Source organism: Anolis carolinensis, chromosome 5 (assembly GCF_035594765.1).
Source record: "Anolis carolinensis isolate JA03-04 chromosome 5, rAnoCar3.1.pri, whole genome shotgun sequence".
Classification (NCBI taxonomy): Eukaryota; Metazoa; Chordata; class Lepidosauria; order Squamata; family Dactyloidae; genus Anolis; species Anolis carolinensis.
Window position 1 is genome coordinate 188,982,001 of NC_085845.1, and position 256,991 is coordinate 189,238,991.

The window sequence follows — 256,991 nt, forward strand, 5'->3', positions numbered from 1 at the left end:
TCTCTCTTCTTTTTAAAAAATATCCACTTCCATTTGTGTTCAACAAGAGAAGCTCTTTCTCTAAGATTAACATTTCTTATGATTGTTCCTGACAGAGGATTTACTTTCAGAGGCCCTGCGAAGGATAACCAAAAAAGGGCATGGAGCAAGACAGTTTTGGCAGCTTGTGTGAATTTTCAGAGGTTTTTAGGTCTTGGTTTTCTTATGAGTGGCTTCCTGAGCGTGCCTAGGGAATGACAGGCATCCCTCCAGGCTGGCTGACCCCACCTTTGGCTGCAGCCTAGCCATTGGCTGCTTATTGGAATAAATTGAGGACAATGCATACCACTGGCTGCCAATTTTAAACATAAGGGATATGTATTCACTTAGCACTGACTTTAGGGAGGAGCCAAGGAGCGAGTGTAGTTCTATGGATTAGGCTTGCAGGGCTTAGACAGGCTGGGAGCTTCTTTCCATGCACTCCTGGCCACGCCACCAGCTGCATCCCTCTCTGAGAACTGTTTCCACTGCAGAGGTAAGGGCTCAATACATGCTTCATTGGGAAGACAGTGAGGTGGCTTGATTTTTTTCTTCATCTTCTGTTTTGGCACTTAATTTGTGGATGCTGTCTTTGCAAAGATTATTTAATTTTAAAAAAGCAAGCACAGAGGCAGTACTGTATGAGTCTTACACTTCATATGGATGTTAGATCTTGAGCTCAAAGGATTTTCTTTTAGGATCTGTGGTTTCCCGGACAACGTTTTTGCCATGTGTGCACATGTAGTACTTTTGTGGAGAATGAAACTTGCACTGAATGAAGGCCTGAGAAACAGCATGTGCTCGCTCTTTCTTTCTTGGTGCAACTACACTGTCGAACTAATGGAGTTTGACATAATTTAACCACCATGACTCAAGGCTATGGAATGCTGGGAGTTGTAGTTTGTCATGGCACCAGCATTCTTTGGCTGATAAGACTAAAGACCCTGCAAAATCACAAATCTCATGGTTCCACATTGAGACATTGCACTTTATGTGGTGTCAAACTGTATTAATTCTACTGTGTATATGTTCTCTTTCTCTGTCACCTACTCTATTTATGTCAATGATAGATATTGTCTTATGAGGTAGGGTAGGAATATTAGGCTAACAGCAATTTATATCTGCAATCTTTTCCTTCCACACATCTGCGTTGTTTGAAATTTGGGGACAAAAGATGTATTTGAAAGGAGGGTATATCACCCAGTCCCACCCACTGATCCTGAGATTCAAGTCCTGTCTTCTCAACATTTAACAACCAGAGAAAGCTACTAATATAGATCTGGGCAAAGCTCTGTCTAATGTTATAGATGTTTCAGAAGTTGCAATCTTTAATTTGAAAAAAAAAAAAGCTTTGTTGACAGCAGACTCCATCCGTTTTTTGGTTTCTAGCCTTCCACATGTAGTGCTACTGAGTGTCAAAATGTTTCTTCCAAGGGGACCTTTTGTGTTTATAGAAAAAACTGATTATGAGTGGCACAAGCAGATAATAGTGTATGTGAGTCTGTGTGCATGTGAGAGAGAAAAGGTGCATCTTCACTGTTGAATTAATGCAGTTTGACCCCGATTTAACTGCCAAGGCTCGATGCTATGGAATCCTGGGAGTTGTAGATTTACTCTTTGCCAAAGAGTGCAGGTAACTCACCAAACTGCAATTCCCAGGATTCCGTAGCAGTTAAAGTGGGGTCAAACTGCATTAATTTGACAGTGTAGACACATCCTAAGTGTATGTTTTATGCAGATACATCTGGAAGCAACTAGCCATTGACTGTTAAAATAGCAATGAAATAACAAATGAGTTGAAATACTAACCTAAGATGTAATACACAGACATTTGCAATCTGCAGCATGTTGGGAATAATTGCTCCAGCAATGCATCTTTTAAAAACAAATTAATTTCTGTGCTACCCATAACACAAAGTGACCTCTAGCACAGTCTCCCCAACTTTGGCCAAAACTGGCAAAGCTCAGTTAACAAAAAAGGTCCATTGTACAAAGCCTTTTTGCCCAGTCTGTGCTTCCTTTTTCTCCTTGTCCTTTGTCTAGCTAAAACATTTTAAAAAATTCTCCTTGGCATTGAGAGGATAGTGAACGAGGATTGGATTGCAGCAGTGTGTCTACAGTAAAGGATGCAATAAAGTTTGAGTTGGGAGAGAATGAGAAGCTGGTCTAATGATCCTCCTGCAACTGCATGCTTCTGCTTAGAACAGGCTGGGTAAACAACAGCTGCCCCAGTAAGAATCCCTTACTGAGCATGTGCAACAAGCAAAACAGAGAGAAATAGGGGAAAGTAGATAAGCTTGTCTCGCCATGGGTGCATCTACACAGTAGAATTAATTTAGCTTGGCACCACTTTAACTGCCACAGCTGAATGCTTTGGAATCACTAGAGTTGTAGCTTCGCGAGACAGCAGCACTTTTTAGTAGAGAAAGCTGTAAGCACTTATACAACTACAACCAGGGCTGTAGCCAGGGGGGAGGGTTTAAAATTCAACCCCCCCCCCCCAATGTATCAGGCTAAAAAACAAACAAACCCTGGTTTACTCATAAATTGGTTAATCAGTTAAAATTCATTAGTAAACCAGGTTTCGGGGGGGGGTGAACCCTTAACCCCCCCCAGCTACGATCTTGACTACAACTCCCATGATTCTACAGCATTGAGCCATGACACTTAAAGCGGTGTCAGACTGCCTTAATTCTACAGTGAAGATCCACACCAGGTCCCATCTCCCCCTCCATTAAAGAACCATACATTTGGCTACCAAAATGGAATTTGTAAAGAAAGTGCAGCTTTGTCACAAGATGCTAAAGATGGGAAAAGCCTATATACCTCTTTCTATGTACAATTGTCTGTCTTGTGCTGTGTATAAAATGGCATTGAATGGTTGCCACATATGTATGTTCTGTGATCCACCCTGAGTCCCCTTCGGGGTGAAAAGGACAGAATATAAATGATATGAATAAATAAATTGTCAAAGAAAATATCATGATTGGATGCATTTTGGAAGAAGGTTTCACATAGACAAGGCTTTCTAGAGCTGGTTGTTTCCTAACACATATTGCATATTGTTCCTTTTGAAGATAGACTGCTCAAACATGTTGAACTGCTGTGCTTTTTTGTGGTGTAGGAACCTATTTCTATTCCTTGCAAGTTAATTCTAACTTTGGTACCAAACAACTTCTCTGTTGATGAAATAATGCCCCAGAGCATATCTACTTTATTAACTGAGGTATACTTGTAAAATGGGAGTGGAACACATTGGTCATAATCCAGTTAGACTCATGTAACTGTGGTTAAAATAAGAGATTAACAACATTAAAAGGTTGTTGTTGTCGTCTTTTGTTGTGTACCTTCAAGTGGCTTCCAACTTACAGCAATCCTAAGGTAATGCTATTAAATGCTTTCTTAACAATATTTGTTCAGAAAGAGTTTGCCATTGACTTCCGCTGAAGGTTGAGAAAGTATGACTCGCCTGAAGCCACCCAGATAGTTTCCATGGTTTAGTGGGAATTAGAACCCAGATCCCCAGAATTGTAGTCTGATTGAGTACTGCAATGCTCATATGTCTGAGAAACTCAAGTGAATTTCTTATACAAACAGGATGGGTTGAGATCATTTTGAGAAGAGGATTTGTCAATTTTTAGATGGTTGCTATAAAAGTAGTCTTCAATGGCCCCTTCCACACAGCTCTATAAAATCCACTTTGAACTGGATTATATGGCAGTGTGCATAATCTAGTTCAAAGCAGATATTGTGCCTTATCTGCCTTGATATTCTGGGTTATATGGCTCTGTGGATGGGCCCAATGAGACTAAAAGGGCTAGCAGATGTGACACAGGAGATATAACATTAAGATTTCTCATGTGTGCATTACTGTCTGTGTTGAAATTAATAGCAGGGGAGGGGAGAACAGGGCCATGCTGGTGGGAGAGGAAGGATTAAGCTCCCTTCATTCGTGCAACTTAAAAAATAGATGTTATTAATTTCCCATAGAAAATCTTTGCAGATACTTGTGTTTTTCACTAATGGATGGGAAAAGTAGTCCTGGTCGGGCATCACTAAAGGCAAATAGCAGCTTCGAGGAGAGCCAGGTCTTCTACTGGGATCTTTTGTTTCTATGTGGAGTTGAATTTTAGCAGTGAACTTTATAGATGAGATTAGTATTCATGATCTCAGCATCTGGAACTGCAGTGGGAAAGGATCTTAGTTGGAAAAGGATTTAGTTCCCTGAAAACTTACCCTGCATATTTCTAGGCTCTGATCACAGATATAATAAATACAAGGAACAAAGTCCCTCAGAGAGATGTGGGCAGAGGGTGTGAAAACAATAAGATGTCCATACACACATTTGTTGTTTGGATGTCCTTTAAAAAGGGAGGGGCAGGGAAGTAAAAGAAAACAAACATATTGAAATGCCACAAATGTATCTGTGGAGAACACCCATGTCTATCCATAAATCAGAACTACCCAGAGCATTGTGGAGGCAGAGATTCTTTCACACACAGAGACAAATTGTAGCCAAACCAAGAAACAAACAAATCCAAAAACAAAAAATCGACACAACCTCAATGCTGGGAATATCCTCTTTAAGAATCTGGTCACCAAAATATGTTGAAACATATTTTTTACAGTTTAAAGGACATAAATACAGAAGCAACAGAGTCACAAGGCAAACCTTTTTTACACTTAGTCATTTGTGTGGACAAGTATGATAAGCAGCATACTCATAAAATGCATTTAGCCACTCAACAACTCTGTAAAGTGGGTTAGGCTGAGGCCCCTTCAACACTGCTATATAAAATCCAGATTATCTGCATTGAACTGGATTATATGGCAATGTAGACTCAGGTAATCCAGTTCAAAGCAGATAATGTGGATTATCTGCATCGATAATCTAGATTATATGGCATTTTAGAAGGGCCCGAGAGGGAGTGATTGGCCCAAGGTCATTGCTTGGGATCTATTATGGCAGAGAAGGATTTGAACCCTGGACTCTGCATATTGAGTATGACATTAACGACTATATCACGAGACGTAGGAGGGTGATTTTTTTTTTTAAAAAAAATTACAACAAAATTCCAGCTAATATATATTTAAAGTTTTCACTCTACTACCCAGAACTTTTTTTTGGAGAAAGGAGGAGGAATTGCTTGGAAAATGTATATCCTGCAGGATTGGAAAGGTTCTGGGTTTCTGAGTAGTGCACCTGTCCGGGAACAGAGTTTTTTTGCAATATGAACTACCTGCCAGTTTCCTGGAGTCCATTGGGCATGAGATGCCAACACCCAGCCATGAGTAATTTGTCCTGGCATTGGCCCAATGAACCTGGAGGTGCTTTCATGGGCTATTGCTGAAATATTATTCAGTATAATGTTTGGCATTGCTAAGAAGAAAATAATAACCTTTTTGTCCAATAACTGCCTCTTGATGTTTGAGTTATCAAAATGGTTGATAACTAGATAAGCTGTATGGGCAGAAATATCAATCAATAAAGCCTTCCCAGGATTGTACCATTTTAGAAAAGGCATCACAGGCATATCTTTCAAAGCTTTGATGTGAGAAGGTAAATGCGTGGACCTAAATCCAACTGCAAATCCTTGCTAGAGAATCAATGAGATTTATATAAATGGTGACTTGCCAAGTTCTCATTAATTCAGTGGATCTACTCGATATGGGAGTAGTAATTAGGTTTAGTCCATGGATGGGACTGACATGACATTTTAAATTGTTTTGTTCTTTTCCACTATCTGTGACATGGGTCGGGGTTGCTGTGATGATTATGCCATTATACATTTGTTAGGACCCATCACTCTTATACAAGGTGGGCCAAAAGTCATGAAGGGGTTCATTATTTAATAATTCCTTTATCTTTTGTTTTTATTTACAATACTATAGCATCATATACAGTATATATAGGAAATAAATGTATATTATATGTGAAATAGATCTCATGAGTCCAATACCATAGCCTCATATACAATATATATAGGACTCCCTTCATGACTTGTGGCCCACCTTGTACTATTAAAGCATTACAAGCCTGCATTAGCTGCTATGGTTGCATCCTATGGAATCCCGGGACTTATAATTTAGGGAGGGATATTTGGAATTTTCAGCTCCAGTGCTTCAGCAAACTATAAACTCCTGGATTCCATAGGATGTACACATTGTCCTTAAAGTGAGATCACATTGCCTTCAACATTTCACAGATGAAAAGTGGGATACATGTGGCCAAACAAAATCAGGGTATGGTCAAGATTGCATGAGAAAATTCAGAAAATCTATGGGGACTGCAGCAATTTGCTTTTGCCCAAGTCTACTGGCAGGGGTAAGATTCTCCCCACTTCTCCACCATCCCCCTGGCTGAATAAATTGAGTGCAACTTAATTTTGTACTTTGAACCGCCCCGCCCCCCATGGTGTAACATGGGTGTTTCCTTAGATACTAAAATTAAAAAATGTGCAGTTGCCTCAATGAGTAATGAATAGGTAAAGGTTTCCCCTGATGTTAAGTCCAGTCATGTCTGACTCTGGGGGTTGGTGCTCATCTCCATTTCTAAGCTGAAGAGCCGGCGTCGTCCGTAGACACCTCCAAGGTCATGTGGCTGGCATGACTGCATGGAGCGCCATTACCTTCCCAACGGAGTGGTACCTATTGATCTACTCACATTGGCATGTTTTCGAACTGCTAGGTTGGCAGAAGCTGGAGCTAACAGTGGGCGCTCTCTCCACTCCTGGGATTTGAACCTGGGACCTTTCGGTCTGCAAGTTCAGCAGTTCAGTGCTTTAACACACTTCGCCACCAGGGCTCCATGAGTAATGAATATTCTGCTGAATATTCTTCCTTGATGAATTACATAGAAAGACACCTACCAATTTCTCTTCTGTGGTCTACCACCTTAGTTATAAACCTTAAAATGTCTGGGGGCCCATCCAGACAGCCCCTTTAACGTGGGAGTTCCCGCAATTAAAAGGAGTCTGTCGAGATGACATCCCAGGAAAACACGAATTCATTCACCACAAACCAAGAAAACCTTGGTTTGTGGCAAATTAATTTGTTAGTGTGTTTATTCTGCACCTTCTTGGAAGGCACAGGACTGCTTTGTCAAAATTTCTGGACTTTTGAGGGGGCAGTCCAGACAGCAGTCCCAAATTCTTCCGGGCTAAATTAGCCTGGAAAACGGTAAGGACACCCTAATCCCCTCCTCAAAACGCCTTTAAAAATGAAAATAACTTACTCGGCTTCCATTAGAGTGGTGCTGGAGCTCTCCTGGCGCATAGGAATGGTGCACCAGGAGAAAGTGCGGGGGGGGGGGGGGGAAGGAGGAAAATTGCTCCCAGTTTCTCATTCTCCTGGCATGTCATTCTTACGCACCAGGAGAGCTCTGGCACCACTTTAATGGAGGCCAGGTAAGTTATTTTAGTTTTAAAAGGCGTTTTGAGGAGGGGGTTGGGGGTAGGGTTAGGGTGTCTGGGTGTTCTTCCAGAAAGATCCAGGTGTGCATCTGGACACCTGCCCCAGAAAGCACAAACTTTCTAGGGCATGTGTAGATTAGGACCTGGGAACATTTGCGTTTTTAAAACGCAAATGTTTCCGAATTAAAGGGCTATCTGGAAGTGCCCTGGGACACATTTATGGAGCACAGGTCTATCAACAGCTAATGATAGCGTATTTATAGAGAACATATTTACAGATATAGCATTCAGCATTCCTGAAGCAGGTCAGCCAAATCTGGAGAAACTGAAGTTTACTGGAATTGTCTAAATTTTTGATTCACATTTTTCAAGATCTCCTATAGTTAGTGGCCATGTTGGCTAGGGAATTCTGGGAACAGGTAGTACAAAAAGTTATTTTCAAATTTCTGATTAAAAGTCTACAGATTTATAGATAGATAGCATGGAAGGTGCATAGATATCATGGCATGTGTGTCCTTGTGGATGTATTTAGCACTGAGACCTAATGGAAAGACTATATTCCTATATTATTTAGAGTAAAATCAATTTACTAGACTGACTGCAGAAAAAAGCCAAAGTATTCAGCAAACAACTTCTTTCATCCATAAGCAAGTTGTGGTTATGACTTAAGAGTTCTTGGTGAATATGTAAACATCTAAGTGCATCATTAATAGGTGAATGGTAAACACAGCTTGGGAATATTACAGAACATTCTTTGAGGAATGCCACTTAAGACACAGCCAATTGTAACAGCAGACTTGGGCAGTCTATGATGCATCAGAGTGAATGTTGTCAAACCAACCACATCCTGAGACATAGTTTTACATTCAGAGAAAGGACAAAAAGATGTAAAATCTACTGAGCACTAGACTGCTTTTGGTGTGCATATCTTGGTGGTTGTTGAGGCTTGTAACAGCAAGCAAGCAAGAAGTCTTATAATGTCCCACCTGAAGGTGCTTATGGATAGGACAGAGAGCCACGTTGGTATAGCGATTAGGAACGTTTAGTCCTCCAAATATTTTGTGTTCCCCATCATTGACCATGCTGAATGGGGCTGATGGGATGTTGGCCAACTGGAAGGCCAAAGGGTCATAGCGTTGGACTGAATTGTGGGCCGGGCTGTGGTGCAGGCTGGAAAGCAAGCCAGCTGCAACAAATCACTCTGACCAAGAGGTCATGAGTTCTAAGCCAGCCCATGCCTGCGTCTTGTCTCTGTCTCTTCTATGTTTTGGCATTGAATGTTTGCCTTTATGTGTGCAATGTGATCCGCCCTGAGTCCCCTTCGAGGTGAGAAGGGCGGAATATAAATGCTGTAAATAAATAAATAAATAAATAAATACCAGTCGGAGATTCCCGCTGAGCCCTCAAGGTCATTGGGCGAACCTGGGCCAGTCACCCTTTCCAATTTCTCCTACTCCTCAGGGTTGATGTGAAGATAAAGACAGGAAACCTGGATTAAAGAGGTGTGGCATAACTGAGGCATCACAGAATAATGACATTATACATTGATCGATAATGTATAACTATTTGTAACTGTAAAATCAATTCTCTGTGATGTATAACATTCAATGTGCAACAATATGCAATAATACTACACACATAAATCTGCATGAGATACCAACATGGTGCCTGCTAAAGTTGACAACCACATTGGCCATCTTGAACTCGAGGAAATGTGAAATGTGAATAGAACAAACTAGAACAGCAGCGATTTCTGGGGAGGACAAATATTACTGTTGGTTGCAGCAATATTCTGAGCAGTCCCAGTAGTCAGCTATAGGGATAATTTTTTTTTTCGTGTCAGGAGCAACTTGAGTCGCTTCTGGAGTGAGAGAATTGGCCGTCTGCAAGGACGTTGCCCAGGGGACGCCAGGATGTTTTTGATGTTTTTACCATCCTTGTGGGAGGCTTCTCTCATGTCCCCGCATAGAGCTGGAGCTGATAGAGGGAGCTCAACCGCACTCTCCCCAGGTGGGATTCGAACCTGGCAGCTTTCAGGTCAGCAATCCAACCTTCAAGTCACTTAGTCCACTACGCCATCTGGGGGCTCCTTATAGGGATAATAATAATAAAAAAACATAAAGCAGCTTTTTCTTTTTCTTTTTTTTATAGGGATAATAAAAAGCTGCCTTATGTTGAATTAGACTCTTGGCCCATCTAGTCCATTATTGTCAACTATTGAGTAAAGATTCTCCAGCAGTTCAGGCAAGAGTCTTTTCCAACTCTACCTGGAAATCCCTGGGATTTCTTGGTGGCTTTTAACTGAGGAGAAGTTACATAATCTTAGGGCCCTTCCAGACAGGCCCAAAACGTGGGACCTGTCTCACTTTTACAGGAGGTGTCCAAATGATACTTCAGGTAAAAGTGAATTAATGCGGTCCGGATCTTTCCAGGTGCTGGGCTTGTGGGGATTGACTGTGGGGATTGACACCTGGATAGTTCCTGACCTTCAGCAAAGGTCTGGATCTTTAGAGGTGCTGGGCCTGTGGGGATTGACTAATAAGAAGAAATTTGTCATGAACCAAATAAAAATAAATTCTCACCTAGTCAAATTCAAATGGCAATCGTCTCAACTTGGCTTTGGTTGATTAACAACAAATTTCTTCTTGTTAAGTGAAAAGAACATCAATGTGGGGAGAAAGTTAAACCGCTAGATTAGTCTGTTCCTACACTGCACCTGTCTGCCGTCCAGGTGTTAGAAATGAGGTCCTGTCAGAAAAATGAGGCAGTAACCCTAATGCAGCACCAACATGGTTCAATACACAGGGATTTAAACCCAGTCTTTTGAGAGCTAGGCACTGAAATTCCTGGGCCTGGAGGGATGAATCTGTCATCTTCACTAACATCTAACTCCCTCCCCCCAAATATAAAGGAATTTGAAAGTTTTGCTAATTTCTTTGTCCATTTGTGTTTATTATATTTTGAAGAGGATATCTCCATAATTTGCCGGGTGAGATTCTAGTACTTGTCTTCAAGGAAATAAGATCTCATTTTCCTGTTTCGTGCAAAACTCCTTGAAATGTCGCAAGTACTTTGAGATCTGAAAATCAATTTGTTCTATTTTTGTTCAGATATTTGGCCTCTAAACACAAAGCTAATTCCATCATATATGCATCTGGCTTGCCTTTTAGATTCCATATTGTCAGCAATTAGAAGAAGCAGCATTCCTTTAATGTCTTTCAGCCTTCGGGGCTTTGAATACCATCCTAGAATGGAGTTTGAATTTTGATTAGACTGACACATGGGGATTTTCATTCCATGCATAAATGTTCACATTCCTATATGACTTTTTCTGGTACTTCTACTCTGCGTTTAGTGACAGATGCCATGTTTATGAGTTTTTGTTAATTAGATGTTGATATTGTTTTTGACAGCTTCTCTTCTCTTATCTCATAGCCTTTTCCTTCTCAGCCCCAACTTTACTGCTGGTTTGCCAATTTCTCATGTACCTGTTGCCTTATATGAAACCTGATTGTTGGTCCACTTAGCATTGGATGGTTAGTTCCTGCAAATGACAACCTCCAGCATCACGGCATCATGACTAATGTCAATGTAGTATTTTACCCACCTGTATCTGAAAATAAATGACCTCTCTAAGCATTTTCAATGGTATGCCTCTGCTGGAAGTTGTCCATAGACGTAGAAGACGTAGTAATGTCTGGATAGGTGCTCTCTCTAGGCATTTTCTGGGTCCTCCATTGTGACCTTATGGTATGCTTCCACCAGTAGTTGTTTATTCAGTTGTGTTTCCTATTACCAACTGCTTCATGTATCTATGTAAAGCCCTGGTACATATCCCCCACAGATATGGGGGTTGTACTGTACTTCTCATGAGTGGCTACTGCATTGCTTGGTTTTATTGTGTGTTTCTGTGTGGCAGGGGGTTGGACTGGATTGCCCTTGTGATCTTTTCCAACTCTAGGATTCTATGAACCATTGAAAGAAATATGGCGTACGTCCTTTTCCTATCCCTGGCTTCCTTGGAGGTCTGTTGGGAAAGTTATGTACTTGGTCTACTGCTTTGAATGTAGTTGAAGGCAGGTGTCTGCAGTGAAGCTTGTGCAGTTGTACACCATAGGCTATGGAAAGGCCTATTCCCAATGAGGCAGATCGGTCCCTTTCCTGAACCTACAATTTATGCGCCAGATGTGATTGTGCTGCTATGCAGGTGTGACCGTCTTGGGCTGAAAGGCCCTTCTGGAAGGAGACAGATTGCCTCATTAAGTAATCAATATAAATTATGGCTTGACTTTTACATGTGTAGAGTATAAAGCTAACACGCACCGCTTGCGCCGGCCGTTTCCGAGAGCGTGCATGAAAGAGAACCTGTGCTCGTCAGGTTTCCAGGAAAAGCATAGGGACATAATGCACCAATTCAGCATTCATAAAAATATATGGGAGCTCTGCTGAAGATGGGGTCCTGAAGGCAATTTAGGAATTCCACTCAGATGAAGTCACGGATTGTTGCAGGGAGAATATTAATGCATTTTTCGTCTTTAATCTTAAGTCGGATTAATTAAGAAGGTATGGCATCACCAGCCAAAGGTGGAAGGCACTCACTTTAAACATGCGCTGGTAGCTCCTGGATCTGCTTTCAGGCCCCATGCTCTTTGACAAGGCATGACAAATATATGACTGTGTAAATCTAAACAGTGCTAAGCAGAAGCTTCTGAAGCAACTGAAGGGGGCTGCCAAGTTGGTACAAACCTCCATAGAAGGCAAGAAAGCTTTTTAAAAAAGTATTCTAAACATGTAGGGACTCTTTCGTCAGAATTCAATGCATATCATCCACCTGCCTGTGCAATGTTTATTTCTTGGAAGACAGACAGCAATAAATAAAAGCTGCAAGTGATTTGGGAAGGGCTACATTTTTTTAAAAAAAGCGATCACTTATTTTAAAATTGATATGATTCATCGGTGTTAAAAGCAACAATGCTCTAGTTAAATTAAATAGGAAAAGGATATAAATAAAACGATTAAAGGAGCCTCCAGTGGCTCAATGTGTTAAAGCGCTGAGCTGCTGAACTTGCAGACCGAAAGGTCCCAGGTTGAAATCTGGGGAGTGGACTGAGCGCCCGCTGTTAGCTCCAGCTTCTGCCAACCTACCAGTTCAAAAACATGCAAATGTGAGTAGATCAATAGGTACCGCTCTGACAGGAAGGTAACGGTGTTCCATGCAGTCATGCCAGCCACATGACCTTGGAGGTGTCTATGGACAACGCCAGCTCTTCGGCTTAGAAATGGAGATGAGCACCAACCCCCAGAGTCGGACACGACTGGACTTAACGTCAGGGGAACCTTTACCTTTTACTAAAAAGATTAAAAGGGATTATTTAAAACTACCCAGTAGATTATATTAGTTTGAAGTTGAAGGACCTTTAACAAATTCACCCAATTTTGTCCTTCCCAAGCCTCATCTACACTGACCATTTAATGTAGACTCATATAATGCAGTTTAACTGCATTCAGCTGCATTATATAAGTCCACACTGACTATATAATACAGTTTGATTCACATTAAATGGTCAGTGTATATGAGACCCCAGCAGGCTTGGCCAAAAGCAAACTGTTGCAGCCACTTAGAGGATGCATTTACAATGTAGAATGAATGCAGTTTGGTGGCACTTTAATTGTCATGGTGCAATCCTATGGAATCATGGGAGCGATAGTTTTACAAAGTCTTTAGCTTTCTCTGCCTCAACAAATGGCAGTTCCCGTGAATTAATGGAATTTGATACTGTTTTAACTTCCAGGAGTCAATGCTGTGGAATCTTGGGAGTTGTAGCTTGGTGATGCACCAACCTCTTTGGCAGAGAAGGCTAAAGACCTTGCAGAACTGTTGAGTGATTTCAGTATCCACTAAAGCTGTGGGCCCTGAGCCCGTTGCTGATTAGCCCATTAGCTAATGGGCTAATCAGAACATGAACCAGGTTGAAGGCAAAAGAACAGAGATTTATCCTTTCAGGCCTAAAAGGATGTCAGAATAGATCCTGTGCTCCCAAAGATCTGGCATACTGCATTGGAAAATACAGGACATATTTATTAATTTTGATAGCCATTTGGGAATCCTGCACCAGCCTCTGATTGATTAAAAATTGGAACAGCTAGGATCTGGGCTCCTGTTGGCTGAGGACTCCCTCTGATGTCTTCACTGTTTGGTGTTTCCCCGTAGTGGGAAAAATAAACGGCTTTATTTGTTGGTTTGAAATCTGAGTCTGTTTCTGACTCCACCCCTGAAAGGGACACAACCCGCAGGAATGCAAATGAGTCCTTGATTGGTTTAACAATTCAGGTTGAGTACACACAAAGGGAGAGGTCCAGTAAACACAATGAAAAATTATGAGGGATGGAACATTTCAATGGGTGATATTTTCTTGGAGGTGTACGCTGATATATTTCAGCAAATATTCTGGTTTTATCAACGGAAGCCTAAATAACAACTAGAGATTTCTCAATGGAATGGAGGTTACACAGTCTGTATGGGTCTTGGACAATGGAAGTGAGGAGCACCTTGGGTATGCATGTCAGGCGGCTCTTTCTTCAACAGCCTTATTGCAAGCATAATGAGCAGATACAGGAATTATATTGTTATTATGGCCTATTTTTTGCCAGCATGATTTTGTAGTGTGTGATGGAAAGTTAATAAAATTTCTAAGAAATGGTGCAATCGTTTTACAGAGTTTGGTGTTGGTAGATCTTGGCGTTTCTTGTTGCTGTGCTAGAGAATGGAGATAGAATGCTGGAGGGTTAAAATAATCTTTTATTCCTGCTTGACATCCGTTCCCTTGACCTACTAACACTAGAAGAAAACAACAAATCTGAGGATTTCAAAAGATGGAGCCATGGAAGTTAAAGTGATATCAGATTACTAAAATTGAGTAGTGTATGTTTGTTCTCAGGTTTTTAAAATTTCAATATTTTTCATACACGGTTATCCAATTTCCTGAGCTTGGGAAGTGATATTTTACAGTGTGGTCACCCATAATAGTTGTTATTGTTGTTAAAGTAAAATTAATGCTTTTCTTGCCTATTTCACAGAGAAAAATACAACAGTTACATTGGCAAATCAGAATGCTACAAGCTGTAGAGCTTGCAATGCAAAACACATTCTCCTTTTGTAACTTTAATAGAGTATGAAACATCATGTGAACCATGTAATATGTTTCTTCCACCATTTAATGAGACTATGATAAAAATAACTTTTAAAAGTTACTGTAAATTTTTCAGCACAAAAGGAGCATTGTCACCCCCCCCCCAATTTCTGTAACTATATAGTGCAATTTTATCTTTGTTTTTTGGGGAAAATGAATTGATTACAAAGTAAGGTGTTTTTGTGACTAGTTACACATAAGCTATAAACCTGGACCTGCTCCTCCTTCAGACCTTTGAGTAAAGGTTTGCCAGCTGTAATGAGAAGGACCAGGTTTAATAGATGATTTGCCTTCAGAGTGCCTGAGCAGTGGTGATTTGTATTTGGAATGACCTCAAGCCTCTCTCGCTTGAAGAAAGTATATGATTTTTATCTTGGGTGTTGCTCCTTTGCTCCATTCTGCCTGTTTCACAGTCTACATTCCATTTCAAGCAAGTGTTGAAATGCAAAGCCACTGAAGGGTTTTGTGCAAGTGCCTCTATGAAAATTACATTATTTATTAGCACGTAGCAGGCTGGAAAACAGTAGTAGGATGAGGGTGGGATGATGAAAGGAACTTTGGTTTGGGCATAGCCTGGTAATGTGTGCCAAAATGGGCAAAGATCATGAAATATATGGATGAAAGCTATTAAATAACTTTCATATTCTTCTCTTCTCTCTCTATTAAAGTATGGAATATAGTCCTGAGAACCAGCATGAGTGTTGGAGACCAGAGTTTGAATCCCAACTTGGCCAGGAAAATCCACAGGGTAACCCTGGAAAAGTGACACACACTCAACCCCAGAAAATTCTGTGATAGATTCACCTTAGGGTCACCCATAAGTCAGAAATTACTTGAAGGCACACAGCAAGAACAGCAATACTAAATTTGCAGCTAGAGTAAATATCAGTTGCTCCAGAAATTTAGTTAGAGTAGCAAGCGTCTTTCTCTTTGTGTCTGAAGCCTAAATGAGTAAAGCACACTCCATATGCCCCAACATCGCAGGATGTGTGTCCAAGCAACTTTGGAATTTAGTTAAGAGGGTAAAAATTATGCCATAGTCCAGCAAAAAAAGTTTCTCAGTGTCTTGGTTTTTAGATCTGTTCCTTGGGTTATTTGGAGAGTTGATTCAGAAAATTGCATTGGGATACACTACTTGAGGAAGGCTGAGCAAAGGAAGACAGACGTTTTTGAACTATGGTGTTAGAGGAAAATTCTGAGAGTGCCTTGGACTGCAAGAAGATCAAACTATTCCATACTCCAGGAAATAAAGCCCGACTGCTCACTGGAGGGAAAGATATTAGAGGCAAAGATGAAGTACTTTGGCCACATAATGAGAAGACAGGAAAGCTTGGAAAAGACAATGATGCTGGGGAAAATCGAAGGAAAAAGGAAGAGAACAAAATGGATGGATGTTATCCTTGAAATAACTGGCTTGAGCTTGAAGGAGCTGGGAGTGTCCACGGCTGACAGGGAGCTCTGGAGTGGGCTGGTCCATGAGGGCACAAAGAGTCGGAAGCAACTGAACAAATAAACAACAACAACAGATCACTTGAGTTTTTTAGATATGGTTATTGTGATTTACTATGGGCAAGCAAATGAAGACTGATATATGGCACGTCATGTATCTCAAAAACTAGAGTGGATAGGCGAAAACTGGTTCCATTTTTGGAGTCAGTAGGTCAAATATACCCGGAAACAAATTTAACATTTGGTCTACTAAAATATATGTTGGCCAGTGTTATTAATAAGAACACTCAAGGTAGAGAGAGACTGCAGCAGTTTTGCTTTTATTTGAGGCTATTGGGAAGGGCAAAACTCTGTTCTTCTTTTCCTTTGCCTCCATAATTAATAGAAGGAAATTCACTTCTACATTTTGAATTCAATTTGCAGCAGTTGAAGCTGACGATGTAGGGCTCTTCCACATAGCACAAAAACATGGGTTTTAAAGGGAGGCCAAAAAAACCCGGGACCTGAGAAAATGTCCCCACACAGACCAGTGGGTCCTGGGATTTCTTCCCCTGCCATCCTCACAGGCTTCCTCTGTATCGGAACAAGATTGAGGGCAGGTGGGGGACATTCAGCGGAAGGGTATTTTTTGTTTAAAAAATCATCATTCGGTTATGTGCTGGGCCATATATATGGTTATCTCCACATGCATATAAATACAAGTAGATTTGTATGTGCATATATGAGGTTCAGTACATAACTGAATATTTTTTTAAAAAAAACTTCCAACAGATTTCTTCCTTTTCCCAATGGTTTATTCAAGCTTTGTTTAATATTATGCACTTTAAAACAGAGAGTTTCAGAGACTTCTAATTGCTCTCAATTTGTGCTTCCTTTGTATCAACTGTGTGTCTGTTTCACAGCTCAATGAGCTGATCACCCATGTCTGGCTTTTTAAAAGCAGACGTATGCTGGAGCAGTCTCCACAGCGAGGAGGGAAGAAAAATCACTTTTTTTTCACAAGCGTAGGAATATACAGTGATGTGAATAGTGCATTTTTCAGCCAGAATCGGGATAAAAGGGGACCTTTTTATCCCGTGTTTTTTGGCTGTTGCAGCAAATCAGTGCAGATTTAGCGCTAACATCATGTAGCTATTCCTTCTTTTTAACAGGGCCATTTTCTGGGGCATTTTGAAAGAAGCTGAAAAACAGCAAGCAGATGATTAATTGGGATTTGCCAAATTAGGACTGTGGGAAAATATACACACTATCATTTCATGCTGCTAGTTTGGGAGGAGAACACCAACAATATTGAATTGCAGTTGTCTGCAGATCTTTTGAAAGACAGCTTATGATCAACAGAAGTGGTCTAGCCAAGCAGTTAGAATGCCTTATAAAAACCAACCAGATATTCCTAATTTACCCAGATACTATTTTCAGGAATAGGGGGAGCAGGCTTGGGAACCTGTCCCAGATGTACTTATGGAATTGCTTAAAACAACATGGCCCAAGGGGGTACGCCTAGATTTAGTACCACATCCGATGGTGGTACTGAGGAAATACATATGGCAAATTATTTCCATAAGCTTCCTACTGTTGCTGAGTATACCTAAGGAATCAATCCAGCTTTTTGTTTTGTTGTTGTTACAATGCTTTTTTCCTGCACTTGCAGTTTGGACAGAAGATGTAATCTCTTCACATGATGCCAGGATTGGAGGGAGCATAGCCTACAACTGATCTAATGTCATAGAGATGGCCCTGGTTAATCCTCTGTCAGCTCACTTTTCCAGCTACTTTGAAAATGTTCTGGAGGGAGGAGGCAGGGTCTTGCCCTTCCTTATAGACTCTGGCAAAAGCAAACTGCTATGTTTTCCCCTTTGCCTTCTTCATACTTCAATAACTGCAAACCGAAATCAAAGAACAAAAAAATTGACATTCAGCTCAAACTGTGGGAGAAGGGAGAAGAGGAGAATCCTACACCTCCCTGTTGACACAGGCAAAAGCAAACTGCTGTACACACTTCTATTTTGGTGGCTTTTCCTCATTAATAAATGTTGCACCTTGATATTGCTTGACCACATGTGTGCTGATTTTCATCGGTGAAATGTTGGAATGTATGGGGGATTGGGTGGGGAAGTGAAGGGAGAAATTCTAGATTATATATGAAAAGGGAAAATATGTAAGAAGTGGAGAAGACATCCAGTCTATTGTAATGGTTATTCAAAGGCCTTCTTTCTCTCAAAATCCCTGGTCAACCATGAACTTTACCAATAGCTGTCAAAGGTGTAATGATAAATTATGAAGTGTGCCCATTCATCATAACAAGTCACTCCCCTAGCCCATACCTAAGAAACCTATGAAAACGCAGGCAATTGTGTTGATTCATATAAGCATTAATGTTGTACAGGTCTTTTATGAAGTTAATAGTTTATTGCTCACTCAAGGCTAAGCTTTGCAAAATACAAATTAATATACATTGTGTTGGGAAAATATGTGTATAGGGACACACACACTGCTTATACTGTGAGCATTTCAACTAAGATCAAAAGAAATAGGGAAACTTGAGTGAGTGGCACATGATATATCTATCCTTTTTGTGTGCCTTCAAATTACTTCTGACTTATGACAACCTAAAGGCAAACCCATCACAGGATTTTCTTTGCAAAATTTGTTTAGAGGGGTTTACCATTGCCTTCCTCTGAGGTTGAGAGAGTGTGACTTGCTCTAGCTCACTAAGTGGGTCTCCATAGTTGAGTGGGGAATTGAACTCTGATCAGGTTTTAAAAAACCCTGGTTTAGTCAAGAAATTTAACCTGGTTAACCAAATCCGCATGAGTGTCCACTGAAGTTTATCTGTCTTGAGTCCACTGAAGTTTATCGATGGAGCCTGATTTCTAAATTATTTTGTCTTATGGAACTACTCTTCATGATTTGCTAAAAAAAAATTCAAACTTCCCCCCCACCCGATTTTTTTTTTCTGGCTATAGCCCTGCTGGAAAGGGAGATATAAAAACCATGGATAGATAAATAAATGCCTTCCTTAGGAATCCTACAACAACTGAGGCTTTTATCTTATGTGAAAATCTAAAACCAATAGAGACGAGAACAGTTGGCATCCTCCATTCACCTCTGAAGAACTTTCTGTCCTTGAAAATAAATTATGAGAAGTTCTCATTTGAAGCAGCTTTCTTATTCCTGCCCTCTCAAACACACCATTGTTTTGCTATTCTCTGGGCAGACAGCATTAAGAATATGTCTTGCTTTCCCAGATAAATTTCATTCTCTTGTCTCCACTTTTACCAGCATTGGTGCATTTTCTAGCTCATAGTGAAATGTGGGACAAGCACAGGAAAAACAGGAAGCTGAAATATAATCATAAAATACATATTTTCATTGCAAGGCTGAGCTTTCCTGTGAATTCCACATATTAGTACTTATACTCCCACATTTCACAGATGAAAACTAGGACTCCTACTGCTAAACAACATCAGAGTGTGGTCAAGATGACAAATATTATTAATAAGGAAGAACACACAGAGACTAGGAGAGGGGACAGCAGTTTGCTTTTGCTTGAACCTATAAGAAAGCAAAATATTAACTCTCCCTTCTGCAGACTTAGCTGAGTGTAAACTACTTTTACACCTCAACTGAAATCTTGGACCACAGCAAGGTGAAACCTACACTTCTGTTGTTTGCCAAAATAAATGTAGCTGCTTGGCAAATGAAGCCCAGCTGTCCAGGTTTCATGCCAACACACTGGATGCAAAGAGAACTGATTAATGGCAGAAGACAGCATTCTGGCAGGAGAGGTGGAAGACCAAAACACCGGCATACCAAGTAACTGAAATACGAGCTACAGTCTGCTTTGAGGGTGAATTCCTTCTGAGGGCAGCCTGTGGAATCAGTAGGAATGTTACCTGGATATAACCCATTCTTGCATGACCTTTCCATGTATGTGTGTTTGGTATGAAATGTCAACTTATACTGTAGTTATGAAATACTATATTCAAAACAGGTCCTATAAGAGATTGAGTCTACATAAGGCCAGAACCTGGAGAAGTTCCCGAACTCGCTCTGCTAGGTACTGTCCTGACGGCTTGATAGTCCTTCAAATAGAGAAGATGCCTTTAAAAACAGAAGGGTATTTTCCAAGAGAACTTTCAAATAGAGGAATATCCTCTCTTGAGCAGTCCAGTCACTCCATCACAAACAGGTCTCTCTGTGACTTGAAAGTGTCAGGTTATCTGTACGCGAGGATAGCATTTCCCAAACTGCTGTTCTCCAGATATGTCAGACTCCAACTCTCATAACTCTCTCGAGGCAATATTGGCAATGCAGGGATGATGTGACTTTTAATTCAACACATAAAGAAGGCATCAAGTTGGGAAGGGCTGGTTTATAGAACTATAGAATTGGAAGAGAGTACAAGGGCTATCTAATCCAAACTCCTGCCATACGGGAAAACGCAATTAAAGCATTCCAGATAGATGAACATCCAGCTTCTGTTTAAAAACCTCCAGAAAAGGAGACATTGTCACATTCCAAGGCAGTAATTTCAATTGCTGAACAGTTCTTACCATCAGGTAGTTCTAATGTTTTGGTGGAATATCTTTTTCTGCAATTTGATTCAATTGCTTCGTGTCCTACAACATCATCAGGCGACAAACTTTTTGTGTCCTAGGACACTGTTGCCCCAGTTGAGTGACGGAGCCCTACGCCACCCATCACATGATGTAACCTCACTTCAGGCAGGGCTCCGTTGCTCAACTGGGGCGGCAGCGTGGTAGGACACGGGAGCCTTCCTGTATTCCATTTGGAACAACAGGGCTACCATGGGGACAAACCACAAGGCGATTCTTCCCCACGTGCTATGGGAAAACATTGCTGCTGGCTGGCCAGGGCGTGGGGCACCTGGATTGTGCCACTTCCCTGCCAATTCCTCACAGAGGCTGGCAAATTGGCACAGGGGACCTCACCAATGTGATGAGGTCCCTAGTCTCCAGTGCAGAAGTAAACAAGCTTACCCCTTCTCAATGTGACATCTTTTCAAATATTTGGAGTGTCGCAGGTTTCCGTCCTGGGCCCGGTTCTGTTTAACATCTTTATTAACGACTTAGACGAAGGGTTAGAAGGCACGATCATTAAGTTTGCAGACGACACCAAACTGGGAGGGATAGCTAACACTCCAGAAGACAGGAGCAGAATCTAAAACGATCTTGACAGATTAGAGAGATGGGCTGAAACTAACAAAATGAAGTTCAACAGGGACAAATGCAAGATACTTCACTTCGGCAGAAAAAATGGAATGCAAAGATACAGAATGGGGGGACACCTGGCTCGAAGTCTGGTTTTCATACGTGTGAAAAAGACCTTTGAGTCCTCGTGGACAAGTTAAACATGAGCCAACTATGTGATCCGGCTGCTAAAAAAGCCAACGGGATTCTGGCCTGTATCAATAGGGGTATAGTGTCTAGATCCAGGGAAGTCATGCTCCCCCTCTATTCTGCCTTGGTCAGATCACACCTGGAATACTGTGTCCAATTTTGGGCACCGCAGTTGAAGGGAGATGTTGACAAGCTGGAATGTGTCCAGAGGAGGGCAACTAAAATGATCAAAGGTCTGGAGAACAAGCCCTATGAGGAGCGGCTTGGAGAGCTGGGCATGTTTAGCCTGCAGAAGAGAAGGCTAAGAGGAGACATGATAGCCATGTACAAATATGTGAGGGGAAGTCATAGGGAGGAGGGAGCAAGCTTGTTTTCTGCCGCCCTGCAGACTAGGACACGGAACAATGGCTTTAAACTACAGGAAAGGAGATTCCACCTGAACATCAGGAAGAACTTCCTCACTGTGAGAGCTGTTTGGCAGTGGAACTCTCTCCCCCAGACTGTGGTGGAGGCTCCTTCTTTGGAGACTTTTAAGCAGAGGCTGGATGGCCATCTGTCATGGCTGCTTTGAATGCGATTTCCTGCTTCTTGGCGTGGGGTTGGACTAGATGGCCCATGAGGTCTCTCCCAACTCTATTATTCTATGATTCTATGATTTAAACATAGCTGTCACATCCCCTCTTAAACTTCCCTTCTCCAGTATAAAGCTTCTCCTAAGCCTTCCTGCATAGGGCTTGGCTTCCAAACCTTTGATTATTTTGATAGCCCTTCTCTGGACACATTCTAGCTTGTCCATATCCTTCCTGAATTGTGGTGCCCAGAACTGGACACAGTATTATTCCAGGTAGGGTCTGACCAGTCAGGTTCAGCACTGAAAGAAAATCCTTTACTGGCTGAGATGAAGCTCAGAACAAAGAGGCGGCATAAGGTCTCCATGGCTCTGTCTTTGACATGATGTGAGTTTGCTTTCCAGAAATGTTTTGGCTGAGTCAGGGGTTGGAGAGGTTCTTGGAGTATAGAAGTGGTTGTAATCTCTACCAACAGTCCAACCCTGGCAGTAAAAACCAGACTGCAACCCCGCTTTTTATTTTTAATCTGCTGGGTAAACATTGCTGTGTGGTGACTATGGCACTATTCCAACAGGCCTTATTAAGTCAAAACTCCCCTTGGTCTATTCACAGGATATAGAACACCAAGGCACATTTTTTTTTAAATAAGGAAAACAACATTTCACACATTATTCTCATGACACAGAAAAATGTATAGAAGAAAGCTCCCTGAAATCCCGACATTCCATATTATGCATCATTCTATGGGTAATTATATTTAGAAGTCCAAAAATACTTTGAAGAAAAAAAATGTGGAAATTTTGGCTGCTTTGTAGAAAAGTCTTTGGCTGGATCTAAACTGCTATATAATACAGTTTCAGAATACAGATTAACTGCATTGAACTGGATTATATGGCAGTGTAGACTCTTATAATCCAATTCAGTGCAGTTAATCTGCATTCTGAAATGGCATTATATGGCACTGTAGATCCAGTGGGTGCATCTGCCCAGTAGAATGAATGCACTTTGACAGCACTTTAATTGCCATGGTTCAATGCTATTGAATTATGAGAATTGTGCTTTAGTGAGGCATAGCACTCTTTGACAGAGGAGACTAAAGACCTTGTAAAACTATAGCTCCCATGATTCTAGAGCATTGATCATGGCAGTAAAGTGTTGTCAAACTGCATTCACTCTACAGTGTAGATCGACCCATAGTTGACAAAATGCCCAGCAGAGATGAACACTGATATGCTTTGGATTGAGAAGTGTTCCTTATTATTGTTTCTTTCAGCGGGGTGGGGAGAAAAATAAAGTCACTTATTGGTCCTAGCATTGATATTATTAATATGATTCCATTTTTAACTGTCCCCTAACCTCAATATGCACACTGGATCTCAATATACACACTGTTGTGTTGATATACCCTACCACTTGGCTTATTGCCTTTTTTCTTTTTTTTAAAGGTTCAATAGAAACCAGCTTTTTGAAACTGGCTTTTTATATTATCTTGTTTTCAAATATCATAACACGAACTCCCTTTCCACTCGCCCCTCTTTCAACCGACAGGGAAGAAGAATGCCAGAAAACGTAAGAGACGGTGGGCATGATTCCAGCAGCTTTAAAAGATATGCTGGAACAGGATGTATGCACCAATACCCACTCGCCAAACATGCAACATATTGATATATTTAAGAGACTGAACATTCAGAATATCCAGTCAGCACTGGGAGTGTTCCCGTTTCCCCCTGGTTTACAGTTTCACTCCTGAGAGCTGAAAGCTTTTGGGGAAATTTTTATATACTTACCAAATATTTCCATCTATTCAGATTTTGGGGGCTGAAGTACTTTTAGAGGACTTGCCAAATTAAGGCCTGCTTGCCTGCCTGCCTAACCCTAACCCTAACCCTGGCCCATCCTAGAGTTTTGTCCATTTGTAGCCGAACATCACCCAATGGAGTAGTCCTGAAACTGGTTTTATTTTAAATTGGTATATTTGTTTTAATCGTAATTATGTTTATGTTTTTATTACAGTGGTGTTGTATGTTTTCTATGTTGGTATTGAATGCTTACCTATGTTGGAAACCACCCTGAATCCCTTCCGGGAAGATAGAGCGGTATATAAATAAAGTTTGTTGTTGTTGTTGTTGTTGTTGTTATAATGAAATTGTGGATATCAATATTCACTATTGTAGTCATTGTACAATAGAACAATTCGTAGTCGTCATTGTAAAAGAAAAGTGCATTCTTCCTTTCAAAATAAAAATAAAATATGAAGCAATGCAATAATGCTTGACAGATGCCGTATATTTACCCCTATCAATGGATGTGCATGACAACAATTTAAAACATAGATATTATCATCTGGGATATAACATTGTTTCTGAAATGTTTATTGGAAAAGTTGACATACTGTCATTGAGAAAATACATTATTTGTGTTACACAACCATTACCAAGAGCCTCTTATCTCCACCAGGTTGTTTGCAAGCGAGACCTCACCCACCACCTTCCTGGCTGTGGGTCATCACCTTGCCATGTCATCACCTCTCAGTGTTCTGCAGCTGCTTGATCACTATACCTTCCTGTATGACAGTGGTTCTTAACCTGTGGATTCCCAGATTTTTTGGCCTTCAACTCCCAGAAATCCTAACAGCTGGTAAACTGGCTGGGATTTCTGGGAGTTGTAGGCCAAAAACCAGGGGACCCACGAGTTGAGAACCACTGCTGTATGATCAAGCATTCTTCTAATCACCCTTAACATTTAATCAAGGATCCTAGTTCTTCTCTTCAGTCTTTTCATTTCCACTGCAAAGTTATGTAGTAAAATAAAAATACAGTTGGAGGTAATAGCTTGTGGACTTGAGCTATCCCGATGTCTCTAGAAATGGAATTTTCCTATACTGAAGTACCACAAGTTTTCAGACATCTGGGATTTTGAAGATATAGAAAAAATATAGAAAGGGTGGAGACAAGGCTTTTCTGTGTGATGGTTGGGAATGCGAGCAGCAACGGAGGAAAGACTAAGGAAGGAAACACATGTGATTGGAAGACAACATGAAACTGGACAATTGGGGATCTAATGCTACTATTTCCTTTCCTAAACAGATGATCCCCAATGCTTCCCAAGGTCCATGAGATGAGGTCCTATCTCATACGCTTTGCCCTGTGAAACCAACACTTAAAACTCAACTGCCTACTTTTATAGTTATATTTCTGAGTTAGCAGATATTTCACTTAATCATTCATGGCAGCACAAAGAAAGAACAAGAGTAAGGTTTCTAGAACAGAATCAAACCAAATTCCTTTGTGCTCGGTTTAGGTGATTTTAATTGATGCCAGGAATCAGGCTGAAACTGCTGCACTGAATGACACCCGACCCGTTTTTTAAAAACTACTTCCTCCTGGGTTGATAACAACAAAGACGAAACCCTGCCAAAAATACCTGATTTTTCACAGAATGATCTTTCATTGAAAGGGGACCTCTTACATTCATTCTGCAAAGTTCGCGGACCTCTGCAGTTTATTTTAAGAGATTGGTATTTGTTTGGCATAGTTTTATGTCAATTATCTAATCAGAAGCAGACGTACAGCATCTTAGGCTGAAAAGATACCAAGGAATGTATGACGAACTTCAAAGGAACAAGAACGAGTTCAATATCCATCTCAACCACGAGATTCCTTACAATCCCTCAACCCCTTCCCCACTTAATTAGGTTTCTGATATCTGCTCAGCAGCTATATTTCTTCTAACTGGATCATACTGAGAGGCATGCCTGACTGAATTTCAGTACAGTAAACCCTGTTTATTTGGAAGAAGGGATATTATGAAGTTATGACATCCACTCATGTTAACGGTAATATTGACTATGTGCCAGATCAAAGCAAACAGCCATTTATTTCTCCATAGATTATGCTGTAATTAATAAAGGTATGTTTTTAGTCAACAGCTCCGCAATAGTTGGGGGATTCTGGGAGTTGTAATCCAAAAGGGTATTTTTTGCAAGTCCCGTAACAAGGTGCTGAAGATGCCGTAGTTTGGTGACTGGGACTAGCACTCTTTGGCAAAGGAGACCAAAGAACTTGTAAAACTATAACTCCCATGATTCCATAGCTTTGAGCCACAGTAATTAAAAGGGTGCCAAATGGCATTAATTTAGATGCACTCTTAGTTCTGTCACCTCAAGAGGATTGATGCCCTAGTTAGGAGATCATAAGATGGTCCAAATCCAAACCTTCTGCATTTCCGGGGCCGGGCTGTGGCGCAGCTGTTGAGCAGCTGCCTTAAATCACTCTGACCATGAGGTCATGAGTTCGAGGCCAGCCCGTGGCGGGGTGAGCACCCGTCAATTAAAAATAAATAAAAAAATAGCCCCTGCTCGTTGCTGACCTAGCAACCCGAAAGATAGTTGCATCTATCAAGTAGGAGATAAGGTACCACTTATAAAGTGGGGAGGCAAGATTAACTAATTTACGACCTGGAATGAGGAAGTGCCGTCAGTGTGGATGATGAAGCAGCTGCTCCCCCCTGTGGCCAGAATCGAACATCCCCTCAGAAGAACGTTAACTTGCCTCTGTGTGTGTCTCTCAGTCTCTGTTTGATGTGTTTATGGGCATTGAATGTTTGCCCTTTGTGTGTTATAATGTGATCCGCCCTGAGTCCCCTTCGGGGTGAGAAGGGCGGAATATAAATACTGTAAATAAATAAATAAATAAATTTCCCATAGGGATCTGAAAAATTTTGCAGGTATCTGTCACTTTTTCACATTCATTTAATAATAGTCAGTGGAACAAATGCATTTGCTTGAGGGGAAAACTCTTCCCTTCCTAGAATTCTCAAGCTTTTGGAATGCCATTTCTTACTCTTCAAGGTAAATTTCACTGAAATAATGTGAAGTTGTCTTAAAAACAAAAAACCCAACAAAACCAGGTCCCTCATCTGAGGTGAAAAGAATGTTAGTGATCTAGGACTGTATTTCTTTCTTTCAGGGAAATATTTCAGAAATCAGCAGGACATGATTGTAGTGATGTTACAGAAGATGAAAAATATGACAAGTCATCACAGTGTCTTGGAATATGGAAAATTCCAAGAATAATTTGGCTTCTGTGTTGACAAAATGGGATGCTTTCGCCCAGAAAATGAGCTTCAATAAACCAATGAATTGTCTAAGTCTCCCCTTTGAGGAATAGATAGACATTTTATTTTTTACTGTACTACATTGTGGGTAAAATTCAACATGAAAAAGAAGGTGGCACATTGTACAGAACCCACCCTCCAGGTCATTTGAGACAGAGAATATCTTAACTCCCCTTCTGGGTTGTCTTTCTCCTTGCAATGTTCCCAGAGAAGATTTGATATCTGCAGAAAAGAAAGGGAGGAGAAATAAAGGTGTTGAGGAGGAACATTAAATGGTACTCACCTTCAATTAAAATTTAAAGCTTAAAAAATTAGACAAAATACACATTGCAAATTAAAACAGCACACCCACTTGCACATCTCTTCATCCTGGTCAACACTCTCTCTTTCACACACACAGTTGTATAAGGTTCGGTTCTGCAACTCTGTAATCTACTAAGAAAAACTCACATACACACATAACTCTTTTAGCCCAAGATCTATGTAGATTTCATTTTACTGCCTCTGCCAAACTTTTTCAACCTCATATTCAAAAATGGAACAACCTCTCTCTCGCTTTATGAAGTACAAGCACATACTTTACATTTATTTTCATAACTTCCACTTAAAAAAACAATCCTTTGGGGGACTATAGTTGAGGTAATAAAGCTGAGCGTGGAAAAAGCCTTCAAGTTTTGTTCCATGCAACAAGTAAATGTTGGCTCAGTGTCAGAAATTAAAGATACAAGGACTTGGTCTGGCAGCGTTCCTTCAAAGTGAACTCCAATCCAAGGCTTCATCCCAGATGCACAGAAGTTAGAGAGATGCCTCTAATGGTACTTTCACGGTATCCCTGTAATTCCAATTAGCTCGTTCTTAACACGGCTTTTTTTTTGTTCAATCAACCATCAAACGATGCAAAAATAGGATTCCTCATAGTTTGCTGGAACATTCCACATGCTGGAGTGATGATCTGCTCTTGCTCTGAATGTTAGGCAAATAACAACACCACAGCACTGAAATACGATTTCATAACATGTGTGAGTTTGCTACTAAAAATGGCAACTATGTGACTATTGGTTTTGTGTCCCTAGATTGCCCTAAGACATGGTGAAATTGCCCGAATAGGGACTGGCATGAAATTCATGGTATTGCCATATATCCACAGGTGATTTGAAGATGTGTACACACATCTGTCAGGGAGTCTTATAATCTATTTTTAAAGCAAACAACAGCAACAGCAACAGCAGCAACAACAACAACAACAACAGTGGTGCAACAACAACAACAGTGGTGCAGACTCCCTCGCAGGCCAATTAGATTCCACCAATGATGGCATGTTCCACCCTTTTGGTGGCAATTGGAGAATGATTTCAGCATAAGCCCTTGGTATCTTCTGGGGTTTGGTTCTAAGACTCCCTGTGTATGAAAAGAAATCCAGGGATGCTCAAGTACCATTATATGTTGGTATTGTTGTTGTGTAATTTCAAATAGTTTTTAACTTATGTCAGTCCTAAGATATACCTACCAGGGTTTTTTTTTCCCCTTCTGGGGATGAGAGTGTGTGATTTATCCAAAACCGTCCAGTGGGTTTCCATAGCCAAGTAAGAAAATGAACCATGCTTTCCAAAATTCAGTTCTCAAATCACTACATTTCCCTGGCTCTCAGTAAAATGGAATCCCTTATAGATAATGGCAAAATAAAGGTATGCTTTAACTACTGGGGGAGGGGGGCGTGGTATTTTCAAATAATAAATGATGGAATCCATGTGTTGTTGAGTCAGAAAGTAGCAGCCAATAATGAAAGGACCAAGGCAGTGACATCTCCGGCCCATCCTCTATTCAGATATTAACCAGCATGCCAATGCCTTAAATTAAGCAACAGCTTTCTAAGATCTACAGGAACACCTCAGCAAGCGAGAATACAAAAGTGGCAGGCTAAGACCCAGAACGTCAATCCATGCCTGATACCGAATGAGAAAATCCCTCCTGGGCATATAGAAGACTGGGTGACTTGGAAGGCACTGAACAGACTGTGCTCTGGGACTATGAGATGCAGAGCTAACCTTAAGAAATGGGGCTATAAAGTGGAGTCCATAACATGCAAGTTTGGAGAAGAGAAAACCACTTACTACAATGCAGCCTGAGTCCTGCCACATGCATAATGGAGGACTTTCTCACAGCAACACCGGAGACACTCCAAGTGGCCAGCTGCTGATCATGGGAAATCTAGTATAAAGTCAAAATTTTAACTTTGTGTTTTTTTAAAATACCTTATATCTGTACCCTCAATTCGCTTCTGACACAATAAATAGATATCTGTTTAGAAATGACTAGGGTTTCATAGTCTGACAGAAGAAAAGACTAAAGCAAATATGAATACATTAGCCTTCTGAAAGGGTAGTCAAGCCTCTGGTCACCCAGGATTATCACCTTTTGTTTTCTGAGTCTTGCACCTTTGTCTTCATGGAATTGGGGACTTGAATCAATCCAGCAATCATCTGCATACCTACATCATTATCTCCCTCAATTTCACGCCCTCCATGGGGGTGTCTCTGCAACGAACTAGACCTTTAAACCTACAAATAAGCAGCTGTTCTTCCTCTTGTCATGGGGACCCCCTCCTTCTGTCTGTGAGAAACTTTTGGCCAATCCCTGCATGAATCCTAGCTGGCTCATTTTTCAGCCAATCAGGAGGAGCTGTGGGAAGCCTGAATAGCTGTCAGAAGTGTATAAAATGTCTTCTATTTTTCTATGGAGTAATGTTTTTCCATTTTGAGCGTCGGCTGGTCCTTGCATCCCTTTTGACTAAACTGTACTTTGCCTTCAGCTGGAAATGCTTTATTCTCTCTCCTGGCTGATCTGGTTTAGTGGAAGCTCAGCAGGCATGAGCCTTCTTATTTGCGATCCTAGCTGAAATCACTTCACATGGATACAGAGAGCTGAGTGTATGCACCTGACTTGCCATCCAAGATAGTTCCATTTACCTATTTTCCTTTGTGTGTTTTAAACTGTCCTCATGTTTCCTAATATGTTGAAGAGTAGATACATGAGCCTCAAGCTGATGGATCTTTCTTTCCATCAGGTCAACAAACTTGAATTTGCTGCAGGTATAGCTACCCAATTCCTCTCCCAAGAACACAAACATAACACAGCTGTTGCAAGTGACTGCAGCAGCTCTCTCACCATGTTAAGTGGGCACTGAAACAACTCTGGGCCTTCCTGTCAAATCTTGTCTGTGAAATGGCTACACAAAATGCCTCTTGTCCTTGCCTGTTCCAGAGCTCCAGGGCTTGGGTCTGCTAGCTATATAGAAAGCTAGTGGCTGGGAGCTCCCCTCTAACAAAGTCTCTAATTCATGTCCCATCAGAATACGCCCCAACCCCCTGAGACCATGTAGTCAGCTCATACAATCAACCTTAACCCAGCAGATGCAAGCTGAACACTTCTAGACAGTGCCAAAATGTGAGCATTAAAAATGGGTTTAAAAATCCCAGGATCTGACAACAGGTCCACACACAGACCTGTCAGTCCTGGGAAATGGTCCCCCGCTGTCTTCACACCTATTTTTTGAAGCTGATCAAGATGGAGAGTGGACAGGGGACATCCAGGGAAGGTGTGTGTGTGTGTGTGTGTGTGTGTGTGTATATATATATATATATATATATATATATTACTCTGTCTTGCGCTGGACCTCATATGCACACATGTGAATATCTTAATGTAAACACAAGCAGATTCACATGTGCTCATATGAGGTCCTGCACATACCGCATTTTCCTGAAAATAAGACATACAGTACCTATAAAATAAGCTGTAACAGGATTTCTAAGCATTTGCGCAATATAGGCCATACCCTGAAACAAAGACACGTGGAGTGGTAAAGAAGGCCCCTTCCCTCTGCCACGGCAGCCAACTTACCAGCTCACACCAGCATGCCCTCCTCCATGCCCAAGCACGGGAAGGGCGCAAGGCACTCCAAAGTCTCCCAAACGGAGGGAGCAGGAGCAGTGGCAAGCCCCGGTAAGGTGCAGTGAGCGGGATCTGCTCAGGCTCCCACTCTGCCTACAGTGCAGCTGCAGGGTTCCTCCCTGACACTCTTGCTGCTGGAGGAGGATGCCGGAGCGGTACTCGCTGGGCTGCCTCTCTCGCTGTCGCAGGGCTTGGTCACCACAGCATTCCCTTCCTCGCAGGAGCAGCGGAGGGAGGCATCTGGCCATCACGCCAGTACTAGACATGGATATAAAAATAAGACATCCCCTGAAAATAAGCCATACTGTGTCTTCTTGAGGAAAAATAAATATAAGACAGTGTCTCATTTTTTCAGGGAAACACGGCAATAGAGTGATTTTTTTTAAAAAAACTTCTGTTGGATCTGTTAATAAAAGCTCTGTTTAATATTACAAAGTTTAAAAGATAGAGTTTCAGAGAGTTCTAATTGCTTTCCACTTGTGTTTCCCTTGAGCTACCTGTGCGCTGAGGCTCCATTTTTTGACAGCCCAATCAGATGATCAGCTGTTTCAGGCTTTAAAAAAGTGCACATGGACTGGAGCAGTCCACACAGGGGGAAGGGAAGGAAAACACAGGTTTTGCATGACTGCAGGGTTATACAGTGAGGTGGAATCAGTTGAAAAAACACAGCTTTTTAACACGTGCTTTCAGCTGTTAACCCGATTCTGCCCGCACTTTGGCTAAATGTTGTTTAGCCACCTCCCCTTTTAATTTGGCTACTTCCAGTTTTTTTAGTCATGTGTAGAAGGACCCTAAGCCTCATTTCAGCTCATACAAACCATCAACCATGCCCCAACATGCACACCAGCCTCAACAAAATACACTCTGTCAAAAGACTTCCCAGGGTTGTGAAGAAGAGATTCAAAAGACTCTCTGGGATTTACAGATTACTATCTTTTTTAAGAATAAAGATTAAGAGTGAGCAAGCATTCTGTAATCTGGTCCTGCTATTTGATGTGATTTACCTGGAGCACTGGTTCCCCAAAGCCTTGTAATCATGTTGCAAGGTTCTTTATTGGTATACTGCTTTTCTTATGTGCAGTGTCCATGTGTCAGTGATCAATGACCCAGATAAAAGTCAAACTGGCATGCAAAACACTGCATGCAAAAGGGCTGGGCTGCAGGTTAAGAAGAATCCTTTAAATGTGAAGCCAGACCACATGATGAAATCTTTAATGGGTGAATGCTTTCTGTGTTGTTTGAACCGGACCAATATAAAGCAGTACACCGAATGGTGAGCATCACTAAAGTACCTAAAGTCAAGTCTCCTTTCAAACCAATGTGTGTTTGCCTATCACTGTCAGCAGTCACCAATGATGTGGAACAGTGTGCCAAGAAAAAGTGTACAGGATAGACTAGCTTGGTGGAGGGAACATGTTATGTTGAGATGAGGAACTAAAGAAGCCCTAGCTTGGTGCTCAAAGTCCATACTTTGCATTGAGAAAGTCCCAGACTCTCCAAGTGAAAAATATCTCAGGTAGTAAACAGCAGTTGGATAGCCGTCACTATCATGCCTGAGTTGGTTTAAACAGCTGATTTTAAAGTAGATAAATTTATTTTAATGTTTGTGTATATTTATAGTTATTTTATGTCCCAGCATGGAATGCTTGCTGTATATATGTTGTGCTCCATCCTGAGTCCCCTTCGAGATGAGAAGGACGGAATATAAATGTTTTAAATGTATTTAGGCGGGGATGAGTGTGACCTTCCAAATAGTTTGGCCCTCCAACTCACATCTGCATTCAGAGCAGTCATCTGGCTCAATGGCCCTATGGAATGACCACTTCATTTGAAAGCCAACTACAGTAGAGTCTCACTTATCCATCATTCGCTTATTCAGTGTTCAGGATTATCCAACGCAGTCTGCCTCCCGCCCAGATCCACAGCTGTTTCTCTAGGCATCAAGGACTGAACTTTTTACAGATTTAATTTCTGACAAAGTTGTTACTGTACTTTCATTTTATGCAATTCTATCTTTATTTGCAGTCAATTTGTTAGTAGTCAAAGTTTTTGTAGTTAATGTTTTCAATGCATTGCAATGTTTTGGTGCTACATTCGTAAATACAGTAATTACTACATAACGTTACCGTGTATTGAACTGCTTTTTCTGTTGATTTGCTGTAAAACATGATGTTTTGGTGCTTAATTTGTAAAATCATAACGTAATTTGACGTTTAATAGGCTTTTCCTTAATCCCTCCTTATTATCCAACATTTTCACTTATCCAACATTCTGCTGGCCCGTTTATGTTGGATAAGTGAGACTCTATTGTACTTCTTGTCAACTTTTGTGACAATGTTCTCTTAGCAAGGTGGCTAACTCAGAATATTTTATATATACCCTATTTTAAGAAATATAATAGATTCACTGTTGCAAACCCCAATAATGCCAATAGCTATTAAAGATGTGTGTTAGTGTTTCTCTGTCTCTCATTGTCCTCATGCCACAATGATGACAGAATAACTATAAACAAATGTTTTATATTGTGATGATAAAAATGTCAAAACTCTACTCAGTTCTCAACAGGCAGCAGGAGAATAATTGTGATTGTTCATGTATTCAAAAACATTGCCCCCCCACGGCTTTGTTTAGAACAAAAATTAGCCAACAAGGCATAAACATATCATAATGAAGACTTTTCAGAGTACTTCATGATTCCTGTTTTACTTGTGGGCTCTCTTCAATTGCAGCTTTGAACCATGTAGGAAAAAGACGGCATCCTGCTAAATGTTGAAATGCATTAATTGAAAACCTAGGCTGGTATTGTACATTGAATATATGGATTCATAATGCATAGTTACAGATCTGTTACTACTCTATATTCAGCCATGATCTACATTTACAACTGTGATACTATTGCCATAATTGCAAATGCCATCCAATTTTCCTTAATAAACACTCACAACTAATGACAGAGGTGAGGTTTGCTGGAGATTGGAGCAGAGCAGGATGTTTTTAGCTCCCTCCTGCCAATCATCTGTAGTAGGATAATCAGAAGTAGGGCCTCTTTCACAACTGCTCATTGCACTCCTGGTAGATCAGACCTCTTCCATTTAATGAGGCTGCTGGATGTTAAGATAGATTTGTGTTGTTGGTTTGGGAGACAAGCCATAGTTATACGTTCATAACTCTGTTTGTGATGTAGAATCTTTCTTTGCTTCCTGGGAGAAATAACATATTAATGTAGGGAAGGACTCTAGAAATCATTGGAGTGCAGGTCTCTCCAGCATTCCTAAGGACTGCTGGGATTTGCAGTGGAAAAATATCTGCAGAGAAAATAGTGAGAGTTTCTAGGTGCTGTAGCCCCTAAAAATAATTTTCCGCAATTGCCAAAATCAACCCTAAGGCAAACATATTGGGAGAAATCAAAAGGATGCTTCCATCCAGCAATCTTATGATGGAAAGCACCACAAAATACCTTATTTTTGTCTATGCTAGTAGGACTTGCAATGTAGAATACTCCTTCTGAAAGTTCAAACTGATGAACCTCTATCCCCCCCCCCCCCCCAATTTTCTTTGGTTTTCTTTTCTGCCTCCTTGCCATGACCAAACACATTTTGTGTCTCTGTGGCAGTCTAAATCTTCAGTGGTTTATTTTTTGGTTTCTGCCCCGTGGCCAGATTATTTAAACCTTTTTTTTTTTTTTGGACAGCAAAACTCTGGGGCTTCTCCAAGCTCCTTCGTTCTTATCTCCTACCAGCACTGTTTCAACTATGTAAGGATTGGTCCTTGGAGAACTTAAGGTGTATCTATACTGTCAAATTAATGCAGTTTGACACCACCTTTACAGCCATGGCTCAATGCTATAAAATCCTGGGAGTTGTAGTTTGGTGAGGCACCAGCACTCTTGGGCAGGGAAGGCGAAATATCCTGTGAAACAGCAACTCTAAGGATTCCAAGGCATTGAGTTCTGGCCATTCAAGTGGTGCCAAACTCAATTAATTCAACAGATAAAACTTTACTTCTCTAACTGTGATCTTTTCATATCTTGGTCCATTTTATTGTTCATCCCACCACCCACCCAGATTTTAATATATTGTTTTTTTAAACAATTAACTGCAGCTTCATGGTGAGACATTAGCAATATACTACAAAATGTATGGAATGTTAAACACGTCTTTGGGAGCTCTGCAGAAGAATGCAGTTTTCTACCCAACCAAAGGCACAGTGGGAACTGATAATGCAGCATTCTCCTTCTCCTCCTGCTTGCACACAATGATTCATTTCATATTTCCTCTGAAATGTTTTGGCTGGAGATTTGCAAAACAAACATGGCATGATATTCAAGCTTTGATGTCTTGCCTTCTAACCAATCTATCACTCCCTTCCCACCCCCGCCACCACGATGCACTCTTAAATTCTCTCTGATCTTCTTCCCAACTGCACATATGTTATATGGGCCACACCGTCATCTATTATAAATGTATTAGTAAATATGTCATTCATATTTACTAATACCTCCTACCAAGTCAGACCATTGGTCAATTCATGCAGCGCTGTCTGATTTGACCAGAACTGAGAAACTTCTATCTACTGTCTGTCTGTCTTGTCTATCTATCCAGCTATCACCTCTATCTGTCTATCAATCTAGGTATCATCTCCCTCCCTCCCTGGAATAGTTATCTTCTTTGGAATTATTTTCTGAGACACTTTTTTTTACTGCTTTGGAAAGCTCTGGAATAAAGCAGTCTGCCCTTCATACTTATGGATTCTGTATCCATGGTTTCACCACTCACAGCTTGGCAATATGTATTTTTTTTTAAATCCAAGGTGCAGATCTTGAGTTTGCCATTTTATATAAGGGCTACCATTTTATTACAACATTGTGTCTAATGGGACTTTGGTATCCACGGATTTTGGTATGCTAGAACCAAATCCCAGTGAAATCAAAGATGAAAATAACAAGTACATTTGAGAGTAATCATTATAATGGTTCATGAAACAAATTTTCAAGTTGATGGGGATAGTGGGCATATAACTTGTTTCAGGATCTATGCTTCTATTTTCCTGGGCAATTATTTTGACTGCTTTCAAATTTACCTCTGTCTCACCTGATGAACTTTCACCTTTGGTTCAAGTCTTTGGCAGGCTTGTCTTTCCCAATCTCTTCATGGATGTCCAGCTCTCCCTTACGAAAACACCAGGCGTTTGATCTCTCTAACCATACATTTCAGGCTCTGTCGGTATAGAAATATACATAACCCTCAATATAACTTGGCTTTAAAAACAAAACAAAGCAAAACAAAAAATCAGGTTCTGTGAACGTTTCATGAACTTGGACTAAATTTTAAGATTGCTATGCAGCTTGGACCCAGGGGATTTTCACATGTTTTGGATTTTATGCTGAACATTTGAGCTTTGCTGAGTTATCCGTCTCCAAAGTGTTAAATGCTGAAACCCCAACACCGATTAAGAACTTGAATTTTCAGCTATAATTTTTAACAGGCAGTTGGAATATGGAGCTAATCCTGTTGGGACTTATAAGTATGCATTAAAAAGGATAGTTATTCAAATTAGACTGCCACAGACATTTTTGTGGCATAGGGATATAAACAGAGAATATTTATGAAAAAGAGTTAGTGAGGAGAGTTGTATTATGGGCAAATGGATTTTGGGACTACTTTTGTGAAAACACAAAACAACATTTTGATGAAGAAAGCCATATATTGCCCCGTTCTCTGTTCCAAAGGGTTTTAGGTTTTATGGGGAAAAAAGGGTTCTGCACACTTGTACAATTTTTGCCCAATATTGACACATCCTGAAGTATTTGAGGAAATTATTATGCATAGAAATAACATGTAGAGATTTTTGCTTGAGAATCCTGGGAGTTCCCCAAAACCTTCAGTTTCTAATTAGCCACTTGTGTGTTTTGTTCATGATTCCTCTTTTCTATGCAAAAACCTTACACCAAAATATCTTGTGTAGAAATAAGTAATTTTGTATGAAAGTGTAAGCCCTCGAAAATCTTCTCCAAAAAAAGCAACCATGAACAAAAAAAGCAATGGGCAGAAATATTCATTCTTTTCCACAGTGGAGAAAGAAAGGGGAAATTATTCCTTTACACTTGCACAATAGTCCAAGAGTAACATCCCTGTCCCAGTCTTTCTTTTCCTTGATCTTAGAATCCATTGTCTTTTATCTCTCACATTTCCCGTTCAAATCTCTTACTAAAGCATTTAGATTAATTTAGGCTGGATCTGCACTGCCATATAGTCCAGGTTCTGAATCACCTCCTGTGAACAAATTTGGCTAAGAAAACCTCATAGTAAAGACACCTTAGGGTCACCATAAGTTGTAGGCATACAAGCCCAACAACAAGAGGAAAATGAAAGTATTTGCTATTGCTATATATGTGAAAGTGGGTTGCAATCCATGACTGAGTTGCAATCCATGATGGTTCCTGCTGCCCATGAAGTCAGCAACCTGTGTTATATGGCAAGCTTCGCCTAAAAAACTGTGTATATCTTCACCCACATCTAATAATAATAATAATAATAATAATAATAATAATAATCATCATCATCATCATCATCATCATCATCATCATCATCCATCCATCCAGCATGTTTATCTTGTTTGCTGTGTCATACAATAAAATAATAATAATAATAATCCATCTCCCCTTTTTGGGGCACAATATAGTCAAATATACCTATAAAAGCACATTAAAATGTAGTAAAACTGATTGGGTAGGCCTGCTGGAAGAGAGAGATCTTCAGCTGTGTTTTTAATTCCGACAGCTCATTCCCTGTCTCCACAATGAGAACACAATATTAAGAGTGGTCTGTATTGGAGGCCACAGTAAGGACATTACAGTAACAGTCTTTTCCTATTTCCATTCCCTACCAATTAGTATTGAGAGAGCTTATGTTCTATAATGGCAATAATATATGTGGCCATCATGACTAGTAGCCCTGGATAGCTTTTTCTCTGTGAATTCAACTAATCCCCTTTCAAAACTATCCAACTTGGCAGTCATCAGTACATCTCGTGGTAGCAAATTCCATGGTTTAACTATGTGCTGTGTGAAGAAATACTTCTTTTTATCTGTTCTTAATCTCTCACCACTTCTTTTCATTGCGTGACCCCAGGTTCTAGTATTATAAAAGTAAGAAAAAACCACCTCTCTTGATTTCATCCATACCATGCATTTTTTAATATCTCTAGTACAGTCTCTATCCTTACTGGCTGCTTCTTACTAAGTTAAAAATGTTGCTCCAGTTCCTTGATCATTTTGGTTTCCATTGCCCTGTGTCTTTTCCAATGGTATTATTATTATTATTATTATTATTATTATTATTATTATTATTATTATTATTATTATTGACACAACGACATAGTCTGACACAGCAAACAAGATAGATATGCTGGATTTTGTATCACAAAATCACAAGTCGAATACTTCCCAAGCGCTTAGGACTGTGTGATGTATTTTCGGATGATGCGTGCAGATGATGATGATGATGATTGTTATTATTAGATACACAACAAGATTAGTACACAGCAAACAAGATCACTATGCTGGCTGTTGTATTGGATTACACGTTGGACACATCCCAAGTGTCTAGGACTATGTGATGTAATAGCAAATAATGCAGGCAGATCCGAGTAGGGTGGCCTTTTGCAGTTGACAGATGATAATTTTGTCAGTGCCTATTGTTTTCAAGTGCTGTTATTATTATTATAATATTTATTTATACCCCTCCTTATCTCCCCCAAAGGGGACTCAAAGCAGCTTAACTTAAAAGCATCAGCATAACCATTTATAATATACAAATATACAAACATTAAAACAGGATTAAAAATAAACAGTTAAAATCATGAAAATAAATTCATAGTTAAAAGCCACAGCACCCCCTGGATTGTTCTTAAACACCTTCATCTTTAAAAGCCTTTCTGAATAAAAAGGTTTTAGCCTTTCACTGGAAGGATAGTAGGGAGGGGGCCATTCTGGTTCTCTTCTGCTTCCATTGTCATGGAGTAGGCTTTCAAATTCATTCCAGCCCATGCTTGGTCAGATCTGCTTCGAGTTCTCCATCAATGTTGCTCTAGTCTGTGTCTCACTTGCTTCATCGCAGCCAACATTTTGGAAAACCAAGGGGCTGGTTTGGCTCTGCTCCATGAGAGGGAAGTTCAGGAGCGATTGTGTCTATCACCCTGGCCATTTCCCAATTCCAGAGGTCAACCAAAGCTTCGACAGAATCCCCTGCCAAGGTGACAGGAAAATCCACAAGAGCCGTCAGGAATCCATCCAGATCCATAAGCCTCCTGGGGTGAACCATCATAATCGGTCCCCCACCCCTGCGAAGGTTTGGAATCCCAGCCAGTCTAAACCTGACAAGGTAGTGATCAGTCCATGACAACGGAACTATGACAAGTTCCTCCACATCACAATCACCACAACCCTATCCTGCACAAAAAACAAAGTCCAAAGTGTGTCCCGCATAGGTAGGGCAAGACTCCACCTGGGACAGACCATGGTTATCATGGAGGCCATGAAGTCCTGAGCCATTCTCAACAGGGCAGTCTCAGCATGGATGTTGAAGTCTTCCAGCACTATTAGCTGCTGAGACTCCAATGCTAACTCCGAGACCATCCGAGCTAGCTCAGAAAGGGAGACACATGAGCAGCGGAGAGTGATTAACCCCCATCCCAGTCCCAACCAGCCAGGTCTCTGTGATACAAACTAGGTCAGCATGCTCATTCAGGATCAAGTCCTGGATAGACAAACAGAGGGTTTAAAGAAAGAAATACTCATCACATCCTTTGTCCACCAGCAGAGCCGGCCCTAGGTATTTTTCAAGTGTAGGCGAACAGAATTTTGGCGCCCCCCCCCCCCCCCCCCCCAAACCACTCACTGAAAAATAAAAGCGTTGAATAAGCAAAACTGTTTGATAATAAGGAGGGATTAAGGAAAAGCCTATTAAACATCAAATTACATTAAGATTTTACAAATTAAGTACTAAAACATCATGTTTTACAACAAATCAACAGAAAAAGCAGTTCAATACTTTGCGGAAGCAGGCCGCAGGAGACAGGAGTTGCCTCGATGGCGCCCCCAACAAGATGGCATCACATTAATTTCAGTCTCACGAATGAGACACCTCCAAGTTACCCTATCATCAGGTCTTGCTGACTCAGGGCTGTGGTTTCTGGTAATGAGTCTATCCATCTTTTCCTACTGCTTTCCTCTTTTCTTACTGTCTTCTATTTTAGCAAGCATTTTTTGGAAATTCATCTCTTCTGGCCAAAGCATGGCAATCTCATTTTAGTCATCTTGGCTTCTAGGGAGTATTCAGGACTGATTTACTCTAGGACCCATTTGATTGTGCTTTTAGCAGTCTATGGTATCTGTAGAACCCTTCTCCAGCACCACATTTCAATTTTTCCCTCGCTATCATCTTGCTTCACTGTCCAGTTTTCACAACCATACAAAGAAATGGGATACACAATCACACAGACATTCTAACTAGTATTCAGTGATATAGCCTGACACTTCAGGATTTTTTCTTAGCAGTCCTTCCAAGTCCTAGAGACCACCTACACTGAAGAATTACCACTTTAACTGTAATAATTGACACCACTTTAACTGTAATAATTGACACCACTTTAACTGTAATAATTTCACCCTGGGATATTTTGTTTCTTGTAGTACCAGAGTTTTTGTAGTACCAGAGTAAATTGCTCACAAAACTACAAATCCCAGAATTCCATAGCATTGAGCTACTTGGGGGGGGGGTTAATGTGATGTCACACTGCTATAATTCTGCAGTGTAGAATTATTCTTATTTCTTGATCTTATCTCCATTCCTATTAATGACAAATTATGGAAAATTTTGAACTATTTCAATGCCTTCATCCTTTACTTAGTGTAAATCATCTGTAGTCCTTATTTTTGTTTTCGTCTTGAAGACGGTTTGATGAAGAGTGAACAGAGAAGAAAGAGAATACAGCTTAGCTTTAAACACAGTTCCAGTGGTAGATGATTAAATAATCTATTTTTAAAAACGAGTTTTATGCGGGATACCCAGATGTGGTTTTCACTGGAGCTCAACCATGAGTAATTTCAGTCTCTTTCCCCCCACTTCCAAGTATATCAGCACTCTTCAGCCCAGAAAACCTTGGGTTTACTTGTGCTCATTGCAGATACTAGTCTTTCTTCACTTGTTAGGGGCAAGCACATGGATACAAATTGTACTCAGTTCTCTCCCTATACCAGCTACACTGGCTAGACAAGGCATGGGCAAACCTTGGCCCTCCAGATGTTTTGGACATCAACTTCCACAATTCCTAAAAGCCTGGGCTAAACATTGCAGTGATGTTGATGCCTTTGATTTTAAAGGCTGAGCCATCATGCCCTCCAATTTTGATTTTGTAGGGACAACCTTAGACTAATCCTCAGTTGCCCCATTTTACCAGAGCATCCTAGTTATCTCAGTAGATTCAGGCAAAAGCAAACTGCTGCAGCACATCCTAGCTTGTGTGTTCTTCCTCACTGATCATATTCTGATGCTGCATGGTCATACATGGCTGTATTTTAATTTGTGAAATGTTGGAGAGCATGAGCCAGCCCAAGAAAAGAGTAAAGAGGGTAGTTTGTTCATCTGGCTAAATACCAGCTGTTGTCATTTCGTCAATAAATCTGATCAAATTGAAGATAATATTAATAGAATATATCAGATTGTTGGGACAATTTGCTCCTCATATCATCCTGTCTTGTTCTGTCTATGGCTGGTCCTCCTTCTGAGCAGACTGTACTTTTCCCACCCTTCATGCAGAATTAGATATATAGAGAGGCTTTTTGTAATAAATATGAAGCTTCAATGTCATTCCTTTCGAGCCAAGACATTACTACTTAACAGAGAACTAGATTCTTTTTAATGGCTTATAATTTTTCTGTCTCTTTTCCCCTCTGATCTCTCTGCTCCGTGTCATTGTTCCAACCCTGCACTCCATACTATGAGATGCAAAACACTATTTTCAAAAATAATCAAGTCACAATGCATTAGTATGACATTTTAGAGCAATTCCTTGTCTTTAATGTAACCTGACCACTATGGCACGCATGCCGAGCGCTGTGGGTTATTATTCTGGCACGCAATGGAAAGCTTTGTTTAAACGGGGGCGTGTGTGGCCATTGTCTCTCATCTGTGTTGCTTCTTGGCATAAAAGAATGTGGTTGAAAAATCTGCTTTTGATGACTGAAAAATGCGGGCACAGTTGAAGATACTTAGAGCTAATTTCTGCCTCTTTTCAGGAGGCTTTAAAAGAGTTTAGATGAGCATTGTAAGTAAATGTTTACTCAAGTCTAAATCAGAGATGGGTGAGATATAGTCAATGGGCTGTGTGCAGTCTAACAAGACCCTTTTATGTAGCTTAACAGGCTCCTGAAAGAAGAAATCAAACTTCCTTTCTATTTTTTCCATCATTTTGTTTTGATGACCCCAGTCTTTCCTACCCTTTGGTCTTCTGTGTACTTTGGACTTCAGCTCTGAGAATTCCTGACCGTTGCCAAGCTGGTTGGAGCTTCTGGGAGTTGAAGTGTCAAACACGCAGAAGACCAAAAGTTGGGAACCATTGTTTTAAGTGCTCTGATGATATGTAGAAGTACCGGGCAGCCATCTTCAGCACAGCTGAGTGCAAATTAGAATTATCAGGTCAATTTAGAGTCAAAATATGAGAACAAGGAACTTGTGAAGTCAGAGGGAGCCAGCTCAGCACTTCTCCATAACATTAGAGTATCTAAAACAGTGGTTCCCAACCTGTGATCTATGGACCACCAGTGGTCCACAAGAATGAAAATATGATCTGTGGCCTCACTGTTACTACTACAGATATTAACACGCCCCAACCAATTTTTTTTGGTGTCTTCATTTTGGCCTGTTCTTGGTGTTATTTGGGGTGCTGATTCAGAAAATTGCATTGGTTAGACCACATCAGCTCTAGATTATTAAATATGGTTTTCTGTCAGTGAGCAGATGGCAACTACTGGATGGCATATGTTCTTATCAGAAACTAGAGCTGATGTGGGCTATATAATGTAATTTTCTGAATCAGCACCCCAAATAATCAAATCAAATATAAAGTTGACCAAAACCTGATTTGTAACCCTTTTGGTACTAATGTTGGAGAGTGGTCCCTGATCAAGTGGTCCTTGGTAAAAAAAAAAAAAAAGTTGGGAACCACTGACCTAAACCAATGGTTACCAACTTTAGGTCCATTTTTCTTAATGGAGGCCACTCTTGTGATCTCTCAAGGTTGATGATACAAGGAGTGCCTCTCATTAAGAAAACATGTGTTAAGCATCAATCACAGTTACTCATAATATTCCATTCAAGTCAAAAACACTTCAAATAATGTCCAAGAAATACAGCCTCCACAGTGGAAAAACCATGAATACAATAACCACTATTTTTAACTTGAGAGAACATCACTTTAGGTATCTCTAGGTCCTCCAGAATGTTGACCATCGAAAATTGATCATGGAATCACAGTGGAGGACCTACAAATGTCTAGCGAAGAGACTGCTGGTCCTCCAGCATGACTTTATGGCAAACCTGCTTTCTTTGCAAGTTGACCACTTGATGATGACTTAGAAATTCCTAGAGAGAACATATTAACCAAATCCACAAATAATCAAACTCATAAAAGGTAAACCCAAATGTGGAAGGTCAATAGCAAAGTTGACTAGAGGATGAGTTGAAACTAATTAGGAACTGGCCATTGGGGACTATGGAAAGTTAAGCCCCTGTAGATAGTACAGGAGTTTGTATGCCAGATAGAGTCTTGGCCTACCAGAGAGTGGAAAGACCAGGGGCCCCAGAGTGGAAAGACCAAGAAGAACAATTATGGGGTACTGCCATAGCTACATCCCAGCAATCTCAAGCATCCATGTTGTCCATGGAGGAGGTCTCCCTCAGTAACAGAAATGCAAATTTGGCCCCTTCCCATGTTAAACCTGCAAGGCAGATTAGGTTGAATTGAACCTGGCTTTTGCTAGTTATAATCTAGCACTCTTAACTACAGCACCTATATGTTGGTTTTCTAAAACCAAGACACGACAGTACTCCTTTCCTTCTGAAAATGTGTCTTGGCTTGCGTTCTCCCTTGCTCCCCCATCTGATCTTGACCTTCTCTTGTTACACACCGGCAGGCAAGGAAGCACCAAGGCAGTAATTAGACCTCAATAGTTGCCATTGTTTCCTTGCAGAAAGTTATGACTAGGAAAGGCTGCTACCACAGACCATTATAATAATGATATTGTTGAGCATGCAGCAAAGCCAGCAATTCTCAGCTTTCTAGGCCCTCAGGCTAGTTGGGGTTGGCTGCGGAAAGTGAACCTCATTCATTCCAAGGCGGCTTTCTCAGCTGCCAGGTGGAAGAGGTTACTACAACCATGGGTGACTTCCAGCAGGTTGTTTTGTCAGCACTTGGTGTAAATCTCTCTTTGTCTTAAATAGCTGCAGTGGTTTTCCTTCCACACTTTTCATTCTGTTTCCTTCCATACTAACATGTTGGCCAAAAGCCTTTAAAAGCTATGGAACTCCAGACTTACGCAGTTGGGAAGGAGACAGGTAGAGATCAGACACAAAATTGGGATTTGATCAAAAATGTTTGGATTCAAGAAGGTGATAATTTTGTGAAATGCCCTCTCCCTACAGTGGCCCCCTTACACTTTTGTACCAAAAAAGAAGACACAATTTTGTTCCACAGGTGCATGTGCTAATATATATACAACAATGGAAATTTCAAAATGATTACAGTAATTTTTATTAGCAAGCCAATACATATGACCATACTGAGGAAGAATGGGGCAGCTAACCTGTGTCCTTGCTGAGCATACTGTTCATTTCTTACCTGTCATGGATTAGGTAATACAGTACTAAAGTTGTTCTAGTACAGATCTTCAAGATAAAGAAGACTCAGCTTCCTAGTGCCGAGAAAGGAGAAAAGCCAAGAAAATGGAGGGTAGAAAGACTAGCTCCTATTTGAGGGCCTGAAGAGTGACTCAGTTCAGAACATACAGAGATTTGAGTTAAAAAGTGAGAGCCGAAAAGCCAAAATTCCACATTAAAGTCCTGGATTTCAATCCCCACAGTTTGGATTAGATTGCACAAGGATTTCCAAAGCAGATTGTTTGTTTATAGCCTAACATACTAAAGGCTTAAAGCAGATATTTGTAAATCGCTCCACGTAAATACAGCCCTTAAAAATGCAAAGATGAGTCTTTCTCTGGTTCAGCTCCCATTCACTCTTATGGCTGTGCTGCCCATTCCATGTGATGTTCATTACATGTAGCTTTCTTGTGCATTGGGGGTTTGATTAGTTTTTTTAAACGTGTTTTATGTATGCATGAGCATGTGTTGAAGAGAGAGGAGGAAGAAAAGGAAAACGTGGGGTAGATAATTTTTTTGTTACCACTTTATATGCTATGGCGCAATGTTATTAAATTCTGGGATTTGTAGTTTTGTGAACACTCTCTTTGGCAGAGAAGACTACAAACCTTGTAAAAATGACAACTGATTCCATAGCATTGAGCCATGGCAGTTTAAAATAGAGTCAAATTGCTTGCATTCAGCAGTGTAGAAGCATCTATAGAAACCACTTAGGACTGTGAAAAAACAGTGTGGTTTCATGTATTTTCCTCTTTGGGTTAATGTATTTGGTGGATTATGTTTAATTCCTGGTTGACAGTTTTGAAAGAAACAAAGAGCCAAGTGTACAAACAGTGTCCTGGTGGATTAGATCAGGTGTGAGAATTGTGCAGCTATCAAATCAGATTGGACTAAAGCGCCCAGAAGTCTTGGCTAGCCAGTATACTTTCTGGTGAGGAATGCTAGGAATTGGAATACAGCAAGATCCAGAAGATCAGACTGTTTCCATACCTGGATTAGATCAATATTCTATTAAAAAAAAACAGTATCATGTTTCCTACTGAGACCAACTGGATGAATTTGGGATCTAGACAAGTCAGACAGAAAGTAGTATTGCCCAGAGCTACTCATTCAGAATTGTTGAGAACTGGAACTCTTCTATTTGCTTTGTCTGCATTCCCTTGGCCACTTTGCTTGCCCTTTTCTTTGGATGTCAAAATTATATTTCTAAACGCCCAACTGAAGTTTGAGGGCCCTTCCAAACGATTGGATCCCAAGTTTTTTTTGTTTTTGTTTATCCAAGATTATCTGGCAGTGGGGATTCAAGCCCCTTCCACATAGCTGAATAAAATCCCACATTATTTGCTTTGAACTAGAATATATGGCAGTGTGGACTTAGATAACCCAGTTCAAAGCAGATATTGTGGAATGTTCTGCCTTGATATTCTGGGTTATATGGCTGTGTGGAAGGGCCCTGACTGAAAACTTGAGCATTCAGAATGAAAATGGCTGCTTAAAATTAATAGTATTTGAGAGCAGCATAAGTGGGAGTTTTGGGCAAAAGTTTTCTGAGATTTTCTTGGGAAGGAGGTCCTTGTTAGAAGCAGTAGCGATATACAGAATATTCTTTCTGTCCTCTGAAAACTAGTTTAATTCGGGGGAGAAGCAACTCTTAAAAGCTATTTGAAACAATTTTTTTCAAAACAAGTCTGCAAAAATAATGGAGATAATTCTACAAAATGTAGGGGGTTGCCACTACTCCATAGGCCACTTTTCCAGCATTTTTTGGATCAATTTTGCTTTAGCTCAACATAAATTCAGGCCTCACAAACTCTTAGGATGTTTGTCATAGATGTGGCCAAAACATCAGGAGAGAATGCTTCTGGAACATGGCCATACAGCTCAGAAAATTCACAGCAACCCAGTGATTCCAGCCATGAAAGCCTTCGACAACACATAAATTCAGTCCCTTGTCTTTTCCTTTTGGGTGAAATCATGGCAAATATTTTTACTATAGGTTGATGAATTGTGATTAGGTGAAATTTCTCTGGATAGCTAAATCTGATGCATGATCTCAGGTGTCTCCAAGATTTCCTACTATGACGAGAACAGGTCAAACCACCTTTGTTTCTGCACTCCTTGTATGGTAACTGGTGTTTACTGTTCCTCTTCACTGAAGGTGGAGATAGTCCCAAGCTGTCTGCTTACTGTAGAAATACAGTCATGCTTCATTTAAGTTATCTGCTGTGTAGTGCAATTTCCCTGAGCCTAAGCAGAGGGCTCCATGTCTTTTGCTTTGTTGTTAAATTTGGCCCTTGCCCATGCGTTTGGTTCCAGTCAAACTTTTTGCTAACCATATTAGGCAATATGGAGGCCAGCCAACAGGCAAAGAGCTTGTTGAATTTCTTATTGTTTTTGCTTGCATCTTAGCATTTCCTTCTCTTGCTCATTTTCCTAAATCACAGCTAAGGGTTTTGACTATAAAACGGGAAGAAAGCTGACTTTTTAATGCTGATTTATAGCCACCCTGACAATTTGAAAAAACCGACGCAAATACTATAAAATAGTGGTGAAGGATATAGAGGACAAAAAAAATCATGCCTTGTTTGTTCCCTAAGCCTGTATGGGTGGGTCTCCTTGCAGTTGTTAAAGGATAACAGACAGAAAGGGCATTCTGCACACGGTCAGAGAAACACTTTCTCACTTCACATTGTTTAGAACTGTGATAAAACACTGAACATTTCAAAAGGGATAAATCATAAACCTGAAACATAACTGAAGATATCATCTGACAAATTTGATAAACTCTGGGCTCAAGCTCACAGAAACATGTCACTATGACATAAATCCATTAATGATTATGGTTCCAGACAACTCTTTTGTTGTTTCTGCAACTGCTAGTTACAATCCGAAGTGTCAGATGGTGATTTTCAGTGTGTGGCTGTGTTCATAGGTTTGAATATGAAGTAATTCATGGTGTCCTAAGTCTAACTTTGGGCATTGTGACTGATTTATAGGATGTTAGCTATTCGAATCATAGAATCATAAAATTGGAAGAGACCTCATGGGCCATCCAGTCCCACCCTCTGCCAGGAAGCAGGAAAATTGCATTCAAAGCACCCCTGACAGATGGCCATCCAGCTTCTGCTTAAAAGTCACTAAAGAAGGAGCCTCCACCACACTCTGGGACAGAGAGTTCCACTGCTGAACAGCTGTCTCTCTCAGTCAGGAAATTCTTCCTAATGTTCAGGAGGAATCTCTTTTTCTGTAGTTTGAAGCCATTGTTCCTCATCCTAGTCTCCGGGGCAGCAGAAAACAAATGGTTCCCTCTTCCCTATGCCTTCCCCTCACATATTTATTATACATGGCTATCATGTCTCCTCTCAGCCTTCTCTTCTGCAGGCCAAACATGCCCAGCTCTTTAAACCGCTCCTCATAGGGCTTGTTCTCCCATGATCATTTTAGTCACCCTTCTCTGAACATATTCCAGCTTGTCAACATCTCCCTTAAATTGCAGTGCCCAAAAATTGGACACAGTATCCCAGGTGTGGTCTGACCAAGGTAGAATAGAGGGGTAGCATGACTTCCCTGGATCTAGACACTAAACTCCTATTTATGCATTATTCTGGAATATTTTGGTTGTAATTAAAATAAAAATTTATATGGGATACAGTTTTAAAAACAGATTATACAGTTGAACAAATGAGCATGAATGAATGAAAAAAAGGTGGAATAATCAAGGTTAGCGGGAGGAGGAACAGTTTTGCCTGGATAAGTGCACTATAAACCTGTTATTATGAAATAAAGAGCCAGTTTGGTATGGTAGTTTGAGCACTGGCCTAGGACTCTGAGAGGCCAGAGTTCAAATCCCCACTCAGCCATAGAAATGAGGGAATGACAACCCTTCTCTGAATAGATCTTCCCTAGACAAATCTATGATAAGATTGCTATGAATCAGAGTTCATTGGGAGGCACACAACACTGAATTTGACTTTTTAATGCAAAGGGAATTTATAGCACCTTAGACTAATAGAATGAATGAAGTTGGTAGCATATGCTTTGGTAGACTGAGTCTACTTTCTCAAATGCAGGATAACTTAATAAATAATTCATATGCACATTAATTGGAGGGTGGGAGGAGAAATCTTGCCCCTCTTGCAGACTCAGGTAAAAGCAAACTGCTGTGGCCTTTCTGAACTTGTCTGTACTCTCTAATTCATAACCTTTGCCATCTTGACCAGATTATCACATTGTTTGGGGGCATGTCTCCCAGTTTTCACCTGTGAGATGTTGGATGGGGTTATATATTGTAAGATTGGGTGTGCATCCAATGGGTTTGCACATGTTCTCGATGTACGTGAAGGTATGTGAATGTCCTGTTCCTTGAGTCAAGGTGTGCAGAACATCATTGCAAAGGATCTTAGATTGTGTGCTGATGTCCACATACATTGAGGCCCCATCTCCACTGCCATATAATCCAGTTTCTGAATACAGATATTCTTCTTTGAACTGGATTATATGCCAGTGTAAACTCATATGATCCAGTTCAAAGCAGATAATTTGGATCTGGATTATATGGCAGTGTGGATCCAGCCTGAGCAAATCCCTGGGAGGGAAGAGCAAAGGAGTCTATGTACTCTCCTCCACCATACTCATTCTTTCAACACAAGAGAGGGTGCCAGATCCTCCCTTCCTTTAGAATAATAGTTTCTTGATGTACAGAACTCAAGGGCTCATAAACAACCATAAACCATGCCCTCCGTAAATGAAACCTCTGGCTTTTAAATCCATGACGGCCATATTAGTTTTCTTTTGTCCGGTTATTATGGTTTGATATTTCCAGGGAACAAACTGTGCATAAAGGTCACATTCTTTCCAGACTGCAAAATACTATCAGGGTTGCATTGTACTAAAGTTAGCTGCTTCAAAACTCTGAAATGCCGGCAATAAATCGAGGATAAAGAACTGGGCTGGGCTCTTTCTACCCGAGTTGTGGCTGGGCCTACTTTTAGGTAGGGAAATGTTACCTGCTTGAGTGGGCATATTCTGAAATACATTCACTGGAGTGAGGTGCAAGACCCCTGTGGAAGTGAAAAGCCACAAATAAGGAAATTGCAATTTTTAACCTGACAGAACACCTCTCAAGGAAATTCCACCTCTTCCAGAATGACTCTATGATCAACTTCTGCTGTACGCTGACCATAGAATTGCATTGGATGATCCAGAGATTACTGGTGCTATATAATCAATTATTTTGTTCCTTAGACTATTTATGCCATTGAAAATTGTAGGTACCATTAGAGGCAATTCTGCATTAGTCATATAGACTGTAGTCACACGAGAAAACATTTCCCACTCCTGGGAAAAGGTTTTGCAACTGCTAAGTCCATGCACTGATAAATGTATCTGCTCAATGTATGTCTTTCTTCTGAGCTTCTCCTTGGGAGTGAATGGCTGGAGCATCTCAAAGATAAGCTTGACCGAAGGAAGGAATTTCCTTATAAGTTATTTCTCATGTTTGCTGTATGCAGTCACAGATATGGTGCTCCTCCTGAGAACTTATATGGGCGTGAGAATGAGGAAGGGATTTTTCTTTTGCAAGAGTGGGAGAAGTCTACATGAAGATAGTCTTCAAAATGAAGAGTTTGGCTGCATGATGGATGGATTTTGTAGAGAATGCTGGGGTGGAGATAATGGTCCTAAATCAGACAGATATAAGGGAGATCTTTTATTTCCTCCAAAAATTTCCAAAACTGGTATTTATCTCCAAGCAAAGTGGCCATTTCCCTTTCTAGAGAGCATGGGAGAAGTACTTAAAGAGCTTAGCATTGATCTTTTTAAAGCACACACGGGAAGTCCTTTGCATTCCAGATATTTTGGAAGTCACCCTCCAGAAGTTCTAGCCGGAATGGCTAATGGTCAGAAATTGCGAGAGTTGCACAGTTTTCTGGTTGGTCACTGTGAGTCTTGCTGCTTAAGATCCTTTTTATATCAGCTCAAACCAAGGACTATTGAGGTGCACCATCCCAGCAAAGAAGAGTTCGTCTATACCCACCTTGTATTTTGGATTTGAGATATATTGCCTTTGATTTCTTTAGCAATTGTAATACATGGTAAACAGAACTGACCACAATAACTGGTACTTTGTTAAACAAGACATGCCAAGGACCAAGAAGAGACATTTAAAATACTACAGCCACATTCTTTATTAGGTTCTGGTGGTGACATGGATCCTCCTTTACCAGACTTCCCCCAGAAATCATCTCCCATACTCTTCACAGGCAGAACCTGCATCTATATATATAAAAGGGTAATGAAATTTCAGCCTAGGACAAAACAACAAAACTACACATCCCAGAAACACTAAACTTGGCAGCACAACCCCTCATCCATGCCTCTACGTTCATACAACAAAAAGAAAAGAAAAATAAAGTCCTAATTAGTGGGAGAGGAATAATTGTTTTTATCCAATTGCTGCCAGTTAGAAGGCTAAGCTCCGCCCACTTGGTCTCCTAGCAACCCACTCAGCCCAGGGGACAGGCAGAGTTAGGCCTCACTTAGGCCTCTTCCACACTGCTTATAAAATACAGATTATCTGATTTTAACTGGATTGTATGGCAGTGTAGACTCAAGGCCCTTCCACACTGCTATATAGCTCATTTATAATGGACTTAATGTCAGGGGAAAACCTTTACCCTTTACCTTAACTACCACCAATTCCTCAATACTTTATTTCCCATACCACCATACTTCGCCACAGCAACGCGTGGCCTGGCACAGCTAGTATTATATAAATTTATTCGTGTGAAGCATTGTTGTAGTGTGAAAATCTAAGAAGTAAATGGACTCCTAATAAAAATCAGTGCAGACAAGTCTTTCACTTAAGAATAATCTTTCCCCTGCCTTTCTCTGAGGTTAAGAGAATCTGACTTGCCCAAAGGCTGTTTTCCAGAATTCTAGTCCCAACACACAAACCAATACACCACACTAGATATCATGCATGTGTGTTTATATATGCATATAGGTGGGTCTGTACATGTGCATATATATGGAAATGGATCTATCGCACTTGTGATTGACAGATTACATGTCCACCTTTTTGTATGAACTTGAAAGCAGAGGGGAACATGACCCAATACATGATTGTGACCACACAATCAACAATAGTGCCATCTAGTGCTTCCAAACCTCATTTGGTGCTGTAGTTGGGGACCTAACATTGCTCCCTCCTTGTTTTTCATTTGTGGGGGATGTTGAAAGGAAGCAAAGCTGTAGAAGTGCTCTGAATATGGAGGGAACAAGGGATCTAGAGGAGCTTCGGGGCATGAGGTGGCTTCGGACAAGGAAATGTGCTTGGGGAGGGACATCCCAGGGCTGTGAATGGGCTGAATTAAGGTTTTGACCAGAAGTTTCCTTTCCTCGGAACAGAAGATCCTACCCTCCAACTATCCCAATTTTGCAAGGATAGTCCTGATAGCAGCCCCCAGTGGCGCAACTGGTTAAACCACCCAGCTGTTGAACTTGCAGAACCAAAACATCCCTGGATTTGAAAGGTTGGCAATTCAAATCCGAGGAGCAGGATGAGCTCCTGCTGTTAGCTCCTGCTTCTGACAACGTAGCAGTTCGGAAACATGCAAATGGGAGTAGTTCAATAGGTACTGCTCCAGCAGGAAGATAACGGTGCTCCATGCAGTCATGCCGGCCACATGACTTTGGAGGTGTCTATGGACAATGCCGGCTCTTCGGCTTAGAAATAGATATGAGACCAACCCCCAGAGCTGGACAAGACTAGACTTAATGTCAGGCGAAAACCTTTATCTTTACTAGTTCTGAATATGCCTCTGTTGTCCTACTTGTGCAGCTGTTTTAAGATGTCCCTGTTTCTCTTTTCTCTTCCCACTTTCCCTTGTTGTCCTCAGGTTACTTCTATTGCTGCAAACTGGGTCCAAAGTGCACAGGTAGTTTGTACTTGATTAACTCAGTTGAAAGGAGAGGAGAGGCGGCTGTGACATTTTACCCTTCTCAGTAGGCTTAGGCAAAAGCAACTACTGCAGCTTTTCCTAGCTTGTGTATTCTTCCTGTTTTTGTTTTGTGTTTCTTTGCCATCTGGACCATAGCCTTATGTTGCTTGGCCATACACATCCTGATTTTCATCTGCGAAAGTACATTGAAGTACAGGATATGGAAGTACATCGTATTATCAGATTGAATATCCATGCTTTCTTCTGTAATGTCAGAAAGATTCTGTTGTAAGATTGCACATGAAAGTGAACAGTAGATTCAGTTTACAGCTTTACAGTTCATTGCTATACCATGCAAATATTTCTACTGTCCAGTCATAATCCATTTCATCCTTTAGTGGAGAGTGAAATGTACTCCTTTCTATTGTTGTGTTTCGTTGCCATTCCAACCTTTTGAGCAAATCAAGATTTGGCAAGACACTCTGATAATATGGGCACAAAGGAAGATTGAGTTTTACAGCTATTAATCGAATGTGCATCTGCTCAGGGGAAGATCACTGTAATTGAATGTCATGCTCTTATGAATAGGCAGCTTCACTTATGACTTACAATGACAATCAACTCATCTATCATGCCTCTTGTTGGAAGCCATCCATAGTCTAGTGATGGGAAGGCTCACATTTGCTTAGCCATGGAGGTTCTCCTTTGACATTATAGTCTAAACAAAAAGGGCATCTGACAATACATCTGCAGCCAGGGTTGCAGGGCTTTTCTGAAGGGATTCAAGATGCCCATTTATTATCAGATAGAAAGAAGAAAAATATTCATACCATGTTCTTTTTGTTGCTAACCATGGTGCATTCCATCTCAGAAAACTGTGGCTTCAACCATTTAGGATAGGGCAAAGAACTTGGGGACAATATTCGGAAAATTAATGATGTGATCTATTTATTTATTTATTTTACAGCATTTATATTCCACCCTTCTTACCCCAAAGGGGACTCAGGGTGGATCACAGAACATATACACAGCAAACATTCAATGCCATTTTAGACATACAGGACAGACAACAGATAGAGGTATTATGTCGGCATTTTTCCAACTTTGGCATCCTGGAGGTTGTGCTTGATTCCAGCCACAAGGGGGTGCTGTTGCTCCAACCACTATGACAATGATGAGCTCTTGATCACAAACTTTCCTCCTGTTCTTTGATCGCCAGCATTTCTGGTATTTTCTTTTATGATGCTATAAAATACCTCTCCGCTTAAGCAGTGTCTAATTTCTCTACTCACAACTCACAGCTATTTTTGAACTGCTTAGGTGGATAGTGAGCTGGGCTGAAGGTCGAGTGCTCACCCTGACCCAGGCTTCGAACTGTCAATCTTTTGGTCAGTAGAGCTCTATTGCTGCTGGTGATTAGCCAGCTGTGCTAAAGCCTGGCCTGCTTTGTGATAGAAAAGTCACAAAGCAGTAGGATCACACTAGGATCACATTAGGAACCTGAGGCAGCAAATACTGGGTGTGTATCTGCAATGTAGAATTAATGAAGCTCGACACCACTTTAATTGTCATGGATCAATGCTGTGGGATGATGGGAGTTGTAGTTTAACAAGATCTGTGTCAAACTCCAAATCCCAGGATTTCTCAACATTGAGCCATGTTCTCAAGTGTGTTGGAGGATGGGGTCCCATCACCACAGATGAAGTATATTCACTGTTATGCTGATGAACTTCTGTATGTGGAATGGACAAGGAACCATTTGTTTCCTTTGCAAAAAATCTTGACTTGAACTGATCCCTGGAAAAATGTCTTCCAAAAATGTGTGGTGCACTGTAACAGTAAGGTCCTGCTTCTGATTGTTTTGGCCTTTCTCCTTGGAGCCAGGTGGCTGAAAATATCAGCCTTTTTGCGCCTTGACCAAGGAGCTGAAAGACCTCCTTTGCTGAATGTAGCTGCTGGCTACTAAAGTAGGCTGGAGGGGCATTTCACAATAAGACTATAGTCGTACTGAATATGGAGCAAATACAGATCTATAGCTCTAGGACAGTTATGTAACTGCAATACCAAATGCCAGCCAATGTTAATTTTGGGGAAAAAATAACAAAACAATCAATGACGTAGTTCATTATAAAAAGTGTCACAAGTAAAGTTACTTAAATCTAAAATGTTATTGAGGGCAGGCATTCCTGAGGATTTGAAGTATTTTTTTTTACTGTTATTCTATTTCTAAAAAATATTTGTGATAAAACACATCAAAAAGTAATGTGTTAATCATGAATGAGTAATGACTTATTCTTAAAATAACAAGTAAGATGCAAGGAACAGCATGGCACTGGTAAAAAAATATGACTAATAGCAAAGTATTCCTAAAGAAAAACAACAACGGCCAAATATATCTATTTCCTAATTTAAAGAATGAACATATCTTCCTTATATATCTAGACTGCCTAAATACCTGAAAGTCACCAGATTCCATCTGATTTTGGAAGCTATGCCTAGTTAGCCTTTGGATGGGAGACTATCAATAAATATCTGCTGCTGTAGGTTATATTTCAGAGAAAGGAACTGGCAAAAACACCAGTGACTATTCTTGCCTAGGAAAAACCTATGAAATTCATGGGGTCCCCATAGGTCAGCAGGTAACTGGTAATCTCATACACAGACATTATTTCTTGTTTAGGGTATCAACATAGCTTTACATGTGTAGCAGAACGAAATGGAAGAATCTTTACGTGGCAGAATGGACTATCATTTGAGGCTGCCAGTGTGCAATCCATATTTCTGTATTATAGTACAACCCCTGAATTTATGGGAAATACAGTCCAAGTCCTCCTGTGAATACACAAAGTCTGAGAACAATGTACTGGGAAAGTTCAGCTCCATATTGCAAGATACTGAACACCTTGTCTAGACAGGCTCGTGGTTTCTAAATATAAAGTTGTAATTGTCCATATCTAGTGGAACCGCACAAGGCGATCCTGAATCACTCTGAAGGTATGTCCCAATGAGGCAATATTTGGCTGTTTTCTTGGGCACCAACAAAGTCCATAACAATATTTGAAATCTTTTTATTTTTTATTTTTGTAGACTGGAAGAGAAGCCAGGTAGTTCTCAAGAGAAATTTATGGGCTTAAATGCCAAGCCTGTCTCATAAGACAAAATAGCAGTGTCAGTTGTTATTTATAGCATGGAATGAAATTTAGGTTTACCACTAATTGCAGATTTTTTTAAAAAAAAATTAATACTTGCAAAAAGAGGGACCCATGTGATTTACTTGGAAATATTTTATGATGTTTCCATAATGAAATAGTTTGGGAGAGAAAACCCCTGTCTGTTGCTCATTATTTTCTAATGGCTGTCACAATCAATTAATTAATTGGGTTTGTTAATTAATTTCAGTATGCTACAAAATAAAGTCTGGGATTAAATTTGACTTTTTGCTTCTTTTCAAAACAGATGCAAGGAGAAACAGCAACAGGGCAGCCATGGCAACTGGCTGTAAATGCAGACACCCTGATTCAGACATTTATCATTATTTCTGTTTTCCTTATGTGCCTTCAAATAATTCCCGGATCATGGTAACTTCAAAATGAAACCATCCTAAGGTTCACTTGCTAAGGTTTATTCAGAGAGGGCTTGTCATTGCTTTGTTCTGAGGCTGTGAGAGTATGACTTGTTCGAGGCTACTCATTATACAGTATTTCCATTTCCACGTGACAATTCAACCCCTGGTCTCCTAGAAACCAAGTCCAACATCATTCCCTAAAATATTTTAGGATACTTTTCTACTATGATAATATTGATAGAGCTGGCAAAAAACAAGAGATGTCACTGTTGTTGTGTGCCTTCAAGCTGTTTCCGGTGACCCTGAGGCAAAAGTATCACATTTTTTTCTCAGCACAATTTGTTCAGAGTGGGTTTGCCAGATGTCATGGGGGCCTATTTATTTATTTTCTCGATTTTTATACCTCCCAAAAGCCAGCGCTGTTTTTGTCAATATGGGGACTTTCATTAACACACATTCCATCTCCCTAGTAGCTCTTTCCCATCAATAGGAGGGCCAGCTCTATAGCTCTGCAGGTTTTCAGCTCTTTTTGCTTTTGCAAATCATAGGTGAAGGAGCTCCAAGTATGTCTTGAACAAAAATAAGCAACTGGTTATGACAAAGAATCCTGAGATTTGACCATAATGCTCTGAAATCATGTGCAATGCAGTAATGCTGAGCACAGGGAAAAGATGATGGCAGTGCCACTCTGTATAAACACTAGCCTGAATCCAACCAAATCCAGCTGTCCATACTACCTCGAAGCTGAGGAATACTCTGGATTTTCAAACAGACTAAAATTAATGAACCCGGTATAACCCACAATACTCACTGGAAGTGGAGAAACATTGTGAAAACAGCCAGGAGCCAACTCAAGGTGTGTCTAGGTTTTAATGCCCACATAGATAAACCCTAAGAGAACCCAGAATAAGGCATCTCAGTAGAGAGATAAATAGGCTTCTTATCAGCATGCCTAGGTGCTCCAGTCTTGGTTTGTAAGGATGCACTATTGATCCTTTCTTCTCTATACTCCACTCCAGCTAGTATTTGCAACTAAGTTCTACAAAGTAAATCCATCCCAGAAATCTACCAAGCTCTTTCCTAAGCATGTGGGGTCTCACTGCAAGCATACTGGTCTCTCTCCCACCTTTCTCCACTTCCCCACTTGGATAAGGGGTTACTATGAGAGGAGGGCTATGGCTATTGTTTTGCATCTTTCCCATTTGTATTTGTCCTTGGAATGCATTTGTTATTTTTGGCAGATCAAGCTGCATTACTGAGAATATACTAAGCTGTTTCAAGGTCTCTTTGCTCAGTTGGCTCTCGACTTTCTTGACATTCCAGTTTCTTAAGTAACTTTATGTTTTACAAAAAAAAAAAATAGAAAAAAGGAGAGAAAACTGTTAGCTGTTTGGATACTTTCAAGCTTGATCACATTGCAATAAATCAATTTCTAGAGTTTTGAAAAGTTGGAAAACAACTCCCCTTTGTATTGTGGTAGGCGTTGGCTAGGGATTGTGGGAACTGTTGTCTAAAAGAGAGACATCTTTTCCGCAAGTACTGTCAGTTTCTAATTATAGGATTTCATGTGGCAGCTTGGTTTCTTGGGGTTGATTTATAGCACAGTTATGATTTTACAGCCTAATACCAAAATACCCTTAATAGTGTCTGATACTGAAAGCTAAACAGCATATAAGAATTGAAGAATCATAGATTTGGAAGGAGCTTCATGAACTGTGGAGTCCAGCCCTCTGCTCAATGCAGGATCTCCAGGTAAAGCATCCCCAACAGGTAGCTGTCCAATCTCTTTTTGAAGACATCCAGAGAAGGCGACTCCACTGCTTCTCAGGGCAATTGGTTCTGTTGCCAAAGTGCTGCTTCAGAAGACAATCTAAACCAAGTTTAGACAACCTACTGTCTAGAGTCCAAATCCCAAAATTATCCAGTTAGCACAGTCACTGACCAAGGACTATGAAAGCTGTGGTCCTCAAAAGTAAATTTCTCAAGCTCTACATTCAAAAGTTTGCTCAACAGAAAGTGAGGAAGAAAATGAGTTGGTAAAGCCAGAGGGCTGCCAGATTGCTGCATCTGTACCTTGCTTCCTGCACAACCATGATGAAAAGGATCTATGTTCTGATTTATGTTTGTTTGCAGGTTTTAAAAAAAGTTGTATTGCTGTAAGAAATGATGAATAAATCTCCTTTCAAGGTTCATGGCTATGACCTGTGTCAGATGTGCAAGAACCCTGGTCTTCCCAAACAGCAGTATAAAGTTTTCTTTTTAAAAGTTTTGCTCATCCAAAAATGGAACAAATGGTCTGTGCCAAAGAAGGCAGAGAGATTGGACAGGTGCCAGCCAAAATAGCTTCGTTCCAGAGAAAACAGGAATCAGATGTACAGGCCTTATGATAGACTAATAGCATAGTGCTATTTGCCATACGTTAATTGCAGTGACATTAGACCCATATTTTCTAATGTGCAATTGCCTTAATTGTTACCATCAGTGGCCTACGACGTCAGTCAGGAATGTCATTTGTAGAAATGGCTATTGCAGAATACATTTTGGTTCAGTCACTGGATATTTCTGCAGGTCACTGGAAAAACTAAAGTTCTAGTCTCCTCTTAAATGCCAATAAAACATGAGAGTGTAAATAGATATATCCCTTTTAAAATACCTATGCAGTATGAAAAGAGATTCCGGCTAAACATTAGGAAGACCTTTTTGAGTTGACAGTGGAATAGATTGTTTCATAGTGAGGTGGATTCTCCTGATGCAGATTGGATGGCCATCGTTGCGGCATTCTTCAATGTGGTATTCCTGCACTGTTGAAGCACTCTCAAAAGATGGACATCCAACCACTGTTTCAGCAATGTTGGATGTGGCAGAGACTTGGATGAGAGTGCTCCAGTGATCCCTTCCAACCTTCTGGCCTCCAAAAGCATTGGACTACAGCTTTCATCATCTCCAACTAGCCTGGTCAGTTGACCAAGGAGACAATCTGTTGTCGTATTTTGTTTTGGCCAGCTGCACTGATGATACCCAATGCAATGGATAACAAGCTGCATGGTTGTTCTGGAAAACTACCACTAGAGTGCAGGAGGTAAAGCTCTTTAATAGCTGTCAGAATATCTGGTGTGAGATTGCTAGTCCTATTTGGAAATAATCACAGATGACTAATGGAATGGTATGGGGCTTCTACTTGTTCCCAAGCCTATTATGTTAAATACGTACTTGAATCTATTTTCAGTCCACAGAATGCTTGTTTGTGAAAGCCAAGGATTAGGAGAAAAACGGTGTAATAAGCATGGAGACACGTTCATTGCTGTTGTCCTATGTAAATGAATGGAAAATGTATGTGATCAATTCAACACCAGAATTCATTACAAACTAAAGAAATGTGTAACTAGAGATCTAGTTGACACTACAACACCATTAACGGGGCAAGGGTTTTCTTTTCTCTTCACTATCTCCCTTGCCAGGCGAGTAGTTGTGACAGTTTATCACATTTAGATATCATATTTTGCAGTTCACACTAAGAATTTCAAGCATTTTGCTGTCTTATTGAAGTGGGTGGGAAAAAGTCAAAGGGGGACTATTTGGAAACTTTCAGTCAGGCTTTATAAATTCTTCCAAAGGCATCCCAGAGAGATCATCATTCTAGAGAACTGCTGAACACTACTTGAGAGACAAAAAGTAAAATATATGGAGAGTGGATGGTTGGACTGCAGAAGAATGATGTTATTTTTTTGCCTGAAAAAATGTGTTTGGATATTATTCAATGTGATGTAGTAAGTGTGTGACTGTTTTAATGCCAACCTACCCTTGCAGTAGGTTCCAGTAGTTTTGGGAAATTTATTTTTTGGCTGTAGTTCCTCCCCTCCCACAAGGCAGGCTAGAGAATCCTTGGAGTTGTCTAACAAATGAACATTTCCAAAATCTGAATAACAATTGGAGCAGAAATATTCATTCATTTTCTCATTCTCATACATTCTGCTTACCTGTGCTGAAGGTGAAGAAGAGGCAGTGACACAGTTTTTTCTGTAAAGTCCGTGATGTACCAGAATTTGGCAAAGTTACTTTTGGGGCTAGAGCTCTAGAAATCGCTGATACAGCTGGGGGATTCTGGGAACTGCAGTCTAAAACATATATTTACTAAACTCTAGAAAGCATAACCCAACATGGCAAAGAACATTTCCATCACTTCCAGTCCAGAGGGCTTTGGCTGTGACAAATGTTGTAGCTGGGAAAGAGCCAGACAGGTTTTCAGCGTAGGTCCTTTCAGGGAGCTTTATTTATTTATTTATTTATTTATTTACAGTATTTATATTCCGCCCTTCTCACCCCGAAGGGGACTCAGGGCGGATTACAATGAACACATATATGACAAACATTCAATGCCAACAGACAAACAACATTCAGTTTTAGACAGACACAGAGGCATTTTTAACATCTTTCCAGCTTCACGATTCCGGCCACAGGGGGAGCTGTTGCTTCACCGTCCATTGGTGGCTGTTCTTCCTCATTCTTTTCCTCGTGAGCAGTTTTATGGTGTTGTAGATTAGTTAAATTAGCCTCCCGCATAAAGCGTACCTAAATTTTCCCTACTCAACAGATGCAACTGTCTTTCGGGGCTGCTAGGTCAACAGCAAGCCGGGGCTATTTTTTTTTTAATGGTTGGAGGCTTAACCCGACCTGGGCTTCGAACTCATGACCTCTCGGTCAGTAGTGATTTATAGCAGCTGGTTACTAGCCAGCTGCGCCACAGCCCGGCCCCAACATGGATCCAAGAGGACAGATCTATAGCAAACAGTCCATTGAGGACTGAACATGCTCAGTAGGCATAGAATGTGCCTGGTGTAGTGGTGGAACATGATGCATGATCGGGGAAGCTAGGAAAGGGAGGAGAAACAAAGGAAAAAGTGAAATGAGGAGAAACAAATGTTCAGTTCTGGAAAACAATGTAGAAGGCTGGCATGAACATTTTTACACTTCAACATTGTGCTTCTGGTCTAATTTGTCAATGCCACCACCATAGCACATAATTTGGGAAGAATGAATCCTGTCAGCTGATCATGAAGTGTATGCTTTCTGAATACTTTCCATGCTGGAAAAACTGAAACCTGGAAGTTACAGTGAGCTTCATTTGTTTAGATTCCAGCAACCACAGTGTACCAAAAGTTAAATCTACTGGCTAAAAGCCATTGCAGAGTTAGGCCTGCTTAAGAATTAATGGCACATATGAAAATGTTTGGATATGCTCTGGGTTACATATGCTAATACTTACTGCTTTCCATCAACTTGGTTGCAGTATGTCCATCCCTATGAATGAGAGATCTCCAAGAATCTCAGTTATTAAAAGCTGTACTCACATCTTGCAAACTCAGGGGCTGTGGTTTCATTGATTCTGTCAGTCCATCTGCATTACAACTTTTTCAAGTGAGTTATTTCATAATTAACAACTGAAATATTGTGCATTTTTAAATACCCCACCCAACTTTTAGAAAGCCCATGCAACATCCATGATTTCCTCCAGCCCTAAATTGGGCAATGTGTGAATGCTTCTACTGCCATGTGATAGGCAACAACTGTCTTAATTCTTCTTTCAGATCCCCCTGACTTTCTCTCTCTCTTGAAAAACAGCTATATGGAGCCCTGTCCTTCAACCATAAGCTAGCCTGCCATCTCAGGTGGAGGATGCTCACTCCTGTCCGCTCAGATCCTATACATCAAAAGGAGGGGTGGACCATTTTGTGTGCTATCTAAGATGGCAACATATCTCAAGAAAGCCTTTGTTTTCTGTTTCATCACATTTTAAACTCTCAACTCTGTGGGACATGGTAAACAGAAAGACTGCTCACATTGGCCAACCTTCTACACTTGCTTGGGTACATAAGACACAAGATCCCACAAGAGTTTTGTCCATTCTTTTAGGGCACTAGGAATTGACTGTCTGAGGTAGCCACCTTGCTGTGTTTAACAATAGGGCTAGCCGTCATGATCTGATTTAAGCACAATTCTTTGCTGAGAAATGGAGATGGAGAGCTCTGTCTTTACCCTATTTCCCTTCCTTTCTCCTCCTTTGTTTTGACTTATGAGGGATAGTTGTGGATTAATAAACTGAAGTGGAATCTTGGTAACAGTTAAGGACTAATCATCAGCAACAACTCTGTTTCCCATGAGAAGCACAAAAATACGGGAATGCCATAAATAGCTTGTGTGCTATTTGTGTTTCCTGCAGACAAAGAGGGGAATATTGGCTAGGTTTTAGCCATCTGTATGTCACAGTCACAGTTAGCCATCTGGCAGTGTTTCCTCTGTGGCTGGCTCTCTTGCATGCACTTTTGGCATTGCCCTGTGAGGTGGAGAGACAAGGATGTGCCCTCACCACTCCCTCAGTTGGATAAAAAGATGTCTACCAACGAATGAAAACTTGCAGATACTTCCTCCTTGTCCGTAACTAGAGTTGCCAGAGTGAAAATCATAATGGGAACAGGTTTTGCCATCCCTCATATTTCACTGATGAGAAAAGAGATGCTTCACCCTGTCTAACTTCCTTCTCTGTCAATGCCAGCTTTCTCATCTTTTGGAGACAATAATATTTTCCTGAACCAAGTGTTCTAAGTTGGCTTCAGAAAATGATGAACTTTTTTTCTGTACAGTATCCTACAATTAAAAGATCTGAGCCTTTGTAGAGCTCCTGGTGAACTGCACAATGTGTCCCTACACTCCCAACATTTTATAGCTGCAAGCCAGGATACCTGTGACTAAGCAACATTATATATGTTTATTACCAAAATATCTTAAAGAGGAAACACACACAAGCTAATACAGGTTATGTCACTTTGTTTGCCCAAGCCTATTGGGAAGGGCAAGCTTTTGCTTCCTATCCTCTCCTCCTTGCAGAGTTTCTCTTTGAATTCATTTTGCAGCAGTTGGAGTGAGCTGAGTACAAAGAAGGAAGCGGGAGAAAGAGAGAAACTGAGACATTTTAAAATCAGCTGAAAAAGTAGGATGTCAGAGGACTGAGACTTTAAATTGGGTCAGTTGGAGGATATGCGTCAGTATCACTACCACAAAAGGGGGAAGGGGTGAAAATTAAAACAATTTTTTAAACTTCCTAGCCAGTGCTAAGGCCAAAGATTTTCTGAATGTTGAAGCTCACTAATGGAGGAGATGTTTTGGGGTGAGGTGGTCTGCTGAGCTTCTTTGGTCTGAATATTGATTGTACTGAGAATGTGTGAGTGTTCTTGAAAGGCTGTGTCCTCTCAAAGGTTACTTCTGAGAACTTGCAGGCATCATTTCTGAGTTAGGCTCAGGCAAATTCCCTCAACATACTTACTGCAGCTTTACACACTCAAGAAAAATGCTATATGTAAGCATTAATATAAAGATACCATCACATTAATCATTTCACCATGCAATAAGGCTTTGCTAAATAGTCTCCCATTTCAGCTTTGGGGCCAAAAAGAGTGTGTTTTCTTGGAACTTCTGAAAAAATAAGGTTGGGAATGTTGAGAAAAATAAGAAGTGAGCTGAGTCTGCCCAAAGAATGTGCACCCTATCTAGCCACATGCTTTGTGCCCAAAGTGGTTGATCAAATGCTTGTGGGAAGGCTATTAGCAGGACTTGAGGCCAATTGTCATTTCCTGCTTGTGCTCCCCAACCACTGGGATATAATCATTATTATTAACAGTCAGTTTTAGCCCCCAGCCTCCATGAATTTATCATATAGGGTGCATGTACATTTTCAAATTCATGCAGTTGTATACTCCTGAGATTTATAGTTTGGTGAACCACCAGCACTCTTTGACAGAGCATGCTAAAAACCTTCTGAAACTGTGATACTGCAACTCCCATGATTCCATAGCAATGAGCCATGGCAGTTAAGGGGGTGCCAAACTGCATCAATTCTACAATGTAGAATGGACCCACTGATAGTGAAAGAGTGAAGCAAAAAAACTTATTTGCTCACGTCCCATGGAAGCAAACAGCTGGATATTGACTAATAAAACACAGCAACAAGTGAAACTCCACATGATAAATAACAACTAACTTACTCTCCCGAGTACGGAAGAATACAGTGTTGACTTGAAGGATTAGGTATGATCTGTAGAGGGGAAAAGGACACGTTGAAGCCTTGTTCGTGAAATGTGCCATTATGAAAGGAGACTGCGCCATATTACATTGCATGCTCACCTAGCTTTATGACCGTGGGGTTCAGTCTTGCACAGCTTTTTGATAAGAATAAAGCAAAAGAAAACAGTTCCCCCCATTCTCTCCCTCCTCGACCACAAATGGAATGCTAGCCAATCCCCTGATGGCAAAAGCAGAGTTTATTTTTAATTAAAAAATAACAGAGCAGAGTTGACCTCAGTTTTCCCAGCTGCTATTCTTCCATCATAGCAGCCATAGGCCGTTTTTCCCTTGATGAGTCCTGTCATTGTTTTTTCCACTTGGATTGTACGTGCTACCATCCCCACCCCCAACAATCTATATTAACATTGGCAACCATTTAGTAGTACACCCAGCCATCTGAAAAATAACCCCTCCATACTTTTCTCTTTTTCTTCTTTCTGTTTCCTCATATTTGAGTGCATAATTTTTTGATTGCAAATTAGACTGTGCTGAAATAATTAATATACAAAAAGTGTATGGATTTTTTGAGCAACAAGAAATCTAATAGCCTGTGGCTATGGCTATTAGTCATTTTAGTCGGATTATTAAATTGGATCTGTAATGGTAGAATATTGTTTTTCCTTTTCCTTTTCATTACAGTCAGGATTAAGAAGCCAGAGCCCTACTGTGTATTCATTGTATATCTTTTGCCCACCACCTTGCTTAATTGTATTTGTTTTTGATTGAAGATCATTTTTTTATTGTAAATTAGCTTACACATTTTACTTTTAAAAAGAAAGTCATTTTAAAATGGAGCATAAATACAATTGCTACAATCCATTGTTGCATATGTGCATCAGTAATACATGTTTTTAAAACTCTGCAAGTAGCTTTAAGAGAACTAGAAGAAATTGTTTCTAATGGTTCTCTTAAATGTTTTTCCCAAGACCGATGTTAAAACCAAGGGCAACTGTAGGATTGTGGGGAGCACAATAGCCCTTCAGAAAGATTTCAGTCTATATCCTTGAATCATCCTCAGAGGACTTGGGAGCGATACATGCTCCATTTTTTACCATCCTTGGGAGCCAGACCTTCGCAAGGGTTGCATCTACTCAGTAGAATGTAGTTTAACACTACTTTAACTGCCATGGTTCAATGCTATGGAATCACAGGACTTATAGGTTTTGAACATATTTAGTTTCCTCAGCCAAAGAGTGCTGTACCCCACCAAAGTACAAATCCCAGGATTTCATAGCATTAAATCATGGCAATTAAAGTGGTCTCAAACTACCGTAGTGTAGATGCACCCTAGATTTGTTATATTCCACTTCCTCAAATCCGGCCTTCTGTTTTGCATACTATCTCATTTATCCTATTTATGGATATCATTCTAATTTCCATTCTGTTCATGCAATCTTGGCTCCTCCTCCCCTATTTGGCATCACAGTTTAATCTTTTTTTTAGTAGTACTACTATTTTAATAAGAAGTAGTTATTGCCTTAAGTTACGTTCTACCTAAATTTCATTGTTTTTTTACTTCTAATTTTTGCACATTTGACTGTTAACAAAGTGTGTATGTATGGAACAGATAGCTGCTCAGACTACTAGACATATTGTCTTGTTAGGGATCTATCCTAAGTAATATTACTTTAATAAGAAAAGCATTATTCTGTATACAGTTCAGTTTTGGTAAGATGATAGAAAAGGCTGTGTCTAGACAATAGATCATTACAATTTTGAATGTATTGCAATAACACTTTAATCTTTTTTTTATTAATCCCAGCAAACAAAAATAAAACACTAATTCCCTGAAAACTCCTACCACCTAGTTACCTCTCCTCTACTACAAAGCAGAAAAAGCTTCAAGGAAGCCTTAAAACCCAAGCAGAAAGGAGAATGAAGCATGCCAAGAAAAAAGAGGTTTTTTAAAAGGTAGCCCAGGGAGGATAGCCCCAGGAGGTCATTGCTCTTCCTTACCTGGAAGTGGAATGCCTTCTTCGAAAGATTGCGTAGCACCCGGACGAGAAAGCACACGTGCCTGTTTGTAGCACCCCTCCTCCTCTAATGTAGGAAACAGCTTTAAGAATTTGCCTCCTTTAAATCCCTTAGAAAGAGTGTGTGTGTGGTGTGCAGACCTGGGAGAGAAAGCATGTGAGCCTGCCTACCTGTAGTGCTCTCCTCTCCTCCTCTAGAGTAGGAAACAGCTTAAATGCCTAAAATGAATGGAAGGGGAGCCTGGGAAGTCCCGCCCATAATGGGACAGATAGAAAATGAATCTTTCGGCTCTCCAGAGTGAAAATAGATGTCTGCCTCCGCCCCGCCCCCCAAATTCAGGAGGCTTTCGGAAAAATGGACCTGGTGCCCTACCGAAACCCGGGACACTGAAATGGATTACGGTTTATCTAAATTGCACAAGCCTAATGTTTACAGCACAGGACTTGGAACAGGGAGACCCAAGTTCAAATCTCTGGTTGTGGAATTTGTCCTGCAACTTTGGACAGTCATTAGTTCTTAGCCAAACTCCTTTACAAAGTAATAAGGAGAAAGAAACCATGGAATGTGGTTTTTTTTCCGTGTTAGGAGCGACTTGAGAAACTGCAAGTCGCTTCTGGTGTGAGAAAATTGGACGTCTGCAAGGACGTTGCCCAGGGGATGCCCGGATGTTTTGATGTTTTTATCATCCTTGTGGGAGGTTTCTCTCATGACCCCGCATGGAGCTGGAGCTCATCCGCGCTCTCCCCGGGTGGGATTCGAACCTGTCAGCTTTCAGATCCCAACTTTCAAGTCACAAGGCTTTAATCCACTCCGCCACTGGGGGCTCCATGGAATGTGGTTGCAGTGCAACAATTCCTATTGCAGTACAACAATTATATTATCATTTCCCACTGTATAGAGCAGACCTGTACAACATACGACCCACAGACCTCATGTGGCTGTCACCCTCACCAGTTTTACTGCTGCCAGTGCTCCCACCAGCCCTTTCACTCAGCATCACACTCTGCCTCCTGCAAAACGCCTCACATGTATCCACCCGATCAAGTCTGGCTCAAAAGTTAATGGTTTCTGCCATCTTACGTCATCACGAGCCCTGGCTACTGGGTGCTATTCTACATGGATGTGCAGTTTATAGTCTGGAGAAGCCCATCAGAAAACCCGGAGATGTGATGAATGTTTAAGTAGCATTGCATTGCCAAAAAAGGAGGTATTTATCCTAATTAGAAATGATTCACATTTGCATTGGTTCTGCCTCCCCATTTTGAGCAAATGTTGCTGTCTGCCAGCTAGGACACTGTAAACTCCTGCCAAAGGATGCTTCCGACCAGTCATTTTCAATTTGCCTCTTGTCCTAATAGCTCTTTTCCATCTTGTTATGGTATTAATTCTAGGTGGATATTAAAACTTGGATAGGGAAACCCAGCAAAAAGCATTTCTTCAGCTTTTTCCAAAAACAGTGCAGTGAACTTCACATCCTGCTGTCATTAGAGCACTTGGTTGCAAGGTTTTGAAGCTATAACACAAGCTGAACAACTAGGGAAATACAGTTGAGTATTTTTTTGTTATTAACAGCTGTAAACAGTTCATTCCAGCAGGGGTTTCTGTTGTACAAATGTCTCTCTCTAATTGTCTGTGCTGTTTGAGATATTAAGATTTGCAAAGGGATGCACAGCATGTTTTGACTAAGGATCAATTCAGAGAATGCAGCCTCCATCTGGGAGATACCGGAAACTGTTTCTGTGTCGTAACTGCTCCCCGTAGGAATCTGAACTTCACCAGACAGATTGTCCCCCAACTAGTTTAGTGCTGGTTCAGACACAAGCAGTTTATGTGGTTATCACTAGTTTTTAATAATAGCCAGCCACATATAAGGGCTACTATCAGGCGAATGTTTCTAACCACTTACAATCAGCCCTTCACATTTGTGGATTTGACTATTTTTGGATTTGATTAATTTGCCTTTCTAAGAATCCCAGGGTCCTCCAGTGCTGATCTATGATAGACTTCCACTAAACGTTGCTCAAATAGTTGCTTGTATCTACACTGTAGATCTAATGGAATTTGACACCATTTTAACTTCCTTGGCTCAATGCTATGATATAATGAGAGCTATAGTTTTACAAAGTCTTTAGCCTTCTCTGCTAAAGAGTGCTGGTGCCTCATCAAATTATAGCTCCCATGATTCCATAGCATTTAATCACAGTAGTTAATGTAGTGTCAAACTGCATTAATTCTGCCATGTAGATCATAGAATCATAGAATCATAGAATCATAGAATAGTAGAGTTGGAAGAGACCACATGGGCCATCTAGTCCAACCCCCTGCTAAGAAGCAGGAAATCGCATTCAAAGCACCCCCGACAGATGGCCATCCAGCCTCTGCTTAAAAGCCTCCAAGGAAGGAGCCTCCACCACAGCCCGGGGGAGAGAGTTCCACTGCCGAACAGCTCTCACAGTGAGGAAGTTCTTCCTGATGTTCAGGTGGAATCTCCTTTCCTGTAGTTTGAAGCCATTGTTCCGTGTCCTAGTCTGCAGGGCAGCAGAAAACAAGCTTGCTCCCTCTTCCCTATGACTTCCCTTCACGTATTTGTACATGGCTATCATGTCTCCTCTCAGCCTTCTCTTCTGCAGGCTAAACATGCCCAGCTCTTTAAGCCGCTCCTCATAGGGCTTGTTCTCCAGACCCTTAATCATTTTAGTCGCCCTCCTCTGGACGCTTTCCAGTTTGTCAACATCTCCCTTCAACTGTGGTGCCCAAAATTGGACACAGTATTCCAGGTGTGGTCTGACCAAGGCAGAATAGAGGGGGAGCATAACTTCCCTGGATCTAGACGCTATTCCCCTATTGATGCAGGCCAGAATCCCGTTGGCTTTTTTAGCAGCCGCATCACATTGTTGGCTCATGTTTAACTTGTTGTCCACGAGGACTCCAAGGTCTTTTTCGCACACACTGCTGTCAAGCCAGGCGTCCCCCATTCTGTATCTTTGATTTCCATTATTTCTGCCGAAGTGAAGTATCTTGCATTTGTCCCTGTTGAACTTCATTTTGTTAGTTTTGGCCCATCTCTCTAGTCTGTCAAGATCGTTTTGAATTCTGCTCCTGTTTTCTGGAGTGTTAGCTATCCCTCCCAGTTTTGTGTCGTCTGCAAACTTGATGATCGTGCCTTCTAACCCTTCGTCTAAGTCGTTAATAAAGATGTTGAACAGAACCGGGCCCAGGACGGAGCCCTGCGGCACTCCACTTGTCACTTCTTTCCATGATGAAGACGACGCATTGGTGAGCACCCTTTGGGTTCGTTCGCTTAGCCAATTACAGATCCACCTAACCGTAGTTTTGTCTAGCCCACATTTTACTAGTTTGTTTGCCAGAAGGTCGTGGGGGACTTTGTCGAAGGCCTTACTGAAATCCAGGTACGCTACATCCACAGCATTCCCTGTATCGACCCAACTCGTAACTCTATCGAAAAAAGAGATAATATTAGTCTGGCATGACTTGTTTTTGGTAAATCCGTGTTGACTATTAGCAATGACCGCATTTGTTTCTAAGTGTTCGCAGACCACTTCCTTAATGATCTTTTCCAGAATTTTGCCTGGTATTGATGTGAGGCTGACCGGACGGTAATTGTTTGGGTCGTTCTTTTTTCCCTTCTTGAAGATAGGGACCACATTCGCCCTCCTCCAATCTGCTGGGACTTCTCCTGTTATCCAAGAACTCTCGAAGATGATTGCCAGTGGTTCTGAAATAACTTCCGCTAGTTCCTTCAGTACTCTTGGGTGTAGCTGATCTGGCCCTGGGGACTTGAATTCGTTTAGAGAGGCCAAGTGTTCCTGGACAACTTGTTTCCCTATTTGGGGTTGGATTTCCCCCAATCCTTCGTCCATTCCGTGTTGCTGAGGTTGAAGATGGCTTTCTTTTTCTGAGAAGACCGAGGCAAAGAAGGCATTAAGTAGTTCTGCCTTTTCCCTGTCCCCTGTCGCCATCACCCCGTCTTCTCCTTGCAATGGCCCTATCGCCTCCTTTTTCTTCCTTTTTCTACCAACGTAAGCAAAAAAGCCTTTTTTGTTGTTTTTTATGTCCCTGGCAAGCCTGAGCTCATTTTGCGCTTTAGCCTTGCGAACCTTTTCCCTACAGGTGTTGGCTATACGTTTGAATTCTTCTTTGGTGAGATGCACTCTAAGGTTCTATACTGACATTATAATGCTGTTTGTGAGTGGATTAAATAAACTGGTTTTTACTGGGCAACCTCTATACAAATACCCCAGGAACCAGTTCAAGTCTTGGACTGTGTGCAACTTCAGGGGTTTTTAAATCAGTTGAATCTGAGCAACTATAATTGATTCCTTATTTGTCATGCTTAACGAAGATATCAGCACCATTGTAAGTTCACTGAAGCTTTGTAGGATATTCTGTGTAATTCCCTCTTGAACAAAGATTGCACAAGGGAGTACTTATACTTTCTTTTCTTTGATGCTATGCATCAATACAAAGGAATTCTGAGTGGCCTGTACTCTTTAACATTTGCATTCTGCTCTCTCCACAGAGATTGTCTAGACAAGGTGTTTGAAACCATCGCTCTAAATTAATTGCAGCCTTTGCCCTTCGGCACGTGACTCACAGGCTTTGAAGTGTCCATCCGGCTGGGTTTGCGTAAGTAAGTATGACTGAAATGACCATCTTTTGAAATCTTTACTACTATGCTGTTGCAATATCGCTGTTTTCCAGGAACCTCCATTCATGGACTTGAAACACGAAACGTAACGGATGTTTCAAACCATTGCCTTGTATCCTTGCTTTAGAGAATTTTAAATTTTGTGAGCTTCAGCCTGTTCTGCTTAATGTTGTTGTTGTTGTGTGGCTTCCAGCTTGCTAACAATTCACTTAATGAGAAGATGACAAGGCACCAATGAAACCCACATTTCCTCCTGCCCTGGATAACTGCACAAATGAGTTAGAAGATCCTTTGAGTGAAATCTCACTCAAAACCTGTTTCCTCTAACAATTCCCCTACTTGCAGATTTAAATAAAATTAATATTCAGAATTAATTCTTCCATGATTGCTAACAGGGCAGTTTTACTCTGTTTTTGAGGGTTCTTGAGCTGTTTTAGGCCAAGGAGAAAGAAATAACTTGAATAGAGAAAATGAACCAGAATGGCATAGTGGTTTGAGTGTTGGACTCAAATTCCTTCTCAGCCATGGAAACACACTGAATGACTTTTGGGAAGTCATACTTTCTCAGCCTCAGAGGAAGGCAACCCCCCCCCCCCCCTCAGAACAAATTCTGCCAAGACAACATCATGATAATAACCCAGAAATGAATCAACAACAGGATGGAGGAAACATTTTTTTTCTGGGATTAGTAATGCTTAGGTGTCTTGCAACATTTTCTTTCCCTAACCTGGTCTAGCCTAAGCTTCTACACCTTGGTGAAATGTTGCAGGAGGGATATATACCTTTGATTTAGCTGAAATCTTCCCTAAAATTACCATCCATTAGCTCTAGTCTTGGCATCTGTGGCAATACAGAAGATCTATTTCACCTCTGCATCACAGGTCTTCAGGTATTTGAAGACCAGTGTCATTTCCAGGTATCTGCTTTAATTAGAAAAGTCTCTTGAAGCATCTGTGTTTATAATGGGCACACTAGTATCTCTGCTGCAAGAGCAACAAGTGAGTTTCAGGGCTATGTTTGTCTATTTGACCCTGTATGGTATTTGGACAATTGATTTCAGCACAAGAATTCTAAGTATGATTAAATCTGGTTCGTACTTATTTGAACAATTGATTTCAGCACAAAAATTCAAAGAATGATTAAGTCTGGATCCTGACCAACAATTCAACCTGGACTGGATAATGCACAAAGAGAGTTACTGAATCCCAAATCCCCTTTTGCAAAATGTGAAAAGTCATCCATCCCCTTCAGCAACTAGTCTGAAGTTTGGATTTGGAGCATAACATTACATTAGGCACTTGGGACAGGCAAAACCCGAGCCTTTTATCTTAGGAAAATCAACCTTCCGACCGACAAAAGATCTCCTAAGGCAAACATTCTTTTCCGCCACGCTGGGTACTAGAGGCCTTCATGTACAAGTTCTATTTGCCTGTCAATCACATCCAGAAATTTAGCTTTATAATAAAAAAAGAACAGTTGACATTTCTCTCTCATCCCCTAACAAATGGCATATTATTAAGATCTCTACGTCTCTTTAATTATAAGAGCAAATTCCCTGAAATCGATTAGATATGCCTTTTAAAAATCATGCGACTTGGGGTTTTTGGAGCTGTTTTCTGAAGATAGGAAAGCTGTAATGTATCATTTGTTACTAAGCTTGATTCAGATTGACTCTTAAAATGAGCTTGATCCAAATGAAGGATGACTTTATGACACCAACTATTCTGTTAGGCTGAAAAGGCACATAATTCAAATAACATCTTTTGTTGAATGCAGCTTCACCATGTATATATTTGAGCCTAAGGCAAAAAACAGTCTGTCTTAAAAGTGTGAGGCATGCAGCATGGAATAAAATTTGGAGATTTGGGATCTAAAGCTTGTTCATAAAAGACAGACACTATGGTTGGTTTGCAAACAGGGGTTCTGAATGGAAGTGTTTGAAACCTGTCCTGCTATTTTCATTGATATTTCTAATTTCATCCTCATCCTCCTCTTCTCCATTCCCATCATTACCACAAGTTTATTGGCAGGCTGTATTTTCACAATAAATTCATTCTCATGGCTACCAGAAGAACGTTCCTGATTGAATACAACCTCTTAAGATAATCCAATAACAATTGCAAGTCAAGATTTAAGTAGTTATATCAATACCCTTACTGAAACATTTCTGTCTTTCTTCTAGTCATTGTTTGATTACGGTATTTTTAGAAAAGACATACGTGCGTATAGGAAGTGGATGCTTCATTCTGGTTTGAAGGGTCTTGGCCTTTATGGAGTAAGGCCAGCACAGGCAATGTGTTTAGATTGGCGGTTACATTAGCCTGTCCAAGAACCTTTTGACGGGCTGCACACTTTCCCCACCCAAGCTGATGAAATTGCTGATGAAATTTGGCAGCACTTCTGGTGGCTTTGTGCTTTAGTGGGCTGCCAAAACATTATGCCCTGCAACTGTCTGGATTTGGCAGGGACAGTCCCTATTAATCTTCTGTTGCCTGGCTTTTTCAGCTGCTTTTAAAATGTTCTAGTTTCTCTCCCTTCCTTCTCTTTTCCTGTGTATCCCCAGCTTCCTTCCATTGCTGCAAAATGAGTTCAAAGTGACAAAGTAATTTGTACTGAATTAAGTCTGGGATGAGGGAGAGAAGGAAGCAGATCCTTGCCCTTCCCAGAAGGCTCAGGAAAAAGCAAGTTACTGTAGCTTAACTTGTTGGTGAGTTCTTTCTCACCAATAACTTTGCCATCTTGACAACACTCTGATGGTGTGCGGCCACACTTGGATGCTGGTTTTCACCTGTGAAGTGCAATTAGCACATGGTTATTGAGAAGTTGGTCCTTCTGTGTTCAGGGGGATTTGTGCCCAAAAGAGCACATAGGATTACATCTCATTTTAAGGACCTATAGGATGCTATGGTAAGAGCCAGTGTGATGGTGTTGTCTGGGCTGTTGGAATAGGATTATAGAAGACCAAGGTTTGAATCCCCACCCAACTGAGTGATTTTGGGCAGGCAGCACTTGCTGGTCTCTAGTTGTAATCCAGTGCTCAAACCACTTATACTAGACTGGCTCTCACTTGAAATTCAAATTGACCCCTGCCACTTATGAATGTAAATTCAGTCTTGTTCAAACCCTGAGGGTTTTGGGTCAAACCTGAGTGGTAGAGATGTTCTCAATACTAATCCCTTAAGTAGCCACCAGAGTTGCTTATGCTTACAGCTTGTCATTCAAATACACACACACACACAGAAAGAGAGACAGATAAAATACATTTTTCTTAAAATTAAGACATTAGTTAGAAATTAATTAGAAATTAGGGCTCCTTCTTTGGAGGCTTTTAAGCAGAGGCTGGATGGCCATCTGTCAGGGGTGCTTTGACTGCAATTTTCCTGCTTCTTGGCAGGGGATTGGACTGGTTGGCCCATGATGTCTCTTCCAATTCTATGATTCTATTCTAAAAATCTCAACTAAAGAGACAGTTTCCGTATCAAGGTGAAATTGACCGTAGAACCATACTGGAGGGCCTAGAGAGACAATTTAAATCAAATCTGTGAATAACCTGCAAATATCAAATCTACAAATGAGGAGTGAGGACTGTAATACAGAAGCACTGAATTCTTGTACCACTGAGACAAATTGGCAATAAATATATAATTCTGTGTTTAAATTTGCAGAATTGCCACAATCCTATCTTGTGCAGTTCTCAATCTTCGTTTTACCTACTAATCCAAACTGCCTTTACGTATAGGTCATCTCAGCTGTGCTGCAGTGCGGTTAAGCAAGAAACAAAGGCAATATGGAATTTACTTGGCAATGATTAGTTTGTCTAAAGATAAAGATTTAATCCTTTTTTTCCTTGACACAACTAGTTCTTCCATGACAGGCCTGTGATCAGCAGTTTCAGAAGTGATAAACGGGTGCAGGAACTGAGGCAACCTCTGTTGGGTTAGTTTCGAAAGCTTTGCTTAAGGGAGATCAAATCCTCTCTACTTAAACATCTCAATTTCCAGGCAGGATTAATCATATAGTATGCAACCACATAGTCCCATGGATGTTATGTTTTGGTTGTGAGTGCACACATTCTTTGTTGAGTAATACAGGGAAATCCAACAGTACCACTTTGTTTTTCACAAATATAATTCAGCTGAGTTCATTGTTATATGCAAACAGGATTAGGAAAGGCCCAGAGTGGTCCAGTTTTGTTCATCTGAGAAGAGAGCCTCCTTTTAAAGGAAGCCAAAATATTTTAATCTCCTTTGAATTCCTTTATCCTCCGCATCTGTCTTACACTGAAGACACATTTTTAAGATTTCTTGAGTGAAAACTCAACTCTCCCTCCCCTCCGGTGTACACCACAGGGTCAACAGAGTGCGATTTAATTCAAGCTGAATAACATCTGAGATTCATCACATATCCGCAGGCTGGAGAAAACCATCACAGAAGGCGTAATGAATCCTGACTGTTAGTCAGGCTGGAGAATCCCCTTACAGACAGTGTGTGTGTTCAAAATTAAAACAAAGCAAAATGCCTTTGTATGCTGCCTGTTTTATAGTGGGTGAAAAAGCTGGATCTAGACGGTGAGCAAGCTTTGATCCATGTGGTTTGCACTCCACTGGATCTGTGGAGCAAAGATGCTACTTTCCTCTTCCTTCACATTTTAATGAATAAGTCACCGAAAGCTTGGGGACCTTAACAGTTGAGGTGGAATTACTATAAAACAGTGGTTCTCAACTTGTGGGCCCCAGATGTTTTGGCCTTCAATTCCCAGAAATCCTAACAGCTGGTAAACTGGCTGCCCACCCGTGCCCCTGTTTGCTCCCTGCTTACTCGTCTTCTTGCCTCCCCCCATCTGTGGGTTTGATTCATATGTTCCATTTAGGAGTCTCTAGGGCCCCTTCTACACTGCCATATAATCCATATTATCAAAGCAGGTAATCCACAGAACACAAGAAAAGAAGCACTTCTTCACCCAATTAAATTTTTGAATTTACCACTGCAGGAAGTATCAATTATTACCATCTTAGGCTGAATCTACACTTCCATATAAAATTCAGAGTATCTGCTTTGAACCGAATTATATGATAGTATAGACTCATATAATCCAGTTCGAAGCAGATCATCTGGATTATTATTTTTTCATAATATGAATTGTATGGCCTTGTAGATCCAGCCTTAGATGGCTTTAAAAGGAGTTCTAGACAAGCTCATTGAGGAAGTAGCTATCAAGACCTGTAGTCATAACAGCTGTACATATAACCTGCAACATGAGAGGCATTATGTAGCACAGCGTCAATTGCTGGGGAGAATGAGTGGAAGACAGCTATTAAACTCATATCCTGTTGGTGGAGTTCCTATTGATACTTCTGTTGGCCATTTGAATCAAACCTGCAGTGGCTGGTGTTCTTATTTTCATGCCAGGCCTGGCTAATCCAGAGCTTCTGCTACCAGACAATTGCAGGAATGAGCATATCATATTCTCTCAAGCATAGACCATTTTGCTTCAAAGTTTTATTTCATTTCGCACTTTTATACCATAAGAGTGGGGGAAATGGCAAGGAAAGTATAATAAGTTGATTATGGAGTTATGTTAGTAAGTTAGATCTATCTGTAAGTCTAATGTATATCCGAGAATGAGGAAGTGGAAGGTATTGTTATACATATACTATTTTTTAAAGCAGTTCCATTCACAATGACGCATAGACCATTTTGAATAGGGTTGCCCTTCCACCCAGATGACTGGATTCAATCAGGTTTCTAGCCATGCTACTTGCTGCCTGTTTAGATAATCATTTTGCTCACATTCCAAGCTTTCATTTCCTATTTTTAAAATGTGGCCAAGATCCCATATCAAAAGCTTTGATAACAGATCAGTGTCACTGACACTGTACCCAACTACACTAGTGGATTGTGATGATACACCGGGGAGTATCCTGTTGTCTATTGTGAACAGGAAATGTTGTGCATGAGGATACATTGGGATATGTTTGTATTAGGACCATTTTGCAAGGCTACATGTTGTACAACAGACACATTTTCAATTGCAACTCGTTGTTCATCGGGGCCATTTGCAACTGCCACATTAGTTGGTTTGCCTGTGCAGTGGTCCCAAAGGCATAGCTACATTTCTGCTTCCCTGAGAATGCAAACTGTGCAGTGGTGCAAATCAACTCCATGCAATTGTATGATGATTAATTTACAAACAAGATGCCAACTTTTGTTTTTTGCTCTCTAGGATTAATGTTAAGGGGCAACATTTACAGTCATTCTATTGTGCAACTGTTGCCCAAGAAATGAGTTCATGACTTCCTTCCTTTGGGTAGGTTTAGCCAATGAGTGAAGTCTTACCCCTATGATCAACATGTGTCAGACATGACATCCTCTTTTAAATCATCCTCTGAGTCAGTTGCAATTTTTTGGAAGGCTAGACTTTGGAGGAAAGTCTAGCTGAAGTTTGTTTTGCAGAGCTACTTATGCACATAAAGCAATCTCACATTTCTCTTGTGAAGCAAAATACATACATACAATACGCCCACACAGCAAACACAGAAGGATTAGCTTCTGTTTACTGACCAAAATGATAGAAATAACCCTTCAGTGCTTCGTCTTCCAAAAAGTCTATGCCCAAAGCAGCAATGGCCATATAAAGTGCACAAAACCCGCCCCCACCAGTCTGGCAAATGTGTGTGAAGTCTTTGGAAGTGTACGAAACAAATTTCACCTTCTTGCCTGAGGATGATATTTTCCATTCTTGTGTGAGGATGAGAAGGAAGGATTTACGTATTTATCATGAGGATAACTCTTTATCAGCACTGAGCAAAATTTATGCTGCTGACTTTTCACAACTAGGACCTGGGGGGCAATGATTGCCCAAGCTAGCTGAATGAGGGGAGAAGGTAAACAGGCGAAATGAAATCCCTCTTCTTGGTGAAGCTGTTGGCAAAAGATATGGTATTAGTTAGACCAACACTAAATTACTTTTAAATTGGGTTTGGACAAATTGGTGAAGGAGAAATGTAATCCTGGTGAATTTATGTCTAGCATATCTCTATAAATACCAGTTACTGGCAAAGAACAACTGGGAAAGGTATATGAGCATAGTGGAATTATTTTTTGGTCTTCTTGAAGACATCTGGTTGTTCATTGTGGAAGACAGAAGACTCGTATAGATAGAACTTTGATCCAGGAGAACTTTCCTTAGATGTCCGTGAAGTCTAGCCTAGCATTTCTTCCAATGTGCTGGTTTTATATGTGCAATGTTTATAATAAGGAGACATGTTCACCTTCCTCCCAGCTCTATCACCAGAAATCCAAAACGGTGTTGTTGAGATCAGTTTTATCACTTAATTTCTTCTTTGTATGATCTAGGCCTTGCTTCTCCAATGGAACCATATGTTCAACCCATATACAGAGCTTCCCTTGCTAAATGACTTATGGCATGCTAGGTGCTGTGGTCTGTTATAGTCTTGAAGTTCTTTGATTTCTTTAAAGCTGCTTTTAAAATTGAACAAATGCCAGGGGCAAATATTCCTTGTCCAATATGGGATGTTGCTTTTGCACTATTACAGTAATTCCAGCCATGAAAATGCATTCTGTGACCCTTGCGGTAGGGAGACCTACCATGAGGAAAAAGACATGGAATGCCAGGAGCGTTTCTCTTTTATCCTTTCCCCCCCTCTCTCTTCTGTGAGACCAGGAACCAATACATCTGGCTATAGAGAAAGGAAAGAGGAAATTTCTGTTCAGTAGGATACTATTTTAATAGATTTATCTAATCTGCCAGCTGGCTCAACATTGGCTTCTCTCTCCCCCTCCTTCTTCCTCCAATCCTCCTTTCCTCCATATATAACCTTGGAACCAAAGTTGATACTAAACTGCAGAAACTTTAAATGTTAATACATTGGCAGGGCTACATGTGCTCTTAATAGTGACCCTTAAAGTGCTTAGTCATCTCTGCATTCATTTCTGTCTGCTATTACAGTTGGTAAAGTATAAAGTAAGAACCATATGTTCTTTGAGCAGTAAATCTGATAGTGTCCATTCAGTAAGAGAGAGCATATCCATTTTGATGCATATATCTGCTTTGATTGGCGGCGCCTATTTCAGAGTGTTTTCTGAGTTGGTGTTTCCCCATAAAATGTTTTGCTTTTGGAATACGTCTCTCAGATCTTGAAAATTTTTCCATGAGGCAAAAATTATTTCTATATCTCCAGAGCTATTTCATGTAAAGCAGACAAAATCGTAAACAGAAGATTTCCTCCCTCCCTATTTTTAAAATGTAACTGTCTATCTTAGGAGAATATCATCCCCTTTCCCTCATTAATTAACTTCTATAGCCATATAGACTTCTATAGACTTCTATATAGACTTATATAGCTCCAGCTTCTGCCAACCTAGCAGTTTGAAAACATGTAAATGTGAGTAGATCAATAGGTACCACTCCCGCGGGAAGGTAACAGCATTCCATGCAGTCATGCTGGCCACATGACCTTGGAGGTGTATACGGACAACGCTGGCTCTTCGGCTTAGAAATGGAAATGAGCACCAACCCCCAGAGTCGGACACAACTGGACTTAATGTCAGGGGAAACCTTTACCTTTACCTTACTAGCCATGGAAGGAATGAACTTTCTATATAAATTCTCAAGGTGACTTCCTTCTGAGTAGATAGGCTTAGTGTTGTGTTGTAACATACAAAATTATTTAGTATAACACACGGAGATGCTATCAACTTTGTTGTGTCACTGGGCAGTTTAGCAGCCCCAGATCCACTGGGCCAGTATACGTCTCATACTCCATTCTGGAATCTGCAGAGGTGACTATATGACCTCAGGGAGTGATCACCACCTTCTTGCAGGTCATGCAAATACCCCTTTCTGATGTTCGTAGATGTCTGAAGGAGTTCTGCTGCTGACCATGAGTATCGTACAGGTATTATCCATCCTGTATTCATCAATTTTGGTAAAAAGAATTGATCATGCCCATATTGCAGTGCAATTTTCTTTCTTGGTCAGAGGTATCCAATGGGGTACACTTAATGTTTGCAAAAAGCAAAATATGATTTATTTTTTCTTCAGTTGTACTGAGACACTAGAATCCTGTCTTGTTTACATTCCATTTCTCTTTTCCCCATCCCCCCTTCCCATCCTTCCTCGCCCATCACTATTAGTGAAACATCTTCTCCTTTCCTTTTGCCCAAGGATTATAATGATGTATTATGTAGGAATTGCTTTCTTTGCTATTGGTTATGTTGATTGGGGATGATAGGGTGGCAGATTGGGAAAAGTTAAGCTGCAGGCTAAAACATTGGGCTATTTCCTGATGCCTCTCGGCAAATCATTATCTCTCTGCCCCAAGGCTCACTTGGCCTATATACTCGGTTACTGTATTAATTACAGCACTATTCTATGCATGCATGCACAGGATTATAAGTGGCATGGAAAACAAAACATATAAGAAAATCTTGAAGGAGCTAGCATGGGCAGCTTGCTGAAAACAAAACTAAAGTGTGACAAGATTCCACTTTTAAAATACCTCAAGGAGAGAAAAGGAAAGAGAGAAAGGGAAAAGCACGTTCTCTGCTACTCCAGAGAGTAAGAACATATCTAATGGTTTGAAGTTACAGGAGAGTAGATTTGATGGAATATTAGAAGGAACTCCTTTACAATAAGAGTGGTTTGGCAATGGAACAAATTGCCTAGACAGGTCTTCAAAGAGAGTCTGGGCAGCTACTCTTTGGAGATGCTTTACCTGAAGTTCTTGAACTGAGCAGAGGGTTGGACTCCATGGCCTCAAAGGCCCCTTCCAAGCTTTGTGATTCTACGAACTCTGCATTTGTTCACTTCAGAGTGTTGACATCCATCATCTCCCCACGTAAAAATGTGAAGGATTGTAGATTGTAGACTGGTTGCTTTGCACATATTTTTCCCCTTAAGGGTGAATGGGTAGCTGAAAAGATCACTGTTTGTCTTGTAAAATATACTCCAGAAGGCATGCAGGGTTTTCAGTTCAGCTGAATTAATTAATGTTCCTGTTGGAATTTTACCTTCTGCATTTCCTGGCTTCTTGTTAGTTTTCTAGTGCATGACCTCCATGTTTTGTTTAGCCTAGGGTACTGCAAGATGTGAATTAAAGAGGGGGAGGCAGAGGGAGAGTGTGATTTGAGTGATAAAAGCATTCATAAAACCAACCCATTCACAGGTGATTAAAGCTTTTATGTAGCATTTTAATTAAAAACTCAAGAGCAACTTTAGCACTGCATTGGGAGAGGGCCATTAAAGTGCAGTATAGACAAGCTTTGATCAGAATGACAAATTTTGGAGCAGTACAAGACAAAAGCTCCCTAAAAGACCATTGGCTTTTGGACACCCCTTCCCCCCAGTTCCTTCTCATTCTGGTTTCCTTGAAGAAAGGGGCATAAGAGCCCTGTCTTTGTCTCTGAAGACATGAGATATACTGTTTGCTAGCAGAAGAAAGCTCAGCTGTCTGCTTCAATTGCCTAAAGCTTTTCCAGTTGAGTTTCTCCTCATGCTTCTGGTCTACCAGAAGCATGAAGAGTTAAATCTGTCTTAAGCAAAACTCTCCATATATTTGATATTTCTCATGTTTCATGTTTTCTTTCCTTTGTGGTAGAAAAAAATGAAGCTGAAGTATGTCTGTGCTTACGGTGTAAGCTAAAGCCTGCTGAACACTGTCATGCATCTGGATTGTTCTGGCCTAATATGTCTATTCTCAACATAATTATACTTTTATTGGAGTTCTTCATGCCTCTTCTGTAATGTCTGAATATATCACTACTGTAATAGTGCTGTCAGATTCCTGTATATACTCATGTAAAGGTCTATACATTTTAGTCAAAAATTGATTTAAAAAAACTGGGTCAACTTATGCATGGGTCAGTATAAGTAAATACTGTATGAGAAAAAGAATCATCCCTGAGTTAAGTGGTGAAAGATTAGAGTTTAGTCTGTTGTAGGAGAACCTAAAAGAAGCACTGGTTCCTGCCACTCTGCTTCTGGCCTTATTAATGCCTGAATAGGAAAATAGCAGTGGCCAGGGGTGTCTGCGCTCCTGAGGCAATGGTGATGCTTTAACTTTCCTATGGAATGACCTTCAACTTATCAAGAACTTATCAATTAAAACTTATCAATTAAAATCCATAATTTTGGCCCCCAAACCAGCCTATATATACAAATCTATACAGCAGCTTCTAAATATCATGGATTATGATTATAAAGAGCAAAGGACATGCACATGGATAATCCATGTCAGAATCTTTTAGAACTTTCCTTTAAAATGTTCTGATATGGAGAATCTGTTCACCAGTTTTGGACTAACAGCTTACTTCCAGGCACTCTTAAAATGGTGAATGGTGAATAGATTTGCTGCCATGCTCTGAAGTTCATTAGGTACACAGAATAAAAGGATGAAGCTGTATTTAAACAAAACTGTATGTTCACATGACTTCATATGTTTATTCTACCTGGGGTCCCAAATGAGCTGTTCTGTTTGGGAAGAAGCTAGCTGCACATCCTATTAAAATGTGGTGCTTAAGTTCTGTATCTGAAAGGAATATGGAAACATAGCCAAGTTTACAGTAAGGACTGCAGATGTGCTAACATGAAAAGAACATCTAAGGAAAAATTTCAGTGAAGGGAGCAACCTTAAATGGAGGTTTTGTGGGTTAGTGAATATTAATACCGCTTTAAAAATCAACATGGGCTCTTCAGATATGTTGGACTTCTGTCTCACTCATGCCCACTCAGAATATTTATAACATCTGGGAGGCACTAGATTGGACAAGGCAGCTGTGATAAACAGAGTGGACTGATGTGAAAGAGGAAATGTCCTATGAAAGTTAGAAGTTCAAGGCCCTTCTTCTTGAAATATTTCAATCTCAGCCATTCTTAGCCTTCTCCTATTGGTCTGTGGACCCCTGTGGCACTGCAATGTCCTTTCATGGATTTTATGAAGGCTTGAAGAAATGTTATGAGCTTTTGCAATTAAAATAGAAAGAATGACTGGATGAATAAATTGATGGATGGAAGGAAGGCAGGCTGACCTGGAGACAGATGGATGGCTAATATATAGTGATCTCAAAGAGCAGGAATTCTTTGCCATTAAGGCCCCTTCTACATTGTTCTATATCCCAGGATCTGATCTCAGATTATCTGCTTTATACTGGACTATATGAGTCTCCACTTCCAGATAATGAGGGATAATCAGATAATCTGGGATCAGATCCTGGGATATAGAGGCAGTGTAGAAGGGGCCTAAGAGACACCATTTGCTCAGTTTCATTACAATATTTCTGTTTGGTCCTTGCCATTTTTTGTTTTGGATCATGTCCATTTTTTCCTGAAATTTACCTCTGATGTTTCTAATTTTCTGGAAGAGGTCTCTTGTCCTTCCTATTAGAAACATAGGAAAAAATGGGCATGATAAAAAACAAAAATGGCAAGGACCTAACAGAAGCTGAAGAGATCAAGAAAAGGTGGCAAGACTATACAGAAGATCTGTATAGGAAGGATAATAATATTGAGGATAGCTTTGATGGTGTGGTGAGTGAATTAGAACCAGACATCCTAAGGAGTAAGGTTGAATGGGCCTTAAGAAGCATTGCTAATAACAAGGCAGCAGAAGATGATGAAATCCCAGCTGAACTGTTTAAAATCTTGAAAGATGATGCTGTCAAGATGCATTTCATATGCCAGCAAATATAGAAAACACAAGAATGGCCAACAGATTGGGAAAAAAATCAACTTATATCCCCATACCAAAAAAAGGGAAATGCTAAAGAATACTCACTTTCGTACAGACACACTTATTTCACATGCCAGTAAGGTAATGCTCAAGATCCTGCAAGGTAGAATCCAGCAATACATGGAGTGAGAGTTGCCAAATGTACAAGCTAGGTTTAGAAAAGGTAGAGGAACGAGAGACCAAATTGTCAATATCTGCTGGATAATGGAGGAAGCTAGGGAGTTTCAGAAAAACATCTATTTCTGTTTTATTGACTATTCTAAAGCCTTTGACTGTGTGGATCATAATAAATTGTGGCAAGTTCTTGGTGGTATGGGGATACCAAGTCACCTAATCTGTCTCCTGAGGAATCTGTATAACGACCAAATAGCAACAGTAAGAACAGACCATGGAACAACAGACTGGTTCAAAATTGGAAAAGGAGTACAGCAGGGCTGTATACTCTCACCCAACCAATTCAGCTTGTATGCAGAACACATCAGGCGACATGCGGGGCTTGATGAATCCAAGGATGGAGTTAAAATTGCTGGAAAAAACATTAACAATCTCAGATATGCAGATGATACCACTCTGATGGCTGAAAGTGAGGAGGCACCTTATAACCAAGATGAAAGAAAAAAAGGCAAAAGCTGGGTTGCAGTTAAACATTTAAAAAAACCCAAGATTATGGCAAAGAGGCTGATTGATAACTGGCAAATAGAAGGAGAAAATATGTAGGCAGTGACAAACTTTACTGCAGATTTACCAGAGATTACTGCAGATGCAGACTGCAACCAGGAAATTGAAAGATATTTACTTCTTGGGATGAAAGTAGTGAAAAGTAGAGACATCACACTGGCAACGAAGGTCCGCATAGTTAAAGGAATTGTATCCCGTAGTAACCTATGAATGCAAGAACTGGACCATAAGGAAGGCTGAGGGAAGGCAGATAGACGCTTTTGAACTGTAGTGTTGGAGGAAATTTTTGAGAGTGCCTTGGACCATGAAAACATCAAACCAGTCCATACTCCAGGAAATAATGCCCAACTGCTCACTGGAGGGAAGGATATGAGAGGCAAAGATGAAGTACTTTGGCCACATAATGAGAAGACAGGAAAGCTTGGAGAAGATAATGATGCTGGGGAAAATGGAAGGAAAAAGAAAGAGAGGCCGACCAAGGGCGAGATGGATGGATGGGATCCTTGAAGTGACTGGCTTGACCTTGAAGGAACTGTGGGCGGTGATGACCATCAGGGAGCTCTGGTGTGGGCTGGTCCATGACATCACGAAGAGTCGGAAGCGACTGAACAACAACAATTACAATATTTCAAACTGATCCAAAGTTACAAAAGTTACCAAAGTTTGATAGTAAAGCTGTCTTGCTCCTTCTGCATACAGTGAGAAGTTGTAAGTGAATGGCACAGACTGAGACAAAGCAGTTTCTGCCACCTTCAAAATTGCACCGAAGTCTAATGTTATTCACATTGTCCTACCACATTTTCAGAATGTTTGTTGCTTCCCAGAATTCTGTAGCTGTGTCAAGAATATTCTCGAAGAAATTCATGTATAAAAGGAAAACCATGCTCGTGAGAAGAGAGAGAGAGGGAGTCAGTCAGTGTGAGTGAATGTTTGGAATGATAACAGACTTTGGAATGATAACTCTCCTTCCATACCTTCAAAGAAAAGTATTTGGTTATTTTGGGTAAAAGTGATTTTTCATTGTTACTGCAGTAAATTTTGCTGAATTTGAATTGTTAAAGTATTCATGATGTTGCTAAAGGTGCATCCTCTTCATAGCAAAATCATCTTAAAAATTGCCACTATTATTACACAGAATATCTGTCAATTGGCTTTGCATGTGCAGGCCCAGAATACAAGCAACTACTACAGTATGCATGTTATGATTGTCCAACGACACCATGAATATGTCGTTGTAAAAGATATGTCGTTGTAAATAAAATTGTAAAGATATTTTGACGCTAAAAGAACATGCCACAAACAGCATCATTATTTTTTCAGAAGTAGGTAGCAGTAGCTTTGGGAAAGTAAGGAAAATATGAAAATACAGTGGAAGCCTCAATTGAAGTTTCTCTTCTATTAGCAAAAATAGTAAAAATATTGCACTGGAACTAGAACTCTTTGTCCCAACAACATTCTGGATTGTTTCTTTATACTTGGGTACAGCTTTCAGTTCTGTGGGAGTTTGCTTGGTGCGGGATGATGGAATAAAAGTGTGTCATGAACTGACCCATTTCTGGGTTGTTGTATGTATTTCCCAGTTCCTGCAAAGCTTGGCCCTACTTATACTGAGGCCAATGACTGTCCCACTGCAAGATGAATTTCCACTTCCAAATATTTCTGTACAGTTTTTGATGGAAAACAGTGTTATTTGTTTTCCTTTCAGGCAGAGTAAGAATCTCTAATTCTTCTCAATACTGCCGAGGAATGCTTGACATGCCTTAGGTGCAGGGTGCCAGTTTAAACAACTGATGCTCAAGTAGGGATTTAGTTCAGTTTTCAAATGCGGAGGAAGAGTGATGTAGGGGAGAATGAGACAGATTTGAAACATCTTCTTGTGGTTGTTTGCTTGTTCATGCAATTCAGCAATATGTTTTATACCCACTTATCCAGTGAGCAGAACACGGCTTTGAGTGACTGGCTGCACTCTTTCGGTGAGACCTGATGAATACAGATAGAGCCATGGATTTATTTGTATTCATTTTTATGCCTCTAATAGGGAGGACTGGGCATATCACAGATACTGATGTATCAATAATCTATCCAGCATGTATTTTGCTCTTATTTGTTCCATGTCATGCACAGTGCTTTTTGTTGATTTTTTTCCATACTACTGGATTTTTAAGTAGAATATAGCTTGACAACAGTTCATGCGAAAGGGATCTCGAGGTCCTAGCAGACCATAAGCCAAATATGATTCAACAGTATGATGTATCAGCTAAAAAAGCCAATGAAATTCTAGGATGCATCAATAGGAGTATAGTGTCAGGATCAATGGAAGTGATAGTACCGCCTTGAGTGCCCTTCGGGGTTGAAAAAGGCAGGGTAGAAGTGTCGTAAATAAATAATATTAACAAAATATTCTCCTTTGGTCAGACCTCTTCTGGAATATTGTGCTCAGTTTTGGGCATCACAATTCAAGAAGGATATTGACAAGCTAGAATGTGTCCAGAGGAAGGCGGCCATAATGGTGAAAGGTCTGGAAACTTTGCCTTTAGAGAGCTGAGTATGTTTAGCCAGGAGAGGAGGAGAGTAAGAGATGACATGATAGCCATGTTTAAACATTTGAAAGGATGTCATAATGAAGATGGTCTTTTGCATTGTCATTGACTTGATTGTTTTTAATGTTGCTAGCTGCCTTGATTTCAATTATCAGGAGAAAGGTAGGTTATAAATGAATAAGATTTTGCTACCTTGTTGTTCCCATGCTTCGAAAATGGGTTCAGTATTGTTATATGCAATGTTGTTTTTGTTGTTATCTTTATTTTTTTCTGGCTTTCCACCCAAAATTGGGATCAAGGTGGCTCACAGATTAATGCAGATATAACATATTTTAAAATGTTTTCTCCAACCTGGTGCTCTCCAGTTGTTTTGAACAGTAGATCCAGCATTCTTCACTATTGGCTATTGTGGCTAAAGCTGATAGCCCAAATGTTTGAAAGGAGCCTGGTTACAAATCAAAGTCAATCAGCCAGCCAGTCCTGGACAGGATATCAATAATGATGAATGGTAGTAAACAACAACAACAACAACAATAATAATAATACAGTAGAGTCTCACTTATCATAGAATCATAGAATAGTAGAGTTGGAAGAGACCACATGGGCCATCCAGTCCAACCCCCTGCTAAGAAGCAGGAAATCGCATTCAAAGCACCCCCGACAGATGGCCATCCAGCCTCTGCTTAAAAGCCTCCAAAGAAGGAGCCTCCACCACGGCCCCGGGGAGAGAGTTCCACTGTCGAACAGCTCTCACAGTGAGGAAGTTCTTCCTGATGTTCAGGTGGAAGCCTCGCTTCCAAGCCTCGCTTATCCAAGCTTCTGGATTATCCAAGCCATTTTTATAGTCAATGTTTTCATTATATCATGATATTTTGGTGCTAAATTCGTAAATTCAGTAATTACAACATAACATTACTGTGTATTGAACTACTTTTTCTGTCAAATTTGTTGCATAACATGATGTTTTGATGCTTAATTTGTAAAATCATAACCTAATTTGATGTTTAATAGGCTTTTCCTTAATCCCTCCTTATTATCCAAGTTATTAGCTTATCCAAGTTTCTGCCAGCCCGTTTAGCTTGGATAAGTGAGACTCTACTGTAATTTATATCCCACCACCATCTCTCTGAAGGGACTTGGCCTTCAAAAACACCACAAGGAGCAGCATACAATATAAACCAGTACATGAATATAAAACAATATCATATAAAATTATAATAACAACCACAATCAACACATAAAATCAAAATAGCACAATTTTAAAACACAGAACATCTAAGGATAAAACTAGCTGCCATCAATTCACAACTAAAGTGCCAGAGTGTCAACCTCAAAAGCCTGTTTAAACATCCATGTTTTTAAACTGGAAATAATAATAATAATAATAATAATAATAATAATAATAATAATAATAATAAGTTTATTTGTATCCCGCCTCCATCTCCCCCGAAGGTGACTCGGGGCGGCTCACAGAAATATCAGATACAAGAGCAATTACAATATACAATACATCAACAAACAATAACATGCACCAGTAATAGCATTTACACATTAACCAGAAAATTAAAAACACTTATTAAAAACAGAATTAAAAACAGTGAGGTCGTAATAGTAATGAGGTCGTAATAATAGAAAGGAAAGATTGAAGGATGGGGGCTAATTTAATCTCCTTTTGGGAGGGTATTCCAGAGCTGGGGAGCCACCACTGAGAAGGCCCTCTCTTTCATCCCCACCAACTGCGCTTGAGACAGTGGTGGGACTGAGCGAAGGGATTCCCCTGCTGATCTTAAAGCCCATGCTGGTTCATAGAAAGAAATGCGGTCTCAAAGATAGGTTGGGCCTGAAGCGTATAGTGCTTTATAGGTAATAACCTCCACCTTGAATTGAGCCCGGAAATTTGTTGGAAGCAAGTGGAACTGCTTTAGTAGGGATGTGGTATGTTCCCTAAAGCTAGCCCTGTTACTACCTTTGCATTTTCAGTCAGGACTACATGTTATTACTATGGCCCCTTCTACATTGCCATATAATCCAAATTATTAAAGCAGACAATCTGCATTATCTGCTTTGAACTGGATTATCTGAGTCTACACTGCCATACAATCCAGTTCAAATCATATAATCTAGATTTTATATGGCAGTGTAGAAGGGGCCTCTCCCCCAATTTGCAGCTGTTGTAACAGTATTATAATGAAGGCCATTAGAACATAGTATGCTCACGTTCATTAAAATCCCTAGCCAGGTTTAGTTGAGCAGGACCAGTTCCCCATGGCTACACATGAATTCTTTTCAGGCATTCATTAATTTTGAGTGAAAATATTCTGTGTATAGGGTGTGTGATTATGTAAGTAGACATTATGGCAGCAGGCTCCCCACTTCTCCCTTACAACCTATGCATGTTAAATGAAAAGTTCATGTAGGGATCTTTGTTCTGCCCCTTCAATATTTCTAACTGATCTGACTTGGCAGGAACCTTTTTGATGAATTTTCTGTTACCCACTTTTTCAGATACAATGGGCACTTGATAGCTGTTAGGAAGAGATTTGAGGTGCCCCAGGGATACCAAAATCTATGGATGCTTAAGTCACATTGTGTGTCATGCTTCAATAAAATGTCCCTTATATAAAATGGCCAAATTAACATTCGTTTTTCTGGAATTTTTTACTAGTTGAATCTGTGGATGCAGAATCCTTGGATACAAAGGGCTGACTATACCTTTAAAACATCCCAGTTTCTATCTTCTCCTCTCACTTTCCCCCTTTATTTCAATTGCTGCAAATTGTGTTCAAAATGCATCTTAGTCACTGGCTTGCACAACCTGTGGCCCTGCAAGTGTTTTGGACTTCAGCTCTCAGAATTCCTGTCCATTGGTTAAGATGGCCAGGGCTTCTGGGAGCTGGAGTCCAAACACTTGGGGGACAATGGGTTGTGCAGACCTGTTCCATTGACTGGAACAAGAGAGAGAGAAGAGGAGAGAGCAGAAATCTTGCTTATCCCAGTAAGCTAAAGGTAAAGGTTTCCCCTGATGTTAAGTCCAGTCATGTCTGACTGGGGGTTGGTGCTCATCTCCATTTCTAAGCCGAAGAGCCGGCGTTGTCCATAGACACCTCCAAGGTCATGTGGCCGGCATGACTGCATGGAGCGCTGTTACCTTCCCGCCGGAGCAGTACCTATTGATCTACTCACATTGGCATGTTTTCGAACTGCTAGGTTGGCAGAAGCTGGAGCTAACAGCAGCCACTCACGCTGCTCCCGAGGTTTGAACCTGGGACCTTTCGGTCTGCAAGTTCAGCAGCTCAGTGCTTTAACACACTTCGCCACTGGGGCTCCTAGTAGATTCAAACAAAAGCAAATTGGTGCATATTCCTATTTTTTATACCCTTTCGATTAATAACTTTTGCTGTCTTGGCCACAGTCTGATGTAGCTTAGCTACACATATCCCAAGCTGGATCTACACTGCCCTATATCCCAGGATCTGATCCCAGATTATCTGTTTATCCCAGATTATCTGTTTATCCCAGATTATCTGGCAGTGTAGACTCATATAATTCAGTTCAAATGAGATAATCAGGGACCAGATATAGGATATAGGGTAGTGTACATCCAGCCCCAGTTTTAACCTAGAAAAGGTTGAAAGGTACACCTATGTACCTAACAGGATAGTCTCCCCCCACCATTTAGTTTCATCCTCTTTGGGCCCATAAATCAGGCAGACCTTTACTGAAATGCCAATTAACATCAAAACAGTCCTTAAACTCCAACCCCTACTTCCCCAAATATGGACAATTATTATTTCTATAACAGAGAATATATCTTTTGTTTCCTTCTGTTCATAACAACTACTTTCTCATTTCGGTTTAACATCCCTTATCAGGAATTCCTAAATTGTCCATTTGTGTGGATGAGGCTGGATCTACACTGCCCTGTTTCCCAGATTATCTGGCAATGTAGACTCATATAATCAAGTTCAACGCAGATAATCTGGGATCACATCCTGGGATATAGGGCAGTGTAAATCCAGCCTGAGATAGCAACACCTCTGCTTTCTGATCATTTAGTGTACCCAAATGTGGTTTTGCGCACAAAATAATAATTATAACATATTGTATATATTGTATATACATATAATATACATAATATTATATTGTAATACGATATAATACTAATAATACAATATAATAATATTAATTATATATTATATTTTACATGTAATATTACTAATAATATTACAATATACAGTAGAGTCTTGCTTATCCAACACTCGCTTATCCAACATTCTGGATTATCCAACGCATTTTTGTAGTCAATGTTTTCAATACATCGTGAAAATTTGGTGCTTAATTCATAAATACAGTAATTACTACATAGCATTACTGCGTATTGAACTACTTTTTCTGTCAAATTTGTTGTATAACATGATGTTTTGATGCTTAATTTGTAAAATCATAACCTAATTTGATGTTTAATAGGATTTTCCTTAATCCCTCCTTATTATCCAACATATTTGTTTATCCAACGTTCTGCCGGCCCGTTTATGTTGGATAAGTGAGACTCTACTGTATTGATATAGTACAATATAGTAATTTGGTGCCAGTATTGTACTATGCTAATAACATAATATTGTATGCAAATTTAATTTGTAAGCCGCTCTGAGTCCCCTTCGGTGTGAGAAGGGCGGCATATAAATGTAATAAATAAATAATAAATAAATAAAAATGACTAAAAACATGGCATTAAATTACCATCAAGCTATAAGGCATAAATAAGCAAATTCCGTGTTTAGACTGGGACTCCAGGATATTTTATTATGGATGTATATACAAATGCAGGTATTACAAAATCTGGAAAAAAAAATCCAAAATCCAAAACACTTCTGGTCCTGAGTATTTCTGACACCCAGCCTGTATTCAGGTCCAATCTTCTTGCAAGGCTGTGCTCCACTATTAAGGAATGCGTGAATGTATGTCCCTCCTCCATTCCACCGCAGAGGGACAATTCTCTGCAAACAATATACATAACGTACCTATAAATAATCAACAGATAATAGTTAATTAATCCCCCATTGTCTTCGTCTCAGTGCAGTATGCTGCAGTCCAAATTTTCTTTTTCTTTTTAGTGTTTTCTTCACGACAAATGCCTAAACTTGGACTCAAGGGCTGGAAATTTTGTGGGAAGGCGGGGGAAGCAGGGAGAGTGCAGAGTCTGGGCTAGAATTCCAGAGGAAGTCGAGGGCCTCCAGTTTTGCACAGGAAGCAATCTTGGAGCAGACCTTAAATGCCAGATTCCAGGCAGAGTTTAACTAACCACTGACAGCTCTGTAAACAAAGCAGGGACAAAAAGAGAACAGCTTTCCCTTTTCTGGTAGTCATTTAAAGTCTGAGGGCCCGCAGGAGAAATTCTCCTATATTTGTCTCGATAGGATATAAACTAAAGGCCGAAAGACCTTGCATATGAAGGAAGCTATAAGGGGAGGAAATATTTCATGGAGTAAAACCTCAAGGAGAAGGTAGGTACATATTTAAACTTTAGAATATACAGTGTAGAAATCAAGCCTCCTCCCAAAGAAACTTCAACTTCACTTTGTAAAGGAAAATTTATTGCAAAATTGCTTTCAACTGGGTGGTATTTTGAATGTCAGATTCTTTCTCTTTTCATTTGCTTTCTCCCATCATGAATATTTCCAAAATGCCTCTTTTTTGTTTGGGGCTAACAAGGCAAAACACTCTTCAAGTTCAAGATAATATTTTGCCAGTATTCCTTTAAAATGCAAAGTCTCCTCTTCTTTTTGTAAGTCTGCAATGTTACAATCGTGATGTTAAAAATTACCTAACCTCATTCATAGTTCCAATCACCAAAGTAACATTAAGAAATATGTATACTTTTAACATTCTTTTACTCAGCATGCTCTTAATGATTATATATGTATGCATGCGTTGCTTTCCTGACAGTTACGCAATTTTAGCAAAAAAATCAATCCATTATTAATAATCATTTTTAAAGGCACTTGTCTGCACTTATACAATATTAGAGTTTAGTTTTAAAACACAATTCCTTATTTTGCAGTTAGGGGGATGGATTCCAAAATCAGTTATCTAAACCTTACTAGCTACATAAGGAAATCTAATTACTCTGTTATTTAGATAATCCATTTTATTAAAAGAACTGAATTTGAGGACTGATTTTAACAGGGAAGCAACAAAGTTAATTTGTTTTCCTGTTCACTGGCGACAACTTTAATAGGCTTGGCTAGTTTTAACTTATTTCTCCTTGTTTGCCCTTTCTTGTTCTAGGAATTCAGTCTGATTTGGGGCTTTCACTAAGTCTGAATATATACCATGGATGACTTTGAACGTCGCAGAGAACTCAGGAGGCAGAAACGAGAGGAGATGCGCCTAGAATCAGAGAGGTAATAAATAACGACATTTTTATTGGCAGTGTTGCCTGTGGTTTTATTTTTGAATTTATTTTAAATTACCTTTATCCTTGTGTTTTCCATTGGCTGATGGTAGTCATGTGATTCAGCAGACTCTGCTGGCAAGATATTTTGCACCGATTCTGTAACCATTAGGCCTTTTATTGTAAACTTCATTTGCCCACCTATTATGTCCTAGAAAGGAATTACTAAGAGGGAGTGTGATACAGAAAAGAGAAATAAATCTGGTGTTTGTAGGCCTTATTAGGGGGAGAGCAGGAGGAGCTCCTTAAACATAGCCATGTTTAAAGTGTCTAATTACGTACTGTCTTACAGGGAAATTATAGGGTGTTTGAATAGAAGCTGTTTGGGAACATTTTTAATGTGCTCTAATGGTATATTATGTAACAGCAAATAGCATTAGGTATTATTAGCGGGTATAATTTTTAATTTTAGTGTAGTCGTTTCAGCCTGCTTGCTTGCTCTTACTTGCTTCATATTACATTTGTGGAAAGGGCAGCAAAATTGGGTTCTGAAATATTTATACCAAGGATGGGCACCTGATGGGCTGCCATCTGGTGCCAGCAGAGTCCCTAATTCATAGGAAGCCTCTCAGAATAGGGGCTCCCAACACTTGCCCATGACCTAAGACCCAGGCAAAGGGTTTTTGTGTGTATGTTTGTGTATGCCTTTCAGTTGTGTGGAGACCCCATTAGTTTTGCAGGGTTTAAAAAATGCAAGGATGGTTTTATCCTCTGAAATATAGCCTTCAGCATCTGGTATTCCTTGGTGCTTTCTCTTACACAGCTGACCCTGCTCAGCTTCCAAGATCACATGGGAACTGGAACTTTTACTGTATTTTCATGGCAAAAGGCTTTTACCCATTTCTTTAATACAGGTTGAGTATCCATTATCCAAAATGTTTGTGACTGGAAGTGTTCCTTATTCCAGATTTTGAAGTAGAAGGGGCCGGGCTGTGGCGCAGGCTGTTAAACAGCTGCTGCAATAAATCACTCTGACCATGAGGTCATGAGTTCGAGGCCAGCCCGTGACGGTGTGAGCACCTGTCAATTAAAAATAAAATATAGCCCCTGCTCGTTGCTGACCTAGCAACCCGAAAGATAGTTGCATCTATCAAGTAGGAAATAAGGTACCACTTATAAAAGTGGGGAGGCAAGTTTAACTAATTTACAATGTTGGAATGAGGAAGTGAGGAAGTGCCATCAGAGTGGATGATGAAGCAGCTGTTCCCCCCTGTGGCCAGAATCGAACATCCCCTCAGGAGAAGGTTAAATTGCCTCCGTGTCTGTCTGTCTGTCTGTCTGTTGTCTCTGTCTCGGTTCGATGTGTTTATGGGCATTGAATGTTTTCCCTATATGTACATAATGTGATCCGCCCTGAGTCCCCTTCGGGGTGAGAAGGGCGGAATATAAATACTGTAAATAAATAAGTAGAATACATTTTTGGAATAGCCTTGTCCCTCATTTATTTGCTAATTGTGTTGTGTGTAAGAAGTGAGGCTGACGAGAGACTGAGGATCTGGCACCCACTTCCTTGATTGTGATAGTGGCCGTGTCACTCCTGCTTGTTCCTCAGTCCTCAAATCTTCAGTCTTTCTTTCTTTTTACCACCACCTTATTGCATCCTCCTTTGAGTTGGTAGCTGCTGCACTCCTAATTCGTCTTTCACATCCTCAGTCTCTCTGCAGGCTTGTATCAGTACAAGGCTGCAGAGAAACTGAAGATCTGAGAGAAGAACTAGTAGCAGCCCATAGCCACAGTCTTGAAAATGGACGTGGGTGGGTAGCAGCAAAAAATGCTTTTTGGAGGTTTTTGGATATCTGGATAAAGGAGGTTCAACCTGTACTGAAGTTCTGGCAGAGTTATATCTTTTTCACAGGTGCCATAGGGATGCCAAATGGAAAGGAGGTGTATATATTGGGTTTATATGTGTGTGTGTGTGTGTGTACATCTTCTTTCCACACATTACCGTGTTTCCCTGAAAATAAAACAGTGTCTTATATTAATTTTTGCTCCCAAAGACGCACTAGGTCTTATTTTCAGGGGATGTCTTATTTTTCCATGAAGAAGAATTCACATTTATTGTTGAACAAAAAAATGAACATTTATTATATACTGTACAGTAGTTGTCATCACAAACCAGCATAACCAGACAAACTGTGAATCCTATCAAGAATTTCTTGTTACTACCATTATTTCCATGTACAACAGTCTATGGTATGTACATTTACTGATCCTGCATGCTCTGGTGTTCTGTTCAGCGGGCATGCTTCCAAACTAAAACTTTGCTAGATCTTACTTTCAGGGGAGGCCTTACATTTAGCAATTCAGCAAAACCTCTACTAGGTCTTATTTTCTGGGGATGTCTTATTTTAGGGGAAACAGGGTATATGAGCCATTTGTCTCTGTGAATGCTAAGCCAGTGAAGGAAGCAAAGCACCTTCTTGCCTTTGAGTCTTTTTTCAATGCAACATGTAGTTCTTGTATGATGTGCCATAAAGTAGCTCGGTTATTTTATGTTCTGAAGCCTAAGTTTGGGAAAGTTGGATATATCACCTGTGGTAGTTTCCCTGGATTTGTTGAAAGCATGTGACCAAGCCCCTAGCTGAGACAAGTCTGTTGTGGTGGTGGTGGTGTTCATTCAAGTTGTTTCTGAATTATGGCAACCTGAAGGCAAACCTATCATGGATTTTTGTGGCAGGATTTGTTTAGAGAGAGTTTCCTCTGAGAGAGCATGACCCACTATGTTTCCTTGCCCAAGTGTGGTTTCTCAGAGCCTTAGTTGAACAATCATAGAATCTAAGCATTGGAGGAGACCACAAGCGCCATCCAGTCCAATCTCCTGCCATACCATGCACAGACACACAATTATGCCACACTGCTTTGAGACAAATGTGTGTGTGAATATAAAGCAGTGATGCCTATAAGCTGTCAGGTAGTGCTAGGTTGAGGTGTTTAAGGTAAGGTGTTCTTTGTGTGACCCCCCTACCCACCCAAGTTCTCCTTTGTAGCTGTCGTTTCAATCTTTTCCTCTTGACCTAGTTGGCACCAGATCCCGCATGTGTGTGTGAAAGAGAAAGAGAGAAAAACAGATCAGGACAATTGGACATTACTCCTTCTCACTTCTTTCTCTTCATGGTCTCTTGGAGAGCACATGTGGCTACAGTGGCATAGTGGAAGATCAGGAAAATCAACCGGTTCTGGTTCTGGTAGAGTAACCAGGATGTGACTCCAGCATTAGCCTGACAGTATGTATCTGAATGCTGGATGTACTTATGCCTCAAGAGAGGTGAATGACAGAAATTAGACAGTGACATAGTTGCCTGTGACATGTGCATTTGTCCCACTGTGATCTCCTGGCATTGAGATTTGAAGATTATTGTAATATGCCACATCTGTACAATTTGGTTGATTGGAAAGCAGGAAGCAGAGCATCATGGTAGAACATCATAACCCACTACTTACTGAAAGTTGAAACATTTTTGCTGCCCCTAACAATTTAGGATTAAAGCGGACATTAGTAGTGATACAGAGATATGGATACTCTGTGTCCTTTTCTGATAACATCTGGTTTAATGTAGTTTATGGTGCAACATTCTTGTATGATATGACTTCCTGTATCCACAGCAATGGTATTCATAGTTTCATTTATCTACATCCAACAAAATTTGTCCTCTCTAGACATTTTCCAGACCCTCTAATATGACTCTATGGTATTCTTGGGCCAGAGCTCCTTCATTTCAATACTGTTTATGTTTATCAATATAAAGTCTAGATATGTGGGGTGGTGTCATACTGTGTATTTATTTCCTTGTGCCTGCCTTACATCATTGACTAATTGGAACAAGGAAATATATGAAATCTAGAACTAGGGACACTACCTCTTTTGGACTACAACTGCCCTACTCCCCCAATGTTCTTTTTTTTGGGGGGGGGGGGAATTATAGTAAAAAATGTAACATATCTACATTTGGATGTTATCATGTCATATGTATATGCTCTGGATCAGTATTCCCCAAGCTGATGCCTTCCACTACATGTGCTGGATAACAACTACCATCACTTCCAGTTAGACATGCTGGCGGGGATGATAGGAACTATAGTGCAGGGCATTGAAAGAAGACCAGATTATAGAATCTGTTCTAGAAATAGTTTTAGAAATGAGTAGGGGGAGAGTATCACTGGAGTGGTAGCAAGTCTTAATTTCTTGTAACATCTACCACCATTCTTGGAGGTGAATTTTAGAAGTAATACCTAATTCCTGCTAAATGACTCAAGTACAGCCAACCACCGTCTCTTCACTTCAGTTCTTCATCTGCTTTCTTTTTTAATTATAGCTTTGAGGCTAAAACGTGTATTCTGTTTGCATTTCTTCAACTCGAAAATTACTGAAAGCGGTTTGCTTGGTCTTTCCAAGAATATGTTCATGGGCAAGTCAAGCGTGACGTCTTAGACCTGAATGGCATATAGAGGGAAATGTGTATGCTATAACCGTCAACTGATTGAAGATTGATTAGCTGTGCTATTGTAACTAATTAAACAACTGGTATAAAACGCACAGTATTTCGAGGTTTTAAAACACACTGGGGATTTTACAGGAATCTTGCTTCATTCAGATCTGGCTTGAATTATTCTACTTTCAGTATTTCCCTCCATCCTCCCTCCCCCTCCTGAGTTTTCCTCTTGTCTAGTTTGGCAGAGACTGGTGGCACAACAATGGGTATTTTGAATTCCTCTGTACATGCGTGACCAACATCTATGATGTCTGCAATTCTAATATTGCATGGATATAGTCATCTTGGGCTTCATGATTGTTTTCAACTGCTAGAAAAGACTGGGTTTCTCAATTTACACAGTAAAGCTAGTGTTATCGGTATGGAATCTAGCCAGATTTTATTAAAATTATTTCTTGGCTTGCAGCTCTAAGAATCTCCCTGACCATGCTGGCCAGAGGTTCTGTAACTTTTAGTTGAAAAAAGTAACTTTGTCAAGCTCTGAAATATGGGCTTATTGCATCTTCTATAGCAAACCACTATTTTGCAGTAGATTGTACTAATCAAATATTGTGCTGTTGCAGATTTTCAGAAGTAGCACTGTTTTTGTAAGAACCAAAAATAATATTTATAGAATTTTCTGGTATTTTGATACATTTTTGGTGATAGACAGGAATGATAGTGGATTATATCTCAGAAATTAAGTAGAGTGGCTTGGAGGTTAACTTTTTAACTAACACATGGAATATTATTGCATGCTTCCTGTTTTTCATACTGTAAGGCATTTTTCAAGGGGGGGTTATTATTGTTGTCTTTGATATAATAGATAACCAGAGATATTTGATTTACTTGTAATGTTTGCTTTATTTATACATATCACAGGTAGATATAATTGGAAGCAAAGCAAAAGCAAATAAGCTACTTAGTGTGAGAAGACTTCAACACTTGTAGTTTCTTTAAATATTATCCATCTTTTTCTGCCTTTTTTGCAAACTACTAGAGTGGGTTTCCTAGAAGATTACTGCAGACGCAGACTGCAGCCAGGAAATCAGAAGACGTTTACTTCTTGGGAGGAGAGCAATGACCAATCTCAATAAAATAGTGAAATGTAGAGACATCACACTGGCAACTAAGGTCTGCATAGTTATAGCAATGGTATTCCCTGTAGTAACTTATAGATATGAGAACTGGACCATAAGAAAGGCTGAGCGAAGGAGGATAGACACTTGAACTGTGGTGTTGGAAGAAAATTCTTAGAGTGCCTTGGACCGCAAGAAGATCAAACCAGTCCATACTCCAGGAAATAATGCCCGACTGCTCACTGGAGGGAAGGATATTAGAGGCAAAGATGAAGTACTTTGGCCACAAAATGAGAAGACAGGAAAGCTTGGAGAAGACTGTGATGCTGGGGAAAAAGGAAGGAAAAAGGAAGAGGGGCCGACCAAGGGCAAGATGGATGGATGGTGTCCTTGCAGTGACTGGCTTGAAGGAGCTGGGGGTGGTAACAGCCAACTGGGAGCTCTGCTGAAAATTGACTTTCAAGCACAAACTTAGTTTGCATTCAATTAACCTAATGCAGGAGATGAGAGAATCAGATGTTATCTTGTCTTTCCCTATAGACTCAGACATAAGAAATAGCTGCAGCCTCTTCTGGGTCGTCTGTTCTTCCTCACTAGTAACCTTTGCATATTTGAACCTCAATCTGATGTTGCTTGACTACACTTCATCCTGACTTTTATGTGTGAAATGTTGGAGGGTGTGTAATAATATTCATGGGATATGAAGTCCAAGCTGCTGCTCAAAGAATGAAATCTTGGACGTGCATGGAAAAGCAGCATCAGAGTGGGGATAGGATGCCACAAGTCATTAATGAGCAAGTGTAGTCAGCCTAGGAGAGGCTGCAGCAGTTTGCTTTTGCCTGAGCCTACTGGAATGGACAAGATCTCACTCCTTTTCTCTCCTCTCTCCTCTGTGGAGTTCATTGAGAACGGCATTCACTGTAATTGAAGTCAGTTCTTATTTATTCAGACTTTTGAGATTTTTGCCTGTAAAATTAGGAATGGACATTGTGCATTCTGCAATATTCTCTATCACAGACTTTTCTGATGTGGTGGCCACAGTCCTGGGGATGATAGGTGTTGTAGTACCACAGATTTTGAGGTTGCCAAGTTGGAAAAGAATGATCTGTTTATCAGCAATGTTTTCTGATTGAGGTCTTTTCCAGACTCACCTGGAGATGTTAGCAACTGAACCTGCTAGAATATCTCTTATGCAAAGCATCTGCTGTACCACCAATCTATGTCAGTACTTAAGGTATAAAAACAAAAGAATTCAAAATAAAAAAGTAAAATGTCTTTTCAAGAGCCCCCTCAGGGCATGTGCAAACCATTGTACAGATTTATTTCCAGGCTCCAGCTGAGGACTCCCCGTGCTGCTGTTATAACTGAAAAGGCATTTTTATTGAAGGACTTTGTTGTTTATGACTTTAATTTTCATCTTGTGATTTACAACAGCGATGTAAAGAGACCCTTAAGTGAGTGTAAGTACTGTAACTATTTAAGAAAATATTTGCACTCACTTTAAAAAGCTGCTCATTGAAAGTATTTCCCTCTAGGCTAAAAGTCCAAGAGTCTAGGGAGACTGGATTGCTATGTGCTTCTGTCTTATCTGTCGTATCTGTTTGGATGATGGTTGCCTTGACTCTTCCAAGTCTCCTGAAGATGTGAAACGTTTTCCATACCCTTAGCTTCAATCTCGTTTCTGGTCTTCAGACATTTTAAGTTTGATGTTTCATAAGTATTTTTGTTTACTAAGTTATCGATACACTTGGATGGACCAGGACATCTAAGAACATTGCCTCCTACCGTGTTTCCCCGAAAATAAGACCTCCCCAAAGAATAAGACCTAGCAGGGGTCTTGCCAAATATAAGGCCTCCCCTGAAAGTAAGACCTAGCAACTAAGGCTGCAGCAGAGTTCCATTGGGAAGCATGGCTGCAGGGCAGAACCAGCACTCATACACACACCGGAGGGAGGGAGGGAAAGTGCTTGCTTTCTGTGCCTCCCTCCCTCCCTGCCTTGCCTTTCCTTGCCTGTCCCCCAGCCGAGGCTTGAAGAACCTTCCGTGGCTGCTGCCGTTTCTTCCTTCCTTCCGTCTCCCTCCTGGCTATGCTGCCTTGCTTCCCAGAGGCTTCTGATTGGCTCCTGGAGCCCGGGCAAGGGAGGGTGGGAGGGAAGGAAGAGGGCTTTCCACTCCTCCCCAAGGCTTCGCTCCTTAAAGGTACAGGACGCATTGGGATTCTCCTCTCATCTTCCTATCCTATGCCATGAAACTGATTATTTTATACTATTATTCTATTGCCATATTATTATCATCATATTCTGTTACTATTATTATATCCCATTATTATATTATCCTATTAATATATTTTAAATCATTATATTATATTTTTCTATTATTATTATTATATCATTATATTATTATTCTATTATATTTTCATATTATTATATTATTATTCTGTTATTATTAAATTCCATTTTATATTACCCTATTAATATATTTTATATCATTATATTCTATACTATTATTCTATTATATTATCATATTATTTTTTATTATTAGCATTTTCTGTTATTATTATATTCCATTTTATATTATCCTATTAATATATTTTATATCATTCTATTCCATTCTATTATTCTATTATATTATCCTATTATTATTATATTATTATGCTATTCTGTTATTATATCCCATTATTATATTATCCTATTAATACCATATTATTATCATTTTCTGTTATTATTATATCCTATATTATATTATCTCATTAATATATTGTATATCATTATATTATTATTATATTATCATATTATTATTATAGTATATTATATTATTCATCATTCATGACTACATTGAAACTAGAATAGAGAGAAATCAGCGTGGAAACCTTGTAAAACCTAAATTGCAAGAGGTACCATAGATTGTTGCACATGTAAATAATGGTAGTAACAAGAAATTCTTGATAGGATTCATAGTTTGTCTGCTATGCTGGTTTGTGATGACAACTACTTTTCAGTATATAACAAATGTTCATTTTGTTGTTCAACAATAAATGTGAGCTCTTCTTCATGGAAAAATAAGACATCCCCTGAAAATAAGACCTAGTGCATCTTTGGGAGCAAAAATTAATATAAGACCCTGTCTTATTTTCGGGGAAACAGGGTATGACCATGATAGACAGAATTATGTTTGTAAAAACTCTGATTAGGTTCCTCAGGTTTTCCCAAGACCGGAACCAAATTTGCAGGTTTGATTGCTTTCTTCTCATCTTAGCTTTTAAGTGGGATGTTGTTTTATATGATATCATTTTTGTTTTCCATGTCAGCAGCTCAGTTGCAGCTGTCACATCAAAGAGCCCCAAGTCAGACTCTACTCTTGATTTTATGCATGCAACCTCAGTAAGTGCAGTGGAGTTATTTGCATGCAACCGGTGTTGGATTTGGCCTGCGGTTCTTGGAACCCAAATGTTTTGCAATTCCTGTGGCGTTTTAAGTCTTCATGCTGATGACTCTGTTGGCAAATATGGCTAGAGGGACTGTCCAAAGAAGTTCCTTATCCAAATGTTCCTAAAAGGAATCTCCACTATTGTAAGCAAAGAAGCCCTTCCACAAACAAACCAAGTTCTGTTACTTCAGCTGTTTCTTCAAGCCTGATAATCAGCAACTGGAGGCTCTTCAGCCAAATCCAGCCATTTGTGTGGGCATTTACCAAACAGTACTAAAATATCCACATAGTCCACTTGCTAATCCCAACTAGATTTTTTCCAGCAACAATAATGATAATAATATTAATAATATATTTTATGTTAATGTGGGATTTGTGTATAGATAGTGTTTAAATGAAATTTGTGTCTTTCCAGTATTGCATACTGATTGCATCATCCAGAGTGTACCATAGTCTGGAAAGAGTTACTTGCTAAGAAGCTGTGATGACCTTGTTGTGTGGCTGGAGCTGGGGAGTGTCCAGAAACAAGTGTATGTATGCATTACTGATTGCATCAGTTCAGTTCTGTTCTGTGCTGAGTTGAGTCAAGTCCTGTGTCTATTGTCTGCAAGTCTGTTTGTCTTGATTATTACTGAAGTCAGTAAAACTTTGTATATAGTTTTACCATCGTCTCTGATGTCTCTTCGTTCTGCGTTCCACTGACTCCATACAACTACTGCTGCGTAAATTACTCTGACAATTGGTTATGGGCCCAGACTGACCAGTTCCTAGACTGGCCAGATCCTAGACTGGACCAGAGTATAGACTGGAGTTTGGAGTGGAGAAAAGTTGGAGCTGTAACTGTGACCAGAGAGCAGGAGATTAGGTCTCAAGTTTCAACCTACTCAGTGACTTTGGACAAGCCACACTTTCCCAAAGTCAAAGGAAGGCAATAGGAAACTTTCTCGAAAGAAGTCTCCCCCCCCCCCCCCCCCAAATTCTATGATAGTTTTGCCATAGGTTGGAGTTGACTTGAATAGATTAAGGCATGAAAACAAGATACTTTGTTTATAGGAGCTATCCAAGGTGCTATAGAATATGTGGGTAGCTAGCTACTGAAAAATGTTCCCATAATAATTGGAGTACAGTTAAAGTCCCTTATTTGTGTTTTCATTTTCTGTAGTTTCAGACATCTGCGGTCATTGTTGCTGAACATGTTTATGGCTATTCTTGGTCCTCCAGTGCAAATCTCTGGTATGCTTGAGCTAGAGATTGGCTTCCCGCCTTCCTTTTGCTGTGCAAGCGTCTATTGGGGAAGTGTTGAGAGGAAAGTTGGGAGTGGATCAGTGAGATTGAGTTCATTGTATGTGAACTCATAATTTACTGACATTGAAAGATTTTTCCACTGAGAGGGGGGAAGAGAGGCAGGAATTACTTTCTAATATTTCAAATTTCAAATACAATTACAGTAGAGTCTCACTTATCCAAGCTAAATGGGCCAGCAGAACCTTGGATAAGCTAATATCTTGGATAATAAGGAGGGATTAAGGAAAAGCCTATTAAACATCAAATTAGGTTATGATTTTACAAATGAAGCACCAAAACATCATGTTGTACAACAAATTTGACAGAAAAAGTAGTTCAATATGCAGTTATGTTATGTTGTAATTACTGTAATTATGAATTTAGCACCAAAATATCACGATATATTGAAAACATTGACTACAAAAATGCATTGGATAATCCAGAACCTTGGATAAGTGAGTCTTGTATAAGTGAGACTCTACTGTATTGGGGAATATGAGGATTTGAAAAAGAGGGCATAGCATACCCCTCCCTTTCACTCTCACCCTTTCCCTCTTTTATCTCTGATTTTACTTGAATTGCAGCAAAATGAGTTCAAAGTACAGTAGTGGTTTGCATTCAACTCAGTGAAGGGAGAGCAGAGTTGAGGGGCTCTCGCCCTTCCCTGTAGACTCAGGCAAAAGCAGACTGCTTTAGTCCCTCATTGTTCTTCCTTTCACCATTTTGACCCCGCTCTGAAGTTGCTTGGCTACACATGTCCCAGTTTTCATCTGTGAAATGTTGGGTGGTGACTCAGGCCCATATTTGTGGGCCCTAATGAAATATGCTCCATATTTGCAGGCCCTAATGAAATATGCTCCCCCTTCATCCTCTGTAATATGCTGAAGAATTAGTAGACAGAACCTCAGGGCCTTTTCTTTTGATAGTATATTTGCCGCCCATATGACAGGACTTCTCTTCTGGTCTGTGTTAGAGAACATTCCAGAGATTCTCCCAGTGAGCTGTCACTTCAATGTCTTAATAAGGCAGCAGTGTGCAGCTGTAAAATGGACGAGGATTGCCTTTTCTAAATACTGGGTGCCTCCAGACTCCATTTATGGCTAGGCTTGCAGACCTGGTATTCCATTGAAGGTCAGCAACACAGATAACAGAACATTTCTCACTGTAGAGCCTATTGTGATGGTGGGTGTCAACACTTCCTAGGAAAGCCACAGAGGAAAGTTACTTGTGGGCAGAGCAACATGGTGCAAGAAGCGATCAATGAGATGTGATTCGGTGTCTACAGACACTAGTTTGAGCTGCAGGAATATTGGATGTTGCAAGAATATAAAGGCCATTTAAAGGTTTACTGTACAGACTTACTGTATTCTTTGTACTGCACATGTCTGAATTTTGTAGTACTGTTCCAAGTTCAGAATGTACCGAAATGCAGATTTTATGATAAAATAATTTCAGAAATACACATTTTGTGGGAGAATACATTTGAAAATATGCATTTGAATAGATATTGCTTTATACATGTTTTAAAAAAGAAATTAGTTATTAATATGGAAATGAGACAGGACAATATGTCAAGATGCATTCTTCTAAACATCATGGTTTTCAGGGAGTTGAGATTGTGGTTGCATTGTACTTGTATATGAAAGTGAGAGAGAGGGGGAAAGGGAGAAATTGGGAGAGAAATGGAAAGAGGATTCCTATTTAGTATCTTTATAGTTAGAGAGATGGATGGAGAGAAAATGAGATTGCTTTCTAATTCAGATTTTGAACAACCCATATGTACTTGTATATAAGACATATATGTTATATATGTTATACTCATTTTTAAAATTTTATACTTTATTCATATTCCACTCTATCTCCCTGAGGGGACTCGGGGTGGTTTCCGGAACACATATATGGTAAACATTCAATGCCGTTATACAGTTAACAAGGACAGACAATACATAGACAGAGATTAAGGCTTTTCCATTCCTGGCATCTGGAGGCTATGCTTGACTCTGGCCATGGGGGCTGCTGTCATTGCTCCATCTTTCACACCAAGGAGCTTTGTCATCCTTATATGCCCTCCAGATTTAATTGCCTTATGGGTGCCTTTTTAATAACCTCCCTGCTTTGAAAAAAAGCCCGGTACCTATTCATCTACTCACATTTCTGCTTTCGATCTGCTAGGTGGGCAGGGAGCTGGGGCTGACTGCAGGTGATCACTCCGACCTGGGCTTGAACTGCCAATCTTTCAATCAGCAGGATTTTCTGCAGCTTAGTGGTTTAGCCCGCTGAGATAAGCCCAGCCCCTATAAACTCATGTATAAGTTGATGGCAGGTTTTGGAACCAAAATCATGCATTTTGATATGACCTGTGGATAAATTGAGGGTAATTTCATGGAGCAGAAAGCACCAATGCCATCTACAAATGGGGAAGTCATCCTTGGCCACTGCCACTATTTATCCTCCCAGAAATTCAAGAAGTCCAGAAGTTACATCGTAGCAAAGAGACTAGAAGGGGTCAGATGAAGCTCTTGTCTTCTGCCATTTTACACAGAGAAGGGAATTATTCCTTTTTTTGATAAGAGTTAAGGTACAGTACTCATATTGACCCACAGATAAATTAATCCAGCTTTTTGAGGATGCTTTTTTCACTAAAATTTCTAGACTTATACATGAGTATATGTAATAATTTGAGCTTTAAAGAAAAAGATATGCTCAGGATTTGAACTTGTACTTTCTTAATGGTCAGCTGCATCTTTTTACATGTAGCTAAACAATATCTTTTTGGAGCCCTTTGCCCAAAATGCAACACATGCAAGTTTTTATTTCAAAAGGACACATGCCCCCCCCTTCTCATTCAGTTTATGCATTTTTGGGAGATGCTCCAAGATATTTTGTCCGCATTGCATCTCAATGTAACTTAATCAATATTCAAGGCAAATATAACCATCTGAGATGCAGGAGAGAAAAGAAGTAGTATCATCTCCCCCAAGATGAATTTGTTCAATTTATTTATCTAAGATTTATAGCCAGTCCATTTCCTTACCTCATTCATTCTTGGCCCAGTGAACTAGGTCACCATTCTTCTCATTTTGATGATAGGAAATTGAGACCCCTGAGGTAGTGAATCACAGAGGGCCACCCAGTAAGTCTGTAGCCGAGCTGGAAATTGAACATTCATCTCTCAGGTAGCAGACCAGCACTGATCTAATACATTTGTGCTCTTGGGTTGCTTTTGCATTTTCTCCTTTCTGATTTGCATTTTGCTTACATGGTTTGGCGAATAAATCCTTCATTTCACCCTTTCATTGGGTGTAGTCACAAAATCTCCAGAAAATAAATTACATCTATGATCACGTATTTCAGGATGGACATTGTAAGAATCATGTATCTATAATCCCTTGGATAACATGCTTAAAATATTTGTTCAGCCTTCGGTTTGTCAGCCAGTAAGCAATGAAGAACATAGGAATTGCATCCTAATCTAGCTGAGGTCATAGTGCTGGTCATGTGCAGGAATGATGGGAGCTGTAGTTGTGCTCCTTTGTGCTGTGAACATATTCATTGATACCTTTTTTTTTTTTTTTTTAAAGGATGTCCATGCAGAGTGGACTGGAGAATTTAAAAAGGCAGCTTCAGAGCACTGCAGAATTAACAGCTGGTGTTCCAATATTGTTGAAGTAGGAGAAGGCATTGAAAATCAGAGCAGCAAATAAGAACATGGAAAAAGGCCATAGTCATTGTTAAAGGCTGAACTTGACACAATCCAGGTGGGAGCCAACAAAAATAATATGGATGAAATCATCAGGCTATTTGCTTGTTATGGCCGATGTGTAACTAAGATTGGTTTATAATGTATACCACAAACTTGAGAGTAGGTCCTGATGAATACAGTAACTGATGCAAATAAGGCTTATGACATCTGTCACACTAAATGATGCCATAAACACTGTATGTGGTATTGATTCTGCAGCAGTTTGTCAAGGATGTTAGAGGATGGACATGTTCTTCTTCATCAGAGGATACTTTCATATATCACTCCCAAGAAGGATGATAGTGCCAGACTAGATGTGAGGATAAAAGCCTAGAAGGGAAGGAGAAAATAAAGATTTATTAAGTTTACAACAGAGCTGAAAAAGCTACAATTCCCCATATCCCACAGCCAGCTCTGCTTTGGAGCTGCCATTGCTGTTTGGCCATGATGGTTGCTATGCTACATAACAACAGTTGCTCTTCTGTCAAATTACATACAGTCTCTCCGTATCCTTTGAGTAAGCACTTCTGAAAATATGGTAGAATGATAAGTAGGAGTTCAGCCCTCAATGTGATGAGTTTATCTAAAAAGGAGGACAACTGTAAAAAAAACCCCAAAAAATCCTTGCCAGTTGGATGACCTTTTAGGAGAGGAACTTAACTGACATTTACTAGATTTCTCAGGGGCATGTCATCATCACCTTTTTTTGGTCCGAATTGTACGCTTTCTGGAAGATGTATCGTTCTCCCCAGACATCATAGAAAAAAAGTGAGATTTGATTTCGACAGGTCACTTTTTCATCACTGGATGCTCTCTATTTTTCTAGAAGGTTACATGTTCATAGGCAAAAATCTGGAAAGTATGACTTGTGGCTTTGCTGGGAAGGGAATGGATTTTACCTTTTACTATAAAAATCCAGGTGGTTCTTTTACAGTGCTCTTCACTCAAAACATTACTGCCAGGAAATCTGAAATCTATTGGCTAGCCCATTATAATCTCCAGGTTTGCCAGGTCTTTTATTGGTCACTGCTCTTAAGTTTTAATCAGCTCCTGTTTCTGCAGATGTTAGCAACTGGTGATGGTTAACTTGAATGTGAGAAAAGGCTTTGTTTGCTTATTGTTACAGTAGAGTCTCACTAATCCAAGCCTCGCTTATCCAAGCCTCTGGATAATCCAAGCCATTTTTGTAGTCAATGTTTCCAATATATCGTGATATTTTGGTGCTAAATTCGTAAATACAGTAATTACAACATAACATTACTGCGTATTGAACTACTTTTTCTGTCAAATTTGTTGTATAACATGAAGTTTTGGTGCTTAATTTGTAAAATCATAACCTAATTTGATGTTTAATAGGCTTTTCCTTGATCAGTCCTTATAATCCAAGATATTAGCTTATCCAAGCTTCTGCCGGCCCGTTTAGCTTGGATTAGTGAGACTCTACTGTATTTTGTTGTGCCTTCAAGTCATTTCCAACTTATGATGACCCACCTATAGCAAACTAACTGAGTTTCCCCTCAAGATTTGCTCAGAGGGGGCATCAGTCATTCTCTCTCTTTCTCAATCTTGATCCCTCTCATCTTCCCTCTCACTATAAATACACAGTCTGTCCAACCTGACAGCATCCAAAAACTTCTGGTCTCAATAATTTTGGATAAGAGTGACTCAAGCTGTATCTTTTTTGTCATTTTATTTTGGCTGTTTGTGAAATCTCTTAAAGGCAGAAAAGCAGGATGCAATTTTTAAAAAAATATTTGCTAACAAAGCTATTTAAAAAGGAATAATAACCTAGGCCATGAGAGGTTCAGGAAAAACATTTGTTTGGGAAGTATAAGCTTTGATTATAGTGATTTTGACTCCTCTGAGCTGGAGTCTGTTTGATCAAATCTGGCTCTAGGGATACAGAGATAGTAGTACTTTTGAAAAATATATGGGAAAGTGTAATAGATCATAAGTAGATCACAGGCATTATGTATAGAATATAGTGGTAGAGTAGAAGGTCCTGGGTTCAACCTCTAGTATCTTCAAGGAGAGTTGAAGAAAATTCCTCTATGAGATCCTATGGATATACAGTACCAATGTTTTGAGTCTATAAAGGTTGCTTCCTATCTAGGCCTTCAGAAGATGCTTAGAAGTGAGAAGATGTCTTATGAAACAGAAAGTCGAGAGCTCTTTCAACTGCTTTGGGAACTTATATAGTCTACATTACTGGTTGAATACAAAACAGACTTTAAGGATTTGTTAGAGCCCCTTACATCTCCTCTTATTGCTGCAGAGATCTTTCACATAGGCTGCCCAATTGCTATAAATAGCACATATTTAAGGCACAGGGTATATTTCAAGTGAAAGTAATTTTAGCCACACACATTGTTTAGAGTAGGAAATTCTTCTCTAATGCCCTGTTTTCCATTCTCAGCGTTATTGGTTTACACCCACCCACCCTTCGCTTTCAGTCTCTGTATGAAAGACTCCAGATAATATTTGATCTGCTCAAGAGGCAGATTTGAGGGTGTGTATTTTTGCTGGTTTGTTGTTTCATGATTTCAGACTTGCTAATTTTGGATTTTTGCAACTCTGGGAACTTGTTACATTTCAGAAGGCTATGAGATTGTCAACAAGATATCATGCAAACACTGTCACAGTGGCTAGGAGAATTGATGCTTTATTCCTGAGGCACATGGAACATTAAGCGAACACACCTCTTAGAATAATAGTGGCCAACCTGTTTTATATTCCACTGAAAATATGCTGCACTACCCACGCCTTTTGGCAACTTTGTGTGAATTTCTACTTTGGCTAGATATTTTCAGCATCACTATCTTACTCGAAGGTTCTTGCATATTAAAGCAAAAAAGCAAGCATGCAAGTGCTGAGATGTGGTTTCTCCACTCATTTAATGACTCTGATGTAGTAGGCCCTGGCCATATTCATAACTTCCCCAAATATTTGTGAAAGTGTTTGTGCATAGGATGGGGCTTTGGAGCTTATCAAGAAGTCTGATGTTTGAACTTACCAGTATTCTTGAGAACGGGACCTGTCAAAATGAACTAAAAGTATGTCCACTAACTTACCCTCCTGTTTTCATTGGTGAAACACATAAGGTCAAGCATCAAAATACTGTGGTTAAGATGGGAAATATAATTACAAGACAAGCTGGGGGATGCTGCAGCGGTTTCCTTGAGCATTCTGAGAGTGACTGGGTTGTTGTGCATTTTCCGAGCTGTATGGTCATGTTCCAGAAGCATTCTCTCCTGACGTTTCACCCATATCCATGGCAGGCATCCTTAGAGGTGGTGAGGTATACTGGAAAACTAAGTAAGGGAGGTTTATATATCTGTGGAAGGTCCAGGGTGGGAGAAAGAACTCTTGTCTGTTGGAGACCAGTATGAATGTTGTAATTAATCACCTTGATTAGCATTAATGGCCTTGCAAGCCTCATTCCTGCCTAGGGGGATCCTTTGTTTGGAGGTGTTAGCTGCCCATGATTGATTCATGTCTGTAATTCCTCTGTTTTCAGAGTGTTATTCTTTATTTACTGTTCTGATTTTAGAGTTTTTAAATACTGGTAGCCAGATTTTGTTCATTTTCATGGTTTTCTCCTTTCTGTTGAAATTGTCCACGTGTTTGTGGATTTCAATGGTTTTTCTGTGTAGTCTGACATAATAGTTGTTAGAGTGGCCCAGTATTTCAGTGTTTTCAAATAATATATTGTGTCCAGGTTGGTTCATCATGTGCTCTGCTATGGCTGTCTTCTCTGGTTGAGTTAGTCCCTTGTCCACAGCTGCATGGTATACGGTAGATTCCTGCAGAGGTGAGAGGATCCCTTTTGTCCTTCGCTGAACGTAGCATTTGTTGGATTTTCTTAGTGGGTCTGTAGATAGTTTGTAGGTTGTGTTTCTTCATCAGCTTTCCTATGCTTTTCCATCAGCTGTCCTATGACAGTGGTTCCCTTGATGTATGGTAAGAACACTTTTCATATGGGTGGATCTTTGTCTTTACTTTTATGGCTTGTTCTTGGCCTTGCAGCTCTTCTGATGTCTGTGGTGGAGTTAGGTGAGTACAAACTGGTTTTTCACTTTCAGCTCAATTTGATATAATTCAAGTAAGCTGAGAACAAAGGGGGCAAGTAGGAGGAGGAGGAAGAAAGTTGGCCACTCTAAAAAAAAGTTGAAAAGGTAGGAGACCAATGATTATTCAAGGTGAGGACACCTGGACAGTATGTACTTCATCCAGGCACCATCCTTGTTTGGAGATGGGGTATTAAACTGTAGTAAAGAAAGAAGAGAGACATTTCCCAAGATCTGTTATGTCTCAGAGACATCTTCAGGCATCGTACAAGTGCACGACATCTATCTGAGTGATTGGCAGGCAACACAGAGCCTTGGATTTGCCAGACTTGAGACTGGTAGTAACAACATCTCAGATGAAGATGGGATTTTTGAGGAAAGATGGTAGGCTAAAGCTTTCCCTCTAGCAGGGCTTTTTCATCAACTGGAGGTAAGATCCATTGGCAATGATCTTTCTGGACTGAGTGAATAACAAAAGGATTTCCAGTAGTGGCAATGGAAACTGCAAGGAACAGTGAGCAAAGCTATCAGGGTTGAGCTGGTATTTCATCATGCCCTACCATGGTCTCCTCACCTGAAGAACTGGAAAGTAGTTCTTTAATGGACATGGGATTGAACATCCTCTCTTCCTTTATTCAACCTTTAGTCTTTACATTTCGCTTCTTGAAGAATGGAAGCTTGTTTTTGTTCAAATACAAGTAATTATTATAATCAGTTATTATTAATAGATATTAGAGGACTAACCTTTTATTAATTTTCTGCAGGATATTGTACAATATATTTTATACGTGCACTAACAAAATTGCTTGTAGAAAGAATTTGTAAAGCTGGAACTTTATTTTTTCAGTATGTAGACTGTTTTCCTTAGTGATTTTTTATTCAGTATTATATTATTTTAATTTTAAAAAATCAAAAAATAATATTTGCCTGGTCAACAGAGCAGTGCCTTTGTATTCGAAGCTTCATCTTGTCTAGGGCCTCTGGGCTGGATGCGAGGCCGCATTTTCAGCCTTTGTTATTTTTAGATTCAAAACATCAAGTAGGAGATAAGGTGAAAAACCATTGCTGGGTAGTAGAAAGGATGAAGAAATAACCGGTGCTTGTAATAAAGCAGTTCTGTATTGCAAGAATCAAATACAATACTCATTATATTGGTCACTAACAGGCTTGTGTAGAGTTGTAATTAGTTTTGGCTTCATGAAGGAACCTTGAAATATTGTTAGCAGCAGCATAAATATGATCTTAAAATTGTACCGGGGGGGATAGCATTGGAGGAAGTGTTCATTTCCCTTTCCTGTTTTTCAAGAACTTCATGTATATGAGGAAAATATTTTTGTCACATACATGTTGCAGAGAGCACAGTTGGAACCCTGAATTCCAACATTTTGTTGGTCCTTAGGGGATCTGTGTTGAACTTTCACTTCCGTTGGTGAAGAGGTGGCTCCCTTTGATGGAATCTGTACTTAGACTGGGGTCGCATTCAGTCTAGGGGAGGATATGGTCAGAAGGATTATGGCATAATCAACTCTTTTCTGTCCAACACAAGTGAACCATATGTCCTTGTGTAAGCCTCCCAAGTCCAGTTCCTGTTTGGTCTCATGCACATTCCAGATAATTGTTGCATAATTTTAGTTTGAATCCTAAATTTATTATGTTGGTTCCTGTCAAACACATCTATGGTTTGAGTGTAATCCATATCTTTGTCCAGACATGTATTAAACCTTTTGCAAATGGAGGCTGCCCCATTCATTTCTCCAATTATTCTAGTTTCTCTAGAGGGTCACTTTAAGGATTGCCTGTGAGCTAGTTTTCCTATCATACCCACCAGATTTTCCAGTTATTTCGTTTGCCATCCAAAGGATGAGAGGGACAACTGATGCTTTTTAAGGTATCAGATTTGTCCTTAGTAATACCATTTGTCAATTTCAATGGGGAATTGATGAACCCATCTGCTTCTCTATCTGAAATATTCGCATTTGTTCCCTCTTGTTCCCAGATCCACTTCTTCCACTTCTTAAAATAAAGGTTTGCACAAAAATTGTATGTGCCCTCTATATCTATGGATTCAGCATAATAATAACTTTATTTTTATACCCCGCCACCATCCCCCAAAGGGGACTTGAGGTGGCTTACATGGGGCCAAGCCCTGGTAATTACAATCATCAAAACAATAAAAACGCATCACAAAAATACAATTATACACATTAAACATTAAAAGCAGTAATATCAACTTAACATATTCTAAAGGTAAAGATAAAGGTTTCCCCTGACGTTAAGTCCAGTCATGTCTGACTCTGGGGGTTGGTGCTCATCTCCATTTCTAAGCTGAAGAGCCGGCGTTGTCCGTAGACACCTCCAAGGTCATGTGGCCGGCATGACTGCATGGAGCGCCGTTACCTTCCCACCTGAGCGGTACCTATTGATCTACTCACATTTGCATGTTTTTGAACTGCTAGGTTGGCAGAAGCTGGAGCTAACAGCGGGCGCTCATTCCATTCCCGGGATTTGAACCTGCGTCCTTTCGGTCTGCAAGTTCAGCAGCTCAGTGCTTTAACACACTTCACCACCGGGGCTCCTATAACATATTCTAAAAAACCTAAGCAAAGATTGTAAAAACGAACTGGGCCAAAGTGCACAGAGTATATAATGTAAACAAGAGAATGAAGTAGGAAGCCAAAGTGTTGCAATTGATAGGAGACTTGGGATGAGGTAGACGTTAAAATTGTTTCTAACTGTTGAGATAAGATAAAGTGCATCAAATATAGTAATGGACACTGGAACGAGAGCCTTACATGGGGTGAGCATCCATGGGTGAAACCACCTACAACTTGAACATATATACACAGACACACACACACATACACAAAATCCAACAAGCAAATCTTTTTAACTAAGGGACATCATTTTACTAATCCACTGCAAATAAAGAGACTTGAGCATCCACAGATTTTGGTATCCATGGATTCTGAAAACAAAAGCCAACAGATTTGAAAGGTTCACTGTATACTGTGAACTCTATTTTCTTCAGTACAGACATTTTTGCAAGCAATTTTTCCTAATTTCTTTTAATAAGCTTTTTATGCTAACAGATGCATTTTAAAGCATGGAGAACAGCATTGCAAATGTGTCAGTCCAAAAAAAGAGAGAGATTACATTCCAGTTGGCATATTAGTTAAGGAACTGTGAGTGATCCTGGCTCGTACGAAAATCCAAATATATTGATATCTTTTGAAATATTAAAAGATGGAGCAGATCATCTTAGATGTCAGAGAACTTCCTGTTTTGGGGAATACTGGTAGCACTTTTCAGTTGAGCATATTCACCATAATTGAGTATGTCTCTCTGTTTTCTGAGAGTTTTGAAAATGTACTTTTGGGATTACATCTCCTAAAACCTGCTAGCCTGGCTAGTGGTGACATTGTTGAGGAGTACTATGTTTTGTATTCTAAAAAGTAACTTTTTCATTTCTGGGGTTTCTCTTGTATAACAGTGTCTGATGCTGACCATCAGACTCCCTTTTAATGTCTTCTTTTAAATAACGTAGCAAAAGCTACTGTGCTTTAAAAAATCCAACCCCCAAATCCATCAGTCCCCAAAGAACCGTGGGGAAGAACGGCATAGAAATTATTTCTATTTCTTTTTCCTAGCTTTTGAAAGAAAAGCATCATCTCCTGTCTTCAATTAACTCCGTTAATGATTCCCAGAGCCTTACAGTATGTGTGGTGGTATTTAATTAAATCAGAGGAGACATGATTTGAACAAGACTTTAGTTTCACTTTGAAAGTTATTAAATAAACTGATATGGTTTTGTTCCACTAAGGTTCCTGGGAGCATCCGGTTAAATTTTAATCATGAGCAGCTAGTCAAATAGTGGTCCTTCCAAAAAAACCTGAGGAAAATAACTAGGTAGATATCAAATAAAGATGGGATGTAAGATCATATCTAGAGGCTTTAAACCTGGCACATATTTGAATGTAGAGTATAACTTTCATCCAGCTAAAAAAAAGTAACGTTAAATCAATTCAGTGGTGGGCTTTTGGGACCAGTTTTGCCCATTAAACAAGTGCTTCACTGACAAAATGAAGGATGTTTTTCCACCAGCGTTAAAGATTGGAAGGCTATTGTCTGATCTGCTCCTGCAGAATTCTGGGAAATGTAGTTTAGGGAAGCCGAGGACTTGTCTAGCTGAGAATTCCAAAGGCTTCGCCCTGAACTACATTTTCCGGAATTCTGCAGGAGCAACTTGGGTGATTGGCAGACGATAGCCTCCATTTTATAATGCTGGTGGGAAAATGTCCGAAAGGGTTGTGGCAAATTACTTCAGCATCTTATGGGATAATTGTCCCGTTGTCCAGTAATAATTTATTACAATGTTTTTCCCATCTCTAAAACATTAATTGTACCATATATCTCTTCCTTTGCTTTCAATATGTTTGCTTTCAACCTGCTTGCTCTAAAATAGTGGTAGAAATAATATTTTCAATTATTAATTACCTGGTAGAAAAATTAGTATCCTGACAGGCAGGCAATCCATTTGGGGGAAAATAACAGAATAGTGGGATTCTGTTATTTTGTGCAATTTAGCTATTCATCTATCTATTCATCCATCTTGGGTCATGCAGCAAAAAGATAACAAAATCCAAACTACACATTGCAGTGATATCTTTATTAGGCCCAACCAAAAGATGCAAAATCTATAATGCAAACTTAGAAGCTCATGGGGTACTTCAATACCCATGAACATTTAAATATTGATGGTGATGAAGGATCACAGAATTATGTCATTCTTGAGGTATTAAAGCTCATGTTGGAGGGAGATTTGAGGCAGGCATTTGGAACACAAAGGCAAGGTAGTAAACTTTACTTTTCATTGTTAGGAACAAAGGCATTTCCTCTAAGATCTATCCTGTATCTTTCCTGTGTAAGATAGCAAGCCCCTTTGTAGGCAGAATACAGAAAGTCCTGACACATGCATAGGCAAATTTTGGTGCTTTAAACGAGGGCTCCCTGAACTTTTTCCACCTGAGACCGTTTTTTGGCCTGATATTTATTTAGGTGACCCCAGATATATAAGTATGTAAAACAGGTATAAAATCAAGCATTTGCTGACAACAAATCAGTATTTGCAAGGCTTGCTAAACAGGCTGATTTCCCTTTTTTATGACGCATAGCTGAACCATCTTCTGCAGAGTCCACTGTAAACACTGCACAAAAGGGTCATGTAAATGTTTGAAACAGCCACTATGTGACATTTAGAAACCTTTTACTGTTGCCAAATCTTTCGGGACCCCAACATTGAACTAAAGGGACCCAATTTGAGGTCTGGACCAGCAGTTTAAGAAACAGCACTATAAACCATGCCAATGAGTGCCAGTTTCAAATTGGTTTTCTTTAGTTGCAAATGAAAACCGCAGAGAGTGAGTCCCAATCCATGTGCTTGCTTTCCTTCCTTAGATGTGGCTGAATTTAGTATTGTTTTTATTTGGGAGCCAGTTTTTGGATTTTGCTCTCAGTGTTAGAATACCCCAAAGCATTCCAGAGGAATCATTGTGCAAAGAAATGGATGTGGGAACAGGATCCCTCTCCCCCTACACAAAAGCATCTTTTCACAATAAAATCTTGCTACCTTACCTTTCTGAAGGAAAAACATGCATTTCGGAGAATATTTTGAGATATTTAAAATGGGAAGAAATATTCTTTTTCTCTTGTAGCTGGGATCTCTACTCTGGAAGAACATTTTCTACAGTGAATTGGATGCTAATATGTCTCCTGTGTTTTCTAAACAACCTTTATGCACTGTTGAGAAAATGTGTTCTCACCCTCTCTTTGTAGCATGTAGGGAAATAATAGTGAACATAAATTTTCTTGTGGTTCACTTGTCTGTGAAATCCCAAATACTGAGGAGGCTTCAAAAACTTCATGGTTTTTGAAGACTTTCTCAGAGGAAGGAAATCGTTAAAATTTAGAATAGTTTCTTTCAAGAAGAAAGTTACTGTGTCTATGTATGTCAATTCACTCACTAACACATAATTCCTTGGTGACTCCTAAGGCTATGGTCATCCTACAGGGAGAAAATCCCCGATGTTGTCCAAAATACGTATTCTAATTGTGCCATTCATCTTTAAAAGCCATTTCCCCAAATACATGAGCTACATATTTTAAGCGTCATGTGTGACTGGCTTCTGTATGGTTGGCTTAACCTGATTGTGTACAACGAAAGATCAGCCTAGTTGCTAAAGTGGTGAGATGTCCAAGTGGCAAGATCAACAAACCTTGTGGATTTCAAAAAAGAGTTCATTGTCTACTTGGCAATTCATCCCTGCGAAGAAAAAGCTGGGTTTGACTTGGCAAGGCAAAGCAGCCTGTTCTTCTTCGCTGTGTTATGTTCCTTTTCAGTTCAGAACTTCTTCATAGAAACTACATGTTTTCAGAATCAACACATTTCTCCCTTCATCCAATAAGCTAAATCTTGGACACTAGAATCCATTTCCCTGTGTGATGTCTGTCTATATTTTTGCTGTGTGGGAACTTCAGAAGGAAAGCAGACAGTTGTATCCACCCAAACAGACTGTGATATTTATTCTGGAGCCTTGTGGATCTGTTTCATATGCATTTAGGCTGGCAGAGTGAACATACAACTTGGTAGATGAAACTAGAACTAGATGCTGTGGTAATTGCCAAAAATAGCACTTTGGTCTCTGGTTCTTCAGCTCCTGGTAACATCAAACTGTATAAAATGCAGCACATATAGGAATATCTTTCCCCCATTTTCTACTCACACCAACTGTGTGAGGCAGGCTGGATGAAGAAAGTGCAACTACTATAAGATTGGCATTGTTGCTAAACTGGGATTTGAACCAGGATTTCCACAATCTTAGTCCCACACTTGATGAAAGACAGCCAGTATGGTGTTGTGGATGGAGTGTTGATCTCCGAGGACCCGGATTCATATCCCCGCTCAGCCATGAAATCTATTGAGTGGATTTGAACAAATCACACTCTCTCTGCCTCAAAGCAATACAATGGCAAGTCTCTTCTGAAAACCCTGTTGGTTGGAAATGACTTGAAATTACAACACTTCATTTCATGAGAGTGGATTGGTGTCTTACAACTGTCCTGTGGACTATATGCACAGCACCCATTTTTACATGCACCAGAAACCTTACCCCCAAATTCTGTTGTAGCAGATGGCCAAAATCATGTTTCAGGAAATGTGAGTCTTTTAAACCAAAGGACAAATTCTTAAAGTGTAAGATTAAGGTTGGCTTGAAAGTGGTAGTTGACTGCTGGTTTTGGTGGGAGGGGTGGTTTGGCAGGTAGTGGGTCTGCGGAGATCTTCAGACCCTCCAGAGCTGCTATTTTGTTTTGCAGTATATCAGCACAACTAGCTCCAGCAAATGGCAGCCAATGAAAAAAAGCAGGGTAAAGCAGTGGGATCCTCTGCCATACCCTTTTATATTATAAGACATTGTGAGGCGAAACTAGTAGCAGAGCCAGTGCTACTGTTTTCAAGGCAGCCACATGTCTGCTGTAGTATCTGGTTCCTCCCTCCTAAAGGATTCAGAGCCCAAATGTAGAGGCTCAAGATTGTCATTTCATTTATTATTTGTTTATATGTGAATGGCAGCTTGCATTTCTCTCTTTACAGTGTATGCTACATGAATTACATTGTAATATATTTCCTAAAAGTTATCTAAACTAAACATAAAATCTCCTCACATAACAGTAAAACACTATAAAAACATCAAACATACGCCTTTCAGATACAGGCCTTTTAAGTCCTATTGATTTTGTAGTTGAGTTAATGCGTTTCTCTCACCCACTGAAATACATGACAGAGTTGCAGCTCAAATATTTTAGGCAGGGAGTCTATTTATAACATGCGTGCCACTGCTTGAAGGGAGCGGGGGTAAGATTCTATTCAAGTTGGCCAATAAGTTGAGTTTAAATCAAATAAAGCTGGAGGCCCCGGTGACACAATGGGTTAAACCCTTGTGCCGGCAGGACTGCTGACCAACAGGTCGGCGGTTCAAATCCAGGGAGAGCAGGTGAGCTCCCTCTGTCAGCTCCAGCTCCCCATGCAGGGACATGAGAGAAACGCCCCACAAGGATGGTAAAACATCAAACATCTGGGTGTCCCCTGGACAACGTCCCTGCAGGCAGCCAATTCTTTCATACCAGAAGCGACTTGCAGTTTCTCAGGTAGCTCCTGACACAAAAAAAGTCAAATAAAGGTGAAATGTATCAAAGCAGCTCTTCTACATCTCAAGATACTTACTGGTAGAATTTCCACCTGCCGTTACATATACAAAATCTAGGCCGTCTTGAATTTCCAAAAGCCAGGGATTTGGAACAGATAAATTAAGGCTATAGTACTTTAAAATCATTTCCTGTGTCTTCAAGTAAATAAGAAGTGGTTGCTGAGTTCTGCAGCAATGGAATCTTCTAAGGAAGCTTTCAAAGTCAGATATTTGTTTGGCTAAATTACATTATTATAAAAATCTAGAACAAGGCAGAGATTGCAACTCAAGAAGAAGAAAGCCCTAAAGGTGACAAGGGATGATCGAGAACGTGAGAAAGGGAGTAAACTAGGGAGAAGCTTTTACAACAAAAATGCGTACAGAGAAATACAAAATGGGGAAACAGTACTATAACTATGGGAGAGAGTCCCCCTGGGTGTTGGTTAATGTCCAGCTGTCCTCCGTTTCAAAATTTCCAATCAACCATCAGAGATATTCAGCTACACAGAGAAGCCATTGAAATCCACAAGCATGTGGACAACTTCAACAGAAAGGAAGAAACCATGAAAATGAACAAAATCTGGCTACCAGTATTACAAAACTCCAAAATCAAAACAGTAGATGGGAACCAACACAATGAGGACTTGACTGAACAAAAGATGCCCCCAGGCAAGGGACAAAACATTTCCAATGCTAATTAGGGTGATTAACTGAAACATTAATGCTAGCTCCCAGTGACAAAGAACTCTTGCCACACCTTGGACTCTACAGAGATATATATTCTTTCCTTTCCTTACTTAGTTTATCCATACCTCACAACATCTGAGGATGCCTGCCATAGATGTGGGCGAAACGTCAGGAGAGAATACTTCTGGAACATGGCCACACAGCCCGAAAGACATACAACAACCCTGTGATCCCGGCCATGAAAGCCTTCGACAACATATTCAGCTACTGATCAGGACACAAGGAGGAAGATGTTTATACCCCCCTCCCACTGGCAAATGAGGTGGTGACAATTAGAAGGGTCCTTCTCACAACTTCAATTCCTGGTGAGATAAGGCTTTTTTCATGTCACCCTCCTTGCAACATGACTGGCAGATGAATAGACCTCTATGTTTTAATTATTTTGCAAAACATGGCTGTTAAGTAGGCAAAATTAATAATAACCTAGCTGCCAGGGTTAAGCCCCCTTCCTACCTTAAAAACAGTACTGGGGGTACTATATGTGGTTGTGATATTACATGCATATTCTCCAATGGAACAAGGGCAATTGAATTACTATGCTATAGTATGTCTGGGTATCAAGGGCCCCTTAGAGTCAAGCCACTGCACTGCTCCCAAAAATCCTCAGACTGTCCTGCAAGTCATGCTATGGTCTTGTAGTGGTGTGAACCAAACAGAACAGTGTAAGAAATATATTTGTTAGATCAAAAATGTTAAGTCTTTTGTGAGATTCTGGACATACCTTCTCTCTGCTTCTTTTTGAGGCAGATAAATGTTTGCTAAGTGCTTATCAGTATCTTCAGGAATGACTCAAGGCAAAGTCAGGCCAATTTTACTCATCCTTATAAGGCAGCCTATTTCTGTATGAGTCACTGTAAAAAAACTTCTATTTAAGGGTCATAGTTCACAGAGTACATGTTTTCCCTGTAAAAAGGTCATACATTCAATTTCTGGTATTTTGAGGCAGAATGGTATCAGGAACTACTCTATCTGTAACAGCAAACCACTGAATGGAAGAATCACCCACCCTGAATTAAGTCCACCAACTGGGCCAACCAGTGGACCTCTTTCACAGGAAAAAAAATGTTATGTTGATCCTCTTTAGTGACATTTCCTGAGTTCTGGTATAAAATGAAAGAAGGGAATGAAGGAATTCAGCAGCAGCAGCACCTTTGAGTCAACGTACTTCTTTAGATGCATAGAAGATTAACTGCATGCATCTGAAGGAATGCATAGATATCCATGATAGCTCATCTAAAATCAATCAGTTTCAATGATGCTGTTGAATTACTTCATTCCCCCTTCCTCTCATTTCTGGTAAATGTACAATATTGATCTGAGTAACCTCTGATCTGATTCAGCCTAAGTAGTTAACTTCCTCTGCTTCAAACTTCAATTGAAAAAACTGCATAACTTTCAGAAGTTTAGAAAATGGTCTCTTGAAGAAAAAAAAAAAGGCAAATTGCAGCCTCAAACATTATTATTAATTATTATTATTAATTCATTTCTATCCTGCTTTTTCCCCATGGGTGGGATTTAAAGCTGGGCTGTGGCGCAGCTGGCTAGTAACCAGCTGCAATAAATCACTACTGACCGAGAGGTCATGAGTTCAAAGCCCGGGTCGGGTTAAGCCCCCGACCATTAAATAGCCCGGCTTGCTGTTGACCTATGCAGCCCCGAAAGACAGTTGCATCTGTCAATTAGGGAAATTTAGGTACGCTTTATGCGGGAGGCTAATTTAACTAATTTACAACATCATAAAACTGCCAGCAAAACACGAGGAAAGGAATGAGGAAGTACAGCCACTAGTGGACAGTAAAGCAACAGCTCCCCCTGTGGCCAGAATCGTGAAGCTGGAAAAAATGTTAAATGCCTCTGTGTCTGTCTATATATGTTGTTTGTCTGTTGGCATTGAATATTTGCCATATATGTGTTCATTGTAATCCGCCCTGAGTCCCCTTCGGGGTGAGAAGGGCAGAATATAAATACTGTAAATAAATAATAAATAAATAAAGCAGCGTACAAAAGTTTAAAAAACAAATATGCATCAGTACATAAAATACATAATCAACTAAAAACATCATATGCCAATTTAAAGAAAAAAACTAATTTGAACACCCCCATACACAACAATTAATAACTTACAACAAATATAATTAAAATTTCCCTAACCTCAGGCTCCGAAGAGATTCCATATTCAAAGACCATGTCGCAATTGCTGGGACCAATAAAGCATCCAGAGGTGATAATTACCAGTAGTTATCTGGCAGTGCTTTTTGGCAGTGCCAATAAAGTACAACATTCTTTTGTACAGGGCATAAGAAAGAGAAATGGTAGAACATCTTTCTGAAAGGAAATACACCATACTGTGCCGTCGCGCCTGGGGCTGTAAACTCTTAGTGAAAGAGGCATGGACGTGACATCTTTCCCCAGGGGATTGCTTCTTGCCCTCCTTTAGGGAAACTGGAACTCCCAAGGACCAAAACACTGTAGATAACTCAAAAACTGGGTTTATTGTTCACAAAGGGGGTAAAAGAAAATATACGTTACAGTCTTTGATTGTTTAAGTCCATGAAGCTTGTCCAGATCCCTCTTTCTCTGGCTGTGAATGCCGGAGCAAACTCAGCCTCAGTCCAATGACCTATATCTGAAGACAAGAGTCTTCCTCTGTTGCCAAAGGACTGATGTGAAGGCGCTTGAGACTCCTCAACGTTGTTCAGGTTGGCCCTGAACATGAAGTGTGAGTCCCAAGGGTAAAAACCTCAGAATTGGTGCTGAGAGGTAACTTTTGAAGGGCTTTTTGAGCCAAGCCTCTCTTTCACGTCCATCTGATAGAGAGTTTGCTGATGGAATGAAAAGGAGGAAACACAGTCCTACTCCAGGAAGAGGTGGAGCCAAACAGTTTTGCTGAGTGAGCAATATAACAGGTACAAACAACATTGATTGACAGATATAAATAACCAATCCAACTACATTTACAGGGTAAGGGCAAAATCAGGCATGATACAACAATTCAAATCTTGAAACTTATAGTTTGACATATAGATGGCGCCACTCGCGCCGTCACACCATACCATTAAACAAAATATGCTGTGCCTTTCCAATGTTGGAATTTCTCTGCTTGGAATTTGGAAATACTTTAAGTAAAAAGGTTTAATCTACTTCCATCTACTTTCAGTGTGATGTTAGAGTATAGAAACATGGTAAAATTGTATATGTATTGTGGTGTTAAATAGCTTTGTACTAATGATTTTTAAGACAGTAAATATGTTGTCATCACAGTATAGTGGTTTGAGTGTTGAGATCAATGGAAACTGAGTGTCTTTGAGTGAGTCACATTTTCTCAGCTGAAGGGGAAGGCAGTGAGAAATCTCTGAATAAATATTATCAAGAAAACTCTAGGGTACGATAACTGTAAATCAAGGTTGAACTTGGAAATATGTGTTTAACATCCGCATGCATGCTGAAATGGCACATCTCAGTGTACGAGCACAATTATGCAAGCTGCCTTTTGCAATTCAATTATCTGAGAGTCTGGAGAATAACTGACCATCCCAACATTACAGGGAGACCATTGTCTGAGATGTTGCACACCCTCCCCTCAGCACCATAGCTGCGAAAACACATCAAGGAAGCTCTTCAGTGGAAACAGCCTTCCTTTCTAACACATTGATAAATATTATGCTCTTTTATTGCTGGGTTTTGCATTACTTTGTGTGCTGCTGGCACCAAAGCTGGTCCTAGGAAATGTGGTTTTCTCATCAGGTTTCAGTTTGCAGAGAGCGGGGGAGCTGAAATCACATCTTGAAACTACTCTTTTAACATGAAGAACTGCCAGAAGATGGGATTAAGAATAAGGAATGCCCCATTCTAAAAGTCTGTAGGGAAATGTTCTGAAATAAGGGGGATTCCATAGGCCTGTCTATTTTAGAAGAAGGGCCAGTTCTTTTTTTAAAAAAATGGGTCCATAGCCATTCAATTGAAACCTGAGCATATGTTTCTTTCATTGTTTGACCAATGTTGTCTTCCTTGAGAATCATGGACCAAGAACCAAGCTTTGCTTAACTCCCATGTCCTCACTGAAATTTATTTCTAGGTAAGATTTATAAGCCATTGTCTCAATACAATTGCCCATATTGGCATACTTTAAAACCAGTCAGTAATTCCAAATTAAGATACCATATAGACAAAAAAAGGAGCAGTATGAAATAAAAATCAAATAATCACCCACAATAGAAAAAGTCAATCCAGATAACTAGACAGTACAGGAAAGTTTATATGTTATATAAATAGAACCCTGTCTATAGTGGGGCAGAACTTAGACTCCCAACTATCTTTTCTTCACATATATTTTAACATTTAAACTAGCATCACCCTATACTTTTACACTTCATCTGTACATTTAACTCATACTAATCAACAAACAAAAATATTATGAAATAATTAATATTGTCTGAAAGAAGAATAGGATTATTGGTGACTATTGAGATTATCGCCATTAGCATCTTGGTCACATTCTGGCGTCGTCTGGTCTCATGTGTCCTCATTTTTTTATCTGGAAAAGCTACTACAAAGATAGCCACCTGAAGTCTAACCCTGCCAAGATACAAGTATGTGCTTTCTATCTACGTAATCGTGAAGCCAACAGGAAACTGAAGGTTACCTGGGAAAGCCAAGAGCTTGAACACTGTTCCCACCCTAAATATCTGGGCGTCACCTTAGGTTGAACACTAATGTTTAGGAAACACTGTGCGAAGACCAAACACAAAGTAGCTGCATGCAATAACATCCTGCGGAAACTTACTAATAGCACATGAAGTGCAGACCCAACATTAATCAGAACATCAGCCCTGGCCTTGTCTTACTCAACTGCTGGGTATGCCTGTCCCGTCTGGCATAAATCTGTCCAAGTAAAGCAGGTGAATATAGCACTGAATGAAACATAGAATAATCACAGGATGTCTTAAACCTACACCTGTTGATAGACTCTGTGAGCTAGCTGGCATTGCTCCACCTGATGTGTAATGGGAATTTGCTGGCAACTGAGAAAGAAATAAGGTTGAACACTGAAAGCTACCCACTGTATGGCTACCAGCCTCCTCCCAGTAGACTTAAATCAAGGAAAAGCTTCAGGAGAATCACCACTCCTCCAAATGTTCCTCCAGCAACAGCAAGAATATCCCTGTGGGCAGCAAAATCTGGATGGCCCCTCAGGGTCTTTCTCCAGGGGCAAACCAAGAATGGGCAACTTGGAAGTCCCTAAACAGACTCAGAAGCGGAGTGGGCAGATCAAAAGACAACCTGGCAAAATGGCACGACCTAGAAGAATCCTCCACCTTGTGCGACTGCGGAGCAGAACAAACAACTCCGCATCTGTATGCTTTCCCATAATGCCCTGCCTCATGCACAGAGGAAGAACTGTTTAAAGCTGCAGACAATGCAGTTGCTGTTGCCCATTTTTGATCTAAAACGATTTAGCTGCTTGTGATCCCTTTCTTTTTATCAGTTTTAAACTTATTTTATACAACGCTTTTGACATGAAATAAAATTTAAAATCTGGAAAATGTAAATAGAAAAGTAACATTTAAAAAAATATTAGTAGTGACCTTTTATATAACTCACAGAGGTTGCTAGCTAATGACCATGCATGCTAGGAGTTTGAAGATTGTATTCTAGGATACACTTCCAAGCTCTGTTGAAATCTTTCCCCCCATTTTCCCCTTCTCTTTTTCCATAACCTGTGTTTCTTTTCTAGCTTAAAAAGACAACAAGTCCCTCTTAATAGGCATTAAAAGCTAACCTTTGGCTTTTAATGAAGCTCTAGGTCAAGGGCATTTTAATGGAAAATGATGGTTTTCCATTTCTACATTTTCTGAAGAGGGAGAAAAAGAGAGAGAGAAGGAAAGAAGGAAGAATAGAAAGATGGATGAACAAGCAGACAGACACGGTAGTCATACAATACATACCGAATAGATTTGCCATTTTTTTGCTTAGTAAGCACAGTAGCCTCTTGGAATAGTTTGGAAAAGTTACTTTTTAACACTCCAATAACCAGAATCCCCCAGTCAGCACTGGGCATGCTTGCTAAGAGATAATGAGAGCTGTAGTGCCAAAATGTAACTTTCCCAGTCTTGGTGGTTGTTCTTACTGCTACTGCGCTTCTTCCCCTGTTTAATGAATCAGACAAAATTTGCTGGCCCACGTCACACCCAAAACTGAAAGGACAAGGACTTGTTTACAAACAGTGGTTTGAATGGGATTCAATTGTGAAGACTTGAGGCATTAAAGGCACATTTCTTGCTTGTTCTATAATAAAATGCATGTCATTTATGGCATTCCTTACTTTCCCAGGTAGTGAAGAGTTAATAGCATTCTTTAAACAATGAGCAGATGTTAATGTCATTATGCTGGATTGTTAACAACAAACACATTTCTTTTTCCTGCACAGGGCCAATATTTTTTGACAGATAAGTGCTGTTTTCTGAGAAGTGGTACATAGAAAGAAACAAAAGGAGGATCGCAGAGAGTGCGATATATCCTGAAAACAATAATTGCATTCATAGATGTTGCTCCCAACTTCTGTGAAAAGCTGCTTGTAACGGGTAGACTGAATGAATTTATCATTTAAAAATACTTAAAAAAACCTTCAGTGTTAACTAGAACCCTACAACAATTTGGAATTCCTCACTTTAAATATTGCATTTATAATACAGTTTACAGGTTTTCATTCCATCCTATCAAAAGAAGGAATGCTTCAATCAGACCTAAAACATCCAATTATGTCACAATTATGTGCATCAAATTTCATTTTTGTGTTAAGTTGTGCGGTACTCACTTTGAAAATACTCGTAGTTGTTGTCCTTCAGAAACTTCTTTTTTTGTGGCTGAGGGTAGGACTATTATTTTCTTCAGTCTAGGCATTTCGTTTGTAATTTTCTTTAATGAAAATATGCCATTTTTAACCTTTCAATGTACAGACTGCAAAGGCAAAGTTTCTGCAGTTTAATAAACCTTTCCCATGTTTTTATTATAGAACCAACTAGTCATTTATATGTAATTTATAATCCAGGAACAAAATTGTGTTACATCGTGTAAGTGATTGCTACTCTCATCTTGTGAGGACAGCAACCATGATCACCAAAGAGTCTCAGTGAAGATGGCCTTTGATGAAAGCTTAGCATAATGAAATGTTCCTTCAGTTTCCAAATTTTTAGCATGTCAGAGAGTGGGGCACTGAATGTCATTTATACCTAGCATACCTAATAGTTTCTGTTTCCCCTTTCCCTTTATAATTTTAACTGCCCCTTTCTTTTATAGTAAAGGTAAAGGTTTCCCCTGACATTAAGTCCAGTCGTGACCGACTCTGGGGGTTGGTGCTCATCTCCATTTCTAAGCTGAAGAGCCAGCGTTGTCCATAGACATCTCCAGGTCATGTGACCGGCATGACTGCATGGAGTGCCGTTACCTTCCTGCCGGAGCTGTACCTATTGATCTACTCACACTTGCATGTTTTCGAACTGCTAGGTTGGCAGGAGCTGGGGCTAACAGCGGGCGCTCATTCTGCTCCCGGGATTTGAACCTGGGACCTTTCGGTCCGCAAGTTCAGCAGCTCAGCGCTTTAACACACATTCTATTTCTAAATGTTCAACTGAAGTTTGGAAAGAGTGTAGTGATCTGAGTTTGGACTACGACTATGGAGAGCAGGGTTCAATTGCCCACTCAGCCACATAACATATTCGGCTGAATGGACAATCAAACTTTGGGCAAGTCACACTCTCTCAGCCTCAGGAGAAAGCAATGGCAAATCTGAACAAATTTTGCCCAGAAAACCTCATGTAAGGTTTGCCTTAAGTTTGTGATAGGTTGAAAATGATTTGAAAGCACTCAGCAATAATGCAATATTAAGGAGTGGAGGAAAATTTCATTGGGGGTCAGCTTTTTTATTCTGCCCCCACCCTGTGTACGTAGCTACACCACCGTGTTGCACCTGCACCTCTTCCATTTCTCAGTGCTTTGGTGGTTCAGTTGTACCAGGGGCCATCCCTTTATCATGTGTTTATATATGTATATGTTCAGCTAAATATCTATAGCTTCTAGCCCGAGTTTCCTTGGACTGTAACTCCCAGAACTCCCCAGCTGGCATGGGTGCTTACATTGCTGACTGGGGAAATGTGGAAGTTTTAATTCAGAAAAAGTAATTTTTCCAAGTTCTACTGCTACCTGAGCATAGTATGTCATTTGTTTTATGGACTCGACTGTGAAAGGTTCTATGATTTTTTTTCATGATGCCACCAGGATTTATTGGACATAATTTTGTGCATGTGTGTCCATTTTGCATAATGTTTTTATATTTTGCATAAATGTGTTTTTAACTGTGTTGTGCCCTGTCTTGAGGAGAGGCAAGTACAAAATTATTATTATTATTATTATTATTATTATTATTATTATTATTATTATTTGTGTGCTCGGTTGGCATTTCCACGGGCTTCTCATCTGAAACAGTGGCATTTGCTCACATGTTGGCTCACCTGGAATGTGGCTCCTATGGCAAATATGTCTTTGTAAGTAAGCAAACACCTTTGCATTGAGTTTCACATTCCAGCCGCTCAGTGCTCACTTTGACAAAACCAAACCAGAAAGAAGAACAACAACAATAATACTTAAGGCAGCAAAGGTATCCACTTACCCATTGCATCATAATGGAACAGCTGAGGGAAACCTGTAGAATCCCTGCTTTCCTGTTTGGAAAGAATGGCCTTGAGTTTTGCAGCTGTGGCTCTATTAGGGAGAATACAGTAAAGGTGGTGCAAGGGGGGGGGCGTTGGGATCATATGATCTGTAGTGCAAAGGGACTAAGTGAGTGGAGGAGGGATCAGAATAGATAGTAGATCAGAGGGTTCAGTTGTGGCTGCTGTATAATACATACCACAGGGCTCAGTTCAGAGCTGTTAGCTGGCAAGTTAGTAAGCAAATACAGCCAATATCGATCCTGGCTGCTTGAAGGCAAAAGGGATATTTTTGCTCCCTGGTTCTACTTTCTGCTCCTTCCTCCAACGACTCCCATCTGGTTCTGCTATATTCCAGGCATGATCAGTGGAGAATATTGCAGGACAAACATCTCAGGTCTTTCCAGGTGAGTTCCTGATTTATTTTGCTAGTGATGGGGAGTGGGTGTGCGGGTGAGATGTGTATTTGTATGAGCATGGAAAATGCTCATACAAATTCCAGACTTTCTGTTTAAACTTGGAAAACTTGGCTCAGGCATTTGAGGGAAGGAAACGAGAAAGAAGTTGCGACATGTTGAAATAGTTGTGAACAAATGCTTCAACTTTGCCTGATTCCCTGCCTCCTTAATCAAGGTAATTTTTTTTCTGTGAAAACAGCCGTAACTTTGTAGGAATTCAAAGACATTTTGATCTGGCTCATGGGTAGGCTTCTTGGTTATTGATATTTACTTGATATCATTCATAGGTCACTTTCCTCAGTGTTGAACTTGGATGTTGCTTATTCTCTAGGTAAGGACTGGACTTTGAGGACACTAGTGATATGAAAGGGTGGAGAAAGAGGACATACTGATAATATGATTTTTTTGGATAGTATGAATTATTTTTTTGTGTCCTTTCTGGATTTTTGCTAAATTTTCCTCCAATTAAAAATCTTAAGCTAGGAATTACATCTCTACCTTTTCTTTTTAAAGTGCCTTGACAAATTTTAAGAAATAAGGAAATGTTCTTGGATCTCTTGGGGATTATTTGAATGCGACTTTCTTGCTTCTTGGCAGGGGGTTGGACTGGATGGTCCACGAGGTCTCTTCCAACTTTAGGATTCTATGAAACTAAGGGTGTAACCAGACTGATTAAAAGCATCAGAAAGTCTTTGATTTTGTTCCACTTCTTTTTTATAGCTTGAAAATCCATACACTTTCTATTTATCCCACAATATTTTCAGTCAGCTCCTGGTAGGATCAGAAATTTTCTATGTATGAATTAATAAACCAGCCTAGCTCCCTAGATTGGTTTATTAATTCAGTATATAATTGGAAATAACAAGATCAAAATCTGGGACTTTTAATTAAGTTTGGACGCACACTAAGGGCATGAAGTCTAGTAGTAAATTGATACCTTGGGAAGACTGAGAACATCTGAAGCCTTTAAAATACAGTTCAACCCCCATTATCCACATAGGACACCTTCTAAGACTTCTTGTGGATTCATGAAACCATGAATAAGAGTGAACCCTATGTTTTGACTATATGTGGTCTGGATGCATATCATAGAATTACACTGAAAGATATAAAGAGGTACAAAAATACTTGTGGGGGAAATATTTTGGAGTGTGAATCAGTAAAATTGTGGACATTGAACCTGTTGATAAGAGGGTCATACTGTACATAGTGACAGAGAGCAGGGACTATTATATGCCTGCGTTAAACATTTATAAATAATCGCTCCCCCAAATGATTCAAATGGATTGGGTTTGAGCTCTCAAACTATGGATTTTATAGCATGGTTCGTATTGTGAGAATCTAATGAAGTGACGAAGATACGTGGAGGCCAAACATTTCCCAAAATAAAGTGATAAATTGAATACAAAGCAGCTGCTATCACACTGATTAAAAAAAGACTTAGGAGCAAAATGACATTTCAGTAGCCTTTGGTCATCTTTTTATTTGCTGTTTGATTTTTTACTATATAATTCTCTGATTCCTTTGGCTCATTTCCAGTTATCAGTTTTGTATACCCCAGTTTTTTCTGCGTTGGGAAAATGGATTCAAATTCCAAGTTGGATAAAGTGACACATGCTAAGATAAAGGGTCTTGAAGCTGGCAGACTGGCCAACCTTCCAGAATGTATACCTCTTGAAAGTATACACAGGTAGGCACATATTGGATGGAGACATCAGTACGGAAACATACTTCATGTGAAGGGAAGGAAACAAAAGCCATTTTTAGAGATGGCTATTCCACTATATCACACATAAATTTTCCAAGCCTTTTGATTCAGGAATAAGGAATATTTTCAGTAGTCACAAGCAGACCCATAACTTCCGATTAGACTGAATCCTACTAAATTCCTACATTATGTATGGATGTTTAGATTTTTCCCTCCCAGAACTAAAGCAAGTGCTTACATGCTGATCTGAGATTTTGTTAGCAAAATGTCACATTTGTATTTAAAAAGGTAAAGGGTTTCCCTTGACATTAAGTCCAGTCATGTCTTACCCTGGGGGTTGGTGCTCATCTCCATCTATAAGCCGAAGAGCCGGCGTTGTCCGTAGACACCGCCAAGGTCATGTGGCCGGCATGACTGCATGGAACGCCGTTACCTTCCTGCTGGAGCGGTACCTATTGATCTACTCACATTGGCATGTTTTCGGACTGCTAGGTTGGCAGAAGCTGGAGCGAACAGCGGCTGCTCCTGGGGTTTGAACCTGGGACCTTTCGGTCTGCAAGTTCAGCACCTCAGTGATTTAACACACTTCGCCACCGGGGTTCCAATGTTACATTATTGTATTACATTACGTAAAATAGTAAGTTGATATTAAATCTGTATATGATTTTCCCTTGTGTGTATCAAGCCCCAAAGAACCTTTGACACCATCTTTCAGCAGTCCTGGAAATGTCAATGAATGAACTTCCCACTCTGGCATGACTCCACCATCTCCTATCTCCAAATACTGGAAATGGCCAAAGGAAGGAAAGGTGGGGAGGATGGTGGTCACAGAGGTCTCTTTTGACTTGGGAAGCTGGCATAGGAAGGCTAGGCTTTTAATATATAATAAAATAGGACTGACAGTAAAATGTTATAATACACAGTGTTTCTCTTCCAAGTTTCAACCAGCTGGCCACACCTACTTTCAGGATGCTCTGTTCCATCTCTCTCCTGAGTTGGTGTTTATCTCTTTCCCTTCATGATAGCAGGTCAGCATTCCATGGCTATGGATCTTGCATATTGGGCTGCTTCTTTCCCTTTAGTGTCTCTGTGTGCACGTTTTAGCATGTTTCTGCATACCTTTGCATTCCCCCCAAACCAATACATGCCTCCTTGTATGATGATGCTGTTTCAATGAACCTTCCATTACTAAATAGGACAGCAGATAGCACTTTTTCTGAGAAGTGTGTCTTAAACTTCACAGCATGGTTTGTGTTTTGGACTATGACTTTGGGAACCAGGGTTCAAACCAACAGGGTAACTTGGGTAAGTCACATTCTCTCAACTTCAGAGGAAGGCAATGGCAAACCACTTCTGAGCAATCTAGCCAAGAAAACCCTTAGGCTAAGATTGGAAACAACCTGAAGGTACATAGCAATAACAAGATGCCCGGCTAAGTGTAGTCTAGACTAGAGGGCCCTTCTACACAGGCCCTAAAAATGTGGAAGAGACTGGGATAAAAGGGGATGGTGGCTAAATGACATTTAAGGAAAATGTGCACTGATTCAAATTAACAGTTGAAAATCAGGTTTTAAAAGGTGTACTTAAAACCTGATTTCGGCTGAAATTGTGCATATTCGTATGACTGTATATCCCTGCAGTCAAGGAAAACACGTGACTTCATTTCTATATGCTGGTTTGGACAACTCCAGCGCATGTAGGTGTTTTAAAATCTCAAAAGAGCTGATGAGGACTGTAAACAAATGGAGCCACGGACACACATATGGCTAAGTGGAAGCACAATTAAAAAGCAATTACAAGTAAGTAAGTAGGGGCCCCTGGTGGTACAATGCATTAAAGCGCTGAGCTGCTGAACTTGCGGACCAACAGGTGCCAGATTCAAATCCTGGGAGCGGAATGAGCGCCCGCTGTTAGCCCCAGCTCCTGCCAACCTAGCAGTTCAAAAACATGCAAATGTGAGTAGATTAATAGGTACCGCTCCGGCAGGAAGGTAACTGCGCTCCATGCAGTCATGCCGGCCACATGACCTTGGAGGTGTCTACGGACAACGCCGGCTCTTCGGCTTAGAAATGGAGATGAGCACCAACTCCCAGAGTCGGTCACGACTGGACTTAACATCAGGGGAAAACCTTTACCTTTACCTTTTAAGTAAGTAAAACTTTATTTATATACCACTCTATCTCCCCAAAGGGACTCACGGCAGTTTCCAAGGTGAACTCTCTTCAACCATTCCTTTGTTTTGATGTTTATGAAATTAGACAAAGTTTGAATTTACAGTAGGGTGAGGAGAGATAATAAGAAATATGCTTGTGTGTATATTTAGATATCTGAATCAGCACATATAAAGTCCAGTGCATCTCGGAGGGTCAATTAAAAAAAAATAAAGTAAACTTCTGCTGGATGTTCCCCTGTCCATCTTACGGATTTCAAAAATCTGTTACAAATGAAGGCATCAGGATGATGGGGGACCTTTTACTGACAGGTCTGTGTTTGGACTTGCTATCAGGTCCTGTGATTTTTTGGCTCACTTATTTCTCCTACATTTTGACTCTGTTTGGAAGCACCGTAAAATGATCAAGTTCAAATCCCCACTCAACCATGATGCTTCTTTGGTGGCTTTGGGCTACTAAGTATCTCCCAGCCCAGTGGTTCTCAACCTGGGGTCCCCAGATGTTTATGGCCTTCAAATCCCTGAAATCCTAACAGCTGGTAAACTGGCAGGGATTTCTGGGAGTTGTAGGCCAAAAACATCTGGGGACCTCTGGTTGAGAACCATTGTTTCAGCCTAACCTTCCTCATGGTGTTGTCATAAGGATAAATAGGACATAATAGAGTACCTTGTAAATTACCTTGAATGGAAGAAAGGTGCAATAAATAAAATGTGTATTAAGCAAAGAAATAAATAAATAACATTACATTGTAAGTTCATAAGGCTCTCCAAGTTCAGAAGTGGCATACTAGTGATTTACTGCAGTAATGGAAGAGTATTGAATGTGTGTCAGCTTCCCAGAGACATCTGGCTGCCTGCTGTGAGAAAGGGGATGCTTTGGTTCTGATCCAGTAGGACTTTCCTGATGTTTCCAGACATGAAATTTGTATTTTGACTTCCTAGTCAACACCTCAGTCATTTAAGCCTCATTTACCTTTGAGTTACAGCTGACTCTCCATGTTTGTGAGTTTTACTTTTGCAGATGTCTTGAATATGTTCTCTAAAAATTTCTGGGTCCTTGAGAACTGACAAAAAAGAATAAACAAAATGGAGAGGATTTGTTAATAGGTGAGCAGCCTAAGCCTGACAACAGATTGTTGTGTAGCTTTACATATGATGTTCTAATTGCTCTGCAGAAGTAAAAATATTGCTACTTGACAGAAGACACTCTGGTCACAGATAGTAGACCTTGCACTTTGTTTAGAATGAAAAATTATAAATGTGAATGATTTGTAGACTGAGTTCATCCTATTTAAATGTCTCCAGAGCCCCTTTTGAATCTTGAAAAAGTATTCAGATGTGGCATAAGCATAAATGCGATCATTTCACATTGAAGCAGATAGCCTTAGCGCACTCTATTCAAAATTACATATACTCTGTGACACCCTTATGTTCCTGGACTTCTCATGGATACGCAAAACCATCCATAATAGTGAACTGGATTGAAATGAAGGACTTCAGGCCTAAGTATACCATACAGTCACACTGGAGAACCTAGAAAATGCCTAGAGAGGACATATTTTGTCAGATATGGTTAAATGAAACTGCTGAATTTTGGCATTACAGAAGTGACCACAGGCATTCAGAACAAGTTCTAGTCCTGAAAGTTAGAAACCTAATTCCTAGACTTTCTATTTTTTTTTAAGTTATGAGTTTGGGCTTTATTTTTATTGCTGACGTTCTTCATATGCTAGTGCGAGAAATTTTAGGACTAGAGGCTAATATCCTAATAAGGACAAATGAAAATACCCAACGTTTAGTGGTGAGATTAAAGAACTGAGGAAGTGGATCATTCTGTCTCCCCTCCTGCCCATCTGAGAAGCATAAGGTGTGGTTTGGCATGCTCAGGAGTGGTTTGGCTAGCTGGTCATGGGACAGTTTGTTCTGCTGTTGAAATCCCTTGTAGAGCCCATGATCACGACAATCTAGCCGTCTTTCGTTTCCGTTGTGTGTGTTGTCGCTTGTTGAGTCAGATATTGGATGTGGCAAGAAAAGCTGAAATACCTAAGAAGGATAATGTCAGTAACTGCTTTGGAAACATGCCTGCACATATTCACAAAAATAGGCATTTTTAAGATATGTATATCGTAGGGCCCCCACTTTTGCCCTTTTCCTCCCAGGATCGTTCCATCTCAATCTAGCCTCATTAGTCAATCATGCTCATTTTCACATGTATTTTGAAGGTTACCAACTTGTCCAGAGGCATTTCTCAGGTGGCACAAAGACCTGAAGGCAGGAGGGAAAGAAACCTCAGCTGCAGCAGCCAATGAAAGACTGGATTCAGCCCAACATGAAAACAAATAAAACATAATTAAAAACTAAACAATAAAAATAGAGAGCACTCAGTCTTGAAAAAAAATCCTGTTTTTCCCTGCTGGCAGAAGGATCAAGAGAGAGAGACAGAGACACAGAGAGACTGAGAGAGAGAGAGAGAGAAGCAACCACGGGGTTATTTACACTACACAATTATAGCAGTTTGATGTCACATTAAAGCACTGGCTTAATCCTTTAGGTTCCTGCAATTCTCAGTTAGAATTCTTTACTGTACAACAATGCAGTTCCCTGGTATATAATGCTAACTAACTACCGTCAGCCCTCCATATTTGCTTGGACTAGGACTACAGTACTGCAAAAATGTTAGTACTGTGAATAAAAAAACCAGTATTTTTAAGACTTTTTAAAGTATCTCCATAGAGTTGTGCCAGAGGACCGAGCGGAACCATATTAATCAAATTCAGGAATAATCATAGAATCAGAGTTGGAAGGGACCATAAGGTCCATCCAGTCCAACTCCCTGCCATGCAACAACATAGAATCAAATCCACAAAACATAAACCTGCAAATGTGAAGGGCTGGCTATACATTTTGGAAATGCAATACTAGGATTTTCTAGGAAAGAGACATGAAACTTGAAATGACAATTCAGGCCAGGAGAGATAAAGTACGCATAACATTAAATTCAGAAGATTTCAGTTCTTAGCTTTGTTCTCTTCTTATAAAGCCTCATTTTTTCTGTGTTTTGAATGGAAGCTAATTCTGAATTTCCTGCATGTGTATATGCATTCAATCATGTGTGTCCTAGATGGCTTCCAAGTTCCATATCTTCAACATTTTGCAGATGTAAACCAGGACATATGTGGCTAAGCAACATCACAGTGTAGCCAAGAGTGCGAAAATTATTAATGAGGAAGAACATACAAACAAGGAGACCCTGCAGCAGTTTGCTTTTGTCAGAACCTATTGGGATACGCAAGATTCTGCCACCTTCTCACCTTTTCGCTGCTGAATTCATTGAGTGCAAACTAGTTTGGACATTTGTACTTAATTTGCACCTGCAGAAGTAAAATTAGGACAAAAGGGAAGGTGGGAGGAGGAGGATGAAACTGGGACATTTAAAAAAGGAATTACAGAAGACCAATTAAGACTGTCCCTGCCAATTGGGATGGTTGGCAGTTATTAAGTGAACCCGTTCTTTTCTCTAGCAGAGCAGAATTTTGTAGAATGTTAAAAAAAATCCCTATATTTGGCAATCTTCACATTACTTCTCAGCAAAATTAGCATCTATATATCCAGTAATAAAGGCAGGGAGAGCAATAGGCCAGGCCTCTTCTCTCCAACTTGGACTACAGTGCTTCTTCTCTGTTCTTCTGCCGCTCCTTCTTTTTCTCTGGACTGACCTTCTGCCTACCTCCCTTCCCCTCGTTGCTTCTTCCTGGAAGGGAGCTGGAATGCAAGGGAAAGTTTCCAGATTGATGTCAGGGAGGAAAGGGAACAAAATGCAAAACAGTAAAGAGCGGTGGAAAACAACACAAATATATTCTGCTCATTTTTGGTATGTTCTGACAAGTGACCAATTGGTAGCTCCGGAAAAAGGAGGAGAGTTTTTAATCACTACATGCTCCGAGGGAGGCCAAACTTTCTTGCTGCCAAGTGGAACAAAGCAGGCAAGGAAGAATCTTCCTTCCTCCCTGGTAGGATTTGTAGTGAAGAGGAGATGACACAAGCCTCCAGTGCTTGCTCCTAATAAAGGGTATATCTACACTGTAGAATTAATGCAGTTGGACACCACTTTAACTACCATGGCTGAATGCTAAGGAATCATGAGAGTTGTAGTTTTACAAGATCTTTTTCCTTCTCTGCCAAAAGGGGTTTGTGCCTCACCAGGCTACAACTCCCATGATTTCATAGCATCGAACCATGGCAGTTAAAGTGATATCAAGCGGCATTAATTCTGCAGTGTAGATGCATCTAGGTTAAAGTGATGGGAGGCATCAGCAGGGATCCATAAATCCTGTTTAGTTGGCTTGGCTTCTAAGTTTTTAAGATGGGCCCTGGAACTTTAAAAAAACTCTGTCAGAAACATGAAAGCTAGAAACTGTGTATCAATTTACTTGTTTTAAAAGGAATGTTAATCATATCTTTTAAAAATCCTTGCTGAATTAGAATACATTAGGAGAAGCAGCAAGTCCTACACTTTTCAGCATTCCAGTTTTGATTCTACCTAACTACTAGTTTTGTTTTATTTCAATGTTTATATCTTCTAAATGCTGTTACAGTGCTTCTTGAAATTTTTTTTTTACATAAGAACAATGTCAGAGCTGTGTGGTGTAAAATGTTCTACAGTATGGTCACCATACCTATGGTTGTGTCTATTTCTGGATTTACCATGGAGATGTGAAATCACAAATAGTAATGAAACTATTGAAATGAATGAATGATACGGCAAGGAAGAGAACACCTTTCTATTATTTCTATGTCCTTCAATGCAATTCAGTGATCAGCTTCCAATGGAAGCTTGCTATAGAATCATGCTACAGGATGTACAAAATGCCTAGTAAATTACATTGTGGGTACCTGTCTGCATAGGTGAGGGCCATGTTATATTTTGATCTATGACCTGAACTTGTACAATGCTTATTAATGGACTAAATATAATCTGAGAGACCAACAAAAGTCAGCTATACCATGAAGTATTCTGTGCATTATTTGGAAACCTGAACATGAAGGGATTCCCCGAAGTACAAGTGGAAACCTTATGTGGAAACTTCTCATGTTAAGAGCCACTAGAACAAAGAGAGAGGGCTGAGTTCAAAGTGGGAGAAAGAGATCAGCCTTGCAGTCAGGAAAGTCCCACTCAAAACAGGAAAGATGACAAATCTTTCTCCTTAGTGGCTATATGCAAAGATCCTAAGAAAAGAGTTGACGTTTATATGCGAAGTAGGGAGGACAGATTTGTAGCTGGAATGGAAAGACAGAGATGGGCTTGAGTTAGAAAATTCATGACCTGTTTGCTCTCTACTACAGTTACTAGGATGTGGGTTATATTTTGTTAAAAACACCTATTGGCTTCCATGTGTTGTGTATATGTTTAGGACATAGCTGAAATGTGTGTGTTGAAAAAGCGTTGTCCATAGGGCACATAAATCTGTCCATAAGGCATTTCCTTTGCTCCAAAATGTCTCTAAATCCCCATCTTTGGAACCTGCCCTGGAAACCCAGTTGTCAAAATTACATTGCTTTTTTTGTCCCCAAATTTCCCCAGGAAGGAGATGTTATGTGGCATCTATTCCAATTTAGGTGCAGGAGAGGCCTTTTTTGAAATGGGAATACTTCCATCCTTTTTCTTGTTAAAAAATCCTCTCCTTGGCCTAGATTGATATCAAGAAATTAAACCCCCAAATTATGAAGTATATACAATTATATGAAATAGAGATCACACCTCCACAAAACCTAGCGAGCCCACACCTTTTGTCTTATATTAACTGTTCGTATAAATTGTCTCTGGAATGTTGTCTGGTTGCACCCAAGACCCCAGTCTTTAATTTTCATAATCCTTTCACAATGGACTGGGGGAAGATTACCCAATGGATGTACATCAGAGCTCTCTGGATCCATTTCCTGCTCCCAATGATAAGATCGGGGATATCTGTGGGGAAAAATCCAGCAACTATGTCTTGAGCCAGCTTTACCTCTTGGGATGGTCATCTTCCTCAAGTATCTGTTGTGTTTTTCAGCCAGTTGGGAGGTGGTGTGGATTTCTTCAGTAGCTTCAAATGAAATATAAATGCTGTGTTTTTTCATTTGTGTTATGTCAGTACTTTGGAGTGCTTTCTCCACTGACATCCTCTCTGGCCATTGAGAATAAAACCTCTGTTTTTGCCTTCTACCCATCTGTGTCCAGTTTGGCCTTCTGGAAAGCTAGACCCTCTGGGCCTTCAAACTTGCAATTTACCGAAGCTGAAATCACTCAAGAAGATTGTCCCAAGAAGGGCTAAATCTAGGGTAAATTGGCCTAATGTGCCCTAAAGAGCATTGGGGACATTCAGGGTTAAAGGGTTGTTGTATGTTTTCCGGGCTGTATGGCCATGTTCTAGAAGTATTCTCTCCTGATGTTTCACCCACATCTATGGCAGGCATCCTCAGAGGTTATGAGGTATATGGAGAAGCTAAGCAAGGAAGGTTTATATATATATGTGGGAAGTCCAGGGTAAGGGAAGAACTCTTGTCAGTTGGAGGCCAGCTGTAAATGTTGCAGATAATCACCCTAATTTGCATTGAATGGCTATATCTAGCTACTTTCTGCCTGGGGGCATTCTTTGTTACCTGCCCCTAGTTCCCATGTCTCAGCATGTTGCTTCTTATTTACTGTTCTGATTTTTGAGTTTTTTTTAATACTGGTAGCCAGATTTTTTTCATTTTCATGGTGTCCTCCTTTCTGTTGAAGTTGTCCACATGCTTGTGAATTTCAATGGCTTCTCTGTGTAGTCTGACATGATAGTTGTTGGAGTGGTCAAGCATTTCTGTGTTCTCAAATAATATACTGTGTCCAGGTTGGTTCGACAACACATTTGGGGTTAAAATTTTTTTCTATGAGAGTGGACATGATGGAGCATGCACCCCCCCCCCCCCCCAGGACTAGAGGGATAATGTGGTTCAATTTCACAGTTGCCTGCCTTTGCCCTAGCTGAAAATGAAGCTCCTGGAATGAAATCCAGTGCAAATTAAGTCTAGTACCAGCTAAGTGTTTTTCATCTCTTTATCTTTTGGCATTCCTGTCATCCCTTTCGATTTTAACTTGAGGCAAACATGAACAGAGGAAATCCGGCTTGAGAGGATTCATTGGACAATACATAGTTGATGGAACTGCTGATGAAACCTAGAGTCTGAACTCTGCATTTTTCCGGTTGACTCTTTGAAAAGTTGTTTTTGGAAAGAAAAATGCATACCTAGAAAATAAAAAGATACAAATATGCTAGTTTATCTCTGCCCTAGTAAACCATACTCCACTTCCCTGAATGTAAGGTTTGGGAAGGTGTGTCTTTTCAGGGTGGGGCCCCCCAAATAATTGTGCTTGTGAACACAGGCTGCAGAACCTTGGCTTTTGTGTCTCTCGGTGTAGCCAAATTGCCTGTAGGCTTTTAGCCATGAAAGTATCATTTGTGCTGTGTGTTCAGGCCTGAAGCCTCTTCTGTATAATTACTGTACCGCTTCATAGCCCCAGAAATGTTAAGTATCTTGGCAGCAAAGTCTCTGTGTAAGAAGTTTACTCTAGGTCAGAACCAGGCACCGAGGGGTGCCTGGGATGAAAACTTCATGCCGATTTCATTCTCCAATTGTTTCTGACTCTTTCTGTGTTTCTTTTATTCTTTTACCTCCCCTTTCAGAATGGATCAGGCTATATCCTATCTTCTCTGCTCACTGCCTTTTCTTATCTACTGCCATACTTGGCAGATTTAGCTTTCATCTGGCCATGTGTTGAACCACAAAAAGAGAAGGATCACATTGCTGTTTTTATTACAATGTCACTGATGTACAAAGCTTTTTTATATAGGAAATGAATAGATCCCTGCCCTGAAAGAACTATGGTCCTAAAAAAAATAAAGTTTTGGGGAAACAACAAAAGAAGGGAATAAAAGACAAGCATTTTGAAGAAAGAATGTGAACAAATTAAAGTTTACATGTACTCAAAGCTTGGGAATGAAGCACATCCTTATGATTTCTTCCAGCTCCATGATTCTGTGATCCTGAAGCACCAGATTTTGCAAAAAAAAAAAATATGTAATCTTTAGTTGCTGAGCAGCTATGTAAAATCTTCCTTTATTTCAGAATTTATCCTACCAGTCCTCGTCAGCATGGCATACAATAAATTGAAAGAGGTTGTCTGGCTCAAGGCAACTCAGTAAGCTTCATGTCCCAAGTGCAAATTGGATTCCGGATCTCCTAACTCCTAGTCTGACATTGCCATCATTTTTTTATTTTTTAAAAAGGAACACGCACACAAGTTTTGAGTATTCAGTCTCTCATAAGCACTTTTTTAGTGCAGAATTTGGAAATTTAATCCACTTGGAAAGGCATCCAGGGATACAATCAAGGAAAAGGACAGTATGTGAAACTGGCATGAAACACATATCACGTCACGTCAAATTGTGTCATGCCTTTCCCTGTTCTATACTTAGAGGTGAAGGCAGTTTGTCATCAGAAGACAAAGATCCTTTGATACAGACGTTGATTAAGCCAGATGCTTTAATGGTAACTTTGCCTTCTCAAAATTATAAAGGTAACTGTGTGCCAATGTTTATTTTTGGCCATTCTGGCAATGCAAATAATACAATACAACTCCTGTATCCATGTCATCAGTGCCTGCAGTTTCATTTGTCTACATTTGATAAAGTATGTCCTCTCTGGGCATTTTCTAGGTCCTCCCATGTGACTTTATGGTATTCTTGGACCAGAGGTTCGTAATTCCGATAGAGGTCAGTTTCACATATCCATGCAAAGTCTGGGAACATTGTAAATGCTGTAAATACAGAGGTTCTCTTTCCATAGACTGGTGTTTTGATGTTTGTTTTAAAATGATGTCTTCCCATCTAACACGCAGGCCTGCATTGCAGGAAAAGGCATTTTTACAATGAGTTGCTTGATAGCTGATGAAAGGCAAGGGCAAGAATCCAAGAGCAAGTACTTTGCTGGGAGCACAACTGCATGTCCTACTGGGATGTCCAGAGTATTCTTCTATACAGTACCTATTCAGTGCAATGGAAGAAGGACAGCAAATGCTTCTCAGCAGTTCAGTTTGCATCTTGTATTATTAATCCCAAGCATGTATATTTCAAAAGAAGGAGATGGTAAACCATATCTGAGCATTCCTTGCTTAAGAAACCCTATGAAATTCATGGGGTCGCCATAAGTTGACAGGCAATTTGAAGGCAAATATTCACATACACTGAGAAGTTGAGATTCCACCCTTTCAGTGACGGGCTTTCTGAATGGAACGTTTCCAGGTGTGTTAGACTCCAAGATAATAATTGTTGAATGCATGTACGCAGTCACACATCATCTTGCTAGTAGGGTTGTCAGAGCAAAAACTGGAGACGACTCCAGTTGTGTAGAAGAGGGAATTTCAGCAGGTGCATCGTGTTATGTAATTTTGTGAAGCCTTATGACAGAGGTGAGAACCCATTCTGGGGGTTCAGGCTAGTTTTGAATCTTAAGTGTCCAGGCATGTCATGCTGCATGTGGAAGTGAGGTGTTGTAATTTTTGTTGTGGAGCCCTTGGGAGCTACTTGCAATCCTCAGCTAATAAAGTGGCTGATCATGCTATTTTTTCTGCAGATCAAATGTTTCTATACAACTCATTTGAAGGACCACATTCTCCCATGCAAACTTGGCACATCTTTGGAGTTCTTCTTGGGCGGCTCTTCTCTGTGTCTCACCTAATATCAAACTATAGTTTTGCTTCTATTGCTATGGAGGAAATTCAGCAAGTATTGTTTGTGAATTATACCAAAATATATTAAAAGAGTACACTGAGAATAAAGCTGCAGATGTTCTTTGGAGGCTGTATTATAAAACTTTATAGGAAGTTTCCTTCTTAAAATAGAAAGTTTGTAGAGAAGTCAGAGATGTTTCAGTATTCTCTTTACTAGTGCTGTGTGGGATTCTTCTGTCTCTAATCCTGTTAGAGCCTATGATTTTAACTTTCTGTTTCATGGGGGGGGGGGGGGGGAGAAATCCAAAGGCTTCTGGTTACCTGTGTTGTTAACAGTAAACTTTGGAAATACCCAGAGTCCGCATTAAGCTTCATCCCCACTTTGAAGATAGATCCCTGCTGCACATGGTATCCATTCATTTAGCCATGGATACAGGGACGTTGGTTGAGGCAAGAATGCGGGACATCTGATTCTTGTTAGCAGTATTCCCTGCACGTTGCAGCACTGAGCATCTTTGTAAAGCCAAGCCTCCCCTTCCCCCAAATCAACAGAGTTTACTTCAATTAATGTGAAATTTTACAGTTGGTTTTTGTTCAGTAAGGCTTGCTTTATTTCCTTCCTATCAATTGCTTTTTGGTTGTTACCAGTATTTAGTCTTCTAGTTTGGGAAAAATTATATGCATGTTGGGAAGGAAGCACTTTGTGGATACTTGTCAAGCATGGATTTGCTTGCAAACCACTTCCTGTTCAACTCTGAAAATGACTATTCAGTGACTGCTAAACAACCACAAGAAGGTCTCTTTCCCTTCCACCATATTTGGATGCATCTTTGCAATCCAACACTGTTAACAACAAAAGCCCTGTCTACTTGGAACATAATAATGAATAAACTTTCAAAATTACCAGAGAAAGGCAAAGTGTCTATGTTTTGACTGACTGGAATGAAGTCTCATGAACCCTACTACTGCGTTATTCTGAAGATGTGCAGTGGGCTCTGGTTAAATTGTTTGTATACATTAATGTTGGCAATATTAAACATTTAATGTATTAATACATTACTAATTAGCTGTGTTAGCAAGCAAAGGCATTACATCCAGGAAATGTAAGCAAACAAACAAGAAGCAGATAGAACAGTGTGTGTCTTTTCAATCCAAAAACCAGTTTCCTAACTCTTTTAACCTTGCTAGTATAACCAATGGTGACAATTATGGGAGCTGCAGTCCAAAGATATCTGGAGGGCCTCAGTTGCCCATCCTTGGGTTTAGAGTACCTATATAAAAAGGGGATTTCGCTTCAGTTCTATGCTGAACCCAAGCATTTCAGTCTGAACCTTAGATACCTAGTTTCTATATGAGATATCATTCTTTAATATTTGTGATTTCTTTAATGCAGCAAGGTGTAGTGGATTGACAGTTAGACTGTGATTCTGAAGACAGGGTTCAATCCTCCATTTGGCTATGGAAACCCATTGGGTGATCTTAAGTTTATCAGATACTTTCTGCTCCAGAAAACCTTGTGATAGGTTTGCCTTAGGGTCATCATAGGTTGGAAACTTACTAAACCATAACAACAGAGTTTAATCTCCAGATAATTGATTTAGATGAAGGCTATTACCTGAACAGTTGCAAAGGCCACTTATTTGCTTAGCTGCTAGTCACACTTTTGGAAACATGCCTCCAGGCACTTAAACTTGGCCTTGAATAACTTGCTATGTCAGGTCTCTTTTCCATTGTTCTAACTATTCAAAACACAACATATCTTACATACTACAACGGTGGTACAACCCAGCCAGTTTACTAGATTTAGGATTTCTGGGAGTTGAAGGCCAAAACATCTGGGGACTCACAGGTTGAGAACCACTGTACTACAATGAGGTGGAAGAATAGGGCTTTTTGAAGGAATACTTATTCTCTTGGTAAGATAATATTTGAATGGAATGGTTAAGAGAACAGAAGGCCACATGTGAGAATGTGATTCATCCAAATGCATTCTCTGTGTGGTATGGGCAAAAAAAAGGAAAAATGGCTGCCATTCTCTGTGTGCATATGTAGACTCTCTCGGAATCTCAAACCTATTGTAGATGAAGAGAAACAGCAAACCATTACTGAACTCCACATATTGAGTGAATTACTTGCTCCCACTTTGGGTTGTTTCCAGGAAATCCTTTTATCTTTGTGTTGGAGGCAGATTCAACATTATTTCAGTAGCTCAAGGTTTTAGTTTTGCTTACTTTATGGGCAGTCCTGGCTGCAATTCATCCTAAGATATATCCATGAGGCAATTTATAGAGTTATTTGGAATGTAGCTTGAAGAATCTGCTTTCATTACATTTCAATAAAACAGATTGATCTTTCCCTTTGACAATTTATTTTTACAAAGAAGTTGCACATATAGATTATTATGCCTTTAGTCCCAGGAAAGTAGTGATGATTAGATGGAAAACTGAGATATCATTATGTGTATAAGTAGCACACTGATTTCCTTCTCAAATATGCTATATCCTCCCACCCCTCATCATATTTAAGGTACATCTACCCTACAGATTAAACTGTAATCAACCCTACACATTATTTGGAATTTGGACATAGAACTCCAGTGAAAGTATTAAAAAAACCCCTATGAATAAAAATTTGGTCATTATTTTACCTGAGAGAACATCTCCCTAGGAATCTCTGGGTCCTCCAGCATGATTCCGTGGTCAGTGTCCATCAGAAGCTAACCATAAGAGTTGTATTGGAGGACCTGGAGAAAACACTTCTAGGATGCTAAGGTCAACTTCTGCTTGGAGGTTCAATGCTTAAGATGGAATTTTATTTGCTGCTTTGATTCTCCTTTGTGGAGAGAAAAAGTGGGGTATAAATAATAACAATAATAATATCACACAGTCCTAGACACTTGGGAAGTGTTCGACTTGTGATTTTGTGATATGAAATCCAGCATATCTATCTTGTTTGCTGTGTCATAAAATAATAATAATAATTCTAAACTGTTTTGAATTCATGTTTTTAGTTTTAAATTGCATTAAATGTTGTGTTACAACGCGTTTTATCTTACATTTTAAGCCATTTTAATTCAATATTCAAAGAAAGCATAGATGTAAATTAAATGAAAATTAAATAACATGGTTGAATGAAAGGCATCTTGTCTTCCACGGTAGAATGTGACTTGTATTGTACACAGTATCTATTCTACTGCTTAAGAAGTAACAGTTATGATTTATCAGGGATGGGAAAGTAATTTGTTCAGTTTACATTTTAATAAGCTCCACTTAATTTGTACTCCTTAAATGAAAAACCAGATTGAAATTGATGTATTGTTTAATATTTGTACCGCCTATTCAACATTGAAGTGCCAGTTTGCACTGTGAGATGAGAGGGCCATGAACAAGGCGAGGGAAAGGGAAAGGTGTGCTTCTATCTACCACATCTTCTGAATATTTAATAGGATATATCAGGTTCCCAAGAGTATAAGAGGTAACTCTTGCCATGGAAGTATTTTCCCAGGGGTGGCAAATAGCAAATGGAAGGCAGGTACTTCACCAGGAAAAAGGCATTGTTTGGAGACATGGTACAAATAGAGAAATGATGGGTTTAGTGAGAAGTGAGCAACATACAGTGCAGTGTTTTAAATATCAAGGTTCTAGTTGCAAAGAAAGGGAATAAAAGTCAATGTTTGCCTTCTTATTTTTAAAATGTGAACAATACACATTATAAATAATGATATTCCCTGTAATGTGTTGCTTTATGTGGCAATGAGGGCACAACAATGGACCTTTCACAAAATAACATATCAAGTAGTAAAAGGGTTACTTTGGAGGAAGTGATAACAATGACCATTTATCATTTACCTCTTTGGAGAGGGTTAACATTGCATCCCTCTGAAGGCAAGACAGTGTTTCGTTTTCGTCTTGTTTGGAGGACTATTGAGACTTGTGACGAATTCCTGAGGCCAGATGTTGGCCTATACTTTTCCAGAGCGTCTTCACCCTCATTTTAGACATCAGGAAATATTATTTTGACCTACATAATGGTGACGTAGGTGATACAGAGCCCTCTTTATGGATCTGACAGTATGAGTGAGAATTATTAGCAAATTCCAGCAAAATGTGTTTCTTATAAGTTTCGTTGAATATTCTTGTTTAGAATTATTTTAGCTTTTTTCTGTTTGTCTTGTGTGCGTGTACATCTTTCTTGAAGAAAAATCTTACGCATGGCTGCCACTGAAAATTTATTATTTTTATTTTATTATTAAACTTATATACCACTACTCCCGGTTTGGCTCGGAGCGGTTTACAAAAATAGATTAAAACAATACACTTGGCTTTAAAATAACAATAAAAACAATAAAAGCAACAATAAAAATGGCAGCTGGATGTCCAGTTTCCTTTCCTCCTTTAAAGAAAATTTCCCTTGCCCTGGGTTTTGCAACATTTCATATGCTCACTATGATCACCCCACCATCCAGGAAGGGGGAAATTATAAAATTGGGTTTGCAGGAGTTAAATAGACATTGTATAGAATGAGCATTCTTTACTGTGGAATTTGGAAATCCTTCATATTCCAAATCAAAAATAGTCCACATGGGTATCTGAGATCGTGACACCATTGCTTTCTGATGATTTAATGTAGATAACCTTTGTTCATTGTGGACTGCTGACCTGAAGGTTGGGTTGCTGACCTGAAGGCTGCAGGTTCAAATCCGCAAGACAGGGTGAGCTCCCGTCTGTCAGTTTTAGCTTGCGGGGACAAAAAAGAAGCTTCCCAGCAGGATGGTAACATATCCAGGCATCCCCTTGGTAATGTCTCTGTAGACAGCCAATTCTCTCACATCAAAAGCGATTTGCAGTATGTTCTCAAGTCGCTTCTGGCATGATTAAAAATGCACAAAATTATAAGAAATATCATATGAAATTACCTTCAGGTTATGTGTATACTAAACAGAAATGATATATCTAATTATGTACATAACTTACAATTTTGTATTCCAAAATCCCAAATTTACGATACTCCGGGTCCCAAACATTTTGGATAAGAGATGCTCAGTCTTATTAGATGTTCTTGAGCTTGAGGAGAGAACAGGACTAGAAATGCAATTTTAGCTTTTGACATCAAGCAAAATCAACCTTTGGGCTTTCTTTGCTTTCTGTGCCAGTTGTTTACTCTCCACTTTTGGTATGCTTTTGCCGTGTTTTTGCTTTGAACTCAGTTCCTAGCATGGGGCTGTCCCCCTGGTGTGACCTTTCCTTATTTTCTTTCCCTTTTTAATGGCAAGATTTTACTAACCAACATAAAAGCTAAAGAAACAGTTGTGACTTTGGGGCACAACAGTTTTGTTGTGTCCAAAAGCCACAACAAAAGCTTAAGCTGTGCCAAAGCCAAGAAATCTTGCATGGGAACATGGTTTCTCTTTTAGTGGTGGCATGTTAACCAAACCTTACCCAGTGGCCACATTGAATTTTATTTTTTCTTTTGGATCCCTTCAAAGTGAAGTGTGAACTCTCTGCTGAATCAGCTGCTCTTCCTTTTGTTCATTCCTTTCTCCTTTTGTGCTCCCATCTGCCTCCTCTTTACAAATACTTTCAACATTACATTTCCACATAATCAGTGGCATAGTGGGAACTTTTGAAGTCTTAGGCAGTCATCTTGAAGAACTTTTTAGCTACATTTCTAAAGAAGAGCTGCACATACAGGCTGATGTGTTGATCCATATTTTAAACAGAATGGAACCAACCAGAATATTCCATCTCTAGCATAATATTTTAGGATCTTCATAGACTGGAAATGACTTGATAATAACAGCAACATTGGTTTTTCATTGCCACATTGAGACCAAGCATTGGACCATGATTCTGGAGACCAAATGTCAAATCTCTGCTCAGACATGAAAGCCTACTGGGTGACTTTGGGCAAGCCACATTCTCTTAGCAAAGGCAACCCCCCTCTAAACAAATTGTGCCAAGAAAACCACATGATCTTGAGGTTGCCCATGAGTTGGAAATTACTTCAAAGCCCACAACAGTGCCCAGACATCCCTCTCAGAATTTTTTTTGTAGTTCTGACAGTCCATACAGAATCTTTTGGCTCAAATCCGTATCTTTCTACTTACAAGAGGAAAAGCCTCCAAGAATGTTTTCTCTAACTGATGTGTCTTCAAGTTAATTCCAACTGATGTGGTCTGTATCATAAGTTTTCTGGGCAAAATAAAAATAAAAATAGAGAAGGTCTGTCATTTTCTTCCACTTAGACTGAGAAAGGTGTGACTTTTCCAAGGTCAGCCAGTGAGTTTCTATGGCTGAGTGGGGATTTCTTCCAGCTTGGTTCTTAACTTGTGGTCCATGGATCCCTGTCAGGGATGTGATGTCCTCATAGCAGATCCATGTGGACTTTAAAATACTTGTATGCTAAGAAAAAAATGAAGGGAAAGGAAAGGAAGGTGGATGAACAAACATACATCAATTTCAAGGAGAAGAAGTCTTTCACTGATGGGCATAAGAGGTCCAGGGTAAAGCAAACATTAAGAAGTGCTGTTTTGGGAGAATGGCAGGAATATGAATCAAATAAAGAAATTAAAAAAAAAACCACAAATCCTAATATTTATCTCTTACTACTGAGCTCTTCTTTGCCCGCTCTGCCATTTTCTCTTGTTGTAAGTCTCACATAGGCAAGACTGTAGATAACTTTTCTTGCTTGTTCATTAAAAATAATTGGGGAACTTTGCTATCCAAACAAATAAGCTCTGTTGTCTTAGCAGAATCTAATATTTTGGAAGACACTTATATGCATTTTATAGTCACTCTAAATGTTATTGAAAGATTTATGGAATAAAGGGCCTAAAATTGTGTTTTTCAGATTAGCTTACCAAAGAAATGATGATGATGATGATGAAGAAGCTGCCAGAGAACGTCGTAGGCGGGCCCGGCAGGAACGACTAAGGCACAAGGAAGATGATGACTTAACAGGGCAAGGGACAGAGAAGACCGAAGTCAACGCACAGAACAAGTAAGGCTCTGTGTTAACTAAATTGTTTTACTAACTTTTGGTGGACTGTCTTTCTACTGCCTACCTGACTTCCAGGGTTGTTAGTCACGTTAGGAGCACTGAACAATTAACTGTTTCTGCAGTTCAACATGGTGTTGTCTAGCTCCCATTTTACCAGGAAATTCCAGCAGCAGCTTTCAAGAGAATGTACTTGAAACTTAAGCTGTGTTTATAATCAGTGGCTTGTTTTCAAATGTGTACTTTGAGCAGATGCAAAGCTAGCAGGCAGCAATTGTTCCCATTTCCCGGTACTGTAGAAATTGAGCCTACAGCTAGAAATCTCTTACCACATTTTCCGCACAAACTCCAGACATAAACACTGTTTCTTGTCCTTGTTTAAAATCTGTTTTTTAAGTCCTGGGGAGCCTAGTGAATGTCGTATGAGAATCAGTATTGCTGGAGTCCATTCTTGCTTCCCATCTGCTCAAGCTAAAATCTCCAGTACATTCAGCTGGCGGTTTGGGGGGGGGGGGGGAAGTATTTGTAAACCATGGATGGTTGAAAATATTTAGAATCCATTGATATTGCGGGATGACTATGTTTTTTTAAAATATTGTAATAGTTGTTATTCCTGATGATTACAAATACTGTATATACAAATCTTTGACATTGCCAGTTTAAAGAGGGTGTAATGTGAAAGAACTTGGAAATGTTATTTTTTATGCTGCCTCAGATTTCTTGAAGTTATAGTCAAAAAAGTAAGATTTCCAGACTCTGCCAAGGTTCTGGAGTCATGTTCAAACAGAGCAGACAAGGTTAGACTAGATCACTGTCCCCAAACTTTGATCCTCCAGATGTTTTTCACTTTGGCTCCCAGAATTTGTGACTTGGCTAAGATGGCTACAGCTTCTGGAAGTTGAAGTCTAAAACATCTGGAGGACCAGAGTTTGGGAACCACTGAACAAGATGGACAAGCAGATGTTATATCAGTTGGCTCCCTAAATATCCTTCGTATCTTTATCAGGGTTATCTAAGTAGTCTGTTGGGTTTCAGAGCTGCTTCATGTTTTTTGTGTAAGCTGTTGTTCTGCAGTTCATATACATTCTTTGTCTTATAGCATTGGAGACGAAGAGACCAAAAGTACTACAACTGTTAGAAATACTCAAGGTGATGGGGATGATGATGCCGTGTTCCTGGAGAGGATGGCAAGGAGAGAAGAAAGGCGCCAGAAGCGTCTCCAGGAAGCCCTGGAGCGCCAAAAGGAATTTGACCCAACAATTACCGATGAGAGTCTGTCCCTTGTCAACAGAAAGGTGATGAACAACTTTGAAGAAAATGAAACTCCAGACAAAGAGGAAAAGGTGGAAACCCAGAGGCGACGCTATGAGGTGGAAGAAACTGGAACCATCACCAAATCATACCAGAGGAATAACTTGAGGCAAGAGGAGGAAGATGAGAAGAAAGATGAGGAAGATAAGGAGGAGACAGAAGAGGACAAGCCCAAGGAGAGAGCCATAGAGGATAATCAGGTAGAAGTAACATTAGAAAAGAAAACAGACACTGAGGAGGAAGCTGTAGTGTTGGAAATAAAATATCCAGAGGTAAATGCAGAAGAGGGAAAAGTAGAGAATGACATCAATGTCCTATTGGGGAGTGGGGAGGCCGTCACTGTCACAGTCGCTCTGGGTCAGAAGGATGAAGAAGAGGATGATGAAGCAGAAAAGGAAAAAATAGAGGAGAAAGAGAGAGCAGAGAGAGAGGAAATGGAGCGGGCCAAAGCTGAGGAGCAAAGGAAAGCAGAGGAGGAGAAGGAGAGGCTTGAAGCTGAGAAGAGGGCGGCTGAGGAAAAAGAGAGACTAGAAGCAGAAGAAAGGGAAAGGAAAGAACAGGAGAGGATTAAAGCAGAGGAGGAAAGGAAAGCTGCTGAGGAGAAAAAGAGAATTGAAGAGGAGGAGAAAAGAGCCGCCCAGGAGAAAGAGAGGCAGGAAGCTGAGGAAAGGGAAAGGATTAAGGCAGCTGAAGCAAAGAAAGCAGCCGAAGAAAGAGAAAGGGCTAAGGAAAAGGAAAAAAGGGAGGCTGAGGAACGGGAGAAAGCTAAGGCAGAGGCCAAGAGAGCAGCGGAAGAAAAGGCCAAGTTAGAAGAAGAAAGGTTAAAAGCTAAACAAAAGGCCGAGGAAAAAAAGGTAGCTGAAGTGAAAGGGAAGAAGGTAGAAGACAAGAAAATAGAAGACAAGCAGGTAAAAGAGAAGAAAGTACAAGAAGAAATCCCCTCAGCAGCTTCCCTAAGAAAGAAGGTACAGTAAACATTTTGCACCCAATCAGCTTCTGCCTGTGTTTTGTAGCAAATGTAATGCATTTTATGAAATGAACCAACAAAACTGGATTGGAACTTGCTCACATTTCTCTTTCTGCACATTTGCCTACTAACTCTTGCCAAAACGTTACTCCTCTTTGAACTTTAACTTGCTTCCACCTTGTCTGTAACCCAGTCTGTGCATGGTGTGTAATGAAGTTGCTTCCTTTTCGGGTCTTGAATCTTTTCACTGAAATGTATGCATGCTCTGTATTCTCCACAGTTTCCTTGCTTTCTCTTTCTATGGCTGTAAAAAATTGACCAAGGGCAATAGCTGAGCGCATATGCAAGTACCAAGACACAGCACAGGCTGCGGACAAGCACCCAGAGAACATACGTGGCGTGACGGCTGAATAAGCATCCCTGAGAATTAGCCAGAGCTCTGCTGTGATGTGTGAGAACATGGGCACTCCAAAATGTGGAAGGAAAGTGCAAATGTGCAGGAAGAATGTGAAAGCCACAGTGCCACTCGGAGAGCGTTGTGAGCACAGCAGGCGGCGGCACAGATTGAGGGGGTATGTGAGCACAGCTTTGTTGAAGCACCCGCTGCAAATGTTGTATAGGGAGTGATGTACAGTTGATGTTTTCATCTTACAAAACATATTGCACAAGGGGGAAGAGAAAGAGGTTAAAGTGGAAGCTAAAAAAGACAAGCTACAAGACGAGAAACTTCGGTCGCCATTCCGAAAAGAAGAGGTAACTATTGCCAGATATTCCTGATGATTTCCAAGGAGATGCTTAGCAAAAATCACTGATACAATGCCCCCTGCTTGGCTGGAGCCATGAGAACTGGTCCCAAATTCATACTTTAATATTGACAGGTTGATTGATGGCACTTGTTGGTGGTGGGTGCCATCACTTTTTGTGGGTCGTATACATATTTAGTACTTTAAGGGCGCCTTTGATGCTGGGTTTCTAAACCAGCGCCAACTATTCTTTCATTCCTTAATTTCTCCCTTTGCCTCATCATGACTTTTCTTCCTGAGATGATTAATTTCTTCTATTTGATATCCTCAAATATCTTTAGCCCCTTAATCTGAATCTAACTAATAATTTCCATTTCGCAATACAATAAAAGTTTGCAGACAACAGGTTCAGTTGTCTGTAACAGAAAGATTTACAAAACATGATGCATTGCATTTCTGCTATAAACACAGGAGCTGGTGCCATGGTGTTCAACTGTATGGTAAGTAAGGAATATGGGGCCTGGTTCTCATGGTACAGGGATAGTTGCAGATGTTTTCCCCTGTGGGCATGGGAAAACCCATTTATTTACCCCCTTTGTTACTCATGCACCTAATTCAGTGAAAATCATAGGTAAATAGAGTAAATACTCTCCAACTGCTCTTATGTATCGTATTTTGTAGAGAATTTCTCTCCTGCATTACCTTCCCATGCTGGTTGGGCACTCTGGGAGTTTTAGTTCAAAAATTAACATTTACATGTTCTGATTTTTAAGAGTATTTTCATATGATGTTCTTTTTTTGTGTGTGTCAGGAGCAACCGGAGTTGCTGCTGGAGTGAGAGAATTGGCCGTCTGCAAGGACGTTGCCCAGGGGACGCCCGGATGTTTTGATGTTTTACCATCTTTGTGGGAGGCTTCTCTCATGTCCCCGCATGGAGCTGGAGCTGATAGAGGGAGCTCATCCGCGCTCTCCATAATAACACCATAAAAACATCTCATAAGAACATATAGACACGGTTACAGATATAAAATGGGAAGCTGTTGAAACTGAGCTTGCATTTATGAGGGTGTCACAATAATAGTGTGTTACTAAGATCTTACTTATGCAGTGTATCTTGCATTTATTTTTGGATCTTATGACCACACTTTATATCAGAACTTAGGAACTATAGTCCAAAACAACTTATTGTCTAAGTCGTGCCTTAGACAGGTCTCCTGGTCCACTAATTGGCAGGAAGATGTCATTCCTTGCCATGCTGTCTAAGGCAGTGTTTCTCAAACTGTGCTCCTCCAGATGTTTTGAACTTCAGCTCCTACAATTCCTAACAGCTGGTAAGCTGGCTGGGATTTCTGGGAGTTGAATTCCAAAACACGTGGAGGAGCACAGTTTGAGAAGCATTGGGCTAAGGAATTCTGAAAACTGTAGTCCAGAAACGTAGAAATGCCAAAACTTGGGCCTTTCCTGGTCACTTTCCAGCAGAGGCATGCAATGAAATTGTGCTAGAATACCTAGAAAATGCCTATAGAGAACGTATTTTTGGGAATGGGGTAAATGAAATTGCATATAGCGGACCCATGGATACAAGATTCATAGGCAATATAGAAGTGTCTGAGATCCTGGAGAGCTGTGTCTATCACAAAATGTTAGTACAGAGAGCTAGACAGAGTGGCTGCAATGGCTGAGGATTCTGGCAGTTATAGTCCATTTTCAAACACTGGTGCTGGGTTCAGATGACTTGAGAGTATGAATCAGTAGATTCACTTTCTCTGAAGCTGGGATCCTTGGCATGTAAAATGCATCCACCAATGAGGCTGTCACCTCAAAATAATTTAGACAGTCTAAGATGAGAATCTTTTCACACCCTTCAGAAATGTCTATATTTTGGTCCATGTCTGTTGTTAAATAAGAAAGGGAATATGGCCCATTTCTGCTAGTCAGAGGATGATCTTGGCTGTTCTTGCGAAAAAGAGCAAACTGAGAAAAGCAGGATGACAGTTCATTTCATGTGAATCTGGCTTTCAGTTCTGTTTTCAGTTCCGCCATAGAATCTGCTTCATTCTCTGGACTACCTTAAGTTTCTGGGTGTGCAGCATTGGCCTGCAAAGTTCGTACTAAAGCAAGCTTTCTCATGACATGATATTTGTGGTATTTCCTGCTTCCACTTTGGCGAGACATGCTGCGTGAAAAGCAGGGTTATTCTTTTCTTTTTTTTATTTTCAGAGTCTTCCCCTCCCGCCTTTGTAAAAGGCATTCATGTTTACCAGAAGATAAGCCATTAGTTTAAAATATCTCGGTCCCACAACTGTCCTTGAAAAAATTTCTATTTAAATCGAGATTCTAGATTCAAGGGATTTGGAAAGATTCACATATTGTTTGTTAAGCATTTTTTTAAATAGGTCTTTGAGTAAACTCTTTTTTTTTCATGCCCAGGAGCAACCGGAGTTGCTTCTGGAGTGAGAGAATTGGCCATCTGCAAGGACGTTGCCCAGGGGACACCCGGAGTTTTTTTTTATGTTTTACCATCTTTGTGGGAGGCTTCTCCCATGTCCCTGCATGAGTAAACTCATTAAGATGTTCCTTGTTGATTAAATGGCTGCCTTTCAATCCTAATTAGTGCATTATTCAAATACTTTTAAATAACTTGTCTTGCTGTTCATTTCTATCGTTGAAAATATGTAGGTTTAGCTTCCTTCCCCAGTGTTTATTGCAGTTAGGAAGGCAGTGGAGGTACTGGGAGGAGTGGTGCTTAACTCTTTCTCCACTTGTGAAGACCAGTTGGGTGGGTCTGAATTCCTCTTTCCTTAAAGATTTTGGTCTGGTACATTTTAGCTCAGTTGCAACATCTTTGGACATTTATCTTTGCTTTCCAGTCCCAACAAACTTTTTAAGAACTCTGGCATTAGCATATGATCCTGATAGCAATGATTTTCTGACAGGTTAAGTCATGCCTAGATGTTAATTGGAACAGTGCAGAGTAAAATGTTCAAAAATATATTTTGGTCTGTAGGAAAGATTATTCCCATGAAAAACGTCCATTAAAGCAGTAGCAACCCCCCCCCCCCCCCGGTTTAAAACCAAATTTGTAATGGCACTGAAGAAAAACACAAATGTTCTTCCCTCAAATGAACCAATCCATTGACATCATACACAAAAAGTCACACTGTAAAGAGTATATCTGAGGTGCTGAAACGTCTCCGAAATGAGTTCAGCACTTTGGATAGCCCCTTGAAATTCTTCCTAAAGTCTGGAGTAGATTCATCTTTCGATTGATATGAGTACCATCAGTTGCACATGTAGATGAAAAGTTTTACCAAGATGAGAGTGAAATTTTCCTCCTAACTTCAACCTTTTAGTAGGGTACAGAGTAAGGGGAGTGGCATTTCTTTTCCAAGATACTACGCATAGGAATCTTGGGAAAGAAATTGGTTTTTGTAAATACCTTACTACACATTACAGTGGAATTGTGTTCGACTTGCAGAAGAGGTTAACATTGTGACAATGTACATGAGTGTTTGGCCTTTCATTCTGTCCATAAGCTCCAATCCTCAGTGAATCAGCATGAAATAGAAGGAAGGTACAGAGTGAAAAAGGTTGTTATTCCCTTTGCTTGTAGGTTGAAAAGAATTTGCAGAATGTTGTTTGTCATTGGTGGCCTGCTGACCACAGAAGGTGAAGTGTTTGGATATAACTTGTTCCTTTTCTGCAATACCTCTCTAGCAGATAAAAGACAGTAAATTCAACAGAGACAAAGCTCCCAAGGAGGACACTAAACCTGCCTGGGATCGCAAGAAGGGAATTCCTGATTCGAAGCCACAGAACGGGGAACGTTTCCCAGAACCTCCTGCTCACAAACTTAAGCATACAGAGAATGCTTTTAGGTAAGATATACACAGACATGGTAGAGTGTTTATACTTTGCCCTGATGTTTCCTTTTATGGGTCTCTGTTGTTGCAAGACAGACTGTGCCATAAGAAAGTCCAAGGATAGCTTTTTACATGGAAGACTTACATGTCTCCTGCCTCGATCGGTCTGCAATGTGAGCATAAAGCCAATGCAGAGTTAACTATTCATTCTCATTAGAAATGCTCAAAGGTTTCCTTCTTGAAACAAGGCCATAGTTAGACTTCTGAAAAAGATAATCTTTCTCATTTTCCACTGTATTGCATGGGAGATATGAGTTCAGTTTAGCGAGGTCAGCATAATTCTCCTAAGTATAATATTATTCCAAAAACAATTGAATAACTTAATTAGTTATAAATGCTATAAGAAATGCTCCAGATTCAGGGCAGGCTAACACTTGTCTGGATAGCAACAGATATCACCTTGGAATGGTAATTGGTGTCTCCTTATCCATGACCTTCTGCCTTGCTGAAGAGGTCTCTGGAATGTCTTGTTTCCCGATTGTACAATGCAAAACTGCAGGCTGGAGATGAAATGATAGCAGATGGATCAAATTGGAAGCCCCAGGAGCCTGTTGATGGGTCCAGATTACAGCAATTTCATATTTCCAGAAACGTTTGTGGCCCATTTCAATGTAACCTTATGAAATCAACACTTCAGTATGTCCAGTTGTTGGATTAGTCATCTGTTTTGTTTTAATCTCTCCCTCATTTCCCCTGGGGCTATTTCCAGTAGATGGGATGATATTGTAAATGCCACTCACAGGTTGTAAAAGTGATCCCAAAGTTGCATATTTCTGCAAGCCTGGACCTTGTGTGTTCAAGCCTTACTAAACAGCAATGCGACTGAATCAGGAGAGGCAAGAAGAATTTGGGTTGATTTACTGTATTTAATTTTAGTTGCTCATGTTTTCCACCCAGCAAAATCTGGAGGTGGCTTGCAAACCATTTTAAAATACCAATATGTGTAATCATAAAAATTAGACAAGACACACAGCAATACATACAATGTAGAAAAAATATTTCAGTTTCTTCATCTCCATTCTTTATTTTTAGGATCGTTTCCATTCACAGACACACAGAGAAATATAATGACCAAGATTACATCATGTGTATAGAGCATAAATTTATGCTCAAACTTAAAATCATACTTCTTATCATAGTTTTACATTTCAAACAAAAAATATGCACTCACATATTTACATGGGGCTGTTCCTGATGTTCTAGTGATCAAAATTGAAGGCTCTGATAAATCTAACAATGTCCAATTGCACGACTAGAATTCTGGTTGTTAGTCACATCCAGAATACGCCCAGTCAGCCCAACTGTTGGATGGTCAGTCAACATTTAGTTAAATCGAACACCTCTACCATAGTTAGGTCTAACAATATGATTTAAGTTCATGTGAAGTTGTTGTACTTCTGCAACTCTGCTTATCCAGCTGTCAACTGAATATGTGTGTTGTACAATGGCCAAAAAAGTCCAGGTGCAGTGTAAGGCAACTTGCACATGTGTGTGACACTGAAAAGGATTCTAGCCAATAGGTTGGATCCAGGCATAATCATACTTATAGTAACAGGGCTTAAGTTAGTTGTGGCCAGTTTAGGTCCAGGCTTAAAGGCTTTTCTGCATCATGCTCAGGCATGTTCTGCTAAGCCAGGACAATAGTTCCTACATTTTTATTTATTGCTTTGCAGCCGCCCAGGCTTAAAAGATTCTGAAGAAAGCAAACCGGTGTCCCACCCGGAAGCTGGCAAGCGGGTGGATGAGCTTCGCCGTCGCCGAGGAGAAAACGAGAATGAAGAGTTTGAGAAGATGAAACAGAAACAGCAGGAAGCAGCTGTGGAGCTGGAGGAGCTCAAGAAAAAGCGTGAAGAGCGCCGGAAGATTCTGGAAGAAGAAGAGCAGAAACGGAAGAAAGACGAGGCAGAGCGAAAATCCCGGGAGGAGGTAACAGAATGTAAAAGTAGTGCCTGAATGCTTTCAGAACAGAAAATGTCAGAACGAATTTAGTGATGCAAAGTAAGCTTAGAGATCTACTTCAAACGGAATCGGGTCACTGCTCTGTTTACCTTAGTATTGTGAATTTTGACTACTGTAGAACAAGGAAACAATTCATTATAATTAATTTGGTACTTTAATTCATTAAACATTTGAGCAATACATTTAGGATACATAATTTTGAATGCGTAAATGTTTTTGCCATTTCTCGTATCATTCATTCATTTTGAGTATTTTTTTTCTGCTGTTCTGAGTGACATTTTGAAATGTAACAAGTTTCAAGTTTAGTGAGTCCACGATTAAGTATTAAACCATTCATGATGCTAAAGTTGCCAAACTCTGTGGCTCTCCAAGTTATCTCCTATGCCTACTTGGTGAACCTAAGTATTGAACAGGTAGCTGAGACGCTTTGAATTCTGACTCTTGACAGGAAGAGAAGAGGCGGCTGAAGGAAGAAATTGAGAGGAGAAGGGCAGAAGCTGCGGAGAAGCGCCAGAAGATGCCAGAGGAAGCACAGACTGATGAAAAGAAGCCATTTAAATGTTTCACCCCTAAGGGATCTTCTCTCAAGGTAATGCTCCTTTGAGATTAGCTGGTACAAGATCATGAAAGGGTTCTTAATCTGATTCCAGGTGGCCATATTGTTTTAATAAGGTTGCCCAGGTTTGCCGCAGAGCAGTCCAGCACAGTTTCCGCCCACTTGCCATGCCAGCTCGGGGGGGAGGGGGGGTTGGGACGGGACACAGAAGGCCTAAGAAGCTCACCTCAAGTGTCATAAAAGGTGCGTCTTTTGTGAGATCTCATTATACTTGCAAAATCTTATGGAAACTGAAAACTTCATGGAAATATTGTGATGGAGGACAAGCTATCATGGGATTTAAAAAATCACAGTCATACCAGAGAACACATGAGAGCAATACCACACTAGCCACAGAGGGAAATCCATCATGTGACATTTAGTAAGGGCCTTTAGTACAGGCCTGCTCAACAGTTGGTTTCTTCAGAGGGTAGTTGGTGCTTGCTTTCAAGAGTTCAAGAGATAAGGAATTTGGGGCATCTCGTATGACTCCAGTATGGAACCTGAATCCAAGTTACCAAATATGGGAGAGAATACTGAGAGAAACTATGTCTTAATGAAAATATGGTGGAAAAGCAAATCCTCGTTTCATTTTTCAAGTTAAAATTTAATTTACTTCTACTATGATTGATTATTACTATTGTTAAAATTTCTAAGGGCTGTACAAAAGTTGTAAAACAGTAGAACTTGCCTGCAGACATTTTGCAACATTGCATCTATGACTGGTTTTTGTATGTCATGCTCGCTACACATCTGAATATATGCTTTAATGGTGATGTCTTTTATTCTTGGGTGACTGCTTGTCCCTCCATTAATACATTTGTTACATTTTTGTGTGTTTGTGTTCCATTTTTCACAACTGTATGCTAATCAAGACATGCTGTTGTTATTGTTGTTTCTGGCATACCTACAAATACAAAAAGTAAAAGACTATGTCTTGTCTACTGAATTTATGATAATACAGTAGAGTCTCACTTATCCAAGACTCGCTTATCCAAGGTTCTGGATTATCCAATGCATTTTTGTAGTCAATGTTTTCAATATATCGTGATATTTTGGTGCTAAATTCGTAAATACAGTAATTACAACATAACATTATTGTGTATTGAACTACTTTTTCTGTCAAATTTGTTGTATAACATGATGTTTTGGTGCTTAATTTGTAAAATCATAACCTAATTTCATGTTTTCCTTAATCCTTCCTTATTATCCAAGATATTCACTTATCCAAGGTTCTGCCGGCCCATTTATGCTAGGATAAGTGAGACTCTACTGTAGATGTAAAGACATACAAGCCTCATAAAGAGACTGAATGGCATGGAAATGTATATTTCTAATCAGAGGTTGAAAAGGTTGCTGAATGGCAGCAGTATAGCCATTGACTTTATTGGTTGGAGGATTCTGAGGGCTGTAGACCATAAAAGTGCCAATACTAATAGTCAATACCCTGCTTTAAGTAGCTAGTTTAAAGCTTGCAAGGAATAAGGATGAGAGCATGTGCTCTGCGTACAGAAGGCTCCAAATACTTTCTAATATTTCTATTCAGAACAGGTAGCAAATGATGTAAAAGACATCTGGCTGAAACTATGGATAATTGCTGCCAGTGAGTGGACAGTAATAGGTTATATCAACGGTGAAAACGTGGCCTTGCTAGCCTTCCTAGTGATCAGGGATGCCAGGAGTTGTAATCCAGCTGTTTCTGGAGGGCCTGCAAGTTCCTGCCCCTGAGCTAGATGGAGAGATAGAGTGACATGGCAGAGGATTTGTTCCAACAATAACTCCCTAGATTCAGTCTTGAGGGAGAGCTGTGTAAACCCACCTCACCACCCATTTAAAGAGTTTATGAAGGGCAGCAGTAGAACACTAGAGTTTATGAATGTAGTAATTTATGGATTTCCTTGCCAGTGCATGAAAACTCCTGCCCTGCCTTGTTTAGTTCTTCTTTCTCACAGCCAAATCTACATCTGGAATTGACTTTTGGTTTCCTTAGAAATTTGTGGGTGGAAGTCAGGTGCTCCACTATTTTGTTTTCCAGCTTTTCAGTGCTTACAATTTCTAAAAGCAGATTCCTTCCCATTGCATGGGCCATATATTGCTTGCAGTCAAAATAAGGTTCACCATATGTTGCATGGAACCATTTACACTATAGCTGCTTTGTCATTTTTTAATAGTCTGCACCCTATCATTTTACACTGAGTGAGACATAAAATTCAGAGAAAGGGTATGGTAAGTACAGTGCATGTTTGGAGTAGCACTTCCTAATTTAGGAAGTTTAAAACAGTTTCGGCTATTGGCGTTAACCACCCTCCTCTCTATCTTGTTTTACAGATCTATTTTGTAATTCTGTTTACCGTATGTGCCTTAATATTTTTAGTTGTGAGTGTGCTGTTGCTTGTTTTGTGTGGTGACATCTGTTTCTAAGTATTATGCATGATTTCTTACTCCTGGGTTTGATCAGTTCCTTTAAAGGCCCCTTCTCTCTACTGGGTTGCACAGGCAGTCCAATGTGCCCCCACCCCCAAAAGAGGGGGGGGGTTATATTCAATTGAGTTATTAGATTTCTTTTATTCTGCTCCTCTGATAACAAATTACTGTATATACTCGAGTATAAGCCTAGTTTTTCAGCCCTTTTTTTAAGACTGAAAAAGCCCCCCTCGGCTTATACTCGGGTGAGGGTCCTGGTTGGCTTATATTTGGGTCAGCTTATACTCGAGAATATTTGTTACATTTATTATTTTTCTCTATTATTATTGGTATTATTACATTTATTATTTTTCTCTATTATTGTTGCTACTATTACATTTATTTTACTCTAGTTTTATTATTATTAATACATTTATTATTTCACTGTGATCTTATTATTATTATTGCATTTATTATTTTACTCTGTTTATTATTACATGTATTATTTTCCTGTATTTATTATTAATATTACATGTATTATTTTACTCTATTATTATTAAAAAGATACATAAGCACATTTACCTTGAAGAAGATGAGAATAATGATTTGATCAGAGTTGGACAGTCTTATCTTAAATTTGAGCTTTATGTAAATATTCAAAAACATTTAACCTACTGATGCCTCAATTAATGTAATTTTATTGGTATCTATTTTTATTTCTGAAATTTACCACCCTCAGCTTATACTGGAGTCAATGTTTTCACAGTTTTTTTGTGGTAAAATAAGGTGCCTCGGCTTATATTCAGGTCGGCTTATAGTCAAGTATATACGGTAAATCTAAAACAATAATAAATACAATTAAAAACCTGCACAAAGAAAATCTAACTTCCTAGCAGGAGAAAGAAATAAAAATGTACATTATATAAAATTCACCAGCTGAAAGTACCTGGTCTTTGTTTAGTGCTGAAAAGGTAAGCCTTCTTGGGAAGAACATCCCAAATTTGTGGTGCCATGACTGAAAAGACTCCTTCATATGGACCTCTGCCTTCCCAAATTTTGGCTATACCTCTGTGTCAATTCTCCACAGAGGTATATCCTGGGATTGAGCTTTATATTAGGCAGGTTATTGTGTAGAGACCTCTTTTGGTTTGCTCTGATAATGTGTATAGCAGAAGGTTGAGGACAGTTCAAAATGGTGCTGTTGTTTCTGCTTTGGCACTATAGTTTGGTGGGGCACTAGAGTTCTTCAGCAGAAAATTTGAAATGTCTCCTTCAACTACAGATTCAAGGATTTACAAGATTACCAGAAAAGAAATTCCACCTAAGCCTTAGAAGAACTTGTGTTACTGTAAGAACCATTCAGTGATGGAATAGACAGTCTTTGAAGTTGGTGGTGGACTCACCTTGTTTGGAGGTCTTGAAAGGTTAGGTGGGCATCTTTCAGGAGTGCCATAGTTGTGAACTGCTGTATTGCGGGGGGTTCAATTAGCTCATTCCAACTCTGAAAGTCTTTGCTTCTGTTTCCATAGCATGGAGCTATGGCAGTGGCAATGAAGGTGTTGTCAAAATGTACTGTGAAAGAGACCACATTTGAAAGATGTATTGTTCTAGGTGAGACAAACACAGTTGGGAAGCGAGGCTGTGTAGACACTGTGTGAAGTTTGAAAGTGAGCATTCCAATAACAGGTTGTTTCCGTTAGCTTAAACAATGTGATTGCGATGAGACAACAGACTGATGTGATAAAGTCCTGAATCATTTCTCCCTTCCCCTTTCTCTCGGTTGAAAGAAGTAGGAACATTCCTTCCCAGGCTTGATAGCTGTGGGGCATGTGTGGTTTTTGGATGGATCATTCGTAACTACCGTAGGTTATTCATTTGCAACTGTGATTGTAAATTCCAGACATCATTTCCAGTGGGTGTCAGTTTTCAAGTCTTCTCCATCTCAGTTCTGTATTGACCTCTATTGGTTCTTTCAAAATGCCTTTACATGTATACTTTAAAAACATACTTGCTGTCAACAAGTTTTATGCTTTTTAAAATTTAAAAACTGCATCAGGACATACAGGGATTGTACAACTGGATGTACTGAAGATACCCAGTTACCACATTAGCTTGGGAGATGCCAACTGGATTAGTAGATGAATTTGCAAAGAGTCAATTTTTCAAGTAAAGAGATGGCAAAACGAAGATCCTCTGTCTTGCTGATTTGTCATTGGCTCGCATTGTAGGAAGTGTAAGAAGAAATAGGAATGTAAATCATTGGCTACAACTCTGGTGCTTAGTTGCAGCTAGAGTAGATCCAATGGTGAATTGACACAGAGATATATCAAAGTCATTTGATAGAACTATTGTAATAGAGACTATAAATGGGATTTAGTAAATCATGTGTAGGGTTTGTGTGCGTACATTCTTTCATTGGCTATAGATTTCCAATGCATGCACACAGATTCAAATGAGTCAATCTACACACTGGTGCAGCCATTGGTTTGCATGTCTTATCTTTCCTGGAATTACAGTACCATCTATGTTGAAATAGTTGCATTTTAAAATGTCTCTTAAGGGTTTTAAAAGAGCGAGGGAATTGAATGACTTGTGTTAAGTAGAACTCTGTCTGTTTTGGTTTCTGCTATGTCTGAATTTTGACCATTTAGGTATATTTTAATTTTAAAATGAAATTTTCATCTATCTCTTGGAACTGTGCTGCCATCTTGCGGCTATAAGCAGAAATAAAGAATTTCTGCCAAAATGCTGACCCTACTAGGCTGTAAAGTATTTGGCCATATTTTTGAAGTTATCTGATTTTATTCCAAGACTGGTTCCATATTTGTGCCATCATATTTGCATAGCTTTCTGGGACCCTGATCCAAATTAGCAGCTTGATGGTTTACAGATGGACCAGTTTATGGACTGGATTTTGGGAATTATGCCACTGAATAATTCTAAATCATGAAGCAATATTTGGTTTTGGAAGAAGCCTAAGGACCCCCCACCCCCACCCCTCTATTTGGGACTAACAATTTTGATGAATTATAGAGCAAATCAAGCCTAAACCTTGCAAAATGATTAAACTCGTACTTTGGATATGAGATGTGAATGGCATGACTTGTTAGCAAATACAATAATGCTGAGCAAAATGGAAGGCGAGAAGGAAAAAAAAGGATGACTGCATTACAGATGGATAGACATAATCAAGAAAGCCTCTGCTTTGGTTTGCAAAATCTGAAAAAGATAATTAATAGTCAAAGCTCTTTAACTTCTCTCATTCGTAGAGTCATCATAAATTGAAGATGATTTGATGACAACTAACAACAAATTTACATTTTAATTTGCTTCTCTGGGATGATTGGAGGACAGTATAAACATAATAATAAGTAAATCAAGTTTTAGATTGGCATTCTCCAAATTCTTTTTGTTTCAAAGGGGCCTTGAAGGGAACAAGATCTTTCCAGATAGTTCATTGAGTAAGTCAGGATGTGTGCCGTGGGTCTTCATAGTACCTCTGTTTGATGTGAACTTGATGTTACTGAAAGTGTGTATCTGCTGACAAAAACAGTAGCAGTCTTTTTTCTTTTTCTTTTGAGCAACATGTCCTTGTAAGGTGATTACAGTGAATTGAAATGGCAGGATGGGGAAACTCATTGCGATGGCATCTTGTGACCACTTTGGTGTCAGTGAATATTACCAGAGGACGAGACATAGGGCTGCCATTTTCATTGTCACCTCATAGCGATTCACAACATTAGATCAATGCAGTTTAAAATGTAAAAAATAGAATGAAACCTACAATTATTTTTTTAAAGTCAGGTAAAATCACTGTAAACAAGTAAAATCCCTTAAAACAATTAAAACACTCTACAGCAGCCCTGGCTCATTCTTGAAAATTTTGTTTTTAACCAAATGTGAAACTTCTCAATAGATTGGAACTATTTCCTTTTTGTGTTTTGGCATTGTATGTTGTGCATTATACTGTTGTTTCAGTTATTGCATCTTTACAGACCATTGACCTTTCTATTGAACTCTATTGCTTTTGCAGGCTGATTCTTTTCTCATTTCTTTTGCCCCTACCCCCTTTTCCCCCTTCCAGATAGAAGAACGTGCCGAATTCTTGAACAAATCTGCCCAGAAAAGGTAAAACAACATTACAGTGTGAGCACAAGTAGTGTAAATATTCAGGTCAAATGCAGTTGTTAGTCACAACTAGGATAGATTCGTTGAATCAACTGATGGTTAGTCAATCTTTATAAATTTGATTAATTCATTGTGTCTACTGTAGTGGGGACTAGCAGTTGGATTTAGGCCTCAATGTCCAACAGAAGGAACTAACAAGTCTCTGTCATTCCAATTTTTTAATTTTTTTTACATAGTGGCTTGAAACCCACTCATACATCCCCTGTCGTGTCCAAGATAGATAGCAGGCTGGAACAATACACCAGTGCAATTGAGGTGAGTTTGTTTCCCAGGTTCTTCTAGTTGGCTACTACAAACAAGAAACTCCGGAACTGGTCTTGAGAGTTCTAACCCAATTGACTTTAAACTTGGATTCAGCTGTAATATAGAACAATAGATTTTAAAACATCTGAACTGTGCTATCGTATACATTCATGTATACATCGACCTCATGCAGAAGTCGAGAGCAGATTTTGGGGGCAAAATTATGACTTTTGATATATCCCATGGATACGTCAAGGGCCATTCATTGGAAAGGGGGAAAGCACCAATGCCACTTAAGGGGGCCAGCTGCCATTGCAGGAATATGGGGTGCCTGGGGGCCTTCAGTTCCCAGCAGCCCCAACTGGCAAGAATAATGATCAGAGATTACGGGGGTTGGAGTCCAATCTAGAGGGCTACCAGATTCCAATTCCAGATCTATTACATCCTCCACCCACCCTGGGCAGTAAGTGTTTAGGTTGATGAGATGAGATTCCTTCATAGAGTTATGCTCCAGGTCATGGCCCAGTAGGCCTACCAAAATGCTAGAATGTGTGTCAGGGATATTGGAACAAGGGGAAAGGACAGAAAGAATATAAGTGGAAAGGCACATTGCTCAATTTTGTGAAATTTCCTGGACAATCACTCAGTTCTAAAATAATGAACACCAAAGCAACTGTACTTAAGTTGGCCTTCTTGCTGTTTTCCCACAGGGAAACAAAGCTACAAAGGCTGTCAAGCCTGGTGCTTCTGATCTCCCAGTTACTGCAGAAGGAGTCCGTAACATCAAGAGCATGTGGGAAAAAGGCAATGTGTTCTCATCACCCTCTGGCACAGGAACACCCAATAAGGTACTTTTGTCATGCCACCCTCCTGGCTTTCCAGGGGCCTCACCCTCATAACGCCAAAACCAAGGTCTTGGGGTTGAAATGCAGTGGAACCATGTATGATTTCTTTGGCCGTAATCCTCTTGGTTAGTCCTAGTATTGACCCATTGAACCAAATATTAAAAGGTGAGTTAAAAGAGAAGTAAATCTGTTTGACTCAAAGTCTAGACTAAATTCGACTATTGTTAGTCTAGATTAACATTAAAATGGAGGCCTCTGAACAAGCATGAGGCCTCTATGGTTTAACCTTGCATTCCAGTACTTTTGAGAGGATAGATAGAACAGGATTTAAATATTAAGTTGTTTCATCTTGACATGCAAAATGAGTAATGCCAACTATTTTCTCTCTAGTGGCAAGAAAACAAGGTTTTGAGTCTGCTTTTGCTGATTTTTCACATCAGGATTTATGTACAATTGTATGTACAATTTTTGTATGTGCAAAAGTCCTTTCATTTTTTGCTGAACTCAACATTTTCCCTCTGAAGGCAGTGTATGTTGTGCAAAGAATATGTTCTGTATACACAGAAAATTATTTGTACAATATGTGTAGTGTTTGTATCATTTCACAATGTTTTGAGAAAATTGTTCACAAAAACGGAGAAAATTCTTGTGTAAATTGACTGTTTTCTTGGTGTAGGCTTTCAATGTATTGAGAATACAGTGTATTAAATCTTCTGTGAATGCAAAATGTGCAATTATTGCATTCTTTAGATCATAAAAGGAGATACAGCTCAAAATTTGTGAAACAAAAGCAAAGGTGCTATAGTTTTGGCTGACTCCTCCTCAATCACCTTTAACACTCACGTTGTAAAACAAATGTTCTTCAGGAAACAGCTGGACTAAAGGTTGGCGTCTCTAGTCGCATCAACGAGTGGTTAACCAAGACACCAGAGAACAACAAATCTGCTCCCAGACCATCAGTGAGTATTTGGGTCCGTTTCCTCTGATTATCAAATAGTTCCAGAAGAAAACATGGATGAGATTTCAAAAGGCATTTTGAGAAAACATTTGCACGGAGCCCACCTTGGTTTGACAGTAGCTCCCCCTCCACTGCTATCACTACTTGCCATTATAGGTTCGTTCTTTTTACAATCCTCAATATCCCTCCTATTGACTGGAGCCAATGGAAATTATACTCTAAAACATTATGGGAGGGAACTAGTGAGAGGGGATTGTCCAAAAGCACTAGCTGACCATTGTTGGGAACAGACTCCTGGACTGATAGACATTACCAAGCTGAACCTACCACCCTGGTACAAAACCATACATGTATTCATACAAAATATTTTGCTAAATGGCTCAAGCCACTATGGATATGAATTAAGTCTTTGGTATGTAAGGAATGCAGATCTTGGCTAGTTCCTTTTTCCTATTACATTCTTCTTGCTTCTGTTTTTCTGCATCAAACAGGACTTAAGACCTGGAGATGTGTCCAGCAAACGCAACCTCTGGGAGAAACAATCGATTGAAAAGGTCACTTCTCCCACAAAGGTAATGATCACATAGGTCCACTTTCAATGAACTTTTAGTGTGATTTAGCTCTGTTATGTTTATTCAAGTGTCCTGGGATTTGATATTATACTAACTTGTGTATAATTTTCATTCTTTATGATACAGGAAACAGCAGCAGGGAAAAAGTCAGAGACCAATGGTAAGTGAAACGAATTTGATGTTCTGGATAAAGGCAATAGTCACTATCTTAAAGAGGTGGCATAAACAAAGTGTATTCTTGGCATGGGATAGAGTTCATAATTTCAGAATAATTTTCATGTAAGTTCAATATCTTACCCTAGACTGAGAGCCTCCTCTAATATGTGTGCTTGCCTTCAAGTCACCTGTTGACTCATGGGGACCTCATGGATTTCCTTGCTTTTTTTTTAGACAAGAAATACTCAGAGGTGGTTTTGCCAGTTCCTTTTTCTGAAATATATCCCACAGCATCTGGTATTGCATCTCCTAACCCTGCTTAGCTTCCAAGATCAAATGAGTTCTGGTGTCTTCAGGGTATTTAGGTCCCATCTCTCCATTGTACTATGCTGCACAACGACTCGGAAACAGCTGTTAGTGTAAAGGTTGGCAGCCAGATTACTAACCAGGCCAAGCTTTAGGGGGCATACCATGCTTCTCCTAAAGCAGCTCCACTGGCTCCCGACGGGTTTCCAGGTCCAATTCGAAGTGCAGGTGATTACCAATAAAGCCCTATACCCTTCAGGTCCAACCTATCTTTGAGACCGCATGTCCTTCTATGAACCGGCATGGGCATTGAGATCTGCTGGGAAGGCTCTTATCTCGGTCCCACCACCGATTCAAATAGGGTTGGTGGGGACAAAAGAGTGGGCTTTCTCGGTGGTGGTGCCCTAGCTCTGGAATGCCCTTCCTAAAGATCAGGCCAGCCCCCTTGCTTCAAGCCTTCCATTCTAGTTTAAAAACATGGCTTTTTAAACAAACCTTTGACCTTGGGTAGGTTTTTTAGGATTAGTCCGAGGACTTACTGTTGCCGTCACGTCAGTACTGGGATGTATCAATTGGAAACAACTGGATTTTATCCGCAGCTTTGATTGCATTTTATGAATTTTAATGTTTTACATTGTAATTATGTATGTGCATGATTGTAATTTCATGGTTTTATCATTTTAGATTTATGTATTGTCTATTTCCAGCACTTCACTGTATTTTGTTAGCCGCTCCGAACTCCTTTGGGGAGATGGTAGTGGGGTAGAAATAATAATAATAATAATAATAATAATAATAATAATAATAATAATAATAATAATAATAGAAGCCAAATAAACAGCATCACATTATCTCCCCTAATTTCAGGACTGTTAGAGAAACTCTCAGCCATTGTCGGTCGAGATGTTTTAGACACTGGCCAGGGTGATGCAGTATTGGCAAACAAATTATACCCATGTAGTATACCAAAAGGATCCTGGGCTTAAACTCCCAGAATTTTTTAACATTGACCTGAAGTCAAGGATAGAACTCGTAGCGGAACCCAAAATATCATTATATAGTATTAGAATAGCATTTACTGAGTCTGAACAACCCTTTAAGTCCTCTTTCTTTCAGCAGGTTTGAGACAATTTGAAAAGGATCACTAAGGAAGCCACTAACAATGCTGGACCAACTCGTTTTTTTTTTAAATGGAAGTGCTAAATTTGTCCCTTTCTTTTTATATATATTTATGTTTGTTTACCAAAAAGCCTCTTTTTGTTGGGTTTTTTGTTTTGCATTATCCCATTTTTGAAAAAACAAACCGTGTATATTAGCACTGTATTTAATAATCAGTCTTAAAACATTCATCCTCATAGCAGTGCCTTTGAACCAGAGCCTTATGTTTAAAAGAAACCCATGCTGTGAAATAAGAGACACTTCTACTGATTAGTCCTGACAAACTGTGTGTCCAAGAAAGGTTCAAGCCACGGAAGAGGAGCAGGTTGCCCCATCTGCTTATCAAAGTGAGCACAGAACAAGATGGAAGATCACAGGCTGGGCTTTTACAGATCTGATACATTGTGTGGGAGAGGCGTTAACAACCTATTTGCCACTGTCTGGCTACTGAACTTAGAAAAGTTTGACTCAGTTTCCCTGTTGGTCTCTCCTGGCAAAGCTCGTCATTGCACACAGGGAGGTGTAATGTTATCTCCAGTGGTATGACATTTTCATGAGCAAGCAGCATGCCTTCCTTGTGACCCACCAATCGCATCATGTACGGAGAAGGTACACCACATAAAGGTGACCTATCCACAGTCTCTTTAAATTGAAGTGGGAGGGATGGCTTGACATAACTGGGCATCGCATCCAACTGGGTCATAGTGTGCATGATACCATCTTCCTACATGACGTCACATGCATGGCCAGGGGTGATCAGAAAGCAGATGTGCTTATCCAACAAAGTTGAATGCCACCTGGGGAAACCTAACAAAGCCACGATTCAGAGGATCCCATAGATGTGCCATCGGCTTCTATGGGAAATATCCCATAGAAACGGGCCCTGTTTTTTCTTTCTGCACTTTAAACTGAGGCATGGAAGAAACTCCTTTCAGTTCATCATGCCCCCCTCCCCAGGCCCATACTAAAAATATGCATCAAGATGAAACATGTTTTATAGTTTTTAAAAAATATATCTTTTTTCCTATGTAGTTTAAATTAACATAAATTCGGACGTTGCGCTTGACAGTGGTACTGATAATTTCTCTCTTTGTCTCCCTCTCATTTTTGGTTAGTTGCAATTATAGGTTATATACATATGGCTTTACAAAATTTTAGCTGTAAGGCACTACTAATAATAGAAGGCTTTTAATACCTGTTAGAGTATTATATTTAGTTATAAACATACATAACTAGCCAATATCACAACTCTTTTTTTTTTTAAATACACACTTTTTATATTAAGATTTCATAATTGCCATTAGACATATTGGCAAGAGGAATATTAGATTTTTTTAAAAGTCGGATGCCTGTTAATGGGATAATTAAAATTATAGTTTTAAAGAGGGAGGGGGAAAGGTATTAAGCGTCAAACATAGGTCACGCGTATAAAACAGTGTAGTTAATTTATATAAAACTACCATAATTAAACACATACACACATTCACACACTCTGTTGGTAACACTTCTTTCTACTTTACTGCACACTTAAGTTTACCCTTTATCTGGTCTATATGCATTGCACACTTTTTTTGAAAAAATGATAAATAAATGTGCACAATCCATACATTGTGGATCTACATGTTTAAGTGAGAATCACAACCTCTTTCCATGCTCCTGTCCAGTCCCCATATACAATGGAGGACAATAGAATCTCCCTTATACAGCACCTGTTCCTCTGTTCCTTAAATCTCTCCACATATACTATATACTCATGTATACGTCTAGGAATTTCAGTTATAAAGGCAACCCAAAAAACATTGGTTAATTTACCCAAGGATCAACTCTTAGCAAAAAAGGAAGCTTACTCTTAAGTGGAGTACCAAAAAGTGAGAGCTTAGTCTGCCCTGGAAGAACCTAAAATAAGCACTGACACTCTACTCTCTCCATAATGGTAATTTTGCCAATATTTTTGAATGCTTGGGTGGAGAAATGGTGGTAGTGGCCAGGGGCAATTGGCCTGATGAGGCAGCATTAGTACTTTCCTCTTTCTATGGAACAACCCTCAACTTATCCATTGGTCATATCAAAATCCATACTTCTGACCCTCAAATCTGCCTTCTACTTAAACATGAGGTTGACTTGTACATGAGTATATATGTTAAGTTACTGTGCTACAGAATGCATGTGGGGTCTGGGCCATGGTGACCTGTGGAGGAGCAAGAAAGAGGAGTTGATTTCTATGTTGATTTTGTCCCATAAGCACAGCTGTACTGATGTGTTAGGGAGGAGATGTATGGATTATGCTCCACTTTTCCGCCCAAAAAGTGTTCTTTTTCCAGCCATTAAAAATTGTATATAGTATTCACAATTTTTTAACAAGTTTGAACCATATTACATGACGTTCAGCATTTACACCATACATTATATGGGTGGAACAAATCAGACAACACACAGTTTAGTTTTAGACTTTGTAGCCCACCTTCAAATGCAGTTATAGCATGGGAACTGTTATTCTGTTGTTTACTGCTTTATACATTTTTGTTGCATCTTTTCTGCCCTTTATGAAAAAGTAAATAAAGAGGCAGGATGGTGCGGCGCTATCCAAAGGCAAGCTCATCTTTTTTCGCTAAGCCATCTTGTTTACATATAGAATTTCACTTGGGCTTTTGGAATGGAGTGAAATAATGCAGTGAGTGACTTTGGATCTGTCTTTCTTTATTGTTTGATGGTTGTTATTTTTTTCCTTTTTAAAGTACACTTTTGGGTTCTTTACATCTGAATGTCTGCAATAAACCAGTATCTGCAATTCACAATAAATGAAGTATGTCTACCAGATAACTGGATCATTAGGTCTTTTTTTCTTCATTATGATTTTTCAAAGGATAAAACATAAGGTACAAATTGAATCAGGCATTACACATGTTAGTCCCATGACTGCGGGTCTCTCCTCTCAAGGGAGGAAAGCGCCAAACCAGGGCAGATTGAAAAACCCTTTGTAATAGTGCTGCTCTAAAGTGGCATCCACTTTCTTTTGGTGTTGTCACCCTCTAGGCAGAGCTGTGGGTATAGCAGTGTTTTCCAAACTGGTCTTCCAGATATTTTGTACTTGAGCTTTCAAAATCCCGGATCATTGGGCAAGACGGCTGAGGCTTCTGGAAGTTGGAAGTCCAAAACACCTGGAGGACTAGAGTTTGGGAAACATTGCTATACTCACAACTCTAGTAAGAATGAAGCCCCTTCTTGTAGTGTTGCTGCACAACTTCCAGAAACCTCAGCTGCCTTGTCCACTGTTTTGCAGTCTAATTAGCAAGGCAGCTAACCTGGCTAGATATCCGTATCTGCCGAGCTTTGGTCCTGCAAAAAGTCAGGAATTTCACTAGAGACATAGAAATCCAGCCCCTGTTCCTCACTACATCCTGCTAAGGGGGCTGTCTTCTCAAAGTACTGTTAAGAGGCAGGTAAGTTATTGAAATGCCCCTCATGAAATATTTCTTCTGTGTGGAAAGTTAGCATGAAGAGGAAACAGCAAGCAAAGAGAAGAAGGAAAGATATGATGCCAGGAGTCTAGACTTTACAGGTTTCTAGAATTGCTTGGCAGCAGTATGTTGCATTGTTGCAGGAAACTTCTGGGCCAGAAACTATCCAGGGAGGAACTCAACACTGAACACAAATAAATCTAATGCTGTAGCAACATTTTATAGCCATTTAGGAGAAGGTTGAAATTGTGAATGGGTCTGTACTCTGTGTTTGTTGGAACTACAGCCCTCCTTCCAGGGCAGTGAGGCACATAAACATCAACACTAACAAATGACTGAATACTGGCTGCTTTTGTGCATACATTTCAGATCTTAAAATGGATTATATAATTTGGAACTGAAGGCTAACTTTTCTTTGGTAAAATTAATGCAAAGATAATCACAAAGAGAATTCATAGTATGAATATCTGGTCTGCAATCAAGACTTCACCAACCATGATGGCACTATGGTTTTGCAGGGAAGAAAGGATCACTTTTCAATGTTATAAGTATTTGTGGTGCCTCAGCAGACTACCTTCCTCAGCAAATCCTCTTTTATTATGTTTTCCCCAGGTATGATTCTCTACAAATAAGAATAGGTACCAAAAACACAATACAGGAATCCCATAGTCTCTTATTTCAGAGATGTTGGTGGTGCATCCACACTAATAGTCTGCCTTGAACGGGTAGTCTTTGTGATTGACACAGCTGCAAGAACAAGAAATAGCACATTAGAACAAGGAAAGAATATTCAAAAATAATTCCCCAAAATTGTTTTAAAAACTTGTATCTTGAAGGTCAGAAATTTCTGATAATTTTTTCCCTGGATTGGGAAGAATTTGAGCACTTCTACTCAAAATATGCATGAGGTTTTGGGCAGAAAACACAATTTCCACAACAGAAAATATAGGCTGGAATTCAATATGGGAGTTGTATTTTCGTAAGTAGACTTATGCATGTGGGAATTAGAATTATGAAAATGCACATCTGCATCTAGCACAGGGCTGCTATTACCTACTATGTAGATCTGCCAACAGGACCAATACACAATGAGATCAATGTGTATTGCATGGGTCCCAATATCAGACATGCTTACTGGTGTCTTGTTTACTTATCTTTGCAATTCACTGACAATGTTTCTTAGCACCTCTGCTATGCAGGTAAGTGTACACAAGTTTATATTGACATATAGGATTGCAGTGTTTATTTTGTGCACATAAATTCTGTTTTCTTCATTAAAAATATGTGCTAATTTGGCACAAAATAAGTTTCTTATGATAGTGTTTTGCATTTAGAAATGGGGCCCAAGATCATTGATTAGGAGATATTCATGTAGCATATACAGTCAGCCCTCCAAATTCGCTGGTGATAGGGGCAGGGTTTTTTATTTGCAGCACAAGGGAGTTTAAACTTACTGAGCCATCGCACAGTCTCTCCAGTTTTTATTTAGACTCAGGAGTGTTTCCATCTCTTTTTTTGTCAATTCAAAGTCAAAGACCTATTATAAAAGGAAGTGAAAATGAAGATTAAAAAGAAGAGAGGCTTAATAGAATGACTGATGAAATGTCAAGACTGGAGAGGGGTGAGGGGAGGAACAGAGGAAAAGCTAATGATCTTCGAATTTAGATATAAAACTCCATATCTTTCTTCTTCAAAAGTGCTTCCTTTAGTCTCATCTAAAGCGTATGAGTGAAAAATTGCTTGGGCTCTATGCAAGTGTTTGTGTTGGTATGTGGTCACAGCCTAAGGACACCATATTATTCATTAATTTGTTGCAATTTTGTCCCACGTTTTGTTAAAGGGAGCACAGAACATTCCCTAGAAAGTAGTTTAGAGAAAATTGCTGATCCACTGATCAATTGCAAGGAATTTAAAGCCTGACTTGTGTCCACATTCTTAACCAGGCCCTCTCTTTGCATATTTCCTATATTATGATCTCCATGTAGCAGGAAATGATGGCACCCCAGAAAATAATATACCTGGATGCTGTATTAATTTAAGAATTAGCTTAAAAATTGTGGGGTCTGCAGAGTTCATGTGTTTGCTGAAATGAACAAGGGCACTGAGCAATTTGTTTGATCTGAGCTTGCAGTGGAAACAATGGACAGACAAGTGTATCTCCCATTCATTAGCCACAAAGCTGTCTTATGTCATGTCACATCTCCTTGTTCAATACTGTCTACAGTGAAGTTTCACAACTAGGGTTCCCTGGGACAAGAGAGCTTTCACAAGAGCCCACCAGGAGTTCAGTGACAACAGTAGATGTAATAATTTGATGCAGGGTTCTCTGGGACCTGAACATTGTTTCAAAGGTTTCTCTATGGTTGAAAGTATAACAAGGTGGGTAAGTATTATTACTGTATATGCATGTATGTGACTAAGTTTCTGTGGGATCACTACTTGTGTAAGTGTGTGTTAAGAGAAAAACACCTGGTTAATTACAACTCATGGTTGAGTAATTGGAACAATCAGGGCTAACAGGCTTGAGCCACTCCCTGAATGGGGTATATCTGGGAAATGTTTGCAATGTCTTTTGGGGACTTACTGGGGGACTTACTGAATGCTTGCTGAGAGCCTACTATGAAGATGCATGAATTTAATGCAAGAGACTATGTGAGTTTTTGTTGCTGGAAGTTTTATTATGATTTTTGACTCTGCTACTTAAGAGTAAATTTTGATTTTCTCTTCCATTTTCGTGGCTTGTTTTTCTTTTGCTCATTGTGGATACAACAAAGGACTGGATAAGTCTGGACAGGACTGCACGCAGTTTGTTTTTCTACAAACCCGTAACAAGTATTACACCAATTCTCTCTGAGACTGCACAAGGAGGTATATTGTCTCTCCTTGAACAGTGTATTTGTCCTGGCTACACCCATTTGGCGCAGTTGGGATAGCCCTGCTCCCCAACCTGAACAACATCACCTGATTGCTGTTGTACAGCTGGGGGGAAAGGAGTATTAAGCAAACTGGAAGAGGAAATGGGATCTCTGCCAGCAAAGCATGCGCATGACCAAGGGCTGGGTTATGGCCCTGGCTGAACTGCAATTTAGCTCAACAAACCCATGAGGATGTATTGATAGCAAGGCTCACTGGAAGGCTGCAGAAAGAGAGAAGTACCTTGAAATTCTCCTCCAAGCGATATGGTTTTTCAGACTTGGGAATGACAGCCACGTTTCTCTGGATGTGAAATCTTATCAGTACCTGTAGGATACCCAAATCAGAATTGTTTCTAACATGTGCAGCAGGCCTTACTGATGACAATAGATTAATTACGAGGCAAAAGCATGCTTAAAACACCAATAGAAAAGCTTTTACATGGCCATTGTTTGTCCTTTTAGCCTTACGGAATTATCTACATGTAAAATATAGCAGCAATGTACTTTCTGGGCTGCCTTTTCCTCTCCTTATTGACCATTTGAGGGACTGAAGGTGTTTACCTGAGCTACAGTTTTTTGATGCCTTGCAGCAATTTGTTTAATATGTGGATCCTCCAAAAGGATAGGGTCTCCTGGCTTGAGACTACAAGACGAAAAGAACATAAATGTTAATAACACAGACAACCCTATTGTTGTTTACTTCTTGTAAGTCCCTGATGACGGAACAAATGTTGTTTCAAACTAGAATTCCCCAAATCCCCAGCCCACAAGACCAGTTGCCATGCTGACTGAGGAATTCTGGGAATAATAGTCTTAAAAAGTAACTTTCTGAAGGCCTGGGAATCCCTACTATTTTAGTGGAATTAACTTCTTTCAGCACATGTAACATTGCAGTCTAGACATTGTGGGCAAAATCCAGAATTACTGCATAGATGAGAAAATCTGGGAAACTTGGTCGAGCACCTTGTTCTGGACAACTGTAACAACCACATGTTTTTTACACTATGAAGTTTCTGATCAGTTCTATTCAGGTGCAGCAAGTCATAAACGTAATGGGATGTTTGTCCACATGTAGCTCAGTAGCCTAGCATATGATGCTGCACACATGGAAGGGTGCACATGGTAGAGAAATGTCCCACTCTTCTCTTCCAGTACTCCCTTGTAAATACTATTGGAACTATACAGCAAATTATTTGCCCTGTGAGACATACAAAGGAAAGAGAAAACATTTTGAAGACTTGCATGTCTGATGTCCAGGAACCAGTGCGCTTGAAATATTTTGTTTGTCTTTGAGATATTTTGGACTACAATTTTTGTCCCAACTAGCATGTCCAATAACTTGTGATGATGGGAGTTTTAATCTCAAAGATCAGGAAGGTGTTGTGTCATGGAAAGCTGACCTATACACCAACTGCACAACATGTGCCCACAAACGGAACCCTCTGGACCAGGGGTCCCCAAACTAAGGCCCGGGGGCCAGATGCGGCCCATCGAAGTCATTTATCCGGCCCCCATGGCACAAGGGCACAAGGGGGTTGGGCTAAATGACCCAAGGGGTCTCTTTTTCTCTTACAACCCTTATTATTATTATTATTATTATTATTATTATTATTATTATTAACATTGAGGCTGGGTGGACATCTGTCAGGGGCAATACTAATGACTTTTGGTGCACAAAGGCAGAAGGGGATAGGACTAAATGGCCCAAGGGGTCTCTTCCAACCCTCTTTATTATTATTATTATTATTATTATTATTATTATTATTATTATTAACATTGAGGTTGGGTGGCCATCTGTCAGGGATGCTTTGCTTGTGCTTTCGGTGCACAAAGGCAGAAGGGGATTGGACTCAGTGGCCCAAAGGGTCTCTTCCAACCCTCTTTTTCATTATTATTATTATTGTTATTATTATTATTTATTGCTCGGTGGCCAACTATAGTCCGGCCCTCCAACGGTCCGAAGGATCGTGAACTGGCCCCCTGTTCAAAAAGTTTGGGGACCCCTGCTCTGGACAAAGATAGTTGTCATTCCGTCAAATAAAGTTCAAAACAATCTTACGTATGAGCACCGAAAGGGCGGTAAGCCGTCACGGCAATCCCTTTGGACTGGCAATAGGGAATCAGTTTCTCCTGGGTAAGATATGGGTGGCACTCGATCTGAAAGTCCAAACAAACACTGGATTATCCAGCAAGCAGGTGCCAACATGGCCATGGCACAACACATTTTCGGAGTGCCACCTCCCATTCCCTAGACCAGTGGTTCTCAACCTTTGGATCCCCAGGTGTTTTGGCCTACAACTCCCAGAAATCCAGCTAGTTTACCAGCTGTTAGGATTTCTGGGAGTTGAAGGCCAAAACATCTGGGGTTGAGCAGAGCAGTTGAGAACCACTGCTTTAGATCACTCTTCCTCAAGGACAGGTTGAGGAGAATGTGTTCCAAATGGACATGGTCCACTTGGGAAGCTGAAGCAAAATCTCCTGCTCAGCTAAGAGCAAAATTATACCTGGTTATTCACTGGTTTGTATTTTAAGCCAGGTTTGCTCAAGAGCCTCTCGATCTGGTCATGGTTGAAGTTGGAGATGCCAATGGCTTTCACTAGCCCACAGTTGACCAGCTCCTCCATTGCCTAAGGAAAAAAGGTAGGGCATAAATCCTCTGTCTCGATGGTAAGAGATGTAACCAAATGTGGAAGGTTCCAGGAGTAATTTTCTACCCTGCGATCCTCCAGGGATCCTCATGAGCTAGTAGTGTGCTTGTGAGAGAGACAAAGAGAGAGCTTATCGTATATATTTGCGTATAAGCTGACCCGAATATAAGCCGAGGCACCTAATTTTACCCCAAAAAGCTGGGAAAACTTATTGACTCGAGTATAAGATGAGGATGTGAAATGCAGCAGCTACTGGTATATTAAAATAAAAATAAATACCAATAATATTACATTAATTGAAGCATCAGTAGGTTAAATGTTTTTGAATATTTACATAAAACTGCACTTAAAAATAAAAAGACTTTAATAAGATAATACTATCCAACTCTGATTACCTATATACTCAAGTATAAGCCAATCTGAATATAAGCTGGCCAGGACCTTCACTCCAGTATAAGCCGAGGGGAGCTTTTTCAGTTTTTCAGCCTAAAAATGGCTGAAAACTCAGCTTATACGGTAATTAACATTCATGTTTGCAGTCAATTATAAAACTAATTGCATGGCCTTAGACCAGGCATTACCCTCCTGGCCTGATCTACCATAACTGCTTTGAAACAAAGAAAAATGCTATTCACTGACTTACGCTTACATCAGGAAAAAAATGAAGCTAACAAACACACATTTGCAGGGCTTAAAGGTACAGAACCGCTGCAAAAGTAAATAAACCACAAATAAAAAACTTCTTTAAAAAACTTAAGTAGGATACCTCTCTAGGAATCTATAGGTTTTCCAGGCCAACTGTATGGTTCCTTCCAGAGGAGGAGTCTTGGATAGAACAGTCTGCTATATGTCTAACGGTTCTGCTTGACTAGAGGACAACACTGAAAATCAGTATCTTAAAACTGAGCATCAGAGTCATGCTCACCTCCCATGTGTCTAGAAAATCAGTGTTGTCTGGGATGACCATGCCCTCCTCATCTTTAGGTGATAAATCTTCTCCAGGCTGCCAGAGGAAAGGACAACAGTTATGGCTACAATTGTAAACTAAAGCACACAACTACTGGAAAGTTCATGTGGAATAGTGGACTTAGAGCATGGTTCAGACCTTCCATTCTAGATGGTGTCAAACTTTTGATACGTACAATCATATCTTTTTTAAAAAAGAAAAAAAATTCAAAACACACAAAATAATGCTACACTCCTGAATTGGCAGGACGACATTTCCCCTTAAGTTTCTTCTAGTTCTCCAATTCTATGATTTATAAAATCATTAGGAATATATGTGTGTTTCCAAAGGCAATGGACAGCTCTCTGAAACACAGAAAACCTTTGTGTTTTCAGAAATGGAGACTCATCATGAGGTCTTTTATTTCTCCATCTATATAAATCATTTGCCAAATTTTTATGCCTCCTGCCACATTCAGTGTTCATCCACAAGGAATGTAAGAGGGTGATATAGTTGGAAAAATTCCCCTTTCAAAGCACAAGTCCTGCAAAGCCTCAGAAAGCATGTGTTGATCATGTGTTTCTGGAAACTATAGCCTAAGACAGGGGTCCTCAAACTTTTTAAGCCGAGGGCCGGTCTACAATCCTTCAGACTGTTGAGGGGCCGGATTATCATTTGAAAAAAAAATACAAACAAATTCCAATGCACACTGCACATGTCTTATTTGTAGTGCAAAAACAACAACAACAACAACGAAAGAACAATACAATATTTAAAAATAAAAACAATTTTAACCAACATACATTTATCAGGATTTCAATGGGAAGTGTGGTCCTGCTTCTGGCCAATGAGATAGTCAAGTTAATTAGGATTGTTGTTGTTGTTGTTGTTGTTGTTGTGTGCCTTCAAGTCATTTCAGACTTTGGGCAAGCCTAAGTCTAAAATCTATTTATTATTATTTATTTATTTACTGCATTTATTTACTACATTTGTATCACACCCTTCTCACCCCAAAGGGGACTCAGAGTGGCTTACAAATTATATGTACATACAATATATTATATTATTAGCATCGCACAATATTAGCATTATATATTACTATATTGAACTATACTGTAATATTATTAGTAATATTATATGTAATATAGAATATATAATTAATATTATCATATGGTATTATTAATGTTATATTGTATTACATAATAATATTATTATCAATATTATATGTATATACAATATATTATATTATAAAACTGTGGGCGGGGGCCAGGTAAATGACCTCGGAGGGCCGCATCCGGCCCCCGGGCCTTAGTTTGGGGACCCCTGGCCTAAGATGACTTATTCTCAAAGTTTTTGTGTGCCTACAATACCTTGAATCCCATGGGAAAGTGCATGAGGTAGAGATCCAAGTAGTCCAGTTTCAAATCTGCTAGAGAATCCTGACACGATTTCTTAACAAGGGGTTTCTCATGGGAATTGCACCAGAGCTGCAAAGGAAAAGAAGGAATCCACCAATATAGTCAATGAAAGAAAACTACAGGCAGATATTCATACAGCTGACAAGATGGTTACCCTAATTTAGAAAAATCTATCCAGGGGCCAATTTTTGTCCAAAATTATTTGGGATTATATCTCTGGTGTGTTCAAACACGTGACATAAAATCATGGACAGCAGAAAAGGCTCCGCTATTTTTTTGTAAGGCTGCTGTGTCATTTCATACTTTGATACTGGGAATTGTGGAAAACATGGCATTGATTATGTTGTTCTGGAAATAAAGCCAATAGTCCCTCTGATTTTTGGAAGTTAAAGTCCCTGTTGTTCAAGACTTGTACCTCAATAAGAAGTTGTCTCAACCACAACATGAAATATAATTGCCTTTTTTGATGGAATAACATGATTATCAGGTAATTTTTGGAAAGTTCCCATCTGTCTAGCTGACCAGACTGTGGCCTGGGGAATTTAATGCTACCGTATGAGATGGGCGAACACACTGTACCATTTCACACTGGTGGCAGGAAATGATAGTTATTACTTTACTTCCCCAACTTAAATTCACTGCATGCTGGAGCAGGGTTGGAAGAGAGAACCACATCACAATAAAGGGTCGGCATAGCTGTAACTGTTCTATTGAGATGGAGTGTTTATAGAACAAGCTTTTTAAAAAATAATAATAATAAAACTGCCCTCAAGCACTAGGGATTGCAAAACTGAGTACACCAAAGAGTATCAGAAGAAAATCAGCCTAGGCTTTATAGATAACAGCAAAGGCTTTGAATGCACAGGTCATGGAAAACTATGTACTGTGCCGAAAGAAATGGATGTGCCATAATATTTGATTTTCGATACATAACCTGTACTCAGGACAAGAAGGGAACATCAAGACAGAATATGGTAAAAATGAATAGTTTGCAAGAGGATTAGGGAAAGCTGGATTTTATTATTCTGTCTTATTTATATTGTGAAGTCTTGGCTCTGCCTTTCCTCTCCTTTGCTTCAGTTCCCTCTGTTTAGGTTCCCCAATACTGTAAATGCCTCCATTTATATTAGTTTTTGGGTGGAGCTTCAAAAAACCCTAGAGGCCAGCCTTAGTTGGTTTAGTCCATTTGCCTACACAGAGCTTTCTTGCTAGGCCCTCTTTTCTTTCTGCAATAGAGCTACAGAGTTTAGAGGCCTGGATATTGTCTAGAAATCCTAGGCCCTAGCTATCCAAACAGGCATCCTTGGCACTATAAACTCTTCATATACCATCAGTCCCAGTGACAACAGAAGCTTGTGGTCAGCCCAAGTTTCACAAAGTAGAAGACCAAGTCCACAGCTTTACATAAGAGGCAAAAGACTTTCAAGGATCCCAGAGAGATGACTGCGACCTGCAAAATCTCCTTTTGTAATGTATTGTTTTAAGCTATTTTACAGTAGTCCCAGATGGAGTTAGCTGTTTGTTCTTCCTGATTTCAGTAAACTTGTTTTAGTTAACTTTCATTTCGCCTAAAGTGCTTCTGTATGTTAAGGGTCTTGATCTTAATAGAAGGTATACAGATAGCCGCCGAGTAAAACCAGACACCATAGTTCTCCCAAAGGCTCGGGCATACCATCACATATGTGCTGAACATATCAGGCATAAAACCAGATTAAACCCCCTATATTGGGAGAAGGTAGAATACAAATAAAATAAAATAAATAAGAGTAAGTGTAAAAGTTGGAGGAAGGAATACCAACAATTTACAATATACATGTGACAGCACGCTACTAGCGCAAAATAGTAAAGACTTGAAGCAATTCTGAAGAAAGTCAAGGAAGAAAGTACAAAGGCAGGTTTACAGATGAACATTAAGGAAACAAAAATAATGACCACATATGTTAACATAACTTTCAAGTACAGTAAAGTCTCACTTATCCACATAAACGGGCCGGCAGAATGTTGGATAAGCAAATATGTTGGATAATAAGGAGGGATTAAGGAAAAGCCTACTAAACATCAAATTAGGTTATGATTTTACAAATGAAGCACCAAAACATCACGTTATACAACAAATTTGACAGAAAAAGTAGTTCAATACGCAGTAATGCTATGTAGTAATTACTGTATTTACAAATTTAGCACCAAAATATCACGATGTATTGAAAACATTGACTACAAAAATGCGTTGGATAATCCAGAATGTTGGATAAGCGAGTGTTGGATAAGTGAGATTCTACTGTAGATAAATTAAGCACAGTCTCCCCTAGATAGTACTTGGATTGGAGATCACCAATTAATATTACTTGCTGTAGGCTGTATTTCAGAGGAAGGACCTGGAAAAAATTTCTCTGAGGATTCCTGGCCTAAGAAAATTTGAGGAAATCCATGGGGTTGCTTTGTGTTGACATGCAACTTGAAGATATATACACACCCATACACTCATGCTCCTTGAGGATTTGCAGCCATTTGTTCATTCACCGCAGTACTGATCTTACCTTAGTGACAACGAAGAGTTCTTCCCGCTTCACCGCTCCTTCCTTTATCTTCTGCCGGAAGGCATCCCCAATTTCTTCCTCATTCCTGTAAAAGCGAGCGCAGTCGAAGTGGCGGTACCCAAGGTCAATTGCAACTTTCACGGCATCTCCGACTTTCCCAAGAGCTGCCTGAGGCAAAGAATGACATTTCAAGATCTAGCATCAAATACAGTGTGCAATCTCTATATCTTTACACACATACATATACTGCATATAAAAGAGTTCTTAAAATATTTTCAAGTATTTCTAAATATAATGATCAACAATACGTTTCTGCCAGGATTGTAATCAGTTTCGCCTCCCAACAAAGGATTTCCCCAGGCTAAGCAGCCAGGCTTTGAAGCTGCAAGGCTAGTCAATGCTAATCAAGCTGGCCAATGGCAATATTCACACTTGCCTCAAACAGACAAGAGTTCTTTCTCCCACCCTGGAGCTTCGACAGATATATAAATCCCACTTGTCTTGTTTCCAACAGACCTCACAAACTCTGAGGATGCCTGCCATAGATGTGGGTGAAACGTCAGGAGAGAATAATAATAATAATAATTTTATTCTTGTACCCCACCTCTATCTCCCCACAGGGACTCAGGGCGGCTTACAAGTGCAAAAGAGTATACATACAAAAACATCAAATGCTTCTGGAACATGGCCAAACAGCCCGGAAAACTCACAGCACCTTCCACACAGCTAAATAAAATCCCACATTTTCTGCTTTGAACTGGAATATATGCCAGTGTGGACTCCAGATAACCCAGTTCAAAGTACAGTAGAGTCTCACTTATCCAAGCCTCGCCTACTTTATTTATATTCTGCCCTTCTCCTCTAAGGAACTCAGAATACAGCATTTACATACATAGGCAAACAATCATTGCCTTTACAATCACAAATGACACACAAACACAAACATAGCCAAGGCTTCTCCTTTCATTTCCGGCATTTGGAGTCGATGCTCATCTCTGGCTCTGGGAGGTACTGGCCTGTATTGTCACCTCCTGGTCATGTGGCCGGCAAGAGTGCTTGGAGCGTCTCTTTCCCTTTTCCCGCTGAAGTGGTACCTATTCATCTACTCACATTTGCATGTTTTTCAACTGCTAGGTTGGCAGAAAGTAGGGCTGACAGATGAGAGCTCACCCTGTCTCATGGATTTGAACTGCCACCTTCAGGTCAGCAATTCAGCAGCACAAGGGTTTAACCCATTGTGCCACCGCTTAAAGATTTTATAACTTCTGCATATTGCAAGTAAATACAGTAGAGTCTCACTTATCCAAGCCTCGCTTATCCAAGCTTCTGGATAATAATTTTTGTAGTCAATGTTTTCAATATATCATGATATTTTGGTGCTAAATTCGTAAATACAGTAATTACAACATAACATTACTGCGTATTGAACTACTTTTTCTGTCAAATTTGTTGTAAAACATGATGTTTTGGTGCTTAATTTGTAAAATCATAACCTAATTTGATGTTTAATAGGCTTTTCCTTAATCCTTCCTTATTATCCAAGATATTCGCTTATCCAAGCTTCTGCCGGCCCGTTTAGCTTGGATAAGTGAGACTCTACTGTAGATATTGTGGGGTTTTCTGCCTTGATATTCTGGGTTATATGGCTGTGTGGAAAGGCCCTCAAATTCCTAGATCCGGGTTGCTGTGAGTTTTCCGGGCTGTATGGCCATGTTCCAGAAGCATTCTCTCCTGACGTTTAGCCCACATCTATGGCAGGCATCCTCGGAGGTTGTGAGGTCAGGGCTGAAGCCAAGGGGGGGGGGGGGGTTAGGGGTTCAACCCCCCCCCCCCCCTTTAAAATTTTTCAGGTTAAAAAAAATCTGATTTACTCATGAATTTTAACTGATTAAGCAAATTCTCATGAGTGCCCACTGAAGTTTATCTGTCTTGAGCAGGGGTCCTCAAACTTTTAAAGCAGAGGGCCGGTCCACAATCCTTCAGATTGTTGAGGGGCCAAATTATCATTTGAAAAAAAAAACGAACAAATTGCTATGCACACTGCACATGTCTTATTTGTAGTGCAAAACAACAACAATATTTAAAAATGAAAACAATTTTAACCAACATAAGGCTATCAGGATTTCAATGGGAAGTGCTTCTGGCCAATGAGATAGTCAAGTTAATTAGGATTGTTGTTGTTGTTGTTGTTGTTGTGTGCCTTCAAGTCATTTCAGACTTTGGGCGAGCCTAAGTCTAAAATTAATTATTTATTTACTGCATTTATTTACTACATTTATATCCCGCCCTTCTCACCCCAAAGGGGACTCAGAGCAGCTGTATGTACATACAATATTTTATATTATTAGCATAGCACAGTATTAGCATTATATATTACTATATTGAACTATACCACTATACTGTAACATTATATGTAACATATAACATATAATTAATATTATTATATGGTATTATTATCAGTATTATATGTATATACAATATATTATATTATTAAAACTGATATAAAAATATCATATTATAAAACTGAGGGCGGGGGCCAGGTCAATGACCTTGGAGGGCCGCATCCGGCCCCCGGGCCTTAGTTTGGGGACCCCCGGTCTTGAGTGTCCACTGAAGTTTATTGATGGCGCCTGATTTCTAAATTATTTTGCGTTATGGAACTACTCCATGATTTGCTAAAAAAAGTTTCAACCCCCCCCCTCCCCCCTCCATCCGAATTTTTTTCTGGCTATGGTCTTGAGTCTGATCCCTTTCACATGCATTGCTCTCAAGTCAACACAGAGTTTATAGTATGTTATACTATGGGGTATAGAAGGCATGGAGCCTGCAGTGGCGCAGCGTGTTACAGCACTGAGCTGCTGAACTTGCAGACCGAAAGGTCCCAGGTTCAAACTCGGGGAGTGGGGTGAGCGCCCGCTGATAGCTCCAGCTTCTGCCAACCTAGCAGTTCAAAAACATGCAAATGTGAGTAGAATCATAGAATAGTAGAGTTGGAAGAGACCTCATGGGCCATCCAGTCCAACCCCCTGCCAAGAAGCAGGAAATCGCATTCAAAGCACACCTGACAGATGGCCATCCAGCCTCTGTTTAAAAGCCTCCAAAGAAGGAGCCTCCACCACTGTCCGAGGGAGAGAGTTCAATAGGTACCACTCTGGCAGGAAGGTAACGGCGTTCCATGCAGTTATGCCAGCCACATGACCTTGGAGATGTCTACGGACAACGCCGGCTCTTCGGCTTAGAAATGGAGATGAGCACCAACCCCCAAAATCGGACACGACTGGACTTATCGTCAGGGGAAAACTTTACCTTATGGAAGGCATGGGCAAACTTGGGCCCTCCGGGTGTTTTGGACTTCAACTCCCAGAATTCCGAGTTGAAGTCCAAAACACCTGGAGGGCCCAAGTTTGCCCACGCCTGCCTTATGAGCTTAATGCGCTGGCCATGAGTTCTACACTCGATACGCAGGCCTTACATAAGAGGCGCTTCTCGGGGAGAAACGTGCTCATAAGCAGGGAGCCAACGGCTCAGAAACAACCCTCCAAAGACATTCGCCCTGCGTTCAAAAGCAAAAGCAAAGCCCTGCCTTTAAATCGCGATGCTGTGCGCAAAACCCGCTTCCAAAAGGCCAAGGGCCAAAGCGAAAGCGGAGCCCAAGCCTTTCCCTCTCCTTTGCCAAGTACCTGCCAAGTGCCCAGCCCCAGGAGGGGCATCCTCGCCTTGGTGCCCAGCTCCAGGAAGCCAGCCATGGCTCTCGACCTCCTCGCCGGCTTTTTCTCCCCGGGAAAGGAAGCAATGCCCGCTCCTTTCAAAGGCTTCTTTTCCGTCAAAGCTCCGGCTCCGCCTCCGTGCCAACCAAAGCGCTGCGGCCTTTCGCCCGGCTCTCAGGTCAAGGCTGCAAAGATAGGAGGAGGGAGGAGTTTCGGAAAGCTGTCCGAAACTTAGAGAAGAACAGCAGCATGTATAAATATGTAAAGGGTTGTCATAAGAGGGAGCTGCCTTAGAATCATAGAATCATAGAGTTGGAAGAGTTGGGCCATCCAGTCCAACCCCCTGCCAAGAAGCAGGAAATCGCTTTCAAAGCACCCCCGACAGATGGCCATTCAGCCTCCAAAGCCTCCACCACGCTCCGCGGCAGAGAGTTCCACTGCTGAACAGCTCTCACAGTTAAGAAGTTCTTCCTAATGTTCTGGTAGAATCTCCTTCCCTGTAGCTTGAAGCCGTTGTTCCACATCCTAGTTTCAAGGGCAGCAGAAAACAAGCCTGCTCCCTCCTCCCCATGACCCCCCCCCCCTCACATATTTATACAGTAGAGTCTCACTTATCCAAGCTAAACGGGCCGGCAGAAGCTTGGATAAGCGAATATCTTGGATAATAAGGAGCGATTAAGGAAAAGCCTATTAAACATCAAATTAGGTTATGATTTTACAAATTAAGCACCAAAACATTATGTTATAGAACAAATTTGACAGAAAGGGTAGTTCAATATGCAGTAATGTTATGTTGTCATTACTGTATTTACAAATTTAGCACCAAAATATCACGATATATTGAAAACATTGACTAAAAAAATGGCTTGGATTATCCAGACGCTTGGATAAGCGAGGCTTGGATAAGTGAGACTCTACTGTATATGGCCCTCATCCTGTCTCCTCTCAGCCTTCTCTTCTGCAGGCTAAACATGGCCAGCTCTTTAAGCCACTCCTCATAGGGCTTGTTCTCCAAACCCTTGAGCTGGACACATTCCAGCTGGGTCAGCAAATAAAATTGTCATCATAGGATTCAACTCCATCCCTCCGTCATCCCCCTGAGGGCAGAAGTGAAGGGAACCTCTGAGAGCATGCAGAGTTTTCCCTTCACTTTGTGCTTTTCCTACATGGCAGGCGGTTGGACTAGATGGCCTATGTGATCTCTTCCAACTCTATGGTTCTACACAATTCCCTCCCCCTTGGGCTTATAGATGAAAACAAGATAGGTTGCTGTGAGTTTTGCGGGCTGTATTGCCATGTTCCAGAAGCATTCTCTCCTGACGTTTCACCCACATCTATGGCAGGCATCCTCAGAGGTTGTGAGGACTGTTGAAAACTAGACGAGTGGGATTTATATATCTGCCGAAGATCCAGGTTGGGAGAAAGTACTCTTGTCTGTTTGAGGCAAGTGTGAATGTTACAACTGGCCACCTTGATTAGCATTGAACGGCCTTGCAGCTTCAAAGCCTGGCTGCTTCCTGCCTGGGGGGATCCTTTGTTGATGCTCTCCAACATTTTAGGGATGGAAACTGGAACCCGTTTGGTACAGAATCTGTGGATACTGAGTGTTGATTGTATACCAAAGCAATCTAAGGTGCCTCTGCACTGCAGAATTAATGCAGTCTGGCATGGGAGCTGTAGTTTTATCTATGTAGTTTTAAAATAAGCAATATACAGTAGAGTCTCACCTATCCAACATAAACGGGCCGACAGAACGTTGGATAAGCAAAAATGTTGGATAATAAGAAGGGCTTAAGGAAAAGCCTATGAAACATCAAATTATGTTATCATTTTACAAATTAAGCACCAAAACATCATGCTTTACAACAAACGGACAGAAAAAGTAGTTCAATACACGGTAATGTTATTAGTAATTACTGTATAGGGTTAGGGTTAGGGTTAGGGTATGTATTGAAAACATTGACTACAAAAACACTTACTATTGGATAATACAGAATGTTGGATAAGCGAAGGTTGGATAAGTGAGACTCTACTGTACTTACATCTGTGAGCCCAAATTCCAGTGATGAATATGTAGGTCAGTTATGTAGACAAAGAGAGCATCTAGGCCAGGAATGGGCAAACTTTGGCTCTCCAGGTGTTTGGGACTCCAACTCCCACAATTCCTAACAGCCAGTAGTCCAAAACACTTGGAGGGCCGAAGTTTGCCCAGGCCTGATCTACACTGTAGAATGCATGCAGCTTGACACTGGTTTAACTACCATGGCTCAAAGTTATGGAATGATGGGACTTGTAGTTTTTCATGATATTTAGCATTCTCTGCCATTAGAGCACAGGGCCCTCACCAAACTACAGTCCTATGATTCCACAGCACTGAGCCATGCCACTTGAAAGTGATGTTAAACTGTATAAATTCCGCAGTGCAGATGCACACTTTTTTCTGTACCATGTAATTGGCTAGTTTAGCTTCGTGGGTTTTGCAATTGCTTGAAGCTGTGCTTTAATGAATGCTTTTATTGTTTGTTCTTGGAATGCTCCCATAGTTCCATGCAGATACACAGTCAAGGTCATTTAGATATAGTGTGTTGCTGTGAAGATTTAGAAGCAAGTGAAAAGCTGTTGCTTGAGCAAAATATGACCAGCCAATTAATGCCAGGGTGGGAGGCAGAGAGATAGTAATATGCTAGATAAAAAGGTTTTTTTTTTTAAAAAAAAGTTAGATTAGTGTACTTGTTTTGCAAATAATTGCCAAGCACCCTTTTCTGCACCGACTATGAGTAAAAAGCGTAGTTTTCATCCCCCAACCCTGTGTGCAGATTGGCTTCAGTGCACCAGACACAAATCCACTTTAAACTGGAGACCCATCTACATTGTGATATAATGCACTTTTATAATGCAGGTTAACTGCATTGAACTGCATTATATTGCAGTGTAAACAAGGCCTGAATTTGTAGCAATGCCAGGGAGTTAGAAGGCTGGCAGGTGTCCTCGATTTATGAGAGATTTATCCCATTTGATAGTTGGAAAGCTTTTTTTTTTGGATGTAGCTAGAATGAGAGGGCAAAGATTTGGGGAACTGGTCCTTCATAAAATCATCATTCATATAAAGTATGAATCTGGGCAGTGTGTTAATTTTGCATGGTTGGGTTGTCTGAAATCAGTTTTACTTCCTGAATGACAGTCAGGGCCGGCCCAAGGTAATTTTCAAGTGTAAGCGAACAGAATTTTGGCGCCCCCCCAAAACAATCGGATATCGAATTGTTGGCAGTTGTGAGGCTACCCTGAGTCCTCTTCAGGGTGAGAAGGGCGGGACACAAGTATGGGAAATAAATAAATAAATAAATAAACCAGGACAGTAAAAAAAGAACACTCAAAAACAGGGGAATTCCAGACATGAAACAATCAGGGCCAGCTAACACCACCCAACAAAGATTCCCTCAGGCAGGAAGCAGCCAGCTATGAATATGTGAGGGACATTCAATGCTAATCAAGGTGGCCAACTGCAACATTCACACTTGCCTCAACCTCACAACCTCTGAGGATGCCTGCCATTGATGTGGGTGAAATGTCAGGAGAGAATGCTTCTGGAGCATGGCCAGACAGCCCAGAAAATGCACAGCAACTCAATAATGATAATGATAATTTTATTTCTTACCCGCTCAAGACGGTTGACAACATTGCTAGAACACATAATAATTTAAAAACACTCCGTAAAATATACATATGGAAACATATTTCCATAAAATACACAAAACAAAAAGGAGCCCCGGTAGCGAAGTGTGTTAAAGCACTGAGCTGCTGAACTTGCAGACCGAAAGGTCCCAGGTTCAAATCCCGGGAGCGAAATGAGCGCCCGCTGTTAGCTCCAGCTTTTGCCAACCTAGTAGTTCGAAAACATGCCAATGTGAGTAGATCAATAGGTACCACTTCCGGCGGGAAGGTAACGGTGCTCCATGCAGTCATGCTGGCCACATGACCTTGGAGGTGTCTACGGACAACACTGGCTCTTTGGCTTAGAAATGGAGATGAGCACCAACCCCCAGAGTCAGACATGACTGGACTTAACGTCAGGGGAAACCTTTACCTTTCACAAAACAAAAATTAGACATAGAGTGGAAGTTTAAACAATATCATGAAAAGGGCGAGAAATCTGCCCCTCTCCATATGGTATGAATCAGGGGTCCCCAAACTAAGGCCCGGGGGCCGGATGCGGCCCATCGAAGCCATTTATCCAGCCCCAAGGCACAAGGGCAGAAGGGGGTTGGGCTAAGTAACCCAAGGGGTCTCTTCTTCTCTTACAACCATTATTATTATTATTATTATTATTATTATTATTATTATTATTATTATTATTATTATTAATATTGAGGCTGGGTGGCCATCTATCAGGGATGCTTTGCTTGTGCTTTTGGTGCACAGAGACAGAAGGTAGTTGGACTAAATGGCCCAAGGGGTCTCTTCCAATCCTATTATTATTATTATTATTATTATTATTATTATTATTATTATTATTAAGGCTGGGTGGCCATCTATCAGGGATGCTTTGCTTGTGCTTTTGGTGCACACAGGCAGAAGGGGGTTGAACTAAATGGCTCAAGGGGTCTCTTCCAATCCTATTATTATTATTATTATTATTATTATTATTATTATTATTATTATTATTATTGAGGCTGGGTGGCCATCTATCAGGGATGCTTTGCTTGTGCTTTTGGTGCACACAGGCAGAAGGGGGTTGGACTAAATGGCCCAAGGGGTCTCTTCCAATCCTATTATTATTATTATTATTATTATTATTATTATTATTATTATTATTATTGAGGCTGGGTGGCCATCTATCAGGGATGCTTTGCTTGTGCTTTTGGTGCACACAGGCAGAAGGGGGTTGGACTAAATGGCCCAAGGGGTCTCTTCCAAACCTCTTTCTTCTTCTTCTTCTTCTTCTTCTTCTTCTTCTTCTTCTTCTCATTGACGCTGGGTGGTCATCTGTCAGGGGTGCTTTGTTTGTGCTTTCGATGCACAAAGCAGAAGGGGATTGGACTCAATGGCCCAAAGGGTGTCTTCCAACCCTCTTTTTTATTGTTATTGTTATTATTTATTTATTTATTTAGATATTTATTTATTATTGCTCGGTGGCCAACTATAGTCTGGCCCTCCAACGGTCCGAAGGATCGTGAACTGGCCCCCTGTTTAAAAAGTTTGGGGACCCCTGGTATGAATAAAGAAATCCACTGGACTTAACTGGCACTTGTATCTTTATTTCTCCATTGGAAGAAGTGAGGCACCGTGGAATTAACATAGTTTGACTCCACTTTCACTGCCACGGCTCAATGCTATGGAATCCTGGGAGTTATAGTTCGGTGAGGCATCTAAACTATTTGGCAGAGAAGGTTTAAAGACCTTATAAAACTACAATTCCCAGGGTTTCATAGCATTGAGCCATGGCAATGAAATTGGAGTCAAACTGCATTAATTCCAAAGTGCAGCTGCCCTTTGGTGAGATATATGCATCCCTCTGAAGTACACCACTACAATATACACTACAATATACCCTTAGGCCCTTTCTGTATTGCCATATAAAATGCAGGTTATCTGCTTTGAACTGGATTATATGGGAGTGTAGACTCAGATAACCCAGTTCAAGGCAGATAATGTGGATTATCTGCGTTGATAATCTGAATTATATGGTTATGTAGAAGAACCCATACCCTGCCATATAAGATCCAGACTATCTGCTCTGAACTGGATTATATGGCTGTGTAGATGCATATAATCCGGTTCAGTACATATGACCTGGATTATCTGCCTTCATAATCTCAATTATATGGTTATGTAGAAGAACCCATACCCTGCCATATAAAATCCAGACTATCTGCTCTGAACTGGATTATATGGCTGTATGGATGCATGTAATCCGGTTCAGTGCATATGACCTGGATTATCTGCCTTCATAATCTCAATTATATGGTTATGTAGAAGAACCCATACCCTGCCATATAAAATCCAGACTATCTGCTCTGAACTGGATTATATGGCTGTGTGGATGCATATAATCTGGTTCAAAGCAGAAAATGTGGATTATCTGCCTTGATAATCTGTCTTCTATGGCTGTGAAAAAGGGGCCTTAGGAAACTATAAATCCTAGGAGTAGGCCCACATGTTCCAGCTTCTGGAACATGGCCAGGCAGCTGAAAAACCTGCAGCAACCCAGCCTCAGGCCCCTCCATTTCCCCCTCAGTTGCCAAGTTGGCTCAGGCCTGCCCTGGAGACATGCCTGGCGAAATGCTGGGAACAGGGACGGGTTCCTACCTGCCCCGTCTTCATGGCTGAGAGGGTCCCCAAGGAGGTGCATGGCAGGGGCACAGGCCTGCTCGACCTGCCAGAGCTCCTTCCAGCCTCGGAGGGCTGCCGGGCGTTGCGGGAGGAATCCAGGAAGGGTGCAGGTGGAGCAGCAGGCCCAGAGGCCTGGCCTCAGGTCTTGTTCAGGGGCAAGAGGGCTGCAAGGGCGAGAGGGCCGAGTGCGAGAGAGGCGTGAGTGGGCCGAGTGCGAGAGGGGCGTGAGTGGGCCCAGTGCGAGAGAGGCGTGAGTGGGCCGAGTGCGAGAGGGGCGTGAGTGGGCCGAGTGAGAGAGATGCGTGAGTGGGCCGAGTGCGAGAGGGGCGTGAGTGGGCCGAGTGAGAGAGATGCGTGAGTGGGCCGAGTGCGAGAGGGGCGTGAGTGGGCCGAGTGAGAGAGATGCGTGAGTGGGCCGAGTGCAAGAGGGGCGTGAGTGGGCCGAGTGCGAGAGGGGCGTGAGTGGGCCGAGTGAGAGAGAGGCGCGAGTGGGCCGAGTGCGAGAGGGGCGTGAGTGGGCCGAGTGAGAGAGATGCGTGAGTGGGCCGAGTCAGGGCCGGCCCAAGGTAATTTTCAAGTGTAAGCGAACAGAATTTTGGCGCCCCCCCAAAACAATCGGATATCGAATTGTTGGCAGTTGTGAGGCTACCCTGAGTCCTCTTCAGGGTGAGAAGGGCGGGACACAAGTATGGGAAATAAATAAATAAATAAATAAAATCAGGACAGTAAAAAAGAACACTCAAAAACAGGGGAATTCCAGACATGAAACAATCAGGGCCAGCTAACACCACCCAACAAAGATTCCCTCAGGCAGGAAGCAGCCAGGTTTTGAATATGTGAGGGACATTCAATGCTAATCAAGGTGGCCAACTGCAACATTCACACTTGCCTCAAAGAGTTCTTTATCCCACCCTGGGCATCATTCCACAGATATATAAACCCCACTTGCCTAATTTCCAACAGACCTCACAACCTCTGAGGATGCCTGCCATAGATGTGGGTGAAATGTCAGGAGAGAATGCTTCTGGAGCATGGCCAGACAGCCCAGAAAACGCACAGCAACTCAATAATGATAATGATAATGATAATTTTATTTCTTACCCGCTCAAGACGGTTGACAACATTGCTAGAACACATAATAATTTAAAAACACTCCGTAAAATATACATATGGAAACATATTTCCATAAAATACACAAAACAAAAAGGAGCCCCGGTAGCGAAGTGTGTTAAAGCACTGAGCTGCTGAACTTGCAGACCGAAAGGTCCCAGGTTCAAATCCCGGGAGCGAAATGAGCGCCCGCTGTTAGCTCCAGCTTTTGCCAACCTAGTAGTTCGAAAACATGCCAATGTGAGTAGATCAATAGGTACCACTTCCGGCGGGAAGGTAACGGTGCTCCATGCAGTCATGCTGGCCACATGACCTTGGAGGTGTCTACGGACAACACTGGCTCTTTGGCTTAGAAATGGAGATGAGCACCAACCCCCAGAGTCAGACATGACTGGACTTAACGTCAGGGGAAACCTTTACCTTTACCTTACACAAAACAAAAATTAGACATAGAGTGGAAGTTTAAACAATATCATGAAAAGGGCGAGAAATCTGCCCCTCTCCATATGGTATGAATCAGGGGTCCCCAAACTAAGGCCCGGGGGCCGGATGCGGCCCATCGAAGCCATTTATCCAGCCCCACGGCACAAGGGCAGAAGGGGGTTGGGCTAAGTAACCCAAGGGGTCTCTTCTTCTCTTACAACCATTATTATTATTATTATTATTATTATTATTATTAATATTGAGGCTGGGTGGCCATCTATCAGGGATGCTTTGCTTGTGCTTTTGGTGCACACAGGCAGAAGGTAGTTGGACTAAATGGCCCAAGGGGTCTCTTCCAATCCTATTATTATTATTATTATTATTATTATTATTATTATTATTATTATTATTATTATTGAGGCTGGGTGGCCATCTATCAGGGATGCTTTGCTTGTGCTTTTGGTGCACACAGGCAGAAGGGGGTTGGACTAAATGGCCCAAGGGGTCTCTTCCAAACCTCTTTCTTCTTCTTCTTCTTCTTCTTCTTCTTCTTCTTCTTCTTCTTCTTCTTCTTCTTCTTCTTCTTCTTCACATTGACGCTGGGTGATCATCTGTCAGGGGTGCTTTGCTTGTGCTTTCGATGCACAAAGCAGAAGGGGATTGGTGACTCTGGGGGTTGGTGCTCATCTCAATTTCTAAGCCAATGGCCCAAAGGGTGTCTTCCAACCCTCTTTTTTATTGTTATTATTATTTATTTATATATTTATTTATTATTGCTCAGTGGCCAACTATAGTCTGGCCCTCCAACGGTCCGAAGGATCGTGAACTGGCCCCCTGTTTAAAAAGTTTGGGGACCCCTGGTATGAATAAAGAAATCCACTGGACTTAACTGGCACTTGTATCTTTATTTCTCCATTGGAAGAAGTGAGGCACCGTGGAATTAACATAGTTTGGCTCCACTTTCACTGCCACGGCTCAATGCTATGGAATCCTGGGAGTTATAGTTCGGTGAGGCATCTAAACTATTTGGCAGAGAAGGTTTAAAGACCTTATAAAACTACAATTCCCAGGGTTTCATAGCATTGAGCCATGGCAATGAAATTGGAGTCAAACTGCATTAATTCCAAAGTGCAGCTGCCCTTTGGTGAGATATATGCATCCCTCTGAAGTACACCACTACAATATACACTACAATATACCCTTAGGCCCTTTCTGTATTGCCATATAAAATGCAGGTTATCTGCTTTGAACTGGATTATATGGCAGTGTAGACTCAGATAACCCAGTTCAAGGCAGATAATGTGGATTATCTGCGTTGATAATCTGAATTATATGGTTATGTAGAAGAACCCATACCCTGCCATATAAGATCCAGACTATCTGCTTTGAACTGGATTATATGGCTGTGTAGATGCATATAATCCGGTTCAGTACATATGACCTGGATTATCTGCCTTCATAATCTCAATTATATGGTTATGTAGAAGAACCCATACCCTGCCATATAAAATCCAGACTATCTGCTCTGAACTGGATTATATGGCTGTATGGATGCATATAATCTGGTTCAAAGCAGAAAATGTGGATTATCTGCCTTGATAATCTGTCTTCTATGGCTGTGAAAAAGGGGCCTTAGGAAACTATAAATCCTAGGAGTAGGCCCACATGTTCCAGCTTCTGGAACATGGCCAGGCAGCTGAAAAACCTACAGCAACCCAGCCTCAGGCCCCTCCATTTCCCCCTCAGTTGCCAAGTTGGCTCAGGCCTGCCCTGGAGACATGCCTGGCGAAATGCTGGGAACAGGGACGGGTTCCTACCTGCCCCGTCTTCATGGCTGAGAGGGTCCCCAAGGAGGTGCATGGCAGGGGCACAGGCCTGCTCGACCTGCCAGAGCTCCTTCCAGCCTCGGAGGGCTGCCGGGCGTTGCGGGAGGAATCCAGGAAGGGTGCAGGTGGAGCAGCAGGCCCAGAGGCCTGGCCTCAGGTCTTGTTCAGGGGCAAGAGGCTGCAAGGGCGAGAGGGCCGAGTGCGAGAGAGGCGTGAGTGGGCCGAGTGCGAGAGGGGCGTGAGTGGGCCCAGTGCGAGAGAGGCGTGAGTGGGCCGAGTGCGAGAGGGGCGTGAGTGGGCCGAGTGCGAGAGAGGCGTGAGTGGGCCGAGTGCGAGAGGGGCGTGAGTGGGCCGAGTGCGAGAGAGGCGTGAGTGGGCCGAGTGCGAGAGGGGCGTGAGTGGGCCGAGTGCGAGAGGGGCGTGAGTGGGCCGAGTGCGAGAGAGGCGTGAGTGGGCCGAGTGCGAGAGGGGCGTGAGTGGGCCGAGTGCGAGAGAGGCGTGAGTGGGCCGAGTGCGAGAGGGGCGTGAGTGGGCCGAGTGCGAGAGAGGCGTGAGTGGGCCGAGTGCGAGAGGGGCGTGAGTGGGCCGAGTGCGAGAGAGGCGTGAGTGGGCCGAGTGCGAGAGGGGCGTGAGTGGGCCGAGTGCGAGAGAGGCGTGAGTGGGCCGAGTGCGAGAGGGGCATGAGTGGGCTGAGTGCAAGAGGGGTGTGAGTGGGCCGAGTGCGAGAGAGGTGCGAGTGGGCCGAGTGAGAGAGAGGTGCGAGTGGGCCGAGTGCGAGAGAGGCGTGAGTGGGCCGAGTGCGAGAGGGGCGTGAGTGGGCCGAGTGCGAGAGAGGCGTGAGTGGGCCGAGTGCGAGAGGGGCATGAGTGGGCCGAGTGCAAGAGGGGTGTGAGTGGGCCGAGTGCGAGAGAGGCGCGAGTGGGCCGAGTGAGAGAGAGGCGCGAGTGGGCCGAGTGCGAGAGAGGCGTGAGTGGGCCGAGTGCGAGAGGGGCGTGAGTGGGCCGAGTGAGAGAGATGCGTGAGTGGGCCGAGTGCGAGAGGGGCGCGAGTGGGCCGAGTGAGAGAGATGCGTGAGTGGGCCGAGTGCGAGAGATGCGTGAGTGGGCCGAGTGAGAGAGAGGTGCAAGTGGGCCGAGTGCGAGAGAGGCGTGAGTGGGCCGAGTGCGAGAGGGGCGTGAGTGGGCCGAGTGCGAGAGAGGCGTGAGTGGGCCGAGTGCGAGAGGGGCGTGAGTGGGCCGAGTGAGAGAGATGCGTGAGTGGGCCGAGTGCGAGAGGGGCATGAGTGGGCCGAGTGCGAGAGAGGCGTGAGTGGGCCGAGTGCGAGAGGGGCGTGAGTGGGCCGAGTGCGAGAGGGGCGTGAGTGGGCCGAGTGCGAGAGGGGCGTGAGTGGGCCGAGTGCGAGAGAGGCGTGAGTGGGCCGAGTGCGAGAGGGGCATGAGTGGGCCGAGTGCGAGAGAGGCGTGAGTGGGCCGAGTGCGAGAGGGGCGTGAGTGGGCCGAGTGAGAGAGATGCGTGAGTGGGCCGAGTGCGAGAGGGGCGTGAGTGGGCCGAGTGCGAGAGAGGCGTGAGTGGGCCGAGTGCGAGAGGGGCATGAGTGGGCCGAGTGCGAGAGGGGTGTGAGTGGGCCGAGTGCGAGAGAGGCGCGAGTGGGCCGAGTGAGAGAGAGGTGCGAGTGGGCCGAGTGCGAGAGAGGCGTGAGTGGGCCGTGTGCGAGAGGGGCGTGAGTGGGCCGAGTGAGAGAGATGCGTGAGTGGGCCGAGTGCGAGAGGGGCGCGAGTGGGCCGAGTGAGAGAGATGCGTGAGTGGGCCGAGTGCGAGAGATGCGTGAGTGGGCCGAGTGAGAGAGAGGTGCGAGTGGGCCGAGTGCGAGAGAGGCGTGAGTGGGCCGAGTGCGAGAGGGGCGTGAGTGGGCCGAGTGCGAGAGAGGCGTGAGTGGGCCGAGTGCGAGAGGGGCATGAGTGGGCCGAGTGCAAGAGGGGTGTGAGTGGGCTGAGTGCGAGAGAGGCGTGAGTGGGCCGAGTGCGAGAGGGGCGTGAGTGGGCCGAGTGCGAGAGAGGTGCGAGTGGGCCGAGTGCGAGAGAGGCGTGAGTGGGCCGAGTGCGAGAGGGGCGTGAGTGGGCCGAGTGCGAGAGAGGCGTGAGTGGGCCGAGTGCGAGAGGTGCATGAGTGGGCCGAGTGCGAGAGAGGGGTGTGAGTGGGCCGAGTGCGAGAGAGGCGCGAGTGGGCCGAGTGAGAGAGAGGTGTGAGTGGGCCGAGTGCGAGAGAGGCGTGAGTGGGCCGAGTGCGAGAGGGGCGTGAGTGGGCCGAGTGAGAGAGATGCGTGAGTGGGCCGAGTGCGAGAGGGGCGCGAGTGGGCCGAGTGAGAGAGATGCGTGAGTGGGCCGAGTGCGAGAGAGGCGTGAGTGGGCCGAGTGCGAGAGGGGCGCGATTGAGCCGAGTGCGAGAGGGCCGCGAGTGGGCCGGGTGCGAGAGATGCGCGAGTGGGCCGAGGAGTGCGAGAGGGAGCCTCAACAGCGCCCCCCTTGACGTGCGCCCGAAGCGGCCGCTTAAACGGCCTCCATTGTTGGACCGGCCCTGATGACAGTCCTGAATGACATGTGAACTTTAACTGTCCCATATTGCTATTATGAAAACCTGGTGATCCTAGTTTGTCTTTAAAGTCAGGCAGCAAAAATGCCTTGGGCCAAATTTGATGGTGATATTTACTAAATATGCTTCTCTCCTTTCTAGCTTGACTATGCCATGCCTGCTGAGTATCTGCTGTGTTGGAACAGTGGTTCTAACATCATTTCTGCACCTCTTATAAGAAACTATGGCCCCCTTTACACTGCCATATAATCCAGATTATCAAAGCATATAATTCACACTATCTGCTTTGAAACTGGATTACATGTCTACACTGACACATAATCGAAAGCAAATAATCTGGATTAATGTCAGTGTCGAAGGCGCCTATGGCAGTGAAAGAGCTAGGAATCTCAAAGAGACCACTATTTTATTTAAATGTCACATCCATATCCCAGTTTTTCTCTGTTGGGAAGCCATTTGTTAACATAAATGGGAATGTCATTTATTTATTTATTTATTTCAATATGATCAGATCTTCTGGCTTTTGGAGTCTACAGCAGTGTGCTTTTACTTTCTTTCCACAATGAGTTTGTTTCCCTGATTTTTCAGAACTGGGTAGAAGAGAGCAAGAGAAAGACACACACATAGCTTCACTAATTTATTGCAAGATTGCTGTTGCCCAAGGATGTAATCCCTGAACCAAGTTCCTTAAAATGTCAGTTGCCCACATCTTGTACAATTCCACCTTCTACAGCAGAACAAGAGCCAAGGCTCAGGTGGCCATTGCCATGTAGCCGCTTCCAGATTCCTTCAGCATGAGGAGGCTGTCTCGGGATGCTTGCAACTTCTTCATGGTCTTCAGAGCTCGGATGGTGCTCTCTGTAGAGGTCCTGAATTTGCAATAGCGTGTTAAGAAACAAAATGGAATGGTTTGTGCAATGTAGTTCAAAAGTGAATTCAGGTTCTCCTCCTGCAACATTTTTTCCCAAACTTCGGTAAAAATCCTTTGGCACAGATCCTGGAGGCAACGGATTGCAGCAAGTGCCAACTGGAGCTCTTCTAGGATGTAAGTGGCTTGAGGAACATTCTCGACCACCGTGGCCAAGAATTCATCAATGGTAAACAAGATGATCAAATAGATGGTCCTCAGTGGGAGTGTTATTGTGTAGTACAAGGTTATCAGCCAAGTCTTCCATTCCTGAAATGGGAAGATACATTGGAAGGAATATAACTGGGAATGCAGAAGGAACATAAGTGGGTTTGGTCTAGCTTAAAATTGTTGACCTGGGCTGGCAGTTTCTGTCCAAGCATTCAAAAATTGATATATTTTTTTAGTCCTACCTGGAGATATCCCTGATTTTTGTGAGCAGAGCATATGTCTGCCACTGAACTATGATCCTTCTTCCCCATTCAGGGACAAGTTTGGACATGGATATATGAGTCCTACTAGGATGGGCTTGACAACTTATTATCTTGATCCTACTCCTATACCTTAATCAATACATTAAACAACAGGGTGCTAACACTTACCATCAGGCCATGAAAGCTGATTTCTGAAAACGGTGCTCTTATTAAAAGACACAGGAGATTGTCAGAATGTGACCTACCCCACTCTTGTTCAATTGACAGCTGACTTTCAAGGGCTACCAACACCATCCTGTCTTCTATTTAAATTTTAATATCTTCACTTTAAAATGCAATTGTTAAGTACATACACAAATACTGTCATCAAGCATAATTTTACCCATAGTTCTTGCACTCTTTGCAACAAAGAGCCCCTTTGGCTCGTATCCCTACTAGTCTCGGGGATCAAAACTCAAATCTAAGGCAAACGTATCAATCTTCCCCATACTTGCTATGACCATCTTCGCTCACAGCAGCACCTTCTTCATTGCAAAAGGATCAGTAACAGAAATCCTGAGATTGTCACTGATTCAACTTTAAGAAGTCTTGGGAAATCTGCTCATCCCCATGACAGATTATTGAAGTTGATCATTTTTTGTAACCAAGGCGACACAATAGTGGAAAACCATCTCTACATTGCCTTTGGACCTTGCTCCTGATGAAAAAGTACTGTAACTGACCAGTGAAAAACATTACAGTAGAGTCTCGCTTATCCAACGTAAATGGGCCGGCAGAACGTTGGATAAGTGAATATGTTGGATAATAAGGAGAGACTAAGGAAAAGCCTATTAAACGTCAAATTAGGTTATGATTTTACAAATTAAGCGCCAAAACATCATGTTAGACAACAAATTTGGCAGAAAAGGTAGTTCAATACGCAGTAATGCTATGTAGTAATTACTGTATTTATGAATTTAGCACCAAAATATCACAATATATTGAAAACATTGACTCCAAAAATGCGTTAGATAATCCAGAACGTTGGATAAGCAAGTGCTGGATAAGTGAGACTCTACTGTATTTCCATGTAGCTGATTGCCTGCAATTATCTAAATAATTTATTAATGTTTTCAGATGGGACCACTGATGATTCCATCAGAGCGTAAAGAATCATCATCCTTCACAGTAGAAGATCCTGGACTCAATGGACCAATGGCCTGATCCACAATAAGGCATCTTCATGTTCCAAAAATGACAATTCCTTTCTCTATCCAAAACAAATGATCCACACTTTTGTAGCCTCTCAGTACAGAAACCATGTGGTCAATCTAAACTTTGAGGGTCAGACTAAATATTAGGGGAATATGCATTTCCTACAATTAAGTCCAATGGAACTTCCTGAAAGTTAATGGAGTTTCCTGAAAAACGTTTGCTCTAGGAATCAGGCTTACTTTCACATGATTACTTATAAAACAAAGTGCACTAAATACAAGATATATATGTGAAAAAAATCATGTGACACAAAATGTCTTCCACTACATAGATGAGAATCGCTGTTAAGTAAGATGCTAAATAATAATACAACTCTAGACTGATGCTGCGGGATGAGGAGCAATTCTACACTTCAGTAAACCTTGACACTAGTACAAGAATGATTTTAACCACTCCCTTTTTAAAACCATATGATTATTATTCCTATCTACTTGAAAACAAAATAGAATGTGAAAAGAAGAAAATGTGGGCGTTACCAGATAGTGGTTCTCAAGTACTTTTTGGAGGTTGAGGCTTACATGCCTCATATGGTGCTGAGATTGCCTGGAAGCAGCATGGTGGAATTTGTTCAGCAGGGAAATCAAACAGGACAAATACCCATCACATTCTATCTGTGCCTGTACATGCTGCATGGAATTCCCTACTTTTGTTTGGTGACATCTTTTAACTTCAACTGAAAGAAAGAAAATCACAGTATGATTGTTAGATGAGATCAGAGAATATAGCAAAAACATTTTCCCTCTGTGCCAGGGATTGGCACCATATCTGTGTCCATTGACTGACGTTATGTATTTCCTTCCTATGAAGATGTCCAGCGCTGCTAGCAGATGGCATGAGGGCTGGCACCAGTTCATGGACCACCACTTTGGGTATGTGGGAAACAGTTTCAAACAGAATAACTTGCAATATCTTACTAGCATGATGAACACTGTACTGCTGTCAAACAGCTTTTACTGTCAGGTAGTTCCTCCTCCTCCTTAGTTAAAATCTCTTTTTCAGTGGTCTTCTATTTGTCCATGCCATTAAAATCCCAAACCTTTCTATACTATAAAAAAAATATGGAGTCAAATTCCAAATGGATTTCTTACTTGTATCTTCATCAGAAACAAGGAGGTAGTGGTCCACAAAGGCATGGGACCTGCCCAATATCGCTTCCACGCTGTTCTTGGCCATCTGCCCCATTTTTGTTCCCATCACCATACTCATACTGCCAGTCACCATGGATGTTGTGGTCTTCACACCACCCTGCATGGCATCTTTGGTCATACACACCATCCCTGATAGTCTGCGACTCACGGCATTTTTTGCGCCTGTGACTTTAGAAGACATCAACTCTTTGGTATCAGAGACAACCTGCAGGAGGTAAAGGGAAGGATGGATTGGATTGGATTGGATTGAACACAGAGCATTCACCCTTTGATTGTAGTCTCTGTTCCATGGGACTGACGTCTGTTTTTCTTGTTGTGGTTGTGTGTCTTCAAGTTGTTTCTGACTTACAGCGACCCTAAGGTGAAGCTATCATGGGATTTTCTTGGCAAGATTTGTTCAGAGTGGGTTTGCCTTTAGCATCCTTTGAGGCTGAGAGAGTATGACTTGCCTAAGATCACCTACTAGGTTTCCATAGTCAAGAAGGGATTCAAACCCTGGTATCCCAGAATAATTGGTCCTGTACTCAAGCTATTATTATACAATACTCTTTAGTTTTTCTTAAGGTGTTTTTTTCTCTAAGCCCATTTTTCTGTTTGTGTGTCAGGAAGTACAGGTGATGAAATTTTGGTTTTTACAGCTTTTAATACAGGAATAAGAATAGCTATGGGAGCCCCGGTGGTGAAGTGCGTTAAAGCACTGAGCGGGAGACCGAAAGGTCCCAGGTTCAAACCCCAGGAGCGGCGTGAACAGCTGCTGTTAGCTCCAGCTTCTGCCAACCTAGCAGTTCGAAAACATGCCAATGTGAGTAGATCAATAGGTACTGCTCCGGTGGGAAGGTAATGGTGCTCCATGCAGTCATGCTGGCCACATGACCTTGGAGGTGTCTACGAACAATGCCGGCTCTTCGGCTTAGAAATGGAGATGAGCACCAACCCCCAGAGTCAGACATGACTGGACTTAACGTCAGGGGAAAACCTTTACCTTTTATGCCTGTTTAAGCAACACCCCCTTTGGTACAACTACTTAAGGTATAGGAGCTATTGCAGGTCTTGCTGTATGATTACCCCCTTTAGTGTTCTCTTATATTTTTTCCTTTGTTTAATGAATTGTAATTCCCCCCCCTCCCCTTATACACTGTCCAAATAGTGTAATGTTAATGGACTAAATGCTGGAAATTAAAAAAATCGTGGTACACTGGTGGAACTCATGATAGTTCAGAATGTTTCCTACCTGTAGGTCTCGGTTTATTGTAGAACGGACTGTGCCTTTCCAAGGAGCTGGTCACTTTTTCTTATGAAGGTCTGCCTAACTTTTCAGAAACAATTAGAAGACAGACAATAGCTACCTGATCAGCGGTCTGTTGAAGAATAGGTAACTTCTCTTCTACTGTGTCTAGGCCTCGACAAGCATACTTGTTCGCTGTTGCAACTGATAACAGAAAACATTTTTTTCCTGAAATCATTTTCATAGTCAATACACTATCTACTCATGATTTATAGGTTGGGGTAGTAGTAGTTCCCTTAAGAAAAGTTCAGAAACATTGCAATTGAGAACCTGAAGACCAAAAGATACTCTAATGGTGGAATTTGCTTTTTATCTTGATATACTGTTAAACAATGAACAATAATTAGCTGAAATTGTGTTTCTTTGGCATTCCAGAAAACCCACATATTCTCCTTGAAATTCCTTGCAGTTAACCTGAACTTGGTGTTGTTAGAAGATATAATGTATATATAGAAAAGAGAGGAGATTTGAGGAAGATTGTGGGGGACTTGACCATAAATGGTTATTGTCACATCTGACCATTGTAACGAAACCCTACAAATGTGGCAATCTGCATCTCATTTTGACTCACGTTGGGGTTCGAGTGTAGTCAAAAGCGGTTGTGCCTTGCTGACTGCAGCTCCAGTGAGGGATTTCACACCTTTCTCTGCCCCATCACACACCGTCTGAAGGTAGGAATTTTTTCTTTTCATAGAGACGTAGTTTGAAGACACCAAGTCACAAACAGAGCAAACCAGAGGCAGACTGCCAACTCTCTTCAAGATATTCTGATATGGAAACACAGAAAAAAGTCATAAATGGGATAAAAGCTAGGCTGGTTTTCCAAGCTGATTGGCTCCAGCCCTTCAAGCATGGCCTTCCGTCCAATATATGGGATCTGCAAGTTTTTTCTAGTAAGTTTTTAGTCTAGCAGTCCTAACAGCTACAAGATTTTGGGGGGTGGGATGAAGAAATTATCCCTCAAAATAAGACTTCTTTCCACCCAATACATTTGTTCTTCAGCACTGAAGTGACACCAGGGTGGAATTCTCTTCTACCACTCTTTAAAAAATTACAGTAATTTTTAGCAGATGTACAATAGTGCGATCATGAATGTGCACAATTGTGTGACTTGATAACAAGGATTTTCATGCTAGCATGTATCTATGACCACTGTCCACATGACTGCCGCGAAATTACAACTTTGTGTGATGAAGTCCTCTTTCACATTCTCTTGGTTACTAAGGCTGTCCCTTTTCCTTGTGCTGCAAAACTACATTTCTAAAAGCTCAAGTTATAGCGATGTTAGAAATGTGGGCACTGAAGGAACATTTCCTTAGTGGGAACAGAATTATTATTTGGAGAGCCATGCTTTCATTTTATCTTTCCCTCACATCCATGTGTTCCTGAAAGAGAAATGAATGTGTGGTATAACAACATTTTGGACACAATTTATATGGAGAAATTAGAAATATCCAAGTAAGTTAAGTTTGTATTTTGAAATGCAAAGTTAACTTATTTGGGTATTTTGACTAGGATGGTCTTATAATGTAAGCCTGTATATACTATCTTTTATCTGAAATGCTTGGGACCAGAAGTGTTTTGGATTTTGCATTAATTTGTTGAATTGCTGTTAAAATATATATATATAGTAGAGTCTCACTTATCTTATCCAACATAAACAGGCCGGCAGAACATTGGATAAGCAAAAATGTTGGATAATAAGGAGGGATTAAGGAAAAGCCTATTAAACATCAAATTAAACTATGATTTTACAAATTAAGCACCATAGATTCATAGAATAGTAGAGTTGGAAGAGATCTCATGGGCCATCCAGTCCAACCCCCTGTCAAGAAGCAGGAAACCATGTTTTACAACAAATCAACAGAAAAAGCAGTTCAATATACGGTAACATTATGTAATAATTACTGTATTTACGAATTTATCATCAAAAGCATTGACTGTTAACAAATTGACTACAATTAAAGATAAAATTTCATAAAATGAACTTACAGTAACAACATTGTCAAAAATTAAATCCATAAAACATTCAGTCCTTGCTGCCTAGAGAAAGAGCTGTGGATCCAGGTGGGAGGCAGACTGCGTTGGATAATCCAGAACGTTGGATAAGCGAATGTTGGATAAGTGAGACTCTACTGTATTGAGATTTAAATTGTGATTGTGTTTACAGTATTCACTATTAAGTTATAGTTGGCCCAATAGAACTCAGAGAGAGAAATGTTATTAGTGTTTGGGATGTCATGGTTTGTAAAGATACTCTAGGTGTGTTAACTGGAAAATCAAATGCATGAAGCTGATTGGCTGAGTTTGCAAGGAGCTGGGGAATAGGTTTGTAACTGTTGCTGGTCTGCTGCTGGAGAACCGGTTTGAACAGGTTTCTCCCTGTGTGTGTGTGAGTCTTCTGAGTACTGGCTGGAAGGAATATGGCTGTGTACTCAGAAAGGCCTGACTATTTCTGAGGCCTTGTTTGCTGCAGATCTTCACTGAAGCAGATTTATGGACTAAAGAAAGGACTGTTTATGACTGCTGGTTTCTGTAAGTATCATTGTTTGATCTCTTGGACTTAGTAAAAGTTCCTATGTTATTTGTTCTGCAAAGCGGAGTGGTGCATCATTCTGCTGGGTGATGCTGGGCTTATGGGCACACGTAAGAGCTTCTACCTATTATCCACAATCCCCAACATGGGAAACCCCACTGAGAAGGAGTCAGACATCTACGAAACATTAAAATACGGAACCAATAAAAGCCAAAGGAACCTAACAGACATCTTTGCTTGGAAGTGCTGCCTCTGCTTGATCTCCCCCACTTCTGTCTTGAATCATGTGAGAAGATGAATTCAAAATATGGAAAGTAATCCTCAGTTTAAAAATTATGTATTCAGTTATTGAGAAAAAACTTGTCCAATTCTGCATGGTCTTTAACCGGATTTTTGTCAGCTGCTGGCTAGAGGAAATAAATTTGCATTAAGAGTTTGAAAGGAATTTATCCAACATGTGGTCTGCACATATCTTTGGGGCTCCATTCATTAGGAAGAAACATGCAAGCATCAGACATTTTTTTCATTTTGCATTATAAGCAAGCAAATGTAGCATATTTTAAAAACAGCTGTGTATGAAACATATATATTTCAACACATTTCATTTGATAGGAAAGTATAAAATGGGTAGATCAGGAAAAGGTTGTACTGAAGTATACAGAAATTTTAATGTGGGAAAAATAAAATCTCATTTGCAGAACTTGAATAGTATGATAATGATGGTGGGTTTCTATGAAACAATGTTCACATCCCAACTATCTGCTATAAATTATAATCTGCAGGACCAGTACCCATGGCTTCATTTACATGCATACAACGAAATATGTCTTCTAGGTATTTTCTAGGTTCTCCAAGTAATTTGGTGGTATATTCTGCAGAAGTCATTATAGAGTTACTTTAGAGCACCTCTAGAAGGATTTTCTAGATCCTGGAGGATCTGGAAAATTCCTAGAGAGGTTCTCTATGGTATCTTCCAGTGGAAATTGTTTGTTCCATTTCAGTGGGGTCTACTATTAGTTATGGTTTCCTGTTTCCATGGTAGGATCAGGAACATTTCCCATGTGGATATGGAGATCATACTAAGGATTTGGGGATTGTACAGACAACACATCCCTTGAGATACACTTTTCAGGATTTTGTGTTCTACGCCCTTATTTTCCCAGTATCCATTCCCTTTTCTCCCTTCATTTTAAAAACACTCTACAAGTTAAGATGGCGATAATACTGATGGGACAAAATGTGGACAATATGGTTTCTCTGGACTACCCCAGAAACATGTAATGTCTCCTCAGCCAAAACAGTAGACAGAATCAATCATAAACTTTCCTTGGTAGAACAGCATATAAACAAGAGCACAACTACCTCTTCTTCAATACTTTCATCAGAGGTCTCTGAAGACATGATATGTGATTCTGGCTTCTTAGTAGACATGATGGGCTCGCTGGCCACTGGATGAGAAAATAACAGACAGAAAGTGACTCACAGATTAACTCCAGTGGTTGGGCAAGACTCATAAGAGAAAAAGATAAGAATTCAGATCTCATTCAGCTATGAATTTCCTTAAACTTCAATTTTGAGTATTCCTCCAGTTCACATGATGTTTCTGCTAGAATATAAAAGTCTCATACGCAATTCTACAAATTTAGGATATACAGTAGAGTCTCACTTATCCAACACTCAGTTATCCAATGTTCTGGATTATCCAATGCATTTTTGTAGTCAATGTTTTCAATACATCGTGATATTTTGGTGCTAAATTCATAAATACAGTAATTACTACATAGCATTAGTGCGTATTGAACTACTTTTTCTGTCAAATTTGTTGTACAGCATGATGTTAGGGTGCTTAATTTGTAAAATCATAACCTATTTTGATGTTTAATAGGCTTTTTCTTAATATCTCCTTATTATCCCACATATTCGCTTATCCAATGTTCTGCCCGCCAGTTTACGTTGGATAAGTGAGAGTCTACTGTAAAACCCAAGTACTAGGGTTGCCACAATAAAAACTGGATATTTCTCCTCTACCTGTAATGCTTTTGTTGAAGAGACAATTAAACAGATAATAATAATAATAATAAAACTTTATTTATACCCCGCCACCATCTCCCCAACGGGGACTCGGGGCGGCTTACATGGGGCCATGCCCAGACACCATACAATATAACAAAATAAAACAACATATCATAACACAATATAACAGTGCAAAAATAATCATATACATTACAGCACAAATCAGAGAAAACAGTAAAAAACAGGGCGGGCCACATGAACACTTAATTAAAAACTCGGGAGAGAGAGACATAGGAATAGGGGGAAACAGGGAAATAAAATGGTGGAGCAGTCTAAAGGATAAAAACCAAGGGGAATGGCCAGAGCAATATATTACATTTACTCCCCAAAGGCACATCGGAAAAGCCATGTTTTTAGATCTTTCTTAAAGGCTAACAAGGTGGGGGCTTGCCTAATCTCAGTGGGCAATGAATTCCACAGTCGGGGGGCCACAGCAGAAAAAGCCCTCTCCTTCGTTCCCACAAGACGGGCCTGGGACAGAGGCAGTGGCGAAAGGAAGGCCTCCCCGGATGAACGAAGGGAACGAGCAGGTTTATGGTAGGAGATACGGTCCCTAAGGTAGGTGGGTCCCAAACCGTTTAGGGCTTTATAGATGATGGTCTGCACCTTGAATTGGGACCGGAAAGTGAACGGCAGCCAGTGGAGCTCTTTAAACAGGGGAGTAGATCGTTCCCTGTAGCTCGCCCCTGTTATTAATCTGGCAGCCGAGCGCTGGACCAATTGTAGTTTCCGGGCCGTCTTCAAGGGAAGCCCCACGTAGAGCGCATTACAGTAGTCCAGTCTAGAGGTAACTAAGGCATGCACCACCGTGGTCAAGTCAGACTTCACGAGGTATGGTCGCAGTTGGCGCACAAGTTTGAGTTGTGCGAAAGCCCTCCCGGCCACCGCCGACACCTGAGCCTCAAGCGTCAACGCTGAATCCAGGAGGACCCCCAAACTGCGGACCTGTGATTTCAGGGGGAGTGCAACCCCGTCCAGCACAGGTTGCCACCCAATACCCCGATCAGATGGGCGACTGACCAGGAGGGCCTCTGTCTTGTCAGGATTGATCCTCAGCTTGTTCCTCCTCATCCAGTCCGCCACAGCGGCCAGGCACTGGTTCAGAATCCGAGGGGCTTCCTTGGAGTTAGATGGAAATGAGTAGTGGATTTGCGTGTCATCTGCGTAGAGATGGCAACACCCTCCAAAACTCCGGATGACCTCTCCCAACGGTTTCATGTAGATGTTAAATAGCATGGGGGATAAAATAGACCCTTGCGGGACCCCACAGGTCAATGGCCAGGGGTCCGAGCAGGTGTCCCCCAGCTTCACCCTCTGGGAACGACCCTCCAGGAAGGACCGGAGCCACTGCAGAACCGTGCCACCGAGCCCCATCCCGGCGAGCCTCCCCAGAAGGATACCATGGTCGATGGTATCGAAAGCCGCTGAGATGTCCAAGAGAACCAGCAGGGTCACACTCCCCCTGTCCAGCTCCCTGCGGAGGTCATCCACCAAGGCGACCAGAGCCGTCTCGGTACTGTACCCAGGCCTGAAGCCAGACTGCGAGCGGTCCAGAAAATCAGTGTCATCGAGAAATTCCTGGAGCTGCGTGGCAACCACCCGCTCCAGAACCTTGCCCAAAAACGGGAGGTTGGAGATTGGTCTGTAGTTGTTACAAATAGATGGGTCAAGCGAAGGCTTTTTTAGTAGTGGTTTTACTACCGCCTGCTTAAAGTAGGATGGCACCGACCCCTGAACCAAAGAAGCATTTATTATGGTCACAAACCAATCCAACAACCCATCTTTGGCCAGCTTGACCAGCCAAGAGGGACAAGGATCCAGAGCGCAGGTGGTCGCCCTCACAGACCCAAGAATCCCCTCCACGTCATCAGGAAGAACAAGCCGGAAAGAATCCCATAAGATCGAACAGACAGGTACCTCGGTTACCTCCGCTGAGACCACAATTGAGCTGGAGTCTAGCTCAAGGCGTATCTGAGCAACTTTGCCTGCAAAGTGGTGCGCGAAATCGCTGCACCCAGTTGCCAAGTCATCGGGAAGCCCCTGGACCTCAGGAGGCCGCAGGAGCTCCCCCACAACTCGGAACAACTCCGATGGCCTGTTGGCTGCAGACGCTATGCGGGCAGTCGTGAAAACTTTCCTGGCTGCTCGCAGAGCCACGGAGTACGCCTTAATAGAGGCTTTAGCCCGTGCTTGGTCGGACACGTCCCGAGATTTCCTCCAGATGCACTCTAGTCCCCTCCTCCTACGCTTCATCACAGCCAACTCCTCGGTAAACCAAGGAGTCGACGCGACTCTACGCAGTGAGAGGGGACGTTCGGGAGCGATCGTGTCCAATGCCCTTGATAGCTCACTATTATAGCGATCAACCAGGACATCGACAGGATCGCCAGTCTCCAGGACAGGAAGATCCCCAAGAGACCTCAGAAGTCCATCCGGATCCATCAGTCTCCTGGGGCGGACCATCTTAATGGGTCCACCACCCCTGCGGAGGTTAGAAGGCACGGCGATACTTAAACAGATCAGATGATGGTCAGACCATGACAATGGAAGAATGTTTTGCTCTTCCACTCTGACTGTCCCACCGTCCACAACAAAAACAAGGTCCAAGGTGTGTCCTGCCTGATGTGTGGGCCCTGATATAACTTGAGACAGCCCCATGGTTGTCATGGCAACCATGAAATCCTGAGCTGCACCTGTCAATGTGGACTCGGCATGAATGTTAAAGTCTCCCAAAACTATCAGTTGTTGGGAGACAAGGGCCGCATTGGAGACCACTTCTGCTAGCTCGGACAGAGAGACTGCTGGGTCGCGGGGTGGACGGTACACCAACAGAATCCCCAAGCTGTCTCGGGCTCCCACCTTCAGGAAGACACACTCGAACCTCGGGGATTGTGGAACGGCGCATCTGATCAGGGCGATGGACTGCCGAAAGATCACCGCAACTCCTCCTCCCCGCCCCCCAACTCTGGCCTGTTGATGCACCCCGAAACCAGGAGGACACAGCTGGGTAAGATTCACACCTCCCAGCTCATCCAGCCATGTCTCGGTGATGCATGCCAGATCTGCCCTCTCATCCAGGATCAAATCCTGGATGACAGCTGTTTTACCATTGACAGATCTGGCGTTCAAAAGCAGGACCTTAAGGTTGGGGGGTCTGTCCTGAAGACTACCACACCTAATCCTCTCCAGGGTCGCAAAAACTCTGTTGCGCTTCTCCCTGGGTTGGTGGTGACCGTGCTTTCTCCTCCCCCATATCACCTCAATGGAGCCACCTCCAGTCAAGCCCTCCTCCCCCTGATGGAAAAACTGGGCAGAATTGCCAGTTGCCGGGACTAGTCAACTGTCCTGGAAAGGAAAGCCTCCAAAAGTACTTGTTTGTTTACAAAAGGAGCTTCTCTCCATTATTGGGAGAGAGGCATCGATTGATTTGGCCTCATCATGAATAGTAAGCCGACTAGACAAGAGTGGAGACTTGTTGTGGGACTGGGGGGTAGAACAAGCATGACTTCGCAATGGGGAATCTTGAACATCCATACTCGGCCCGATGTCCAAGGGGCGAATTAGTGGGTCTACTAGCACCCTCCTAAGAGTGATGCCCCACTGTTGCAGTTTAGGCCCACACAAATACAATTTATCCCTTAATATTTTATCTTCCAAGCCGATGATAAGACACAGGGAGCGGTTCCAGGATTGGTACTCCCTACAAAGCCAGTCGATAGTCTTAATCTTCACTTCCGACCGGCTTATGGATAAAATTTGAGAGAGAGATATCTGGACCGCTCGCTTAGAAGTCCACCTGCCTCTATTCAATAATGAGTCTGAAACTTCCACTGCAACCTTATTTGTTCGTAAAAGATGTTGAGCATTGCAGGAAGTATCCAAAAGTTGTTCAACCAATTTAGAGGACAGCTCATTATTCGGCTTCTGCAGGGCATTGTTGGTATCCTTCCTATCCATCCTCCCCATGCTCATTCCCCTAGATAAGGCCCCACCCCCCTTTCTAGTTACTCCAAGGCCTGATCCGACGACTACCTTCTCCTCCTTAGGCTTAATTCCCCCACGGCCTTCCAGAGAGCTTAATTCCTTATTCATGTTAATGGGCCTGGTTGATATAGTTGTTATAATGTCCGTAGGAGAAGGATTTTTTACAATCAGGGAAATTCCTTTGAAGAGATGGTCAAGTTTCAAGTTCAGTATTTCCAGCTGTTGCAAGACGGTATTGAATGATTTTCCCAGCAGATCACATAGGTTTGCGAGTTCATTCTTCCCTGAAGTTTCCTTCCAACTCATTTCCTGTTACCTTCTCAGAGAACCTTCCTATAGTAGTATACCACTCTACCACTCAATAGCCAATGCTGGGGAAAGCGAGGAGGGCAGTAGGCCAGCGCTGGGAAAAAGGGAGGGGGGCAGTAGGCAAGGAGTCCAGAGGCAGCAACAGATGCTGCTTGCTATCTGGTTGTGTGACAAACCACACTTGCTGACATTCCTTTTTCTATATGAGATGGAAGAGAAACTGCCTCCAGTTTTCAACCTGGCAACTATTATAAAAAATTCCAAATTATCTTTAAACATATTTCTCAAACCAGATGATTGAACTCTCTTAGGATGTTTCCTAGTAGAGACAATGATTTTACTAGTACACAAACACTGCTCTTCTTTCACATTTAATGATGAAAGGGGTGTGTGTGTGTGCTTGTTGCATGACAAATGTGCTCAGGAACATGGTGGGCTTGTTGTTAAACTGTGGGGTTTGGTATATTTCGTATTTAAATTACCGTCTAAATGTTGTGGTAAAAACACCCTCTCCTAAATTAATCCAGTGATCAAATCTGTCTTGAAAACCAAAAGGGGTTTGGGACCCCACCCGCAATACAGGAGGGAGCACAAACCCATTTTTCAAATGAAACCAGCAGAGGGAAGCAAACTTCTTTTCACAACCTGCAGCTTTGAGTTTGGGACATTTAGTTCTTTGGGTTACATTACAAGTTTGCTGGGGGAAGGAAAATGCATCACTTTCCTGTAATACAGTTTTTGCAGGTTTGTCAAAAGTCATTATGAGAAGGATAGTGAACATCATTTAGCCTGGTGGAGGCCCTTTAGTGGGAGATAAGAGGTTGTCGTGTGTATAGAATAATAGGACTTGGGTTTCTCCACTGTTTGTGCACAAATATGTTTCACGTGTTTTCTTGATTTATTCTTTTACTGGAAGGAGATACTCACTCTCTAGCAGTTTCTTAAGGATCAGGGTAAGGAGAGTAGCAATGTCGGTAGTCTGGCTACCTTTCATATCCTTCAACTATCTCAATTTGGTGGGGAAAGTCTAATTTATTTTCTGTTGCCCCATTTTTTTCAGCTGCTTTTAAAGTATCCCAGCTTCCCTCCTCTACTCTCACTTCCTCCCTTTAGTTTATTTCCATTGGCATAAACTGAGTTCAACGTCCAAATTTAGTTTGTACCCAGTTAACTCAGTTGGGAAGAGAGTCAAGGAAAGGGCAGAATCAAGTCTTTCCCAGTAAGCAGTGGCCAAAGATAATGTTGCGGCCTTTCCTGGCTTTTCTATCCATCCTTAATAATAATGTTTGCCATCTTGACCATATCCCAATGTTGCTTTGGCACATCACAGTTTTGATTTGTGAAAATATTGGAAGGTATACTATTTTCCATCTGTCACCGTATCCTAATGTCATTTGAGGTCATTAGGAGAAATAGTGCCTGTCACAAAATAAATAAAAGTTGAGGATATTCAGAGAAAATTCTATGAAGTTTCAGTTTTCTAGTGAGAGCTTCTGGAAGGGTGGCAGAGAAGAACAAAAAATCTCAAAAGCCTCCTGGAAAAATGGTCTTATGAGAAATTGCAGCTCAGTTGTTGAACCGGCATCACCAATATATACCCAGACTCAAGAGCAGAAGGTCATATTACCTTTTCATGCAGCAGCACCTAGTTTGGAACAGAAGGAGAATGTCTGAATTATTCCATTGGGTTAATTGCTTCCCAATGAGAATTCACTATGTTAACATATTGGACATTCTCCATTAGTGGAGGGCTACAGTGCCTCTCCAGGAAGTGGCTTCTAGTGCCATGCTGTTAAGATGTCATCCCCAGAATGGGTGAGGATGGGTAGAAGCCAATTCAAAAATTGTCTTAAGACAATTCAGCAGGACAAACCACTTGGGAGAACTTGGGAGAGTAGTAAATTCTGAAGTTTCCATAGTTTCGTCTGTTTGCTAAGTAGCGAACAATGCTAATCATCAACCAATCAGGTTTCATATGTAAATTTTTTCATTGTGATTCCTTGTCCACTTGGATTCAACACTAGTTCACCTTTAAGCCACCAGTCCTTCGCTCACTTCCTTGAATGTCGAGTCCACTAAATATAGTGGGGTTTTTGTGTGCATTGAATCAAGAGACGGATTATCTCTAACCCTTGGCCATTGACCTGTAGGGTTGCTCAGGATTCTGTTTTGTTCCCCTTTCTATTCAACATATACATGAAAACATTGGGAGAGGTCTTCCGGAGTTTTGGAGTGCAGTGCCACCTATATGTTGATGAAGCCCAACTCTACTACTCCTTCCCACCCAAAGTCAAAGAGGTTGTCCTGATCCCAAATTAGTGGCTGTCATTGTTCGCACAGGATGAGAGCAAATAGAAACTTAAATCAGAAAAGATAAAGATGCTTCTAGTTACGGTAGTTGGAAGGCAGATCAGGGAACAGGGATCCAGCCTGTGCTGGATGGGGTCATACTCCCCCTGAAGACACAGGTTTGCAATTTGGGGGTTCTCCTGGATTTGGCATTGAACCTGGAGGCCCAGATGTCGGTGATGGCTGGGAGGGCCTTTGCACAATTAAAACTTGTGTGCCAACTGTGCCCGTTCTTGAGAAGCCAGATCTGGCCACAGTGATACATGCCTTAGTTACAACCCATATGGATTACTGTAACATGCTCTACATGGGGCTGCTTTTGAAGAGTGCTCGGAAACTTCAGCTGGTCCAAAGAGCTGCAGCCAGGTTGCTAACTGAGGCTGGTGACAGGGAGCAGACAACCCTCCTGTTGCAGCAGGTCCACTGGCTGCCAGGCTGTTTCCGGGCACAATTCAAAGTTCTTGTTATGACCTTTAAAGCCCTAGATGGCTCAAGTCCAGGCTATTTAGTTGACCATATCATCCCATTGTATGAACCTGTCCTGGCTCTGAGATCTTCAGGAGACCCTTCTCTCAGTCCCACCTCCATCTTAAGCTCGGTTGGTGGGAACGAGAGAGCAGGCCTTCCCTCATGATGGCTGCACAGGGAAGCCAGAATGACCTCCTCCTTGCTGTCTTCCATTGGCAGGCTAAAATCCTTTTTTTCAGACAGGCTTTAAAGAAGAACATTTTAAAGATCAAGTCAGGGGGTGCTGTGGTTTTTAATCAGTTTTTATGGATTTTAACTGTGAATTTCTATACCATTGATATTTAATTGTTTTAATGTTTGTTTGTAGATTTTAAATTGTATTAAATGATTTTAATGTAAGCTGCTTTGAGTCTCCTTTGTTAAGAGAAAAAGCAAGGTATAAACATAATAAACATAACAACAACAATAACAACAACAACAACTCTTTAATTTCAGAAAGTAAATGGATACAGGTTGAGTATCCCTTATACAAAATGTTTAGGATCTTTGCATTTTGGATTTTGGAATACCTGTATTTGCATATATGTACATAGTGAGATATCTTGGAAGTGCAACCCAAATCCAAACATGAAATTCAGCTATCCTTTATATATATACATTATACACATAAGCTTGAAGGTAATTTTATACAATATTTATAATAGGTTTGTGTATGAAACAAACTGTGTGCACATTGTACCACCAGAATGCAAAGGTGTCACTATCTCAGCCACTCATGTGAACAATTTTGGATTTTGGAATACAATTGTACCTCTGTATTTGGGGTTTTGACTTTTGCGGATTTGATTGTTTATGGATTTGAATAACAATGTTCTCCCTAGGAATCTCAGTGTCCTCCATTGTGACTCTGTGGTTACTTCCTTCAGTCATGCTGGAGGTCCTAAAGATTTCTAATGAGAACTCCTCTATAGGACTCTTTAGGTCCTCCAATATGATTCTATGATCAGCTTCCAGCAGAAGCTGACAACAGAGTTATGCTGGAATACCTAGAAATCCATGGTACAATGCTATGGAATCGTGTGAGTTGTAGTTTTACAATATCTTTAGCCTTCACTATCTAATAGTGCTGGTGTCTCACCAAACTACAACACCCATTATTCCAAGAATTGGGCTATGGCAGTTGAAGTGTAGTCAAACTGCATTAATTATACAGTGTAGATACACCCGCAGCTCTGCTTAAATATTCATTTCCCTTATGTCACAGTTGTGGCATTCAGAAGAAATCTTTCGGCCTCACCACACGGGTGACCCCCCCCTCCCCCTGTGTCATTTTGCCAGTCTCTGTGGCAAAACGGCATGGATGTGGGGTGATGCTTTCCCCACCACACTTGGGAAGTGTCGCCAAAGTGGCGCTGAATTGTGCTGGCTTCATTTGAGCCAGCACAACACAGGAGCCTTCACATGTTAGAAGGGAAGCATCCTATGATGTTTCCACACCAGTTGGGGGTGGGGCTTCAAGTCCAGTGATATCATGTGATGGGCAGCATGCCCATCCATCGCTGGACTGTCCCTTTAGCATCCTAGGATACTAAAAAAGGTAAGTGTGATGAGGCCATTAGAAGTATACCTTGAGTAAGCCCTAATTTGAGTGAAGACTTGCTCATGTTCACATCTGAATTTAAAAAATCCTAAATTTTATTACTAAGAAAATTATATTTTCCCTCTTACTAGTTTTGAAATGCAGCTATTACTTTAAAATCACAGTGGGTTTTTGGAATGTTTCTATTAACAAGATGTTTTCCCTGAATGCCATAATGGTACTGGTTCCATTTGCCTGATGCTCCTTGAATGACGTTCTTTAGATGCTAGATTTGATTATTTCAAAATTCTTTCCACTGTCAGGACTTTCATAAAGGTCATGAGCCTCCTGCCTAATTACATCGCTTCAGAACCAAGAGAAGGGTGAGTCATCGATTGCTAGCAGGGAAATGAAAAAGTAACTTAATATTCACCTCACACCCACCCAGACTTGCAACAACCACAATATGCTAAGCAATAGCATATATAAGCAATCTTTCATGGAGAGGTGTCTACAGATCTTCGCATTCCATCATTTCAACACTACACTTCAATCTTTGGAATACATTTATACACTATCATATTTGTGCAGCACCTTGCCATTTATAAGGAGGCACTGGAAGGGCAAGGGACCCTACTTTTTCTAAAAACTGGCTAAATTCACTAAATGCAAATAGTGAATTTAATGTTTCTTCTGTGGCTGACTCTAGGGCATCAGAAGAAGCATTTCCATGAAGAAATTGGACCTATGCTAGTTCTGTACATTAATTTTGGTATTTCTGCAGTTGATGCATGAAATCTGGAGTCTTGTAAAGCAGAGCTGGCCAACTATGGCCCTTCAGATGATTAGACATGCCCATTTAACTATAGTTTGGGCTGTGGATGGATATTGATCTCCGCATGCATATCCTCTAACGTTTCACGAATAAAAACAAGGACACATGTGGCCAAGCAACTTCATAGTATAGTCAAGATGGGAAAAGTTGTTAATGGGGAAGAATACGCAAGCCAAGAGAAGGTGCAACAGTTTGCTGTTCCTTGATTCCGTTTCTCTTCTGTGACCATCATGATGAGGTTGTTGAAATTCCCTCTAAAAACATCTTCCACCTTCCCAACTGCAAAAACCAAACCCAGGGTACATCCTTCCTCATATACACCCTGTATACTGCAGAACAGAAGGTTGAAAGGAGACATGATAGCCATGTTTAAATCTTTGAAAGGATGCCATAAGGAAGCGGGAGCAGGTTTTTTTCTGCTGTCCTGAAGACTAGGACTCAGAGCAATGGATTAACATTACAGGAAAGGTGATTCCGCTTGAACATTAAGAGGAACCTCCTGAATGTAAGAGCTGTTCAACAGTGGAACACTCTGCCTCAGAGTGTGGTGGAAGTTCTTTCCTTAAAAGCTTTTAAACAGAGGCTGGATGGCCATTGGTTAGGTGTACTTTGTGCTTTTCCTGTATGGCAGGAGGATGGACTGCATGGCCTATGTGGTCTCTTGGTTCTCTGATTCTTTGATTCTACTGGACCAATGAAATGCTGAGACAGCCCCAGAGTTGTCACTGTAATTATGAAGTCTTTTGGCAGTCCTGTCAGGACAATTTTGGTAATCACCCTAGAATCCCAGTCCCAGGGTTTTCCAACACATTCTCCAAGACTACCTCTGCTAGCTCAGGCAAGGGGACTGGTGGGCAGCAGTGTGGATGGTACACCAGTAACATCCTCATTGTGTCTTTCTTGCTCAACACAAGGTTCCAACCTTCAAAATGGGTGCCTGGATTTTTGAGGAAGATTGAATTCTTATGGATGATTACAACTGCTGCCCATGGTCTTCCACCCCATGTTGGTGCTGCACTGTGTATCTGGGTGGAGATATCTGGGAGAGATCAACTTCTCTAAGCAGAGCCGGCCCTAGGTATTTTTCAAGTGTAGACGAACAGAATTTTGGCGCTCCCCCCCCCAAACCAATCACTGAAAAATAAAAGCATTGGATAAGTTGGATAATAAGGAGGGATTAAGGAAAAACCTATTAAACATCAAATTACATTAAGATTTTACAAATTAAGCACCAAAACATCATGTTTTACAAGAAATCAACAGAAAAAGCAGTCTTGACTTCCGTATGTTTTGCGCCCGAAGCGACCGCTTAATTCACCTCATTGTTGGACCGGCCCTGCCTCCAAGCTTATCTACGCAAGTCTCTATGATACCAGATTGGCCTCTTAATTCACAACTAAGGCCCCTTCCACACTGCTGTATAAAATCCACATTGAACTGGATCATATGACAGTGTGGACTCAGATAACCCAGTTCAAAGCAGATATTGTGAATTATCTGCCTTTATATTATGGGTTATATGGCTGAGTGGAAGGACCCTGAATCATGGATAGTAGCTGTTTGATTATCAATGGATTTAGCATTCAGGAGCAACCCCTTTCCTAGTTATCATGACATCCAAGCAAAACCTGGCAGTGGAGATAACTGGGGAAAAGGCCACAGCAAATGTTCTGTATGGTACCTACCTGGTGGGGAATTACTTGTGACTGCAAACGTCTGAGGTGAAATCATCATAGTAATAGCCCGATGTAGTTTATGTATCTTCAGTTCTAGATAAAAATATTGCAATTGGGTCAAACAGATGATGCAGATGTGGAAAGCTTTAAGTTGCGAACTTTATAAAACATTCATACACATTCGTAACAAGTTATTAGAAAGGGTGGAACAAATAAACTTTTCACAAGGAACGGAATGTGGTGACATTATTGGCTTTACAAGCAACAGCTGATGATTCTTTTTAAAAATTACCCTTAAAGGCCAGCTTTGGAAACATTGAGAGCATTTTTCCAGTTTTCACAAGATTTCCTCCTGAAGAAGGATGAGTGATTAACATATATGTTTATTGCTTGCTTGATTGTAAGTATATCCCACCTTTCTCTCAAAGGGAGCCCTCCAAATAAGAATTCTCTCTCCTAACCCCATTTTTCTTCTATCTTCAAATATCTAACTTTGTAGCTCAAATCTTAACCAGAGTATTCAGAGGTACAGTTTAAGCACCAAACAAAATGGCAAGTTACCAATGGAGTATAGACACAGTAAATATAAATGTTCTGGGTCTGAACGAATTTCGATGTCTCATCTTCTAGGATGCTAAACATTTGGAAACTGCAGGAAGATTCTAGGATAGCAGTAGATTCTTATATGTGGAACAATGTTTTCATTTTGGCCTCATTATAACTATACCTCTGAATGCAACCAAACCATCAAAAAGGTTAAAAGCACAGGCTATAAGACATGATGCTGTACAACAACTTCCTTTGCCTATAATAATAATAATAAAAAACTTTATTTGTATTCCGCCCTATCTCCCCAAGTGGACTCCGGGTGGCTTAGCACTTTCCAGTTGTGTTTAGGAATAAATGGGACCAGTTCCGGTCATAAATTAGATTATTCGGTTTGTATATAACTGGCATATGCCACATGGGGAAAAACTGTTCAAAGACAACTCTTCAAGGAACCAACAGGAACATGTGCTGCTTGTAGGAAACAGTGTTCACGAGAGTATTGATTTCTAGCAGTAACAATAATGATCAATGTAACAACAGATCAGTGTGCCCTTACCCAATGTGAACAGAAACACATGCAATTTTTGAGCTCTCTAAAAGTTAACAATATATGTTGAGCTCATTATTCTGCCAACCCAACCCTTTTGCATATCCACAGATCTTGCCTTAAAAATAAGAACCCAATTTCAGGATTTTTTTCTTATCATTCTTTGAGAAGAGGAGGGGAGGCAAAATTATGGCATAAACATTTGATTTTTGTAATTCTGCCTCCCTGGGTAGTGATTTTCTTGAACAGAATGTGATGAAAATTATGGCTGAGTGACAAGAAGGTGTTTTGAAAGGGGTGGAATTTGGTGGAATTTGGGGCTATGCTTAGCACAGCAGGCTAAACCGCTGTGCTGCAGAAAGATCCTGCTGCTCAAAAGGTCAGCAGTTAGAGCCCAGGTTGGGGGTGAGCACCCATCATTAACCCCAGCTCACTTGCCCACCTAGCAGGTCAGAAGCAGAAATGCGAGTAGATAAATAGGTACTGCTTTTATCAGGGAGGTTATAAAGACACCCTCAAGGGGAGAAGCTCCTTGGCATGGAAGAGGGAGCAACAGCACTCCCCATTGCTGGAGTTGAGCATAGCATCCGAGATGCCAGAAATAAGACGGGAAAAACTGCCTTTACCTCTTCTGTGTTGTCTGTCCTTGTCAATTGTATAATCGGCATTGAATGTTTGCCATATATGTGTTCTGTAAAGGTGAGAAGGGGGGGGGGTATAAATATTTCAAATAAAAAAATAAAAAAATATTGGCCTTTATCAATTTTTCAGACCTCAGTGTGGTCACCTGACAGAGTATATTGTTTCTTTGCTCGGATCCCTGAAAAAGTGATTTGACTTGTAAATACATATTTTTGCTGTAATTAATCTGGTGTAAAACAGAACTGCTATCTTGATTAATGTTTTCTTGCAAGGAATTAATTAACATGACGAGAACAATAAGGCTTATAAAATATGTAGTATGTGTACCCAGTAACAAAAATACAAATCCTGCCTCACTTTTTTTCCAGAACTTCAGTAATTTCTGGGAGACGTCTCTCTCCTTTCCCCGTCCTTGAAGCGGCATTTCCCTTGTTTTGGACTATTGTTGGGAGAATTCTGAATCCTTCCTTCCGTTTGTCTTCCGCCCCCTCATAAGAATGCATCAATAATCCCTCGGATTGTTGCCTTAGAATACTGAGATCCTTAGCAAGATAGCAAACGGTTTTTGTTGCCTTCAGAACCCTCTTTGAAGGTTCTCCCTCTTTCATCCCATTGATGGGACACAGAATGGCCAGTTCAGGGTCCACCAACACCCTTTCAAGCAATTAAAAAGTCACAGATGGCTGGAAAGGTTCATGATGACAATGAACAGTGACCCCAAACTGGTCAGATGACCTGCTTTAACTTCTGGGCTAGTGGACCATGCAACCTGTGATGGAGGTGCCATTCTTGACTGGGAGTACCCTTTTGGTGAAGGCTTCTATTGTCTTAAATATGTGTCTAGTGTAGAATTAAATTAATTGCAACAGTACAGTAATGACACTTTCGAATATTCTGGAGCACTTGAAGGCACTTGAAAACAAAATGTTCTCTAACATGCTGTTCTTTCCTTCAGTACTTCTGCTATCAAAAGTACTAGACCTAAGACCTGCCTTTATGTACGAAGTCAATATATGGATTCTGTATGCAAGACCTCTCCACTCCAAATGCCTAAAATGATGCTATATTACATTATTAACCCAAAATAGGATGGAACTTTTTAAAAAATTGGACATAGATCCATTTTTAAGCTACATTGTTACAGTTCAGCACATTAAATGGACAAAGAGGGCTGCATCTACACTGTAAAATTGATGCAGCTTGACATTACTTTAACTACCATGGCTCAATGTTATGGAATCAGGGGAATTATAGTTTGGTGTAGTTTGGTGCTTTGAATGCGATTTCCTGCTTCTTGGCAGGGGGTTGGACTGGATGGCCCATGAGGTCTCTTCCAACTCTACTATTCTATGATTCTATGGAGAGAAGGCTAAAGCTACAATTTCCAAGATTCCATAGTCTTGAGCAGAGCCTCCGGTGGCTCAGTGTGTTAAAGCGCTGAGCTGCTGAACTTGCAGACCGAAAGGTCCCAGGTTCAAATCCGGGGAGCGGAGTGAGCGCCCGCTGTTAGCTCCAGCTTCTGCCAATCTAGCAGTTAGAAAACATGCAAATGTGGGTAGATCAATAGGTACTGCTCCAGCGGAAAGGTAACGGCGTTCCATGCAGTCATGCCGGCCACATGACCTTGGAGGTGTCTACGGACAACGGCAGCTTTTCGGCTTAGAAATGGAGATGAGCACCAACCCCCAGAGTTGGACACGACTGGACTTAATGTCAGGGGAAACCTTTACCTTTACCTATAGCCTTGAGCAGTGAGCTAAACAAGGGTCAAACTGCATTAATTCTACAGTGTAAATGCATCTGTAGTAAAATGTGTAATATTAATATGAACAACTAGGCCTTTGGTATCCACTTGGGTTTGGTTCCATGATCCCCTGTGGATTCTAAAACCTGTGGATCCTGAAGACCCATGATATACAATGGCATAGTAAAATGGTGTCCTTTATATAAAATGCAAAATTGAAATTTGCTTTTTAGATTTAAAAAAAATATTTTCAAGATCTAGATGGTAGATCCCTGGGGTACAAAACCTGTGGATATGGAGGGCTGACAATGTAGTGCTTTCAGTTAAGACCATGGATGGGGAGGTCTGTGCCTGGTGAGCCTTCTTTAAACCAGATCATTCAGGCACTCCGAATACAGGCACTCCGAGTTGAAGGCAAAGATACAGAGGTTTATTACCATTTGGCCAAATACAATGCATGTACAAGCAAGTTGCTTCAAAAGATACAAGCATACATTCACAGAAAATATATGACTGGGATATGCTGATAAGTCTCTGATTAACTCAAGTGTACAGTGCCGTGTGAAAAAAGGTGCAAGACCCAAAAGTCAAAGGTGGTAATTCCAGACAATTAAGGACTGGTTGCTTGTATAGACAGTTAATACATTCATATCTGCTTAGCCCCCTCTTCTGTGAGAGTGGCAGACTCTCAGCCTCAAGCTGAATGAACAAACATCCTGAGCTTGTTCTGGTGAGAAAGAGGACCATCTATCTGTATATACACACAAAGGTTTTGAAATTTATCTGGTTTGGGAAATAGCTGGAGGGATCCTGGCTGTGATTTCCTTTCTCAAGGGATTATGCAAACTAAGGGCATGGAAAGGTAGCTGCCCTTTTGATACATTTCAGTTGGTACAGTTTATACAGTTTACAGTGTTCCCTCACTACTTCGCGGTTCACTTTTTGTGGATTCACTGTTTTGCGGTTTTTCAATAAACTCAAAAAGACTATTATAAATCATAAACATGTACAATTTGCAGCCTAAGGAAGGGAGGAAGGAGAATCCAAAGGGAAAGAAAAGGAGCCCAAGAGGCAACAGGAGGAAAAGGAGGCGATTTATCAACACACGATTGGTTGATAAAGACTTAAAATAGTGTATAACTACTAAAATAATGTATAAATATTAAAATAAATATAGTGTTCCTACTTTGTGGATTTTCACTTATTGTGGGTGCTCCTGGAACCTAACCCCAGCGATAGGTGAGGGAACATTGTATACTTTTAAAAATTGACACAGTACATAAAAGATACAAGTTACACAAAAATCATCAAGTTGATACATTTTATTAAAGTTAGATATGATAGAGATTTTAGGGTACAGCTGCTGCTAGTTCCATTTTGGAACTTCTAACACTTCAGCATTTCACAACTTTGGAGCTGGAAAAAAGGTTTTGAAAATAAAAAATCATATCTTGCATGGTGTCCCTTAATGATCTACAAATCTTGGGGTGGGGGTGGGGGGTTGCCATGGCTTGACAACAATGTCTTACATGAGGCAAACTATGATTGAAGGAGATGAGTTCTCTCAGAGAAGTGGTAACTATAAAATGCTACCAAGGCTTAAACATGGTTATCGAAAGCATGCAGTTATTATCAATGCTATATCTGCATTATTATTATGCAAATAAGTAACACGTATAATTATAATAGATATGTGCAAATTGGCTGCCGTGATGAATCTGGAATATAACTGTCCTAGAATTTGGAGAATTGTGGTCCCAAAACCAGGAATGTTTCCAAGGTCTGAGTTTAGCATGTCTTCTAGCCTTGACAGTTATTGATTAGTATCTATATCAGTCCGATTTTCAGTGGTCTTAGGCTTCATGGTTCATCCTGCAGCTCACACTAAGCTCTGAGTCATCCACTTAAATATTGGAGGATGAAAAAAGCGGAGAAAAATAATCTTGCAGCAGCTTCAAGATGGAAGTGTAGAGAGCCTGGTTCTCTAGGGGAGCAAAAATAATAAAGGCAATCAAGTGTAACTGCAAATAGCAAGCATAAACTATTTCCTCCTCTTTTTTACCCGTATTGTTTGTGCAATTTTGTGCTGCAGAATAGCTTGAAATGACAAGCAATTCCTCTAAATATACAAGCAGAATTCAGTTTTCCCTTGAGCATTTTGATAGAGCTGTAATTTGGATTGAATTTGAGCTTGTTCCCAGCCAACCATTTCGCCTCTGCCTCTGATTATCACTTTGTATTAATATATTTTTTTCACAGGTGCAAAGATTTGTTTATGCATTTTAGGGATTTATAAATCTCCTTTCCATCTGGCGCTGTTGAGCTGCTCACATAACCAGTTGATAATATAAGATGCTTGGGGTCATAATATAGTGGGCCCTTTTTATCCTTTGTAGTTTGGTTCCAGGACCCTCCAGGGACAACAAAATCCATAAATACACTAGTTCCATTATATATAGTGGTGTAACAAAATGATGTTCCTAATATAAAATGGCAAAATCAAGATCTGCTTTTTGGAATCTATTTTGAATATTTTCAAGGTGTAGATGGTTGAATCTGTTGATGCAGATTTTGTGGATTTGGATATTTGGCTCGAAAAATATTCTACACCTTAAATGTCAGGGCATTGTGCCAGGCCATTGAACTAGAGATGCATCTGTGGCTCATCTACACTATCTATAATTCAGTTTCTGAATGCAGTGTAGACTCATATAATCCAGTTTAAAGCAGTCAACATGCATTCAGAAACTAGATTATATGGCAGCGTAGATCCAGCCTACACTACTATACTATAGAATTAACGCAATTAATGAACCCCTTTAACTACCAAAACTCAAAACTATGGATAACTGGGATTTGTAGTTTGATGAGGCACCAGTACTTTTTGGAACAAAAGACTAAAGGCCTTCTAATCCTGCATGACCATGCCTTCTTACCTAAGATGGCATAGGCCAGACTTTGGTCTCTCTTTCACTGTCCACCTTCCTACATGTCCTCCTTATACAACATGAAATTTGCCAGTCACCTTCAATGAGATTTTTTTTATTTGCCCTGATTGGCTTTGGACATGGCTTTTTGCCTACTCTGTGCAGTATTTGATTTATCCCTTACTTTTTATAGGTATTATTGATGTTTCTTTGTCACAATGGGCAGGACATAATTAGTTGACATCTGTCTATGAGATGCTTGTTGTGGCACCAAAAGCTGAAGGAATGCTACCCACGTGTCTCACATTATTGTCCAGATTGAAGTGAGGAAATTCCTTGCTCCAACTAGGGACTTCATCAGATTCAGGTCTTCTTCCATTTCTACACACTTCTGTACATTTCAGGGACGAAGTGTCACGGAACCCTTCACATGACATAAAACTACTTCCGATTGTCATCTGTTGCCTTTAGTCCCTGAAATGTAGCAGAACTGTTGGAAAAAAAGGGGGGGGGGTAAGGAAATTGGGAGAAATCATCTTCTAAACACCAGATGTGGGTGAAAATGGGAGAAACAGGGAAAACGCATGGGATTGAATCTGTCAGATTCCTCGGGTCGTTTCAGTTCAAGTGACATGGAGCAATGGGCATTCCCATGGGTGATCTTCTACCGAGCATTGACATTCCTCAATCCAAATCCTGCTTCATGAGCCTGATGTGGTATTTTAAAAAATCGTTTAATAATTAGAAATACCAAAATTTCAAGATATCATTACTTTGTTTTCCCTGTCATGTCAACTTCATAATAATCTTAGCTTTTGAAATTGCACTGGGAGGGGACTGCACTTGCTGGTGTTATGGTTTAGAACGTGGGACAAAATGCTGGAGAACATAAAGTGTTTGATGGGATTTGTAAAATCAAACAATGTATTTTAAAATGGAAGAAACATTGCTAAGAGGCGAGTCCCCCCCACTTTCTGCAACAAAGTCCTAGAAACATTCCCATTTCAAGTGCTAAGCAGTGCCATTTGAGGGGTCCCTTGAATTCCTTTATGGGGAATAGATAATGTCAAATTGCAAGGATTATCTCTCAGAGTTTACAAAAGGGAGTTTAATATTTCTGGGAGGCTTGGTGTAACTGCACTTCCAGAAAGAAGTTCCTGCAAGTCCCATTTTTCCTTGTTGCATATTCCTATTGTGGAATGAATTTATGGCCATTTAGAAATGTCCAATTGACAAGTTATTGGGATGTCTATTTAAGTCTTAAAACATCATAGATGTAGACCTAAAAAAAGGAACGTGAATGTTATTGAATAACAGCAGACATTGTGGTCCAGACTTCATAACAATCTATCACTGAAAAAGGTTTTGGAGAAGTAAAGATGTGTAAGGAAGAGCATTCAAATTGGGTGCGTGTGGAAGGGAGAGTCTTTTACTCATCACTCCAGAATTGGTCTGTTTGTTGTTTATCTAGGAAGAGAGACTCATTAGCACAAATAATAAGAATTATTTCAGTTCAAATAGCACGTGACAACCCCTGTGTCTGGACTGAGACTGCAGTAGGGAGCAAAGGAAGCGGTAAAACCAACTACCCAGTACTGGCCTGGATCATGCCCCCAACACTTACTATTAATTTTCAAAAGGTTTTTTTTACCCGATTTGATTATAATGTTGTGGGCAAGGACTTTCTGACAGTAAAAATTGATCAGAGCCTTTTTGTTAACAACAAAAATTAAAATCAATGAGCTGCAATCTGACACACATCCATCATGTTTGGAGATTGTTCTGGGCATTTCTTTCCCTGCATGGTGGTCTTGAACAGTGTTACAATATTTTGGACAAGATGTTCAGAATGACATGGAGGAAATCACCAATCAGTCAAACTGGACTCAGGTCTAGCCCTGTCAAATATTTTTAGAAGTCCAAATAAAATTCTGGTACTCAAAGACTTTGGATAATTCACATAATTCCTTTTGCTACCAGCAAAGAAGGTTAAGAGAGTTCAGAACACAAGACTATATTTATGGTCTTGCAAAATCTGAAATGTCGTTGTAATGGAAAATTAACATGTCTAATCAAACATGCATACAGACAATGATGCTTTTGAAGATGTTGGATTCACGTTATTAATTTGATGACTGAAAGAAAAAACAGAATTGTCTACCAATATCTCGCTGGGGCCCCTTCCACACAGCTGAATAAAATCCCACATTATCTGCTTTGAATTGTGATATATAGCAGTGTGGACTCAGATAACCCAATTCAAAGCAGATATTGTGGGGTTTTCTGCCTTGATATTCTGGGTTATATGGCTGTGTGGAAGGGCCCTTAGATGTCTGGAAAGTTCTGATTGGGTGTAGTTTGAATGTCTTTCTTTGTTTGACTCTTTTATAAACTTTATTCTAGGAATAGAGCTGGAGGGAGGTGGTGAAGATACTGCCTTCCATAAACATTCTAGTTTTTCAGCCCCCACAAATTCTAACATTGCAGTAACTTAAATCTCCAGTTGAACATTTAGAAACATAAAACATTTATCACATGAACCCACTATTCCACTGCAGGATCAGTAACAAGAACATAAAATACCATAATTACTCAAATTTAGTATGCTGTTAAATCTAATGTACAATTCTATTTTCAAAGTCCTGAAACCAAAAAAAGGAGGATTTGCTTGTGAATGTAATGTGCAGCGACAAAAAGTGCATTCTTTGTAATTTGTTCCAAAAAGGTATGCATTACAGTTGCTGTGTGCTTAGAATTCCTTCTTTAAAAATAAAAAGTATTAGATCACCAAATCTTCCAGCAATGGGAAATAACACCAGAGAAACTGGTAACCCGTGATGGGAAGATGGGCAGGAAAGGAAGACAGGGGGAAACTGGAAGGAAGGAAGATGGAAGGAAAAGAAAAAAAGGAGGATGAGAAGGTACAAGATGGAGGATAGAAAGAAGGTAAGAAAAAAGGAAGGAAGAAGATAAAGGAAAGGAAAGGAGGGAGGGAGAAAAAGATGGGAAGAAAGAAAAAGAAGGAATAGGAAAAGAGGGAAGGCAAGAGAAGAAGAGGAAGAAAGGAAGCAGGAAAAGGATGAGAGGAAAAGAAAAAGAATGAGAAGGAAAGAAGTCAATATGGAAAGAAAGAAAAGGAAGAGAAAAAGAGGGATGAAAAAAGGATAGGAAAGAATTTTTTTCATGTCAGGAGCATCTTGAGAAACTGCAAGTCACTTCTGGTGTGAGAAAATTGGCCATGTGCAAGGATGTTGCCCAGGGGACGCATGAATGCTTGGTGTTTTACTATCCTGTGGGAGGCTTTTCTCATGTCCCCACACGGGGAGCTAGAGCTGACAGACGGGAGCTCACTCTGCTCCCCGGATTTGAACCCCCAACCTTTTGGTCAGCAGTCCTGCTGGCACAAGAGTTTAACCTATAGTGCCACTGGGGGCTCCAGGAAAGAGATAGGAAGGAAAGAAAAAGGAAGAGGTGGATGACAAGAGGATGGAAGGGAGGAAGGGAAGAAAAGGAAGAGAGAGGAAAGACTGGAAGGGAGAGAGAAAGCAGGAAAGGAAGGAAAGAGTAGAAAAGAAAGGGATGGAAAAGTAGAAAGGACAGAAAGAAGGCCAGCTTGAGATCCCATTGACTCTCCTGTGCCTGCCCCTAGTCCAAGCCTTCTCTACCCTATTATGCAAACGTAATGCGCACCCCAATTTTGGCAAGGTCATTTAGCCAAAAAAGGTGCACATAGATTTTCATAAATATGGTAATATAAACAGAATTTCAGATAGAAAAATATAGTAAACCCTCCTCTTTCTCTGGGGTTAGGAATCTGTGAAAGTAGAAAAATCCTCTCATGCCTCCTCACCAAATACATTTCTGCAAGTGGAGGAAGCAAAAGAAAGTCTGCCACTGAAAAACATAGACCTTAGGACTTTATAGGCTGTAAAAACATTTTGAGTTGGGCCCATGAAATCGTTTTAACAAGGAATTTTTGTTTTGTAACTATCTCAAATCAGCAGTCTAGCTTTGGTGTCTTGGATCCAATGAAGTTTCTGAACATTTTCCAAAGACAGACTTACATTCATTTCAGTAATCAGGCATGCTTTACCATGGTCTGATCAGACATTTCCCCGAACAAGCACGTATCATTTTTGGATATTCTTTTAACAATATTAACTCCAATTTGTGCCACTTCATTGTTATTTTGACAGCAGTTTTTACACACTTATTTGGAATTAATAGTTATTGAAATCAAAAGCACACACTTCTGAAAAAATAAATAAAGGGAACCTTCTGGCAGATGTTCTGAAGTAGCTTCTGTGGTTCCATTCAATCTGCATTAACCAGACCTTTGTGGATGCTCTGGGACCATTTACCAGGATCTGTGTATAGACTCTCCTTCAGATACCAGGAATCTTTAATCGACTTTGCTACTCCAGATTAACCAGCTGTGTAAAAGGGTTCTCAGAGACAGAGTTCACCTAATTTGCTACTTGATACCTTTTAACATCTAGAGGCTGGATCTGGAACCTTCTGTTTGCAAAGGGTTTCCTTTCTCATTGCATTCGGCACCTTTACACAAAGTCAGGCAAATGTGAAATTTCTTTCAAGCCTACTTTGCTCTCCTGCAATCCCCCATTCATTTGCTACAAACTTTTGCACTCTTTCGGAGAAGATGGTTATCATTTGCTCATTTTCAAAGCTTTCTGCTTTCACTTAACCAAATCAAAGCCCTGGGAAATCACTTCTCTTTGCTAAGCTGCTAATGATCCTGACATTTTCCAAAAGCTGCTTAGGAGGATTCTAGAGCTCCCTGTTCTTTAAAAGCAGTTATTTAAATGGTTCTCATTTTCACATCTAAGCAGGGTGTCCTCAGTGGGAAAGAATAGAGTGGGCTTATTTTCTGTGTATGATCAGATAATGCAAAACAAAAACTAAACCTAAAAAATCCATTTGGATAATGCTGATTGGTGCTGTTGCTGTTGTTATTGGTCGAAGCTGTAGCTAATTTGGGAAGTTCTCAAAAATCTAAGGCCACCAACTTTAACACAACCTCTTGGTGCTCATTGCTCAGCCACAAGAAAGATGATGGTAGCTGTATTTCTATATTTGGAGGCACTTTTGTAGGTAGAAATTTTTTCAGATTTCACAAAAGTAATAGGTGAAAGTGGTGAGAAAAGCTTGATAAATATCATTATATCCACTGGAGATAGGGGTGCAGGATGCCTGTGAAAGTGGAAAATCATGAATTAAAACACAGCTATTCTTTTAAATCTGAAAGAATACCTCTCTAGGAATCTCTCCAAAGTAACTCTTTGGGCAATTTTCACCTGTTGACCACAGAATTGTACTACAGGAACTAGAGATTCCAAGAGGAGTATTCTGTTTAGGAACCTCTAGGTTAACATCAGGGGAAACCTTTACCTTACCTTTGGGAGTCAGTGATCAGGTATTTGGACAATGTGATCAGTCCAGCAAAGTTTATGGTCTTTGCTTCTTCCAGAACGCTGTATTTGTCTACCTGATTTCTCAAGAAATTTGCACGATTTTTCAGAGGCAATGCTGATGGAATCATTCCAGAAGTTTAGAGCGGCATTTGTAGATGGTCCACATTTCACAGGCATATAACTGTGAATTTGTAGGATAATAGCTTTATAAACAATCATCTTTGTATTCCTACAAATGTATTCCTCAAACACTCTTTGCTTCATTCAGAAAAATGCTGCACTTGCAGAGCTCAGGCTGTGTTGTATTTCTGTGTTGATGTTGACTTTTGTGGAGAAGTGATTGACAAAGTAGCAGAAATGGTCAACATTTTCAAATGTTAAACCATTAAGCAGAATTTCTGGCATTGCAGAGGGATTGGCTGGTGCCTGCTGGTAGAGCACTTTGGTTTTCTTTATGTTCAGTGAGAGGCCAAGCTTTCTGAATGCTTCTGCAAAGGTGTTAGAGTGGCTTGTCGGTCTTCTGAATGGGCATATCACCAGCATATTGGAGTTCTGTAACAGATGTTGTTGTTACCTTGGTTTTGGCTTTCAGCCCACCGAGTTTAAATAGCCTGCCAACCAATAGGTGATTTCCACACTAGTGGAAAGCTTCCCATTAACAAGGGAATCAAAAATCATAGCTATGAAGATAGAAAATAAGGTTGGGACAATAACATACCTCTGTTTGATATTTAATTCCACCTTTGATGGGTCACTTTGGGAACTACTGCTGTCCAAAACTGTTGCCATCATATCATCATGGAGGAGCTGCAAGATGTTCACAAATTTATCAGGGCATTAGATTGTTAAGATTGTCCAGAGAACAATGCGATTCACTGTGTCGAATGCCTTTGCAAGGTCAATGAATGTCATGTACAGAGGTTGATTCTGTTCCCTGCTTTTTTCTTGGAGCTGACATGCAGTGAAGATCATATCCACTGTTCCTCTGGAGGGGCGGAAGCTGCTCTGGGATTCAGGGAGGATGTCTCCTGAAATAGGTAGGAGCTGGTTTGCAAGTATTCTTGCGAGGATTTTCCTAGTGGAGCTTAAAAGGGAGATACCTTGATAGTTTCTACACTCTGTTCTCTCCCCTCCCCCTCCTCACTTGTTTTTTTAAAGGGGGATGATAGGTGGCATCCTTGAAGTCTGCTGGGATCTTCTCCATCACCCATATTTTTTCAATGAGCTATAAACACACATAGAATCATATTGGAAGACCTAGAGAGGTCCATAAGCACTTCCAGGAGGTAATGTTTTTGGGAACATGGGAAACGACATAGAACCCATGGAAAAGGCGTCATACTGTATTTAGTCCAGCTTAAGTAGCTACTATGATTAATTCATATTTTGACTTTATGGCTGGTCAACTGACCGCTAGAGGGGGACAGTGTTACACATTCGATGAGCAAAGGTACTCTCCTTGCAGCCAGCCCACAAAATAGCTATGAACAATAAACCAATTGTTAGAATAGTAGCAACTCTAATGAAGTATGATGGATGCACAGCTAATTGGTATTTAATGTGAAAGGACTGGGCTGTGATTCTGTGAAAACGTTTACAGCATTAAGTGATCTGTGGCTCAGAATAGTAGAATTGCTTCAGCAGAGCAATAGGCAATTTGTGGCCTTCCAGCTGATTCCATGAGATCCGAGCATTGGCTATTGTGCCAAGGGGCGGATGGGATTTTTAGACCTAAAACATCAAGTCATTCATCTTGCTTTAAGAACCAAATGCTAGCCAAATCCCATCTTCAAATTCTCTACATTTCAGAGTAATGGTAGTGTTCTCAAGGCTGTGTACAGATAAAGAAGTGAGATTGACATGCCCACCCTTATTTGCTTTCTCATAGACACGTATACTCCATCTATACACATATGCCCATGTTTTTTTTAAAGATCTGTGCTCTTGAAGGAGTTGAACAAGTCTGAAGAAGTCTGCAGGCACTTTTGTGTATCATAGGCTAGAGGTGGTTTAAACACAGGTTCACATTACTATTCTTGAAAGCACCGGTTGACTACTCCTTATCTGAAATGCTTGGAACCAAAAGTGTTCTCTATTTTGGATTTTTGAATACTTGCAACAATGAGATATCTTGGAGATGGAACCCAAGTCTATACACAAAATTCATTTATGCTTTATTTACACCTTATCCATGTAGCCTGAAAAATCATTTTATACATAATATCTAATAATTGTGGATGAAATAAAGTTTGTATACACTGAAGCAACAAAAAGACATCCATGCAATTTTGAAGTATTCTGGATTTTGGAATTTTGAATAAGGGATGTTCAACCTGTATATGCTGTATGCAGTTATGTGGAAAGTGTGAATGAATGGAGCACTTTGGCTCCTGCAACTGTGGTAGTATCTTTCTTAGTTGTAGGTCTGGATCTGAGCTTCTGCTGAATTGAATGGGATTTCAACATGTATGTCACTAAAGCAAGTGGCCAGAATGGTTTTCTCTGGAAAAGGATGCTGTTGACATATGGTTATAGCAGTACTCAGCTTAGATATGTAACCTGTTGTGCTCATACAGAAATATTATAGGAGGGATCCACTTTTATGTGACTCAGTTCTTCTGCTCTAATTCTTTTCCATCTCTAGTTTTGCTACACTTCAGCATATTAAAAAGACACCTAGAGACAGACACCCATATTTATTATTTTATTTATTATTTACAACATTTATACCCCGCCCTTCTCACCCGAAGTGTAAGGTGAAAGGGGCTTACAAAAACTGGAAAAATTTAATGCCCAAAATGCAATCATAAAAACAAAACAATACATACAGATCAATTAATAACATTGTTAAAACACATTATAAAAACCTTAAAAACGTATATATAATTAATTCCATTCATCCGAAATCCTCATGCTACATCCGTAAATCAGGCCATGTCAACTTTGTCATTTACTCATCAAAAGCTTGGGCACATAACCATGTTTTCACGGCACTTAGCTTGGAGATGTTACCATTTTGGACTACAGCTTGCAGAATCCTCTGTTAAGCATTTTTAAGCTTTGGAGAGGGAAGGAATATCTCTTGCAGATTTAGTAGCCAGTCTGCTGGAATCTTCTTGAAGTCTGCTGGGATCAGCAGATTTGCCCTGAGACATTAACTCTGGAGGCCGGGTTACATAAAGTACACTGAATGAACATTTTGCTATGGTATTCGTTGATTCGTACATTTCCTTTATTTCACAAATTGTATTTCATATTAATTTTTTTCCATCAAAGAAAAGAGCTGATTAAAAAGCTGAAAATTATTCACAGAAGTGTAACCCGGTTTGACATGAGTTTCTTCAGTTTATCCGATCACACATTTTCCTTTTAATAAACGAGTGCTCAAATTATCTTGATATTGGAAAAGACAGTTTCTTGGCAGAAAAGAGCTACTTCATAAAAGCTGATGTGGTAGAAAGAAATGCCTCCTCTCTTTCTTTTCAAAAAGGGGTTTGATGTGGTTCTATCAGTATTTTCCCAAACTGTGTGCCAAGTCCCAAAGGCAAGCCATGAGAGAACCATGAGAAATAATCCAAATGCTCCTGTGGGGCCAGGGCACTGAATCACTCAGAGGGAACTGCCTGATTTATGTTTACATAATGTTCCAGGTTTCTCTGACTCAGGTCCCATCTACATTGCTATATGATCAGTTTTTGAATACAGACAATTGCATTCTGAATCTGGATTATATGGCAGTGTAGATTCAGGCTCAGTGAACCTGGGAGAGAAGTGTGGGTATGGGACTTGGGTTTGGAATAGGTGTTCTTTCAGAACCCCTCCCAACACTGAATACAACAAGGGGTTTGTGTACACTATATGGTTAATACCACTTTGGGCAAAGATGAGCCACTGCAGAGTGAGTGGGGACATTTCCCATCCTAACCCACTTTGTGTGGGATGCAGTATTTCTTCAGCTGTGACTGGTAGTGACATCACTGGTATTTTGGGGTGATCGTCATCCATTTTTAAAAAGTTGTTTTTAAGGAGTTAAACATCATGCAAAAGTGGAGGGACTTTCAAGGCAAAAACACTGTATCTGGTGATAACTTTGAGCTGTTTCTGCCCCCCCCCCCCCCCCGGCTTGCCCACCTGCCCATCCAAAATTGCAAATAAATAAATAAATAAAAATCAAATATTTTATTTCCATCATTTCTATCCCGCCTTTCTCACCTGAGGGGTCTCAAGGTGGCTTACAAATCTGGCAAAATTCAGTGCCAATAAACAACAATACAATAGAATAAAACATAAAGCAGTTAAAAACAGTTAAACGAATAACAATATACAATATACAAATTTAAAACAATACAAAGTGCTTATTCTTGGTGGGGTTTTTTTTGGTGGCTTTGGGGATTTCAAAACCAAAAACAGGTCCCTTAAAAGTTATATATGTCCCATTTCATACACTTGGCCATTGTTTTATTTGTTTGCTTATCTGTTTCTTTGATTTATATCCTGGGTTTTCCCTAATGCAGGACTTGAGATGGCTATAACACCATCCCAAGGAGTTTTGGAAATTGTTTATGGAGTACTGAGAGCTCTTAATGAGATCATTCTAAGCATCGCACCAAGCTATGTATCCTAGGATTTTTCAGAAGAGCATTGCATCAACTGAAATAGTAGGAAACTGCTATCATTTTATGGTATAGATATGCCAAAGGAATAGGCTGTGCATGTTGCGCTGAAGTAGCTAAAGCTTTGAAATACTGTTTTGGGGCCACAGATGTTGAACAGTTGTTTTCCTCAGTTTATGTATAGAGAGGAGGTTCTTGCAGTCCTTTCTTGGTCAAACCAGTAACAGCTGTGTGTTTAATCAGCCTCAACTATTCCTTTTTGAGGAAGGTGGAAGGAAAGGAACAGATAAAGCATCCCACAGTGGAACTGAATACCTGACTGTGTTTTACGGCATGTGAGCTTGATAGCCCAGGCTGCCAAAAATGTCTAGCCAGCACCTTTCTGAAATAACAAACTATTAATATCAGACAGTTTGCTCACAAAGTGTCTGTATGCTGGGAGAGCCTCAAACTGTTACCATATGTGTGTCTGTTGTTACAGAATCTGCCAAAACAGTGCAATTGTTGACAGAAAATGCACACATGTAGTCTCTGCCACTGATAACAAAGGTTCATGTCTCTCTATTCTGAAATAATTTCCATTGAATCAAGTGCATTTGAGCATTGATGAGTTCCATGGAAAAGACGGCACCTTGTTGAAAAAGGGGCTGAGATGGCATAACTGAAGGCAGTGGAACCTTATTTGGGCATCTTTCTGTATCCTTTTGTATTCTAGATCACTTCTACAACTGTGTAAGTATATTCATATGTTCATATTGCTTTGTACTGCATCTGAAGACTTGGGTTTAGATCTGAAAAACCTTACACTTGAAGGTGCTACCACATTCCTTTTTTCCTCCCTGTCCTTTTCTCCTTGAGCCTCGGTGGTGAAGTGTGTTAAAGCACTGAGCTGCTGAACTTGCAGACTGAAAGGTCCCAGGTTCAAATCCTGGGAGCGGAGTGAGAGCCCGCTGTTAGCTCCAGCTCCTGCCAACCTAGCAGTTCGAAAACATGCCAATGTGAGTAGATGAATAGGTACCGCTCCGGCGGGAAGGTAACGGCGCTCCATGCAGTCATGCCGGCCACATGACCTTGGAGGTGTCTACGGACAATGCCGGCTCTTTGGCTTAGAAATGGAGATGAGCACCAACCTCTAGAGTCAGACATGACTGGACTTAACGTCAGGGGAAACCTTTACCTTTTACCCTTTCTCCTTTAAGAAACTAAGGGTCTACTCCAGAACCTGCGACTGTGCCAGAACCAGACCAGTTTCCAGTGTACACTAGCCTGCAACATACTGATTTGAAAACAATCACTATCACATCCTGCAGTTTTGCTATTATGCTTATGTGTTTTGTTTCTCCTTTTCCATTTCTCTCTTTTCCTGTCTTGCTTCTTATCTTCTCCCACCTGCTCCCCACTTTCCATAGGCTTGCAAAATGGATCTTTCCTCTGAGTGCCAGAGAAGCACTCGTTTTCCTCTCTCTTTTTCCTCTCTGAATGCCCTTCACTGTCAAAAGGGACAGCTCTGCTGGCAACTGGGGAGGGGTCAGGGGATGAGCTCAATGGAAAGGGTGTTGGGTTAAGAAAGTGGGATATTTCTTAGAGGAGAGGAGTGAAATTGGGTCTAACCATCCTCCCTCTCCCTTCTTTGGGACTCACTCTTCCATATATAAATCTAACTTTCATAGGTTGGACTGTAGGCCTTGTGGCCTCTTCCAAATCTATGAGTCTATGGGTTGAACTGAATAGGACTTGTGATCTTTTCCAACTCTATGATTCTATGGATTGGACTGGATGACCCTTGTAGCTCTACTAACTCTGTTATTTCTGTAGTTTGGGTTGGATGGCCACTGTGGTAACTTCCAAATCTATGATGCTATGATTCTCAGCCTGTGAAGGAATAGTGAGGGGGATGTGTTGTCAAAGGCTTTCATGGCCGGAATCACTGGTTGCTGTGAGTTTTCCAGGCTGTATGGCCATGTTCCAGAAGCATTATCTCCTGATATTTTAGCCAAGCATCCTCAAACAATGTGAGGTCTGTTGGAAACTAGGCAAGTGGGGTTTTATATATCTGGGGAATGTCCAGGGTGGAGAGAGAGAGAGAAGAAAAGAAGTGAGTGGGATAATCATGCCCACGCGCTCAAGTATTGGTAGCCATTGATACGTTTTCCCCCCATCAGTGAAAAAAGTGCACCACACCAATGATTTAAATGCAAAGCAGCAATGGAAGGGACACCGTGTTATGTAGTACATACAGACTACAGATAACTATATCCTGCTTTAGCTGTGACACATGATTTCTCTGTGTTGCTGTTCTGAGTTAAAAAATAAACGAAGTAGGCAGTTGTAGGTTACAAACTGAAACGTTTATTAATGGTTTTGCATTTATTCATGGGAAACATGCAACCTAATTGACCAATTAAAACGTCTTAACTCATCATCTTTCAATTGAGGCATGAAACATGGATGGAGATTAGAGACGGATAAGAGGGAGAAATCAGAGGAGAGGCAATAGTGAGAAAGGGGAGACTTCATATAACCAAAGGCTTCAAGTAAGTGACCAGGGCCACATTTTATGCTTGCAATATATTTATGACCATACATTTTAAAGGATAATAAGAACAAATTTATTTATTTACAGTATTTATATTCCGCCCTTCTCACCCCGAAGGGGACTCAGGGCGGATCACATTACACATATAAGGCAAACATTCAATGCCTTGACATAGAACAGAGACAAAGACAAACGCAGGCTCCGAGCTGGCCTCGAACTCATGACCTCTTGGTCAGAGTGATTTGTTGCAGCTGGCTGCAGCAATGTGGGGATTTAGATGAGAGAAATAAACAGAGGGATCTGATATGCAAGAAATCCTGTTCTATCTAAAAACCCCTTTACTCTAACCGCAAGAATGGTGATATTTTCCAACATGAAAGTAGCAGTGTCTGGGCAGTGGTTTTGAATGGTATCCTCATTGCACAGGCTGGATGTCAAAGTTTCTGGCAAGGAAAAAATGCTCCCAATGTTTGTAGCTACTCTGCGGATCATCACCTGCTAACATGTAATCCTGTTGGTACATGGAACAGACTGTCTTGCTGGAACGCCAAAGCCTCTTCTAAAAGCTGTTTCTCAAACAGCTGCTTAACACTTAAAAAACAAACCCTAAATGTAGAGTGTGGACTGCTTTAAAAGGAAACCTCTGATCCTCAAATCAATGAAAAAGGGAGCAAGTATGAAAAAAGAAAAACCCTGGGTACATGCCACACACATAGACTTCAAGGGGGGAATTGTCCTGCCAAGTCAAAGAATTAAGGCTGTTCCAGAGATGGGGAAAGGGTTTGGCACATGAGAATTCCAAATACTTTCCAGATTTTCTCTCCTTATTGAATATAGTCTGGGATGGGAACTTTTGTGGCCAGATGGTAAGGTGGAGAAAGAGAGAGAAGAAAAGAAGTTACTTTCATATAAATACAAAATGCTCTCCATTAAATAGTCTGGAAATCAGTTATCATATCCAGTTTGGGCATATAAAGAAAAGCAAAAAAAAAAAAATTACACTTAAAACAGATTTAAATCATGACAGTAAGATCAGTGCAAAATTTCCATGGATTGGAATAAAACTGGATACTATAGACAGAATAAGAATGGTTTGTTTCTATAAACATATATAATACAGCAAAGTAGATTTTTAAAGTATTTTACATCATGAAGAAGTGCTGATATGTTTGTCTGGAAGCAACTAACTTTGGGCTACATGTCATCTAATAGTCAAGTTAAAGTAAAGGTAAAGGTTTTCCCCTGACATTAAGTCTAGTCGTGTCCGACTCTGAGGGTTGGTGATCATCTCCATTTCTAAGCTGAAGAGCCAGCATTTCCTGGGTCATGTGGCTGGCATGACTGCATGGAGCACTGTTACTTTCCTGCCGGAGCGGTATCTATTGATCTACTCACATTTGCATGTTTTTGAACTACTAGGTTGGCAAAAGCTGGGGCTAACAGTGGGAGCTCACTCCGCTCCCCTGATTCAAACCGCTGACTTTCCGGCCAGCAAGTTCAGCAGCTCAGCAGTTTAATCCGCTGCGCCACCAGGGGCTCCAAATAGTCAAGTTACTATATATTATTTGTGCCCTTGTCTGCTACCTGTTTTTCTGCTTGTAAAAAAAATGCTGGATGCAATGTAGCTAGAAGAAAATTGAGATCATAGATCATTCTCAAAGGGAGAATAGGAAACCCATGATCTTAGTTATTACTCCCTATTACTTCTTTGAAAAGCTTAACTATGGCGCAATTGTCTACTGAAAAAAAACTTGCAATAATACCTTACAAAAGCCATGTTAGAAATCTTAGGAAACAGAAAGTTGTGTTAAGGCCTTTTAAATCCTATTGATTTCAGTGAAAGCTAAGCTCATGCTTAATTTCAACACAGCTAAATCAATGGGGCTTCAAAGTGTTTGACTTGGGCTAGATGATTTTGTTCATTTGTTGAGCAGATGGGTGATTTATCGCCCTTTCATAGAGACAAGACCCAGCTCTTTGTAAGTTAGTCTCTAAGGAGGTTATTTATCTCCTCTTGAACTTTTACTGTTGGAGGTAACAGAAAATGCTTTTTATATGTCTACATTCAGACTCAAGAAGGAAAAAGATAGACCAATCGATAAGGATAGGTGTGGGTGAAACAGTAGTGAATGATTTCAGAGTTTGGAAAACTTGCCTTTTTGGGGAGTGCAGTTCCCAAGATCTCCCAGCCAGTACAGGCATCAATGAAAGAACTCTGGAAATTGTCTTCCAAAAACAAAAACAAAAATAACTGTACCCTCGATTCACTTCTGATACGATAAATAAATACTGGGAAATTATGGGAATTGTACTTTAAAAATTATGCTTTTGTTTCATGTTAGTGTAGTTCTCTTCAGTTCTTGAGAGCATTTTGGGGGAAATATGAGGGTTTGTGATCCTGTGAATGGGATCTTCCAAATCCTTGGAATGCCTACTTTTTGGATCAGGAGTTCCAATGTGCAAAGCATCTAGTTAAGTTGGCAGTTGAACCTTATTTCAGTCCTGGTAAAGGATCAATATCCTCCATTGCCGCAGAAGACAGTGGTTTGACATTTGTTACATGAGGCGGCTGCTTCATTTTGCTTAATGTCGAGACTGGTTTGCTGTTCGGATAGGTGAGATTGAAAGGGTTTTTTAATATCTGGCTGTATCAAATCAAGGAGTTTTTTTCCCCTGAAACCATGACCCCTTTCAGGTTCTTGTTCTATTACAGTCCCGATAGGTAATGTAACTCAATAGGCAGCTTGTTGAAAGAAAGGAACAATGTTGTTCATGCTGATTAAACTCCACTGGGTGCTTTTGCTGGAGAGTTATACCTGGAGGAACATCACTTGCTTCTGTAATACATGCAAGCAACAGATCCATTACTGCAATGTAAACATTTGCCTACAGCCAACACACTCACCCAGAGCTGGTTTTTACAATGTCTTTTGAATGCTAATAACCATCATTCCTTACAGTGGGAACAGAAGTCAACAATGGAATGATTCCAAAAGCATTTAATTTGACACTAGCTTAGTTTTTATTTTATTTGTTGGCTGGTCTTTTTTCTATGGAAGGTCATTCTATCTCTATCTCATCTTTGTGTATGTGCCTTCAGGTTGCCTGGCAATTTATGATGACCTTGTGAATTTCATAAAGTTTTCTGCATTCTGAAGAGCATTGTTCAAATATGTTGCTTGTTAGTATGTGGGACTGGAACTAGGGATCTGTGGCATTAATAATCCATAAGAATAGTCCATAAGAATCCATTTAAATTTTTGTTCCATATGTAACCACTGATTAATCAGAGAAGCACATAATATTTTATGTTTTTTTTAAAGGGAATTTTTGTGTGGCTGAAGGACTTTTCTTTGCATGCAATTCCATCTCGGGGAAAAAAAACTCATCTAGGCTAAAAAAAAAAGCAAATTCATGTAATAAATGGTGGTGACTCTGGCATCAGTGGGTACTGAACTTCATATTCTTCCACCAGTGGTTTCATGTAATTATTACACACCATGTGTAATAGCATTGAGCCGTTACGGACTCCACAAGTCAATGCTCAGAATGTCAAACAAGCAAAACTGCAGAACCAACAAGGACACACTCCTTCTTTCCTGTTCCTGATGTAATAATGATGGTTGTATTGTTGTTGTTGTTAGATGGTTGTGTTGTTGTTGTTGTTGTTATATAATTATTTTCTTACTTTCCTCTTTCTGTGGCTTGATGTTAGAAAAACCAACAAATAATAAAACTACCAAAGCATATACACAGTTTTATAAATAGAAAACATACATAAAAGCATCTAACACAAGTATGTCTTTAATCCAACAATAAATACTTTAAAACCATAATTTGAAATAATCTGCATAGGTCTTCTGAAAAAGACTGGTCTTTACTACTGACATAAACTCTGACAGCACATCAAGCTGATGGATCTTTTTCATCAGGTCATTCCACGGACTGGGAGGTAACTGAAGAAAGTGAACTATGGATAACAATTGACTTTCAACATTATGCAACGGGCAGGAGGGAAAGGGGGAGGGGAGGAAAGCAGCGGAAAGCGTAATGTAGAGTAGGGGACCCATCTTACCTCGGGGATAACCAGCCAAGATTTTGCACACCGGCGAGATTTATTTCCATTGGCAGCCACTGGAAGTGGCTGTGTGTCATGGGATGGCTTCCGTGGGACTCAGTTTTGCCAGGGTGCAAAAATGGAGATAAAACAGAGGAAAGGTAAGGTGAAATAAAGTCCCTAGTTTTGGTTGACTGAAGTTGATGTCTTCCAGAGAGCTTGAGTTTATCAGGTCTTCTACTAAGGTGATCAAAGCTGCTTTATTCCTATAGCAAAGCCAAAAGCCTGATTGAAATGGATCTAGATATTCTGTTTAACCTGGAAGTTTTGGAGCTGGAATGCCACCCAGAACTTTGCTCAAAAATGGGATATCGGAAGATCATGGTGGTGAAGCCAGAATGGCCCCTCCCTATTGTCTTTCCAGCAGCAGGCTAAAACCTTTTTATTCATACAGGCTTTTAAAGAAAAAGGGTTTTTAATATCAATTCAGGAGGTACTGTGTTTTTTTAATATTGATTATATTTTAATGGTTTTTAACTGGGAATGTTTAAATACAATTTATATTTAATCGAGTTTTAATGTTTGCATATTTGTGTATTTTAAATTGTATGCTGATGCTTTTATGTTAAGCCACTTTGAATCTTCTCTGAGATAATAATACTTTATTTGTATACCACTCTATCTACCCAAAAGGACTTAGGGCGGTTTCCAGCATAGGTAAAGCATTCAGTTACCAGCACAGAAACATACAATATAACCATAATAAAAACATAAACATATTACTATTAAAACAATCATACACATTTAAAATTTGTAATAAATAAATAATAATAATAATATGGTAGAATTCCTGGCAGCCTCTTTTCAGAAGTATGGAAACCTGCTTTGCCATAGTGAGACATTCACCACTGCCCTCACCCAATCTCCACCTTGTTTTATAACGCAGGAAAGGCATGGATGCATTTGCTTTTACGTAATCACCTAGATCTGACTGACTATATGCTGACATGTCTCCATCATGTTGCTTATGTGACCTCTGGCTTGTTGGTATTTCAGCACAGAAAGGCCTTTACTCACTTACATGGTACCAAAAAGAGAGCTGTGAAGAGGTGGCATATGACATGCCAAAAGACCACGCTGGAAGTGATTTATGAAAGCATTTCTTTCCTCCTAAAAATTTCCATTGGTCAAAACTTTGGCACACCTTTTTTGACACTCCTACATGACCTCATGTAAGCAAAAATCCAACAGTGCTGTTCTGGAAACAAAATTAGTGTAAAGCCAAATGTTGCTAATCCTCAAACAAATATAAAAGGTTAATCCATTCTTAACATATGGTTAAAAGTCCTTTTTGCATGAGCAGCCCTCTTAACAATTTAACATGTTGCCCATCTCTCTTCAAACAGCTTTGATAAATGGTAGAATATGAGCTTCTTTATTCTACCAGCCACAGCAGTGTCAGCCCCACTGTGTCCATAAACTGACCCAGGGAGCAGTTAGAGAAAGCAACTGCAGGAACAAATGATGGGTGTGTTCGTCTGGCTGGAAAATGGCTCAGATGACTCTTTAGTCAGGATTTTGTTGGTGACTTACAGATTGAAACCTCCTGTTACAACAGAGTAAATACTTTTTAAAAAGCATTGTGGAAGAAGGTATGCAGTACCTCCTTGCATAATGTGCTTGCTCCCAGTGCACAACTACACTCGGGGTGCATACACTGTAGAATTATTACAATGTAATTGCTATGCTTCAATGCTATGGAATCATGGGAGCTGTAGTTTTATAAGGCACCAGCATTCTTTGGCAGAGAAGACCAAAGGCCTTTTAAAACTACAGGTCCCATGATTTCACAGCATTGAGCCATGGCGGTTAAAATGGTGCCAGACTGCAGTAATTCTACAGTGTAGATTCACTTCCAGATGGGGAAGATGGCAACAGAAGGCTGAAGAAACACAAGTTTTTGGTGCTGGGTTGCAGCAGAACATGGCGAAGTTACTGAGCTGGACTTCAACTCATCCAATTTTTATGCCAAATTTGTTTTGAAAGGCTTTGCAATTAATTACTATGGTCACATACCATGCCAGCAACACAGCGCTGACAAATCTCAAGTATATACATTGTAGCTCTGATGCAAGCACTTGGCCATAGATCTAAAATTCTGGTTTCTGAAATAGAAATATGAGGAAAAGTAAGTGTGGTGAAAGAAAAAAAAAAACCCTTCCTGGATGCAATTTGAAAGAAATCATGAAGTGGTATCTAAAAGGTTCAAAATGTTTTTGCTTGCTTATATAAGACTTACCAGAACTGGTGGTTTCATTCCACATGTACATATTGTTACTTTTGTATAAAATGTTTACTGAAACATGTTGAACTGCTTTTCTTTTATTGTGGTGTCTCTATTCTTTCTGTGGTATTTCTGCCTCTAGTAGCAAATTTTGCATTAAAGATGTAATGCCCAGGAACACGTTTACTTTTTTCAGTGACATATACCTCTACTACTTTAGATGAACAAATACACAGAATTGGTATAAGGCAGTTTCCTATGGTTCTGATGGAAGACCAATAAACGAAGAACCAAATGGCTTCTAGATGGGATTGGGTCACAGCCAAGAACAGCAATGTGTTTAATTGTATTTAGAATCCAGCTCCATGCCCCAAGCCCCAGAAAAAAAATTAAAGAATTGAATTATTTGCCAAATCTGAAATATAATGCAAGCAAATGAGATTACAAGGAAACAAAATTGGGAGATACCACGCAGACTGGTGCATTCATCATTTTGAGACAAATGACCAAAGAAAGCCTTATAATGTCCTTCCATCAGAGTCCAAGAAATCCTGGATCGTTGCAAGAACAGACATGCTGGCAGAAGGAAATCAATGGTGTTGGCAGGGAGAGTTGCGAATGCAAAGATGCAAATGTTAATAAGGACTCCCTTCCACCCCTATATTGCCAAGAAGGGCGAGTGAGGTTTTGCTGCAATTATTTCTGTATCCAATCCAGATGGGATCTGAAGCCAGTTCTTTGGTTTTATAAACATCAAGACAAAATTTGGCAGTTCTTGGGCAAATCAGTCGGAGCAGAGACAAACAATGCCAGATGAAGCCACACATCTGGCCATTGTCAGGAAGGAGTTAAACATGGTTTGTTTCATTTCCTGGAATAGTGCTTTGATGCAGTGGCAGCTGGTGACCCCATATCAGAATGCTTGTAAATCCACTTGGGGTTTAGTCCAGGCATGGTCAAAGTTTGGCCCTTTGGGTGTTTTGGACTTCAACTCCCACCGGCTGTTAGGAATTGTGGAAATTGAAGTCCAAAATACCCGGAGGGCCAAACTTTGCCCATGCCTGGTTTAGTCCAAAATCTTATGGAGCTATCCAAGAAGTTGCATGTGTTTTGGAGAAAGGATTTAGTATCTGGATGGTACCTTTAAGTGCAACAGCAGATGTACCTACCTCTACTGACATGGAGACTACTGAGAGCTATTCTTTTCATTGCTAAGATGTACAACTCAGAATGCTACTTTTTCTTTTTGATGGTTGTGGGCAATAAAGGTAGCCCCCCTCTTCTGAACAAATAATGTCAAGCAAACTATATAATAGATTCATTTAAAGGTTGCCATTGGTTGGCAATGACTTGAAGATGTATAACAAAACAGCCAAGAACATCTAAAAAACAATATGTACCTTATTCCTGCAAATAAATAAAGACCTCATGGGAAGTCTTGGCAAAAGGGCTGTGTTGCCAGGTGTCTTTTGAAGTTCTGAAAAGTTACTTTTGTTTGGACTGCTCTCAAGATCCTGGCTCGATTTGGTAAGTTGAAGCCCAGCTCAGTAATTCTCCATGCTCTGGTCTGCACTTTTATTCATCAAACATATCTGTTTAATGCATTTTCACAGCCTTTGTCCAAAGCTACAGTGTTCCAAGATGGCGCACAAGATAAAAATGAAGAGTAAACATTTTCGACTTACTGAAACTCCCTGGTAAGCCATTTTGGTTTCACTGGAATTTAGCAACATGTGTCTCCAAAATCTTAGCCCACATGCTTTATCTGCTGGTATGAAAATACTTGATTGGGAAGGGGAAGAGGGGAGGGAAACACTATTATTCAGTGACAGAATGTACCAGAACAGAAATTTGGCCTGGACAGCTTGGAAGGCACACTTTTCTTGTAAAATGTTATCATAACTACGTAAATGAAAAGCCAGGAAGAAAAAAGTCTAATCTTTTGCAAGAATTCACTTACAAAGTAGAGCAGAGAGGAATAAAAATGGGTTGAAAGGAGCGTTTGTTTTTGTCAAGTGGACAAACTTCTGCCACATGCCCTTGACAAGGGAGGTGGCGATGGTGGAGAATGTAATGAGTATGGAAATTTAGCCAAAAGATGTGTTAGAAATTGATGTCTTTTAATAAGATTTAAAAAATCACTTTTCTATAGATTGAGAAAGTCATAGACTAGAGTCTCCTTTATGTAACCATCCTGGAATGAATGAGGGACCTAAATAGGATTTAAACCTGAAGTTAGCTGTGCTGAGGCAGGATTTATGTAGTTCTTTTGAGGACATCTATTACCGTGATCCATTGATGGATCACTGGGAGAAAATATTTTTTCCTCTCCATATATTTATAGTTGCACTACTTTTCCTGCTATTAAACATTACTCCAAAAAGGGATGTGTCACACTGAGAAATCAAGGATATTTCTGAGATTAACTGAATTAAATGTTCTTTGAAGTGATTTCTTTTGTTCAAAACCTTGCTTGTCCATATCCATAGTTGAGAAGGAATGCGTTACCAACTTTTAAAACTTATTCACTGCATGTGATTGATGGAAAACCAATATATAGACATTTAGCAGCTTATTCCCCCCTCTCCTATTTATCTTTGTACTGGGGAAAGGGACAATCTTCTTAACTTCTGGATATGCTTTTTGTAAAAGTCACGAGAGCAAGTAGATCAAATAGATACACAGAGGATCTTCCAAAGTTTCTCATTCACAGAGTCACCATAAGTCAAAGTTGACTTGATGATCATTAACAACAACAAGGAAGTTGTCCTATCATAATGTTTTTCTTTTTATTTTTGGTCACCTATGTTACTTTGCGAAGTGGTTCCTGTAGTGATGAATTTAACAAATATTTCTTCTCTGCTCTCGGCTCTTCTCTATTTGGAGCTAATGGTTATTTCAAGTCTGATTTCTTGCTGTCTAGAGGCAGCAGTCTTCATTTCAAATTTATGGTGAAAATGTGAGGTTTTTCTTCTTTTACTTTTTATAAGCAAGATAGTTTTCACAGCTTGGATTGATGAGCTGTATATTGTTTGCCATCACCCCAGATTATAAAATAATAAGAACCAGATGAAGCAATGTTTTGGACACTGTTGGGTTACTGATGCAATCTATTCATCAGGATGACTGCAGCAACAAATAAAACTGGGATAGGGAACTTTTTTTGGTCCCGTTCACACTCTTATATCACACTGTGATGCTGCTTTAAATGTCATGGTTCCATCCTATGGAATACTGGAATTTTCAGTGTTGATGTTGTTGTTATAGTTGTTGTGTGTCTTCAAGTCATTTCTGATTTATGTACCTTCATGGGGTTTTCTTGGAAGGATTTGTTCAGAGGGCATTGACCTTTAGCTTCCTCTGAAACTCTGATATTATGACTTGCCCAAGGTCATCTAGTAGGTTTCCATGGCTGAGCAGGGATTTGAACATTGGTCTTCAAAGTCATAATCCAATACTAAAACCACTACATCAAAGTGTTTAGGGCAAGCATGGGCAGACTTCGGCCCTCTAGGTGTTTTGGACTTTAACTCTCACAATTCTTAACATCTGGTAAACTGGCTGGGATTTCTGGGAGTTGAAGTCACAAACTTCAACTCAAGGGCTGAAGTTTGCTCATGCCTGTTTTGAGGGTGTTATTTAGAATTCTCAGCTAGAGATCTCTAGTCAACTACAAACCACAGAATCCCATAGGCTGCAACCATAGCAGTTAAACTGGAAACATAAAGTTATAATTGTGTTGTGCAAAAGGTCTACACTTGATTCTCAAAGCCATCCCATTGAGATGAATGCCACTGGGCTTTTGCCTTAAGTCTTGATCCTTCCTGTGGTCTTTTCTGGCTTCCATTGTTTGCCATCCTAAATTTTAGAGCTGAATCCAATTGTGAGTTCTAATTAGCACAAAATCCCATTTCCATTGAGAGAACTGGCATAAATGTCAAGTTGCCTTTAGTGAGTCTGCTTTAGTGAAGATAAGAAGAGGATATAGATCTTATTTCTTCCTCTGTCATGGACTACGCAACAGAGGTCAGTTTTTGCACCGTGCCTTGTACGAGTCCTCATCTTTTAATTTTTTGGGTGGGCTGGTGATTCAGCTGAACATTGAGTCTGGTGATAAGACTGATTCTGGCTTATGCTTATGAATTTTCCACTGAAAAATACAATAAGCAAACAACCACAAATAATGTAAACATTTGTTGTAGATAATGAGTGACTTGTAATTAATTTATTTCCTCGGTGATTAAGCTTTAGCTTATATTACATATCACTCCTTTTGTGGTGCAAGAGTAGTTTTTAAAGTTACTTTTATTATGATGGTGTTCATGTAGCCTGCTGAATGAAGTTGGGGTGGACTGTGCCTTGTGTTGAGCCTCATGATCTGTTGTGGGTGTTGAGATGACAAAGGAGTAGAGCCAAGAGATGCATCTAAACTGTAGAATTATTATAGTTTGGCATCACTTTAAATATTACGGCTCAATACTATGGAATCATGGGAGTTGTAGTTTTACAACATCTTTAGTCCTTTTTGGCAAAGAGTGCTGGTGGTTCACCAAACTTCAACTCTCATGAATTCATTGAGTCATGGCAATGAAGGTGGTGTCAAACTGCATTCATTCTACAGTGTAGATGTAACACAGAACTCCATTTTGTACTATAAAAAAGCTATTATTAACATTCAGTTTTTTTATTTTTTAAAAAGGGAATAAAAAGTGTATCTACATCAGATTCCTTTGAGAAACAAGAAAGTGTTGCTTTTTAAATCTATATGACATTAACTAACAAAACCTGGAATTATAACCATAGCTAATTATATTTCAAAAATAATGTTCCTAAATTCTGGGAACTGATTAATTTCTTTACCACCCTCCAAATTCAAACTTCAGCCTTTTGAGCTTGATGGCTTTGAAAAATAACAATGGAATTACAGTCCGTTCCTTTTTAAAAAATAACTTATTTTACTTTCCCTTCTTCTATTCCTTGTTATCAATATTACTATACTGTTAGCATTTGGCTTCTTTCCGCTTAGAAAGAGTCTCACTTTGTGATAACCATGGGAGAGCAATTGTTGTTTAATGAAAGTGCGTGTTGAGTTTTGTATGGCAACCTCCCCAGCAATTATTTCAAATATCAGAACAAATAAAAAGGCAAGCAAGGCACATGCTTTGTGATTACGGAATCTCATATATATGTTAATACTAGTAGACTTCCTGCATCCTTCAATTTGCTCTTTGCCATTCACACAGGCATTGCCTCCTCTGTGTTTTGGGGAAAATGGCATCTTGCATTGATGGCAACATTTGCTGATTTCAAAACTCTGCTGCACAGATGCGCCATGGTGCATGTCTGGCATTTGAGGATACATGGGCTAAACAGCTTCATCTAAGAGTATCACTTCATCTTTCAGATGGGAGCAGACACCAAGGAAAAAACCAAACACTTTATTTGCTCCATATTTTCTTTATCCGCATAGGCCCATGTATGCCTTGCTTGCACCATACAAAGCACACCATGCAAAGCACACACATTATGCGGCCACACATGTCCCCTGGGTGAAATTGCCTCAGTGTGAGTTTGCTTTTGGAAAATCTATCTTGTTTGCATTTTAGTGGCCACATGGCAGTGGCTGCTTTGCTTTTTTCTTTCCCAACATGCATGTAGATATAGGTGTTTTCATCTAAGTTGTCATTAGACATTCTGTTATGTGGAGGTGTGTTAATTATTGATACATCTTTGGAAACCCCCTCCCTTAATATTGGGGATAAGCATGGCAGAGGTTATTGACTCCACTTCTGTAAGAGGTCCCAGAAAGAATCTTGCTGGTTGTTTTGGTAAACACAATGTGGATTACTTATTACATTTAGATCCCAATTTTCCTCTAATGAACTCAAAGGGTTCCCATCCCACCCACTTTATCTTCACAACATCCTTGTGAGGTAGACTAGACTGCGAGGTCACCAAGTGAGTTTCATAGCTCAGTGGGGACTCAAACCTGGATTTCCCTGGCTCCAATTCTTCTGCCCTCTAATTATTCCACCATAGTGGCATTTACTGGGGTGAATGAATTTTTCGTTTGATCCTATGGGTATTCTGCCTGGGGGATTCAGGTAGCTGTGATCCAAAAGGGTTGCTTTCCTTAGCTCTGGTCTAGAAGGAGATAAAAATATGACATTCAGCTGAATATAACACCAAGAAGCAGGAGCAGCATTTGATAATAGGAGTAAAATCAAGTGCTTCTTACATGAAGAAAGCTATAATCTGTCTCAAGAGTCAACAGAATTTGGACTTAAAAATAGTTATCAGCTCCAAATAGTGCCTAGTTATAACTCCTTTTTTCCTGATCATTTTCCAAGAAAGTCAATTAAGAGAAATATAAACCAAGTGACCATGAAACCCACAGAATATGCAAATATTATGATTAAAGCTGGTCATGCAGGACCGAGACCTGCAATCCAATACCCAGTTCATACTCTCCAAGTTTGCATTCCATTGGGGCATCTAATTTCTTGGCTATTTAGTCTTCGAAGATTAGTTTGCGTGCACCATGAAATGGTTGTCACCTAAATAATCATCTAGGCTGCAAATGGCAACAAACTTATCCTACTTCTACGTCATGCCCAATTCGTTATGCCTGTGTAAAAGAGGTTACAGTAATAGAATGCCATGTATCTGGCCCTACAATGTTAAGGAATTAGTCAAGCTTGACAACTATATTAAGTTTGGCAGGAGACATTGTATTTTGGAGTCAAAAGAGGTCTGCATGAGAACTTCAAGCTTCTGGGATACTCATATGCCATCTCCTTAAGGAAGAAACATTCAACTCATTCCACAAGCTTGAGTGAGGAACCATTTCCCTCATGAGGACCATATTTCCTTTGGGGAATCTGTTGGGGACCTCATGCTAATGGAAGCTATGGGAGAATGTATTGCCATAAGTGAGTAGGGGCACCTTTCCTCTTCTTCTACATTTTCTCTTTGGACCCTTCCATGCTACTCAGTAATAACATCAACATTCAGTCTAGCTGCCATAAGTGCATCATATGGAATCCATAGCTTTGTTTTTTGATGAGGCATTTCCTTGTTAAGAATTTTAAATACAACCCCAACTGCACATCCTAGATTCCCATAAAATAGAACCATGGCAGTTAAAGTGGTATGATGATATTGTGTAGTGTGAAAGGCTCCTTTGTAAACTTCTTCCCCCTCTTGCAATTCCATTGAGCAATATATGAAATTAGGCTATAACCCAATTTTAGACTTTGTCTTCTGCTGGGATGCCAGAGGGGACAACTGCTGCTGCTACAGGAGAAGGCACCAATGGTTTCCAGTCACTGTCTGTGGAGCCCGATTGCCTTAGACTAGGGGTGTCACGCTCATTTTCATGGAGGGCCACATCAGGCTTATGGTTGCCTTCAAAGGACTGTTGAATCCATCAATGGAGAATAATACATGGATACAGAGGGCCAACAGTCATTTTCTTACACAGTGGTCACTGCTCTTTAGTTTTTAGCCAGTTTGGGTCCCCAGATGTTATTGAATGACAATGCCCATCACTTTTGATTATCTGCCCTATGAACTGGGGATCATGAGAGTTGCAATCCAACAGCACTTATGGCTCTGAGGCTGAGGAAAGGTTAACAAACATCTTAAAGTCAGACTTCATATCCACAAGCTTTGTATCTCAATTCAAGCCCCACTCTCTTCACCAAACAGAACAAATGCCATCCTTCCAGATGCTACTGTATCACAACTCCCATCAGCTAATGCAGTTGTAGCCCAACACTTGGAGGGCCACATAAAATGACATGGATGGCCAGATTCGACCTCCTGGCCTTGAATTTTGCACATGTGCCTTAGACCATGTTAGTGCTAAAGAATCTGAAGGTGGTTGTGAAAGTTAGTAAAGAATATTTTTAAGGTGTTAGAAATGAGGGTGGTCTCCCACCACTAAAGAAGGCACTGTTTCAAGCTCTTGTTGTTTGTACTTTTGGGGGTAGAAATGCCCCTGTCACTTCCTGCCAATAAGCAATCCAATAAACCTGGATTAAACCCATACCTTGAAAAATCATCCAAACTGTCCTTCCCAAGTTCAGTACCTAGAAATAGAGATTGCAAATTGAGACTGTTTGGCTACTCCTGTGCATACTGCAACAAGATTACACCCACCCACTTATTTTATATAATCAGACCGTGACTATATATGAGTCATGTAGATTGATGAAACACTGTAGAATAGTAGGCAGAATGGGGGCAGCAGCAGCAGCAGCCTTGATATGGTTGTATGATTACTTAATATCAATTTGCGTAGTGCTTTACTGAAAATTAAGTGTCAGAGCCATAGATACCAACAGTACTATGAGACTCTGAGACAGATGACGTGTGACTCCCCCACAAACAGGACCCCCCATGTGAGTCCCCATGGGTCACAAATGAGACCCGTCCTTCCTTTTCCATCGTCAGTTTTTTCTAAGACTTCCCAGTCACAAAGAAGCTAGAAATCCCATGAAGAAGAATGAGCCTTTAAAGCAGAGGCTCTCAACCTGTGGGTCCTCAGGTGTTTTGGCCGACAACTCCCAGAAATCCTAACCAGTTTACCAGCTGTTAGGATTTCTGGAAGTTGAAGGTTAAAACATCTGAGGACCTACAGGTTGAGAACAACTGCTTTAAAGGCTATAGTTAGTAACCAGTACTGGTGGAGCTTCTAAAGGTTGTGAGTTGATCATCCAGCCTGCATAAGTCATGAAGTGGCCAGAAGGTGACTCCTTTCCAGAGGACCCTTTTCACTCAAACTGCAGCTTCATGGAGTTGGTCAGATTACTGAATGGTCTCTTAGACTGAGCTCTTCTGCTCTTTAATTAGTTCAAGACAAGACTAGATTTTCCTTTCAATGTCTTGCTTCATCCAACATGCCTTACTTGAATTGGAATTCTTACTGCACCCAAATGCCTCACAGTGCTACCCAAAATTCTTACAAGTGCTCAAGTATGTAGTGCTTTTCTGGACTCATTCAGGAATATCAAGGGGTTTATGTGTACATGTGTACAACCAGAAAATATTCCATGAAATGAACTCTGATGGTTACGTTTCTGGAAAGAGCTGTGACTACCCATTGTTTATCAGATTTCAATCAATGCCTGTAGAGTGTAGAAGGACCTGTTCAACATGGTTCTCTTTACTTTATATATAAGAAACTGGCATATCTGACGAACAATTCCTGTTCATGTAGAGAGGCTCCATGTAAGTAATAGCCTTGATTATCTCCTCCCCCGTCCCAGGTTTGTTCATTCCTGAACAGGGCTAGGATCACCTCACTTTTGCTTTCTTTATATGTTTTTCAATGCTGATGTTTAAACCAGAAATGTAGAAAAGAAAGAGGAGATACTATGTAAGCCATTTGAAAGAACTTATAACACCTCCTTTTCCAGATAACTTCTAGCCTGGGGATCCTGCTGACTGGGAAATGCTGGGTGTTATATCTTTCCAGCCCATAATTGTTAGTTCTATGGGCACTGATTCCCATGCAGCTAGTTTTGTGGGCTCTGTGACTTCTGTGGGTATTTGGGAATTGATAGAAGTAACAAAACAGAACTAACACTATGGCTATGAGTGTTTGAGCATTGACTCCCACTAAGCTAGTTTTATGGATTCACTTATTTTTCTGCATGTTTGGCAATCGGTTCCTATGAAGTTAATTCTATGAGTTCTGTAGTTGGTTGCATAGCCAGATGGCTTCACATTGCTCCCATCCTCGACCAGTCCCAGAATGGTTATTCTGGTAGAGATATCACTTTAAAACCATGAACTGTGGGGGTGAGAGGGGAGTTGTAATGGAGTTCTCTTTGCGTCCTGCTATTCTCCACAATATAGGGTCTGAGACATCGAGACCAAGCTGAAATAAACTTACAGTTCTTGATAGACTGTCAAGGACTTTCCTTATAAAACCTGTACTTTTCTGGAAGTGGTTTCAAACAGTGAAGATTCTTATGTATGGTATGAATGGAGGAGTGGTGAGAATATGAAAGCAGGCAGGAGAAGCCTTTGTGGAAGCTCTGCCTGCCTTTGTCTGCT

The 256,991-nt window shown here is 40.5% G+C and overlaps 3 protein-coding genes and 1 long non-coding RNA gene across 16 annotated transcripts; 1 reads left to right on the plus strand and 3 right to left on the minus strand.

The window, feature by feature from the left end:
• Positions 1-315: 315 nt before the first annotated feature.
• cald1 (caldesmon 1) lies at positions 316-173,671 on the plus strand. Of its 11 annotated transcripts, none has more exons than XM_008110500.3 (16): positions 316-514; positions 71,136-71,246; positions 93,520-93,635; positions 150,378-150,527; positions 151,624-152,800; positions 153,472-153,555; positions 157,263-157,423; positions 159,142-159,394; positions 159,876-160,016; positions 166,510-166,553; positions 166,790-166,868; positions 167,567-167,704; positions 168,568-168,660; positions 169,151-169,231; positions 169,358-169,391; positions 170,810-173,671. In XM_008110500.3, the coding sequence occupies exons 3-16, from the start codon at positions 93,565-93,567 to the stop codon at positions 170,839-170,841; spliced, it is 2,538 nt and encodes an 845-aa protein (XP_008108707.2). In that variant the 5' UTR covers positions 316-514; positions 71,136-71,246; positions 93,520-93,564; the 3' UTR covers positions 170,842-173,671. The 11 variants fall into 11 exon arrangements, with proteins under 11 accessions (XP_008108707.2, XP_062839193.1, XP_062839192.1 ...); XM_062983123.1 differs by having other exon boundaries at positions 170,813-173,671; XM_062983122.1 differs by having other exon boundaries at positions 157,266-157,423.
• Positions 91,906-129,499, minus strand: LOC103278827 (uncharacterized). Its single transcript, XR_506356.3, has 3 exons — positions 129,405-129,499; positions 106,978-108,015; positions 91,906-92,252 (listed from the first exon to the last, which is right to left on the minus strand). It is a non-coding gene; the product is annotated as an uncharacterized LOC103278827 (long non-coding RNA).
• On the minus strand, positions 173,528-188,703 carry LOC100555209 (aldo-keto reductase family 1 member B1). Its single transcript, XM_008110508.3, has 10 exons — positions 188,454-188,703; positions 184,774-184,941; positions 182,189-182,305; positions 180,798-180,875; positions 179,729-179,851; positions 179,284-179,381; positions 177,786-177,867; positions 177,466-177,549; positions 175,764-175,846; positions 173,528-175,056 (listed from the first exon to the last, which is right to left on the minus strand). The coding sequence occupies exons 1-10, from the start codon at positions 188,517-188,519 to the stop codon at positions 175,014-175,016; spliced, it is 942 nt and encodes a 313-aa protein (XP_008108715.3). The 5' UTR covers positions 188,520-188,703; the 3' UTR covers positions 173,528-175,013.
• Positions 188,704-201,382: 12,679 nt separating this feature from the next.
• On the minus strand, positions 201,383-251,638 carry LOC100565504 (perilipin-3). Of its 3 annotated transcripts, none has more exons than XM_062983130.1 (8): positions 244,661-251,638; positions 221,605-221,688; positions 209,685-209,770; positions 206,358-206,553; positions 205,848-205,930; positions 204,442-204,706; positions 203,830-204,026; positions 201,383-201,935 (listed from the first exon to the last, which is right to left on the minus strand). In XM_062983130.1, the coding sequence occupies exons 2-8, from the start codon at positions 221,651-221,653 to the stop codon at positions 201,510-201,512; spliced, it is 1,302 nt and encodes a 433-aa protein (XP_062839200.1). In that variant the 5' UTR covers positions 221,654-221,688; positions 244,661-251,638; the 3' UTR covers positions 201,383-201,509. The 3 variants fall into 3 exon arrangements, with proteins under 3 accessions (XP_062839200.1, XP_062839199.1, XP_008108716.3); XM_062983129.1 differs by lacking the exon at positions 244,661-251,638 and adding an exon at positions 223,691-223,818; XM_008110509.3 differs by lacking the exons at positions 221,605-221,688; positions 244,661-251,638 and adding an exon at positions 216,316-216,579.
• Between the last annotated feature and the right edge of the window lie 5,353 nt (positions 251,639-256,991).

Excerpts from the sequence above, each read along its gene's own strand:
- LOC100565504 (XM_062983129.1), bottom strand. The coding sequence starts at position 223,757 with ATGCCGCTTCAAGGACGGGGAAAGGAGAGAGACGTCTCCCAGAAATTA. Across the intron at positions 204,707-205,847 it reads TTCAACAGACCGCTGATCAG|GTTGTCTCTGATACCAAAGA; the intron begins GTAGCTATTGTC and ends TACCTCCTGCAG. Across the intron at positions 201,936-203,829 it reads TACTTGAGAACCACTATCTG|GAATGGAAGACTTGGCTGAT; the intron begins GTAACGCCCACA and ends TTCCCATTTCAG.
- LOC100555209 (XM_008110508.3), bottom strand. The coding sequence starts at position 188,519 with ATGGCTGGCTTCCTGGAGCTGGGCACCAAGGCGAGGATGCCCCTCCTG. Across the intron at positions 184,942-188,453 it reads TGGGGCTGGGCACTTGGCAG|GCAGCTCTTGGGAAAGTCGG; the intron begins GTACTTGGCAAA and ends TCTTTGCCTCAG. Across the intron at positions 179,382-179,728 it reads ACAAACCAGTGAATAACCAG|ATCGAGTGCCACCCATATCT; the intron begins GTATAATTTTGC and ends TTGGACTTTCAG.
- cald1 (XM_008110500.3), top strand. The coding sequence starts at position 93,565 with ATGGATGACTTTGAACGTCGCAGAGAACTCAGGAGGCAGAAACGAGAG. Across the intron at positions 159,395-159,875 it reads AGCGAAAATCCCGGGAGGAG|GAAGAGAAGAGGCGGCTGAA; the intron begins GTAACAGAATGT and ends GACTCTTGACAG. Across the intron at positions 166,869-167,566 it reads AATACACCAGTGCAATTGAG|GGAAACAAAGCTACAAAGGC; the intron begins GTGAGTTTGTTT and ends GTTTTCCCACAG.